We start from the raw sequence: 245668 nt of genomic DNA, 5'->3' as shown, positions 1-245668 counted from the left end.
AAAAAAAAAAAAAAAAAAAAAAAAAAAAAATTGGGGGGGGGGGGGTGGGGTGGGGGGTGGGGGGGGTATAGTGTGAGGGTGTGGTGGTCATTTGTGAGATGATCTTAAAAAAAAAAAAAAAAAAAAAAAAAAAAATTAGGGGGGGGGAGGGGGGAGGGCACGGGGGAGGGGGGGAGGGCACGGGGGATGGTTTGGGTGAAGTCTATTGTGGTATGTCAGGTAAGAGTAGTTTCATCAAAGTATCAATCAAATCTAATCATAAATAAAGAAGTTATGGCAATTTTAGCAAAATTTAATAATTTGACCTTGAGAGTCAAGGTCATTCAAAGGTCAAAGTAAAATTCAAGTTGCCAGGTACAGTAACCTCATGATAGCATGTAAGTATTTGAAGTTTGAAAGCAATAGCCTTGATACTTCGAGTGGATCGAAACACAAAATTTAACCATATATTAAAAGTTACTAAGTCAAAAAAGGGCCATAATTCCGTAACAATGACAACCAGAGTTATGCAACTTGTCCTTTTACTGTACCCTTATGATAGTTTGTGAGTGTTCCAAGTATGAAAGCAATATCTATGATACTTTAGGGGTAAAGTGGACCAAAACATAAATCTTAACCAAATTTTCAATTTTCTAAGTATAAAGGGCCCATAATTCCGTCCAAATGCCAGTCAGAGTTACATAACTTTGCCTGCACCGTCCCCTTATGATAGTTCATAAATCTTGCAAGTATGAAAGCAATAGCTTTGATACTGTAGGAATAAAGTTGACCTAAACACAAAACTTAATCAAATTTTCAATTTTCTAAGTATAAAAAGGGCACATAATTCTGTCAAAATGCCAGTCAGAGTTACATTACTTTGCCTGCACAGTCCCCTTATGATAGTTAGTAAGTGTTGCAAGTATGAAAGCAATAGCTTTGATGCTTAAGGAATAAAATGGACCTAAACACAAAACTTAACCAAAATTGTCAATTTTCTAAGTATAAAAAGGGCACATAATTCTGTCAAAATGCATGCCAGAGTTATCTAACTTTGCCTGCCCAGTCCCCTCATGATAGTAAGTAAGTGTACCAAGTTTGAATGCAATAGCATTGATACTTACTGAGAAAAGTGGAACTAAACGCAAAACTTAACCAAAATTTTCAATTTTTTAAGTATAAAAAGGGCACATAATTCTGTCAAAATGCACGCCAGAGTTATCTAACTTTGCCTGCCCAGTCCCCTCATGATAGTAAGTAAGTGTACCAAGTTTGAATGCAATAGCATTGATACTTACTGAGAAAAGTGGAACTAAACGCAAAACTTAACCAAAATTTTCAATTTTTTAAGTATAAAAAGGGCACATAATTCTGTCAAAATGCACGCCAGAGTTATCTAACTTTGCCTGCCCAGTCCCCTCATGATAGTAAGTAAGTGTACCAAGTTTGAATGCAATAGCATTGATACTTTCTGAGAAAAGTGGACCTAAACGCAAAACTTAACCGGACGCCGACGCCAACGCCAACGCCGACGCCGACGCCGACGCCGACGCCGACGCCAAGGTGATGACAATAGCTCATAATTTTTTTTCAAAAAATAGATGAGCTAAAAATGTAACCCTAAACTAGGCTCGAACCACTGACCCCTGAGTAAATGTCGAACGCTTAGACTACGCGTTGTGTCACAAAATATAACGACACCAACAGAACTCTCCAAATTTATTCAATCGTTTCGCGTTGCAAAGCTTTATAATTTACGGTTTTTAAATCGTCAATCGATGCATATAATGGATATTTGGAGCATGGTAAATGTTCAGTATTACAAACATGAACATTTACCATGTTCTTAAATATCATAACTACAACGAAAATTTGCCAATCTGAAACATTTTTTTTTCAATTTTGTCAATTTACCAAACCGTGAAAAGGTCCCTTTAACTTTGCATTTACACTAAGCCTACAATTACATTACGTTTTATTTGACGGACGGAATGACAGACCTAAGGACGAACGCTAAATTAAATCTATTCCTCCGTTTAATTTAAGTAAACTATTTATAATGTAAATTGTATAATTTCGTAAATGATCACTTCAAACGTTTTTTCGAGATTGTGCGTAAAACTGCGACTTTTCGGTAAAATCAAAACAGGGAAGCGCTTAATTCAACGCATTCGTCGTGTAGAGATAAAACGTAGGTTTTTACAAACAGAGGTCATGGGATCCAGTATTTTTCTCACGATTATCATTAGTTTTACTATTTCATAATGTAAGTACTAAGTCAGCATTCTAAATATCATTCTAGAAACAGCAGATTCTGGTACTTCCAAGGAAACAGACTCGATAGCACCTCTATAATCATAAACCGTGTAATTAAGCTTAATAAAAAGGTTAAACGGAATAGTGTCTATGGTCAGAACCAAGCAAGTCGCATATCATGCCGTATACGTACGTGTATGCATTTTATCAAGATTGGTTCCCCGGATGGCGCTCTGGAAACAACTCCCGCAGTCGACCGGAACCCAGCGATGACGGACTAGCGGGCGAGGACTGTGTGGAGATGCGCCGGACGTTCCCAATCCCGGGGGAGAAGGGTCTGGCGCCGACGGACGCCATGTATTGGAACGACAGGAACTGCGCGGCGAAGAACCCCTTTATATGTCAGCACGATAAACAGAAAGGTAGCAGTGCGGTTTTGATCATGACGTAAGATATATATAATGTCAAGTTGCAATTATTCTGTTTGTTTTGTTGTAAAAACGAACCGCGCACGCTTACACTTTCTGTCGTTTTGCACGCATACGCATTCGCACATTATGACATACTAAAAGTATGCAAATATGTTAATATGAGATTTAAAACACGAAGTAAGGCATACGAATACTTAATTTACACGACATATTCCTTTTAAGTGAAAAGGTCCGCTGCCCCGGAACCGATCGACTGTTCCAGGCACATCCGGTTGACCCCTGACCAACCATTCGAGGCCCTTCAGTCCCCCGGGTTTCCCGACCCCTATCCACGGCTGGCCTCGTGTCACGTGATTGTAACGGCCCCTTTCGGCTCGCAGATTTTCGTTGACTTCCTGCATTTCCAGCTAGAAAACGCGACCGAGTATGTATTGAACTCATGGTATTAAATTGAAAATCAGAGCGTTCGCGGAATTTCTTTAATTAATATTACAAATCATTAGTTAACCCATATATGCTTAGTGGACTGTCCCTGTCCTACTAAATTTATTTCCAAAATTAGGGATGTCTAGTATATTTATTTCTATATTTAGAATATTTCTTACAGAAGGTCCTGTAAGCAAACAGCGCAGACCCTGATGAGACGCCGAATTATGCGACGTCTAATCTGGGTCTACGCTTTTTGCCAAGGCCTTTTTTCTAGACGCTAGGTATAAATGGTTTAAATTAAGATCACATTATTACAAAATATTTATAAAAAACAACAACACAGCACCATTTGGGCAAAGGCCACTTCAGTTGATTCATATGCCAAAAACTCAAAATCGTTGCTCGTTTGGCGATTAACCAGGCTACGTCTATGGATATAGATTAAATATTTAACTTCCAGTTGCGAATACGATAACGTTACGATAAACAGCATTCCTTCATCCGTCGGCTCACCCGTTATCTTTTGCGGGGATTGGAATTCCCGTCTGAAGGCGTTACGGTGGACGTCGGACGTCAATAACGTCATTATATCGTTCAAGTCTGACAATTCCAAACAGATGGGAGGCTTCAACGTAACAGTTTCTCTCATAAATCAACGTAAGTTAATTAGTTCGCAGTAAATTAAATCAAATAGATACAATTTGTACTTCCCCTTTTTGAAAAGCGATTGTCCTTAATAGTACCACATACGAGACCTTAATAAATTGAGCCTCTGTGATTTGAACCAACTTGCATAATGTAGAAATGCATTAACCCATTTATGCTTAGTGGATTCTCCCATCCTTCTAAATTGGATCAATTTATTTCCAAAATTTAGGATGTCTTGTATATTTATTTCTATATTTAGAATATTTCTTACAGAAATTCCTTTAAGCAAACATCGCAGACCCTGCATAATGCGGCTTTTTTCTAGACGCCAGGCATAAATGGGTTACGCCTGCATAGTTTTATTTGACTTAGGAGTATTTAGTCATTTTAACACACCGATATGTTTATGAAGATTTCATTGAGTTCAGTTGTTAATTATCATGTGGTGTTTTGCCTGTTTTATGTGTTTGTCCTGTTCATGAACAGCAGAATCAGTACATTTATTGAAACTCAAAAATATTGTGTGTGGGTTTATCTTCAGAATCACGGTGTCGCGCGGATATATCATATGAGGGACCTGTTGTGTTCGGACCGGGGGGTTGTTGGAACGTTCTTGAATCCAATTCCAATAAGTCCGATGCAGCGATCGCATGTGAAGCATTCGGAGGGCAAATGGTAGATGATGTCATCGATAACAAAGATTTTATTGGAGCCTTGCTGTCAACAAGTAATATCATTGTTTAACAGCAAAATACATTTATTAGGCGTGTTCATTTAATATTGACGTCGGTTATTGACCAGGTTGAAGGATATCTTAGCAAAAATAATTTGTTGTATAAGTTCCAGTCTGGCTTTAGGCGAGGTTACTCAACTGATACATGTCTCATTTATCTTTCTGATTTTATACGATTCCAAATGGAGCCATGCAATCTTGTTGGTATGATTTTTTTGGATCTTCAAAAGGCCTTTGATACTGTAGACAACGGTATACTTTTAATGAAGATGGAAGCTTTAGGTCTCGGTAAAGATGTTTTAAGGTGATTCAAATAGTACCTTTCTGATCGTAACAACTGGTTGATGTTTCAGGAATGTTTTCCTCTTGTTCGAATATTTCTTGATGTGTTCCTCAGGGCTCAATCCTAGGACCCCTTCTGTTTTCAATCTATTTAAATGACATGCCAGCAGTTGTAAAAACAAGCTTTTATTGTATGCTGATGATTCTGGCATTATGGTTAACGGTAAAAATAAATCTGATGTTGAAAATGCCCTGAATGAGGAAATTGAGGTTGTTAGTAAATGGCTCATTGACATAAAGCATTACACTTAAGGTAAAACTGAGTCCATTCTTTTTGGCTCTAACCCCAAACTGCGGTTTAATCCTTATCTAAATGTATCATCACCCCCGGAAACCCGATATGATGTGAAAAGTTGGAGGTGCTTACAAAAGTTTCCGATATATTTTGCTGAATTTCGGTAGGGTAAGTATATCCAGTTCTATAATTGTTTAAAGGCAGTTTTGAATTAAAATATCTTGTTTGTTAGAAAAATCCTGGTTATCATCGGGGTGATCATGTAATGGCCAGGTTATTGAGCTAACCTATTCTGTTAATTGCCTTGGTGCAACATTGGATCAAAATTTATCTTGTGATGAAATGGCTTCTTCAGTCATTAAAAAGGCAAAATCTAGGTTAACATTTGTATATAGGAAACGTGAATATCTCACGAAACATACTAAAAAACTTTTAATTATGTCACTTATTCAATGTCATTTTGATTATGCTTTCTCTTTTTGGTACTATGGTTTGAATAAATTATGAATGAATAAATTACACGTCACTCAAAATAAGTTGGTAAGGTTTGTGTTGAATCTAGACCGACGTTCATACATTGGTTCTGAGCAATTTAAACTATTAAAGTGGCTCCCAATATCCAAACGAGTCGATCAAAATACTCTGACTCAAGTATTTTTTGTTGCTGGTACAGCCCCGGATTATATGGGTGAGCATTTCATTCCGGTTAAGGAAACATATGGTCACAATACAAGTTGGTGGGTTGTAAACTATTGAATGGGTTACATCCTTCTATTACCAGCATATCTGAGTCCCAAATGTTTAAGGTTGCCGTCAAGTAAGATTTTATAATATTCTTTTACTAAGTAATCGGTATCATGTGTAAATTTTTTGAATACATTCCGCTTCTTAATTTCATTTTACTAGTCCGTTTGTGATGTTAATGTTGTAATTATCTGTGATAAATTTGTTTTTTCTATAACTATTTTAATTACTTTAGTCATTTATTAACTTAATGTTGTATGTGCTCATTTTTTTACTGTGCTATTCCTACAATAATGTCCACCAATTAAAGTATTATTAATGCTCAGTTTAAATTTATGTGATATACTATTAAGCAACAATTTATGTATATCTATGTCATGCCACCATCAACAAGGACCACAATGGAAATAACAGATCACTCTCTTTTTTGTTCTATTCTTGGTACTGTGTTGCGTGACATGGTGAATTCTCATGTTTGTATTTTTGTGTATTATTTTATGAATGCAACATGTTTGTTAAATATGTTTGCACCATGATACCGAAACACATAATGTCCTCGCACTGGACTCCCTTTCGTTTTTTCGTCAAGAAAGTAGAACACGTTGTGCACAGTGTGTAATTCCTATGGCAACGGAAAATCGTGTCTTGTTATTCAAATGCTACCAACCAGTGATTCAAATGCATGTTTGCAAACGTTTGATACAATGTGATTAAATATGTCAACATATACATGGAAAAAATGTATGACGTATACACAAGTAAATAATATGTGAACAGACTATTTATTTAAAACCATTGGACATAATTTCGATAACTGATAATAAATATGTGCTCGCTTGTTGGTCAGCTAATGTTCTAGTTCGGGTCATATCATTTTTTTATCAACATGATGAATGTAAAGTCGAATTTCTCCACCAATACGAATTTTTTTTAAGAAACCCTGGCGGATATGTTACATGATATCATGTTCGGTGCAAACACTTTTTCACTGGCATACCTTTAAAGAACTTCGTAAATAAAGTGCTAAATAGGGGACAAATCCCTGCATCGCCGACTTCAATTAGCCATATTTCAATAAAATATGAATAATAATAACCAGGATTTTTCTAACATACATGATAATACCTCCTTTGCATATACCGAAAGATAGTTTAATTAAAAAATGCCTTTAAACAATTATTGAACTGGATTTACTTACCCTATCGAAATAGAGAAAAAATTATCGGAAACTTTTCCACGCTCGTCCAACTTTTCACTTTATATCGGGTTTCCGGGGGTGACATACGAACATTATATTTGAATCAAAGAACGGGCGCGATAATTAAACGTTTTGATCTTCTTTTAGACGTCTGCAGAGATGTTTGGATTCGTGCTCCAAGCAACGTATTAGGTACGTGCGACTTTATGTTTTTGGGGACATACATTCATAATTGGTTTAAACACATATATTAGGATATAAAATAATTATATGATTGCTTCGGCAATTGAAAAAATCTGTGATCCTGACCACAATCTGTCTGGCCATAAACAAACGTCATTTGTTTTACTAGGTTGTTGACAAAGTTAAAAAATGGTCATAAGATTGGTCAATGACGGGCGGGCAGACAGGTGATCTCCGCTGAATTTCTAAAGTTTGCATTGACCGATCTAAATAAAACTCTGAATGTACCTATCTTGGGATTGTATTTGAGGCATGTCTGTTAACAATCAAGATTAAAGTTAATTAAAAACGTGTACGCCCAATATTTGAGTTTGGGTGAAGATAATGCACTGAAGATGCATATGTAGATAGATTTCATGAGGACATAGCTTGGATTTGAATTTGGGGCCATTCGAGGTTAGTCAATGTATCTTTATTATAAAAATAGAAAAAAGCAAACAGATGTATTGTTGTCAATAACTTCAGGTTGTATTGACCAATCTTGAAACGTATGATACAGCAAGCTGGTATGTAGCCCACGTTTGGGTTAGCATTTGGGCACTTCGAACAAAGGTCAAGGTTAGTGTAACAACAAAAAGAAAAATGGCTTACTCTCAATTAATAGTTTGCAGTGAAATTGTGTGTGAAGGTAGATATCACGCGTGTGATTGTAAGGAGCAACTCAGGTAAAATCATGATTATTGTTACTTAAAACAGAAAATGGTTTCCGGTTGAAGACTCGATTTTGATCGGATGTATTGCAATGAGACTGTGTGAGTAGGTTGCTTAACCCATTTATGCCTAGCGTTTATAAAAAAGGCCTTGGCAAACTGCGCTGTTTGCTTAAAGGAATTTATGTAAGAAATATCTAAATATAGAAAAAATATACTAGACATCTCTAATTTTGGAAATAGATTGATCCAATTTGGAAGGATGGGAGACTCGTCTAGGCATAAATGGGTTAAAAGCACGCCTTGCAAGGGAGTACATTTTGAACCAGTCGGGTGAAGATCAATGGCAGTGTTTCTGCTCAATGACTCGAGCTTTGCTAAGGTATCGTCCGGGGCTCGTTAGGTCAAGATTAAATCACTGTTTCTATAAATATATAAGCAGTTTTCTCTCAATAGCTTGAATTTTATGTCGGTGTTGATCTAGATTTTTGCATTTTGGATGCTTAAATAAACACCTAGTTTGGAATTGCATTTGGGACCATGTGAATCAAGGTCATCTCACTGTTAATTTGAATAGAAACACTGTTTTCCGCTCAATAACTTTAGTTTGGATTGAGGTATTGCGCTTACATGCATAGCTAGCCTTGAATAGCACAATTATTTAAAATAGTGTATTAAACATTGACAAACTGTATTTGTTGCGTAACCATATTTCTTGCGCAAAGCATTATATAAGATACTTGTACATTTGAATACAATGATTCGAGCAGCGTGAAATTACGATCGATTTTTAGATGCTTGTAAATATAGTCTTTTTAATAAAGGATTATATATTCCTGTATTTATTGAAAATGAAATCGATGCTTTTTGTCATATTAACTTTTAAACTTGTTTTATAATTCAATTTTAGGGTATCCTCGTGATTAAATTTATTGACGTTACATGTTCATATGTCTTCTTTTTATAAAAAAATTGTTTAAGTTATTAAAATACGCATAGCAGAGACATAATAAACTCGAAAACTAAAAAACAAAGAAACTTAAATATAATTGTATTAGAAACACGAACCAAATGAACATTAACATTTGTATTGCGCATTTCACTGCTTTGCCGATGTATCCGTCATATGCATTACATGTTTTTGTATCATTTAAGGCATTATAACGCCATTTGAATTTTTTTATTTAACAAAAATAAAATGTTAAAAACATATAATAAAATATCGCAGAAAGAGTCATTATCTTGAAAATAGGTTTTTGTTTTGAAAACATTACATATATAAAAGAAGGTTGGTAAATAAAAACACTATATCCATTATTAATAAAATGTATGATATGACTTTAAGACAGAGTTTCATGAGTGGAAAACTAACGGTAATAAACAAGCGCTGGTTAAACATATCATAGTTCCTGTTTAGAAATCCGGAATTCATGACTGTTAACTAAAAATAAACATGTCAAATGTTTTGCAGCAAACACTTGTCAGCAAGTGCGCGTGTGCAAATCTCAAAGGTCGGGAGAGACTGGAAGTGACGTCATGCAATCTTGGAACGCAACTCTTATCAACACCTCATGTACGACACCTGGAGTTGCGATTTGCAGGGCTCAGGCAAAAGGTTTGTTCTAGCACGTCAAAACAGTATACGGCATTGTTTGAAGCCTTTTTTTCAAATACAGTAACGCTTAATCGCCTGTTTTATTACGTGTATTAACCCATGTATGCCTAGCGTCTAGACAAAAGGCCTTGGCAAACAGCGTAGACCCAGATGAGAAGCCGCATGAACATAGAAATAAATAAACTAGACATCCCTTATTTTGGAAATAAGTTGATCCAATTTAGAAGGATGGGAGAGTCCACTACGCATAAATGGGTTAAATCCCGAAAAACAACTATATACATGATCACATGTGGCCTGTACATTTACACTGTTGTGCTTTCGATTGACATTTTGCTCCGCGTTTTGATGAGCAGCAATGATTCGAACATGGGTCGATTGTCGCAATTACGAACGTAAACCCAGCGATTAAAAAAAATGCGATTTAATTATTGATTTCGGCCTGTCCGTCGTCGGGAATTTAATTATTCGGTCTTTTAGGTAACACGATTCGTCAGTTACCCTGGTCACGACCCATGACACTCTGGGAATGGCAAGCCCAATCGTATCTCCATTATTGTCAATAAAATCCCAGAAGCAAAATATCATTTATCAATGTGTGTTGCCTCGGTGTCAACTTTCATATCAACGAAAATGAGAAATTCATCAAAAGTGTTGTACTACAGCAAATGATGATGCTAATAAATTAATAGTTAACAATGTGTGTTGTCTCGGTGTCAATTATCATGAAAACGAAAACGAGCCATTTAGCAAAAATACTGTACTACAGCAAAATATAATGTTAATAAATCACAGTTAATTATTCGACTTCACATATCCACCATATCCGCCAAATGACGGCAGTTTCATAATATGATATAAACATGAAACGTTATACGTTATACATGATAAGTTACCGCCTCAAATACACCCGCCTGTGTTATTGCCGGAGGAACCAAAAAGCCCACCAATCATTATGGCAACAACGGACTCTAGATCAATATACGCTCCGTGTGGCAACACCGTGTGTGTGTGTGTTTTTCTCCCAAAATTACAGACTCTAACAGGCTGTGTTACAATGCCAAAAATTGACATCCCCCACCCCCCCCCCCCCAAAAAAAAAAATAATCTGACCATATTTTTTCAAAGAGAAAGCCGAACGTTTTTAATAAAATCAATACCAAAGTAATTCTTTTGTTGAATTTGTTATACAACGATGCATTTCTGTAGCACTTTATAACATTTTACATGTGCAGTTAAAATGCACTTGTACACATTAGAAATACTGTTATTATAATCATTTTAATAAGGATGCATTTGTCCAATTGTCATGCTTAATAGCGCTATTTTCCCAATTAATACGGCACAGGTTGGAATAAAAAAGGCAAACAACAAAAAAAAAAACACTGCAACATTTTTTTCCATTATTGATTGGAGTACATATGTACTAATGTTGTTTATCGTTGCAGCATTCGAAGGTAAACAAGTTTCCGAAGTAATAATAACGGACGCTTCCGGTTCCATAGATCTGTTCTGCGTCGGCGGCAGTAACTATAGCCACGGACAGCTTCTTGTTCACCAATTCAGGGCTTCATCTGGACACAGGATCGTGTTCGAGTTTCATAATTACGACATCGAGTGGCAGGAGGATTGTCTCTACGACTTCCTTGAAACACGAGGCATGGTTGCCGACCGCCGTCTGTGTGGCCTGTCCGCCGTCGGCACGGTATTTGTTTCCGTTGGTAACAACGCATCCGTAGTATTCTCTGCTGACGACGACAAGTCGGCTTGTGGATTCAATTTAAGCTGGAACACTCTGAACGCAAATTCGGCGCTTCCGCTACAGTATACGACGGACACCAATCAAACCGGCGTCGTTCAAACGCTTAACTTTCCTAATGCGTTTCCCGACACATTAGAGGGATGCGTAGACATAGATACCAAAGACAATTACCGAATTATTCTAGAAATCACAAACATTTCATTTTCTAACGATATCCATGGAAAGCACGTGCTGAATATCACTTCCGCTTCCGGTGGATATATCAAGGCGTTTACAGCGGGCGCACGTTTTTCAGACTTAACGGAGTCCGAGCGTTTGTTTGTTGCTGACGACGGCGCCCGCCTATGTGTACATGCGGAGAGGCTTAGTGCGGGAGAAGGGTTCAGAGCGCAGTTTGAAATGGGTGAGAATGGAGTGCTATATCTTTAGTCAGATTTTTAACCGTCTTATTTCAACCTCATCATGATTCTTCTCCTCCTCCTCCTCCTCCTCCTCCTCCTCCTCCTCATCCCAAGTTCCTCCTTTTCGTCAGAATCATCATCATAATCATCATCATAATCATCATCATCATCATCATCATCATCATCATGATCATCATCATCATCATCATCATCACCATCATCATCATCATCATCATCGTCGTCGTCGTCATCATCATCATCATCATCATCATCATCATCATCATCATCATCATCATCATCATCATCATCATCATCATCATCATCATCATCATCACAGCCATCATCATTATCATCGTCGTCGCCGTCGTCATCATCATCATCATCATAATCATCATAATCATCATCATCATCATCATCATCATCATCATCATCATCATTATGTTATCGTCGTCAGGATGCACAATGGGAAAAGAAAACATGCAAAATTGTTATATATTTATGAAGAGGGTTTAATGAATAGTGCCATCAATAAATTTGGTTTTATTCACAGTTCCGAAGAATGAAACAAATCTGAAAGTCAACATTGCGTTACAACCGAATGAGTGGCAGACGATTTCGACCATTTTATATCCGACGGAAGTGCCGACAGACTTGACGCAGACCACAGTTATAAGCACCGCACTTGGATATAGTCTTATAGTTTCACTTAATATACTCGCCGATCCAGACGACCAGAGATGCGTGAACGCCTCGTTACACGTGTTTGATACGTCAATCGACGCTTCTGGTGTCTCATTGGCGACGTTCACGTGCAAAGTTGTGTTGGAAACGGGCGCAAATGTCAAGTTTTCTTCATTTCTCAACAGCCTCACTTTGGTGTTATTCAGCGGAAACCAGGGGAATAGCACGCCGCATTTTCATTACTATGGAAACGTCACTACAGTTAAAGGTGCGTCTCAAATGACACCACAATATAACAAGTAAAGTAAAATATGATCGGGTTTGAGAATAAAGGACCAATTACCGAAATTCGACAAGATTCACATGTTTTTGCTAAAATAATTAGATTACTTTCAACACCTCCTTATATCTAACGTCATTGTCGACACGAGGTATCCACACACATGTCACAAAGAAGCAATTAGGCTTTTTACTACTTCTCACAAACACGTATAGTTATGTGCAACACGACACATGGACATCGTGATAACCATAGAGTATCCTAATGAATCCGTATTGCTGGAAACGTCTGCGCCTAATGGAGAGGCTGTGAGGGGAAAAGGGTTCACTGACTTCCAATATGCATAGAATAAAAAATGACGTGTTAAAAGGCGGTTATTCTATTAACTCAATCAATCCTAAAGTGAACAAACAAGTATCATGGTTGTACTAACCCTCTTGTCTTTTAGTTGTTCGTGGAAACACACAACTGGTGTAGTTGATACCCTGTAACAATATACCAACTACATTGGAAGACAATCAGATTGCAATAGCAAAACAGTGAACATTTTCGAGTGTACAACTTTAAGCAGTTTCTAATAAAACGATCATAGACCAAAACTAGCCAACTGTGTTTTTTACCCTAGCTTAAATTATCTTTTCTTCCACGAAGTATTGAAGTAAATATGTGTGTGCTTAAATATATTTTTATTTTCTGCTTAAGTATTATATGTGTTGTAAAACGGAACAAAATCCACTTTTTAACTATGATTATGAGTCGTGTTCTGACAAAACTTGGCTTAATGCATGTGCGTAAAGTGTCGTCCCAGATTAGCCTGCGCAGTCCGCACAGGCTGATCAGGGGCGACACTTTCCGCTTTTATGGTATTTTTCGTTTAAAGAAAGTCTCTTCTACACGAAAATCCATTTAAGGCGGAAAGTGTCGTCCCTGATTAGCCTGTGCGGACTGCATAGGCTAATCTGGGACGACACTATACGCACATGCATTAAACCCAGTTTTATCAGAACACGACACATATTACAACGCTTTTTACTTGAACTTTGCAGATGACACATACATCGAGAAGACGAGAAACGTGTCTGGAACGCTTGACAGATGCCCCACCTGTCAAAATGGAGGAAACTGCACGGAAACCGGAAGTGAAAGGTTTCGGTGCGCGTGCTCATCGCCATTTACAGGTAGTTAAATGCTTCTTTTAATGTTTAATGTACAGTTTCAGATTTATTGTAGTTTCTCAACCCATATGCAGACGCCATTTATTTTAATCGCATTACAACTGGTCCAAAATAGACTTTAATTCTAAGATTAATAGGTTATATAAAAACACGTATTTACATAATGTTATTCTGATGAAATAGTATACAGGGGTAACTAATACGTCTTTTGGTATTGGCATGGTACCAATTCGTTTTTTATCCGATAAACAACTAGAATTTTAACATTTATGTATTTGTATAATATGCAATTGCAAGATGGTGTCGTTTATTTGAAAGGTTATTGTTTGTGACCAAAATATCGGTCATAAGACACAATGGAGAGTTTAAGTACGTTTGAGAAAACAAACAACACACAAACATTTACAATGACATGATTTACTGAAAATAATAGGTTCAGAAACGGTTCCAACCGCCACCTAATATTTTTCAATAGAAATTTCGCTTGCCTTGTATTAACCTTTAAATAAACGTTTTGTCGCAAACTCAAACAATACAAGTACGTAATGCATCAGGGAGCAAAATAACATATTTGACGTAGACTTATACTCATATTATAATACAGTTTATGAGCAATCGTCATAAGAAATGGATGAAATTATAAAGCTTTAGAAACGCGAAATGAATCTTTATCATATCTGGTACCGTTATATTTTGTGGCATTTCGTGGATAATTTATACAAAGTATCGAATCAAAGTTTGTATCGTGTCATTTAAACAAAACAAAAAGATCATCGAGTCAAATCGTAGAAAGTTCATTTTACCAATTTAGATGCCATATTTATGGTTCAATCTTGATAAAACGTTGAAGGATATTTTTATCTTGACAATATGTATGCCGTATTTGACTCGGGCTTACTTTCATTGAAAAACTAGGTCTCAAGATAACGCCTTAGAAAAACCTTGTTATAACTAAAACTAGGTAAACCTATTCATCTACGCAGAGTTTGTATCTGATTCAAGCGAGTAAAAAAACTAGTTCATTAGGTCAAATGTGAGAAAAGCTTTTTAACCACTTTAGAGGCAAAATATATTACTCAATCTTGATAAAACGTGATCAGAATGTTTATCTTAAGATTATTAAGGTTGAATTTTGGTCAAGTGTGTTGAAAACACTATGCAACCAGGTAAAATGTTATAAAAACCGTGTTACTAACTATAATATTGTTTAACACAATCTGGAAGAAACTTAGAATTTTTATCTTGACAATATCAAGGCAGATTTCGATTCTGGGTCGCGTGCGTTTGACAACCAGGTCAACATAAAAAATCTTAGAAAAACATGTTTAACACTCCAATGGCCACACTCACGACATAACCTTGGTAAAACTTTGACAGAATGTTACTTTCTACAATATCTAAGCGAGTTCAAATATGCATCAAGCGAGTCCAACATTTAGGTAACCAGAATAATTCATATAAAAACATAATTTCTACTATAGATGCCGCATTAATGACTCTACCTTCGTGAAACTTGGTCAGAATGTATAACAATATGTAGGCTGAGCTGCTATCTTGGGTATTTGCATTTAAAACTAACTTACCTAGGAAATCTACAAAAAAGAGGGTATTACTGTAGAGAATGCAATCTATATAAAAATGGTAAGAATATTTATCATATTCTAGACAATGTATAGATTCGAATCTTGGTCAATTTGGGTTTTAACAATTATCTCACTGGGTAAAGTCCTCGACAATTTGTTTACCTCGAACTCAGGTGAGCACATCCGAGCCACCATGGCCCTCTTGTTTCGTAAGACGTTATGGAAATGTATTTCTTATTATCAGTGTATAATTAGGTCAAATTAAGAAATACCATTATGTTTGTCCATTAAGTGTTGTCAAGTTATTTTGTTGGATAAAATAAATTTTGATTTTTCTTTATGTGTACGGCTGTTAGGGGTCACTCCGACCATTTTCAACTTTCTCAATCGAATTGAACCAAATTCCGAACAAACAAACTTAGTGAGAGCAAATTGAAGGCAAATTCTGCTAATTTATAAAATTTATATAAGCAAAAGTCGAGAAAACCGTCAGTAGTTGACAGCGGTAATGTGACTGTTCATTGTCACTATAGATTTCCATGGAAACCATTAATGATGCGATTTGTTCTTGTGATATTGACTTCTAAACGGTATTTCATCCATTATAGACTAGATAATATGACTGTTGTAGAAAATAGCAGCCATTTATGGCTAAAAGTGAACGCTCATTCGCGACTTGTGATAAATATATGTGATACTAATTTTTATGTAATATGGACGTAGAAAACACCACATTACTATTGTGTGCTGTGATCTTTGGACGATATCTAGCTTCCATTTATATAACAAAGTAGGTGTTATATTGAATGTATTTCGTTTTCATAATACTATTTATTATTCCAAGTTTTACTTAACGTTATTTCGACTTGTTATGGAATTGGCGAACACACGCAGTGGAAGCTTGATGAAGAAATGCCATTTGTATATTTGTTGGATATTTGAATAACAAAGATCTCCGCCGTATGCAAGTCGACGTTCCAAGGTACGAAAACAAAATTTTTATGTCGTTTACTTAAGATTGGTCGGCAAGTTTTGAACGTTTTACTCAATTAACAAACGAACAAACGAAGGAAAGAATGAAAGAACGAACGAATTAACGAATGAAAAAAACAAAACAATTTATCAACCGACCACAACAAAATAAATAAATAAAACGAACGAAATAAAAGGAATAAAACTCAAAACACAAAATTACTTCCGATTTGCGATGCGGATCATACGGTAAATGACGTTACTTAATCAGTATTCTTTTTTTATTTTTAAATTTACAAGCTTTGCACCCTTGGCATAAAAATAATGTTGGCAATGAGAAACATTAAACAAATGTAACCACTTTGATACTCATATGAAATCAATGAAATATCCAGACATTTTTGAAAAAAAACACACTTAAATATATAATGTTCACATAATACGTAAACAATTTAGAAGATAAATAAATTGTCAAATGCGATGCAAAGTATGTTAAAAAATTATCGGTTCTCCTTGTATCACTATTCGATTAATGTATATTAAACAAATAATTATTTTTAAATCGCACACGGGGATTTTGTTATATTAAATTTTGATTGTATCCCACTTACGTTTCATATATAAACTTGACAGAAAGAATTTAAACGAACTGCTGAGAAAGTTAAGATAATTATGTAGAAGTCGTGGGTAACTGCATAAATAAATATATATATATATATACTTGATTTTTGCTTATTTAAGACTATCGTTAAACGAAACGAACCATACCAGCGGAAAGTGTCGTCCCTGATTAGCCTGTGCGGTCTGCACACCATACCAGCGGAAAGTGTCGTCCCTGATTAGCCTGTGCGGTCTGCACACCATACCAGCGGAAAGTGTCGTCCCTGATTAGCCTGTGCGGTCTGCACATGCTTATCTTGGACAATATTTTCTGCGCTTGCATGTAGCCCCTTTCTCACAGAGCACGGCACACACGTATGCATTTCCCATCTTTATTCTATCTTTTGACTGCGCTGCCATAATTGCATAGTTAAACTTATAAATAAGTATGCATATTATTGAAACATTTACCTTATATCGTCCTGTCTTGCTGTACGCGAATTGGGCATATTATTGAAACATAAACGTTATATCGTCCTGTCTTTCTGTTATCGAATGGGAATGATTCTTGAATGCGATATTTTTGGGAGAAGGGATGCGTGTGTCCCAAGGGGGGGGGGGGGAATAAATGATAAATGTTGTTGTTGTTTTTGATTGTCAAATGGTCATCGATTATAGTGCAGTTTTGGCACGCAGTGTTTGTTATTTTGTCAGTTATGTACGTTTTCGTCATCAATTGGTTGTGCATGTGATAGAGACAGTATTTTCTTTTCAATCTCAACAAAACATGGAGCTTTTATGTATATTCATACAACATTGTTTATCATTTACTATAAGATATTGAACAACTTGTAGTTGAGTAAAGACACACTTAAGTTTTAGGCCGCTGACCTCTATGGTCTTTTTTCCACAACCTTGGGTCATGTCAGGAACAGGTTTTGTTCTATTTTTTATCGAGTATTGCGCAGTTTAGCAGCACCACACCTGTTGCTTATTTCTTTATTCACGTAATTTTTTAATAAGGGTGTCCCCAAAAATGTACGCACCGTGGATAAAGGGTCAACTATTGGGGTAAGTGTCTGATAGACGATTCATTTTTAATTAAGTCTTGACCAAACGTGCACATATTTTTTGATAATAACCTTTTTTACTTGAGTTATGGCCCTTGGTTGCCAAAATAAACACAAAATTGCCTTAAGCGCGCTGATAACTTGGGTATTTTAAATGTGTACCCTACAATTTTATCCGCCGTCCACGATTTTGTGTACGATATATGTAAAACGTTGCGGCCAGAGGTACAGTTTGAATAGGAATAAGAATCGTTTAAGCCTTAAACGTATCGAAAGGTAAGCTTCTATAAGACTTAATGAAACTTGTTCAAACTAGTTTTGGTGGACATTGACAGATGTTTGTAGAAACTCACACAATTTATTTCCGTAATAATGGAAATCCTACAATTATTATCATTAATCTGATACAAAATAAACAAAATAGCTCATTGTTCATGAACGCAAAAGAGAGATATTGACTGCGCATATTAACATCCGACTTCACAGATCTTTTATCAAATTGCTTTATTTTGCTATGCAAGATCAGTTGTTTTATTTCAAGGCATATTATCAAAAGTAAATTAAGCTAGCGAACTTGCCCCATTTTTTGTGGCGATACTAGCAGCCATCTACCTACCCCATTGTTTGTGGCGATACAAGCAGCCGACCTACATACCCAATTGTTTGTTGCGATACTAGCAGCCAACCTACCTACCATTTGTTTGTGGCAAAACTAGCAGCCGACTTACCCCAATGTTTGTTGCGTTACTAGCAGCCGACCTACCTACCCAATTGTTTGTGGCGATACTAGCAACCGATCTACCTACCAAATTGTTTGTTACGATACCAGAAGCCGACCTACCTACCCATTGTTTGTGGCGATACTAGTAGCCGACTTACCTACCCCAATGTTTTTGTCGATACTAGCAGCCGACCTACCTACCTCAATGTTTGTGGCGATACTAGCAGCTGACCTACCTACCCCAATGTTTGTGGCGATACTAGCAGCCGACCTACCTAGCCAATTGTTTGTTGCGATACTAGGAGCCGACCTACCTACCCCAATGTTTGTTGCGATACTAGCAGCCGACCTACATACCCCGATGTTTGTGGTGATACTAGCAGCCGACTTACCGTTCCCATTGTTTATTGCAATACTAGCAGCCGACCTACCTACCCCATTGTTTTGTGGCGATACTAGCAGCCGACCTACCTATCCTATTGTTTGTGGCGATACGCGCATCCGACTTACTTACACCATTGCTTGTGGCGATACTAGCAGCCGACCAACCTACCCCATTGCTTGTGGCGATACCAGCAGCCGACCAACCTACCCCATTTTTTTGTGGCGATACTTGCAGCCGACCTTCCTACCCCATTGTTTGAAGCGATACTAGCAGCCGACCTACATACCCCAATGTTTGTGGTGAAACTAGCAGCCGACTTACCGTCCCCATTGTTTATTGCAATACTAGAAGCCGACCTACATACCCATTTTTTGTGGCGATACTAGCAGCCGACCTACCTATCCTATTGTTTGTGGCGATACGCGCATCCGACCTCCCTTCCCCAATGTTTGTGTGGCGATACTAGCAGCCGACCTATCTACCCCATTTTTGTGTGGCGATACTAGCAGCCGACCTTCCTACCCCATTTTTGTCTGGCGATGCTTGCAACCGACCTACCTACCCCATTGTTTGTGGCGATACTAGCAGCCGACCTACCTACTCAACTGTTTGTTACGATTCCAGAAGCCGACCTACCTACCCATTGTTTGTGGCGATACTAGCAGCCGACTTACCTACCCAAATGTTTTGTCGATACTAACAGCCGACCTACCTACCCCAATTTTTGGCGATTCTAGCAGCCGACCTTCATACCCTTTTTGTGGCGATACTAGGAGCCGACCCTAGTATCACCTACCCCATTGTTTGTAGCGATACTAGCAGCCAACCTACCTACCCTATTGCTTGTGGTGATACTAGCAGCCGACCTACCTAACCCATTGCTTGTGGCGATTCAAACAGCCGACCTACTTACCCCATTGCTTGTGGCGACAATAGCAGCCGACCTACCTACCCCATTGCTTGTGGCGATACCAGCAGCCGACCAACCTACCCCATTGTTTTTGGCGATACTTGCAGCCGACCTACCTACCCCATTGTTTGAGGCGATAGTAGCAGCCGACCTACATACCCCAATGTGTGTGGTGAAACTAGCAGCCGACTTAACGTCCCCATTGTTTATTGCAATACTAGCAGCCGACGCACCTACCCATTTTTTGTGGCGATACTAGCAGCCGACCTACCTATCCTATTGTTTGTGGCGATACGCGCATTCGACCTACCTACCACAATGTTTGTGTGGCGATACTAGCAGCCGACCTATCTACCCCATTTTTGTGTGGCGATACTAGCAGCCAACCTTCCTACCCCATTTTTGTGTTGCGATACTTGCAGCCGACCTATCTACCTCATTGTTTGTGGCGAAACTAGCAGCCGACCTACCTAACCCATTGTTTGCGGCGATACTAGCTGCCGACCTATCTACGTAATTATGTGTTGCGATACTAGCAGCCGCCTCACCTACTCAATTGTTTGTAGCGATACAAGCAGCCGACATACTACCCCATTGTTTGTGGCGATGCTAGCAGCCGACCTACCTACTCCATTGTTTGTGGCGACACTAGCAGCCGACGAACTTACTCCATTGTTTGTGGCGATACTAGCAGCCGACCTATCTACCCCATTGTTTGTGGCGATACTAGCAGCCGACCTACCTACTCCATTAGCTGTGATGATACTAGCATCCTCCCTACCTTCCCCGTTGTTTGTGGCGATACAAGCAGCCGACCTACCTACCTCATTGTTTGTGGTGATACTAGCAGCCGACCTACCTACACCATTGTTTGTGGCGATACCAGAAGCCGACCTACCTGCCCTATTGTTTATTGCGATACTAGCAGCCGACTTACATACCCAATTGTTTATGGCGAAACTAGCAGCCACCTCACCTTCCCAATTGTTTGTAGCGATACATGCAGCCGACATACTACTCGATTGTTTGTGGCGATGCTAGCAGCCGACCTACCTACTCCATTGTTTGTGGCGACACTAGCAGCCGACCAACTTACTCCATTGTTTGTGGCGATACTAGCAGCCGACCTATCTACCCCATTGTTTGTGGCGATACTAACAGCCGACCTACCTACTCCATTAGCTGTGATGATACTAGCATCCTCCCTACCTTCCCCGTTGTTTGTGGCGATACAAGCAGCCGACCTACCTACCTCATTGTTTGTTGCGATACTAGCAGCCGACCTCCTACACCATTGTTTGTGGCGATACCAGAAGCCGACCTACCTACCCTATTGTTTATTGCGATACTAGCAGCCGACTTACATACCCAATTGTTTATGGCGATACTAGTTGTTTTTCGAACTTACCATATCGAGTTACGACTTCTCGATACGATAGAAGAATACAAGAGCGAGATCCGAGCCCTCAAGAGATCAAAGCTGTTTAAAAAAATGTAATTTCAATTTGTTCTAAGAGAAACTTTTAGACTCTCGTTAAAGTGTAAAATAGTGTACATAATTGAAATACAATAGAGCTATATAACGCGTTTCGTTGAAAATTGTATATACATGAAGTAAGATAATGCTCTAGAACATTGGCACCATTATGGAAGTTGGAAAAAAATATGACCATTTTATAAATTGATCAGTTTTTAGGTTGAAGCTCATTTATGATCGTTAAGGTGAAGTTGTTGTCGTGTATGCTTTTGATAATGAGATCAAAGATATCAAGATTACTCCTTAAGATTGTACAAAAAGAGCTACAATATGTACGTTTAAACAAAGTTTTAGTTATAGAAAAATATCGCCTGGATTTTCGTATTTAACATTAACGATCGAATACTAAAAACGAGCGTTTCCTTATCCCGTTTCCTGTTTTAGTATCAACATTAAGCTGGACTACATTTGTAAGTCGATGAAACGTTCGGACGTTTATGGCGATTATCGTTATTAAACAAAAGAACTTCGTGATTAGGTGGATGTCTCAAGAGTAACATGTCCACGGTATATAACATTTATATCATCGTACACTAGAATGGTGTTTTAAGACCACAGATAAGTCTGTTAGTAGGTAGTATGTCAAATTGCATTATATTTAAGACTGCACCACTGTTGCGATACGAATTCACACAATCAAATCGACTATTACAAGTTCTCATAACATGCTAGCATGCTATTCTATATTTATTATCACTGACAAGTTCAACAATAACCCATTAAATTGGAACCGAAAAAATAATAAGAAGCAATTACATTCTAGTATTATCTAATATATAATTATGTTTTCTATGTATCTTGCTAAGCAATAAAATAAGTATTGAGTATTCATTATTAGATATATATATATTTTGTCACAATCAATTAGTTAAACAAGTGAAACAACTCATCGGTCTCATCGGTTACACTGAAGCTGATTACGATTAAAGAAATAAAAAAGCCGTTAATGGATATCTGAAGTTTCTCATTTCAGACGGCCAGTTCAATCAATTCGCTTTTGATAATATGCATAAAAATAGAATACTTGTTATAAAATACCAAAATAAAGCAAAAACAGATGTGTGAAGCACACGTGGTTAGCGTGTGGCTATGATATTAATTAGTGAAATTATCATTTTGATTGATAGATAATCATATTATAAGCAAAAATAAACTTTTCTGAAAAAAATATTCACTATCAAATATATATATAACAAGGTATCCAACTCAAAATCACCCAAAAACGGTGTGCATCGCTTTGAACAGCCATAACTTCATCAATTGTGCAGCAATTTTCACGATCTCGGTCTTATTCAACGCAGAAATGAATTTCCTTTCTGGAAATGTACATGTCTTGCAATATTTTTACAAATGCTGGGTCAACTTTTAAGAAATAACACGATACACAACTCGTATGACCTACTTAACATCGATCAGACAGGTTAAATGAATGAAATCTTTACGGAGAAAAGGGCATTTTCCCTGCAAAGTTCACGGACCTCGATACCATAATTCAGTAAAACGAATGAAACAAAACATTCTTACCGTGCTTGTCGTTGCATTTGCATCAAAACTAACTGTCCAGCGCCGTTTGAAACCTTTGTTTACATACATTTCAACTAACCGACATTTTAAACACACGAGTGATTTCATTGGTCCAATGCGAAGGTGTGTCTTTACAACTGAAGATTTCATTCATTAATTCTGACTGATCGGTGTCAAGTAGGTTACGCGAGTTGTGTATCGTGTTATTTCTTAAAAGTTGACCCAGTATTTGTAGAAATATAACAAGATATATTCATTTCTGCGTTGAATAAGACCAAGATCGTGAAAATCGCAGAACAATTGATGAAGTTATGGCTGTTCAAAGCGATGCATCTCGTTTTCGGGTGATTTTGAGTTGGATGCCTTGTTATATATATATTTGATAGTGATTTTTTTTCCAGAAAAGTTGATTGTTCGTTGTAATATGATTATTTATTATTCAAAATGATGTTTTCACTATGATTAATATCATAGCCACACGCTAACCACCTGTGGTGTGAAGTCAAGCGTTAATATTTGCAGCCAATGGCCTATCTTGTGCGCTCATGAACAATAAGCTGATGTTGGCTTTGTATCAGAAAACATGCTAGCAAACTATTCTATATGGTATCACTAAGATTTCAATAATCATCTATTATAATCCGTACCAAATAAACGAATAGCAGTGAAATTCGAATATTATCTCGCTAATATGATTTTTTTTAACCTCATGTGAACCATACTTAAAAATTGAATATTCGTTATTACAGAGATATATTTGTAACAATATAATAAGTTATATTATTCATAGGTTGTGAAAGTAACTGAGGCTGTATGAGAAAACAAAACGTTAATGGATTTCTGAAATTGCGCATTTGAGAAAGCGAGTTCACTCTGATTAATTTGCTTTCGTTAATATGCCTTGAAATAGAATGTATGTTTTTGAATAGAATAATACAGTAAGTTGATAAAAGATCTGTGAAGTCGGTTGTTAATATTCGCAGTCAATGTCCCTCTTGGGCGCTCGTGAACAATGAGCTATTTTTGAGTTTATATCGGTCATATAGTTATTCTTGTATTAATTCTAGGATGACGGCAAATGCCCAACAAATCTGGTTTGAACAAGTACCGCTTTACTAAGCTACTTACGCAATTCGTAGACTTACGCGCATATTTTTAATTCAGTCTAGTTCCTTCAAAATCTTGCTACATTAAAATTTAGATTGTTTGAAATGAAATTCATAATATGATGTTACATTCTACGTAAAAATTAGTTTGCCTTAATCTGAAATAAATGAAATTCAGTTATTTTAAAATATGTGCGTAGGTCTAAGACTTGAGTAAGTTGCTTAGTAAAACGGTTCCCGTCTTAAACAAGCGTACATTTAAATACGTGTTAGACGTATACGATTATAATTCATATTCAGAATGTACTTAAGGTCTCAACGTTGTTTATCACCACTTTTCAAATAACATCTCGCATAAAATACGTACAAACGTAATAAAAAAAGGTTTTAAATGTATCGAACATAAAATCGTTGACGTTTTGTGGACGGTGGATACATTTTAGTTGACCCTTCTTAAAAGGTACATATCCGACAAAATAACCAACACCCGCCGTGCAGAAAACTTGCAAAATAATCTGAAAACAATATACACGAACTGTCAGAAAACTACAACAAAACGTGTACCACATATTACCCATGTTAGAGAACGCAAATATCCAAGTAATTATTTCCCTAAAAGTACATGTTTAGTTTTTATTGGCAATCAGGGGCCCCAACTCAAGTCAATGTAATTGTCAATGATACACAGTACTCTATTATACACAACAAGTGCAAGTTAAGTCAAGATTTATTTGAATTTATGTTTCTATGACATCAACAACCACCGTTTTGACCCTTTATGGATGGCAAATACATTTTGCGGGTAGCCTTCTTAGACACTTAGCAACATACAAAATAACCATCACCTTTGTGCAGCCAGCCTGCAAGATATTAGGTAAAACACAACAAAACAAGCTCCACACATTACCTATGGTTATGGATTTAAAGGCCTTATAAGTAAGCATCCTTAAAGTTTGGAAATAAATTGATCCAATTTAGAAGGATGGGAGAGTCCACTAGGATTAAATGGGTTAAAACAACACTATCAAGATCAACATTTCTCAAAAAGTCCTATTGAAGGAGATGGGGATTGTACAGTAATTTACTGAGTTGTTGACAATTTAATTTCAAATTGATATTATAAATTCAGAAGTATAAATTAACGAAAAATTATTGAGTAATACAACTTCAATAATTGCTTAGTGTTTGATTTTCATTTGAAAATTATTTTATGAACACAAATATTTTTGAATACACTTGTCCAGCCGTAAGCATAAATGTTCCAATAAATTACAAATTCTTTAATCTGAACTGAACTGTTTTGCACATAATTAAGCTTGCGTTATATATGATGCACCAGACCACCAAACCACCAGGACGACTGTATAAAACATGCATATTTATATGCAATAACATCTACAACTAAAAATGTTGAATGATAAAACTCAAACGGTTATGAGAGTATTTGCAGTCACATTACATGCATGCCAAACTAAAGAAGAACTGTTATTTAAACCCGACCTTCCAGAATGACTAGTTTTCAATGTATAACGTTAGAAAGTGCATGGCGGCAACTTCAGTGTAAGATAATGGTAGACAGTATAGCGCCTAGCTATGATATAGAGTACGAATGAATGCACTGGTGCAATCCATGTTTATGGTCTTAATTGAAGACTTTATCAAAGGTAAAGGACTATTAGTACGTCAAAGGACGGGGCAATGATCCTGAAGCCAGCGCTATTTGTATTCTGATCAGCTTATTCCTAACGTTATCTTCATACGAGCGATGTCGGTGCGCTGATAAGTCGGATTATTTTTGCTCTCAGCTTGTAAGGAACTGGCAGCCAATCGTAAAAAGAGCAGTTCCATATTTTTAGCACATTAAAACATATTGTTTTGAATCGTTAATTATGGCATCGTATACGCAATGGGTTAACTTATTTGACACCAACGTGTAAGGAATGATACATGGTCACCCTGGCACCGTAGGGTCGTCCACGGTAATAAGCATATGAGTAGCGAAATTGAAACAAGAAATATCTTTAAAAAAGATATACGGCGTTGATTGTGGTCGATGTTTATGAACGATCAAAAGTTATCTCTATGAGATAAAAAGTAGCGGATGCCTTTTTTCTGCGCAGTTGTTAGCTACATCATAAGCAAATCAATTACGGGGTGTTGCGCCAGATTTCGTGGCTTATTTTGCTTTATGTGATATTATTACTCAGATATCTATATTTACAGAATAGAAAAACACAAGAAACATGAAAATAAACGAGTACATATAGGTCAGCCGGCAATACTCGAATCTTATTTAATTGCATAATTATAGTATAGCGAATTATTGTGGTCATGCTTAATAAACTGGTCTAAATGGATAAATATTTCTAATTAATTTTATCAAAATTGGTCCTTATCATGCAAATTTTGAAACCATATTAAAAATCGATGATTGACATACCACAATAATATCGCCGAATATCTTTATTTAGTATCTTTCTGATCAAAACAGACTTCAAGTGCACAAAGTTTACGAGACGGCGTTTATATAAAGATTTCTGCAACTGACCGCAAACTGACCTTGATACCTTGCGGATTGGAATGCAATGCATTACAGTCACTACGTTATTGTCAGTAAGACACAATGATCGCAACCCCTTTTGCGAACTCCGGTGATGAACTGTATATAAACTCTGACTTTCACAAAATGACCGCGTATTGACCCGAAACCTCGCGGGTTGAAATGCAATGCAAGTAAGTACTAAATATGACAACATAGCTTTTAGTTAAACGCTTTTGCGCTGGTAATTCTCTGAAAATAAAAGGTGAACGCACAAACTGTATTTATGTCGAAAATTGATTGTAAAACTGTTCTATCTATTGGGCCTTTTCATTAGAGATAAAATTGTTTCATGCAGTAAAACAGTGTTACAAAGACGCGGATATGTTTCCAATGTTCTGGTGTTATACTCAAATCAGCCAATGGAATAAATGAAGTGTATTCATTCGTACCTAGCAGCGGGAAATTTTATTTGAGTATTATTGGACACTTACAAAGGTCAAGTCAGGGTGAAAAGCTGGCTTATTCAGCTTACGCCGAAAAAAACGTTCTTGCTCTGATCACCTCATTATGCACCCGTGTGACTTGTTTCTGACCCTAAGACGCGGGCGCTGGTTGGCTGTCACGCTGTGTGATGCACATATGAATGGCTTGTTTGGAATCGCCCAGCCACTTGAGTTGATTATGCATGATATAGCTCCGACCTTCAGTACAGAATTCGTTCAGGCGTTCATTGGGCAAGACCTTCAGTACAGAATTCGTTCAGGCGTTCATTGGTTGCCCCTATGCGTAATTTGCACGCGAAATTAAAGTTTGGATCATCGCACCGATACCATGATGCTTGCATGTTTGACTTATGTGGATTACACATGAACGACCATTATTAATGCAGACATGATCGTGTTAACGCAAGTGTATGTTTTATCGTTGAATCCGACAGGCGTTTGCTTAGAAAGATAGCTGATTTTCAGTCAAGGGTTGGGTTCGAAACATCATTTATTTTTCAATTTCTTGGACATTTAAAATTATGCAAGCAGATATGCGAAGCGGTCGATGCTAGTTTTTATGTTAATTGTATTGTTTATCGCAATATCTCTGCGTAGCGGACGTTATGCGTTTACTTATTGAGTACACGTACTTAAAATATGTGGTTTCACAATTATGGCGAAATTGACTGTCATAACTGTCACAACAAAACCATTACCAGTCATTTATTTACTTTAGTCTGACGTCAAGCAATCTATGGCCGAAAACTAATTGAGACAGTTTACAACATTTAGCGGTCTTATTGTTTATCACATATATTTGAACGTTATTTTGAAAATGTCATACGATCTGTTTGTTGTTGTTCGAAATTAAATTCTACACTTGCTGTATAAAATAAAAAATCCTGATTCTTGATTGAAAACAAATGAGTTAACTCGAGTGAGCTTTTGAACAGAATGACACATTATTCCAAGAGGAATTTAGGAATAAAAAGACACAATAAAAACATTACATTAATAATACTCGAAATGCTAGTTTTTGATAAAATCCATGGCATCGGTATCATAAAAAGCATGTTATAGCGTAAACTCTAAGCATGTTATAGCGTAAACTCTAAGCATGTTATAGCGTAAACTCTATCCCCCTCCCCCCCCCCACACACAAACGCGGTACCCTAATCCCCGCAACCGAACTTCATGACCCCAGTTCGGTGTAGGGATGGTATATATTTATACATCGTTCTATATCAATAATTAAAAGAACATAGCATTTGAAAAAACAACACAGGTATATTGATAATATATTTTACACAAACTAATGGGTGTCATCATATGGGGTGGTTGTTTAGGATCCCTAAGTGGGCTCGGGGGATTTTATTTTAGATTCGTTTAATGAGACCGCAGCCTGTTGTTAGAACATATTTTATTTATGTATCTTGAATAAGCCTGTGTAACCATATGAGATTTTGGTGGCTATCATAGTTATTAAGCTACTTATGTAAGTAAAGTAGTGTACCTTTGTTAGCTTATCTCTGCCTGTTGGTGGATGATCGTTGCGATATCGTGCTGGCGTGTTAGGTCGCCAACACGCATACATAACAGAACGACTAATACAGTACAATCGTTATTATTCGTGTGGCATACAGTACATTTCCTTGATTTGTCGATAAGTCGCTTTAACGCCGCCTATTATATAATTTCAAGATTTTCCATGTTATCGATAATGCTTAACAATTAAAAAAAATGTTTTAAAGAACATTACCTTTTCACAGTTCGCTTTGGATCCATGTACAAAACATTAATAACAAGAACATTCGTTGAATTGACATCCCCCGCCAATATGCTTCTGGACACAAAAGTGTTATATTTGACACTCAAGAAAGCATTTTTTTTCAAGATACAAAGGGCCATAACTCCGTTATTAACAGATGGTGTACAATGCCATTTGGCGTACATCATCTTCTTATCCATATGTATACTCTTATCCTGTCACATGCCTTTAAATCAGCCCGATAACCAGGTAACCTAATATCCCAAATGATGTAGCTAGATGACCACGTGACCTCGAATATCCGTCAGTTGCTATCCGCGCATGCGCATGCATTTACTATTTTCTATTAATAAAATATACTTTTTTTTATTCATAAAATAACAAATACATGTAAAGAACTGTTTGTTTAAACATTATTATTTAAACAGCATAATTTCGTCTTTGTGTATTGAATTAATAACGAGTAACTCGATTTCTGTGTGTCTTAACAAGATGGAAGCTAGCCTAAGCGCTTTGCCTGACGTGACGTCACCATGTTTTTTTTCGCGCTTGATGTTTACCATATTAAATATTTAAACACAAAATACTCCAAAACTTGATATTTTAGAAACATTTCAACGAATGTTGTAAATGTGACAGGATAAATAGAATAATAGGTTGGTGACCCGATAAATTCCTCCGACGAGCCAGATAACCATTCTCCATCCACGTCACCAACCTGTTATTCTCTATATACCAAGTTTCAATGAAATCCGCCAAAACACTTCCAAGATATGGCTCCGGTCGGAAAGACGTCCGGACGGAAAGACGGACGGACGGACAACGCCAAAACAAAATCCCTCCACCTATGGCGGGGATAATAATGATTTACTTGACATAATGATACTGTTATTTTGAAGATCGAAGACAAAACATGCAATACAAGATGATTGCGCATGTTTAAGTTATTTTCTAGTAAATTGGCTAGTGATACGCAGTGGACATCTGCTCGTGCCTCCCTACCCACCGTGATTGATCGCGGACTCGTATAACAAACACATATGTAAAGGACCGACGCTTATTGAAAAAAGCACACGAAATTTTATGTCGACGACGGTATTACCACTTAAACGACAAAAGATTGCCAAAACGACAATTATGATTTGATTCTTCTTTTAAAGGTGTATGTACATGTCGATCTGACGTGTTGGCGTTTAAAAGGGCCTTTTCACAGATTTTGGCTTATTTTGAAGTTTGTCATTAGATGCTTTATATTGATAAATGTAAACATTGGATTTTAAAAGCTCCAGTAAAAAATCAAGAATAAAATTAAAAAAAGGAAAAAAAAGTAGCCGGTACCAGGGCTCAAACCATTGACCCCCGGAGTCCTGGAGTTGGTCTGAAGTAAAAACGCGTTAGCCCTCTCAAAGACCTATAGATCTATAGGTCTTTGGCCCTCTCGGCTATTCGGCCGGGTGTACATAGTGTAAGTATTTTATACTTTATATAAGCAATCTTCGTAGTTTCGTAAATTAAAACGACAACAATAGAACTCTCTAAATTATTCAATCGTTTCGCGTTGCAACGCTTTATAATTTTTAGGTTTTCAAATCGTCAAAAGATACATATAATGGCTATATTGGACTATGGTAAATGTTCAGTAATACTGTTTCCTCACAAATATCATAACTAAAACAAATATTTGCGAATCTGATACAACTATTTTCAATTTTGTCAATTTACCAATCCGTGAAAAGATCCCTTTAAGCGAGAACCCGCCGACTCGTCAGAACGATACGTAACAGAAAACAGACATCATAATTATGTACCAGAATGTGAGTAACTCCTGTACTTTACATTTAACTGACACTGATTGGTTAATGCATCCACAGGTCTGTTCTGTCAGACGACTCACTGCGAACTGTCGCCTTGCCTAAACGGGACATGTAGTCATGACGACGCAGGATTCACGTGCACGTGTTTCCCGGGCTACGGAGGCAAGCGTTGCCAAATGGACCTTGCTGTATGCGGCAGAAAGTTCTGTTCCGGTCGAGGACAGTGTAATATATCCACAAACGATACGATCTCGTGTCTGTGTGCAATAGAGTATAAAGGTATGCTACTGATCGTTAAAGATTTGTAAATAAAACATTTTTTTACCAAAAACTTCATTGAAGTTAGAGAGGTTGTTTCATGTGAGTCACTCTTTTGTCGGTGGGTTAGTCCACGAAGCATTTTATTAGTTTTGGGAGCGAAACATTTTCGCATTTCTTAATATATTACATTAAAACTTGAAAGGATTTCCCCTTTAAAGAGTAGGACAACATGTATATTGCTTTGCACAAAGCCGTAGGTCGGACAGTCCGTTACTATGAAACGCCATTACTGACTTCATATGACTGTTGTCGTTGTTTGCAGTACATTAATCATTATTTTCAGTGGAATATACATTATGCTTTGTTCAATTTTCTTTACGTTCGGTGCATTCGTCATTGTGTGCAGTAGTTAAAGCATTACGCGAAGTAGTAACAACATAATGTTCTGTCCGAACTTCTTGACGTTCTGTACATTCAACATTATGTGTAGTCGTTTTATCATTATGCGCTGTGCAAACGTCTTTACGTTCGGTACATTCGTCATTACATGCAGCAGTTACATCATTATGTGCAGTAGTAACAACATTACGTGCTGTGCAAACTTCTTTCCGTTCGGTTCATTCGTCATGACTCATTATGTGTAGTAGTTTAATCATTATGCGCTGTGCAAACGTCTTTACGTTCGGTATATTCGTCATTACGTGCAGCAGTTACATCATTAAGTGCAGTAGTAACAACATTACGTGCTGTGCAAACTTCTTTGCACAGCGCATAATGATAAAACTACTACACATAATGACGAATGTACCGAATGGAAAGAAGTTTGCACAGCACGTTATTTTGTTACTACTGCACATAATGATGTAACTGCTGCACGTAATGACGAATGTACCGAACGTAAAGACGTTTGCACAGCGCATAATGATAAAACTAGTACACAAAATGACGAATGTACCGAACATAAAGACGTTTGCACAGCGCATAATGATAAAACTACTACACATAATGACGAATGTACCGAACGGAAAGAAGTTTGCACAGCACGTAATGTTGTTACAACTGCACATAATGATGTAACTGCTGCACGTAATGACGAATGTACCGAACGTAAAGACGTTTGCACAGCGCATAATGATACAACTACTACACATAATGTTGAATGTACTGAACGTTAAGAAGTTTGCACAGCACGTAATGTTGTTACTAATGCACATAATGATGCAAATGCTGCACGTAAAGACGTTTGCACAGCGCATAATGATAAAACTACTACACATAATGACGAATGTACCGAACGTAAAGAAGTTTACACAGCACGTAATGTTGTTACTACTGCACATAATGATGTAACTGCTGCACGTAATGACGAATGTACCGAACGTAAAGACGTTTTCACAGCGCATAATGATAAAACTACTACACATAATGTTGAATGTACAGAACGTCAAGAAGTTTGGACAGAACATAATGTTGTTACTACTTCGCGTAATGCTTTAACTACTGCACACAATGACGAATGTACCGAACGTAAAGAAAATTGCACAAAGCATAATGTATATTCCACTGAAAATGATGATTAATGTACTGCAAGCAACGACAACAGTCATGTGAAGTCAGTAATGGCGTTCCATAATATGAAGTCAGTAATGGCGTTCCATACGTTGCCGTATGGTTCGTAGAACCTAACGTTTCCTCGCAATATCTACAGATGACTTCAATGCTCATGACAAGTGAGATGCTGGTATGCTTAGAAGAAAAGAAAGACGCCTATTGATCATGTGATTTCCCAGTCAAATGTTTGGGAAAATGTGTTTGTTACTTGACATTTGTTCCGTAAAAATATTAAGCGAACGCTTTGCCCTAAAATAATCAAAATTGGTAGCATGGTTACTTGGGTGTAAAGAAAAGGTTTCAACAAACTTTAAGTTCAACATGTTAACGTTCAAGGTCAAAGGCTTTATAACACGAACATCGTTCCTTTTCGATATCTAAAGAACTATTCGACCTACCACCATCTACGTGTGCGTGTTGGGTACCCGGGAGGAATGTAAGTGGCCTATCATATGAGTCGCGTTCTGACAAAACTGGGCATAATGCATGTGCGTAAAGTGTCGTCCCATATTAGCCTGTGCAGTCCGCACAGGCTAATCAGGGACGACACTTTCCGCCAAAATTGGATTTTTGCTAAGAAGACACTTCATTTAAACGAAAAATGTCATAAAAGCGGAAAGTGTCGTCCCTGATTAGCCTATGCGGACTGCACTGGCTAATCTGGGACGACATTTTACGCACATGCATCAAGCCCAGTTTTCTCAGAACGCGACACATATCAAAGGCAAATGTAACAGGAGCTTATATTTTTAAACTGTTCTATCAAGATAGCATTTTTGTCTGGTGGAAATCAACTGAACACCAAAAAAACCCTGATAAACCTAAAGGTCAACCAGTCGGATGTCAAGGTCAGGAAGGTAATCATGGCATCAGTTTCCACATAGCATCGGGATAACGCTTAAACTTGGAATAAGATACATTTGAATCATGCTCTGCGAAAAGGGGGTTTAATGCATGTGCGTAAAGTGTCGTCCCAAATAAACCTGTACAGTCCGCAAATGCAAATCAGGGACGTCACTTTCCTTCTTAACTTGATTTTTGCTAAACCAATAATTTCTTTAAACGAAAAAAATATCATAAAAGCGGAAAGTGAAGTTCCTGAAGAGCCTGTGCGGAATTCACAGGCTAATCTGGAACGACACTTAACATACATGCTTTAAATCCCCTTTGCACAGAGTAAGCTCCTTTCTATACTGGTCCTGGGGAAAAGAGAGGCCAATCCGATATTAAGGCCAATGTTAAACGGGCGCATGATTCAATGATATTGTGTGCGTGTTTTTTATATATACATTTCACACACGTAACCCTTATCTGTAAATAGTTGTCAGGTATGAATTATAATAAGGTATACAAGCATCACGTGTTCATATGCGAATAAATGTAATTTATTTTAACCTTTTCTTCCTGAAAGAAAAGACTGGGTATTGCTGTTTGACAACAAATTAATTAGAACAAAACAGACAATGGGTCTTTCTTTATAAAAAAAATGTGTGTGCTTTCATAAAGAACGAAAGCATCATTTTGAGTACACATTAATTTCTTATTATTTACTTAACAAAGGATCTTACTAGATGTTAATTATTTTTTGATAGACAAGTTAGGTTCAATGATATCAGAATAGTGACAACGGACATTAATTTGATGACATCAGCAATGCGATTAACAACCATAGAGTGCATTTACCTTTTATATTCTGATCTAAAATTCTCTCAGACAGTACGCAATAATTCAATGTTTCACGAGTTGTCTTTGTAAATCTACAAGACCCGTTCTTAGACAAAATTACGTAGTATGTGTATAAATGCTTAACATAACCACATAAGGTAGATCACTGTAGTGGTTAACATAAACATGCATAGGAGACACGTCGTTTGGAGATCATTTATTCCTAGCGTATAGAAAAAAGGCCTTGGCAAAGAGCGTAGACCCAGATGAGATGCCGCATGATGCGGCGTCTCATCAGGGTCTGCGCTGTTTGCTTAAAGGAATTTCTGTAATTAAATATTATAAATAATGAAATAAGTATACTTGACATCCCTAATTTTGGAAATAAATTGATCCAATTTATAAGGATGGGAGAGTCCAGTAGGCATAAATGGGTTAAACTAGTTCCTTTATTGATTTATGTTTTGTAAACAGACTTGTTACATATTTAATGGTATCTAGCATATATCATGCATTCCCCAACCCCCATATTTAACACTATTTAGTCTTCACCATGGTTGTCCCAGATTTTTTACTTTTATCAAGCATATGCAACGTTTTCCAAAATATTAATTTACATCTAATCTTAACCATATAACCCCAAACATTTACGGATATCTAACCGTAACTTTGTCGTCTGCCAGGCGAAACGTGCATGGAGTTGGTGCAGTACGTGACTAGCAAGACGGAGGAGACGATTGGTCAGAAGCTCCTAAAGGAGCCTATCTGGATTGGGCTGATCGTAATCATAAACCTTATCCTCTTCTTCGTCGTCGCTTGCATCGTGCGCCGGAAGTGCGGTACCCGCATCCTTGAGATACTCCCCAGCTGGAAGTCTCCGGTGTCATCGCCCAAAGGTCAGTGTCGGCTTTGGCGGGCAAGTTTTCAGAGGAGTCCGTATTAGTTACTCAATGGATAGTGTATTTCCATTGAAATATTTGCGAACACAGTTATTTTGTGTATAAATGAATTCCTTTAAATGAGTATTGTGTGCTACAATCTGCTTGTGTTTTTTAAACGTTGGACTATAGTTTAAATAATCACAGAAAAATTACGTCAAATGTATTTAATATTTACGCCGACAAGTTTTAAGCTTGTTTATTTTTATACCAGGTCTCAGTTAATTAACCCATTTATGCCTAGTGGACTCTCCCATCCCTCTAAATTGGATCAATTTATTTCCAAAATTAGAGATGTCTAGTATATTTATTTATAAATTTAGAATATTTCTTACAGAAATTCCTCTAAGCAAACATCGCAGACCCTGATGAGACGCCGCATCATGCGGCGTCTCATCTGGGTCTACGCTGTTTGCCAATGCCTTTTTTCTAGACGCTATAGGCATACATGGGTTAAGTACGTTTCTGTGGTGTATTATTGTTGAGCAGTATGGCGAATATAACTTGCTTAACAAGAACACATTTATTACGAAAAACAGCTCCTCAAAAATAGTAAAAACTAAATCAATAAACATGATATTGAACAAACAACTTAAATACGTATGTACATGGAAGTTGTATTACCGCCGTGATATATAAGAAATATATTATTAAAGGTACAGCATTGAGAAGTAAGCTCGTGTGTGATCGGAACTTTATATATGTTTTATGTGGATTACTATTCCAGTCGAGAACTCTTCTCCGAATGCTACGGAACGGAGCGTGTCTGTTTCTATGGAAACTTCCAGACACACCGGCACACCGCTGTCAGGGCGACCCTCCGTCAGCATCATCACTGCTCATGTGCACAATATCAATGTAAGCGTTGTTGTTGTGCGTGTGCGACAGCGTCTTTTTGCTTCTTTGACACCCTCAAATCTTTGGGGAAAAATGGTGGCGGGGTTTCTTATGTCTGTCAATTAGACTAGATATGAATCGCAGTAGCAGTAGGGACCGGAGAGTTTCGGTGTTCAGTTGATCTAAAAGTTAGCAGCTAGAATTCTTTATGTCCAGCAATGCGTCGTATCCGATTTTGCTTAAAGAAGGGGAAATATTGTTAAATTTTGTAAAATCATTTATTAATATTTATTCGGTACATCTGTTTTAAGGAATTTTAGTTTCAATTTTATTTTCAAAGTTCTTCTTCAGAAGAATAACAACAACACCATTTGAGTTCAACGTTTGCAAAACTTTGGTATCAACATAGGAATAAACATATACATATGTATAGGTTGGACTACACTACTTTCAATGCCGATAGAGTCCTATTATAAAACTTGCAACTTTTGAAGCATTTTTACGCCTTTCCTATGTATCAAATTCTGCAAATATGGAATACTTTTGAAGATAACTCTGTTATTTTCCAATAATTGCAGTACAAAATTACCGACTCGAAACTTCTGAGAATGTAAAATTCGTCAAAACGAAAGCACCATCGGAAAAAGAGTGGCGCAAGTGAAATTCCGACAAAAGCCCCATTCTTCAATAAACTCACCCAAACAATCATCTTTCAAAGAAGTTCCCATTGACATGCACCAACATGTTGCAGACACACATAGCATACAGTAAATAATCACAATCAAAGCGCTGAAGGAACTTCAGTTGGTCGCTCTTTAAATGTATATAATATTTCAGTAACAAGAAATTAAGTTCGACTTTCTAAAGTAGGCAAAGCGAACGACCACTAAAATACAAACATTTAACTGTTATTGTCTACAGTGGTGAGATTTTGCTTCTAAAGGGTTTAGATTTTGCAAAAACATCATGGGCGGAAAATGGCATTAATTACAATATGTCATAAATTAATACAGGATTATTGTGATTAAAACGATGGAGCTTGTTTGTTAAGTAATAGAACAGTCATAGACAACTTGATTCAACTATATTGTAACTGAAAGGATGGGCATCTTAACAGACAGGACATTACAGAACTTTGTTAAATCAGTTGGATCAATCATGTATTAAATCAGTTGGATCAATCATGTATTATGAGAGTAAAAAAAAGAAACACATTATGAAACTATTTATAACACTTAATCAATTTATTGTAAAAGCTTTTATGAAGAAAGGTGCATTTATCAATAAAGGAAAGGGCCTTAATTGCACATTATTAATATCAATTAACTTAAAAATACAAAAATGTCTCTGACCAGAACAATATGATATCTGCATATAATTTGTAAATATAATTTAAATCGCACATTTGTATGACAGTCTTTACGTTTATGTATTCTACCACTCAGTGTTTAACTGCCAAACTGTGTTATTTAATTGGCAAAATTCGGTAGCTTATACAGTCTTTCAATTACGATTTCCATATCGACTGACCGAATACGGCAAATATTTGTGGTTCGATAATTAAAATAGTTCCGTCCGATCATGACTTTATATTATTTCGGCAGTTTTAGTTTTTTCATCTTGAAAGCAATACTGTTTTATCAACGTTTATCGATAGGCTATTATATTATCCCCGGACGATTAAATGGCCGAGTACCGAGTCAGAATGGGAAGTTTGCCGTCGATGCGAAAAGATGGTTCTATTATTAATTTAAGTATTATTTACACATTTCAAACACAATACTATCGACAATTATCAAAAACAAACTTTTTTGTTTCCTGTTGAGTTTATGAAGCAAAAATGGATTTTCGATTGTCACGACTTTTTGACGATGATGTTTCAGCATCGTCTAAGTTACTATACCATACAAACAATCTTTACAATGGCGACCTATATAAAAGACCGAGCCAGTCCGAGCCGGTCCGATTAAGATAACTCGATTTTTCTAATCGGAATACCTCGCAGCGAGGTCGGTTTACAGTCAAAACGGCCCCAGGTCAAAAAGACCCCTAGTCAAAACGACCATGTTTGATTATTTAACATGTATATCGTCTAATCAATACAATATTAAACAAAGTTCTTGACCTGGGACCGTTTTGACTAGCTTCCCAATAAATATGGCCGACATTGTACTTGACAGATTGGGTCGTTTAAAGATGAAGCAATTTTCTATCTTGAAAGAAAAAGATTTAAAAAAGTGTTATTGTTGTTCATATTAATGTGACTGGAGTTAATGATAAACGTCATTTTATGAATGGCAGTGTTGATATTTATGAAGAAAACGATTCCTGGAAATACGAATGTCAAGCAACTTGAAAATTTTGACCACTGACGCTGTCAGGAATAACGTTTACAACGCGTGTCACTTACACAATTTAATATTGTTGGTGAGCAGTAAAAGGGGATAAAGTGGATTTACGCTTGCGTGTGACTGTAGCAATGTGAACGGGTTATCGTACAGCAAAACCCATCACGTAAAGAAGAGTCTTCAACTTTTCGAGAAAAACATGCATTGTTTTGCTATCAACACAAGCTTGGAACAGGAAGGTACATGAATTATGAAATATTTTTTTAAAGGAATAACACTGTCATTGTTCATAATTGGAGTAAAGTAGATTTTGTAGGAAAAGTGAACACTGTCAGTGATTTTTACCACATAATCAGGCTAATATTTGCTTTCATTTTGGAAAAGAAAATATGCCATGTAAGGAAAAAGTTGTGTTGTAAATGCATGGAAATCAAGGACAGCATATTTAAATTTTATGACCAAGTAATGATGTTTTCCTCAAACAAACAGCAAACGTATATAATGTCCCAAATACTAAAATTACTATTCTGAAAATGATATGCCAATGACTGCTACTTGTGTGATCTCCTAAATTATGTATTATGGTTATCCAAATTAAATGCTGCATATTTATCATTATTTCAGCAATGGTCAACAACATTGGTGGACCAGGAAGCGTTAATTACTTTTTGTCAACACTGAATGTTCCAATGATAAGTTGAACTTAAAGAAAATGGAAATAAATGCAGGTAGGACCATTCATAAAGTGTCAACTATCTCCTTTGTAGCAGACAGGCTTATAAGATGCTTAATGAAGTAGGTATTTCACTGATTTATGTGATTGTTAATGTAGAACCAGTGTTTTAAGTAATAAATAAAATGTAACGTTAATAGTAAGTTTCATATCCAGTAGGGATAAGACATGTATTTGATATTATTAACATTTGGATGGAGAACGTATTCAAGTGCTTGTGTATTTGACATCTGTATATGATTGTTTTGTTGAATAACATGAAGAAAATGTTGTCAATTTATAGAAAAAAACTTTGAAAAGGCTTATTGAAGCCAAATAAATAAGAACATACCAACTATTTTTATTTTAATAAATAAAAATGGTTAAAATTATTCATACACAATTTGCAATGATGCATACTTTTCTTCCACTGAAACTATTTGAAGTTCTTATGTCTGCCTGAATAAAACTACTAGGAAATATCAACTTCAAAGGAACAATGGTGTTATCTTTTTAGTGAAATGCTGATTACCTGTGCAAGAGGAAAATGAAACCAGACAGATTATGGACTCAAATTCAACCCAGAAAAAAGCTAGGAATTTGCAGTCACTGAGAGTTCTTGTTTACAGCATGTGTGCAATGCTGCAACAACATAAATATTATAGCTGGCTCTAGACTCAACCTTATGCATCTTACAATGATCTTTGAATGCAACGGTCTCAAGAACATTTTCATAATGAATAAATCTGACGGTCAGCCCAGGGTCATCAATATCAAGCGTCTTTTGGAGACACTTATTCCATCCTGTAAAAGTTCTTAAAAAAACTACCATGAAAATCATGTACATGTATTTGTTTTGTTTGTCATAATAAGTGTAAAGTTATCACTAGTATCACTTCTCATTTATAAATTGATAAATCTATTTTCCTTTTTAAACGTGTATGATTGAATGATAAAATGTGCCTTGTTACTTAATTTTTAATGTTCTTATTTCCTTGTATAACTTTCAAGTCTTATTGATTGAAGAACGAATTTCGCGTGCTATTTCAAACTATGTTAGCAAATCTTACTGCACTGATTAGATTACATGTCACACATGATATATGGGATGAATGTATGTTAAAATGTTTATGAGTTTATTATAGGCTTTTCATTTATAATAATTTTTAACATTTAGCTCATCTTTATGCTCACATATAAAAATCTCTAATTCAGTATGGCGTTTCTGGAAACAGGGGATACCCTTGATTATAAAGCAGGAACTTTTCGTTTTCACTGGTAACTCCCATTTGTTTCTTTCTTCGTCATTCAGGCATATATCCATCCTCTTCAAAAGCATCGTCACACCATAGTCCAAATAATTAGACGTAAGCTACCCCGCTTACGTCTAAACGGCTACCGTCGTTTTCCTATAGCAAATTGAGTTCAACTTAAACTTCAGTTTTTCTCGTTAAATCTTTGCTAATGCATAAAATTATCATTAATTAGACATAAATGTGAGCGATTACCTCTTAAATGTGTAAAAATTGTGCTTTTAAACCACTTATGTACATTTTTAAAAATAAACATACACAACACACGAAGTGTGTTTGTCGTTTATAGAATTACATTGAATTATCTTGAACGAAATTATTTTTTGAATAGGTTACACATAACCAATTGTTGTTGTACAACAAACCACATCACTTTTTAGCTTTCTGTACTTTTTAATTAAATGAAACCTATATGTGTGTGTTAAAACTACCAGTTGTATCACGGAGTGTATATTGATAGGAGATGATTCGAGTATTTGACCCTTACTGAAGTAAATTCAATCTTATGCAAAAACTATTCATTCGATTTTATTGGTTTATACGTTATCTTGTTGCTTATTAATTCCTCTTTCAAAGAATATACGTTTTAGTATACTCCCGTTGCTATTAATGGATTTATAGCGAGATAAACACAAGAAATACACATTTTATGTTTTACCACCGCGCGTTTTACCGTGTTGTGGCTATCGATCTTGTACAATTAGCGTAAAGCGAAGCGCCGAGGTTATACATTTTGATGTACCCACTCACGTCTTTTGTTGAATTATAGTTTCATTTCTCGGCCGATTTTGACAAATTATATATCATTAGAAAGCTTACGTTCCGTAGTAAACAGATATATAAACATATATTAAGTGTTTCTTCTGATTTCGACAGCCCGGCGAGTTATAACTTTAACTTTTGCAAATATCATACCGTATTGGAGTTTTAGAATCTAGATTTACGGTTGACATGTTCGTACTTAATACCAATTTGTAGCGTTTATATTTGGAGTTCAGTTTTAAAAATTACATCTTGCTTAGGAGAATAGAATTCTGTATACGATAGAAAAAAAATGTTTAAAAAAACGAAAGTAATTAAGGAATGAAGGCGGAAGAAAGTAGCGCGCGTTCCTAACGCACTGAACTGATGCTACGATCTTGGCGATTATGCTTTTGTTTAGAAACCGGCCATTGAATTTCCTTTGCCATGATTATTATATTTTTGATGGAATATATTGTGGTATTTTGTTCACGAAACATATCAATAAAGCTTATTATAAATAAATCTTAACAAATTAACGATTTCAGCTCTTGTTTATAACACAGAAAGGGTGATAACTTTATGATGAAACAGCTTTTATAGCGGATCCTCTCGATTTTATTCGGCTTTGCATGCATACTTGAAATAAAATGGGTGTCAAAAACATTCATCGTTTGCTGTTAATTATCAACGAGGGACTTATGTATAATTATATGAAATGTTATTTACCTTAAATTATCAATTTATTAAAGATTCTTGAATATCACGGTCGGTGTTACGCATTTCGTATTTTGACATCAGGGCATAATGTCCAACTATTCAAAATCATATTTTTTTCACTGGGACGATGACGGCTTAGATTTAGACAGGCAGACAGATAGTTTATTCAGACTTATACAACAGTACATCGTCTTCAACTCAAATATATTAATTATTTTTAGACGAATTGTTAGGTGATTACACATATAGCAGTGATGATTCTGAGAATGTTGCCATGTTTCTTATCCGTGTAATCTAGAGTCCGTGGTTTGAGCATTTTTATCGCGGTGTTCAATAAAATATATCTCAATAATCTTGTTTATCGATAGATCTGTGGTTTTATTGCCCCTGTGTTCAGCACAAACCAATTATCTCTTTATGATCAGATACTGTGCCGACCAATACTAAATAGCACTATGGTGTCATACGCCACAGCATGGACCTATACTTGTGATCATGGAGTCTTAGTGCAAGACTTAAAAAAGTATGTTGTTTCGCTTGCGGTTGTTAAAGCTAAAACGGGGCTTCCCAGCTGGCACAGCTGCAGATATTCGGATTTGAATACCTAAACTTAGTCAGACCTTATTCTTAACCGTTGCGCGTTTTACGATATCGGATTTTAGGCGGGAATACAACTCAGTGAAACTATTCAATTTCTTATACAACATTAAGCATATTAACAGTTATTGAAATTAACAATATCAGCGACATCTTTTAAAAGACTAAACACCTTTTCAAGTATCGAATTTAACATGTCAATAAAATATATTAATACCAAAAAAGGCTTCATTTAATATTGTTCACATTAAACCTTTAAATGAAAGTGTCGCTTTAACCATTTTCCGTGTCTTATTTAGCCGCGAATCGTTTGCTAAAAACAGTTAACAAAAAGGGCTACACGTTCTAATTCCTAATGAAATACAAAAATAAGTATAACATAATTAATAACGTCCATAAACACACACGGCAAGATCAACGTTTTAATGGAAAACTAATATGACATTCCACGTAAATTATTATTTTCGTCTAAATCGAATACTATATATAGAGAAACAATGTATTTATAACCGACCAATGAGGTAACATTATGCAACTTTCAATTTACACAGTGCTATATGGCAACAATATGGAATTTGAACAGTGGTAGTGTTTTAAGGTCTGGACTATCATTACTTGTAAGTTTGTATAAACATTTTTCTAATGCAATTAGTAAAATAATGTTTATATTTTATGTTTAATAATTTATTGCATGATTATTCTGTGCTGTTATATGAATTTGATGCCGTTAAAGCTTCCGACATGAATTCATGTCGGAACGATGCTATTGCAAAATAACGTTAAACGATATGAGGTCGATGTAAATCGACCTCATATTTATAGGAGTACGTCACACCAGTACTGTCAGTACTTTGATTCTAAATTTACAGCGTATTACTTGTCATAATAAAACAACAATTAAATATAATTTATATGCATATAAAAATAAAAAAAACATTTTATTTGAATAGTTTTCCGTTTTTCTCATGTCGATCCGGTAAGAAAACGGCTGTTATGAAGCTTGCTCATAGATAGCCTCAGCTGCTTTGCTGCGCGCATGAATGTGTGTATTACAGAGATAATTTTTAGTCTATTTTGTGTGTATCAGAGTTTATTTACAGGTCTTACCGTCCTCTTCACGAGGTCTTTGAGGTTCGACCTGTTTTAGTCTATTTGCAACGCAAATAGGCTTTTGTAATACCGCATTTCAAAATCACAAGGGAAACGATTGTCTCTTTCCAAGCCTTCCCTGATTTTGGGCAGACGAAATTATATTTAATATAGTATTTCGTATTTCTTACATTTTTTATTTAAAAACTTTTTCTAACATTTTCTTTCAAGAACATTACTTACAACACTGTTAGTGAAATTTTCTAATTAAGTGAAATTTACGTGAAAAAAACTTACAAACTAAAACAAATTTCGTTCGTAGAACAATTCTACAAATATATTAGAAATATTGGGATTCCATTATTTCTATTTTTAGAAAATTACCATCTACAAGGCAAACATAAAAGAATTACGTCCCTTGAAAACAAAGGGAGACAATGATATTACTGCTTCATGCAAGATGGGGGCTTTTATTGCGTGACAATAGTCTTGTTCTTCATTAATTATCTTTTTGATAACCTTTTACATTTTCATTCAATCAATTAATCCTTTAACATTTACTTCAGCAGAAACTTCCATGTATCTTGCAAATAGACTTTCAACGCCATTGGCGCTCTGGTTACAGGTCTCGCTGCGTCTTCGCGAATGCGTCTGTTTGCTTTCATGCCCTTGTGACCTTAAAGGAGAGCTGGGTTAGGCGATAAAAACGAAGCACGCCGAGGAAGTTTTTCATTATTCAAAACAATTACATATTGTACACTCTTCCGCGAACTCTTTCTTGGCGCGGATGCTGGCTGAGTGGTTTGGTGAACAGTAGACTAGTACCGATTTTCAAAACACCACTATTAACCTTATTGCGAACAACAAATCAAAACGCTGAAGGCACTGGGGTTGTTCGCAATTTCATAATCTTACACGCAACTCATTTTTCAAAATTTATACCAAGTTTTAAATAGACACAAGCCATTCAAATTTATAATGGGTGTGTCTTAACGCACGGGTCGAGATGCGTGTGCACTGTTTCTCCTTCTATGTATGTGATAGAGATAACTTATACAAACTTACAACATGGCCCTTTTTGATTTTCTGAAAGCATAGAAAGTATGATGAAAATGGTGATGAGAACCAAATAAAAAGAAAATTTGCAATCAGCATTATATTAAATGAATATTTTGGAATATTGAATATCTATCACACTAAGAATATACTTTAATGATGGACATTCCTTGTACAAATCTTTTGATTTTTACACCATATACACATTCAAAATAAACAATAAGATAATTTATGGAAATAAAAAAATACATCTGCGATAATTTCTTTTTACTCACTTATTAGATAGTCCTAAAGATAGCCTTGTTGACCTTTGTGGTTATGCATTACTTGTTACCCTAGCGGTTCACATGGTGTCAACAAGTCTCTGACCTTAACATGGGTATAGAACACTAATGTGCTTTTTCGGCGTAGCTATTTTACCCAGCTTTTCCCCTTAAATGACCTTTACATAACGACAGCAGACACGCATGAATATATTCGAATATTTTATAGGCTGATACGAGAAAACAAACTCTGAACTTTTTGGCTACATCACTGTGTCTGTGCACAGCTTAAAGAATGTAGCACTGTTCAGTGCAAGGAATTCCGGGCTACTCTGCACGTTCAAACGTCACAAATTGTGGTCAAGTTACAATTACGCGTTAAAATCCATCTCCTCGTCATTGGCGTCGCCCTGGAGGGCGGCGACTAGTATGTAATGCAATTTTTTTCGCTTATGGGAGGAGAAGTTATTTTACGGATCAATGTATATATTTTTGTTTTAATAATATCTTGCATAGAGGTGATTTTTTGTGTAAATTAGTGTAAATAAGTACTGCATTTGTGCCTATTACATTTATTACAACATTTATTGCCAATGATGCATAGCTAATTGTTTTAATTAATAACTGATCAACACCTGATCACAGGGGAAAGATCACAGGGACTGGGCAAATACGCGAAACTTTCTGGTTTTGTATAAAAACAAATGATGTTTTGTATAAAAACAAAACATAATCAAAATATTTTTATTTTGTTGTTTTCGTAATTTGCTTATTTAGTGGAGAATCAATATAGTACGATATTTGACGACCTATCGCGCAAGCAAGTTTATTGGAAGGCGTAGTGGTACGAACAGGTACAATGTATTAGTTTATTAATAGACATATAATAACGATCGCTATACACAACTTCACCAAATAGCAGTACATAAGTGAATGTCAGCCGGTATAGCTCATTTGGGAGAGCGTTAGACTGTTAACTCAACAGTCATCTAAAGGCCCCCGGTTCAATCCCGGGTTCCGGCACGAACGGAACGGTTCGGCGGCTGATTTTTTTTCAGTTAATGGTTATTTGGGGGTTATAACACAACATCATAAATAATGGTTATTTGGGGGTTATAACACAAAATCATAGATAATGGTTATACCAGTATCTTTTTCTATTTTGTTTAAAATAATCGGCCAATATATTAATATTTACAGTAAAAAAATCGTTCCATGTAACTTCATTGAGTGCCTTTTACACTGAAATTCCCGACGCCCTTTGATGCTTTGCATCAATACTTATCTTGTTTATATATATTACACTCAGCCTGCGCATCTCTCAGTCTGGTCAGGAGATACATAATGTGACCATACCACCTTGAGTAATTTCATGCGAACAGCATCGCATCTAACTAGACAGCGGAAATGCACAGGCTGTGCTTAGGCTAAGCTGATCGAAACTCCATAAGACCCATTTTCCCATGACACGGCTATGATAGTGTGTGTGATTTAAATGTGTCGAAAGAAAACTGCGTGTATATCAAAGATTAACATACGATATATTTTGATGGTGAAGAAATACGCTCATAATAAGGCATGTGAGGACACATATGATGTGCACTCCCGTAGTATACTTACACCAACGTATGGTTTGACTATAATAACACACATTAGTTGTGGTGAATACGCGACTTACAAGTGAAAACAAACAAACAGGTAAAACTTTTGTTTTCAATTTGATTATTTAGAAACGCAAATTTGAAACTTCATTTCAAAGTCAGCATTCACGCCGACTTCCTTTTTCAAAGACATTTCTTGTAATATTTGGTTGTTTTTATATTCGGCTTTAGCGAATACAAAGCATTTTGTTGTCTATAGTATACCTATTGGTGACCTCATGTTCAACGTTTTGTAAATTGAGAACTGTGAAAATAAACAAAATTAACCTTATACAATTGCGTTGTTATCACATGTGCAATTGAGAATACATGAGATTTCGCCGCAACCTGTTGAGAACAAAATAACGTTTACCAGACATATCAAATTTAACCCCGCTGTAGAAGCAAGCACTATCAACGAGGTTACGCAACAGACGCGTGATATTGTATTGGACCGTGATATTGTATATATCCCACTTAGCCACTATACTTGTTGATCAGCAGTAGTTTTATTTTCCCGCATCTATTAATAGCCTCAGATTATGAATGACGTGTGCTGAGAAAAAAGTACCACGTGATTTAGATGCAGCAAATAATGGACTATTTTTATCATTCATAAACATTCTCTTCCTCGACACGTATAATACAAACATTGTTTATTGATTATTTTCTATTTACTCTCCGTTCAAAATTATTCCATTTAACACTGTATTCACATTATGTTTCCATTTGTGAATCAATATACTTGAACAACTCAAGCCTCTGGCATAAATTATGAAACTCTTTCTCGGCTCGGCGGCGCAGATGTGGCAGTTATCAGGTTTATTGTAGTTAAGAAAAATGGCTTGAAACGTGTGGTATTAACCTTATTTATAGGCAAGCGAACAACTAAAACCTATTCTCTCATAATATAACATTCGTTTCTGCGTATATAAGCCTATAAATTATATGATCAAAACTTTGTTTACTGCGTACATTAACGATGTAATAAGATTTCCAAAGGTCAACGTGCCATAAGTGCAAAATGAACAGTAAGATTTATACGTGTGTAATTTACATTAAAATGGTATTTATGAAATTAAACATTGAACCTGTTATTTTAGTTATATAATACAATTAGTATTGAATATTGTATTACAAACATAAATTGATCTATATACACGGTGTTTAATATTTATAACTATATAAGGATTATTTAAGGTCAATATTTTATTGGGTTTTCATAATCGACGCGCTACACACAGAAGCGGGAGTGCATTTCAATTATGATTTCAAACATGCGGAAAGAATTTAGTGGCATCTAGATTACCATCCTCAATTGATAAGTTCAGTTCACGCATCAGGTACAATTAATAATAGTTTCAAAGCAATTTTAAATTATCTGAACCATTTTACCATAGTTTTTTTTATCTACCTGATTTGTCTGTGTTCATGAGCGATGTATAAGGATTGTTGCAAATGTGTGCTTCATTGCAAAAAGTAAAAATGATTCGCAGTTAGGTGGGAGCATTCCAATCATTATAAAATAGTAGTTTGAAGTCAAATACGTGTAAATATATTATTGATCAATTAAATAATGGAACATAATGTACTTGATTGCTTGTTTTCACCAGCATTTTTTAACAGTAGATTGTAGTTATTACAAAAATGCGCATAAAGTTGCGCTTCAGATTTCGCATGCCAACGTTTATTTCCAAAAAGAAAAGGAATTTATAGAGCTACAATTATGAGATATACATTTAGATTAAACCGCCCATAAATTCTTTAAAGAACACAACACTTATTGAAAATAATAAAATCCATGTGTTATAAAAAACAAAAAATTACATAACATGACAAGGTTATGGCAAGTATTGAACAAGAATATTTCAGACGGAGTACTAAGGCAGTATTCGCTTTTAGACATCTTAGAATTACATTGGCCTTTAATATAAAATCTTTATTATACGAGCACAATCCTTTTTTTGTAGTGACAGCTGATACATTATCAAAATTCTAACTTTTTGGTCTTACTTACTGGGCAAACGATAAATGAAGCGTTTGGCTGTGTGAGCATTGATATGGCAAAATAAATGGATCTAAAAATCACTACACGAACATTTTACTGAACAAGATAAGTCGTCCCCTTACAAATTATATGTGATATTGCTCATACGCATGACCTTCTTGATGCTCCTGTGATAGTCTCGTTCAATAGTTGTCTAAACCAAGTATTTGTCATGTTTTATTATTTTCTATTTTTATACCACCATGGTTTTCTTTTTTTTCTTTCAACGCGTGTTGTGTATCATGTTCAGTTAGATTTCAATGTAGCACTCATTATTGTAGCACAACATTAAATATTCTACAGTGCTGTTGTCGCGTTATTATACTGGAGGGCATTTTTGTGGATCATCTTTCATTCAATGGTTATGTTTCACATTTCATTCAGATGCAAACTACATATTCATTTAATTTAGTGGCGATTAGCGTCACACATTGCCTAGCAACAATGACGATGAAGTTAAATTATATTGCGTTTTTGAACGTTAAGGGATATTTTGCGTCATAGTTTAAATACTTGTTGTATTTTATGTATTTTAAACCAGTTGAAACATGTTCACGGAAAAATGGTCTTAATTCATATGCATAAACTGTCGTCACAGATTAGCATGTGCAGGCCACACAAGCTTATCAAGGACGACATTTTCTGCCTTTATGGAAAATTTGTTTCAAGGAAGTTTCTTCTGGACGAAAATCCGGTCTAGGCGGAAAGTGCTGAAACGATAATTTATGTACCGGTACATTCAGTAATTTTCTTTTTTCCTGACCGCGTCTCATGCTTTCGCTTTCATTTATGCCTATTGTATGTACATGCTTTCGTGAGTGCTATTAAAGAAAAAGACGTAATATTTAAAAGTGACTAGCGATGTCATGGAAGTTGTCTCCGCCTTGTAATCAAGAGATCGTCGGTTCGATCCCCACTCGGGTAGCGTTCTTATAAGAAACACATGACTGGTTTTGTCGAGAAAATGCGCCCAATACAAACGAATATAAAAGGATTATGCTCAAACTAATTTTTGATAAACAAATAAATCTTTTTTACTACTTCAGGACACTTCAAATCAGACGACACCCGTTCTAGACGAAGGGAATTGCCATGCGGCGCTCAAACTCTTCGCTTCCTATAATTCACAGAAGGAGGAGAACGTGACTCCCGGGATGGCGTCCATTGAGGATCCGGACGTCTCTATGGCCGCCATCAACGTGTGCGACCTCAACGCCTGCGGTATAAAAGGGGGCTCGTTTTCCTTACCTCGCGATTCTTCGTTTGGACTTAGACCTCATGGGATAATGCGCTCGTTCACTGACGGCGCCGATATGCCTGATCTTGAAACAAAAAGACAAACGTTTTTTACCGACGGGCACCGAGTGTCATCTTTCGGAGGAATGCCGACGAGGGGTTCTCCGTCGAACGCCGGCGGTTTTGAAAGCTCAACGAGTCCACAAAACGCAAAACTGAACGCGTACGGACATTGCTACCCGGAAGTTAAGATAATAAATGAACATAATGTTGAACAGCAAATCATCGGCGCAACAGCGATTGAAATTAAGGACTTTGGACCGTATTTAACGTCGGAGGCTTCACCGGTAGACAGCGGGTATCCGTCCACAGTGAAGAGAAGCTCAAATCGTGGATCGATCGAAAGCCAGACTAGTCAACGGTCGCGGGCGTCGGCATCAACGAAACGGAAGCTGTTCGGCGCTAAGAGCTCCTCTTTTTATAACATAGGAAGTCTGGAACGATACCGGATGCCGGAAGTTGACGAGGCCAGACAATTGTCGGCTCCCGGAAGTAGCACCAATACGCGGCTGAGCTGGGACAGATGGGCGTCCGTTGAGTCTGAGAATTGCAAAACGTGCAGAAAATTGAATTCGATGTCCAAAAATAATGTCTCTTTTAATTCTCATCAAACCAGACGTCCAAAACTAAGACCGAGCCATTATTCTTACGACTGTCGCCGAAGGCATAAATATAGACGCCATAGAGCGAATTTATCCTGCAGCTGCTGTTTTGACAAACGACATAGTGTGAAATATAATCGAAGGAACTTCCCGTTAGCAACGGATTCATATACAAGCCGTTCGCACAGTTGCGCGCGCACAAGTTCGAGCACTGAAAGCGATTGCACGTATGACCTCTATCGCGGCGCTGTTTCCGACACGGAAAACATTTGTCGTAGACAGTTCGTGACTTCATCGCGTCGCAGCAGACAACAATCCGAACGATTGTTTGTAAAACCGCTAGACTATAAATCTAAAATGATGAACGCTTTTTTGGATGACGTTTGCAACGAAAGTCATTTCAGAGAGCGATTAAATTCGGACACAGCGTACAGCCGATTTAGCCATCCAATGGAAGGAATGTCGTCTTTAAAATTAGGTACTAGTCATAGGGAACATTCCAAGCGTAAATGTATTGCTAAACCGCCTTCTACGAAGGCAACTATGCATTTCGGCGATGAACTATTGCCAGAAGCACCGGGATCTTCTGTCGATCAAATGTACGGTAAAGCTAGAAACCATGGTGACGGCAAAAAAGCCAGCGATTCAGACGAGTCGAAGGCCAGTGCCGGTGGCGTGTCCGCCTACCAGACTCAGATCAAGGACCGGGACTCCGCCTATCAGACGATCAAGGACCGAGACTCCGCCTACCAGACTCAGCAACAGTCACTGGACCGATTTAAGGAGGACCGAATATTTCTGACTTCCGGTTCTTACCAGGATAAGAGCAGCAATGGCAACATGTACGTATCTTGATGCAGCCTGAAAACAACTCATTTATGTTGAATATTTTTGACCTACGTTTACTTGATTACATGACTACATATACGTAAATATAATACAAAAATAGGCATCCTTACTAACTTTGTAACGGGATTAGCTTTAGTGCTACAGTGAAATAATTGGGTTTTTAACGCTTAGATCTTTCAGAATGGTTTTGAATGACTAACCACTATGAAAATACTATCATTGAATACACGTGTTGTCTTATTTAGGGTTACCGGGGTAAACAGCTATTTGCATCCACGTATCGCTATTTGTCATGCCGAACCTTACGTGTTTTTTGTATTCCGATTGTTTGAACAAGCATGCTACGCTTGATCATATTTGCTCCAGTAATTTTACAGACATATATTTAGATATTGGCCTTATGATGCATATAGATGAGGATGTTTTTTTAATGGAACATCTTTATTAATTTCCGAATAAATCTGCGTAAAAGTTTATAAAGATAATTTGGTCGACCTTCACTTTCTAAGGGACTGGGCATAGAGACATTAATGGAAACAGATACATTTGCTTTCTTAATTATCATCAACAACAACAACGTTTATTCAGTAATGGAGCAATGTGGAAATCACGTTAACCTTAAATGTCTTAGCGGGTCGCAAAATTAGAACTCCCGCTAAGAAAATTCTCGGCGAGTACAGTCGAGATAAAGAGCGAATATAAATACGAAATAAACGGTAATCAATTTTCTGGAAAGTGAGTGGCATTTAAACAATTAATACAAGTAATAAAGGGTATTAAACGGCGGCAAAAAACCTGTCTAGACATGAACGTTGCCATTTTCTTTGGCGAGTGATTACCCATTCTGTTAATAGCCAATGCGCATCGGGAAAATACAAGCACGTACCGGTATATATTGGCTTCATTGACGACCGGACTTCTTGTATGCATTTTCAGAGCAGAAGAACGCGTGAAGCAACACCTGTATCAGGCGGCACTAAAATTGGCAATGATCCAAAACAAACCGAACGCATCCAAGGACAGTGCGGTTATTGTGTCAGAAGACGAACTGTCCACGGATGATAGTGAACACACCTGGTACGCATGGGCCCTATACAAGTTGTTGGTTGTGAACACCTCTGGTAGGCATGGGCCCTATACAAGTTGTTGGTTGTGAACACCTCTGGTAGGCATGGGCCCTATACAAGTTGTTTGTTGTGAACACACCTGGTAGGCATGGGGCCTATACAAGTTGTTTGTTGTGAACACACCTGGTAGGCATGGGCCCTATACAAGTGGTTTGTTGTGAACACACCTGGTAGGCATGGGCCCTATACAAGTTGTTGGTTGTGAACACCTCTGGTAGGCATGGGCCCTATACAAGTTGTTTGTTGTGAACACACCTGGTAGGCATGGGGCCTATACAAGTTGTTTGTTGTGAACACACCTGGTACGCATGGGCCCTATACAAGTGGTTTGTTGTGAACACACCTGGTAGGCATGGGCCCTATACAAGTTGTTTGTTGTGAACACACCTGGTAGGCATGGGCCCTATACAAGTTGTTTGTTGTGAACACACCTGGTAGGCATGGGCCCTATACAAGTGGTTTGTTGTGAACACACCTGGTAGGCATGTGCCCTATACAAGTTGTTTGTTGTGAACACACCTGGTAGGCATGGGCCCTATACAAGTGGTTTGTTGTGAACACACCTGGTAGGCATGGGCCCTATACAAGTTGTTTGTTGTGAACACACCTGGTAGGCATGGGGCCTATACAAGCTGTTTGTTGTGAACACACCTGGTACGCATGGGCCCTATACAAGTGGTTTGTTGTGAACACACCTGGTAGGCATGGGCCCTATACAAGTTGTTTGTTGTGAACACATCTGGTAGGCATGGGCCCTATACAAGTTGTTTGTTGTGAACACACCTCGTAGGCATGGGCCCTATACAAGTGGTTTGTTGTGAACACACCTGGTAGGCATGGGCCCTATACAAGTTTGTTCCCACTTCCGACTTACTCTCTTCATCTTTTCTATCATTAACTTTTTATTTTATTTTAGATAATGTTTACTACATTCGATCATTCTCACTATATGTACGTTAAAAATAAAGAAAAGAATAAAGAATTCAGGTTAAATACAGGTTTGAAATATTTATCTTATTTAATATGCTCATTTAAGTGGGAATTTACGTATATAACCTGAAAAGGTATGAGAAAAAATAAGCCGAAATTAAACCCGTATTTTTTTTATCAATATGCCTTAAATGTAGCATGTTGTTTAACAATGTTAAAGGGGATGTGTTCACTAATTTACGAATTTAATTTTTTTATAATGAAATATCACTTTAATATTAGTTAAACAGTTTTGGTAGAACATTATAGAACGGCAGTTCGTTCGATGTACCGGTACTCAGTTTAGTTTTAATTTCAAGGTTATGAATAGCTCTCAAGTAGGGTGCATATTGCTATTCGTACAAATGTTTAAACGGTATTCATTTAAACCGTACTCAGTATACTTTATATTAGAATGTTGGGCAAGTATTTCTATACATCATAACACACTATTATGACTACATCATATGGCCTAACGTATACATGTAAACTTGAGTAAAATGAACCGATAATTTTATAATTAAAATAAAATAATGAATGTTTCATTACACACTTATTTGCTCAAGTCATTTGACAAATACTTGGAAAACAGCAATCAAAAGTATTTCAGCGGACGCGAAATCATGACGTTATAAACAAACTTCTTCTGCATATATTTTCAGTGCACAAAAATCGGCTGTCGGTCGACGGACAAGCCTCGGTCTGATGTTCCAGCTAGCGGAAATGACGCTGTCACAAGTAAAGGAGGAGCTATCCGGCGTCTCAAAGGACTCCGACAGCTATCCGACACCCAACAACGAGCCTACTTCTTCACACATGACGTCACTCAACCCCAGTGCAAAGACTTTTGACAGCCATCTAACGGCAAACAACGAGTCTGCTTCTATACATATGACGCAACTGAACCCCAGTGCAAAGACTTTTGATATAATGTCAATGGCGCTTGAAGAGACGCTAGTGTGACGTCAAAACAAACTTGCCAACGAACATATGACGTCATTGAACCCCAATGCAAAGACTGTAGACATGACGCCTATGGCGCTGGAATAGATCGTGCCTAAATACGTTTTCTGGTCCTGAACCCCGAAGCAAACACTATGGGCATGACGTCCATGGCGCTGAATGAGACCTTTGTGTGACGTCACTTACTTTAGTTTTGTTAGAAATATTACACAATTTAGTTCATTTCATGAATGAACTAGCAATCACTTCCAATAATTGAACGTGTCTTAGTCCTTGCAAAACACGAAGAATGTATGTTCTGATGTTTAACGTTTAGTTCAATGAGGATTGTCAAGTCTATGAGCGTTATAAATGTTTGTTATCACCAAGGCCTTTTAAGGCTCAAATAATGTGATTGAGTGCAACACATGAAGATTAGAATTTCTTGAACAATCCTATCAGATTTGCTGAAGTGAAGAAAATTTCAAGAAATTGATTTCCCAAAAAGTATATCATTGGTCAATGCTTAATTAGTTTTTATGTTGATGTTTGAAATAACACAATTATTTAATCACATTACCAATATAACTAAATGTACAAAGATATCCATTTAAATAAAATGAAGAACGGAAAAATAGTTTAATCATTTGTGATTGCACTCAGTTTCAGTAACACAGTCGTCTCCCTTGCTGGATATCCAATCACTTCTCGGGCTGTTAGCAAATATTTTACTGGGTCCGAGCATAGTCGTTAAAGAGACGCGTTCACAGAGTGAAACAATGACAATTAAACAAGACATGTATTACACAGATGTGTATTCATCATATTAAAATAAGCGGATTATAGAAGCACTCTTGACTCATTATAAAAACAACAGGGCCATGATGACCCTTTAGTGATCACCTGCGGGATTTGATCCCATGACCTACTTTGTTTATTCGCGTGGCCCTGATTAAAATATGTGCTTATGGTCATAGCAAACATGCAGACTACGTTATTGATTAACAAGTGACACAAATTATTTGATAGGGTTTTCTACGATTTTACTTGGTGACCTAGTATTTGACCACACATGACATAGATACGAATTTAGCGAAGATATTCTTGAGATAAACAATGTGAAAAAGTTTTAGTTAAACTAAGTCAACAATAAGTTATTTATAGTGCCAAAAAGTTTTTCTAAGATTTGATCTGATGAACTTGTTGTTATTTTTGATAACCAGATTCAAGCGTGGCCTCGATATTGTTAACACAAGCAATGGTTAAGTTTCACCAGGATGAAGGCATGCACCTGTTTAAAAATCCCATAGTGGTAGAAGGGTTTTTCTAAGATATGACCTTATGATAAAGTGTTTGACCCCCAGTTGTCCAGATTCGAACTTGGTCTTGATGTTGTCAATATAAACATTTTGACCGAGTATCATCAAGATTGAACGAAACTGCTGCAACCAGAGTGGTAACGAGCTTAAAGCTGACGACGCACATTCATGACACACGACGAAAAACGCCGGACATAGACTTATCACAGTGAGCAACTCGTTTTAAAGTGAGCTAAAATGTTTGTGGAAAACCTTCAATCGAAAATAGTTAAATTATTTAGCTTGTTCATACTTTCCATCAATAAATACGTGTACTTGGATATTATAATACGCGTCTAAATACTAAAGCCTAAATACTAAAGAAGTCGCACGCTATGATTGTCTCAAAATCTCGGCATTGCAATCTGGTGATTTCAACTTTAAGTATCATTATACTTACTTTTTATTATAAAAGATAGAATAATTGTGTAAATGAACATTATGAAAACGCAATTTTAATCGAATTGATTAGCCAATTCGATGAATTAAATATCACATTCCTTCCAAACCTCCGCGCAGAGATTTGACAGGAACCAGGTGATCTGGATCAAATCCCTGCCTTCATTACTAACCTGGTGATGATAGCCTAGCCACGTGGTACAATAACTAAACCGTTGTTATTTTTACTTTAAAAAATACAGGTAATTATTTTTTTATAATGAACTTAAACTTATACACTATTTCCAAAATGTAAAAGAAAATGATACTACTTTTCATAGTATAATACTCAAACATATACAATAAAATCCTACTAAATCTGGTAGGATTTTCTTTGTGATGGCAGACATTGTATGCGAGAGCAAAGAACGGCAACTCTGTGTGGAGATTGGCTCCTTCTCTGCCATGCTTTCGTGTGTTTTGTATCTGGAAGTATCAGTTGATGATGTATTATATCAGGAGAGGCCACGATGACAAGGGTAAGTACTCAGCCCAAGCAATGTAAGGCTGACCGATATTCTTTGCAAATGCATATTCAAAACAGGAACGTGATTTTTTGAACAGTTCGTTATATTACATTGCTATTAAGTCTACACAAGTTATGTGTTTGTATTTATTTGTTAAGACTAGATGGTATATTTATGTATCCGAACATTGTTGAAATAAAACTTAAACGACGGATTTGTCCCCCCCCCCACACACACACGCACCAACGAGGGTATCTTGGAATCGTCTGTCCGTCTTTATTTCCTTGCGTCTTTAGATATAAACTGTATAACGATCGGAATCAAACTTACACGCATTTGTCCAGGGAGGGGGGGAGGGGGGGTGCGGCATGCGTATACTGGGTCTGACTGTGCTTAAGTGAGGTTAGTCGGATATGAATTTCAAAATGGCGTCATTTTGACGATTTTCATAAAACAGTAACGTGTACCTTCATTCGGTAGCCACTTGATATTTCTTTAAAACGAATACTCCCTTTCGGCTCCACGATGTTTGCGCTCCCCTCGTGATTTTGTTTCAAGATCGTAGACGGCGGAATACAAAAGTTTGGAGGAAAACCGACCACAAATTTGTTGTCTACTAGCGTGACATTCGAGTAATTTGATGTACTGTTATAATTTGTCTTATGATAAACAGTATTTGTGTGTACAGTAATATATATCAAATATCACTATTATTTTATTTTCCCAACGTTTTTTGTTTATAAATAAATTATTTCCAAAATATGTTGTTTAACCCCCTTTCTACAAAGACAAGTCAATTGCTGTAAGTGCAACTTAATCAAACTTTTCGTTCGTATGCTATGATGCTAGTTTTAACGTTTTTTAATATTATCTGTGCAACATCATTTCTGCCCACGATTTTTCTACATATATTTTCAAGTGTACCTAGAACTTACCTGTATGATAAAAAAATATTTTGGGTCGGAATGAATTCGTCATGCATTGGATATATTAACATATACTTAAAATTGGCAGGAGATGTTATGAACACACTAAATTACGTTTCTGGATGAATCCATATATTATTTTCTCAATACAACCGCTTTAAATAATATGTACCGGGTATTCACATAGTGACGTATACAAGATAAATAAAAAATGTATATATTGTCATTATTGATCACTTTTACTGAAATCATATCGTGTATTGCATTTGCAAAATCTTCCATCCAATACAAGTTCACCTGTTGCGATAATGATATATTCCCTATCTACAGGTCTTATTTATAAATAGGTCGTCCAATATGTGTTACATCAAATGTCTCAGTATGATTGTGACGAAACTTGTTAAATGCCATTGTATTAAATAAACAGTTAATGTTTTTTTTTAACTAACCACTGGTATCATGGATATGCATCTTCTAAGCTAACGTCAGGTATTTGTAATCTCTTCATGTATTCCTAATGGCAATAATAAAAGTACTGCTTTCTCATATACCGTGTTATATTATCAAACCGGTTTTACTCCTTTTTGGTTTTTCATTCCACTTATATTGCACGTATATTTTAAGTTTTTTTTTAACCGGCGTGGACGTTATCTGTTTGTGTTTTATGGGTGGATTTTCGTGTACCTTTCGATTTCTCAAGCGGCACGCACTTAGAAACGCTTTCTGTTTAACCATGGCATCATCAACGTCCGTAACTGGATACATGTTACCTAAAATAGTAAGCATAGTACTCCGTTTTAGGCATATTCAAACATAAGTATGTTCATATAAGTCAAAACAAACTTGTAAAAATTTTACTGTGTAAAAATACCTTCAAATACAGTAAATAACGCACACCGGATATTAGCGTTAAGTATGTGAGAAAACATTCAAATTAATATTTATGTCGCCTTTGAGCTTTGGACTTAAAACTGAACAATTCATCATAATATTACATACTGGATCAACTGGGAAGTTATGAAAAATGTTAAATATTGAGTTCCAATAAGAAAAAGTTATTTAAAACATGCGTATCTATGCGAAATTCATTCCAGAAAAGGGGTTTAAACCAATATAATTTGGTAATAAATGAATAATTCGACATTAAAATATCGTCGAGAAAAATAAAATAATCGTGATTTAATATATATTTTACTGTACATATGCGCAAATACTCTTTATTATAAGAGAAAATTATATGTGCATGCATAAAAAATCTCGAAGGTCCATTTATTAAACAACACAGTTCTTGATGGTTTTCCTTCAATAACTGTTTTTGATTCATGAAACAACAAACCGAGGGAAGCACAAACGCCGTAGAGCCGGAATGGAGTATTCATTACAAAATAAATATAAAAATAAAGTTGCTTACCTGGTGAAAAAACACGCAATTCCTTTGTTAAAATCATGAAAACTACGCCATTTCGTAAGTCAGTTCCATCTAACCTCACTTAAACGCAATCAGCTCTAAGATACGCATGCCCCCCCCCACCCCTGTTTGTCCTTATGGTATAAAGTTGTACAAGTTGGAATTGTATAATCCTAATTAAAAAAGTTATATCTCTTTCTTTATAACTTGTGTATTTGTATTTAAGAAATTGTAGGCAAGCTATCTTTAATATCAGTAAATTAAATAAAAAAATGCTTATTGGAAACAATAATTTTCTGAGGTGCTCTATTTGGCAACAAGAAAGAAAACTATATGTTTAATACTTTGTATTTAACATTGCATAGTGGTCGTTCAATTTGTTCAAAACATGCAGCAGGTCATGCAACTAGGATCGAAACTGGACACCAACTTCCGCGTAGAGATTTGACTGGAACCAGCATAGCCCTGCCTTCATAACCAACCACGTGATTTACAGAGAGAGATATATCTTATTGCTAACGGCCTGGAATTAAAACACACATAAAACTCGTTCATTTTAAAACATAAATTCAATGAAACTTAATTTAAGTTATTATGCAATCGTATTCAAGCGAAATTGTGTGAGTTGCTGATAAACAAAGGACCTAACTAGATCTAGTTTTTGTATGCTGCATTACAACAATAAACAGTACAACATTCAATATAGCAAAGGCTAATCACAAAGAGAGTCATTTTTAGTTGTTCGCTAGCGAACAAGAAAGGTTATTAACACGATTTTCAAGCTTGTTTTTGTTAGGTACGATAAACCTCATAACTGCCGAGTCCGCGCCGAGAAAGAGTTATATAATTTAGTTTAAACCTATTTATTTTAGCTCGATTGCATCGAAAGCCTTAGGCTTATTTAAACGCTCTCGAGTCCGTTTCCTGGGCCTAGAACCAGTACTTGGTGTCTTTGGGGGAGATCTACAGAACGCTCCCACGGTGGGGATCGAACCCGTCACCTCCCGGTCGCTAGGCGGACACCATATCCATTACACCACGGCGACCTATAGTACACCGTATATATATAATAATTTATTATTATAATTTAATTTATAATTTATATAATTTATGCCAGAGGTTTCAGTTCTTAAACTATATTCATTCGCAAATTGACACATAATGTGAATATCGTATGAAATTGAATATTTTTTAACGGAGCGTATACAGAAACAGACCATTAAACAATTTTTGAATTATACGTGCCGCGGAAGAGAATGTTTATGAATTATTAAAACAGTCCACTATTTGCTGCGTCTTAATCACGTGGTATTTTTGCGCAGCACAGGTCATCTGAGGCTATTAAAAGATACGGTAAAATAAAACTACTGCTGAACGACAAGTATAGTCGAGAGCCCAACACACTATCGCGCGTCTGTTACGTTACCTCTTTGATAGTGCTTGCTAGCACAGCGGGGTTAAATTTGATCAGGGAACTATATGTACAGGTTCCTGATTTGATACGTCTGGGAAAAGTTATTTTGTTCCAGATAGGTAGAGGCTATCTCTCCTGTCTTTTCAATTGCACGGGTGATAACAACGCAATAACATAAGGTCAAGTTTGTTTATATTCGTAGTTCTCAATTGATATATCGTTGAACATGGGTTCACCAATAACAATAACAAGTATACGATAGTCAATGGCAAAAATGCTTAATTATCGCTAAAACCGAATATAAAAAAACAACAACAACTAAATGGAACAAGAAATTTGTTTTCAAAAGATACTCGTCGTAAATACTGACTTTGAAATACAGTTTGAGATTTACGTTTGTAAACAATTAAATTGAAAACAAAAGTTTAACTATTGTGTTTTTTTTCACTTGTATGTCGCATATTCACCGTATGAAATATGTGTTATTATAGTCAAACCACGCATTAGTATAATTAAAAAAATACTACGGGAGTTCACATTATATGCATCATCACATGGCTTATTATGAAAAATGTAAATCACACGTTCATAGCCGCGTCATTTGAAAATGGGTCTTATGGCGTTTCGGCCAGCATTGCGCAGTCTGGTCAGAGGCGTTGCTGTCTGCTAAAAAATCACTCAGTGTGTTATAGTCTTATTATGTATTTCCTGACCAGATTGAGAGATGCGCAAGCTGGGCTGGCTATAAATGTGATGGGCGCATATGACATAAGACCCATTTTTGCCTCAAGCGGGTCTTATTGTGAATTGTAAATTGCACAGTTTAGCACAATTGTTTTTGATACAGAACTGAATTCAAAATTGCAAATATTGCAAATTGGCAAATAAGGGTAGCCTATCCAGGCGTTCAGGAACGATTACCAAACGAATGACCGAGTCCGGCAAACATTTGTGGTTAGATAAATAAACGATTTTCCTCTTATAGTGATACTATACTATCTCGGAAGTGTTTGTTTTCTCATATTGGAAGCAAAACTGTGTTTATCGATGGTCAATTATGTATTCCCCTGACGATTTAGTGACCAAGTACAGACCTGAAATTCTACCAGATGGATTTTAACGCGTTATTATAACTGGGCCACAATTTGTTTTGTTTGAACATGCAGAGAGTAGTCCAGAATTCGTTACACTGAATAGTACCTACATCCTTTACGCTGTGCACAGACACAGTGATGTAGCCAAATTTCAGAGGATTTCACTTGAATCAGCCTATGAAACATTCGGTTCGTGTCTTCTGGCGTTATGTAAAGGTCGAGCTCGCTAAAACAGCTATGCCGAAAAAGCGCATTAGTGTTCTATACAGATGTTAAGGTCAGAGACTGGTTGACACCGTGTGAACTGCTAGGGTAACAAGTTATGCATCAACCACAAATCACTGGTCAACAGGGCTGTCGTTATGACTTCCTTATTCGTGAGTAAAAGGTATTGCTCGCAGTTTTATTTATTATTCATTTTCATCAACTATCTTAATGTTTATTTTGAATTTGTATAATAGTTGTCAAACATCAAAAGTTTTGTACAGGGATGATGGTGATTGCAAATTTTATTCTATATTTGTTTCTCATTATACCATTTTCATCATACTTTTTATGCTTTCGGATCGTCAAAAAAGGGACACGTTGATTTTATTTTGTTATCGCCATAACATTAATAGGATGATAAGCGGTGCACACACATCTCATCTCGACCGGTGGTTTAAGACACACTCTTTATAAATGAGAATGGATTGTGTTCATTTCAAACTTGCGATGAAAAAAAGGTTAATACTTATTTTGAAAAATAAGTTGCGTCTACGATTATGCAACAGAGTGCGTTCAGCGCTTTGATTACATGCGCGTTAACATTAAAAGATGGCAGACGCGTGAAATTATGAATACAGACATTCGGTGATTTGTAACCATTTTGCCTTATGTACAGTAGGGTAACTTGTCTTTCAACATGGCTGCGCCCAAGGGTGTGTATCGATGGTAAACGAACACACTGAAAGAGGGATTTTGAACACAATGTAATTATGTATGATTACACTCAATACGTTTTTGTGTGTGTTGTTTGATTGGTAGATAATGGCAAGACATATATATAGTTTCTAGGCTATCGCGGAACTTTCATTGAAAGTTATGGGCTGTCATGCACTAAGTAAGGCTCGATTGGTCATTGTCGGCTCGGGTACTAAAATTAGCAATAACCACGCACCTGCTATGCAAATTATTGCGCAATCGGTGTTCAGGCAAAAAGTTGACCGAAAAATGTGGGGTGTTTTTAACGCTTCACTACCAGCATAAAAGAAGTAATCCAAATGAAAAATTTGCATATGTGGGAGGAGATATGTCCAAATAAGCGGTATCTGACCTTGCCATGACCGGAAAAGAAAAAATCATTGCTCAAAAGTGAAAGTAAAAAATTCGATGGCTAATATTTTGCAGAAAGAAGGCAGATTCACTTGAAATTTAGCTTTTAATAAATTAATTATTGTGTTTTAAAAAAAATACTAACCATTTGAATCAGGTATATGCGCGTGAAATAATATATATTTATTTATTTCCAACACCACTATACCTGTTCAGTAGAGTTACTCCCCTTTCCGCGGAATTATTACATTGTTGTTACGGTGAATTCGGGAGCGATCTTTTGAGCGGTTTTACGGATATCGGTACGATAAACACAGTATTTGTTTAGCAGGAAGAGAAATCGTCTCATCTGGTATCGATGCAGGTATGAATTTACTTAAATCACCTAAATTATTGTGTTAAATATGTCAAAGAAAATCTGTTCCAGATCGTACCCGCGCCATGTCGTACCGGACTTGTCTTCATTTGTAACAAATGTAAAATGTAACTTCTGTGATTGATCATAATCATAAACTTAAAAGCTAAGTTACGTTATTAGTTTTAAGTTGATTATACATTTAGGGAGCATTATATTTCACACACCATCTCATTATTAGTTTTGTTTACGTATTAAAACTGCTATAATTAATTTCAGTTCTTATTTCATTTATCGTGTAAGTACCTGTTATCGAACAGCACCTAATATCGGACGTTTTGTTTTGGTTCTGTATGCACATGCGCAAAAGTGCGCATGACGTCACATTGATAAACAAATGGTCACACATGAAGTCCATGACCTACTTGCCTACTTAGCTTGAAACAAATGCGCCAAAAACAGGTTAAAGGAATGCATTTATTGTTATTTACACCGTTTTGTGTGTTTTTTGCTATTACTTTTTGAATGCATTTATCAAAACGTGCATTTACACACCAAAAATCATATTTCCGTTTGCAATTTTTATTTCAGCAAACGCAGATTTTTTCGCCGAGTCCGGGTCACGTGATAGTCATGTGACTTTGTATATACTGGAGTAGTATTTATGAAGTGTCGGGTAATAGGTCATGTTTACATCGGCCGCCATTTTGTTTTGTCTGCTAGAGGTGACAATAATCAGGGAATCATTGTTATGAATTCTTGAAGGTAGTTTGCTGGAAAACTTTACAGATAAATCATTCAATGATTGAACTGATAGTCATTAGTTAAAACAAAATGTTTTTGTCATTTTAAGTGTTGCAATTTTAAGGTAATTGAACGTAATTTCTTAGGTGTTCGATAACTGGTTCGTCCACCATACATGATTAATATACACAAAATAAATGGATATTATTATATATAAAGGTTAGGTTCTAGAATTAATCTTTGCAAAATTGAGAATGCAATGCTAAGACTCTGTTATTATGTGTCGCAGGGTTTGTGCATACCGGTATTGAAATTTTATTTTATTTATTTTTTATTTTATAGAGAACATGACTGACAAAGATCTATTTGACAGTGATTATGATGGAAGTTCACAAATACATGAGCACAGTTACAATGTGATAAGTAACATTTTAAGCAGTTGCATGTTGAAGACATTGAATTTGATGGTTAACAATTATATCCTGAATTTAAACTTAATTATTTAATAATACAGAATATACATAGGCCCCTACTGTAAGAAATAATATTATTGTCGGAAATGTAATTTGTAAGTATGATGACAAAAATATGTTTATTTCTATTCATTTGCATAGATATCGGACTCTGAGGAGACACAACCACCTTCACCTTTTGGTTGACAGGAATATTCCAGTGAAAGACAAGTTGTTCAACAGCCTTTTTTTACAAACAGTATGTGTGACTGCATCTTATTATTAATTTTAATATTACTATTAAAATTAAATTGGAAGTTACTTCATTTGGCAAAGGAATTCCAGTTATTTTATCATATGGTGCTACATTAAAAGATGAAATTTTAATTGCCCTTACAATTGGCTAATTTTGATCTCAGCATGATTTTTATAGCAAACTTTGAAAAAAAAACATTGAATCAGTAAAAGCTTGTAGAAAACATTTTCGGTTAAATGATCTGTTCTTTCAGTTTGTCAGTATCACTTAATTAATATTTGCATGCAGTGCACTATTATATTTCAGCATCTTTGGAGTTCCTTTCATGAAGAAAACAAGCTCTTAATTAATGTATCAACAATTATTTACTAAATTCAAGAAGTTGTTTAAAGATATTGAGCTGTTACATACATTCGCATATTATGAGTTCGAAACTTCTTACAGTAATTATTATAATATTTTTTAAATTATTTTATTATATGTTTACTTTTTTTGAATAGGTGTGTGTTAAACTATTCTAACAAATAGTGTTTCTGTTTCATCTTACAAAAGTATGTAAGATTTAATATAGCAATGCATTGTCGATCTTTCAGAATTCCTGGTGCTGCCATTCCTAATCAACCGACATATCATAATTCTGGATAAGAATTCAGATTACTGGCTGCATATTCAACCGTAAGTGTTTTTCCTGTTCAATTTAACTGCCAGTTCATAAATACAATTTTGTTTAAGAGAAATAATATTACTTTGAAAATTTTCTTAAATACCAGGTTGTATCACATTTGTATTGGGTGGGTGGGGCAGTTGTACATGTTTTGGATAATGTTTTTTTTTTTTTATACTAACCAAATAAGTTTTTATTTTTTCAACATTTATTCTTGTTTTGTTGTACATAATTTCAACTGTGATATTGAATCACATGCAAATTTGCAATTTAGAAAAATCAACTTTTTATCGTCTATTTCAGGAATTTTTGGGTCCTGCGTTGGTGGGGGGTAACGTGTTTCAGACCAGAATCCTGCCGGACCATCCAATTGCAAGGACATCTAACATAGCTGAAATGTATCTGTAATGAATTATTAAAAGTTTGGATAAAAAATGTGTTCTTAAATCATTATTTTAAACAAATTATACACCCAGGTTGACTATTTTGAAAAAAATGAAAATTGACAATTTTTACACAAGGGATTTTTCAATGTTTCCGCATTCACTAACATTACTTTAAACAATGTAAGATAGACAAACCATATATATTTGGAAATGGTTTACTAATATCTATCAGAAAATGTAAAATTTTACTGGGTTTATGTCAATTTTCAAAATCATTGGTTATTGCTACTAAAATGAAGTCAACATAATTAATTTAAAAAAAGATAGCCAACGACATATATGTCAATTTTCTGTTAAATGACCTGTTTATTATCGGAACTCATACTTAAAATGCATGTTGATGCAGTTTTTAGCTCACCTGATTGCTCAGGTGAGCTTTTGTGACCGGTCTTTGTCCGTCTGTCCGTCCGTCGTCCACATTTGGTTTGTAAACACTCTAGAGGCCACATTTCATGTCCGATCTTCATGAAACTTGGTCAGAAGATTTGTCCCAATGATATCTCGATCAAGTTCAAAACTGGGTCATGCTGGGTCAAAAACTAGGTCACTAGGTAAAAAAAGAAGAAAAACCTTGTGAACACTGTAGAAGTCACATTTCATGCCCAATCTTCATGTAACTTTGTCAAAATGTTTGCCTTAATGACATGTAGGTAGAGTTAAAAAGTGGTTCCGGTCTGTTGAAAAACATGGCCGCCAGTGTGCGGGGCAGTTTTCCTTATTTGGCTATAGAGAAACCTTGTAAACACTCTAGTAGAAGTCACAATTTTTGCCCAATCATCATGAAGGTTAGTAAAAGCATTGGTTTTATTGATATCTCGGACGAGTTTGAAAATGGTCCAGATCGGTGAAAAAACATGGCTGCCAGTGGGCGGGGCATTTTTCTCAAATTGTATATAGTGAAAAATGTGAACACTCTAGAAGTCACATTTTTGGTCCAATTTTCATGAAATTTGGTCAGAACATTAAATTTTGTTTCCTTGATATGAGAATTGAGTTCGAAAATGGTTCCGGTCAGTTGAATAACATGGCTGCCAGGGGGGGGGGGGGGGGGGGGGGGGGGCGGGGGCAGTTTTCCTTCTTTGGCTATAGAGAAACCTTGTAAACACTCTAGAAGTCACAATTTTTGCCCAATCATCATGAAAGTTGATCAAAACATTGGTTTTATTGATATCTCAGAAGAGTTTGAAAATGGTCCAGATCAGTTAAAAAACATGGCCGCCAGTGGGCGGGGCATTTTTCTCTATAATTATTTAGTGAAAACATGTGAACACTAGAAGTCACATTTTTGGCCCAATTTTCATGAAATTTGGTCAGAACATTTGTTTCCTTGATATGAGAGTTTAGTTCGAAAATGGTTCAGGTCAATTGAAAAACATGGCTGCCAGGGGGGGGGGCAGTTTTCCTTATTATAGACAACTTGTAAACACTCTAGAAGTCACAATTTCTGCTCAATCATCATGAAAGTTGGTCAAAATATTGGTTTTATTGCTATCTCGGACGAGTTACAAAATGGTCGGGATCGGTGAAAAAACATGGCCGCCAGTGGGCGGGGCATTTTTCTCTATTTGTATATAGTGAAAAAATGTGAACACTCTAGAAGTCACATTTTTGGCCCAATTTTCATGAAATTTTGCAGTGCCCCAGATAAGCTGCGTATCTGCGTTTTTCACCCTATTTAAATGTTTAAAAACGCAAAGAAATACAATATCATGCGTATTGAAAACGCAACTAATTTGACTTTTACGCAAATTCATCAAATATGATGCGTACCATACAATAGCTTCAATCAAATCATTTGCTCATTTTCAGTATTTTTTCTTTGGAATTATTATCGTATAGCGGCAACACTTTCATTTAGCAAGCGCCCGGATGACAGAGCAGGAAAACAAAGTTATTCAAACGCTTTGCGGACTAGATTTCATAGTTTAATAAAGCGTCTGACCAAATTATTTACGGCGACATACATCATTTTCAATCTAACTGAATCTGTTGTTCATTGTGTATGTATTTGTAAAGCGTCTGTACTTTCAGTTTCTATTACGATGCCTAATAATAATGTCAAAGAGTGATCGAAAGACGTGCGCGATTGTTGCGACAAAATATCAGTCGATCGCAAACTTTTTCAAACCAAGATAGCAAGAGCCAATAAGTGCCGAATCATTCATGTTATCGATTTTTTTTTTTTAAGTTTTAAGTTTATATTATGGAAAGTTTCAATGTTTAAAGATATTATGAAACATCTGTTTATTAAAGTAAATTATAATAGTTTACAGTTTTACTGAATCAATGCAAGTGTGCAGCTTATACAGAAGTAAAGCAGAATTAATTTTAAGGTATGCATTTTGAAAACTCGTTTCACCCTATTTCAAGAATGAAATCACCCTATTTTTCAAAATCAATGGGTGAAAACCCTATTTTCGAAATAATTATCTGGGGCACTGAATTTTGTCAGAACATTTGTTTCCTTGATAAGAGAGTTGAGTTTAAAAATGGTTCCGGTCAGTTGAATAACATGGCTGCCAGGGGGGGGGGCAGTTTTCCTTATTTGGCTATATAGAAACCTTGTTAACACTCTAAAAGTCACAATTTTTGCCCAATCATCATGAAAGTTGGTCAAAACATTGGTTTTATTGATATCTCGTACGAGTTCGAAAATGGTCCAGATCGGTGAATAAACATGGCCGGCAGTGGGCGGGGCATTTTTCTCTCTTTCTATATATAGTGAAAACATTTTTAAGTCTCATTTTTGGCCCAATTTTCATGAAATTTGGTCAGAACATTTGTTTCCTTGATATGAGAGTTGAGTTAAAAAATGGTTCCCATCAGTTGAATAACATGGCTGCCATGGGGGCAGTTTTCTTATATTTATATAGTAAAAAAAGCTTGTGAACACTCTAGAAATCACATTTTTTGCCCAATCATCATAAAACTTGGTAAAAAGATTGGTTTTATATATATCACATAATTGATGCCATAATTATTGCCCTTAGATTGTCCAAATTTTCATTATATTATACAAAAACCTTGTAAACACTCTAGAGGTCACAATTTTGTTTCAGATTTTATGAATCTTGGTCATAATATTTATTTTTTTAAGCAAAATTTGATGTTTGGTAATAGGGGGTCAACTCAAAATATAGGTCACCAGGTCAAATCTTACAAAAACAAAAACACTCCATATGCCAGAGTTTTGGTTCAATAATGATGAAACTTGACCAGGATGTTTGTCTGGACAATATCTAGGTCAAGTTTGATGTTTGGTAAAGATTGAATGAACCCACTCTTCTCAGGTGAGCAAACTAGGGCCATCATGGCCCTCTTGTTTTATAAGAGAAGTTTGTGTCAGATAAAAACAATATCGTTTTATAGTAATCAATAGTGTGTTTTACGACATCAGATTTTGGGCGGGAAAACAACTCGGGTACTTTCTAATATCGACCGGGTACGTTAAAGTATATTTACCGTACCCGGGGTAATTTACATGTACCGTAAAAACGCAGTCATAAGTCTACACGGCTCATAAGTCGGGGGGTATACTTTGGTACCAAAATTGGAGATTTTGAGTATGTTAGCTTCATAAGTCGAGTCAGAAATTTTCTGTTTACAAGTTTCATAAACGGACGCCATTTTAAATGTACATGAAGTTGCGGTAGTATTCTATATATTGCACATGACGTCACTGTGGAACTGTTGAACGTAGTCAAAGCCAACACATGTATTCTAAACTTCGTTTAATATATTCAATACGATTTATTGTGGAAATGGAAAATAATATTTTTCAATATAGACAAGCAAAGCATAATCAACCACATAGAAAACAACATAGAAAACTTTAAACAATACGATCTTATGTACATTGTAATATACACAACACATTTAATGGGCGGATAAATGTTACCTTCATAGCACATTAAAATTCCTCGAAACTCGCGTTTGCCAGGCATATTCAAAGATTTATCGTAAGTCCAGTTGTGTTTTTGTTTATCTAATTAATAAATGGTTGCACTCAATAATCCACGCTAGTAATTATCCACAAACTATTTTCCGCTTTTAATCCGATGAAACAATATTATCACTGTAATCCAATCTTTGTACTTTTAATCTGACTGTCAAAACAATTGATTAGTGTCTCGGTAAAACGTGTTTTTTTAACAATGATTGACATACCCAAGAGACCGCTAACTCCACCTTTTTCTCTGAAACAGTTTCAAAGGCGGAGCTATACACATGCTTTTTTTATACAACAACAACAACTATTGCCGCGGGGATCAATCTTCGTCGAATTTCATTATTTTTTTTCATGGAATTTCATTATTTTTTTCATGGACCACCTCATAAGTCGATACCGGTTTTTTAATCAAATTTTGGAGGTAAAAAATCTCGACTTATGACTGCGTTTTTACGGTAAGTATAGTTTAAGAGTACCCTGGGTACATATATGTAGTACCCGAGCCAACAATGCCCCCAGTTTACCATAACTCCACCTGCACTCACCGGGGCTATTAGACCCCGGCAGAGCTACGTCAACGCCCTGGTTTAACCCTGGTTGTCGCGGTAATGCCCAGATGGAGCCCAGGTGAATGCCGTTGACTTCCCTGCAGAGCGCCGGTTTACCGATGTACCATAGCTATACCAGGACTCTGCCGGCATACACGAGGGCTCCATGGGGGCAACACCAGCCACAACCAGGGTGTTGCCGTAGCTCTGCCTGGGTCTGTATGGGCCCTGGTGGAGCTACGGTGCCGTCCTTGTTGTTCCCAGTGCCATCCCGGTTGTTCCCGGTGCCGTGCTGGTCGTTGCTGGTCCTTCCCAGTGACTCCCGGAGGTATTTAACATTTTTATACTTTCCCGGTGGATCCCTGGTTGTCTCCAATTCATCCCCCCTGGAGAACCGGCATCATAGTGAGACTGGCCCTAAAGTGACTGACTTTGTTTTGTCAACGTCATATTTCAGGCTGTATTTTCACAATCTCGAGTAATTCCTCTTCTTTATAAGCGAGTGCTCTGAACTGACTTGAATATGATATTTATCGTATTTAGCTTGATTGCATCAAGTGCCTGAGGCTAACAATAATATAGTCCCAATAATTAGACATCTTTATTGGTTTAGCATGTCAGTCCGTAGTATCGGCCCTTTTAATTAAAACATATGAATTTTGGAATGAACAAATACAAAAAACATGACATAACAACGAAACCTGCATTTAAATCGGCGTTGTTTTGACAAAATACTGGCTCCCTGAAGTAATCTGTATCATGTATGGTAGTTTTTTGTTGAGTCGTGTGGGTTCTTTTAGAGTTGTGGTTATAGAGATTGCGTGAGACTATGTGATAGAACATTCCCACATTATGCAGTCGGTATGGAAAAAGTGTTGACCAGGTCACCATCATTTTGCTGATCAAAAATGTGACAAAAACAGGTCAATATTGCAATTCATCGGAGCTGTTATCAACTATTTCCTCTTACAAATTGTTCATATAGGGTTCCTTAGTAACACAATATCATTTATTTATGAATATTTTCCATACTTTATCGTCTGTTAACATTTTTTCACAGAAAATTACCCTCCCCTTCAATGTCATTTTTAGCTCGGCTGTTTTCGGAGAAAACCCCAGGTATTGTAATAGCCAGCTCGTCGTCCGCCGTCTGATGTCCCCGTCGTGCTAAAACCTTAACATTGTGTTAAGGTTTTGAACATTGGCTCTAAAAGTGGCTCAAAGTGCTTCAACCTACAACTTTGAAACTTCATATGTAGCTGCACCCAGATGAGTTTTACATGCCACACCCATTTTTGGGTCACTAGGTCAAAGGTCAAAGTCACTGTGACCTCTTAAAAAAATAAATTCTCACAAGCTTTCAGTTATTCAAAACTGCACCCACAGCCTAGCGTGGCACCCGTTATGCGGTGCTCTTGTTTAGGCTATATATAGTATGCAAATCTTGAAATTGGAATAGTCAATCGGAAAGCACGGCTCAACAAGAAACCTATTTTCAAGATGGCGGTTCGAAACTAGTAACACAATAGATTATTTATTATTATTACAGACGATTAACATATGAAAAAATAACAAATATAAAGACCAAAGGTTAATTATTATATTTATAATGATTCGTAGTCATATATTTATAAAATATTTGTGAATTAACAATTTTATGAAAATAACCCAGGACTCAACAAGCATATAGCATACAATGGATCTCATATTATCTGCCCTTCTGATGGTTTGTTACTATTTGCATGTGCTTGTTCTAAAAATAGTATCTTAATGGAAAAAACTAAACTCTTGCTCGTGTTGTTCTTAAAATATGTTTACATTTTATTAAAAAATAAGCAGCATACAAAAAACATTTGAATAAGCTTCTATTAATCCATTTAAAAACTTGTGTAACATAATTGAAAAATCATAGCTTCAACCTGGAATAAACATGACCTTCTTTCCAGCAAACACGGGGAATCATGAGAATGATTGTGGTAATAGTCATGGATAACCATCAAATAAATTAAAACTTAAAAAAAAATGAAAAAAACCCACAAAACTTTCCAGCACTTGTTGAGGGTTTTCGTTAAAATCACGATATCATGAGGTGGGCTGATACTATGAGAATAAGGGATAGTAGTCATTAGCAGATTAGTGTGTGTGAATACCCTGTAACATACTTCCTCTTTGGGGAAAAATGGCTCCTGACATTACATTTCATGTTGATACATAAAACACAAACATTTAAATAAAGTAATCTATTCTTGTTCAAATACTACACATTTGCTTAAACCAGCAAATGAAAATTACATAAGGACTTAGGTGCGTGGGAAAATTAAAAAGATCTTGACCTCTATATAAATAAAGACAGCTAGCTGTTCAATCTACTGATGGCTGACCTAATTGTCAGTCAAATGTAAAAAGAATGGTCTTTATAATTATGCACTGGAAAAAAATGCACAACTGTTCAAATTAGAAGATTGAATCTATGTACACACAATAATTGCATTTAAAATTTATAGATTAAAATAATAAATTTGCTAAAAACAGCCTTTATTTACTGATCAAGATATTGCTCAATATATTAACTGTTAGTCTGTTACTATACAAAGACAATTGCTGGTGTAAATTAACAAAACAAACATGTAACCGTACAACTTATTGGCTTAGAAAAACACTGAGTGCTAATGCAGCTCCTGAATTGTTGCCGAACAAAATCAAGCTTAACTTTGCAAATGTCTTGCGACATATATGTTTGTATGTTGATGTTTCGGTCAGATGAATCCCAGTCCGGGTCCTGCAAGATATCTAAGATACCATGCTTTTGGCTATGTCTGCCTGGGACCTTTTCATCACTACTCCATCTCCACATGTTTAACCTATTTGTGCCTAGCATCTAGAAAAAATGGCCTTGGCAAACAGCGTACACCCAGATGAGATGCCGCATGATGGGGCGTCTCATCAGGGTCTGTGCTGTTTGCTTATAGAAATTTCTGTAAGAAATATTCTAAATATGGAAATAAATATACTAGACATCCCTAATTTTGGAAATAAATAGATCCAATTTTGAAGGATGGGAAGAGTCCACTAGGCATAAATGGGTTAATGTTTTTTCTTGCAGTGACTATGACATCAAGTCAAGTTGATCTTCATTTGATCCTACAGGTGGTCTCATCACTTCGTAAAGTGGTTGCCAGCGGATACGGCCCTCAGTGTGCTCACACTTTGCTTACATCACAGACAGGTACATTATCAGGAGATCTCAGTTATATAAAGATCAAGGACCAATAGCAAAATGATATTACAACATAAACTTGTATGATATTTTGAATGCAGAGTCAAATGAAACTGCCAGTGATCAATGAATATTATTTTTTTCTTTCTATTTCATTTCAGCCTCTAACAGGGCTCTGCTGTATTATGGAAAAGTGGGTGATTACTTCAATAACTTTGATAATTTTAACAACTTTGGAAAAGAAAAGTTAACTTCCCACGTTAGTTACATACATTGACTTCTGCTCATTTTTATGATTTAGTTTGAGCCAGAAATTGACCAAATAAAATGTGATGTGATGTGGCTGGAAAATGGAGTCTCTGCCATTAGTTGCCACATAAACAGGTTGTGCAAACTTAAAATTGAAATGGACAGTCAGGAACCATTAAACGTCTTGAAATTATTCATAGATGATGCAGTGTGCTATTTAAGTATGTTTTGCAGAGTTAAATGTCCCATGAAATGAATACTCAAGCATGAGGAAATAGGAAGACATAACCTCTGCTGAAGTAAATGTTTTCTTATCACTTGCAATACATGTATATAGTGGGCTCATTTTAAGGTCAGATTTTGAATCTCTGCTGTTTAATTAGATTTCTAATGATTTTGTATATTTAAAACAAATGTTTGTAAAAAATATAAAATATAAATTTGTGTAAATGTTAAATTGGTTCAAATTTACAAGGGAGTCTTTATATCAGTTAATACACCTAAACAGGTGAAAAAAATCCAAATTGTAAATGTACCTTAATAATAAACAAATGACAAATACATTGTAATTAAGAAAAAATGTAGGTTTATACCCGTATGACTTTAAATGAATAAAAGGGAGCCTTTTGAAATCAACCACTCATTTCAACCTCTATTATTCAGCAGTTATGAGGCTTAATAAATATAACATACAACAAATATTTGTGCTTAAATATATGTCAATTAAACTCAGTTATATACATCAATAACATAACATTAACACTAAAGTGTGTCTGTTTGTATTTGTTTATTTATCCCCCAAACTGTTAAATGTAGTTGTTTATGATTAATGATGATGGGCATGGTGTTATGCGAGGCATATAACAAGTAAAAATTTGATGAAAGGCTTAAAGGGTCCTTTTCACGTTTTGGTAAATTGAAAAAATAAAAATAAAATGTTTCAGATTCGCAAATTTTCGTAGTAGTTATGATATTTGTGAAGAAACAGTAATATTTACCATGCTCTAAAATATCCATTATATGCATCTTTTGACGATTTAAAATCCTGAAAATTATAAAGCGGTGCAACGCGAAACGATGAATAATTTGGAGAGTTCTGTTGTTGTTGTTATATTTTGCGATACTACGAGGATTGCTTATATAAAGTATAAAATACATCACCTATTGTATTAGCACGGATGGCCAAGTGGTGTAAGCGATAGACTTTTACGCCAGGGGTCAGTGGTTCGAGCCCAGTTGTGGGTTACTTTTTTTTCTTTTCTTTAATTTTATTCTTGTTTTTTTACTGGAGCTTTTTAGATCAAATGCTTACATTTATCAATATAAAGCATTTAAAATAAATAATAAATGACAAACTTGGATACATGCCAAAATCTGTGAAAAGGCCCCTTTAACAGAAACCACTTCTTCTTTAAGTTGCCTCATTTCTCCCTAATTTCAGCTGAGGGATAAGTCACTCCTTCCTCAAATTTGTAAATAGACCGTCACTATGGCTGTAATCATGTATCTATGTTATAACCTGATTTGGTGTATCCAGGTTATTAATGTTTATCAAATTTGTGATACTTTTTTCAGCATACAGACTAGGTTCAGCTTATTAAGTTATTTTGTTATTTGAAATTTATTTGACCAATAAAGCCTGTCTATAACAATTGGAGTCTGATTTTTACAGGCTTTTTTTTTTTAAACGAGTTTCACTGTATGAAAATATTTCTGCTATCCATGATGCATTACACACCAAAATAGGCAAAGAATAAAGAAAAATAATCAAATGGAAATATTTAAGTACATGATGTTTGACATCCAATGAGTTCAAGCAATAGCCAATTCGTTGCTGCTCTAAATAAAATGCAAAATGTATAAATCCAGTGGTTTTATTAACTATTAAAATCAAAGTTTGAACTTTCTAGCCCTTATTACATGTGTTAAATATAACATTCTTAAGCATTTTTTGCATTGTTTGTATGTTGTGAATTCTCCCAAGCTGATGTGCAATACAATGCTGTATACATGGAATTCATGGTATTATTAGTAGGTTCAGGTCACACAACACTCTATTATCCTTGTTTTTGGAAAAAATGTTTAATGCATGTTTGTAAAGGCTTGTCTCAGCTTAGTTGTTCAGTCCACATAACGTACTAAGGAACGTTATTTTCATTTTTAGCTCATCTATTTTTTGAAAAAAAATATGAGCTATTGTCATCACCTTGGCGTCGGCGTCGGCGTTGGCGTTGGCGTCCGGTTAAGTTTTGCGTTTAGGTCCACTTTTCTCAGAAAGTATTAATGCTATTGCATTCAAACTTGGTACACTTACTTACTATCATGAGGGGACTGGGCAGGCAAAGTTAGATAACTCTGGCGTGCATTTTAACAGAATTATGTGCCCTTTTTATACTTAAAAAATTGAAAATTTTGGTTAAGTTTTGCGTTTAGTTCCACTTTTCTCAGTAAGTATCAATGCTATTGCATTCAAACTTGGTACACTTACTTACTATCATGAGGGGACTGGGCAGGCAAAGTTAGATAACTCTGGCATGCATTTTGACAGAATTATGTGCCCTTTTTATACTTAGAAAATTGACAATTTTGGTTAAGTTTTGTGTTTAGGTCCATTTTATTCCTTAAGCATCAAAGCTATTGCTTTCATACTTGCAACACTTACTAACTATCATAAGGGGACTGTGCAGGCAAAGTAATGTAACTCTGACTGGCATTTTGACAGAATTATGTGCCCTTTTTATACTTAGAAAATTGAAAATTTGATTAAGTTTTGTGTTTAGGTCCACTTTATTCCTACAGTATCAAAGCTATTGCTTTCATACTTGCAAGATTTATGAACTATCATAAGGGGACGGTGCAGGCAAAGTTATGTAACTCTGACTGGCATTTGGACGGAATTATGGGCCCTTTATACTTAGAAAATTGAAAATTTGGTTAAGATTTATGTTTTGGTCCACTTTACCCCTAAAGTATCATAGATATTGCTTTCATACTTGGAACACTCACAAACTATCATAAGGGTACAGTAAAAGGACAAGTTGCATAACTCTGGTTGTCATTGTTACGGAATTATGGCCCTTTTTTGACTTAGTAACTTTTAATATATGGTTAAATTTTGTGTTTCGATCCACTCGAAGTATCAAGGCTATTGCTTTCAAACTTCAAATACTTACATGCTATCATGAGGTTACTGTACCTGGCAACTTGAATTTTACTTTGACCTTTGAATGACCTTGACTCTCAAGGTCAAATTATTAAAAATTATTAAATTTTGCTAAAATTGCCATAACTTCTTTATTTATGATTAGATTTGATTGATACTTTGATGAAACTACTCTTACCTGACATACCACAATAGACTTCACCCAAACCATCCCCCATGCCCTACCCCCCCTCCCCCCTCCCCCCCCCTTTTTTTTTTTTTTTTTTTTTTTTTTTTTTTAAGATCATCTCACAAATGACCACCACACCCTCACACTATACCCCCACCCCCCCCCCCCCCCCGATTTTTTTTTTATTTTTTTTTTTTTTCGCTTTTTTGGAAGATAATGTAATAAATGTCCACAACCCCACACTATACACCCCTCTTCACTCCACTCCTCCCTCCTTTGTGATTGAAAATGAGAGTCCCTTCACCTTTAAAAAGAAAATAGATGAGCGGTCTGCACCCGCAAGGCGGTGCTCTTGTTTTTTTTGGTATAAGAAGTCCTCTTTGCCGAAATCCATTTTAGGTGGAAAGTGTATGCAGACTTATCTTAGACAATTTTTTACCCCTATGCATTAAACCCCATTTTCCCAGAACAAGACCCATTTTCACTTCGGAAGATATATTCGGTATTCAAGTGTTGTGTTTACTATCATTTAAGGGAAAGCAGTGGTTATTCAGTATTCAAGTGTTGTGTTTACTATCATTTAAGGGAAAGCAGGGGTTATTCTGTATTCAAGTGTTGTTTTTACTATCATTAAAGGGAAAGCATGGGTTATTCTGTATTTTTAGTGTTGTGTTTACTATCATTTAAGGGAAAGCAGTGGTTATTCGGTATTCAAATGTTGTTTATACTATCATTAAAGGGAAAGCAGTGGTTACTAGTGATGGGTTGACCATCATTGAAGCCCTGAATGTAGCCCACCCACTGGCTCAGGTTATTGTAAAGGTAAGTGATGTAATATAATAGCATCACTGTAATGATCAAACATTAGAAAACTTATATTAAAGATATTATTCTTTTAATGCCAAGTGATAAACGCACTGCATCTAATAGTTTGACATGATAAAACAGTAAAATATTGGAGTTGTTCCATAAGGCAAGAGATGTTACATTATTGTTCTACCATTATAAGGGTCAAGTCAGAAAACAGAATGAGATATTTGTATATTAAAAGCAAATATACCCATCTTTTGTCTCACTTCAGGCAATACAGAGTTGCATGCGACAGACGCAAGATGGTGCAAAAACATTCCTCCTCCTTTTGGACAACCTCATTATTAATATCGGGCATCACATAGCAAAGGGCTGCTTCAGCCACAGTGGTCTGTGCAGCTTATCTCAGCCCAGAGTGCTTCAAAACGGAATGCTATGTGCTCGGAAGGCAATTGGTGAATTTGAGAATGATATATTGCCAATAATTAAATCTGCTGTTTATAAGCGTTGTCTAGATTTCCGTGAAGAGGTTCTCCAACAGATTGGAATGTCCGAAGTTTTAAAGCGGGTCTGTAACGCAACCATTATGCCCCACTACAGTGGCCGTGTCAGTAATTTTATGTCTGATCTTCTTGTGATGAGTGTGCTTGGCGGTCAAGAAGCTGTCAGTTACAGCAATATCAGATTTGTATCGCAATATTTTCAAAAGCTTGTTGTGAAAGTGCCTAACAGAGGTTATAGTGAATGTACCACTGTTGAGCCTTTGTTGATAAGAAACAAGGTCAAAGTTGCTGTCAGTGGCATAAATATTCTTGTTGAAAAGGAAATTAAAGCTCTAGTTTTGATGTCTGGCGTAGATTTAACAACAGCTTCTGGTGATCTTAACAGAGAAACAATAAATATTAAACATGGAACACTAACGTCCCTGCTATTGCATCGCAGAAAATCAGTGCAATCATTTGCTGGAACATGCCAAAGATTAAAAATATCTCTGCTGCTCTGCTCAGAAACTGTGCCAAATTATGCTGGAGAGATTTTCGAGAAGCACGGCATTTCTGTAATAGCTTTTGTTGAGAGTGACGACATAGAGCTACTTGAAATGCTGACAAAGAAACTCGCATTGTCTTCCATATATGATGAAATCAGTGACATCAATGTGATTGAGCTGCAGAAAGTTAGTGAAATGACAATTGGTGGAGAGAATTACACTCAACTTTTGGTGCCAGGTCTTATAAATTGGAAACATTTGATAGTGTGTGCTCCAACAGTGGGACTAGTTGACCAAGCAACCATTGTATTCAGCAAAGCGTTACATGCATTGAACATGTGTTTTGTTGATATAAATACTCTTAACTATGATGCAGAGCATGAAAGTGTAAATGAACGTGCTACAAACCCTGCAAATCACAATCTTGCTGAAAATGATGTGGGCATTACAAAGTCTGAAGATGATGAATGTGTAACTGAATTGGATAATGTTGAGAAGTCTGCGAATTTCAGCAAGGGTGACTGTTTCGGCAAGAAGATTCTGGCAAATGATGTTGAAGGCGATAAACTTGGTGATAATTCTTCTGTGATCTTGTTTATTCAAGGCGGTGGTACTTTCGAAGTTCTCATGTCAGTAATACTCCAACGTCTAGTCAGCAAGTGTACAGATGTCAACACGGCAGAGGTATGCAAGGCGATGTCAGATATGTTCAAAGACTGTGTTCACACACTTCATGACTGCACAGCAAAACAAGGCCATGACACAAGAAGGTTAAATGAAATCTGGTCAAAGCTTCAAAAAGAGCAGTCATGTGGGCTCAGTCGGCGGGGCAATCCAATCGACTGGACGAACTCACCTGTGTTTGAGCCTATTGCCTCTAAAATGCATGTTTTTGAATGTGTAGTAGGTTTGATAAAGCAACTGCTAGGACTGGACGGAATAGTGAGCGTAAAGAAAATTTACACAAAAGAGAGTTAAACATGGTTGTAAATACAATGTGTATATATTTGCAATATGACACATGAAAAACTAAATGGTCTGAATAATTTTTGTTTCTCATTTGAAAAGTATGAAATAACTAGGTTCTGACTTCTTGAATATTCTGCTATTGTAACTTGAATAGCTGAAGCCCATTCAGTGCAGGATTAGCACCGTGGAGGTCCAGTGACATTTTGGGGACCACTCCCAAGGCTCCTAGTTGGCCTTGTGCCTACTTGAATGCCAGTACCCAGTCCATTTCACTCATTTGAATTAGCCTACCAGTGCCAAGGCTGGAAAGATATAAATGAGTCGTGTTCTGAGAAAACTGGGCTTAATGCATGTGTGTAAAGTGTCATCCCAGATAAGCCTGTGCAGTGTGCACAGGCTAATCAGGGACCACTTTCCGCTTTTATGAAATTTTTCGTTTAAATGAAGTCTCTTCTTAGCAAAAATCCAATTTAGGCAGAAAGTGTCGTCCCTGATTAGCCTATGGGGACTGCACAGGCTAATCTGGGATGACACTTTACGAACATGCATAATGCCCAGTTTTCTCAGAACACGACTCAAATTGTGACAATGTCCTTTTATAGGTATGAAATGTCATTATAATACTGTAATGCCAATAAAAACCATGGTCTGTACGTCTGCGTATTTAACTACCTATCCAGAACAAATATATGAAACTTAAATAGGTAGTTTTCGTTCGTTTTGCAAAAATTATCTGCCACTTTCTCCAAGGCCCCAAAAAGCTCGGGGGGCCCCTAAATCTCGGGGCCCATAGGCAGTTGCCTACTCTGCCTACAGGGTAACCTGGCACTGAGCTCACTCATATCAAATATGAATTGTGTGCAAACAATTGAATGTAAAATATTATAAGCTTTAGATGAACACTATAAGTGAATGCACCTAAACATAAATACTATTTTGCACATTTCCACCAACTTGTAAGTACCGGTATTATTGATCAATAAAGTAAGCTGCTTAAGCCTGTTAATCTTCAACAGTTCAAAACTTTCATTAATGCAGCAAATTTTTACTGAAATCATGACATATACTTTACCACAATCAAATGCATAATAAATCTACTAAATGTACTTATGTTTAAAGGGACTTTTTCACAGATTAGGGCATGTTATTAAGTGTGTCAAAATATCTTAAATATGTAGATTTTAATCACGGAACTGTAGAGCTTAACTTAAATAAAAAGAATAAAATTTTAGACATACAGCAAATCATCCCCTGAGGGTCTGGAACAAGTGTCTTATGGGTTAAAAGGCTACCACATTAACCATCCATGCCGACGGTTATATCCTATCTTGCATTTTATACTTGATATAATTAAGCCACAAGTTGAAACAAAATTAAAGGGAAACAACAAAATTATTCAATCATTTTGCATTTGTAACGCTTTATAATGTTATCTTTTATGAATTATCATAATTCACAAAAGATAACATTATAAAACGTTACAAATGCAAATTTATTGAATAAAGCTGTATTTTAAGAATGAGTCATAAATGGAATTTTGCTACCTGATTAACGATATCTGTTCATCCGTGACATAGGGTGGAAATTGTTTTTTGGACAATCTTTGAAAAAGTCCCTTTAATGGAATTAAAAGACTCAAGACATATGCTTTTTCAAGAGGTGTTCCACTTAAATCTCTATCTTCCATTTAACATATTATCAGCAATCTTCTCTCTTAGTTAAACCTTTGAATCCAAACTTACTAAGTTGCTAAACAGTAGTTGAAGTTGACTACACATTTGGTGGTTGTGAAAAGCACAAAACAAATAAGTATTTCCATTTTATTTAAGGACATGAAATTACAAAATAACATTATAAACATCGATGCCACTCATACATGTAGTCTTTTAACTTGCACTAGCAAGTTGGCTAATGAGAGTTAAAATAAACTGGGGCAAATGCAAAATTCCATGAAGATCGATTGCGAATTCAATACTTAATATAATAAATATTAGCAATATTCAATATACATGTGTATCAAAATTAAATGTCATTTTACTAAGTTCTATCCCTCGATAAAATGATCAAGTCAGTAAAGGTCATTACATCATTCACCATAGAACAGTGTCTTTCACAATGTGATATTCATGATAGTGATATTTTTTTTGACAGCTTATGTGTGGCATTTGCTGTCAGCGCACCTTACACTCTGATAGTCTTGTGCTATATAACTAGTCCAATACTGCTATGACTTCACATCCTTTACATCTGCTCCCACGGCTTGTGACACGCTTGTGAGTCCATCACGCCTGGAGGGTAAATAAAACAGATGTGATTATATTTATTGAGATTGGGGGTATAAAAACCAGGACTTTCATGTCACAATAATACCCAGGATTCGAGGTCAGTTTACGCATACATTACTATAGGGAGGGTTGATTATTAACGCAAGGGAAAATGTTGATAAAATAATTAATTGCAGCCAATGTGTTTTCAAATTTATTGAAGGATTGTTTAAAGAACAAATCAACATAAAACAGTAAAGACATCAAACATCAAAGTATATGCTTTTTATTCATTTTAATCTGCAAATGGCATATATATTTTGGACAAAAACAAATGTAATGTTAAATGGAAATACATCATACAACTCCAACTAAAAATTTAACTAGTGACTTCAAAATCAATAGGGGTCATCTGCAAGTCATGATCAATCTACCCATGAAGTTTCATGATCCTAGGCGTATGCGTTCTTGAGTTATCATTCAAAAACCATTTTACTATTTCGGGTCACCGTGACCTTGACCTTTGACCTAGTGACCTCAAAATCAATAGGGGTCATCTGCGAGTCATGATCAATGTACCTATGAAGTTTCATGATCCTAGGCCCAAGCGTTCTTGAGTTATCGTCTGACAACCACCTGGTGGACGGACAGACCGACAGACCGACCGACATGAGCAAAGCAATATACCCCCTCTTCTTCGAAGGGGGGCATAAAAACAACATTTGGAACATAACTTCTTAGGTGAAGAAGCTATTTTAACTTGTAAATGTTTTGCTAAAAATGCTACTTCAAATTTGGTGTTCAATCTTACTGCAAGAGTTCTGCTAGCTCCCTCTTGATGCGAGTGACGACCGGTGGACCCTGGTACACCAGCGCGGAGTAGAGCTGCACCAGACTGGCACCTGCCCGTATTTTCTCATAGGCATCGGCTCCATTGGCCACCCCACCAGCACCTATGATGGGCACTTGCCCTGCAACACATGTAGGGAACCCATGTAAGCCATTGATGCATCCCCTCTATTGCCCACCCCACCTGCGCCTATGATAGGCACCTGCCCTGAAATATATGTAGGGTAGGCATGTAAGCCAATCATGTATCCACTCCATTCCCCACCCCACCTGCGCCTATGATAGGCAGCTGTGCTACAACACATGTAGGGTAGGCATGTATGCCATTCATGTATCCACTCCATTCCCCACCCCACCTGCGCCTATTATTGGCAGCTGTCCTACAACACATGTAGGGTAGGCATGTAAGCCAATCATGTATCCGCTCCATTCCCCACCCCACCTGCACCTATGAAAGGCAGCTGTCCTACAACACATGTAGGGTAGGCATGTAAGCATTCATGTATCCACTCCATTCCCCACCCCACCTGCGCCTATTATTGGCAGCTGTCCTACAACATATGTAGGGTACGCATGGAAGCCAATCATGTATCCACTCCATTCCCCACCCCACCTGCACCTATGATAGGCACCTGCCCTGAAACATATGTAGGGTAGGCATGTAAGCCAATCATGTATCCGCTTCATTCCCCACCCCATGGTGGCAAGCTTTTTTTGAAATTTCGTTCTAGTACTACCATTACTAAATATGTAAGCCCCAAACTATGCTTAATATATGCAATAACATGTCCTATGGTACTCAAATAATAACTGTACCAACAATATTACAAAGTCACTCACCCATGGTTAGCCAAGACATGTTGAAAGTGTTTTTCATGTAAGCTTTTTTTTCTCTTTTTATTGTGTATCTTCCCTGTTTTCAACAATATTTTAGTCACATTGATAAGGCAGTCAGTTTACCATTTCCAGGGCAATCTGGTTTACCATTTCTAAGTGCACTTGCTTAAGCCAGCAACTGACTATGGGACTACTTAAATCTGAGTTAGGAGGAGTAGTGATTTATTTTCATTTAAAATTCCTGAAGGGGGACCAATTCCCAACGGAAAAAGTATATATTTTTCCCAAATGGGACCTAAACATTTCCAATACTTTTTTTTTCTTAGTACTTGTTATAAAAAATCATGAAAACTTATTTCCCAATTTTGTTTAAACAATGCAATTTTAACTTATGCAAAGGGACCCGGCCCCATACCCAAAATGGTGTAAAAAATCACTTATGAGAATGGCTGTAGAAATAATTTCATAACAAAAAGCCAAACAAGTTGAACACAGCAAGCGTTATTCCTATAAATCACATAAAAGAGTTTCTAATATAACCAAATAATACACAGAACACTTTGAAACATACCATTTGTAAGCCTGTACATATCAGCCAGGGTCTGTGTGGCAAGTTGTCGTAATGGTTCCCCACTCAGGCCCCCCTGCTCCTCCTTGTTACAGCTCTGAAGGCTATCAGGCCGGGATACGGTTGTGTTGCTGACTATAAGACCATCTATCCTACCCTGGAAACACAACAACTGCTAAAGGATACTGTTCCAATATATCTTTGTACATATTTGTAAGTGAGTTATGATTAATTTAACGAGTTTCATTGATTTTTAAATCAAAATGTTAACATGCGATAAATCACTAGCTATTGTAGTACTGCAACCATACAATAAATAATTTACAAAGTGTTACTTTTTTTACTGAATCCAATATATACTAGTTTTTATGTCCCCCACCACTATAGTGGGGGACATATTGTTTTTGCACTGTATGTTGGTTTGTGTGTTTGTTTATTTTTTGTTTGCCCCAACTTTAACATTTGCAATTACTTTTGCAATATTCAAGATAGCAACTTCATATTTGGCATGCATGTGTATCTCATGGAGCTGCACATTTTGAGTGGTGAAAGGTCAAGGTCATCTTTCAAGGTCAAAGGTCAAATATATGGGTCAAAATCGCTCATTTAATGAATACTTTTGCAATATTGAAGATAGCAACTTGATATTTGGCATGCATGTGTATCTCATGGAGCTGCACATTTTGAGCGGTGAAAGGTCAAGGTCAAAGGTCAAATATATAGCTTCAAAGCGGCGCGAAAGGGGACATAGTGTTTCTGACAAACACATATCTTGTTTAATTTGGTAAGTAGAATGTCAATTAGACACCAATTCACGCAAAGTTTATTTTTATGTATTTGAGAAAGGCAAAAATTAGTAATAGACTGACCGGTACTTTCATCACCACCTCAGCAATGTCTTTCTTATCAGCCTCACTGAGATCGGGAGCAATCTTTACCAGCAGTGGAGGCTGGCGCTCGCTTTTCATGGACTTCCTTTCTTCAGAAACCTGTATATTCAATAGGGATTTAACTACAGAATTTGCAGAAGCTAGAAATGCAAAGTACTACCAACATTTTTTAAAGTTCAAACTTGCTCAATAAAAATATAAGAGGATATATTTATATGTGGCCATACTTTTGCTTTTTATTAAGCCACGTTTTCATTTACATTTTGCTACTCGATAGCACAATATTAACCCACTGACCCTGTATCACACCGTTCTAATTAATATTCTGTCCGAGCCTTTACAACTGGATTGGATATAAAAGACAATACATTATGTTTGTCATGTTTGCCATCACATCCTGTTGACGTGATCGTAACTTCAAATTATGAAACAGAAACAAAAAGCATGGTTGAGTACCACTCTGTATGCAAAGATACAGGTATTAATCTAAGAATAACAAACTTGTTACCCGAGATATAAGCTCTTCAAGCTGCTCCTTTCCTTGCATACTCCGGAGACCAGGCGTGTTTGGACTAGAGACGTTGATAACGAGGTAATCAGCCAAGGGAGAAAACTCTTTTAGGCCTTCTACGTAATCATCTATAGGGCTGGGGGATGTCTTATTTTTTCCAAGGTTAACACCCACTATGCCAGATCCACCTAAATGTAACACAAACTGTTGCATATTAGTAATCAAATGTATCAAATTAATAATTGAATGTGAATGATTCAAAGAGGTCATACTGAAAAGTTCATGTTATGTTGCGTGTCAACAGATAACAATGCTGTGTGTCAACAGATAACAATTGAAGTTTGTTAAATCCCAAAACAACAACAACAACAACGAACCTGCAGCAAAGTTCTCCATATGACATTGACCTTAGACCTCTTGATTTGAAAAGCATTAAGGGTCGTTTCTTGTTGACACTAACCAGAATACTAATTAATTTAATCATAACATTCACTGCTGTATGGGAACCAATTTCATTAAACAAGCTTGTTATCTTCACCTTTGACCTGATGACCTTTATCTTAATAGGCTTCACACTTTCAAACCAAGTAACCACTATGCAAATTTGCATCTTTGTAGGTCAAGGTATTTTCTAGGATATTGTGTCACAATTTATGGCCTGTTACTAGCCTTGGTGACCTTGACCTGTCGACCTCAAAATCAATAGGCATTATACTGTCTTTCCAAGTAACCGGCATTAGACGATTATAGGAGACAGCATGCTCAAGATATCATTAAGAAACCAATTTCTTGATACAATTTATAAATCTTTTTTGTGCTACAAATCAATAATTTCAGATACATTTTGATGAACATTGAGACCTGTCTTAATCAAACAATGTCGGGACTTGGCTGACTTTTCGGTTCAGAGGTGTTGGGTTTATCAAGTGTTTTTTTGTAGAATTTAATTTCCATTTAAAATGTTTACCATAATTTACATGTGTCATTGATAATATATGTCCAGTGAATTATCAACCAAGAGTTTTGTGTTCACTTCATAAACTTAATGGTTAAACCAACACTGTGACTTCAAAATGTACTCTATACCTTGGGCATAAAACATAGAACTACGTAATAATATTATAATAACAGGCCATTTTGTACCGGTAAGTCTTGAATAATACAACTGGGCAATCACTATACGAAACAATGACATATTAATGAATATGAATCAAACACATCATTTTGTTACCTTACTTTTGGAAAGAATCTTTGTAGTTTCCGGACTCTGTGTGTCCGTCCACATATTTATATTTAACATATTGCGTTCTTCGGATATGTAGGGTTGGTAGGGTGCATCTAGCAAGGACCAAAGTTACCTGTTGTATTACCTCCATATTATTTGACATTTTGAAATATATCACATTTTTATTATTACCGGTAAGTCTTAACAAGTTCAAGCTAACTAAATGCTCAACTTGATACATGTATGTACTTTTAATTTACAATAGTGAAATGAAGCAAACGCAATTATTTTACCCTTAAATAAAAACTTTTTGGTCAATTATCTTCAACCAATCCATTTCTCCGTTAGAATTTTGTTATTTTTCTTAAAACATTGTCAGTTCAAAATGTATATAAACAAATAAAGCTTGATAAGATATGCATTTCTTATCCTGGTCTATATTTCCCTAATTCTGTGATAAATTTCTTCACAAAATCAGTAAGAGCTGGTGAAAGCTTGGTGAATACCTGAAGTGGTGTGGTCTTTCCTTGCTTGTAGTCTTTTACTCACTGCTGCATGGCCATCACTGTTGAACCCAAACCTGAAGAAGATATGGTTTGTATCAGGGCATATCTGTCAGGGAATATGGTATGTGTCAGGACATATGGTATGTGTCAGGGCTTATGGTATGTGTCAGGGCTTATGGTATGTGTCAGGGAATATGATATGTGTCAGGACATATGGTATGTGTCAGAGCAATGTGTCAGGGCATTTGGTATGTGTCAGGGCCTATGGTAAGGGTCAGTGAATATGGTATGTGTCAGTACATATGGTATGTGTCAGGACATTTGGTATGTGTCAGGATATATGGTATGTGTCAGGCCATATGGTATGTGTCAGGACATATGGTATATGTCAGGGCATATGTAATGTATCAGGGCATATGGTGTGTGTCAGGGCATATGGTATGTGTCAGGGCATATGGTATGTGTCAGAGCATATGGTATGTGTCAGGACATATGAGGCCACAATTAAAATATTGTTGGTTTGCCCTTTACCGACCCTAGATTTTACATGTGGGTAGGAAGGTAGGAAAATTATTTTATTTGAGAAATTATATTTTTAATACACTAACTCTATGAATATTTAAAGCACTGTTGCAGTGTACTAAGCCCTATGTAGCTTAACCATATCTTGTTTGCTGTTTCCTTGCATACATTAATATCAAATGCATTCTTGTGTGTTATTACATCAAATATGTGTTCAATAAATGATGTTAATTGCTCAAATGCATTTGTCATTATTTAACTGCCAGACTGCTTTTATTTTTAACTTAAACCTTTCCCTTGAGCATACAAAAAGCATTGAAGGAGTGTAGAAAGACAGCCCAAAGCCTTTAATGGAATAATTCAGACATGGCAAAAGACCGTCACAATTTACAGGCCAGACTGGCCTACCAGAAGAAAAAATTCACAGGCCAGTTGAATTTTTCACAGGCCTCAATTTTAAGTGTTTGACAGGGGAGTGCAAAGAGCCATTAGTAAAGTATGGCAAAGTAAATTCACAAAAGGGCAAACATAAGCAGGAAAACTTGATTTGGGGAAATAAATTAAGCATGTTAGTTTCATTTTGTGGAAATATTAACGCTTTAAACATATATACTTGAGTGTTGTCGATGTATTTAGCTAAGAGTATTTAATATATTAAATAAGTTTACGTTTAAATATCCATTTCACTAACATGCCATTACAGTAAACTGTATAGAGTGGCAAACATAATAAAGCAGAATATGCACATGAATCTGATTAATTTCAGATCCATTAACATATAAATCGAATCATGTTTGTCTTTTTTTGCATTTTCGACAATAATCCTGTAACTGTTATATGTATTTTTCTTTGCCAGTAGACTGCATTCCAATTTTCAAACACTGGTCATGTGACATTCAGTGCATACATTTCCAAAAAAAGAGTTTTATTTGTATCTAAAACGTATGCTCCATCTTAGAATGACACACGCTTTTCATTAATCCATACTTATTTTATGATGTCCCTCGTTAATTTGATAGTTATTTGTCCTTTTCCCTGAGCATCGTTATTTCTTTTTATTGTCCGCCATCTTGGATCACGTTAAGAACATGTGTGCAACGAACGTAAACTCTTATATGTCCGACTACTTTCGCGAACCAATAGTTAAGTATGATGTTGTTCAGCGAGACGCCATTTTCACGAAACACCGCCAATCACGATGCCGGTTAAAAACGCTTGCATAACTGCACTATAGGGGCATATGTAATTCCAACCATCGGAGTGACCTAGATCGGTCAGGGGCGATAAGAATGGACAGGGATAATATTCATATGAATAAATATTGCAGTCGGCTCTTTTAGATCAGTGAAAAAACGAAAATAAAAAAATACGTTTTCAGAAATCGCAATACATTTTTTGGGGTCGGGGGTAAAAAGTGAGTCGGTCGGTAAAGGTCAAATGTAATTTTAGTTTAGGCCTGATATGTGTCAGGACATATGGTAAGTGTAAGGGCATATGGTATATGTCAGGACATATGGTATGTGTCAGGACATATGGTATGTGTCAGGGCATCTGGTATGTGTCAGGACATATGGTATGTGTCAGGGAATATGGTATGTGTCAGGACATATGGTATGTGTCAGGGCTTATGGTATGTATCAGGACATATGGTATGTGTCAGGACATCTGATATGTGTCAGGACATAAGGTATGTGCCAGGGCATATGGTGTCTGGGAATATGGTTTGTGTCAGGTCATATGTTTTGTGTCAGGACATATGGTATGTGTCAGGGATTATGGTATGTGTCAGGACATATGGTATGTGTCAGGGCATATGGTATGTGTCAGGGCATATAGTATGTGTCAGGATATACGGTATGTGTCAGGACATATGGTGTGCGTCAACACATATGGTATGTATCAGGACATATCATATGTGTCATGGTGTATGGTGTGTGTCAGGACATATGGTATGTGTCAAGGCATATGGTATGTGTCAGGACATATGGTATGTGTCAGGACATATGTTATGTGTCAGGGCACATGGTATGTGTCAGAGCATATGTTATGTATCAGGGCATATGGTAGGTGTCAAGACATATGGTATGTGTCAGGGCATATGGTGTGTGTCAGGGCATATGTTATGTGTCAGGGCATATGGTTTAGGCCAGGACATATGGTATGTGTCAGGGCATATGGTATGTGTCAGGGCATATGGTATGTGTCAAGACATATGGTATGTGTCAGGACATATGGTATGTGTCAGGGCATATGTTATGTGTCAGGGCATATGGTATGTGTCAGGACATATGGTATGTGCCAAGACATATGGTATGTGTCATGGCAAATGGTATATGTCAGGACATATGGTATGTGTCAAGACATATGGTATGTGTCAGGGCGTATGGTATTTGTCAGGGCATATGGTATGTGTCAGGACATATTGTATGTGTCAAGACATATGGTATGTGTCAGGGCATATGGTGTGTGTCAGGGCATGTATCAGGACATATGGTATGTGTCGGGGTATATGGTATGTGTCAGGGCATATGGTATGTGTCAGGGCATATGGTATGTGTCAGGACACATGGTATGTGTCAGGACACATGGTGTGTCAACACATATGGTATGTGTCAAACATATCATATGTGGCAGGGTGTATGTTGTGTGTCAGGACATATGATATGTGTCAAGACATATGGTATGTGTCAAGGCATATGGTATGTGTCAGGACATATGGTATGTGTCAAGACATATGTTATGTGTCAGGGCATATGGTATGTGTCAGGACAAATTGTATGTGTCAAGACAAATGGTATGAGTCAAGGCATATGGTATGTGTCAGGACATATGGTATGTGTGTCAGGACAAATGGTATGTTTCAAGGCATATGGTATGTGTCAGGACATATGGTATGTGTCAAGGCATATTGTATGTGTCAGGGCATATGGTATGTGTCAGGGCATATGGTATGTGTCAGAGCATATATTATGTGTCAGGGCACATGGTATGTGTCAGAGCATATGTTATGTATCAGGGCATATGGTATGTGTCAAGACATATGGTATGTGTCAGGGCATATGGTGTGTGTCAGGGCATATGTTATATGTCAGGGCATATGGTATATGCCAGGACATATGGTATATGACATATGGTATGTGTCAGGGCATATGGTGTGTGTCAGGGCATGTCTCAGGACATATGGTATGTGTCAGGGCACATGTTATGTGTCGGGGCATATGGTATGTGTCAGGGCATATGGTATGTGTCAGAGAAAATATTATGTATCAGGGCATATTGTATGTGTCAGAGCATATGGTGTGTGTCAGGACATATGGTATGTGTCAAGGCATGTGTCAGGATATATGTTATGTGTCAGGGCACATGGTATGTGTCAGAGCATATGTTATGTATCAGGGCATATGGTATGTGTCAAGACATATGGTATGTGTCAGGGCATGTGATGTGTGTCAGGGCATATGGTGTGTTAGGACATATAACATGTGTCAGGACATATGGTATGTGTCAGGGCACATGTTACATGTCAGGGCATATGGTATGTTTCAGGGCATATTGTATGTGTCAGAGCATATGTAATGTATCAGGGCATATGGTATGTGTCAAGACATATGGTTTGTGTCAGGGCATATGGTGTGTGTCAGGGCATATGGTATATGTCAGGACATATGGTATGTGTCAGGGCATATGTTATGTGTCAGGGCATGCATATGTTATGTGTCAGGGCATATGTAGTGTTTTTTCCAGGCCGTTTTAGCATGGCGAATCGCCATGCCCCTTTTTTGTAGCGCCACGCTGCCCCTTTCAAAGCCATTTAGCGCCATGCTGCCCTTTCAAAAGGCCGCCGCCCTGCCCTTTTATGAGCACCCGCTGTTTTCTGCCCTTATTAATAACATCTTTATTGCCCCTTGACCAAATTTCTTAGCCGACTAGCATCAGTTTATGGCCTCCGAGGCAGCGTGTTTGTGAATTAGTAATGCGTAAATAACCCCATGTCAGTATCAATCGATATGTTATACCACTAATCGGTCGGTAATGTGTACTCCTCCATGATAAAATCGTGGACTGTTACTTCGGAGACTTTTGATGAAAAGCTCGATGTTATACTCGTGGCAATTGTGCATTTCATACATAATTCAGATATATCAAAACATATATTTTTACCCATAATTACATTTAAAAACTCAAACAAATTAATTATTTAAGATAATTAATTATCGAATTAATTACTTAGACGAATACTAATAAAACAAATTGTGAATCGCGAGACGATTTTACGTTGCTATGCGCACCTGTCACTATCATTTGACATTTTGACAACATGGCAGACATACAGAATTAAATTGTGACTCGGCAAACATGGCAAATAACGTCGTAACAATCGAATAAACATTGGAGATTACACATTATAGAAGGAATTCATGAAATGTCTGTGATAATCAACGATGCATCAAAATGTTTTAGATAGCAACAACATACTTATTTGTAATCTACTCAGTGGGTGTATCATGATATTTCACGGAAACGAGTGCTTGCATATTGTTAGCGATCAGTTTACTCGCAATATTAAACATCTGACAAGATTATCGTTAGAAATGGAATAAGACAAACATGGTTTCATTTATATGTTAGTGGATCTGTGTATAATCAGTTTCAAATGCATATATTGCTTTATTATGTTTGTCGTGCTGTACAGTGTATTGAAACAGCATGGAACTTAAATGTACATTGCATGGTAAATATATTAATATAAATCAAAGTAAGTTAAATACATCAATTACTATATACCATTAAATGTGCTTGTTTATATTTTATGTTTTTCCACAACTGCCTCTGATGCGATTACATGTTTCTCCCTCATTCAGGTGTTCACGGAACGTTTTTGCCCTTTTTTGCCTAAACTGCGCGCTAAAATGCCCTTTTTGAAAGCAATGCGCCATGCCCCTTTGCCCTCCTGGGAAAAACACTACATATGGCATGTGTCAGGACATATGGTATGTGTCAAGACATATGGTATGTGTCAGGGCATATGATATTTGTCAGGGCATATGGTATGTGTCAGGACATATTGTATGTGTCAGGACATATGGATTGTGTCAGGCCATATGGTATGTGTCAGGCCATAAGGTATGTGTCAGGACATATGGTATGTGTCAGGGCATATGTTATGTGTCAGGGCATATGTTATGTGTCAGGACATATGGTATGTGTAAGGGCATATAGTATGTGTCAGGGCGTATGGTTTGTGTCAGGACATATGGTGTGTGTCAGGGCATATAGTGTGTGTCAGGACATATGGTATGTGTTAGGGCATATGGTATGTGACAGGGCATATGGTATGTGTCAGCACAGGTGGTATGTGTCAGGGAATATGGTATGTGTCAGGGCATATGGTATGCGTCAGGACATATGTTATGTGTCAGGACATATGGTATGTGTCAGGGCATGTGGTATGTGTCAGGGAATATGGTATGTGTCAGGGCATATGGTATGTGTCAGGACATATGTTATGTGTCAGGACATATGGTATGTGTCAGGGCATACGGTATGTGTCAGGGTATATGGTATGGGTCAGGGTATATGGTATGTGTCAGGACATATGGTATGCATCAGGACATATGGTATGTGTCAGGACATATGGTGTGTGTCAGGACATTTGGTGTGTGTCAGGGCATATGGTGGGTGTCAGTGCATATGGTATGTGTCAGGACATATGGTGTGTGTCAAGGCATATGGTGTGTGTCAGGACATATGGTGTGTGTCAGGACATATGGTATGTGTCAGGGCATATGGTTTGCGTCAGGACATATGGTATGTGTCAGGATATATGGTGTCAGGGAATATGGTATGTGTCAGGGAATATGGTATGTGTCAGGACATATGGTATGTGTCAGGACATATGGTGTGTGTCAGGGCATATGGTATGTGTCAGGACATATGGTATTGTCAGGACATATGGTGTCAGGACATATGGTATGTGTCAGGGCATATGTGTCAGGGCATATGGTATGTGTCAGGACATATGGTGTGTGTCAGGGCATATGGTGTATGTCAGGGCATATGTGTCGGGACATGGTCCCAGGCCGACATTTTCCGCTTTTATGTCATTTTTTCTTCAAAGAAAGTCTTAGCCGTCACACTCCCCCACTTCCCTCTATCTCCCCCCTCATGTCCCTCTGCTGAAATATTATGTGTGTCAGGGCATATGGGAGTGTGAAACCATTATTATTCGTCATTAACTTTCTTCTTTTTTGTCAATGGACCGATAGGAGAATTTAAGATTCTAACGAATAACTATGTTTAACGTTTAAACAAAATTAAGACTGAATTACCGTGTTATAGACAAGCATTGTCTGAATGATTTGTACAAGTGCTTAGATCATGTTTCTGTTTTTTACATTTAATCAAATACATGTACCATCAAGACCTGCTATTGTGAAACAAAATCCAAGTCCAAGGCCTATAACTTCACCAAATGTGACTTCTACTGTGTTCACGTTTTCACTATATACATATAGAGAAAAATGCTCCGCCCACTGGCGGCCATGTTTTTTCACTGATCCCGACCATTTTCAAACTCGTCCGAGATATCAATGAAACCAATGTTTTGACCAACTTTCATGATGATTGGGCAAAAATTGTGACTTCTAGAGTGTTTACAAGGTTTCTTTATAGCCAAATAGGGAAAACTGCCAATATATACATATAGAGAAAAATGCCCCGCCCACTGGCGGCCATGTTTTTTCAGCGATCTCGACCATTTTCAAACTCGTCCGAGACATCAATTGAACCAATGTTTTGACCAACTTTCATGATGGTTGTGCAAAATTTGTGACTTCTAGAGTGTTTACAAGGTTCTCTATAGCCAAATAAGGAAAACTGCCCCGCCCACTGGTGGCCATGTTTTTCAACGGATCGGAATCACTTTTAAACTCAACCAAGATATCATTAAGACAAACATTTTGACAAAGTTACATGAAGATTGGGCATGAAATGTGACTTCTACAGTGTTTACAAGGTTTTAATTTTTTTGACCTAGTGACGAAGTTTTTGACCCGGCACAACCCAGTTTCGAAATCGGCCGAGATTTCATTGGGACAAAGCTTCTGACCAAGTTTCATGAAGATGGGACAAGAAATGTGGCCTCTAGAGTGTTTACGAGCAAATGTTTACAGACGGATGGACATACGACGGACAAAGACCGGTCACAAAAGCTCACCTGAGCAATCAGGTGAGCTAAAAAATTATGTTTACCATTATGGACTTTAGCGATTTGACGAAATAAATTGCAAGAATAAATCATGTCATGACCTACTGAAAACACCATTGTCTTCTTATCTATTAGATACATCATTTTTTTCTGACTCTTTTCTTCAATTTTACAGCAAAAATCATAACCACCAAAATAACTTAGAAGAGACTCCGAGAAAATCCATAATGATTTACAACACTCTTTTATTGATTTATAACACATGGACAAAATAACTCAAATGACTCAAGAAATGTGTTTGTCAGAAACACAATGACCCTACTGCGCCGCTTTGATTTTTTTGGTTGACCTTTGACCTTGAAGGAATACCTGAACCTTTCATCAAGCTCCATGAGATACACATGAATGCCATATATCAAGTTGCTATCTTCAATATAATTATTGCAAAAGTTATGACCAATGTTAAAGTTTTCGGACGGACGCACAGACTGACAGACAGACAGACAGACAGACGGACAGTTCAACTGCTATATGCCACCCTACCGGGGGCATAAACATCCAGTACATTTTATAACAACTGGAAAAAATTAATTACACAGAGACAAAAATATATTAACAGTACCTATTAATAACCCCCTTGTCCTCCATCAGTCGGAACAGTCTTGGTTTTGGGTTGCCAGGCTGTGGTTGTGGTGTAACGCTCCCGACTTCCACAAACCCAAACCCCGCCTTTAACATGCCGTCCACTGCCACCCCGTCCTTGTCAAACCCTGCTGCCAGGCCGACTGGGTTGCAGAACTCCCTTCCCCAGACCGTGGTGTGCTGGAAATGTATATTAAAAAGTATTAAAAACAACAGATATCTATCAATCATGTATTCAAGGGTTGTGATAATTAGTATAATAAGATACTAGTATTGTTAAATTGTGTATTTTTATTATATTTTTATCGACATTGGCAGCAAAAATAAATTTGCATTAAGAGATTGCAAAAATGTGCTGGAGTCCACATGCAAATGACACATCAGATTACATTTAAGTCCGGCATATTTAATTTTGGTCAGGCATGTTTTTACCATTTTTTTTAGCTTTTGTAAAGTCTGGACAGATGCGAAGCAAATACATACATGCCTCTTCAAAGAGGACATGATTAGCACAAGTCCACATACTCAGAGGTGTAAATTTTGATACAAACTTGCTCAGATACTCTATTTCATATAGGTGGGCTTGTAACATATTCCTAGTTCTGCGGGCAAAGACATATTTTACCCCCCCCTACAGGGCTTTGACACAGGCCCAACACTCAATCCACAGTGACCATGACCTTTGACCTAGTGACCCAATTTCAAAAGGGGTCATCTACTGGCAAAGGCCATTGAACATGGGAGTAATCAAACCAATATGTTAATCCGTTCACAAGTTATTAATTGGCAACGAACTGGTCTACTAACAGACAGACAGATATAACAAAACAATATACCCCCTATTCTTCGAAGCCTAGGGGATCATTATAAATGAAATAGAAATCGGGCTGCATTGTAATTATAAAAGAATATGGACATGCTTGGTCGAGCTGCTCATTTCAATGACTGATGTAAAGCCTTCACTATTTTTAGATACCTTATTCAGAGCTCAACGTATCCCTAGTATGTGCCACTTACTGAATCTATGCCACAGGAAAATTTGTATATTCCAGTGATACAAGATTTGAGGTCACAAAAGTTTAACTCACAATAGAAAATCAAATGGATTTTATTTTAAGTCATTTTTATTAATTTTGCATCTCTTATAAAGTGGCAGTAAAAAGGTCTTCACCGGGTCAGGAATAATAAGTTTTGAGCATTCGGAAATTTTCGTATGGTATGATGGTTGTCAATGACTGGTCAAAGTCGGTAAACTTTGATCTGGTTAATATTGATTTAGTGTCGGTGACCAGCACGTACGAGAAGATTAACAGTTTGCCAATGTACCGATGTATCAGGGATCATATTTTTTTGGTTTTGTCGGTCCTAGACCGACTGCGGTCATGAAAGACCGATTGAAAATCCTAAACAGTTGGTCTGATTCTGTTTGCTAAAATTCCCGGTGTCATGAAATCAATTACACAGTGCACATGCTAACACCCCCTAATGACATTTTTTTCTCGATTAGGTGTGATAAACCATTCGCTGCAGTCTTTAAACCAGTCAGGACCGGTTTATTGCATGTCAGACCAAGAATAAACAAGGGACAAAATTGTCACAAAACCAGGTTTTCATTGTGAAAAAAAATCTCATAAAGGGAGAAAACTCAAACTGAACTTTTGAAATGAACAAACAAAATTAACCCCCTTTGTAAGTTTGTTTTAAAAAAAATCTATTTTTAGTCGTGGCGACCTTGGAGATATTGACGTGATTCTTTCGTGCGACACACCGTCCCATGATGGTGAACAAATGTGCCAAATGATTTTAAAATCTCACAATGAATGACATAGTTATGGCCAGGACAAGCTCATTTATGGCCATTTTTGACCTTTGAACTCAAAGTGTGACCTTTACCTTGGAGATATCGACGTAATTATTTCGCGCGACACACCGTCCAATGATGGTGAACAAATGTGCCAAATGATTTTAAAATCTGACAATGAACGACATAGTTATGGCCCAGACAAGCTTGTTCCGCCCGCCCGCCCGCATTCGCCAATCTAATAACCAGTTTTTTCCTTCGGAAAACCTGGTTAAAAACTTGTGAACAGCAGATTAAAGACGCATCCAAAATTAACGAGGGTGGTCGAAAATTGTGCACCTTATACACTAAAAGCACGCACTGTAAAGTTCTAAACAAAACATGCCGATACATTTTCCACCAGCGTAATAATCCGGTAATATAATTTTGAATAAAAGTCGCGGATCTGATCGACAGAACTGCCGAAAGTTATTTCTATGGGCGGAACTTCACACAAAACAGTACACAAGAAATATAATATACATTGTATAAATCTTTAGTAAAAACCGCCTTAGAGAATCCAAATAATTTGAGTACTTTATAGTTTTTTCCGTTAAAATAAATGACTAAGGGAATTTTACTGGTACATTTATTTTACCACCTTCATGAATGGCAAAATCAATGGTATATATTGTAACGTAATTTGTCATAATTTCGGACATAAATGTTCGCATACTTTTTCCCCATTTATATCCATTGATGTTGCGGGAAAATATGATCCCTGCAATGTATAATATATCAACTGTTTACTGTAGATACAACAACATTAGCTTTACTAAACCAATACTATTACTCCTGTAATTTTGCAATGACATAAAAAAAGCTTTGATTACCAATACTAATTTTCAACACAAACCAAACATGGAGGATCCGGAGCTTTCTGTTTAGGCACCATGCCATGTTTGGCCACAAGGACAGCAAGATCGTGGGCCCGCTCTGGGTCCAGGCAGCGAGATAGACATGGCATCACATAGTCCCTGTAGAATCGCTCATTCCCTGTGTAGATCTGAGATCCTGCAAACAGTCCCAGCCCTCCACCCACAACTAGGGTCATTTCCTTGAGTTGTTTCTGAAAACAGACATATTAACACTATACTGGAATGCCTAATGCAAGTGAAAACATAACGAAAGATGTGTGGACAGTCATCATGATAATTTACAAAAGGCAATAACTCTAACAGCAGGGGTTTTATCTGATTTTGGGGAAAGGGCCTGGCCTTTTTTGAGGGGAAAAAAATCGCGCGAAACGTCGAATTTTGAGGAAAAAAATTGTGCGAAAAGCTGGATTTTGGGGAAAATAAGGAAAGTCTAAAATAATCAATTTAACATATTTTACTGTTTTTAAAACAAATTCAAGGTAACAGATAATTTAATTATGCAAGATTTTTCTATTTTCTACAGTGGATCAGGTTAATTTATATATTAAAAGGTAAAAAAAAAAAAAAAAAATTTTTTTTTTTTTTTTTTTTAGGGGAAAATGAAATCTAGGGGAAAATTTACCAGCTGAGGGGAAAAAAATCCGAGGGAAACGGGCCGATTTTCGGCGGGTCCCAAAGATGGAAAAAAAACCTGAACAGCTACAGGTGTTTATTGTTGTGTCTACAAAAATTCTTTAATACGGGTCCTGGCCAATTTCCTCTACTCAACTATGGGCTTTTACCCTGTAACATGTTGGTGGAATGCTTGCACATATATTTTTTCATTTATAATTACAGAGCTTTTTTTCTTGATTGTAGGAAAGTCCTGGTCTTCTATTTTAGGGGAAAATGTATCATCTATGTATCCCAAAGTAAGCTTAAAAATTTAGAGAAAATTGCATCATTTTCACTTAGGGGAAAGGGCCTTTCTCTTGGGGGAAGGGGCCTATACAAGGCCCTTCCTAAAGAATGCAAACAAGCCCCGAATCAACAAGAACTGTTTTTAGAAATTATGTTCCTTTTGATTCAGACTGAAAATACGTGATCATTCAGGTTAAACAATTGTTCAATGGTCGAAGTCAGAACTTAGTCTGTTTAAAAATGTCTGCGTAGAGCTTCTTGATCATAAATAAGGGAATATTGTGAAACTAATAAGCAATGGTATATATGGCCAAGGCATAACTTACATAACTGCACAGAGAGTTCATGACCCCAGAGAGTCACAACTGATTGCAACAACAAAAGTGCATGGCTAGCTGCAAAATAGCAAAACGAAATCGAGATTCTAAGTTGAGACCATTTAAAAAAGCGAGCTTACCATAAATATTGACTGTTGTCCAGATGCCATGTCAGCTAAGATATTTAATTAACCACAGGTGCCCCTTTGCTCACCGGTAACGCTGTCTGGTTTGTCAAGTTTACTGTATTACAACCTTCACCTTTTCATAAACTTAGTTCCGATCAAAACAAAAGACCTATTATCTAATAGATAGTTAAATATTTTCAAATTAACTATGAAAATTAACCATAAAATAATGTATCAAATAATTGAATTTATGTTGAACAAACGGAAAATTACACATTTTTGGGTTAATTGATGAATTCGAAAGCACGTGCTTGTTATTGAGTCCACATCGGAGAGTAAATTGCAGACATAGCAAAATGACTGCATTTGAAGGTAAACACAATTCGAATAAGTTTTCGATTACAAAATATGTGCATTTTTACAAGTTATAACCTTTTCAGTTCACATGAGTTTTTTTCTTCAACTGTCAAGTCTTGAAAAGTTAGTTTGCCGGTTTGCGAACTGTAATTCGGATACAGATATTCGGATGTTCGATTCCAGAGAAAAGGCAAAGAATTATAAGTAACCAACATGCAAAGACTCTGAATTTATATAACATAAATATGACGTGTATATGAATGAGTTTATAAGAAAATTGTACTATAATGGCTAAGAAATATTAATAACACCTATAGCATGCAGTGCTCCAGCTAGGATTTGAAGTGGGCAGGGGGGCTTTTTTGTCAAAAGAGCACTTTCGACGCGCAGTATTTTGTCAAAAGGGCACTTAAGATGCGCAGTATTTTGTGAAAAGGGCACGTTCGAGCGCGCGGGTGTTTCTGGAATGCTTCCTATTGCATGTTAATTTATATGTTATAAATAATTGTATTATTCCCATTATTATTAAACCATTCAAATATAATGTCTACAATGAGGATTAAACTAATTACAATGTAATAAGAGATTTATGAATTATCATATGCCAAAAAAAACCAAAAAACACTGGTATGTCTTTTGTAGGGTTGCTGTGTGTTGCAAATGGTTATGCTATATATTGGTTGCAGTGATTTTTTTTGCTTTAATTTGTTACAGCCTGTGCCATTTGAATTGGGAAAATTAGCGCGATAAACCGTGAAATTGGGAAAAATAGCGCAATAAACCATGAAATTGGGAAAAATTAAGCATTATAAATAGGATTATAAGTAACAGAAGTGATATTGTTTTTAAGTGCATGTTCAGGGAGTTTCCTAGAAAAGGAGTCTGGTCAAATTGGGATTTTTTTTAATCAATAAAAGTGGCAAGTTTGGGAATGATTTATGGACAAAAATGACTAAATTCAAGTTATATATCAGAGCTCCAGATAAGGTTTTGTGAAATTCTTAAATTACTACCAGATTTTCAAAAAGAATTCTTAACTCTGAAATTTTATTCTTAGCGTTACTACTAAGTTTTGGAAAATAATTCTTATTTTTTCTAAATGACCTAAACATAAATAATAATGGTTATTTTCATGCAAAAAAAATAAATAAATAAACATACTTGAAACTTTATTTATACGAGTTCAACAGTGTCTTTTTAGTATTATACCATTTTATTTTTCCAATACCTTCATATGCCCAAACTGTGTTTAGATTGCATGCCTTAGATGAATTTTTACATATTTCACATTTAAAACGGGTCTCCCCTTCAATCTTTTCAACGATTAGCCACGGGACTTGTCCCTTCCACTCGTTCAATGTTTTTTTTGTGTTTAAGTTTGGACCCATCGTGTCGCGTTTTTGTGTCGGTAACTGAACATACAACATCGTATAAGATCTTTTCTATAATATCTTTCTAAACATTTAACTTCGGCTCACTTTGCGTACAAGATGTTAAAAGCGTGTTTTGGACCAGGGTTTTTTATCTGATTTTGGGGAAGAGGCCTGGTCTTTTTTGAGGGGAAAAAAATCGCGCGAAACATTGAATTTTGGGGGAAAAAAATCTGCGAAAAGCCGGATTTGGGGGAAAATAAGGAAAGTCTAAAATAATCAATTTAACATATTTTACTGTTTTTAAAACAAATTCAAGGCAACAGATAATTTAATTATGTAATATTTTTCTAGTTTCTTCAGTGGATCAGGTTAACTTATATATAAAAAGGAAAAAAAAAAACAAAAAAAAATTATTTTTTTTATTTTTTTTTGGAGGGGAAAATGAAATCTAGGGGAAAATTTACCAGCTGAGGGGAAAAAAAATCCGAGGGGAAAGGGCCGATTTTCGGCGGGTCCCAAAAAAGGAAAAAAAAACCTGTGGACGCTTTGCAGTTTTTTTAGGACGCTCTCTGGGCGCCGCCATTGTTTTTTGACAAATAGACTGTACACGCCGCTTTTATTGGAAAAAATGCGCTTTCTTAAACAAACCCGATAACCATTCTATATAAGCACCGCAAAGATCTTTAATACGCGAAAAGAACTCAATAAAAATCGATACGAACCAATGTAAAAATAATATTCGTAACTTGATTTTGTAATTCTTAATGGTACGACAAGATTTTAAAATAAATACGTAACAGCTAGACTTAAAAATAATTCATAATTACGAAAATACGACCCTTATCTGGAGCTCTGTATTTTTTTTAAGATGTTTAAAAAATAAAGTTGAGACCTAGATTTAAGAAATCATAATTAAGTTATATGAGACTTCTTTCTTAAAAAAAAAAAAAAATTTTTTTTTTTTGGAAGTTGGGCTTTTTTTGGGAAATTTTGGTTACATTTTTGGGAAAAAACGTGTATTTTTGCGATTGGGAAGCAAAAAAAATCACTGCGTTGAGTCGTGGGTAATTTTCATAAAGCGATTATATCAGAAATATTTTATAAATTTACAACTATGAATCATTATAAACATAATTATTTACCTTTGTTCTTTATATTTGTTGCGTTTTTTCCAAGTGTTTATCGTCAGTTATATCCTGGGCACCCATATTACCGGTGACGTAAGCATTCATTTGTAAATAAATAATATTAAATGCAACTTCCGTTAAAAAACTTCATATAATTATCAGAATCATTCATTTTTCCTCAAGTTAACACGAAACCTACCTTATATGTTAACGAAAATTCATTTTAATCCATCACAGAAGTAGGTCACTGTCCGCCATTTCGGTTTCTACTGTTTACTTCTATTACCGTTGATGACATACTTTTCACTCAGACAAAACACATTTTAAGAAAATCACAGTTTACTGAACTAAACTTCGTACTGTCGAATATAAACAATCAATAGAGTTAAAGTCAGTCAAGCATGTGATTACCAGTGATTTTCCAGCCTTTTCCTTTGTCTACTGGTCACTTCCAACTTGGATACAGACCTGTTCACATCTACTTTTAATCTTCGGTAGAACAATCATTTCAATAATTAGGATATGACAATTGAGAAGTTTCGCTCAGTAATGCAAAGAGGAGATATGTACATCATGGTTATGGAAACAGGCACCTGTTGTCTACTATGTAAACATTTGTAGACAGACTTTTCAAAATGATAGTTTTTATGAGAAAACTGAATGATCATCCAGATTGTGTGTGTAAATAACGAAAAAATACTTGGGCATTCGTGTTTTAATACCTACTTACCCGAAGAAAAGACATTATTTAGAGGGTGTCCAGTCATTACACCCCCTGGACGTTACACCCCTGGTCATTACACCCTCTAAGCCTGGACATTACACCCACCAAGATATTGATTAGATTAGAAAGGTGTAATCAACTTATGAACCACTAATTGGATTTGTCATGTAAGATGACACTGATGAGATGAATGGTTGCTCAAATTATTTAATTGAGCAGCCATCATTTAAAACATTAATTTTTATTTCACCAGAATGACTGTAACAATATGCATCTAAATAATAAATACTTTTTTTCAAGAATATACAGACAGAAAAAACTTGAAGAAATAAAAATAAAGATAAATAAAATAAATATTTAGAATAAACAAAACACAATCTTAATTCATGTACATTTATTTTTATTTCACCATAATGTAATAATATGCATCTAAGTCATAAATAATACAGACAGAAAAAACTTTGAAAACAAAATAAAATAATGATAAATAAAAAAAATATTTAGAATGAACAAAACACAATCTTAATTCATATACATTTATTTTTATTGCACCATAATGTTATTATATGCATACAAATTATAAATACATTTTTCAAGAATATACAGACAGAAAAAACTTTGAAAATCAAATAAAAATAATGATAAATAAAAAAAATATTTAGAATAAACAAAACACAATCTTAAATTTAAACATTTCTTTTTATTTCACCAAAATGTAATAATATGCATCTAAATCATTAATACTTTTTTTCAGGAATATACAGACAGAAATAACTTGAAAATAAAATACAAATTATGATTGATTAAAAACAACTAAAATAATATTGCCAAGAAATCCCATTTCACTTTGAACAGTATATACACTTCCTGCTAGTGAGTTTTCACAATTCTAGACAATTTCTATACTTTATATTCAGCCGCACGTACAACCTACTCACTAATCTCAAGAGTCCCAATGTACTTATGTATATTGAAACACAATTAACAGGAATCTGTCACTTACTGTAGCAATCAAAGCATGTTTTCACAGTTTATGGGAGGGCCCCAATTGGCACTAGTCTGTGTATCTTTTATGGCCCCTAATAAACAGTTAGAGGGTCTTTGTCTGGCCCTAATGAGGCCCAAATAGGTCCAATGTTTATCTAAGTGGCCCAGTGTTACTGTTTGTTTAACAAACTGTTAATATATTTCAATATTAACAATATTTCATAAATGATGACACAAAACTGTGTCAATGATTTAAAACACTAAATTAGGGCATGAGTCTTAATGCAACATAAATCAACTTAATTATTTGAATGATAACAAAAATATATATTACATGTATAATCCCTCATGTCTCCACCCATTTCCCTTTTTCTGCATAAATACCATTCTGTTACATATCATTTCATATTTATAGAAAAATAATATTTTTGTTAATAAAATGTAAATCATAAGACCATTATATTGAATTTCATTTATGTAAAAATAAGAAAGTATTATTAGGATTCCAAACTTTCCACATGATGTAGTTGGTTAAAAAGTAACAAATAGTTTCTAATTATTAATAATTAATGGATATGTTTTTATAGAGACTAATAATTATATAAGTTATATAATTGTGTAGGTTAAAGTTTATAAATGAGTATTTACAAAAATAAATTGGTCAAGAATGGAGCAGCTAATACGCTTAAACCAAGTTGGTGTTTTAAATTATTTATCAGTTACAAGGCCATTTGATAACAACGGTAAATGCCCTAAGGTCCAAAATCGCATGATGTCATGGAGCTCAAATTATATGGATCTACAATGTTTATAATAGGAAGAAAATGACTTACCGGTATCACCTCATCTAATATGCTGCCATAATCCACAATTATCACATGAAACAGCAAAATCAGAACTATTAACACGCTTTTTTTACAATTTTTACAATTTTTACAATCAAAGCATGTTTTCACAGTTTATGGGAGGGCCCCAATTGGCACTAGTCTGTGTATCTTTTATGGCCCCTAATAAACAGTTAGAGGGTCTTTGTCTGGCCCTAATGTGGCCCAAATAGGTCCAATGTTTATCTAAGTGGCCCAGTGTTACTGTTTGTTTAACAAACTGTTAATATATTTCAATATTAACAATATTTCATAAATGATGACACAAAACTGTGTCAATGATTTAAAACACTAAATTAGGGCATGAGTCTTAATGCAACATAAATCAACTTAATTATTTGAATGATAACAAAAATATATATTACATGTATAATCCCTCATGTCTCCACCCATTTCCCTTTTTCTGCATAAATACCATTCTGTTACATATCATTTCATATTTATAGAAAAATAATATTTTTGTTAATAAAATGTAAATCATAAGACCATTATATTGAATTTCATTTATGTAAAAATAAGAAAGTATTATTAGGATTCCAAACTTTCCACATGATGTAGTTGGTTAAAAAGTAACAAATAGTTTCTAATTATTAATAATTAATGGATATGTTTTTATAGAGACTAATAATTATATAAGTTATATAATTGTGTAGGTTAAAGTTTATAAATGAGTATTTACAAAAATAAATTGGTCAAGAATGGAGCAGCTAATACGCTTAAACCAAGTTGGTGTTTTAAATTATTTATCAGTTACAAGGCCATTTGATAACAACGGTAAATGCCCTAAGGTCCAAAATCGCATGATGTCATGGAGCTCAAATTATATGGATCTACAATGTTTATAATAGGAAGAAAATGACTTACCGGTATCACCTCATCTAATATGCTGCCATAATCCACAATTATCACATGAAACAGCAAAATCAGAACTATTAACACGCTTTTTTTACAATTTGAATCAATACACCAAAATATTTCTTTTGGGGGCATTTTGACAGAGTAACAATGTATACCTATAGTATGATATTCTCTAAAATTGTTCTGGTATATATGGGGACAATGAGTAAAAACAATTTGCATTGAGTATTTGTCTTATTAACTTTGTTACCTTTGATGTTTTGATATTCTTTTGCCACTACATAAAGATGCAATATTCTTTAGAATTAATAAAATCAAACTACAACATCTTCTTATGAATTTTTATAATAATGGTGTGAACAAACTCCTTTAATTTCAGGTGTTATTATTACACTTTGATAATTAACAAATTATTTGAAAAGATCAAAGAAAAATGTTTTTCACACCAAAAAATTGTTATTTCCCAATTAACACTGCACATCAATAAGACAGACATACAGACAAACAAACAATAAAAAGCACTTGGACAGACCCCCATTGGACACACATTAAAGCAGAAACATCATTAATCAAGTGATGTGTGCCCCATGGTAGGTATGATCACACCTTAGTAACCTAATCAATTATGTTTACATGTTGGTGGGTGTAGTGTCCAGGCTTAGTGGGTGTAATGACTAGGGGTGTAACGTCCAGGGGGTGTAACGACTGGAAATCATTTAGAGTATTTATCGTTTTGACAGCTACCAGCAAAAAGAGTAAACAGTCACCGACGGAAGTTGTTAATGAAAATGCGCGTACTGTGACGTAGTAGCGTATTTACAAACATCACCGATAATTCGGGTACACCAGTAATAGGAGTACGGAGGATAATAATAAATAATCGATTGTCTTGACAGTGTCAAACTGCCATCTTGAAAATGTTTTCTTGTTGAGCCGTGTATTTGATTGGCTATTCCAATTTCAAGATTTGCATATCTATAAATAGCCTTAAATAATAACATTGCAGAGGAGAGTAACTTCCTGTGAAAAAATGTCAACAGACGATTTAGTATTGAAAATAATCATAAATAAATGATTTTGTGTTACTAAGGAACACTATATGAACAATTTATAAAAGAGGAAATATTTTATAAGAGCTCTAATGAATTACAATATAGACCTGTTTTCTCACATTTTTGATCGGCAAAACGATGGTGACTAGGTCAAAATTTTTTTTCTGTAAAGACCATAATGTGGGAACATTCTATCACGTAATTTCACGTGATCTCTATGACCACGACTCTAAAGAACCCACGACTCAAAAAGAAACTACCATACAGCATTTTCCATGTCAAGTCCCTAGCCAAAAATCTGGGCAGTACTTTAATCAGTAATATTAGCAACATAAAATATTTTCTTGCATAAATTAACACAAACAGATCGTATATATATCACTTAATTAATAAATGCGCCAATTAAAACAACTTACGTGATGTGGTGTGCTCGCATAATAATAATATTAATCAAAAGTTTCAAACACATCAACTGTTCATGAAAATGTGTAAGTTTTTGAAATGGAAAAAGCCGAGTATTTTTAATTCAGAATTCAAAAATACGCTTTCGATTATCTCCGGAATCCCCCGCAAGATCGATCTCGTGTCTAATCAACCAATCATAATACATCGACTTTCTACGGAACCTTTGTAAGAAAGATCGAATCATCAATTCAAATCATCAACTTTTGGTTTCATAACGTTTTTTTATAAACTTTTAATTTGGAGCATTTATCCACAAACAAAATGCAAATTAATATCGGTGGTAACAGGTATTGTGTTTGTTACGCTGTTTTAGGTTGATTGAATTCGAACTTATACACAAACTTGAGACTTATTATTTTGACATTGAATTTGGTTTAATCAAGAAGAACAATGAGCTGTACGTATGTACCCATAAAAGCTCAGAGTATTCAAGAAAAACTACATTAATTATTTAAATATACATTTTTGAAGTAATAAATATAAAAAACTCGTGTGTTATATGTCAATCTATAGTTAAGTATGTTTTCTTGGACTTAACATTGAAAACTGCATTTAAATCAGCTTTGTTATGAACAAAATACTTTCCAGACTTAGCTCCCATTACATTAAATATATTGGTAATTCCTTGAAGAATAAATTTTCATTTTAATGTGAATATCAATAAAATAAAAAATACATAACTGGTTTATTAAAATGCTTCTTATATTTAATTAGAAATAAACAGAAAAATTAATTATTAATAAACAGAATAATTCCTGAATAATTTGCCTTAGCCAAAATCATTTTACTGTTACCATTTGTCAATTTGACACTAATTGATAAATTGCATATTTTGCAAAATAAATACAGTAGAATTGCAATAACTTGAGCTGGCGATTTCTCGAAAACTGGCGATTACTCGAACATTAAAGAAAGTCCCTAGCATTTTCCTTTAATGTCTATATAAAAATACCCGCAATAACTCAAACATGCGATTTTCGATAACTCGAGGGCAAGTGCCAGTCTCTGAAAGACATTTCACACCTAATTAACTGGCAATTATTCGAGGACGCTTTCTCGTCTGGTCGGTGCTAAAAATATTTGAGTTGTGAAAACATCGCAATCAAGCAGACAAAAGACACTTGATTAGGTGTGAAGTTAGTTGCAGTTTGAGAAACACTGCAAATTGTCATCCTTTGAGAAGCAGATTAAAGCTACACAGTTTTAATGATAATTAAATAATTACCAGCAATCGATAATTATTGCGAAACGTCTTCCGCCATCAGTTCTGGAAAGCTAATGGGTTGCGACAATCTTCAATCCTTGACTTTGCGCAACACAAGTCTGACTAATGTACATAAAATGCAAAGTGTGTAGTGATTATGTTATTTTTAGTGTGTGTTTTTTTTTATGTGCATGTACATACCTTGTGTGCTTTTTAAAAAATTATTATGCTTCATGTACAGTGAATATTGATGAGATATTTTTGATTATATATATGTTTTGTGTGTATGTTGAAATAATTAAATGAATTTACGATCATATTAATTGTTTTGTTTATTATACTGTAACCTTAAGCGATTTTTACAAAGCCTTTTCTTTCTCTAGCACCTTCTTACATGTAAATAAAGTGTTTGCGGTCAGAATTAAGCATTATCAACCGAGACAGTGAAAACAAATAATGCCATGGATTACTCGAAACCTGCGATTACTCGAGCATCGATGTCGGTCCCGTGCTTCCTCGAGTTATCGCAGTTTTACTGTACAACTATTGTTTAGACTTATAGATATTTGATTATTACAATGAGACAAAGTCAGATGATAGTTTAAGTTAAGAAAAAGATTCTGGTTGATCATTACTATCAATATAGATGCATATTTTTGTAAATGCACGGCTAGAAGATTAAAGTGAAGGTCGGGTGGCCTGTCTGACCCTCTCACCCTGCAGGGCGTGTGGCACTGGAAAAATTGTTCAAGGCCTGAATTTGTATCATGTACAATGGTTCTCATAATATTGTACCTTCTGATTGGTTGCTATTATTTGTTACTATGCGCAAGTGCTTGTTCTTAAAATAGTATCTTAATGGAAAAATGAAACTCTTGCTCATGTTGTATTTTTACATTTTATTCAAAATAAAGCGGCATATGAAACATTTTATAAAGATACTATTAATCCAAAAACAAACTTTCATAATTGTGTGTTACATAATTTATATATTATAGCATCACCCTTGAATAAACATTAATTACTTTCCAATGAGAACTGGAAATCATGAGAATGATCGTTGTTATAGTCATGGATAACCATCAAATAAATTACAACTTTTAAAATTAAAAAAAACATTAACTTTCCAGCACATCTTGAGGGTTTTTCGTTAAAAGTCACAATACTATGAGGGCCATTACTATGAGAATTAGGGATACCCATCAGAAAATTATGTGCAATAAAGTTATAAAAGTCAACAATAATGTCTCCTTCAAGTACTGATTTCTGGTGCTTCCAACATATTCCAGCAGAAGCTGTTATCTTTTAAAACTTTTTCCTTGATAGAACTGGGTCTGAGGGGAATAATCTTTGTGACGATATTGTGAGTTCTTCAACCATGGACATTTTAAAATCCAGTTTATTCAAACAACAATTGTAACAAATCTCGCACTCCCCACCGTCAATTAAAAGCCATAAGTGGTTTCTTCTACATTCTTTAAATTATCTAGATCTAGTTGACACTAGCAGATAATTTAGAAATCCCAATCTCTGTTTAGAGTTAATGCAGACTGGTAACATTATTTTAATATGACACTATGACACTATGAAGAATTACCCTGATAAGTCTGGTTGGTAGACCGGTAGTTATTTATTTAGTAGGACAATCTTAAGTGATAGGAAACTTGTCTGTGCATTTCGATTTTATTGAATTGAAAGCATTAAGCATGCAGACAAAAGCATTACCTTAATTATCAGTGATATTTTTATGCCGCCGGATCGAAAGATCGGGGGTATATTTTTTTTGCCTGTCTGCCATTTTATGTGTGTGTCCCAAACTTTAACCAAAACTTTAAACTTGGTCATAACTTTTGCAATATTCAAGATAGCAACTTGATATTTGGCATGCATGTGTATCTCATGGAGCTGCACATTTTGAGTGGTGAAAGGTCAAGGTCAAGGTCATCCTTCAAGGTCAAAGGTCAAAAAAACAAATTCAAAAACTTTAACCAAAACTTTAACCTTCTTCATAACTTTTGCAATATTGAAGATAGCAACTTGATATTTGGCATGCACAGGTATCACATGGAGCTGCAAATTTTGAGTGGTGAAAGGTCAAGGTCATCCTTTAAGGTCAAAGGGTCAAATTTATGGCTTCAAAGCGGCGCAATAGGGGGCATTGTGTTTCTGATAAACACATCTCTTGTTTACAATTTACAAAAGCCATGAGAACTCGTTGGACTAAACATTTTTGTGTCCCAAACTAAAAAGGCAAGTCCCATGTGTTAAAACTTTCTATCTCTGAATTAAGCACACACAAAAATCTTAAATTTGCTTGAACAATGCTAATGTGAAGTAACTTTTGGTGTTTTTTTATATTCAATTTCTTCAAATCATTAAGCATCCTGTTCACAATTTGCAGTACACACTCTTGGATTCATTGTCAAAGGCCAGCCAGCTTAACAGTTTCTTGCACTCTTTATTATATCTAGAGTTTTTGTCATTGTTGGATTCTTCACTGGTAACAGTGGTTGTTGATATAGATGTGCTAAAGCCTGCATCACTTTTAAACAAGGATAAAAGTGTACTGGCCTTTGCTGTTATGTTTTTCTTAGGACCCATTTTTGGAGATGACTTTATGCTGATGTCATGAACAATGAGCTTTTTCAGATGTAAATAATTACTTCTAAACAACTTACACCCACAAAGTTTACTAACAACGAATTTCATTGGTTCAAAGCAGTTGATCATCTAATTATTACGAGTGGAGCAATTTCTTACCGAATACAGTGTTAACAGACATTTTATGCAAAAGTGCAATAGAAACGCTGTTTGCTACGGACTCACTGCTTGAAAAAGCATGCATCTTGTGCATGGATGCATATATTCTAAAACTTTGCATCTACAATAATTGATTTACGTCACTGCCTTATTACTAGGTAATGCCACAAAAAACAAGTTTTATGCTGAGTTTAACATGGTTTACATAGTGGGATAAAACTGTAAATTGTTTGAGAAAAATCTTGATTCTTAACTTTGAACTGGGTACTGGGGTAATACAAATGTTCAATGATTGACTTTGGAAAATTAGTTAAAACATGTTTGTTATGTTTGTAATATTGTTTAACATAATTTAACTGTTATGCTTGATTGCAATGTCTTTTAAAACCTACTAAAGTGTTTAAACTGAATTTTTATGATTTCAAGTTAATATTAGAAAATATTGCATTATTGCATTTTGTTCATTTTCATCTTTGGGGAGCTTTTCAGATGAATTTTATGACAAATCATTATGTATATGGTATGGCTGAAGTGCTTATGAATTTAAAGGCGACAAAGTGTCAGAAGATTCCCAAAGTGATTCATTAGAAAAATCCAAGATTGTCTGAAATTTTGTTACACTCTTCAATCTTAGCTGATTTGTGACATACCGTAATTACTCTAAGTTTTCGGACACTTAAAAATAATATTTATTTTTTTTGTCCGAAAATTTAGAGGCAAAACTTAAGATGTTCGAAAAGTATAATTATATTAAAATAAATGCACTAAATCTATGTACAATAATTTTCTTGTGATTAGTTTTTCTTGTTCTAAATAAACAGAACTTCACAGCTTTGTTAATTCTTGCCCGAAATGATATAGAACAAAAAGTAAAAACAGAAAACATACTGCTTCCTTAATAGGTCTACACTGTTTAAAATGCTGTTGGGTAAATCCATTATTTTTGACCGGTGTACATGGTTATTTACCCAATTACACAAATGTAAATGTCAATTGCCCTCAGGCATGCATCGGTTAGGATTTATGACCTTAATCCGGTTTTTAAAATTCCATTATCATAGTGTCACAAGATAAGCAAAAACAGGGCGGAAGTCTGTAGAATAGTGCGGTAAAATATACTGTCCAAAATTTAGATGCATTAATTATGGACAAAATTCGGTATGTCCGAAAATTAAGAGTCACGAAAAATAATTATTTTGGCTTAAAAAGACGACGTCTGAAAACTTAGAGTGTCTGAAAACTTAGAGTTATTACGGTAATTATAATATTTTCTGTTAAAGTTAGCTTTTGAAATCTACCATAATTTAGTTACTATTATATAGTAATTTACTACATTGCTTGGCACAACAATGAACATATTGACTATGGAAGTCATTGTTCAGCTAAAATTTTGCAGGAATACTGTTCAAGTTAGATTGATGGATACATATTTTAACAAGTGAGTAAATAAATAACTAAGTGTTGAAATAACTAAATTTACAAAGAGTGGGTAAGTAAGTGATTACAGTCCAACCTGACTGAGCGACCGCCTGTTAATAGCGACCAACAGTCAATAACGACCACAACGATTTCCTCCCGAACGATTTCACTATAATATTGAACCTGCGAATAAAGCCCACCTGTGAACTAAAGACCAACGACCACCCTTTTACATTCCCAAATCTCCATTTTAATAGCTTACAACGACCAATGCAATCATAAAAATCAACGATTTCGCAACTTTCAAAAAACAAAATAGCCGCTAGGACGCTACGTAGTCACGTGATACACATCTTACCTGTGGACTCGTCGGTCGCTATGGAGATATTGGCAAGTAACAGTTTATTGTACTCGATAGCAGTTGTTTGTTTATTTAACATGCATTGCTATTTGGTAGTCGCCTGCTTCTTTTATGCATTTGACAGTTTGTCAAAAGTGTAAAAATTTGCCTTTGTATTTAAGTTACTCGCGATTAATGTACTAATTGCCGAAAATATCAAAGACAAATTTGGGGCTTTCATAAATTCATTAAGGAAATTAACGGTTTCATATCATTTACGATGCCTATTAAAGACAAACATTTTGATAGTCATTCTCTTCTTAAATTTCTCCGTTATAAGACGTTCATAGATTATAGAAAAGTAAATTGTCAGTTCAAGTTAACCATCATGGCTTCCAAGCGTAAGTTCTTGACGTAGGAAGAACACGCTAAGGTCATTAGTTTGTTAGGTAAAGTACACAGTTGTAGACGAGTGGCTAGTGATCTTGGTGAAGGAAAAACTCAAATTCAGAGCATTTTAAAGCGTAAACATGAGATTATGGACGAATTCGAGGAGAACGTAAACTGTGAAAGTAAACGCCTAAAGCGTGAGTCGGAATTCGCGTCAGTGAATGACTTAGTGCATAAGTGGTTTGTTGACGCAAGTGCAAGGCTCTTTGAGTATCTGTCTGAAATCTTGTTTTTGGATGTTTTCAGTCTTATATGAATATCAGATGTCATTTATTGTCCATTATTGCCAACTTTACTGGTTGTGTAGTAGTGATGCATGTATTTCATGTATAAATGTTTGCCATGTTATGTGTATTTTGTACTTTGTTCTTTGTAGAATTACATGTACATGTACGTGTACATGTATGTCAATAGTTATTTATACGGTATATGATAAATAAAATAAATAATAAAAACATAAGGGAATAGAAATACAACATGAAATAAATATACAAATTTAAAACAAAACTGTGTTTTCAATCCTTTATTTCATTATACATGCATAAGTATTCAAACATTTAAACAATAGAGCACATACATAGATAAGGTACCTGTTAAAAAACTACTAGCATATTTTGCAAAGTTTTAATCGACCCTGCGAATAAAGACCACCTGTGAACAAAGACCACAACGACCAAATCCCTTGAGTGGTCTTTATTGACAGGTTGGACTGTATATAACATTTGGAAAGATTGAATGAGTAATTTGAGATAATCGAGAAACTCAAATAAATCAGTGAGTAAAAAAATGAAAGAGGGCGTAAATAAGTGAACACATTTAGGTTACAACATACTAAATACTCGTTTCATGTAGGGCTGTAATCTCTAAAAAAATATCATAGTTGACTCAAAGGCATGTTTTACATCTTAAACTATTGTTCGGGTTTTATCTTTCGGAGATAATGGTAGGGCATAAATAGTTTTCCACGACCAAATACCTGAAATATGATAAACTTGGAGACTTTAGTAAAGCCTTGCACTGAAAAAGGTTACATTCCACTAAGAAACGGCCGAAAAAAAAGTTGCAAAAACAGTCGATTTTGTCACTTTTACATTGAATTATATAGGGAAACTATTTAGTATATTGTGACCTTAACGAGTATCTCAATGAATGAATTATAGAACAAATGGACATCAATATGAACAAACAAAAAGAAACCCTCCGTCTTATGTGCAGCTGTGCTTGCCGCCTATGCCTTAACATAGTCATGTACTGCTTCATAATTTAAAACGATTTCCATGCTTTTTAAGCTGCGAATAACTTTCTCTCATTATTGATATCTATATTTGGTTGTGAAAAGTATATACAAGAGAAATGAAGAAAACAATTCCTTCCTTTCAGAAATGGGGGTTATGCCAGAGATTGCAAGGGCAGTGGAAGAAATGGACTGGAGGTATATCTATAGTCACATAACTAAACATGAAGTTGAATAAAACTTCAATACTTTATTGACTTTATTCGTTAAAAAAAATTCTTTATCACCATATTTCAGTGCTCCAGCTAGCCTAAATGTCCGGACACAGAATCCCCTTGACCAAATGTCCCATCCTGTCCTCCTCAGGCCCCTGTCATGCCTTTTTTAGCTTACCTGAGCAAAACGTGCTCATGGTGAGCTTTTGTGATAACTTTTTGTCCGTCGTGCGTCGTCCGTCGTACGCCGTCAATATTTGCCTTGTTAACTCTCTAGAGGCCACATTTATTGTCCAATCTTCTTAAAATTTTGTCAGAAGATTGGTCTCAATGATATCTTGGATAAGTTCGAAAATGGTTACATTTGCTTGGAAAACATGGCTGCCAAGGGGCAGGGCATTTTTCCTTATATGGCTATATAAGGCTATAGTAAAATCTTGTTAACACTCTAGAGGCTACATTTATTGTCTGATCTTGATGAAACTTGGTCAGAAGATTCATCCCAATAATATATTGGATGAGTTTGAAAATGGTGTCGGTTGGTTGAAAAACATGGCCGCCAGGGGGCGGGGCATTTTTCCTTATATGGCTTTAGTAAAACCTTGTTTACACTCTAGAGGCCACATTTATTATCCGATCTTCATGAAACTTGGTCAGAAGATTTGTCCCAATAATATCTTGTTATGTCAGGCGAGAGAATTTAGGCCTTTAAGGCCCTCTTGTTATATATATCAGATTGCATTTTTATAGAGCACATGTTATTTGAAATTAAAATAAACTCACTAAATTTTCACAGCTAAACTAATTTTATTAGCTCGGCTGTTTTGGGAGAGTTCTACATGCCACACCCATTTTTGGGTCACTAGGTCAAAGGTCAAGGTCACTGTGACATCTTAAAAAAAAATAAATAAAAAAAATCTGACAAGCTTTCATCTATTCAAAACTTCACCCGCAGCTGAGCGTGGCACCCGTTATGCGGTGCTCTTGTTAATAACAAAAACAATCATTATGCTTTAAATGAAAATACATGTAACACAAAATTTTGACTCAAATAACATAATGTTAAGAAAATATGCCATATGGATATATGACCCAGCATGTTAAATATCCCTTTGAAACAAAGAGCACCCTGCCATTTTGCAAAGCCTAGCTGCATGGTGCACTGTTTTTAAATATGTACATAATAAATGGTACTTATATTACTTTCTATCTTAACCCTTTCCCACTTAGAAGCCAAGTGAAAATGTTCAAACAGCATAAAACCAGGACAGCCTGCAAGTAACTCCCAGTCTGTTCAGGTTTTAACTTTTATGCTGTTTGCTGTTCATCAGTATCTTAAAAGGTTTAGAAATGAAGCTTTTAAAACTTTAATTTAGCAAGAAAGTTATTTAATTAAATTCAGCTTTCTAAGGGACTACAAATGCTTAAAAATACGTTGCATCCTGTTGTACATCGAAACTAATGCTGGTCATATCTCGTACTGTTTGTGTTACCTCTTACCTCTCCATTTTGTTTGAGTTTACCCATTAATGTGCAGGCTGATACATCTCTCTCTTAGTTTACCCACTGATGTGCAGGCTAATACCTCTCCTCACTGTTTTAGTTAACCCACTTATGTGCAGGCTGATACCTCTCCTCTGTTTTAGTTTACATACTAGTGTTTTTCCCAGTATCAAAGAATGCCCCCAAGGCAGCTATTCACAGAACGGTATGCCTAATTTTGCCTAAACTGCGCGTTAAAATGCCCTTTTTGAATGTAATGCCCAACGCCCCTTTGCTCTCATGGGAAAAAACACTACACACTGATGTGCAGGCTAATACCTCTCCTCTTTGTTTTAGTTTACCCACTGATGTGCAGGCTAATTCCTCTCCTCTTTGTTTTAGTTTACCCACTGATGTGCAGGCTAATTCCTCTCCTCTTTGTTTTAGTTTACCCACTGATGTGCAGGCTAATTCCTCTCCTCTGATTTAGTTTACCCACTGATGTGCAGCAGGCTAATACCTCTCCTGTCTGTTTTAGTTTAAACATTGATGTTCAGGCTGATACAGCTCTCTCTTTTAGTTTACTCACTGATGTGCAGGCTGATACCTCTCTTCTCTGTTTTAATTTACACACTGATGTGCAGGCTGATACCTTTCTTCTCTGTTTTAGTTTACACACTGATGTGCAGGCTGATACCTCTCTTCTCTGTTTTAGTTTACCCATTGATGTGCAGGTTGATAATCTCCTCTCTCTTTGAGTTTACCCACTGATGTGCAGGCTGATACTCTCCTCTCTGCTTTAGTTTACCCACTGATGTGTAGGCTGATACATCTCCTCTTTGTTTGAGTTTACACACTGATGTGCAGGCTGATACATCTCTCTGTTTTAGTTTACCAACTGATGTGCAGGCTGATACATCTCCTCTCTGTTTTAGTTTACACACTGATGTGCAGGCTAATACCTCTCCTCTTTGTTTTGGTTTACCCACTGCTGTGCAGGCTAATACCTCTCCTATCTGTTTTAGTTTATCCACTAATGTGCTTGCTGATACATCTCCTCTCTGTTTTAGTTTACCCACTGATGCGCAGGCTGATACCTCTCCTCTGTTTTAGTTTACCCACTGCTGTGCAGACTGATACCTCTCCTCTCTGTTTTAGTTTACCCACTGATGTGCAGGCTGATACTTCTCCTTTCTGTTTTAGTTTACCCACTGCTGTGCAGGCTGATACCTCTCCTCTCTGTTTTAGTTTACCCACTGCTGTGCAGGCTGATACCTCTCCTCTCTGTTTTAGTTTACCCACTGCTGTGCAGGCTGATACCGCTCCTCTCTGTTTTAGTTTACCCACTGATGTGCAGGCTGATATCTCTCCTCTAAGTTTTAGTTTACCCACTGATGTGCAGGCTGATATCTCCTCTCTGTTTTAGTTTACACACTGATGTGCAAGCTGATATGTCTCCCTTCTGTTTTAGTTTACCCATTGATGTGCAGGCTGGTTCATCTCCTCTTTGTTTGAGTTTACACACTGATGTGCAGTCTGATACATCTTCTCTTCGTTTGAGTTTACCCACTGATGTGCAGGCTGATACGTCTCCTCTCTGTTTTTGTTTGCCCACTGATGTGCAGGCTGATACCTCTCCTCTCTGTTTTAGTTACCAATTGATATGCAGGCTGATACATCTCGTCTATGTTTGAGTTAACCCATTTATGTGCAGGCTGATACCTTTCTTCTCTGTTTTAATTTACCCAATGATGTGCAGGCTGATAAATCTCCTCTTTAATTGAGTTTACCTTCTGATGTGCAGGCTTATACCTCTCCTCTTTGTTAGAGTTTACCCACTGATGTGCAGGCTGATACGTCTCCTCTCTGTTTGAGTTTATACACTGATGTGCAGGCTGATACCTCTCCTCTCTGTTTTAGTTTACCTACTGATGTGCAGGCTGATACATCTCCTCTTAGTTTATCTACTGTCACTGATGTGCAGGCTAATACCTCTCCTCTTTGTTTGAGTTTATTCACTGATGTGCAGGCTGATACCTCTCCTTTCTGTTTTAGTTTACCCACTGATGTGCAGGCTGAAGCCATACCAATGATTCTTGGTGGTGGAGATGTGCTCATGGTAAGATCAAAGGGCTGAAGGCACTGGAGTTGTTCTCTATCGCATAATTTTAGACGCAACTCATTTTTCAAAATTAATCGCAAGTTTGAAATCAACACTTGTGATTCAAATTAATAAAGAGTGCGTCTTAATGCACAGGTTGAGAGGTGTGTGCACTTTTTCTCATCTTATTTATTTTATAGAGATAACTTAGACAAAATAACAACAACATGGCCTTTTTTTTGATGTTCAGAAAGCATAGAAAGTATGATGAAAATGAGAACTGAATATAAATACAAGATGCAATCACCATCATATTAAATGAATATTGTTTGAATTTCAAATACCTATCTTACTAAGAATATTATTTTATTATGGAAATTCCCTGAACAAAACTTTTGATTTTTGACACCATAAACAAATTCAAAATATAGATCTACAATAAGATAATTGATGAAAATAAAAAATAAAAAAATCTGCGAGCATTACTATTTACTCATGAATTAGGTAGTCATAAAGACAGCCCTGTTGACAGGTACTTTGTTGTTTATGCATTACTTGTTACCCTAGCAGTTCACACAGTGTCAACAACTTCGACCTAAACATGGGTATAGAGCACTAATGTGCTTTTACGTCGTAGCTGTTTTACCCAGCTTTTCACCTTAAATGGCTTTAACATAATGCCAGCAGACACGCACTAAGAACTGCGCAGAAAAAAGACACTCACTATTTTTTATCTCAAAGATATAACTTATGATCATTCATAAACATCGACCACATTCAACGCCGTATTTCTTTTTTAAAGATTTTTCTTGGTTTTTAAATACCCTAAGTCTAAACATTTAGTTAATCTCCCATTAAGTTCTATAAACTGAAACCAAGTAAATGCAATATTGAAATTACTGTTATTCTCATGTTTTAAGTATTTGTTAGTAAAAAAACAACAAAAACACTAAAACTATAAACTAAAAAATCGTGCAAAATTTTGTTTTAAACATGCGCCTTTTTAACACCGACTGGCTTCCTATATTTTTCTCTTTGTTTCCATGAAAGTGTTTTCAATTTGAACATGAAAAGAAAACTGGTCTGCACCAGAATATGAGACATCACTTGACCTTACTGTTGTTGAAGTGCACGTTGTAGCTGGCCAATCAAAATTGAGCTTGCTTACACATGAGATGACGCTGTTGAATAAACCGTAAGAATGGGTGGATCTTCAGTGTAATATTGGGTCATGCATGCCCAGATACTGTTTACTTGAATACACAGTTAATATTGTCGTCTGCCTACAAAAGCGTCCGGTCCAAAAGTCGTATTAAAAGATAAACAAATGAAAAGAAGCATATCAATAAATACATTATACATACATTATTTTTAAGCTGATCACTTTACACCTTTATACTGACTATGGATCTGAATTAAACATTGATTATGAAATAAGTAGTTCTCTGTTGATATTGTTTCACTTTTCTGCTTGTTATCAATATAAATATAAATTTTGTTACTTAGAAACTATGCTAACTGACAGCAGTGTATTTCGATCAAAAGTAAACGTGATAAACATGTGCAGTTTATTTGTATTTAAAGTTGAATTAAAGTTTTGAATTTGTAACATATAGGAAGAGTAATTTATGTAGTCTTCTATTAAAATGGAAGTTACCACTTTGTCTGTACAGTTGCTAACATGACTTCGTTACGTTAAAGTGTCCTTTTGATGAAAAAGAGTCTTAACAACCAAACAAAAAAATGTCATCTATGTTGTCAAAAATGCGCTGTATGAAAATTGCTCTATTACTATGAAAGTTGTGATAAAATGTACATGTATAAAATAAATGATAATTGTATTTTGACAAGTTTCATAATCAATATTTACTATATTGAAAAATACATATATATATAATAATATTGAATGTGATATGCACTTGCTGTCATTAAAAGAAATATAATAAAATAGATAGTAAATAATGTATTATTATATGATAACCAGTTTCAACGCGTGGACAAAGAAAAACTGTTTGGCTTAAAGAAATTTTGGACCAGCGCTAGCCCTGTTTGTCCTGTAACTTTTTATTTTAATAATTTTCCCTTCTGACCCACTGTGGAGATTTAAATGAAACTTTACAGAAATGATAATTTGGTAACTCATTCTATTGCATATATTGGTCACCAGAGCTGAAAAATAAGTGAAAACTTTCACTAAAACCACAAGGGTCAGGGATTTAATAATGGTGTGTTAAACCTTCAAGGGGTCTTCTTCTAAGATTGGTCAAATCTGCCCCTGGGGTCAAAACTGGCTTTGCCCAAGAGGTCACATGATTTATATGTACTATTGTAGTAAATAAATCTTCTATAAAAACTGCAAGTTGAATTTGTAGGTCACCAGAGCTAATAATAGATATTTGAAATGAAAACTTCACTGAAACCACACTCATAATAGGTTTAATATTTAGTGTGTTCTATTGTTAGGTATTTCTCTACTGAGTGTGTTGAAATCATGCCTCTGTGGTTGAAACTGACCTTTCCCCAGAGGTCATATAAATTATTTGTGGAATATTGTTTCGTGGTCTATAATTTGTTCAAATAATGCTCCTGGGGTCTAAATTGACTTTTCCCTTGGATTTACATGTTTCCCATATTGTAATGTTGTTAAAACTGTGAAATCTCATCTGATACTGTTGTGCGCTGGCTGCTCTGTCTTCTTGTCATGGTTTTCTCAATAATAATAATAATATTCCTTATGCTCATTTAGAAAAGAGGGGAACAATTCAGTTTTAAGCTTCATGTTGCTATATTAGTTACATGTCAATACTCATAACAGTTATAATGTGGCTGTTAAACAATGTATACCGTTAACAGTGCTCTTTCATATTTTGGTTAGGACATTTTAAAACATAACCATAGCCGCTTTATCAACGCAAAATACCTTATTTTACTTATGTCACATCTGTTTACATCTTGAAATTATTTGAAAATGGGCAATTATGAGAAAACCCAATTGGGAGAACCACGAGAAATATTTTTCGGAGCTTAACTTTATCCATCATGGATGTCTTCAATAAAAAAACAACTTGGCTTAAGCGATCAGCATGATGACACGTGATGTGGTTGCAACAATCAGGTGTCAAGGTCACCATTTGAGGTCAAAGTCCGGTATTTTTGACAGCATGGATGGATTTTCATATAACTCTCCATCAGTGATTATCATGAGACGAAATAGAGAGTACTAGGAAATACATCAAATGTCAAATTTACGAATTTTCAATAATTTAAAAAAAAGTGAAATGCATATGAGAAACAGATCCCGAAGTCCACGGTTAAGGTCACATTTAAATGTCAAGGGCGAATTTAGGAAATTAATCATTATCACTTTGTCTTCGCATAACTTTGTTGAGGAATGGATGGATTTTCAAATAACTCCGCAAAATTATTCAGCTTGATGAGATGGAGTGTCAGGTCGGTAGGTGATATCAGATGAGTTTGGACCTAGTTCAGGTCAGTTGATAAACAATGCCCCAAGGCTGTGCACCGTTTTACTCATTAGAATGTATCCAGTGAATATTCTGTGAGTCATGTTTTCAGTTAAATCTTGATGAAACTTGCGCAAATATTTGGTTTTATGGTATTTTGTATGAGTTTAAATATAGTTCAAGTCTGCTGAAGAACATAGCTGCTACAAGCCAGCTGTTTCCTTATGGGAAAGGGAGAAACATAGCTGCTACAAGCTAGCTGTTTCCTTATGGGAAAGGGAGAAACATAGCTGCTACAAGCTAGCTGTTTCCTTATGAGAAAGGGAGAGACATAGCTGCTACAAGCTAGCTGTTTCCTTATGGGAAAGGGAGAAACATAGCTGCTACAAGCTAGCTGTTTCCTAATGGCAAAGGGAGAAACATAGCTGCTACAAGCTAGCTGTTTCCTTATGGCAAAGGGAGAAACATAGCTGCTACAAGCTAGCTGTGTCCTTATGGCAAAGGGAGAAACAAAGCTGCTACAAGCTAGCTGTTTCCTTATGGCAAAGGGAGAAACATAGCTGCTACAAGCTAGCTGTTTCCTTATGGCAAAGGGAGAAACATAGCTGCTACAAGCTAGCTGTTTCCTTATGGCAAAGGGAGAAACCTTATGAACCTCATGAGAACTTGTTTATTTTTTTTCCAAATGTAATAAAGAAATCAAGAAATTTGCATTGAAGCTTTTTTCTGTCATAAAGAAATTATTTTCTTGATATAAAGAAGAAGTTCTGTGTTCTATGTTCTTTATGGCAACAATTTGTTTTTGTTATCAGGCCGCTGAGACAGGCAGTGGTAAGACAGGAGCATTTTGTCTGCCCATCCTGCAGATTGTGTTTGAGACCCTTAAAGATCAGCAAGAGGGCAAGACCAGCAAACTCTCCACCAAGAATAAAGGTATGCCTGTGTATTTGAGCAGCGTTCTGGAACAATTGGGCTTCATGCATGTGCGTAAAGCATCATCACAGATACAGTCCACACAGGCCAATCTGGGATGACACTTTCCGCTTAAATGGAACTTTTCTGTTAAAGGAGAAATCTTTTAAACAAAAACCAATGTAGGTGGATAAGGCTGTGTGGAAATTTATTTTCTGGCCTTTAATTCTAACCTTCCGGGTCAGTAAAAAGTGGCGCAACAAATGTTATGGTTTTAGCAACAGACTTGCCATCTAGTACATTACCGTTTAGAAATGCCTTTTATTTCATCTGGGCCTAAAATAATTAATGTCCTGTAAAAGATTTTCGAAATCTTTTTAATATTTTTAAAATCAATATTGGTTTACAAATCGGGGTAATGCGCTGGAGTTTCTTTGTAAAATAGTCTGTACATTATAACAGAAACTATAATTAACACTTTTCCCCCATAAAAAGCAAAGTGAAAATGGCTTTTTCAACCAGCATTTCACCAAAACAGGGTGGGAGTAACTCTCAGTCTATTCAGGTTATATGCTGTTTGCTGCTCATCAGTAACTAAGGGTTGGAAAGGAAGCCTGTGAAACTTTAATCTAGTAAGAAAGGTTTTTAATTACATTTAACTTTCTAAGGGACTACAAATGCATCAAAATACATATGTAAATTGCTTATTAGTCATAAGAAGTTTTTTTAACACTGTTGACAGGGGACATTAATCTGTATTTTCAAGACTCTCACAGTTAAATTTTGTGACATTGTCTATTGCGGCTTACCTTTTTACTGTCTATTGCAGCTTACCTCTTTACTGTCTATTTACATTTGACATCTTATATTTTTTGTTAGATGTTTGGTTTATTTACTTAATTAAAGATGGGTGGGTGGGTGGTTTATACTGGATTCAATAATTATGTAAGTTTGTCTGTCTGTCTGTGTATCTGAGCTTGTCTGAACAAATTCTCCTGGGGTTGTCAACATTCAACGTTTAAACTTGAATGGATTTCAACAATATCTTTACACTAATAAACTCCAAAATTAAGTGGACTTTACCTAAAAACAATTAGGTTATTTGAATTTGTATAAGTGTAGCTTTAGGAGTTTTTATGCTGACAGACGAAATAAAATGATGAAATATGTATGTACCTTCTTGATGACAGTGTAGATACATTTAATTTTAATAATGTTTTCTTATATTTTAGGAGCAAGTCTTTCATGGAAGCTGAACATATATGATCGTGGTGATGCCATGGGTAAAAACAAGTCTGCATTTGTTACTTTACATTACATGTTCATGATTTCTGAGGACTGTATCAGTCTCCGCCAAACATGGTCGGACCGATGGACATGTCCTGTAAAATTTTGTAAGGTCCGGCCTGTCGGTCTAATTTACAGGACCGATTGTCCGGTAAAAAAAAGAACGAAATTGTTGATTATTTATGTTTTTACGTCTCTGAAAGTTTTCTGCGGTATAAAAATAGCGGTCTTGTTTTTCCGTTCCAACGCTCTACTCTACGGAATTTTGCGATGCACCTGATTGGTCCATTTTTTTGCATCGTTACCACATGTTGAATGCTCATCAGGACGGTCTAAATCCATGATGGCCTAGTCGCTGATTAAGATAATTATAAATCTGATTAATAAATGATACAAATATCAATTTGTATGGACGTAATCGAAATAGTTATTATGCCCCCCTTCGAAGAAGAGGGGGTATATTGCTTTGCTCATGTCGGTCGGTCGGTATGTCGGTCCGTCCACCAGGTGGTTTCCGGATGATAACTCAAGAACGCTTGGGGCTAGGATCATGAAACTTCATAGGTACATTGATCATGACTTGCAGATGACCCCTATTGATTTTGAGGTCACTAGGTTAAAGGTCAAGGTCACGGTGACCCGAAATAGTAAAATGGTTTCCGGATGATAACTCAAGAACGCAAACGCCTAGGATCATGAAACTTCATGGGTAGATTGATCATGACTTGCAGATGACCCCTATTGATTTTGAGGTCACTAGGTCAAAGGTCAAGGTCACGGTGACCCGAAATAGTAAAATGGTTTCCGGATGATAACTCAAGAACGCATACGCCTAGGATAATGAAACTTCATGGGTAGATTGATCATGACTCGCAGATGACCCCTATTGATTTTGAGGTCACTAGGTCAAAGGTCAAGGTCACGGTGACCCGAAATAGTAAAATGGTTTCCGGATGATAACTCAAGAACGCATACGCCTAGGATCATGAAACTTCATGGGTAGATTGATCATGACTCGCAGATGACCCCTATCGATTTTGAGGTCACTAGGTCAAAGGTCAAGGTCACGGTGACCCGAAATAGTAAAATGGTTTTCGGATGATAACTCAAGAACGCATACGCCTAGGATCATGAAACTTCATAGGTATATTGATCATTACTCGCAGATGACCCCTATTGATTTTGAGGTCACAAGGTCAAAGGTCAAGGTCACAGTGACCCGAAATAGTAAAATGATTTTCTGATGATAACTCAAGAACGCTTTTGCCTAAGATCATGACACTTCATAGGTACATTGTTTGTGACTCGCAGATGACCCCCTATTGATTTTCAGGTCACTAGGTCAAAGGTCAAGGTCACAGTGACAAAAATTGTATTTACACAATGGCTGCCACTACAACGGACAGCCCATATGGGGGGCATGCATGTTTTACAAACAGCCCTTGTTTATAATTGTGATCATCTTCATTCGCAATGTCATGATCTTGACTGTCAATGTCCCTGCGTGAAAAAGGCTGGTGATAAATTATCTAGGCCGTCGTCGGTTTAGGCCGTATTGACCAGATTCCTCTCTGGCATGCGCACTGAGGCTTAGCAACATGAATAAACAAACGCTACCACCGAGTTTGAAAAATGTTTCTACGATATTACGAGGTAGCGACTTCCGGTGGAAAACGACCGGCACCACCTGATTTATGTAGTTGGTAGGTCCTGTAAAAAAAGAGGAGGTCCTGTATTTTTTCCCAGTTTACAGGACCTATGGCGGAGACTGCTGTATTGAAATTGTAAATTGTTTTTATGCCCCAACGTTTAGAAAGGGGGGGGGGTACTGTAGAATTGACATTGTCCATCTGCCGGGCTTTAACTAAAAAAGTATTGCTGCTATAGTGATGAATTTTGCAAACTTAACAACCAATATTTGAACTTTATGATATTTACATGTATGTTAAGTTTTTAACCAGGTTTTCCGAAGGAAAAAACTGGTTATTAGATTGGCAAATGTCGGCGGGCGGGCGGACGGGCTGGTGGGCTGGCGGGGGGGCTGGCGGGCGGGCAGAACAAGCTTGTCCAGGCCATAACTTTGTCGTTCATTGTGAGATATTAAAATCATTTGGCACATTTGTTCACCATTATTAGACGATGTGTCGCGGGAAAGAATGACGTCAATATCTCCAAGGTCAAGGTCACACTTTGAGTTCAAAGGTCAAAAATGGCCATAAATGAGCTTGTCCGGGCCATAACTATGTCCTTCATTGTGAGATTTTAAAATCATTTGGCACATTAATTTTGTTCACAATCATTGGACGGTGTGTCGCGCAAAAGAATTACATCAATATCTCCAAGGTCAAGGTCGCCACGACTAAAAATATATTGATTTTGAAACAAGTGGGGTAACTTTGAACAATCAGTAACAATGCACATTTTGAGTTGGTCTCCCTTTATCAGACATTTTTTCCAAATTGAAATCAAGGTCGCCACAAGTAAAAGTAGATTGAATCTTACACAAGGGGGGTAACGATGCACATTTTAATTGTCTCCCTTTATTAGACTGATATTTCAAATTGAAAACCTGGTTTTGCGACAATTTTGTCCCTTGTTACTTCTTAATTAGATACTTAGATTTTTTAAAACAGAAGTGGACTGTGTATGCTTCCTTGTTCCAGGGACACATGTCTAGTTATGCCCCTGCATAGTATTTTGGACATAGCAAAATCAATGAATGGTCTTTTGGTGCGTTGGTAGGTGCAATTGTTTCAAAGTTGACAACCTGAAGCTTTTTGTCCTTGGTAGTGATCAATGTAAAGTAGCTAATGACCAAGTTTGAGGGAATCAATAGGGCTTGCAGTTTCTCAAAGAAGGTTTTGTAATTTTTATCCCCAGCTGGTCCAAAAAAAAACTGGCCATAAAAGGAGAAAATAAACTTGAAAAATGCCATTTGTAGCCATAGTAAGGTTTTCTAGAATGAAAACATGTAAAAAACTCTTCTCTAAGAGACACTTGCCGATGCGTATGTAAGATGTTATTTTTATACATGCTCCAATATTCTTTTTGAGTTATGTGCGCTTTAACTTTGGCAAATTTTTGACACTTAATACAATTTTACATTTGTAACTCAATCTTGATTAAACTCGGTCAGCCATATATGCAGAATTAAAATCTGGGATATATGCAACCAAAAGCTAGTTTATATCGGTTCATATAAGGAGTACCTTGTTACCCTTCTAGAGGCCACATGTATGGATCAATCTTGAGATGACACTAAGAATGTTTATATTTACAATATCTTGACTTCTTTAGAATCTGAGTTATTTGCGTCCAAAAACAAGTCACTAAGTCATTTCCTTGACAAACTGTGTAACTACTATGAAAACTACATTTAGGACGAATTCTGAAGCTTGGTAGAAAATTCATTTCAACAATATTTTGGCCAAGTTTTAATCATTGTCACGTGTGTCTAGAAACAAGGTCTCTGGGTCAGATCTTTAAACAATTCATGCCAATCTAAAGACATTATTTAGGATGAAAGCTTGATGAAGTTTGGTTAGAATGTTTATCTTGACAATAAATAGGCCAAGTTTGGATGGGTCAAGTCCTTCCAAAAACTCTTCTTTCAAGTCAAATCTTAAAAAAACCTTAATACCACTATAGAGGGCACAGTTAGGACTCTGTCATGGTGAAACCAGAATGTTTATCTTGACAATACGAAGGCCATGTTTGAATCCAGGGTCAATTGAAGTCAAAAACTAGATCATCATGTAAAGTCTTGAACAATATGTATCATTGAACTTAGGTGAGCACTTAAGGGGGTATATAGTTAAACATAGCCATTGGTCTATTTCAGCCATTGAACCAGACGGCCTTCTGTGCCAGAGTAGAGACCAGCAGAAATGGCATGGTACCCGCACCAACAAGGCTGTTGTGGGACAAGGTACATTGGCACATTTTCAGCTTGTGCACAAGAAAGTATGCACGCTCGATGTCCAGGAATACTTTTAAAGATCAAAGCAGTATTGACTTCGCCGAAAATTTTGTGGGCTGATTTATGATTGTTAATTTCATGTTTTGCTTTAACCAAATAAAAGCCCGCTTCAAGGCGGAGCATAGATGTGTTGGGAATGGATGTTGGCCAATGAGAGCGCACATTTGAATGAACACCAGCACTTTTAGGCAGTCAATACCTGCAGTAAAATTATGGAGACAATTCATGACGTGTGATGAACTTGTGGCCAGTTACTTAGAACTCTGGTGATTGCAACAGGTTGTAGTCCTCACGGTTATTGTTCAATTTATGCATAATATTTTAAAATCATTTATTGAACACATCAAGCGTTTTAACAAATTATCGTTGCATTCATTACTAACATTTACAAATTTGTTGAATTCTCGAAGGAGCATTATAAAATTTGTAATCCAAAACACACTTCCAAATTTTAATGTTAATGCGACATGTATACAAATTATAGCTTCAAAAAAACAACTCTCATGTCTTGGATTATTGTGAAGATGTGTGCACATCCTGCAGGGCGTTACTACTATGAGGCGACGGTGACAGACGAGGGACTGTGTCGAGTAGGCTATTCCACAGACAAGGCTAGTCTGGACCTCGGCACTGACCGCTGGGGCTGGGGGTTTGGAGGGACTGGCAAGAAGTCCAACAGCAAGCAGTTTGATAGCTATGGGGAGGTAAGTCCAACACAAGCAGTTTGATAGCTATGGGGAGGTAACTGAGCACAGCAAAGAAATGAGCCGTGCTGTGGGAAAACGAGGCTTAATTCACATGCGTACAGTTTTGTTCCAGATTAGCCTGTGCAGTCTGCAGATGGCTCATCAGGGATGACATTTTCTGCTTTAATATAATTTTTAGTTTCAAGGAAGTTTCTTGTAAGTAAAAATCCAGTTTAGACAGAAACTGAGAAAGTGTTGTTCCAGATTTGCCTGTGTGGACTGCACAGACTAATTTTGGACGACACTTTACATAAATGCATTAAGCCCCATTTTTCCATTGTGAGACTCAAAAAGTCTTTGATGAAGTGTTGTGTTTTAACCTAGTAACAAACATTTTTAATTGTTTTACATAGCCATGCATCAGAATGCAGACTTGCAGGGGCCTATATAATAAGAGGGAATTTGAATTTAGATTTTAAGATCTCTTAAACCTTTTCTATGTTTTGTATATAAATGTTTCCCAAAATGGAAGGTAAGGATTTTTACCAAAGACAAGAACAATCTTTAAAGAACCCTGTGAATGTCAAAGATTTATCAAATATAAAACTCTTGACCAGTGATTTTTATTGCTTTATTGGGAATGCTTTTGGTACCATTGCAGTTTACAAATTGCATATATTAAAATCACCAAATTGAGAAAGAAATTGTGTCATGAAAGCACTTCATGGGGAATTTTGTTAAAATATCATGAGATAGTGCAACCTGGGACAATTCAGACAATAGGGTAAGGAATAAACCTTTGGGATTTGTCTTCATTTTTTATGCCCCCGAAGGAGGGCATTTAGTGATCGGACTTTCCTTCCCTCTGTCTGTCTGTCCATCCGTCTGTCTGTCCATCACACTTTGCATTTAGGTTTTGAAAAAAGCTCATGAGTTCTATGCCGCATCAGATAGCAACTTGATATTTGGCATGCATGTGTATCTCATGGAGCTGCACATTTTGAGTGGTGAAAGGTCAAGGTCATTTTTCAAGGTCATAGCTCAAAAAACAAATCCAAGGGAAGTAATAAGCTTTAAAGGGAGATAATTATCTGTACATGCCAAATGGTAAAAAAATAAAATAAAACAAAGTGGCGAAGTAGGGGCCATTGTGTTTCTGACAAACACATCTGTTGTTTTTAAATTGGGAAGGGTCTGGTGCATTTATTTCAATAACACATATGTTGGCCATTCTTAACATGTAAGTTTACAGGACTTATTGACTTACTGACATAAATTGAGGAAAATGGAATCGCTTTTTATACTGATACATATAGTTTGGCAATTCAAATGAGAACAATAATACCCGATGCTTTTTGTTGTTGTTGTATAGAGAAACAATGATGCATTAACTTGTTTACAAATATCTATGTCATGTTTGAATGAATTTTTTGCTTTTATAAGATTTATAAAACCTGATATAATGTATTATTGTTTGTTTACTCTAACAAATAAATCATACAGTAATATTAATAAATGTTTTGAATAAATGTTCAGTATTTATTCACCAAAATAACAATCTTCACTAATTTATTTATGGACGTCGCTATTCTTCCAATCATATGGTGAACAGTTCTTGACATTCTGTTTTTTAATTGGAACTTGTGAGACAACAGTGTTGTGTGTCCTTGACAGGCACTGGTAGTTGGCACTTATTTTCATTTAAACCATTCTCAAACAAAAATGGAATATATCACACCTGCAGATCAAGAAGATATTGTCCGTCATCATGTTCTAAGATCACAACCACAATAAGAACACCATATTATTGCAACCATTTTTAAGCAAATGTGTCATATTTCACTTCAGCCTTTTGGGCTCAACGATACGATTGGTTGTTACCTTGACTTGATGAAACGTGAGGTGCGTTGGTCGAAGAATGGGGTGGACCTCGGCAAGGCGTACGACCTTCCAGCACAGGCAGCCAATGAGAAGTTCTTCGCAGCAGTTGTCTTGAAGGTCTTGAAGCTTTTATTTTATTGAGTTTAGCTCTGGGATAATGAGGCCTAATAGCACAGGAAAATCAAGGACAACACTTTATGCTTTAATGAAATTTTTATTCAAAGAAACTCTTCAAAATGAAAAACAAGTCAAAGCAGAAAATGTCTTCCCAGATAAGCCTATTTGAACTGTTTAGACAGGCTTATCTGAAACGACGCTTAACAGGCATGCATTAAGCCCTGTTTTCCCAGAGGGCAGCTTAATTTTAAAGTGTTTCCTTTTAGCTCGGCTGTTTTTGGTTTTTGGAGAAAACCTGAGGTATTGTCATAGCCAGCTCATTGTGTCGTGTAGTTCCCCATCCGCGTCTTGCTAAAACTTTAACATTTTGTTAACCTTTTGAACATTCCACCTACAACATTGAAACTTCATATGTAGCTGCACCTTGATGATTTCTACACACCACACCCATTTTGGGTCACTAGGTCAAAGGTCAAGGTCACTGTGAACTCCAAAAAAAAAATAAAAAATATTCTGACAAGCTTTCATTTATTCTAAATTGAACACGCAGCCGAGCATTGGCAACCGTTATGCAGTGCTCTTGTTTATATAAAATTATGTTTTATACATGTCAGTGGTAATTATTTTAAATGTTAAATACAATTATTGTTTCAGAAGTTTCCTTCACCATTATTATGAATTACTAATTTGTGTGTGTGTGTGTGTGTGTGTAATTTGCGGCATTTCATTGGTGCATAAAATGTTGTGATAAGTACTCCGTATATATATTAATTCCAATAATGTCCAACTACTCAATAAGTTTGGTAAATATACAATCATCTTCAAAGAATCTGGCATTTTGTTGATAAGTTTAAGTGTAGAAAATGACATAGACATTGGCAGATAAATATGACGGCTTTTACTGAAAAATTACAAAAATTACTGAAAAAGTCAGCAGCATAAAGGTTTATGTAAACCAGTGATATTATTTTGCATTAGCTGAGTAAAAACATAGTAATTTTTACTAAAAATCTCAAGTACTTGCAAGATTTTTTTACCCAGTTAAATTGCTAATTCCAGAATGCAGAAATGACCTTCAACTTTGGTGGTACACCCTTCAAGTACCCGCCACCCCAGGGTTTCATCTCACTGACAGGGGCTTCCAAGGAGAGCACTGTAGAGTCCACGCAGTCTGCAGTGCCGGCAAGTAGCGCCAAGGCAGCCACCAACGCTCCCCAGGCGATCATTATAGAACCCTCTAGAGAACTTGCTGAACAGGTTAGGGAATTGTTGAAATCCCTCATTTTTAGCTCATCTATTTTTAGAAAAAAAATTATGAGCTATTGTCATTACCTTGGCGTCAGCGTCCGTATAAGTTTTGTGTTTAGGTCCACTTTTCTCATAAAGTATTAAAGCTATTGCATTCAAACTTGGTACACTTACTTACTATCATGAGGGGACTGGGCAGGCTAAGTAAGATAACTCTGGCGTGCATTTTGACAGAATTATGTGCCCTTTTAATGTCCCCCACCCACTAAAGTGGGGGACATATTGTTTTTGCCCTGTCTGTCTGTTGGTCTGTTTGCTCCAACTTTAAGATTTGCAATACCTTTTTCAATATTCAAGATAGCAACTTGATATTTGGTTTGCATGTGTATCTCATGGAGCTGCACATTTTGAGTGGTGAAATGTCAAGGTCAAGGTCATCCCTCAAGGATAGAGGTCAAATATATGTGGCCAAAATCGCTCATTTTATGAATACTTTTGCAATATCGAAGATAGCATCTTGATATTTGGCAGGCATCTCATGGAGCTGCACATTTTGAGTGGTGAAAGGTCAAGGTCAAGGTCATTCTTCAAGGTCAAAGGTAAAAAAACAAACAAATCAAAGAGGCGCAGAAGGGGACAGTGCTTCTGACAAACACATGCCGCACATTTTGAGTTGTGAAAGCTCAAGGTCAAGGTTATCCTTCAAGGTCAAAGGTCAAAAAATAAATAATTCAAAGCAGTGCAGAAGGGGACATAGTGTTTCTGACAAACACATTTCTTGTTATACTTAGAAAATTGAAAATTTTGTTAAGTTTTGTGTTTTGGTCCACTTTACTCCTAAAGTATCGTAGCTATTGCTTTCAGACTTGGAACACTCGCAAACTATCATAAGGGACTGTACAGGACAAGTTATGTAACTCTGGTTGTCATTTTGACGGAATTATGGCCCTTTTTTGACTAAGTAACTTTGAATATATGGTTAAATTTTGTGTTTACATCCACTTTACTTCTAAAGTATCAAGGCTATTGCTTTCAAACTTCAAATACTTTCATAATATCATGAGGGTACTGTACCTGGCAAGTTGAATTTTACCTTGACCTTTGAATGACCTTGACTCTCAAGGTCAAATAATTAAATTTTGCTAAAATTGCCATGACTTTTTTATTTATGATCAGATTTAATTGATACTTTGACAAAACAACTCATACCTGACATACTACAATAGACTCCATCCAAACCATCCCCCATGCCCCCCCCAGAATCCCCCCCCCCCCCAAAAAAAAAGTAATTTTTATTTTTCATTTATTTTTATTTTTGAAAGATCATCTAATAAATGACCACACAGACACACTATCCCCCCCCTGTCCCCCCAAACAAAAAATAAATAAATATTTTTTTGAAACATGGTTAAAAAACAAAAATATTAATTTTGTTTATTTTTATGCCCCTGGTAGGGTGGCATATAGCAGTTGAACTGTCCGTCAGTGTGTCAGTCAGTATGTCAGTCCGTCCGAAAACTTTAATGGCCATAACTTTTTATCCCCCGCCATAGGCAGAGGGATTTTGTTTTGGCGTTGTCCGTCCTTCCGTCTGTCCGTCCGTCCTTCCGTCCGTCCGTCCGGCACTTTTGTGTCCGGAGCCATATCTTGAAAGTGCTTTGGCGTATTTCATTGAAACTTGGTATGAGTATATATATGGATAAGAGAATGATGCACGCCAAATGGCATTGTACACCATCTGTTAATAACAGAGTTATGGCCCTTTGTATCTTGAAAAAATGCTTTTTGTGTGTCCGGAGCCATATCTTGGAACTGCTTTGGCGGATTTCATTGAAACTTGGTATGAGTATATATATGGATAAGAGGATGATGCACGCCAAATTGGATTGTACACCATTGGATAATAACGGAGTTATGGCCCTTTGTATCTTTATAAAATGCTTTTTGTGTGTGTCCGGAGCCATATCTTGGAAGTGCTTTGACGGATTTCATTGAAACTTGGTATGACTATATAAATGGATAAGAGGATGATGCACGTTGGCGTTGTCCATCCGTCCAGAAATATTTGTGTCCAGAAGTATATTGGCGGGGGATATCAATTAAACGAATTTGCTTGTTCAATATGGAACATGGCAACTTGATATTTGGCATGCATGTGCATCTCACGGAGCTGCACACTTTGAGTGGTGAAAGGTCTGTCCGTCCGAAAACTTTAACATTGGCCATAACTTTTTCAATATTGAAGATAGCAACTTGATATTTGGCATGAATGTGTATCTCATGAAGCTGCACATTTTGAGTGGTGGAAGTTCAAGGTCAAGGTCATCCTTCAAGGTCAAAGGTAAAAAATAAAATAAAAAAAAAGTTTTTTCAAAGCGGCGTTCTTATGAAGCTGCACATTTTGAGTGGTGGAAGTTCAAGGTCAAGGTCATCCTTCAAGGTCAAAGGAATTTTTTTTCTTTTTCAAAGCGGCGTTCTCATGAAGCTGCACATTTTGAGTGGTGGAAGTTCGAGGTCAAGGTCATCCTTCAAGGTCAAAGGTCAAAAAAATATTTTTTATTTTTATTTTTTTTTCAAATCGCCGAAAAAGGGGGCATTGTGTTTCTGAAACACATCTCTTGTTATTTTTGAAAGACCGTCCAACTATCCCACCCAAGAATTCCCAGCCAATTATTATTATTTATTTTTTTTTGCATTTTTAACCAGGTTTTCCAAAGGAAAAAACTGGTTATTAGATTGGCGAATGCGGGCGGGCTGGCGGGCTGGCGGGCTGGCGGGCTGGCGGGCTGGCTGGCTGGCTGGCTGGCTGGCTGGCTGGCTGGCTGGCTGGCTGGCTGGCTGGCTGGCTGGCTGGCTGGCTGGCTGGCTGGCTGGCTGGCGGGCTGGCCGGCTGGCGGGCGGAACATGCTTGTCCGGGCCATAACTATGTCGTTCATTGTCAGATTTTAAAATCATTTGGCACATTTGTTCACCATCATTGGACGGTGTGTCGCGCGAAATAATTAGGTCGATATCTCCAAGGTCAAGGTCACACTTTGAGTTCAAAGGTAAAAAAAAATAATAAAAAATTCTCCCTTTATCAGATTTTTTTTTCACAATGAAAACCTGGTTTTGTGACAATTTTGTCCCTTGTTATTTCTTATTTTTGGAAGATAATGTAATAAATGACCACACCCCCACACTATACACCCCTCTGCACCTCACCCCTCCATCTTTGTTGATTGAAGTATTGAGATAGGTCCCTTCATCTTTAAAAAGAAAAATAGATGAGTGGTCTTCACCCGCAAGGCGGTGCTCTTGTTTACATTGTCATGCTAAAATTATAAGAGGTGATGTAAGAGAAATAGAGGACAACTATAGGTATTAAAAATGTGCATTATTGACTTCATGATTATCTAATTTTAGCTTAACTATTAGTAAAGTTGAGTTTAAAACTATTTATTTTTTATGTCCCCCACTATAGTAGTGGGGGACATATTGTTTTTGCCCTGTCTGTTGGTTGGTTGGTTGGTCAGTTGGTTGGTTGGTTGGTTGGTTGGTCTGTTTGCGCCAACTTTAACATTTTGCAATAATTTTTGCTATATTAAATATAGCAACTTGATATTTGGCATGCATGTGTATCTCATGGAGCTGCACATTTTGAGTGGTGAAAGGTCAAGGTCAAGGTCATCCTTCAAGGTCACAGGTCAAATATATGTGGCCAAAATCGCTCATTTTATGAATACTTTTGCAATATTGAAGATAGCAACTTGATATTTGGCATGCATGTTTATCTCATGAAGCTGCACATTTTGAGTGGTGAAAGGTCAAGGTCAAGGTCATTCTTCAAGGTCAGAGGTCAAATATATATGGCCACAATCGCTCATTTTATGAATACTTTTGCAATATTGAAGATAGCAACTTGATATTTAGCATGCATGTGTATCTCATGGAGCTGCACATTTTGAGTGGTGAAAGGTCAAGGTCAAGGTCATCCCTCAAGGTCAGAGGTCAAATATATGAGGCCCAAATTGCTTATTTTATAAATACTTTTGCAATATTGAAGATAGCAACTTGATATTTGGCATGCATGTGCATCTCATGGAGCTGCAAATTTTGAGTGGTGAAAGGTCAAGGTCAAGGTCATCCTTCACAAGGTCAAGGTCATCCTTCAAAGTCAAACGTCATATAGGGGGACATTGTGTTTCACAAACGCATCTTGTTTCTTGATTGCATTACTACTATGTGTGTCCGTGAGTCCGTCAGTCTGTCACACTTTTCTGGATCCTGCGATAACTTTAAGTTCTTCATATTTTTTCATGAAACTTGAATGGAGATTATGCACGTCATTTCATTTTGTTCCTACGTCAAGAATTCTGGTTGCTATGGCAGCAAATAGACGTTAAAATACTGCTGAAAATGGTGGATCCTGCACACTTTTCTGGATCCTGCGATAACTTTGAAAGTTCTTAATATTTTTTCATGAAACTTAAAACATTGATAGATGGCAAAATGGACGTTCTGCACGTCATTTCATTTTCTTCCTACGTCAACAATTCTGGTTGCTATGGCAACAAAAATATATAAAAAATAAATATTTCTTACAATGGCGGAGCCGGTAGGGGACATAATGCTTGCCAATAGTCTTGTTTGAAATGCTCTGGAGTCCGTTACCTAGACCTAGAATCAGTACTTGGTGTCTTTGGGGGAGATCTGAAGAAAACTCCCACAGTGGGGATCGAATCTGTAACCTCATGTATATATGCTGTATACCTACTACATATATTCACTTTCAAATATGTTTTGGTGGTAAAAGTATAATGTTAATGAGTCCAACAAGCTGTCTATTGCATCCAAAATGTACTTGTAACATTTCTTTTTCCTATTATTTTGACAAGCATGTAAAACATGGCCTTGATAATTTTGTTTCAGACACTAGTGCAAATTCAAAAGTTCAAGAAGTTCTTGGAAAGTCCCATTCCGAGGTAAGTTTCATGTGAGATGCATTCTTACTGATAACAGGTAAGTTACATGTGAGGTGCATTCTAACTGATAACAGGTAAGTTTCATGTGAGGTGCATTCTAACTGATAACAGGTAAGTTTCATGTGAGATGCATTCTAACTGATAACAGGTAAGTTTTATGTGAGATGCATTCTAACTGATAACAGGTTAGTTTAATGTGAGATGCATTCTAACTGATAACAGGTAAGTTACATGTGAGGTGTATTCTAACTGATAACAGGTAAGTTTTATGTGAGATGCATTCTAACTAATAACAGGTAAGTTACATGTGAGATGCATTCTAACTAATAATAGGTAAGTTACATGTGAGATGCATTCTAAATAATAACAGGTAAGTTACATGTGAGATGCATTCTAACTAACAACAGGTAAGTTACATGTGAGGTGCATTCTAACTGATAACAGGTAAGTTTTATGTGAGATGCATTCTAACTAATAACAGGTAAGTTACATGTGAGATGCATTCTAACTAATAACAGGTAAGTTACATGTGAGATGCATTCTAACTAATAACAGGTAAGTTACATGTGAGATGCATTCTAACTAATAACAGGTAAGTTACATGTGAGATGCATTCTAACTAATAACAGGTAAGTTACATGTGAGATGCATTCTAACTAATAACAGGTAAGTTACATGCGAGATGCATTCTAACTAATAACAGGTAAGTTACATGTGAGAAGCATTCTAACTAATAACAGGTAAGTTACATGTGAGGTGCATTCTAACTGATAACATTTAAGCCTCCCTCTGGGAAAACTGGCCTTAATGCTTGTGGGTAAAGTGTCATCCCAGGTAGATAAGCCTGTGTAGTCTGCATACTGGCCTTAATGCTTGTGGGTAAAGTGTCATCCCAGGTAGATAAGCCTGTGTAGTCTGCATACTGGCCTTAATGCTTGTGGGTAAGGTGTCATCCCAGGTAGATAAGCCTGTGTAGTCTGCATACTGGCCTTAATGCTTGTGGGTAAGGTGTCATCCCAGGTAGATAAGCCTGTGTAGTCTGCATACTGGCCTTAATGCTTGTGGGTAAAGTGTCATCCCAGGTAGATAAGCCTGTGTAGTCTGAACACTGCAAGCCTTAATGCTTGTGGGTAAGGTGTCATCCCAGGTAGATAAGCCTGTGTAGTCTGAACACTGCAAGCCTTAATGCTTGTTGGTAAAGTGTCAGCCCAGGTAGATAAGCCTGTGTAGTCTGCATACTGGCCTTAATGCTTGTGGGTAAAGTGTCATCCCAGGTAGATAAGCCTGTGTAGTCTGCACACTGCAAGCCTTAATGCTTGTGGGTAAAGTGTCATCACAGGTAGATAAGCCTGTGTAGTCTGCATACTGGCCTTAATGCTTGTGGGTCAAGTGTCATCCCAGGTAGATAAGCTTGTGTAGTCTGCGTACTGGCCTTAATGCTTGTGGGTATAGTGTCATCCCAGGTAGATAAGCCTGTGTAGTCTGAACACTGCAAGTCTTAATGCTTGTGGGTAAGGTGACATCCCAGGTAGATAAGCCTGTGTAGTCTGCACACTGCAAGCCTTAATGCTTGTGGATAAAGTGTCATCCCAGGTAGATAAGGCTGTGTTGTCTGCATATTGGCCTTAATGCTTATTGGTAAGGTGTCATCCCAGGTAGATAAGCCTGTGTAGTCTGCATACTGGCCTTAATGCTTGTGGGTAAAGTGTCATCCCAGGTAGATAAGCCTGTGTAGTCTGCATACTGGCCTTAATACTTGTGGGTAAAGTGTCATCCCAGGTAGATAAGCCTGTGTAGTCTGCACACTGCAAGCCTTAATGCTTGTGGGTAAGGTGTCATCACAGGTAGATAAGCCTGTGTAGTCTGCACACTGCAAGTCTTAATGCTTGTGGGTAAGGTGTCATCCCAGGTAGATAAGCCTGTGTAGTCTGCACACTGCAAGCCTTAATGCTTGTGGGTAAAGTGTCATCCCAGGTAGATAAGCCTGTATAGTCTGCATACTGGCCTTAATGCTTGTGGGTAAAGTGTCATCCCAGGTAGATAAGCCTGTGTAGTCTGCATACTGGCCTTAATGCTTGTGGGTAAAGTGTCATCCCAGGTAGATAAGCCTGTGTAGTCTGCATACTGGCCTTAATGCTTGTGGGTAAAGTGTCATCCCAGGTAGATAAGCCTGTGTAGTCTGCACACTTCTGCTTGTATTGTATTTATTGCACATGCAATAAGGCCGTTTTTTCTAGACTGATGCTCTTTTATTAAATATTTATCTTTAAACATGAATTTAAATCCATATCATTATAAACATGTTTGAAGGTATAATTCTTTGTGCTATAACTCACAAACCAATGCCAGGGGTTGTTGCTTTAGAATTGGAAAATTATGATCAATGTGTATTAAGGCTATCACGTTTAAACGTTTAAACGGTCGTGTTTCGTGTTTTGCTCATAAATGTTTACCAAAACAATAAACGTTTAAATGATAGTCAAAATCAATATAATAAATATTGGGGTGCAAATAACGTAGCCGACTAGCCGTACGAAGTATAGCGACGACGAACTGCGAAATCCAGGTACTTGCGGTAAATCCGGGCTACCCAATTTGGCAGTAATTTATTTCTGATTGGTTAGAGGATGGCACAGACATGAACGGAAACTAACGGAAAATCTTCGCTACTCTCTGAAAATTTTACAACATGGTAACGAAACAGTGCGTATGCGGCCATCTTGAAATTTTTAAGTGATTGATTAGCAAAGTAAAACACTGCGGTAGCATGTTGAAAAGCAATACTTTAACCAAATTATATATTGATTACGTTTTTGCTAGTTAGACTAACTGGTTTTTCATTTTCTGTGGTCAAACGATATGCACATTGTATTTCATGTGCAAAATACGTACATTTTTATCGGAGTGTCGTTTTCGGATAAAGTATTTTTCATCGATTTTACATTATTTTCGACATTCATTTTTTATATAGAACATTTTTTATATAGAATGACGAATACACATGTGGTGATACGGATGGTCTGGTTTATAATACTTTATGGTTTTAATATGACGTATTGCGCGAATGGGATATGCACTGAATATTACTTCCGGAAATAATTACTGTTTTTAGTTTGGAAATGCAATGGTACTGATGCTTTTTAAACAGACATAGGGATACCGTTTAAACGGTAACGTTTCGTTTATTTCATTTCGTTTAAACGTTTAGAAAAATAAATGTATGTAAACGTGATACCCTTAATGTGTATACAGTTTACAATTAACAACTACTCTCTTCCTAGCCCGAAATGCTGTTTACGCAAAATATGAACATGTAAAAAAGCGGTAATAAATTGACACACCCGCTGAATATGTTTATTCTTTATCATTGGGAAAACAATTTAATTCAGTGAATTGAACAGCACCTTTGATGTCCTTTATTATCATACAACAGGCAAAGTCAAGAGCTTTGAGCTAGTGGTTTTGCTTAACTACTGACTCAAGTGGACTAATGATCCAAAACAAGATAAGGTCAAGACTGATGCATTTTGGATATTATATTATAACAAAGATACAATCTTTTCCCACACCTGTATGCTTAACATAATAAGGCTTGGGAGTCAGGACTTCCAACTTTTTAAAGCTAGCAGAGGCGCTGATACTTTATGTATGTTGCTGTAAAATGTCATCAAGGATAAGCCTGTGCAGTTAGCACAGGCTAATCACAGACAACACTATCTCTTTTATGGAAATTTTTGTGTAAAGAAAATCTCTTCTAAACAAAAAATCCAGTTCAGGCGTAGAGTGTTGTCAGTTATTAGCCTGTGTGCACTGCACAGGCTAATCTGGGACAACACTTTATGCACATGCATTTTGCACAGTTTTTATCCCTGACTAAGGCTCAAGTACTTATTATCATTAAAGTGAAATTTGTAAATGAAATACTAAGCCCAATCTTGCTATGTAGTGTTTTCTGCAGGGAGCTACTGGTGGTTGGTGGTGTTAATGTGAAGGAACAAGTGGACGTCCTCATGCGGGGGGTAAGTCTTTCAATATACAAGTAAGAGTAAAATGTACAAGTAAGATTGAAATGTACAAGTAAGAGTGAAATGTACAAGTAAGAGTGAGATGTACAAGTAAGATTGAAATGTATAAGTACGAGTGAAATGTATAAGTAATAATGGAATGTACAAGTACGAGTGAAATGTACAAGTAAGAGTAATATGAACAAGTAAGAGTGACATGTACAAGTAATAGTGAATGTAAAAGTAAGAGTGAAATGTACAAGTAAGAGTGAATGTACAACAAGTACGAGTGAAATGTACAAGTAAGAGTGATATGTACAAGTAAGAGTGACATGTACAAGTAAGAGTGACATGTACAAGTAAAAGTGAAATGTAAAAGTAAGTGGAAATGTACAAGTAAGAGAGAAATGTACAAGTAAGAGTGAAATGTACAAGTAAGAGTGAAATGTACAAGTAAGAGTGAAATGTTGTTATCCACCCAGCATCTACAGCATCACCTATATAAAAAAAGTGATTGGTTTGTAGGCTCATTTGTTTGTTCATTTTTTTGTCCGTTGGCGGTTAACCAAAAATGATGCATTTCATAACATCTATTATAATGCCAACAAAGCTTTTATACATGTATGGATGATGTCCTTGACCTTGATATTGTCCTATATTTACACGTTGACGTATTTATTTGGGCCCATGAATCAATTCTTGCATGGCATCCATGGCATCATATGCATTTGTTGAATGCTCTTTCATGTTTAAATTAGTTACACTCCTAATGAATATCCGACCTTCAATTTTGACATACAGTATATCACACCTCTACTTGTGAATCACCTTATGCTCAGGCCCCGTCTTATGTTCCTTAACCCTTTCCCACTCAGAGGCAAAGTGAAAATGGCTACGTGCAACCAGCATAAAACCGGAACAGCCTGCCAGAAACTCGCAGTCTAGGTTTAGGTTTTATGCTGTTTGCTGTGCATCAGTATCTGAGGGTTAAAAATGAAGCCTTAAATCTAGTAAGAAAGGTTTTTAATTAAATGTTACCTTCAAAGTGACTACAAACACGTTAAAATACATATCTAAGTGGTAAAGGGTTAACTGAAGAATATGTGAACAATACCATTGGCTGAAATGAAGAACTAAAATAATTGTCGGTGTTTAGAAAATGGTGGTTATAATTATTATTTTTGGGTGCCTTTGGGTAGAGGCCCTCTTGTAAAATGACAATATCATGTACAATTACCAATAGTTAAGCAGTATAAAATTTGAAACAAAATGAAATACATATTTACTCTGGAAGTTTATGTATTGTAAGCCCCTTGTGACTTTCATTATTTCATATTATAAAATGACCATTTGATTTGTCTTATAAGGGGGCAATACAGTTAGACATATTAACAGCTCAGCTTTTATTTATGGGATAATCTCCCTTGTACCAATTGTAACAGCTGTTACTGTAAGAGTCCTTTTCTATAAACTGATTCAAGTTATAAATTTGGAAACCTTTGGTACTTGTTCATTGCAATTTACCGTTGTATTTCCAAAGCTATTTGTGCTTTATTTATCTTACAATATTATATAGCATATGTTGATATTTGGACAATTTGTAATACAATTTTAATTGTAAAATCACAGTAAAAGTCATAAAATGAAATCCCAGGCACTTGGACATGGGGCTGACTCCATTTTTCAGACATAAATATATATTAACTAATTGAACCTCGTTCATGGAAAACTGGGCTAAATGCATGTGCTTAAAATGTGGTCCCAGATAATCCTATGACGGAAATATTTAGAACTTGACGGACGGAAACACGATGAATGAGTGAAATGGGACCTTATACTAGTTCTTCCCAAGCAAACAACAAAAAACTGCTACCATTTTAGATCACATTACAGTACAAAAGACTGGAGCTTGTTATAGATTCCTTGTTTTCCCCATTAATTCCATAGTTTTAGCATTTTCATCAGACAGAAATTATAGGGCTGCGAATGATTATTTACAGTAATTCTTGGATCAGATTAAGTAGTTTAAAAGGGAGACCAACATATTGGTCACTGTCTCTCAATAGGCAGTCAGAAGCTAAGTGTTCACAATTCTTGCCAGGGTTTGTTGTGCATCTTGAAGCCTTTGTGAGACACCAGCGTGAAATGAGTTGTTATTTATGGGAACAAAATAATTACCACATGCTGCCTGAGAGATCAAGATAATAACTTTGCCTGACAGGGCGTTGAATTGGAATCAACAACATTGCTATCAGATCACCTAAAATGGGTCTTTACATTTCCTGAATATTCAATGAAAGGGTTATAAAAAAGATTAATCTTCAGGTTTGTTGGGGAGTTCTCAATAAAACAGAGCATAAATTGTCTGCGTTCAGTTATTCAGTGCAGTATTTTTTTGTTTTTCGATAACAAACCATATATTTAAAGTTCTGATATTGATTACTTTTCTAATGAGAGTTTTGCAGTTGAGTATTATTATCTTTTTAAGTTACAAACAATATTTTAAAAGTTCTGTCAGTTGTATTATATTAGAGTTAAGGTATTGTAATATGAAAATTTTGTCATCCATTTGTGCAGCTTTTGATGAACATACAATGTTTTGAAAAAATAGCCTTGCATTATACTATATAGCATTTGTAAGGAAGTATTTGCTAAATGTTTTATTACAAAATAGAATATGAACATAATTATCAAGATAAATACACAATCATATGTAGAAAAATACAGGAATGAAATGAAAATTCCTGTGGACATACTCAATAATTCCTGTGGACATACTCAATAATTCCTGTGGACATACTCAATAATTCCTGTGGACATACTCAATAATTCATGTGGACATACTCAATAATTCATGTGGACATGCTCAATAATTCATGTGGACATACTCAATAATTCGGGTAGAAGTCACGATTGTGTATGAGCCGCACTATGCGAAAAGAGGTTTAATGCATTTATCATTATCTTATCAGATTAGCCTGTGCAGTCTGCCGAAACTTGATTTTTGCTAAGAAGAGTCTTTCTTGAAACAAAAAAAAATCATAAAATGGAAAGTGTTGTCCTTGATTAGCCTGTGCAGTCTGCACATGCTAATCTAGGACGACACTTTAAGCTCATGCATTAAACCCCTTTTCACAGAGCACAGCCCATATAAACTTAATAAGGAAGACCACTGTGAATGTTTCTCCACTTCTTTACTCGAATTTCATTTTCATCTGAGTTCAAGATAAGGTTAAGGTTAGGCTGTAATTATAGATAGGATGGTTATGACTTATTCTAGTTGTCAGACATTTGTAAACCATTAAATGTATTTATGTTAATATTTGTTGTATTTGATTAATTAATACCATGTATGTCACCACTTAGAAGAATTTCCATGTTCAAGTCTATAAAAAAGCTGCAATGCTATTTAATTTTTGATGCCCCCCTTCGAAGAAGAGGGGGTATATTGTTTTGCACATGTCGGTCTGTCTGTCCACCTTATGGTTTCCGGATGATAACTCAAGAATGCTTAGGCCTAGGATCATGAAACTTCATAGGTACATTGATCATGACTGGCAGATGACCCCTTTTGATTTTCAGGTCACTAGGTTAAAGGTCAAGGTCACAGTGACTCGAAATAGTAAAATGGTTTCCGCATGATGACTCAAGAATGCTTACACCTAGGATCATGAAACTTCATAGGAACATTGAACATGAATGGCAGATGACCCCTATTGATTTTCAGGTCACTAGGTCAAAGGTCAAGGTCACAGTGACTCAAAACAGTAAAATAGTTTCCGGATGATAACTCAAGAATGCTTACTCCTAGGATCATGAAACTTCATAGGTACATTAATCATGACTGGCAGATGACCCCTATCGATTTTCAGGTCACTTGGTCAAAGGTCAAGTTCACAGTGACTCGAAATAGTAAAATGGTTTCCGGATGATAACTCGAGAATGCTTACGCCTAGAATCATGAAACTTCATAGGTACATTGATCATGACTGGCAGATGACCCCTATTGATTTTCAGGTCACTAGGTCAAAGGTCAAGGTCACAGTGACTCGAAACAGTAAAATGGTTTCCTGATGATAACTCAAGAATAATTAGGCCTAGGATCATGAAACTTCATAGGTACATTGATCATGACTGGCAGATGACCCCTATTGATTTTCAGGTCACTAGGTCAAAGGTCAAGGTCACAGTGACAAAAAACGGATTCACACAATGGCTGCCACTACAACTGACAGCCCATATGGGGGACATGCATGATTTACAAACAGCCCTTCTTATGCATTTATTGTGATTAAAATAGATGCAAATTGGTCATTTATGGTTATTTCTTTAGCATTGGCACAACCTTATGGCAGAGATTGTAAATTGTTTCTTAAAGCGAGATTATATGATTTTTGTATATGTGTTAATTGTAATATATTGATAAAATATGTTACAATAACACAAAATATGCAAGAAAAATTATACATTAAAGACGAATTTCATAAAATGCAGCAAAGACAAATTAGCGCCCGAGCCGATTGTGAAACATATGTTCCTACAATAACCGAAGCATTCGTCTTTTTATTAGGGCCAGAGTTAGTGTTTGTGTGTCGTATGAATATATATCATTGCAGGAATTTAAAATGAACCGTTAAACTAAGTTTAGATTCGCATCTTACATGCATGATATACATGCTGGCGAATTCGACTGTACAGCCTTTCGATTTCAGAATTAAATATCTGGCTAATTTCGCATTTTTTGACACATGTTCTTCTTAACTTTTATTTTAATTGATATTGAAATATATATGTAATAAGTTTTCTACACATTTTATATAAATTCATTAATATTTGACAAAAACGTATAATCTCGCTTTAATTACAAGTTCTCTTTGTCCTATTTGATGGAGCACATTGCTTTAATTGAATTATTTTCACTCATCAAAGAAATTCTATTAATGTCCGAGCATGATGGAAATTGATATGTGTTGATGCCTATGTCAGTGCACATAGTTCAATAAACAACCATGATAAACAAGATTAAAAACATCTTTATTCTCTACAAAGGATACTGGGGGAATAAAACTCGTTTTAGAATGAAAAGCCTTTGATGCCTGTAAAAATCAAGGTTATATAGCAATTACTAGAAGGGAAGATTTAACAATTGATATCAAAGACCCATTGTCTCCCATGAGATCAAATCTATAGATTGATTTGTACCAGACACAAAATGTTTTTAAGGTTTTATTTCGAGCTGACACATTGGCTCGGATATTGTGTTAATCATAATTGACATGCGTGTTGATTATATTTTCATCTTGACTTTATTACAAATGTTTATAAATGAAAACATACAGTCAAATGGAACAATCTAAATGTTTCAATTTGCAGAATAACTACACATTGTGTTCATGAAATGTTTGTTACAAGTATACCAAAGTATTCCATGTGTACTCTCTAAAAATAGCATGATTTTGTTGAAGGATTTTTCCTTTGCTTGTTTTGTGATAACTTGTATTATTATACCTCACTTTTATTCACAATTCTAAACTCCCTTAGGCCATTGTGACATAGAAATACTGTCAGGCCCTGCAGGGAAAAATTTACTGTCCAAAAAATACTGTTGCCTGCTAAAAAAATACTGTCACCCGCTACCTAATAGCAATCGCGTTTGAAATGGTAAAAAATTATACAGTCGCATTCGGGCATGCACAGTACACAGTTTTGCATTTCTGTTGTAAACAAGACGACCAAATCTGTCAATCATTAAGTACAATTATTGAATATTAAAATTGTTCATGGTTCAAATAAATTGTTCATGTTTGAATAGTTTTTTCGGTATAATAAAATAAATATTACATGTGTGACAGGGTGACGGTAAATTTGTCAACTTTCGGAAAAATACTGTCAATACTGTCAACCTCATAAAACAGTATTTGCTCAAGTTGACAAATTTACTGTCACCCTGTCACACATATAATATTTATATAATATCTTCAGTAGAAAGGCTGACATTTGATATTTTTCATACTGGAAAATAAATTAAGTTATTTCTCTCTTTCTAGTGAATCTTTCACAGCTTAATCAAGTTTGTTTTAGCTAGTAAGTATATGTACTTTACTTTATATATAAATATTTTTTATAGCTCTGTGGGAATGTTTTTTAACAGTTTCATCCCAGTGGAATTATTTCTTTATTTCATCTTATTTGCATATGATATTCACAATTGAACCTCATTGTGGGTATACAAGGCTTTATGCTTGTGTGTAAAGTATCATTTTCCACCTAATTTGATTTTCATTTAAAAGAGATTTCATTCAAGCAGATACATCCATGAAAGTGGAAAGTGTTGTCCCTTATTAGCCATGCAAACTTCACAGGCTAATTTGGGAATACAGCTATGCCACTACATAAAGCCCAGTTTCCAAGAAGGTGGCTCAATATATTGTTGTTATACTATTGTTTCAGGTGGACATTGTGTGTGGTACCCCAGGTCGTCTTGAAGACCTCATCTCCACTGGAAAACTGGCCTTGTCCGCTTGCAGGTTCTTTGTGCTGGATGAAGCGGTGAGTGTTCTATATAGAGTAAGCTGGCCTTGTCTGATTGCAGGTTCTTTGTGCTTGATGAAGCGATGAGTGTGTTATATAGAGCAAGCTGGCCCTGTCTGCTTGCAGGTTCATTGTGCTGGATGAAGCAGTGAGTGTGCTGTATAGAGCAAGCTAGCCTTGTCTGATTGCAGGTTCTTTGTGCTTGATGAAGCAGTGAGTGTTCTATATAGAGCAATCTATATACATGGTCCTGTCTGCTAGCAAGTTTTTTTGTGCTGGATGAAGCGGTGAGTGTTCTATATAGAGCAAGCTAGCCCCGTCTGATTGCAGGTTCTTTGTGCTTGATGAAGCAGTGAGTGTTCTATATAGAGTATGCTGGCCCTGTCTGATTGCAGATTCTTTGTGCTTGATGAAGCAGTGAGTGTGCTATATAGAGTAAGCTGGCCCTGTCTGCTTGTAGGTTCACTGTGCTTGATGAAGCAGTGAGTGTTCTATATAGAGTAAGCTGGCCCTGTCTGATTGCAGGTTCTTTGTGCTTGATGAAGCAGTGAGTGTGCTATATAGAGTAAGCTGGCCTTGTCTGATTGCAGGTTCTTTGTGCTTGATGAAGCAGTGAGTGTTCTTTATAGAGCAAGCTGGCCCTGTCTGATTGCAGGTTCTTTGTGCTTGATGAAGCAGTGAGTGCTATATAGAGCAAGCTAGCCCTGTCTGATTGCAGGTCCTTTGTGCTTGATGAAGCAGTGAGTGTGCTATATAGAGCAAGCTGGCCTTGTCTGATTGCAGGTTCTTTGTGCTTGATGAAGCAGTGAGTGTTCTATATAGAGCAATCTATATACATGGTCCTGTCTGCTTGCAAGTTTTTTGTGCTGGATGAAGCGGGAGTGTTCTATATAGAGCAACCTGGCCTTGTCTGATTGCCGGTTCTTTGTGCTTGATGAAGCAGTGAGTGTGCTATATAGAGCAAGCTGGCCCTGTCTGATTGCAGGTTATTTGTGCTTGATGAAGCAGTGAGTGTACTATATAGAGCAATTTGGCCCTGTCTGCTTGTAGGTTCATTGTGCTTGATGAAGCGGTGAGTGTGATATATAGAGCAAGCTGGCCCTATCCACTTGCAGGTTTTTAATGAAGCAATTAGTGTGCTATATAGAACAAGCTGGCCCTGTCTGCTTGCAGGTTATTTGTGCTTGATGAAGCGGTGAGTGTGCTATATAGAACAAGCTGGCCCTGTCCATTTGCAGGTTCATTGTGCTTGATGAAGGGGGAGTGTGCTATATAGAGCAAGCTAGCCCTGTGAGCTTGCAGGTTCATTGTGCTTGATGAAGGGGGAGTGTGCTATATAGAGCAATCTGGCCCTGTCTGCTCGCAGGTTATTTGTGCTTGATGAAGCGTTGAGTGTTCTATATAGAGCAAGCTTGCCCTATCCACTTGCAGGTTATTTGTGCTTGATGAAGCGGTGAGTGTGCTATATAGAGCAAGCTGGCCCTGTCTGCTTTCAAGTTCTTTGTGCTTGATGGAGCTGTGGGTGTGCTATATAGAGCAAGCTGGCCCTGTCTGCTTGAAGGTTCTTTGTGCTTGATAAAGTGTTGAGTGTGCCATATAGAGCAAGCTGGCCCTGTCTGCTTGCAAGTTCTTTGTGCTTGATGAAGCGGTGAGTGTGCTATATAGAGCAAGCTGGCCCTGTCTGCTTGAAGGTTCTTCGTGCTTGATAAAGCGGTGAGTGTGCTATATAAAGCAAGCTAAAACTGTCCACTTGCAGGTTCTTTGTGCTTTATGAAAAGGTGAGTGTGCTTTATAGAGCAATCTGGCCCTGTCTGCTTGCACGTTCTTTGTGCTTTATGAAAAGGTGAGTGTGCTTTATAGAGCAATCTGGCTCTGTCTGCTCGCAGGTTCCTTGTGCTTGATGAAGCGGTGAGTGCTATATAGAGCAAGCTCGCCCTGTCTGCTTGCAAGTTCTTTTTGCTTGATGAAGCAATAAGCTTGCTATATAGAGCAAGCTGGCCCTGTCTGCTTGCAGGTTCATTGTGCTGGATGAAGTGGTGAGTGTGCTATATAGAGCATGCTGGCCCTGTCTGCTTGCAAGTTCTTTTTGCTTGATGAAGCAATGAGCGTGCTATATAGAGCAAGCTGGCCCTTTCTGCTTGCAGGTACTTTGTGCTGGATGAAGCGTTGAGTGTGCTATATAGAGCAAGCTGGCACTGTCTGCATGCAAGTTCTTTTTGCTTGATGAAGGGGTGATTGTGCTATATAGAGCAAGCTAGCCCTGTGTGCTTGCAGATTCTTTGTTCTTGATGAAGCGGTGAGTGTGATATATAGAGCAAGCTGGCCCTGTCTGCTTGCAGATTATTTGTGCTTGATGAAGCAGTGAGTGTGATATATAGAGCAAGCTGGCCCTGTGTTCTTGCAGGTTCTTTGTGCTGGATGTAGTGGTGAATGTGCTATATAGAGCAAGCTTGCCCTGTCTGCTTGCAGGTTCTTTGTGCTGGATGAAGTAGTAGTGTGCTATATAGAGCAAGCTGGCACTGTCTGCTTTCAGGTTCCTTATGCTTGATGAAGCAGTGAGTGTGCTATATAGAGCAAGCTGGCCCTGTCTGCTTGCAGGTTCTTTGTGCTTGATGAAGAAGTGAGTGTGCTATATAGAGCAAGCTGGCCCTGTTCACTTGCAGGTTCATTTTGCATGATTTCCTATGTGCCTGACCTTCACCCTGATTTAAAAAAATGTCTGAGTAATACCTAGTAAACCAAAGAAAATGGCTGAAGACTTAGACATCAGCTGACTGACAATCATGCTACTTTACTGTGCATGTTTGCTGTCCTTTACAATGTTTATGTACACCAAATTTTATTAGATGGGGTGTTATATATTTACTGTGGGTATGAATAAGTATGAACCAGTCAGCAAACATTGAAAGATGTGCTTCTCTGTTCTCACAAATAACAAATGACAAAAATTAGTTTTGATACAAATTCTAATAAAATAACATCCTTATATTTAAATAACATCCTTATGTTTAAGACAACTTAAGAACGATTTTTTTTGCAAAAATGCTTAATTTGCAAGGACCTTTTTGGGGAATATTGTATTAATTATTAAAAATAAAATATTTTATATGAAGTTGCTAATAACTTTAAAATAAATGCCAATTCAACATTGATGCATTATAGCAACACATTTTGTTCGAAAGAAAGCTGGCTGAAAAATTCAGGAAATATTTGGATCCTGAAAATTCATACTTGCGCTTGTTTTTTTACACAAGTTTTGCTCATAAAGCGATTGATTTGTCCAGCTTGATAGAGATTGAGAGTGGCAACCTTTCCAGGAATAATTGCCATGTCAAGTGAAAAGACGTGCTTGCAAATACAAATGCTATTTGTCACACACAATTTCAGTTGAGTGTCCCCTGATTGTTGCAATTTGGAAGTCACTTAATGGTTAAGACCACTTGTCAATGTGACAATTACATTTTCTAGCAAACTTTTCCAATGTCAACCACCGCTTGAGTGATGTGAACGAGCCTGCAATTTTCTGGGTTGTAAATGACTATTAATGGAAAGATTGTTTTTTGGAAGCTAGTTGGAAGATTGTTCTTGTATGAGAAATCAGTCTTTTTATGTTTTTCTGCGTGATTATTTTGTGAAACATGTACTTGTAATTCATTATAAAAAGGTCTTTTTTGGGAATGTCTGTCAGAACATGGAAAAGTAAAACAGTACAAGTAGCTAGCATGAGCTCTTGTTGTTAGTAACCTTCCAGCGTTGTTAAATCCTTTTTACGGCCATGCATACAATACCTCTAATGCAAGAAAGGCAGAAATAAGTTACTTGCATAATTATGTTGATTGTGTACTAGTAAACTAGCTAACCTAGTGGTAAAAAGAAAGCATTGATTTAATGAAATACTAATAAAAATGGTGAACAATCCAAGGAAACATCACCTGCCAACCTTAGTCACCCCAAGTCAACATTATCCTTTAAATAACATCTCTAAAACTTCAATTTTGACCAAAGTTAACAGAAACATTCTTTGTTTGTCGTAACCCTGTTTCCTTTATGTTTAAGTGACATCTTTAAAAAATTGTTTGTCATGGCAACCAAATGCTGAAACGAACATGGAAACTTTGAAATTCTTCACAGAAACTGATGGCAGTTTTCCTTATATTGCTTTAATGTGTATAGAACACTTCAAAATCTTCTTCAAAGTAAACATATAAATTAATATCTGAATCAATATACAGACTTGTTCCTTTATCAACCCAACTCCAAATAAATAAATAATGGGTATTGGGATTGTTCAAACACCATGGCAACCAGGAGATGGTAGCATTTTGTCTAGTACAAATTTGTTGAAGACTTAAAAAATGCTTTTTGCAGAAACATTTTATTAGAATTAAACTATATTTCTCATAAATTGTTATCGGTTTACCCTTAGAGTATATCAGCTTATCTTGGCAATGATTTTGTCTTGCTGTGTTTTAAGTCTGATGTTTTGTCTGTTTGATCATCAATACACAGTGATGATATATTATTAATGCAAATAAAGTTTACTGTTAAATTAATAATGCTTATTTCTCCAATATTGAACAATTGCTTTGAAAAGTTATTGTGTCAATATTACGTTCTAAATCACAATTGCTTTATTCATACATTTAAGTTAAGAAAGTGCAACTGCTAATTAATTTATTGCATGTAACAAACAAGATGGCATCGCATAAACATCATTCTTGTGGCACTAAAACTTTCCTTTGGAATTCAAGTATTCTAACCATAAATCAAATGTCATGCACCTCTTTTTTTCCTAGAGTGGGTCATCAAAACATCTTACATTTCCTGGAGGTCATATTTAATGCTCTTTCAGTGATTCATTATCTTCAGACATATTTGGTTTTATGTTGCCCACTGATTGAATGAATGCTTGTTTGATATTCTCTGATGAAAGTTTCTGTTCAAAATAAGATAACTTCAGGAATATCCTTGTTCTTAATTAAATCATTCTTATTGCATGGATCTTAAGACATTTGCCGTTTTGTAGAAAATTGGCTTACTTTTGTACTAGAATATATGCGGAAACAATTTAGTGCTGTTTCTTGATCAGTTAATTAGGTTAGAGAAACTTTCAATGTGTTGCAATGACAAAAAATGTTGTTTGTTACAACTTTTCCTGGCATGCATGTAAGTGGAAGTTTCATAGTCTCTATAAGCATTCGAGAGGGAGTTTAATAATCACTCAATGTCTTAGTGGGGGAGTTTCATAGCCTTTGCAAATCTTAAGGGGAAGTTTCATAGTCTCAAGAGGAACTTTTATAGTCACTATAAGTCTTAAAGGCGAATTGCCATAGTTTCTTCAATCCTCATTCATTCATTATATTTGTTTGAAATCCTTAAAGGGGCCTTTTCACGTTTGGGTAAATTGACAAAATTGAAAAAAGTTGTTTCAGATTCCCAAATTTTCGTTTTAGTTATGATGTTTGTGAGAAAACAGTACTACTGAACATTTACCATGCTCTAAAATAGCCATTATATGCATCTTTGACGATTTAAAAACCCAAAAATTATAAAGCGTTGCAACGCGAAACAAATTAATAATTTGGAGAGTTCTGTTGTTGTCGTTATATTTTGTGAAACTACGAGGATAGGTTATATGAAGTATAAAATACACCTGTCATTGTGTCTGGAAGGATAGCCAAGTGGTCTTAGTGGGAGACTTTTTACAGTACATGGCGTCTCATCAGGATCCAAACTGTTTGCTATTCTGATAGTATTCTTTGAAACAAAATCGAAGAAAATGCTAATTTTAGAAATTCAGCAGACAATATTTTAGCAGACGACAAATTTCCCAGCATGCAAAGAGTTAAAAATACAATACCATATTAGCTGTCAATATGCCATTCAAACTGCATGCATCTATATCTCAGGATGGTCTGCTGAGTCAAGGATATGGGGACCTGATCAATCGTATCCACGGCCAGATACCCAAGGTTACCAACGACGGCAAGAGGCTACAGATGGTCGTTTGCTCAGCTACACTGCACTCTTTTGATGTGAAAAAGATGGCGGTAGGGATTGATTTGTGGATTCCATGAGAACATTTGTTCTTTGGTTTGACATATGCCTCAAAAATATTAAATTTGTGTTAAACAGAATTAGCATTAGTTTCAGGAAAAGCATTTTTGTAGAAATTACCTTTCATTAAATTTTGAAAAAAGCTTGTCCAAATAGGCATTTCCATAAGTGTATGTATGATACTTTTTAGAAGTTTACCTTTTTGCTTTAGCAAAAATTTTAAGAATAATTTTTGCACTCTACATGAGGCATCTATGATTCACAATATAGAGATGCACAATGTGGAGAAGGCACATTTTTGTAATCTCAATAATATATAAGGATTATGTAAATGGACAGAATTGTGTTTTTAGAAAAAGTGTAAATAATTGTACTTATTAAATCTCTTAATATCTTTTAAAGGAGCGCTTGATGTACTTTCCTACATGGATTGACTTAAAGGGCCAGGACTCTGTGCCGGAGACAGTCCACCACTGTGTAAGTAGTGGTAGCACTCGTGTTAGTAGTTGTTGTCATTTGTCATAATATATGAGCCAAGCTCTGGGAAAACCAGGCTTAATGCATGTGTGTTTAGTGTCGTCCAGGTAAGACAGTGCATGCCACACAGGCTAATCAGGGAAGATACTTTCAACTAGTTCCTGATTAGCTTGTGCAAAATGTATAGGCCAATCTGAGACAAAACTTGTCCACAAAATGTATAGGCCAATCTGAGACAAAACTTGTCCACAAAATGTATTGGCCAATCTGAGACAAAACTTGATAGGCCAATCTGAGACAAAACTTGTCCACATGAATTAAGCCCAATTTTTCCAGAGGGCAGGTAAAATCTCAATACTTGAGTCCTTGTTATAAGCAAATGTTAATCAATGAATTACAATATTTAATAAAAGAAAAAGTGTACAATATCTGATGAAGATGTCTGCTTTTCTGTCTCTGAGTCCTTGGTAGACTCAAAGTTGTTGTGTCTTAGTTTGTGTATGATAAAAAATTAATTTTAATTGTTGTGCCTTATAAGCAAGTAATGTTGCAAAAGTATAAAACCATTGCAAGATTTATGGCTCTATGTCACAGTATGTGTGATTCCCTGCATCTCAATCTTGCTGGCCATTGAGGTCCCTATCAGAGTCATTAGGGTTGGACTGTGCTTGTAATTACAGATTATATGATGTTTAAACTATCATTTGTGGGCATTCTGTGACATTTCAGGAGACTGCATTGGAAACAGAAATACCTCAGCAGTTAACAACTTTTCTTTTTCTGCTTTTCTGCAGACAATTTTGCTGGACTTTGACATAAAAAAGTATTAATATGTTTATTGAACTAAAATGTATGTGAACAGTTTAGGAACAAATTACTTCAATAGTTCTTAAGCGATTTTGATTATTATTCCAAGTATGCCATCATCATGAACCTCGGGTGCCCAATGATCCACACACTTGCCATTGATAACAGCTGACACAATGGTTGGGTCAGGGGTCACGTTGGTGTAGCTGACACAACAGTGGGGTCAGGGGTCACGTTGGTGTAGGTGACACAATGGTGGGATCAGGGGTCATGTTGGTGTAGCAGACACAAGGGTTTGGTCAGGGCTCAAGTTGGTGTAGGTGACACAATGCTGGGATCAGGGGTCATGTTGGTGTAGCAGACACAACAGTGGGGTCAGGGGTCACGTTGGTGTAGGTGACACAATGGTGGGATCAGGGGTCATGTTGGTGTAGCTGACACAACGGTGGGGTAATGTTTGTGTTGCTGACACAATGGTGGAGTCAGGGGTCATGTTGGTGTAGCTGACACAACAGTGGGGTCAGGGGTCACGTTGGTGTAGGTGACACAATGGTAGGATCAGGGGTCATGTTGGTGCAGCTGACACAACGGTGGGGTCAGGGGTCACGTTGGTGTAGCTGACACAATGGTGGGGTCATGTTGTTGTAGCTGACACAAGGGTGGGGTCAGGGGTCACGTTGGTGTAGCTGACACAACGGTTTGGTCGGGTGTTAATTGGTGACCCGAAGCTCTAGTTGTTCCTAAATTTGTTAACAGGCATGGAAATAAATAAAAAACTTGAATACCAAGTCTTCCTAAATGGAGTCAAAACTTCATGTGGCTTCTCAGGGCTCAACACATTCAACAAATTAAAAAATGTATCTTTCAAAAGGGGTATATCCACATCCTGTTATATTCTCGTAAATAAAATCTTACTTTGAACAAGTTTTTATCACACTTAACATACAGGTTTCTTTCTTTTAAAAGCTCACTTAAATATTTAGTTCTGTTATTATTAAAGTTGTCCTTGGGACACTCAATTTGGGCCAGGAAAACTATTAAATAGAAGTCAATTGTTGAGAATGAAATGTACATCAAATTCTACCATAAGCATGTGCATGAGTGATTGAAAAAATGAAGTTTTGAAAAATTCTTAATGAATTGTACGATTTTTGTGTGTTAAAATCATGCTGATGGCTTTATTATTGCTCAAAGTGCATATAATTTTTGTTTTCAACAGTACATGGTTGTTGCTAGTCAAATACATAAGAGTAGTCCGTTATTGTCAAAACATATCTAAATTATGAGAAAGTTCACTTTTATAAAATGTATGCAAGTGCCAAATTCAATATTTTTCTGCTTCAGTGTTGTATATACACATTTGATGATTTGTCTTCATTCATCATAATGATGTCTGCAGATAATAAAACACAATTATTCAATGTCTAAAGCTTTCATTTCACAATACAATTTAATACATAAGTTCATATTTTTCAAGTGCACTTTTATGCTCTTACAAAAGTTTAGTTCATGCATGTCTTTTCCTGAAGTCACTGACTTGGCAATTTGATTAATGGGATAAAACTTGATAAATTGCATTTTAACAAGATTTTGACAGACAGAAGACCGTTAAAACATTTCCTTTAAAATTTGCTTTATTTGAATTCCAAGAATTGCAAACATATTTATCCTTTTTTGTAAATACTTTGAAAACAAGTGTCCTTGATTTTTTTATGCGTTGGTATTTTTGTCCATATTGCAACCAGTAATAATTTGAAAACAAAACAAAACATGAAAATCAAAGTTTTTCTACCAGTATATTCCATGTACTGAAATTTCCAAAATGAAGACAATATCTGCATGTGTTTGCTATTATTACCCATAAATGTTATCTTCTGTTAGCTGGGTAAAATATCCATGTATGTGATTGTGTGATAAGACATGCTCCTGGCTATTATCCATGTATGTGATTGTGTGATTGGACATGCTCCGGCTATTATCCATGTATGTGATTCTGTGATTGCCCTGCTGGTGTATAGTGTTCATATACTTTGAAACCATTTATTTTCATCTGTACACAATTTTGTCATTAAAAAAACCAAACTATTTCTTTAGAAATTAAATTAGCAGATTTCTGATTTTGAAAAATATATATTAAATAAATGCCTCAGTCAATATCAATTTGTTTGTAATACAAATCCTGGTGGGGGAAGGGGGAGGACACTTGGGAGTCACTTGCAGGAGATTGGGCCTGTTTGTCACATGCCCATTAACTAGTCTTTTGTTATCAGGTGATAGTCATGGACCCTTATTATTGCATGCCGTTTACAAGTTCATCTCTGAATGCAAGGAGCCAAACACAAATCAATATGTATTTATTAATTTGTAATAAATGCGCAGAAGTCAGGTGTTGATCACACATGGTCATCTTTTTATTTTGTTTATTGTCTTTGAACCAGATCCACACGAGGGCTGTTTAATTTGCAACACTCCTGAAAAACACAAAACATACAATTGGTAATTAAGTTGTTAACAATTAGTGCTTATCATTAATATTCTACCTAAACAAAGTCAACACTTTCAATACAGCTTTGCTGCATTCGTAAGCAATATCACATGCCACTTAAGTACACTGTATAATGTACACCCCTTTATGTCAAAACTTGATTTATCTTGATTATTAAACAGACAAAGTATGTATTCATGGATAACGTTGGATTCTAATGTCTCATGCCAACGGTAATTCAGTCGTAATTTTGTTTAAACATTGGACATAATAATTCATAAGGTTCATAAATTCATCACTTGGTCCAGTAAAGAAATAGAGGAAAATTAATGCCTGACCAATAATAATGGTGTCACAATATGTGTTTGTGTGATTGGACCGGCTCTTGGCTATTATCAATATTTGGGATCGTATGATTTGACCTCTTCTTGGCTATTATCCATTTTTGTGATTGTGTGATCTGACCTCTTCTTGGCCATTATCCTTGTATGTGATTGTGTGAATTGAGCTCTTCTTGGCCAGCATCCATGTTTGTGATTTTGTGAATTGACCTCTTCTTGGCCATTATCCTTGTATGTGATTTTGTGAATTGACCTCTTCCTGGCCATTATCCATGTATGTGATTTTGTGAATTGACCTCTTCTTGGCCATTATCCATGTATGTGATTGTGTGAATTGACCTCTTCTTGGCCATTATCCTTGTATGTGATTTTGTGAATTGACCTCTTCTTGGCCATTATCCTTGTATGTGATTTTGTGAATTGACCTCTTCTTGGCTATTATCAATGTATGTGATTGTGTGATTCAACTGCTCTTGGCTATTATCCATTAATGTGATTGGTTGATTGACCAGCTCTTGGCTATTATCCATGTCTGTGATTTACCTGCTGATGGCTTAAATTTATGTTTGTGATTGTGTGATTGGACCTCTTCTTGGCTATAATCCATGTCTTTGATATACCTGCTGATGGCTTTAATTTATGTGAGTGATTGTCTGATTCAACCTATTCTTGGCTAAAAACCTTGTCGTGAATGTGTGATTTGACCTCCTCTATGCTCTTAGCAATATGTATGATTGTGTTATTGGAACTGCATTAGACTTGTTATCATTTATGGCATTGTATGACATCAGGGTTATTATCTGATTTTGGGGAAAGGGCCTGGCCTTTTTTTGAGGGGAAAAAAGTCGCTCGAAACGCCGGATTTTGGGGGAAAAAATCACACGAAACGCCGGATTTTGGGGGAAAATAAGGGAAGTCTTAAATAATCAATTAAGCATATTTTACTGTTTTTAAAACAAATTCAAAGAAACTGAAAATTTAATTATGCAATATTTTTCTATTTTCTACACTGGATCAGGTTAACTTATATATTTAAAGGTTTAAAAAAAAAAAAAATAAATAAATAAATATTTTTTTTTTGGAAGGAAAAATGAAATCTTGGGGAAAATTTACCAGCTGAGGGGAACAAACAATCGAAGGGGAAAGGGTTGATTCTCGGCAGGTCTTAAAGAAGGAAAAAAAAACCTGGACATATTTACATTGTCAGCTATGCATATAATTGTGATTTTTGTGTGCTGATTTAAGCTATAAGCCATGTTTTAGCTGTGTATTATTTGCATTTTTAGGCTATTAACCATGTATGTAGTTGTGTGTTTTGTGTTGTTTTAGTATATTTGCCACGTATGTAGTTTTTGTTTGTGTTCATCTGGGCTATTAGTCACGTGTGTTTTTAGCTGTTCTGGGCTATGTTCTATAGGTCATTTAAGTGATTGATTTGTTTTGATTGTGGCTATGACCCATACAAGTTTATGTGTGATTTGCCCAGTTCTTGGGATATTTGCAACATGAGTGATTGTGTGATTTGTTATGGTGGAGGGTATTATTTAACAATGTAAGTGATTGTGATTTGATATGTGCTTATGTTTTAGCTTATGTTTGTTGACCCTCTTATAGATACCAGGGGACAAAAATTCCACTCGTCCGCTCGTATTGACGAGTGTAATCTTGAAAGGATGAGTGAATTTCCCTAAAGCTCTCGTCCTACAGGACGAGTGAAAAAAAGCTGATGTTAGAATATATATGTTTACCAGGAAGACTCATTTTCATTAAATAAAATCATTTTCTTAAAGCATATCTATTCAGAAAGTAGAACGCGAATGAACTGGAAATTGTACATGTAATTGTAAAATTTCATACAGCAGGTGCGTGTTGTTATGCGAGAATGTTTCCCGAGTAAATATTGGCTTTTTGGTGTAAACTTTGCGCATCCATGTTGACAGGGAACCATCCGACTGCATTTACTGTTATTATTAATTTTAAAAGAATTATTTAACCGCGAAGTACGGTTTTAAACCAGTGAGGCAGTCTGAATTTAGTCTAAAAAATGTCTGACATACGAGCGTTCTTTAAAGGGGGCGATGTTCATACGTCCGAAATGGAAAGCACGCGAGCAATTGAAAAAAGAAAAACACAGCAGTTGGTGTACAATAAAACCAAACGTTCGCAAACTGTCCAAAATGCGTTGTTTGATTTGTGGGCGAAAATGGAGAATGATAAACTATTTTGTAGCGTTTGTGTCCTGTATCCGTCACTGTCTGACCAAGAATTGTATTAGTCATATCAGCCCTTTGCAATCTTTATTTCACTCATATTTGTAGGAAAAGTGCATGTGTTTGCAGGACGAGTGAAATTTTTAAAACACTTTTCATGCAGGACGAGTGCAGTATAGAAATATTTTTGTCTACTGGATACTTCCCATATAAGTAATTGTGTTATGTGCACATTTGCAGATGTGTATTGTTAATCCTCTAAAAGACACTTCCCATATAAGTAATTGTGTGATGTGCACATTTGCAGATGTGTATTGTTAATCCTCTAAAAGGCACTACCCATATAAGTAATTGTGTAATGTACATATTGCAGCTGGGCATTGTTGACCCTCTAAAAAACATTACCCATATAAGTTATTTTGTGATGTGCTCATTTTCAGGTGGTCATTGTTGACCCTCTAAAGGACACTACCTGGAAAGGCCTTCGTCAGCATGTGGAAACAGATGGAGTCCACTATGAGGACAAGATTCAGCCCCATGGAACCAGTCAAGGTTTGTATGTTTGAGCCCCATTCTGGGAAAACTGGGCTTAAGGCACGTGCATAAGGTGTCAACCCAGATAAGCCTGTGCAATCCACAGGGACAGCATTTCCCGCTTTTATTTCATTTTTCAGTCTAAAGTAAGTTTCTTTTTGGGGGGAAAGTGTCGAAACACTTTACCCATTAGACCTAACAACCTATTTTCTCGGACTGCGGCTTATATACAAATTTCTGAATTAGTGCCTTCAACTGTTTTAACTTATTCCTTGCCAAAACACTTGAACATCTTAGTGTGAATTTAATGGGCAAACAGCTTATAATCGACCCAATGCCAAAGAGTTGTATTCTAGTGCTTGAAGTCTCTACAATGGATCTTGTATTCTAGTGCTTGAAGTCTCTACAATGGATCTTTTAGCTTTGTCTCAGTTTTTATGCCCCCGGTAGGTTGGCATATAGCAGTCGAACTGTCCCCAAAAACTTAAACATTGGCCATAACTTTTGCAATATTAAAGATAGCAACTTGATATTGGGCATGCACGTGTATCTCATGGAGCTGCACATTTTGAGTGGTGAAAAGTCAAGGTCATCCTTTATATATGTCTACAAAGCGGCACAGTAGGGGGCATTGTGTTTCTGACAAACACATCTCTTGTTTTATAAGACATACATAAATTTAAACTCCATTAATGATATATTTGTGTAATTTTAATGTCAATTAAAAAATGCCAGGAATTTTTATTTATTTTTTATTAAATTTTTTTTGGTAAGAAGTCCTCTGAATTATAACAAATTTGTGCAAATATGTGCAGTTTCCACATTATGTCCCTACTATTGTAACTGGATTATATACATCTTTACTTGATGTTCATGGCTCTCTTCGAAGAAGAAGCGGTATATTGTTTTCGGTCGGTCTGTCTGTGGGTATAACAGTCTGAATGTCAGTAGAACAGTCTGTATCCGATCCATTACTTTTCAACAAATCGACCGATTGGCATGATACTTGTGAATTAGATAGCAGCTATTGAAATTGGGGTCACTAGGTCAAGGTCACTATCACACTAAGTGTGAAAATAGTTTCAGATCAATAATTCTTCAACAAATTGACCAATTGGCTTGATGCTTCACATGTGCATTGGCCTTGGACAGTAGATGACCTCTTTTAAAATTGGGGTCACTAGGTCAAATGTCAAGATCACTATCACACTAAGTGTGAAAATTGTTTCCGATCAATATAACTCCACAACCAATTGACCAATTGGCTTGATACTTCGCATGTGCATGGGCCTTGGACAGTACATGACCCCTATTGAAATTGGAGTCACTAGATCAAAGGTAAGGTCACTATCACACCAAGTGTATAAATCGTTTACGATCAATAACTTGTCAACAAATCGACAGATTGGCTTGATACTGCACATGTGCAGTTGCCTTGTACAATAGATGACCCCTATTGAAATTGGGGTCACTAGGTCAAATGTCATGGTCCCTATCACCCCTAGTGTGAAAATTGTTTCTGATCAATAACTTGTCAACCAATTGGCCGATTGGCATGATACTTAACATGTGTATGGCCTTGGACAGTAGATTATCCGTACTGAAATTTGGGTCACTAGGTTAAAGGTCAAGGTCGCTGTTACACATTAAGAGTACAATCGTTTCTGATCAATTGCTCGTCACATTCGACGATTGGCTTTATACTTCCTATGTGCATTGGCCTTGGAAGTAGATGACCCCTATTTAATTTGCGTCACTAGGTCAAAGGTCAATGTCACTGTTGCATACTAAGTGCTTAATTGTTTCCCATCAATAGCGGCCAAACCAATTGGCTTGATTCTTCCATGCCCATCGGCCTTGGACAGTAGATGACCCCAATCAAAATAGGGGTCACTAGGTCAAAGGTCAAGGTCACTGTCACAGTAAGTGTGAAAATTGTTTTGGATCAATGACTCATCAACAAATTGACCAAAGGCTTGATTCTTCACATTAGCATTGGCCTTAGACAGTAGACGACCCCTATTGAAATTGGGGTCACTAGTTCAAAGCCCTGTTTTGGGGGGCATTTGTCTCCTACCGCGGAGCACTTGTTTAGTATTTGGTTTTACCTAAGAGAGGGAGTAAAATTCTTTTTCATACAAATCCTAATTCTTTACTATCAGATTCCTGTTTATTTGCACCAAATGTTTGAATGTTTTCCATTTCAGAGACATATTCAGAGGCAGTAAAGATCCTGAAGGGAGAGTACACTGTGCGTGCATTAGAAGAGCACAAAATGGATCGGGCCCTGATATTCTGTAGAACCAAGGTCGACTGTGACAATATGGAAAAATATCTTCAACTGCGAGGCCAAGGTAGGCTTTGTCTGCTTTTCTATGTTTTCAGCTGTATGTTTGGCTACTCTTTGCTGGACATGAGACTGTGTTGAGTAAGACTTTTCTATGCCCCCGGTAGGGTGGCATATAGCATTTGAACTGTCTGTATGTCCGTCTGTCCAAAAACTTTAACATTTGCCATAACGTTTGCAATATTGAAGATAGCAACTCGATATTTGGCATGCATGTGTATCTCATGGAGCTGCACATTTTGAGTGGTGTAATATATTTAAGATCATACTTAAAGAAGATGTGTTTGTGAAACACTATGTCCCCCCATATATTTGATCTTTGACCGTGAAGGATGACCTTGACCTTGACGTTTCACCCCTCAAAATGTGCTGCTCCATGAGATACACATGCATGCCAAATATGAAGGTGCTATCTTCAATATTGCAAAAGTTATGGCAAATGTTGAAGTTTGACGCAAACAAACAAACCAACAAACAAACAGGGCAAAAACACTTTATTCCCCAGTATAGACTGGGGGACATAAAAACAAACTATCAGAAAAATGGCCATGAACAAAATAATATTGTTGATTTACAAACTGAAATACTCTGGGAAAACACTTTGTAGGAAAAGCTGAAAACACGTTTTAATGTTTCCAGGGAAATTTTCCTGCGTCTGTCTGCATGCTGATCGCAAGCCGCAGGAAAGAAAAGATAATCTCCAGAAGTTTAAGGTAAGCTCTGGAAAGCTGTGTGGGGCTATGTGGCATTAAAACCTGTCTGAGTATAGCGGTGAATGTAATACAGCAATCCCACTAGAGTCATTAAACTATTTGAAAAAGCTTTTAACAGCCAGATATTCTTATCTTTTGCAGTATTTAGATATGTTCAAAGTATATAATGTGTTAATGATCCCATCAAATTTACAAATTTCTTAATAAAAATGGATATCAGTGATCAAACTGCTTTATTTAGTACATAATAGTAAAAATACAGTTTCTGTAAAGGATTGTATTTGTCTACAACTGTTGAGACGGCCCATAGAGAATGCATTCCTAAATTATTTACATACATCAAAAGAGAATTCAAAATATTCTTAGACTTTGAGTAACATTTTCTATCATTTTTCCTACCCAGGATGGTAAGGTCAAGTTTCTTATCTGCACTGATGTTGCAGCTCGTGGCATTGATGTCTCCGGACTTCCTTTCGGTAACTATTACATTCCAGCTCTGGGAAAACTGGACTTTATACGCCTGAATAAAGTGTAGTCCCAGATAAGCCTGTGGAGTGCCCGCAGGCTACTCGGGGACAAAACTGTTGGCTTTTTTTTTTCAAAGTGAAAATCAAGTTTAAGTAGAAAGTGTTTTTCTTGATAAGCCTGTGCGGAATGTGGCACATCTCTTAAATTCAGTTTTCCTAAAACTTGGTTACCGTATTTTACCATGCATAGCGCGCAGTTTTTTACCGTTAAATTTAAAAATAAAAATTCAGTGCACGTTATACATTGACACAACGCTTTGCTGGTTGCTAAATTGCAAAAAATCCATTTTGTAATTGTAAATCAATTGCCGCCATTTTTTTATTGCAGAAAACTACACCCTGTAATGTTATAGACTGAAGGGGCCGTTGTCGAAACAACAAATAGCGGGAAACGGTAGGAATGAATGGGGTAGTAACAGTTTTGACTAAAATTAAAAGATGAAAAAAATGTCTTTGTTGGTGTTTTCACACTTCTTCATTGATTGTTCATTAAAAAAAATCGAGGTATATCGATCCCCGCGTCGTCGCGGTATTGTTTGTTAAAGTTTTTGTTGTCATGAAAACTCGTTGATTTACAACGCAAAACGTCTTAATTGAACAGACGCTTATTATTTCAATCACATTTCTCAACTTCGCTTTTGCTTTATTTTGATAATTTAATCCAAAGTTTAATGTTAGCAATTCCGAAAATTTGCACTCTATGTGAATTGACAGTTTGACGTCATCAAAGGAAAGCCGCTTCCTGTCTGAAGCTATAAAGGGACAAGTTTCTCGCCAACAAAATTGGCTTGGTTTGTCTAGCAATCAACATGCAAAACCAATCGTGTGTTTGTTCCTCAATGGCAATCGTCCAATTAAATAATAGCACGTGCAAAGCTCCGCCTTCAAACCTTTTGCAGAGAACGGAGGTGGAGTTTAACTGTTAATTGAGCAAGTGTTTTACGTAAGTTGAGTTCCGATTTGCCGAAATTACTCGGCCCTAAGCATTGAAACGACGAATACATTTATCAATAATTTTCCGATCTCTGCATTAATATGCTACCGTGCAAGTATACTACATAGGTTACAAACCAACAATAGAGATATAGACTCGTTTTATTTTCTTTCAATAGAGACAAACAAATGATATTTGTAGACAAACAAATGATATTTGTCTAATGGCTTTACGCTGATAACGCCAACTGTATGGAATTGAGCGTTCGGGTGTATTGTTTGTCTCACTATAAATACTAATCAACTAGACGCAGTGAAGGCGCGAAATACCGGGTCAAACTGGATTTAATGGGGCGCATCTCTAAATGGGGAAATATTTTAAGTCGATGAAAAATAAAATGGGATCCACGGACGATTTGCGTAAAATTGAATATTGCGATGTTGCGGGTCTGCAGAAGACTATGTCATACGATGTTGTGAGTGGCAGGTAATAAAAATGTTATACTGTTCAAATGTGAGGAATAGGTAATAGTGGTCAATTTAACGCGCAGGGGTCTTGAAAAAACACGCGCAGTGCGCGGCAATAAGGACATGTACGGTGTTCTCGAGAGAATAATCTTAAAAATTGTCGAAAATATAGTGCTATGCAACCCATGCTCCTGATCGTATAAACGCTCCCTACTTTAAAACAAAATATTAAGCGCCAGAAAAACTTAGATTAAATGATTGCGCAATATAAGAATGGCCGCCATTTTCAGCCCAATTTTCAGGTTTTTGGTCTTGAATTCTTTTTTTTCTCCATTTTGGCTTTAAAAAATCGCATGCAGGTTATACATGGGAGTGCGCTATACATGGTAAAATACGGTACATGGGGATAGGTTGTGGTATCCAAAAATGAAGGCAATATAAATATAAAAAAGAAAAAATGAAATATGAATTTGATCAATCTACAACAAAATAATAGTTGAACCATTTTATAATTAAGGTAAAAACATATTCATGTGTAATTTGATTCTCAAATGGTAAATTTGATTTTTATTTCCCCCACTATAGTAGTGGGGGACATATTGTTTTTGCCCTGTCTGTCTGTTGGTCTGTTGGTCTGTTTGGCCCAACTTTAACATTTTGCAATAACTTTTGCTATATTGAAGATAGCAACTTCATATTTGGCATGCATGTGTATCTCATGAAGCTGCACATTTTGAGTGGTGAAAGGTCAAGGTCATCCTTCAAGGTCAGAGGTCAAATATATGTGGCCAAAATCGCTCATTTTATGAATACTTTTGCAATATTGAAGATAGCAACTTGATATTTGGCATGCATGTGTATCTCATGGAGCTGCACATTTTGAGTGGTGAAAGGTCAAGGTCATCCTTCAAGGTCAGAGGTCAAATATATGTGGCCCAAATCGCTTATTTTATGAATACTTTTGCAATTTTGAAGATAGCAACTTGATATTTGGCATGCATGTGTATCTCATGGAGCTGCACATTTTGAGTGGTAAAAGGTCAAGGTCAAGGTCATCCTTCACAAGGTCAAGGTCATCCTCCAAGGTCAAACGTCATATAGGGGGACATTGTGTTTCACAAACGCATCTTGTTAGATTCACATTTCTTAACAATATTTTTAACATTTGTTTTGTTAATAATAATTATCAACGTTTTTTTAAATTATAATTGAAAGAAATACTCATTTATTGTAGTCATCAATGTTACCTTGCCTGATGAGAAACAAAACTATATCCACAGAATTGGTCGAGTTGGACGAGCAGAAAGGTAACTAATCGGAGAATTTGTTGGCATTTACATTTTTTGATGATGATTTCTTTTGATGACCTTAATATGTAGCTGAGTATGAGGAAGCAATTTTGGCTAAAGTAAGATTTGGTAGAATTATGGCCTTTATCTGTTTTTCCACTCTAGAATATATGATACCAAAATGTTTTTCACCCCTGGAAATTTCATAGTTAATTGAATGACCTAATGTGTAGATGATTAAGAAAAAGGAATTTCAGCTGCCATTAATTTTGGCAGAATTATTCCCATTTGCCACTTATTTTTTTAGCTCACCTGAGCACAACGTGCTCATGGTGAGCTTTTGTGATCGCCTTTTGTCCGTCGTCCATTGTGCGTTGTTCGGCATCAACATTTGCCTTGTTAACTCTCTAGAGGCCACATTTATTGTCCAATCTTCATGAAATTTGGTCAGAAGATTGGTCTCAATGATATCTTGGATGAGTTTGAAAATGGTTACCTTGGCTTGAAAAACATGGTGCCAAGGGGCGGGGCAATTTTCCTTATATGGCTATATATGGCTATAGTAAAATCTTGTTTACACTCTAGAGGCCACATTTATTGTCTGATCATCATGAAACTTGGTCAGAAGATTTATCCCTATAATATCTTGGACGAGTTCGAAAATGATGCCGGTTGGTTGAAAAACATGGCCGCAACGGGGCATAGCATTTTTCCTTATATGGCTATAGTAAAACCTTGTTAACACTATTGAGGCCACATTTATTTTCCGATCTTCATGAAACTTGCTCAGAAGATTTGTCCCAATAATATCTTGGATGAGTTCAAAAATGGTAACCTTTGCTTGAAAAACATGGCTGCCAAGGGGCAGGGCATTTTTCCTTAAATGGCTATATATGGCTATAGTAAAATCTTGTTAACACTCTAGAGGCAACATTTATTGTCCAATCTTCCTGAAACTTAGTCAGAAGATTCATCCCAATAATATCTCGGACGAGTTCGAAAATGATGCCGGTTGGTTAAAAAATATGGCCCCCAGGGGGCTGGGCATTTTTCCTTATATGGCTATAGTAAAACCTTGTTAACACTCACATTTCTTTTCCGATCATCATGAAACGTGGTTAGAAGATTTGTCTTAATGATATCTTGGATGCGTTCAAAAATGGTTTTGGTTGTTTTAAAAACATGGCCACCAGGGGCGGGGCATTTTTCCTTATATGGCTATATATGGCTGTAGTAAAACCTTGTTAACTCTCTCGAGGCCATATTCATTGTCCAATATTCATGAAATTTGGTCAGAAGATTGGTCTCAATGATATCTTGGATGAGTTTGAAAATAATTATGTTTGCTTGAAAAACATAGCTTCCAAGGGTCGGGGCATTTTTCCTTATATGGCTATAGTAAAATCTTGTTAACACTCTAGAGGCCACATTTACTGTCCGATCTTCATGAAACTTGGTCAGAATATTCATCCCAATAATTTCTTGTACAAGTTCAAAAATGACGCCAGTTGGTTGAAAAACATGGCTGCCAGGGGGCCGGGCATTTTTCCTTATATGGCTATAGTAACAACCTTGTTAACACTCTAGAGGTTACATTTATTTTCTGATCTTCATGAAACTTGGTAAGAAGAATTGTCCCAATGATATCTTGTTATCTCAGGTGAGCGACTTTGGGCCTTTCAGGCCCTCTTGTTATAAAATACTAAAACCAAAATTGACACATTCTTGTCAATTCTTTTGTTACACCGGAATGGATCTATCTCTGACCTGCATAGCTGAATGTACTTAATGAGCAGATGATTGTAATGAAAGGAACATGACAGTGAGGAGTTTCAGCAGAATTATGGCCCTTGTCTGTGTCACCCACTTTTGACTAAAAAGTGGGTTTGTCTGTTTTCAAAAAATGGCTTTGATACATTTCTAGTTAAACTAATGTATAGTGTTGAGAATTACACAAAAAACACAACATAATTCATTAATTCTCAATGTGATTTATTGGGTTCAACAAATGCAAACCATGAACTAAATAGAACCCATACATCAGTTCTGCAAAATTACCAGCCACACTGTCAACCTGTATATTTATTTACTTGAACACATTTCTTGCATAAAACTCTATTCATTTCACATCACTTTGTAAATCAAAAAACAATTGAATGCAAGATAATAAACCAATGTTTTATTACAGATTTTAGTTTTCCTCCCTGTGGCAAAAATTGATTAAAATTGTTATTATACTCACATGAAGAGTAAAAAAATCCACAAGCTGTCATTAAACCACTAGCTTGCTCATTCATAATGTCTGCTATGAGAAATACAGTTATTTTTTCATGCAATAAACTGTAGGGATATTAAAATGTTGGGCATCATTTGGCACATGCATCTTACTAAATCTGTATCCTGTTTAGATTAAAAGTACTTAAGCTAGGTTGATTAAAATCTGTAGATAGAATGCCATTATAGGGAATACATGTGTAGACTTCATTTCAGTTTTTAAAATTGTGTTTGCCATGGTTACTGAATAAAAATTGGAAAAAAATGATGTTTATGAGTGAACAAAAATACAATGCTTATTGACTCAATATCAGCCTAAATACATATTTAATAGTAAAAGATAATTTAAGATATTTTACAGTAGAAGTGGTATTCTCATATTTACAATTCTAGTGGTTGAGAATCAATTTGTTTATTAACCAATACATAGTTGAATTAATCTAAAAAATAACTTTCTGTAATTATGGACTTTTGAGAATTGCATTGACTAAGATCACAATTCGCAAAAAATCATGGCCGCTATGCTAATACTCAAAGGCCATTAAGGTTATGTGAACAAAATGAAAGTGTAATCAAAGAATAAATTAATATCATTCCTTATTAATTTGTTGAAAATATTCAGAATTTAGTTACAAGTATACAGTATTGTTACATATGGCATGGCCAATATTGCAAACAAGTTTTAGTTAAACTGTCCTATAATGAAAAAAATGATAATAATTAATTAATCTGTCAGGGTTTATATATTAACTAGTATGTTAAAAATCTATATTAAAAAAATGACAATTTTGTTCTACTGTGTTTGTTTTTTCAGATAACTTTTTGCTTGTTTATTTCATGTGTTAACATTGTGTATTGTTGTAATTTGTGATATAAATTAAGCAACACATTTCAAGTGAAGAAGTTGAATTAATGGGAATGTAAAATATGCAGCCTTTTTTAAAACAATACATGCATGCCAGGGAATGCCATATTGGTGATATTTCCTTGTTATATTTTATTTATTTTTCAGAATGGGTCTTGCAATATCATTAGTTGCCTCAGTAAAAGAAAAGGTATGTTGATATAAAAAACCTGATACACTTAGTATAGAAGTTTGTATAAGTGAAATACAAATCATACATAATTATTTTATGTCATAAGCTAAGTGTTATACAATTCATGCATCATATTTGTGTTATGTCATAAGCTAAGTGATATACAAATCATACATAATACCACGAACTCTAGATGAGACGGATATGAAACGGGACCGTATCGGCAAATAGCTTGTCGATACTTTGTCACGTGACCGGTAGCTATCGATTAGCGTACATCGAAGCACCGAGGTTATACATTTTGATGTACCCACTCACGTCTTTTTTTAAATTATACTTTCATTTCTCGGCCGATTTTGACAAATTATATATCATTAGAAAGCCTACGTTACTTTGTTTTCAAATATATATAGGATCTGGCTCAAGTTGTCATATCATACCATATTTTATTAAACGAGTTCAGGAATTTTGTTACTAACGAATTTCCTGGACGAGTTTAATAAAACGTGGTATGATATGACAACGAGTGTCAGATCTTTTTTATCACATGCTTTTAAATGAGCAAATTAAATTAATATTTACGCAAACATAATGATTAATCTCGATTGTTGTTTACATTTTGTGACGTCATTTTACATTGCAACATCATTTCAGCAAAATAACAATATGCAATTGGTCAATAAAAAAACTAAGCCAATGTAAACGCTTAAAAATGTTGTATAACACATGTGTAATATAAAACAAGAGGGCCAAGATGGCCCTAGTTCGCTCACCTGAGAGGAGTCGGTTCATTAAATCCTTACCAAATGTCAAACTTTACCTAGATATTTACCAGACAAACATCCTGGTCAAGTTTCATCATTATTGAACTAAAACTCTGGCGCATCGAGTGTTTTTGTTTTTGTAAGATTTGACCTGGTTACCTATATTTTTAGTTGACCCCCCTAACCAAATATCAAACTTTGCTTACAAAAATAAATATTATGACCAAGATTTTGTATAATATAAGGAAAATTTGGAATTATGGCATTAATTATGAGATTTTGCTCATTATCAAACTTGATTGACTGAGATCTTTCAGCAACTTTGATAAAGAATGCTTGAGAAATTTGAATGCAAGAGTGTTTTCAAACCAAATGTGGACGGACGACGGACAAAGACCAATTCTAAAACCTCACCTGAGCAATCAGGTGAGCTTAAAAGTGTGTTTCACCGATCTGAGCCATTTTCCAACTTGTCCAAGAAATCAATAAAACCAATGTATTGACTAAGTTTCACAATGATTAGGCAAAAAATGTGACTTCTATAGTGTTTGATCACAAGGTTTCTCTCTAGTCATATAAGGGAAACTGCCCCACCCCCCTGGCGGCCATGTTTTTTTGACCGATCGGGACCATTTGCCAACTCATCTGGGTTCTATATAAAACCAATCTTTTCACCAAGTTTCATGATGATTGGGCAAATAATGTGACTTCTAGAGTGTTCACAAGCTTTTTTACGATATAAATATATGAAAACTGCCCCCCCCCCCTTCTAGAGTGTTCACATGTTTTCACTATATACATATAGAGAAAATGCCTCGCCCACTGACGGCCATGTTTTTTCACCGATCTGGACCATTTTCAATCTCGTCCGAGATATCAATAAAACCAATGTTTTGACCAACTTTCATGATGATTGGGCAAAAATTGTGACATCTAGAGTGTTTACAAGGTTTCTCTATAGCCAAATAAGGAAAACTGCCCCTCCCACTGGCGGCCATGTTTTTCAACGGACCGGAACCACTTTCCAACTCAACCAACATATCATTAAGGCAAGCATTTGACCAAATTTCATGAAAATTGGGCCAAAAATGTGATTTCTAGAGTGTTCACATTAATCCATTAATAAAAACGGAAATATACTGAAAGTTATATTTTTTGAAAGAGGAATTAATAAGCAACAAGATAACGTATAAACCAATACAATCGGATGATTAGTTTTTGCATAAAATTGAATTTACTACAGTAAGGGTCAAATACTTGATTCAGCTCCTGTCAATATACGCTCCGTATACAATACTTGTGTTATGGCATAAGCTATGTGATATACAAATCATGTATTATACTTTTGTTTAGCTAAGGGAAGCTTAGTGATATACAAAGCACGTATCATACTTATGTTATGGTATTAGCTAAATGATTTACAAATCATGTATCATATCATTCTGTGTTATGTCATTAGCTGTTAAGGAAAATACAAATCATGTATCATATTTGTGTTATGTCATTAGCTAAGGGATATACAAATCATGTATCATATTTGTGTTATGTCATTAGCTAAGGGGTATACAAATCTTGTATCATATTTGTGTTATGCCATTAGCTAAGGGATATTAAAATCATACATCCTACTTGTGTTATTAATTAGCTAAGGGATATACAAATCTTGTATCATATTTGTGTTATGTCATTAGCTAAAGGGTATACACATCATGTATCATATTTGTGTTGTCATTAGCTAAGGGATATACAACCCATGTATCATATTTGTGTTATGTCATTAGCTTAGGGATATACAACTCATGTATCATATTTGTGTTATGTCATAAGCTAAGGGATATACAAATCATGTATCATATTTGTGTTATGTCATAAGCTAAGGGATATACAAATCTTGTATCATATTTGTGTTATGTCATTAGCTAAGGGATATACAAACCATGTATCATATTTGTGTTATGTCATAAGCTAAGGGATATACAACTCATGTATCATATTTGTGTTATGTCATTAGCTAAGGGGTATACAAATCATGTATCATATTTGTGTTATGTCATTAGCTAAGGGGTATACAAATCATGTATCATATTTGTGTTATGTCATTAGCTAAGGGATATACAACTCATGTATCATATTTGTGTTGTCATTAGCTAAGGGATATACAACTCATGTATCATATTTGTGTTGTCATTAGCTAAGGGATATACAACTCATGTATCATATTTGTGTTATGTCATTAGCTAAGGGGTATACAAATCATGTATCATATTTGTGTTATGTCATAAGCTAAGGGATATACAACTCATGTATCATATTTGTGTTATGTCATAAGCTAAGGGATATACAACTCATGTATCATATTTGTTTTATGTCATTAGCTTAGGGATATACAACTCATGTATCATATTTGTGTTATGTCATTAGCTAAGGGATATACAAATCATGTATCAAATTTGTGTTATGTCATTAGCTAAGGGGTATACAAAACATGTATCATATTTGTGTTATGTCATAAGCTAAGGGATATACAAATCTTGTATCATATTTGTGTTATGTCATTAGCTAAGGGATATACAACTCATGTATCATATTTGTGTTATGTCATAAGCTAAGGGATATACAACTCATGTATCATATTTGTGTTATGTCATTAGCTAAGGGATATACAACTCATGTATCATATTTGTGTTATGTCATTAGCTAAGGAATATACAACTCATGTATCATATTTGTGTTGTCATTAGCTAAGGAATATACAACTCATGTATCATATTTGTGTTATGTCATTAGCTAAGGGGTATACAAATCATGTATCATATTTGTGTTATGTCATTAGCTAAGGGGTATACAAATCTTGTATCATATTTGTGTTGTCATTAGCTAAGGGATATACAACTCATGTATCATATTTGTGTTATGTCATTAGCTAAGGGATATACAACTCATGTATCATATTTGTGTTATGTCATTAGCTAAGGAATATACAACTCATGTATCATATTTGTGTTATGTCATTAGCTAAGGGATATACAAATCATGTATCATACTTGTGTTATGTCATTAGCTAAGGAATATACAAATCATGTATCATACTTGTGTTATGTCATTAGCTAAGGGGTATACAAATCATGTACCATACTTGTGTTATGTCATTAGGTAAGGGGTATACAAATCATGTATCATACTTGTGTTATGGCATTAGGTAATGGTGATGAAAATCATATATCATGTTTGTGCATTCCTCTGAATAAATTCGCTTTGGAACAGTGCACATTTGTTAACAGTTGACTCATCATGAATAGCAAATATAATTCACATTGCATACAATCTTATTGTCAGTATTGTTGTCCTTGAAGATCTGGTACCACTGTTACTGCTATTGTTTGTTCTTGAAGGTCTGGTACCACTTTAACTACCATTGTGTGTCCTTGAAGGTCTGTTACCACCCTAACTACCATTGTGTGTCCTTGAAGGTCTGGTACCACTCTAACTACCATTGTGTGTTCTTGAAGGTCTGGTACCACTCTAACTGATATTGTTTGTCCTTGAAGGTCTGGTACCACTCTAACTTATATTGTTTGTGATTGAAGATCTCGTACCACTCTAGTTGCTATTGTTTGTCCTTGAAGGTCTGGTACCACTCTAACTGCCATTGTGTGTCCTTGAAGGTATGTTACATCTCTTACTGCCATTGTGTGTCCTTGAAGGTCTGGTACCACTCTAACTGCAATTGTTTGTCCTTGAAGGTCTGGTACCAATCTAACTGCCATTGTGTGTCCTTGAAGGTATGTTACATCTCTTACTGCCATTGTGTGTCCTTGAAGGTCTGTTACCACTCTAACTGCTATTGTTTGTCCTTGAAGGTCTGGTACCACTCTAACTGATATTGTTTGTGATTGAAGATCTCGTACCACTCTAGTTGCTATTGTTTGTCCTTGAAGGTCTGGTACCACTCTAACTGCCATTGTGTGTCCTTGAAGGTATGTTACATCTCTTACTGCCATTGTTTGTCCCTGAAGGTCTGGTACCACTCTAACTGCTATTGTTTGTCCTTGAAGGTCTGGTACCACTCAAACTGTATTTGTTTGTCCTTGAAGATCTGGTACCATTCTAACTGCCAGTGATTGTTCTGGAAGGTCTGGTACCACTCTAAATGCCATTGTTTGTGATTGAAGGTGTTTTACCACTCTCACTGTATTTGTTTGTCCTTGAAGGTCTGGTACCACTCTCACTGCCATTTTTGTCCTTGAAGATCTGGTACCACTCTAACTGCCATTGTTTGTGATTGAAGGTGTGTTACCACTCTAACTGCTATTGTTTGTCCATGAAGGTTTGGTAACACTCTAACTGCAATTGTTTGTCCTTGAAGGTCTGGTACCACTCAAACAAACTGCCATTGTTATACCCCCACAAACGAAGTTTAGGGGGGTATATAGGTAAGAGCTTGTCTGTCGGTCTGTCGGTCCGTATTAAGTGTCCGCTCTCTTTTTAAAGTAGTTTTCATCCGATCTTCACCAAACTTGGTCAGAAGTTGTATCTACATGATGTCTAGGCCAAGTTCGAACATGGGCCTTGTCGGGTCAAAAACTAGGTCACGGGGTCACTTAGTGCGTTTTAAACATTCAGCATGTTGTCCGCTCTTTATTTCAAGTAGTTTTCATCCGATCTTCACCAAACTTGGTCAGAAGTTGTATCTAGATGATGTCTAGGCCAAGTTCGAACATGGGCCTTGCCGGGTCAAAAACTAGGTCATGGGGTCACTTAGTTCGTTTTAAACATTCAGCATGTTGTCCTCTCTAATTCAATTAGTTTTCATCCGATCTTCACCAAACTTGGTCAGAAGTTGTATCTATATGATGTCAAGGCCAAGTTCGAACATGGGACTTGCCGGGTCAAAAACTAGGTCATGGGGTCACTTAGTACGTTTTACAAAGTTGAGCATGGTGTCCGCTCTCTATTTCAAGTAGTTTAAATCCGATCTTCACCACACTGGGTCAAAAGTTGTAACTAGATGATGTTTAGGTCAAGTTCGAACATGGGCCATGCCGGGTCAAAAACTAGGTCACAGGGTCACTTAGTGTGTTTTAAACCTCACCATGTTGTCCGCTCTCTAATTCAAGTAGTTTTTATCCAATCTTCACCAAGATTGGTCAGAAGTTGTATCTTGATAATGTCTAGAGCAAGTTAGAATATGGGTCATGCTGGGTCAAAAACAAGGTCACGGGGTATCTAAGTGTATTTTAAACCTCACCATGTTGTCCGCTCTCTACTTCAAGTAGTTTTCATCCAATCCTCACCAAACTTGGTCACAAGTTTTATCTAAATGATCTCTAGGACAAGTTTGAACATGTGCCATTCCGGGCCTAAAACTAGATCACGGGGTCACTTAGTGCGTTTTTTAACATTCAGTAGGTGTCCGCTCTCTAATTCAAGTAGTTTACATCAGATCTTCACCAAACTCGTCATAAGTTTTATGGAGATAATCTTAAGGCCAAGTTAGAACATGGGCCTTTCTGGGTCAAAAACTAGGTCAAGGGGTCATTAGTGCGTTTTAAAAATTGAGCATGGTGTCCGCTGTTTTTTGTGAAGACGACATGCAAAATATTATGTGTCAATGCGGCATGTGACAAAGCTCTAGTTTGTGATTGAAGGTCTGTTACCACTCTAACTGCCATTGTTTGCTCTTGAAGGTCTGGTACCACTCTAACTGCCATTGTTTGTCCTAGAAGGTCTGGTACCACTCTAACTGCAATAGTTTGTTCTTGAAGGTCTGGTACCGCTCTAACTGCAATTGTTTGTCCTTGAAGGTCTGGTACCACACTAACTGCCATTGTGTGTCCTTGAAGGTCTGGTACCACTCTAACTGCAATTGTTTGTCCTTGAAGGTCTGGTACCACTCTAACTGCCAGTGATTGTCCTTGAAGGTCTGGTACCACTCTAACTGCCATTGTTTGTCTTTGAAGGTTTGGTACCACTCTAACTGTATTTGTTTGTCCTTGAAGGTTTGGTACCACTCTAACTGCCAGTCTAAAGGCCGTGGATGTTATAACACCAACTTGACTGACAGAGGAGGCTGTTGTATCTGGTATAATGAGCCTCAGGTGGGTATTTTACATATTATATGTTTGGTTTATAAATTTGTTGATTACATATGTATCATAGCACTGATTACTTGTGTATCATAGCACTGGGTGTTGTGTATATTTGTAGTGATTAAATGAGGTGTCTGTTAGTACAGCACTGGGTATAATAATTAAATCAGAATGTAAAAAAAAAAGTTTTTAGGTTTGATACTTTTTGCTAGTCATAAATATCTTGATGATTTCAGTTGCTTGCAGACGTAGAGGACCATCTAGATATTACCATCGATCAAATCCAACCAGACATTAAAGTACCTATTAACGAATTTGATGGTAAAGTCACATATGGACAAAAACGCAAAAATACAGGTTGGTTGATTATTCTGAGCCATTGGTGTACATTATTGCATTTGTATGAAGTTCTAAAATAAAGACGTTTTTTTACACAATCGTTGTAATGTATAAACTAGAATAAAGTATAAGCAGTCGGCATAACGGATATCATGTAGACGCATTTTAAGTAGTTGAATACGTTTAAAATGATGTTTTTCAGTTTTTATGTACCATTAATTTTTAGCTCGACTATTATATATGAAATATATATAGTGGAGCTATCCTACTCACCCCGGCGTCAGCGTTTCCGTTTCCATTTCTGTTAGCGTGCAAATGTTAAAGTTTACGTCCTACCACAATTATTTTCATTGTCCCTTGACATATTGCTTTCATATTTTGCATACTTGTTTACCAACATGACCCCAACCTATAAACAAGAGCAGACAACTCTATCAAGCATTTTTTCATGTTGTTAAAATGTGCGTACTATCCCGGATATTTTCAATGTCCCTTGACATATTGCTTTCATATTTTGCATACTTGTTTACCATCATGACCCCAACCTACAAACAAGAGCAGACAACTGTATCAAGCATTTTGACAGAATTATTGCCCCTTTTATACTTAGAATATGCATATTATTGATTAATCTATGTTAAAGTTTGCGTACTACCCCTAATATTTCCTGTGTCCCTTGACATATTGCTTTCATATTTTGCATACTTGTTTACCAACATGACCCCAACCTATAAACAAGAGCAGACAACTGTATCAAGCATTTTGATAGAATTATGGCCCCTTTTATACTTAGATAATTGAACATTTTGCTTAAATTGCCATAACTTCTTTATTTCTGATCAGATTTTATTAATACTTTGACAAAACAACAATCCCTGCCCCCCCCCCCCCCCCTCAAAATTTTCTTATTATTTTTTCCTTTTTTTTTATTTTTGAAAGATCATCTTATAAATGACCTGCACACCCCACATTAAACTATACCCCCCTCTCACCCCCCTACCCCCCCAAAGAAAAAGTTTTTTTTTTACTTTTTTTTTTTTTAAAGATCGTCTTATAAATGACACCCCACATTATACCCCTCTCTCAACCCCCCCCCCCCTCAAAAAAAAAAGTTTTTTTTTCCTTTTTTTATTTTTGAAAGAATTTATTAAATTATTGAATATGAACAATTTCTCCATGATGTCTAACGTTATACTGTCAAGCACTCGAATAGTCGAGCGCGCTGTCCTGTGACAGCTCTTGTTATAAATTCTACTAACATTTTGTTGTGGCAGCATTAAATTAAATTTGCCTGCAAAATGTAAAATGATTTTTTCAAGTCTTATTGTTGAGTATGTACCAATTAAAAGATAAGATCAATTTAGCTTACGCAGGAAAAGTGTTGGCATGTTAAAGGTCTGACATAAAAATGTCGAGATACTGTAAATTATTGAAAATTTTCCTGAACCATTCAAATAATAAATTTCTAAGCCTTAAATACTTGCTGATAATTATTTGCACTTAGACATTACAACAGTACATTTCATTATTTCATCAGTCCTTATTACTTTGTGGATACCTTTTTGCACATGAGCTTATAAATTCCTGTCATTTCATCAGGCTGCACACCTGATACTTGCCAATACGTTTTTGTGCATAAGGCAATGAAATCCCATAATTTTATCAGTTCTGATTACTTAGCAATAAGAATTGAGTTCACCTGAGAACTTATGGGGAGCAATTGTAGCAGGTGGCTGTAAAGCGTTGTTGACATGGTCTGTCATAATGTGTCAACAATTTGCTTCATATAACATCTTTGAAACTCCTCTGCAGATTTTTATGAAACAGGAAAGATCCTTTATTGACACTCTTTTAAAGTTTGGTTCTTGTATGTTGTCACTAAAGCTTTAAATATAGATTATAAAATTTGAAACTTATAAAGCTTCTGCTCTAAAACCACCGAACTCAGAGGTGAACAGTTGTGTTATAAAAAATGGTATCGGGGTCCTCTTAAAAATTGGTTCAAATAATTCCTCTGGGGTAAAAAAAGGCCAGGCCTGGTAGGAAACATATTTTCCTAATATCCATATAGAGTTAACATTTTCTACTCTGAAAACACAAGGCCCAGAGGTGCAATATGTGTCTTGTCTTGTCATATCTTTAATGATATCATATTTCAGTGTCAAGTGCCAGTTAGCAGTCCAACCAAGTTTGTTTGACAATTTTTGTTCATATAGCCCTAACTTTATGGTTTGTATATGGTCTAAATGTTTATCTTCAACAATGAAGGTCATGTCCGAATCTGGATTTTATGGGGAAACATATTAGATCACCAGATCAAGTCTCAAAATTGGGGTCTGTGAACTCAAGTTAGTAATTCAGGGCAATCATGGCCGTCTTGATATAACTTGCAATACCTTGACCATCTTGAGCCAATCAAACCCAGCCATATCATCAGTCTTGAGTACATGCCCAAATGATCGCAAGTCGAATATGTACATTTTTAGGTAGTGGTTACGAGGGTCATGTGGCCACCCTGGCGCCGGCCGTCATGGAGTTAGCGCGTCTGGAGAAGCATGCACAGACCTCGTACATCAACCTGAAGTACAAGAAGATGTCCTGGACGCGCTAGGGAGGAGGAGGGTTGTGGTCAAACGTAAATTATCAACACAAAAATCACTACATATGTATCTCATTGATAGTGGTTACGATAACCAGCATTTAAAGAAGAATTCCAGGATAACATTGAAAAGAGTGTGTTTGTGGCTCAAACATCAGTAATCCAAAAAAGCATAAACAGGTACATTGCATAAGTAGTGGTAATGTTTGATGTGTAGCTTTAAATCTTTTTCACTCACAAACCTCTTACATTATCATGAACATAATACAAAATACTGGATAAAATATGAAAGATGATTGCTGTAGCAATGTTAAGAATTGAAGTGCCTAGGTACTGCATCCCTCTGTGAACACTGCTAGGTCAACCATCTATAATCTGTACATGCAAATTCATCCCATTGGTAGTGGTAACTTGACATAGTAGCAAAGCATGTATATTAGGATGAAGTTCAAGATGTCCATGACGAGATGAGCTATTGACTGTGGCAATTTACTTCTTATTACAAATTGGACGTGTTAGTTTATTGCTTAGATGACTGTCTAGTTTTAGGTCAAATGTAAAAAATCTTCTGATGCATGCGTCTTGAATAGATCTGTTTATGTTTTATGTTTAGCTTAAAACAAAGTATTTGTTTAAGGAGTGAATTAAAAAAAACCCAGTTTGTTTCTGTTTTGTATCATAGTTTGATTTGAGGGAGTCAGAAGACCTGTTGTTTTCATTTATTGCAATAAACATTTGCACTATTAGTTTTTACAAAGTAACGCGTAAAACAAATTGCAGTGTGTGTGTGTTGATGATGCTAGTAACGATGTCCTCCTGATTCAGCTCGAGTTTCACTTAATGTTTATATATGTTAATAAACATTTGATGTTTTAAACTCAAAGAAGCATTGAGGAATGAAGCTTAGCATCAGAGATCTTTCATAGTCTTGTCCAATGGGGGTTTGTCCAAGTTTTTTTAATTGCTTGTTTGTCTGTATGTCTGTCTTGATGTGCAGTTATAATACGAATATAACAATTTAAAGTTCCCTGTTAATGGAGTAATTCATTTGGATCAATAAATAAAGTATACTTTACCATAACATTGTACTTAAATTAATTTTATCTATAATATGCAGCAAAGATAGTAATAAGTTAGTGGGTATGATCACACCTACATATTAATAACTTATATTCACTGATTGGACTTGAAATGTAAATGGCACACTTTTACATGATGGCTGCTCAATTAAATAATTTGAGCAACCATGAATCTAATCACTGTCATCTTACATGACAAATTCAATCAGTGGTTCATAAGTTATCTATTGGAAGGTGTCATCACACCTTACTAATCTTATCAATTCTTTGGAGGAGTTAATGACTACACATTGAGAGGTGTAAAGTCCAGACTTAGAGGATGTAAAGACTAGGGGTGTAAAGTCAGGGGGTGTAATGACTACACCTTGAGATGTGTAAAGTACAGGCTTACAGGGTGTAAAGACTAGGGGTGCAACGTCAGGGAGGTGTAATGACTACACCTTGAGAAGTGTAAAGTCCAGGCTTACAGGGTGCAATAACTAGGAGTGTAACGTCAGGGAGGTGTAATGACTACACCTTGAGAGGCGTAAAGTCCAGGCTTAGAGAGTGTAAAGACTAGGGGTGTAACGTCTGGGAGGTGTAATGACTACACCTTGAGAGGTGTAATGTCCAGGCTTAGAGGGTGTAAAGACTAGGGGTGTAACATCAGGGAGGTGTAATGACTACACCTTGAAAGGTGTAAAGTCCAGGCTTAGAGGGTGTAAAGACTAGGGGTGTAACGTCAGGGAGGTGTAATGACTCCACCTTGAGATGTGTAAAGTACAGGCTTACAGGGTGTAAAGACTAGGGGTGTAACGTCAGGGAGGTGTTATGACTCCACCTTGAGAGGTATAAAGTCCAGGCTTAGAGGGTTTAAAGACTAGGGGTGTAATGTCTGGGAGGTGTAATGACTACACCTTGAGAGGTGTAAAGTCCAGGCTTACAGGGTGTAAAGACTAGGGGTGTAACGTCAGGGAGGTGTAATGACTTCACATTGAGAGGTGTAAAGTCCAGGCTTAGAGGGTGTAAAGATTAGGAGTGTAACGTCAGGGAGGTGTAATGACTACACCTTGAGAGGTGTAATGTCCAGGCTTAGAGGGTGTAAAGACTAGGGGTGTAACGTCAGGGAGGTGTAATGACTACACCTTGAGGGGTGTAAAGTCCAGGCTTAGAGGGTGTAAAGACTAGGGGTGTAACGTCAGGGAGGTGTAATGACTGGATAGGGAAGCTTGGATTGTTTCGACCCCAGTTCTGAAAACTGAAATGCACTGATAATTGAAATGCCTGTTCGTTCTGACAAAATGGAATGCAGGAGTTATTCAAGAAACGACATTGGCAGGTCTTATTTAATCAAGTTGTGCGAATTTTTGTTGTTCAATGAATGTTTACTGCTGGTGGATTGTACCCCGGGTACTCAAAAGTATACTTAAATGTACCCCAGGTATATTAAAACGTTCCCGTTAATGCTAACGCTAAATTGGTCATTTTCGGCTTTTTCCAAATAAATTATGTTCATATTTATGTCAATATATTGTAAAATTGCATCAGAATTATAGAAACTCTTACTGAAAGAAATTTAAGGCAGGTTTTGTTCAAAGAGAATTTGGTTTCTTATTCCGTAACGCGTTTTACGACAGCGGATTTGGTTGGGAATAAAACTCCGGTTCAGTCTGAATTGTCGGGGTACGTTGTAGTAGCACATTACAGTATACTTAGAGTAACCGGGGTACATTTAAGTAGTACCGAGCCGACAACGACCAATCGAGCTCTACTGCTGATGTAAGTTACTGGGAGTCTTTGTCGCGCTTTGGGGTATTTTAACATGTTGCCTGATAGCGGCTTTTTCAACAAGTTATATAGGAAGAAACAAAACAGCTGCAAAAAGAAAAAAAAGAAGTCATTATAGTGTTACCTCGGACATATGTATAGTTTTGTGATAGATAAAATATAACAAGAAGAACCTAATATACAATTGCAACAAAACATATATTTCGTTGGTGTTATGACAGCAGAACACAATTACAGTAAATGCGACGTATAAATATGCCCAGAGAGGAACTGAAAAACTAGATTCTCAGTAAAAGCTTTAAATGGTTGATTCCAAAATAATGTATTGGCTGTTTTGGGAACACACAATAATATTAACGCTATCGTCAAAGTATTTAGTTCGGTTCAACTGGTGCTCTATTTTTATGCCCCCGGTAGGGTGGCATATAGCAGTTGAACTGTCCGTCAGTGTGTCAGTACATCAGTATGTGTGTAAGTTGGTCTGTCCGTCCGTCCGAACACTTAAATGGCCATAACTTTTTCAATATTGAAGATAGCAACTTGATATTTGGCATACATGTGCATCTCACAGAGCTGCACATTTTGACTGGTGAAAGGTGAAGGTGAAGGTCATCCTTCAAGGTCAAATGTCTAATATATGGCGTCCGTCTGTCCGTCCAAAAACTTTATCATTGGCCATAACTTTTTCACTATTGAAGTTAGCAACTTGATATTTGGCATGCATGTGTATCTCATGGAGCTGAACATTTTGAGTGGTGAAAGGTGAAGGTCATGGTCACCCTTCAAGGTCAAATGTCAAATATATGGCGTCTGTCCGTCCAAAAACTTTAACATTGGCCATTACTTTTTCAATATTGAAGATGGCAACTTGATATTTGGCATGCATGTGCATCTCACGGAGCTGCACATTTTATGCCATGTGTGCATTAACCTTTCAGAAAGCAAATCGTTCACGAATGCATTTGTTGCATGTAAATACATTTCTCCGGAAGACTGGTTTAATAGACATTTTGCATGAAACGCCATTAATCTAACAACTCTCAAACTCAGAATTTATGGTAACGAGGACAAACATCAACTGTTTTAAAGTGTCTAAAACAAACAGTACGTATTATGCATGAACACAATATACGTGATGCAATCCCTGCAATTTTCTTAGAAAAAATAGGGGTAAAAAAACACAATTATATCAAGTTAGTGGTTGTCATTTTTTTGTTTCAGGAGAGATACTACTAAATCGCGAGATGAAATTAGCCGTGGGTATCTTGTTCGTCAAACATTTCTTACATAATGACGTGAATTAGCGGTCGTCTAAGTGCAAGTAATTATTAACATGTCTGTTTTACACAACAGGGTAATCTGACGTCGAAGTATATGGATAGGTTTTATTTATTTTCCCGGAGGGCATGCATAGCATAACATATTTCATTTTTTAGTTGGTAAGCGACCAGCTTATGTTGTTACTCAAATTTTTATGTCGGTTCGGCTTATCTACGGAGAGCCTACTACCTGCCACATCCGCGCGAGAAAGAGTTGTATAATTTATGTAACAGGTTCGAGTTCTCCAACTATGTTCATTCACAAATGGAAACATTATATGAATATCGTGTTAAATGTAATAGTTTCGAACGGAGCTTATATAGAAAAGAATCAATAAATAATGACTGTATTATACATGTCGCGGAAGAGATTGTTTATGAATGTTTAAGATTGTTTATGAATGATTAAAATAGTCCACTTTCTGCTGCGTCTTCATGGCGTAGTATTTTTCTCAGCCCATTCATAATCTGAGGCTATTAATAGATGCGGCTGCTGATAAACAAGGGAGAGTCCAATTGCATGGGTGATAACAACGCAATAGTATCAGGTTGCGCTTGTTAATCTGAGGCTATTATTAGATTCGGGAAAACAACGCAATTGTATAAGGTTACGCTTGCTTATATTCTCAATTTATAAAACGTTGAACATGAGTTCAACAATAACAGCAGGGATACGATAGACAACAACAAAAATGCTTCATAATCGCTAAAACCGAATATAACAAACAATTTAATATAACACGAATGATCTGTTTCGTTACCTCGTTCATGCTTGGATTTCTGGGAAACGTTCTTTTGTTCTCAACAGATAGCGGCGATCTTTTGTATTTACGGGTGCTAACAACGCACAAGTAGAAGGTTAAGCTTGTTTATATTCACAGTTCTCAATTTATAAAACGTTGGACATAATTTCACCAGTAATAACAGGCATACTTTAGACAACCTAAAAATGCTTTATAATCGCTAAAACCGAAAACGACTAAATAGAACAGGAAATTTCTTTTTGAAATGTAGACGGCGTAAACGCTGACTTTGAAATAAAGTTTGCAATTTACTTTCCTAACTAAATAAATAAAATGAAAACACAAGTTTAACTGTTGTGTTTTTTTCTCACTTATAAGTTGCATATTCACCGCATGAAATGTGTGTTGTCAGTGTCAAACCACACATTAGTGTAAGAAGATAAAAAAATATACTACGGGAGTGCACATCATTTGTGTCTTCACATGCCTTATTATGAGTATATTTCTTCACTATCAAAATATATCGTATGCTAATGTTTGATTTAAACGCAGTTTTCTTTCGACACATTTAAATCACACTTTCATAGCCGCGTCATGCGAAAATGGGTCTTATGCGTTTCGACCAGCGTTTCGTAAACTAAACATGTGCATTTGCGCAGTCAGGTCAGAGGCTATGCTGTTCGCTATAAAATCACTCAATATGTTATGGTCTCATTATGTATCCCCTGACCAGACCGACAGAGGAGCAGATTCATTTGGCTATATATATATATATATATATATATATATATATATATATATATATATATATATATATATATATATATATATATATATATATATGTGAAGGGCGCATATGGAATAAGACCCACGTTCGCATGGCGAGGGTCATTAAAAATCTCATTGCGAATTGTAAATGGCACATTTTAGCACAATGCTTTTCGATACAAAATTGAATTCAAAATAGCAAACTTGTAAATAAGGGCAGCCTATCCATGCGTTCAGGAACGATTTCCAGACGTGCTGAAGGAGTACGGCAACATTGTGGTTGGATAATTAAACGATTTTCTTCTTATCGTGACACTATACTATTTTGGTAATGATTGTTTTCTCATCTTGAAAACAAAACTGAAATTCTGCAAAATAGATTTTAACGCGTAATAGCAATTGGGCCACAATTTGTGTCGTTTGGACATTCAGAGAGTAGTCCGGAATTCCTTACACCGAACAGTGCTACATCCTTTGCGCTGAGCACAGACACAGTGATGTTGCCAAAGTTAAGAGGTTTTATCTCGAATCAGCCTATGAAATATTCGAAAATATTCATGCGTGTTGCTGGCGTTATGTAAAAGTCATTAAGATAAAAATCTGAGTAAAACAGCTATGCCGAAAAAGCGCGTGAGTGCTCTATACCTATGTTAAGGTAAGAGTTGTTGACACCGTGTGAACTGCTAGGGTTACAAGTAATGCATAAACAACAATGTACGGGTCAACAAAGCTGTCTTGATGACTACCTAATTCGCGAGTAAAAAGTATTGCTCGCAAATGTATTATTTATTTATTTTCATCAATGATCTTGTATATTTTGAATTTGTATATGGTGTCAAAAATCAAAAGTTTTGTAAAGTGAATTTTCATCATGAAATTATATTCTTAGTGAGACAGGTATTCGATATTCCAACAATATTCATTTAATATGATGGTGAATGCAAATTGTCTTTATATTCAGTTCTCACTGCCATTTTCATCATACTTTCTATGCTTTCAGAACGTCCAAAAAGGCCATGTTGTTTTATTTTGTCTAAGTTATCTCTATGAAATAAATAGGATGATAAAAAGTGCACACAAAGCTCGACCCGTGCGTTATGACACACTCTTCATATATGTGAATGGCGTGTGTTCATTTCAACTTGCGATTAATTTTGAAAAATGAATTGCGTCTTAAATTATGCAATAGCGAACAACTTCAGTGCCTTCAGCGCTCTAATTTTTGATGTAGCTCGACGTTCGTCCAATTACAAATTTGTTTTTTTTTCAAACAACATTGTAATGCGACGATAATGTGATACATTCTAAACTGATTTCACTCAGATGAATACAAATCTAGGATGAAAGTGTTGAAGACGTTTTATCAGAAAATAAACAAAATAAGTTTTTTAACCATTGCGAATATTTTTTCGGTATCGGGACATCATTCTGTGCAGATTCAAGCATTCGATTAAGACATAATGCGTTGTTCTCCTACAAATACGAGTGACGTTTCTTTTGTTCCGGCGTTAACTTGGTCGTTTCGAATTTCATTGAAGTAAACCGCATCTGATGAATGGTACCATTATAACATCGTTAATATAGATTTATCGCTCAGATTTATGTGTAGCTTCAAGATAGGAACACCTTAAATTAATTGCATGTTCTTGCTTCAAATGAGAGACTACTTTTGTATAGAGCCATTCCTCTTGGAAATATCACACCCTTGGTGCAAAAAGGTACCATGTAACATTGAAATTGCAAGGCACATGGTACCTTTTTGCACTAATGGGACGATATATTATGTGGCCAATTTGATTTGAAGCCTCATAGCAGGCATTTCCAAATATTTTTTTATTTTTGATGTTCCAAACGTGTGGTCATTCATTCTTTAGCAATATTTTATTTTTGTTATTTTTGAAATCGAATATATTCTTATAGCGGGAGAGAGAATGTTATTAACAACAATTCCATTAAATATAAAGTAATATAATATATCAGAATAATACAGTTGGTTCCAACCAATCTTAGTCATCAAAGTACTTCTCGACGATATAAAACCATGGTATTATAAATATGGTTATGTTTGAGGGTTTTAATGTTAAAATAAGTGACTTAAATAAAATGCATCTTAATAATTGGATACAGATGAACATCAATTAGCTAATATTCTCTAAACATTAGTCAGCATATATGACAAAGCACAAACAGCGCGATTTCAAATAAAAAAGAACGCATAGCGAGTCAAATTAATTATTACATGTTCAGGTGATATCTTTTTAGCTTGACTTTTCGAAGAAAAATGAGAGCTATACTACTCGCCCTTTTTCTTTTCGAAGAAAAATGAGAGCTATACTACTCGTTGGTTATTTTTTTTATTAAGTCAAACAACTTTAACACTATCAAAGATAATAAACTCAAACTTGGAATACTTTTTTAGGGCAACAAGACAATTGTGTAGGTCAAGGTGCATAACTCTGTCAGCATTATCATTTTTTAGAGTTTTTATACTAAGACAATTGAACATTTGGTTAAGTTTTGTGTTTAGGTCCACTTTACTCCTAAAGTATCATAGCTATTGCTTTTAGACTGTACAGGACAAGTTGCACAACTCTGTTTGGTATTTTGACGTAATTATGGCCTTTTTGTGATTTAATAATTTGACTTAATATTTTGTTAAATTTTGCGTTTAGATGCACTTTACTTCTAAAGTATCAAGGCTTTTGCTTTCAAACTTCAAATACTTTCTTACTACTAGTATCATGAGGGTACTGTACCTGGCAAGTTGAATTTGACCTTGACCTTTGAATGACATTGAATCTCAAGGTCAAATAATTTTTTTTCCTTTAATTGCCATAACTTCTTTATTTAGGATAAGATTTGATTCATACTTTGACAAAAAACACTTACCTGACATACCACAATGGACTCCACCCAAACCATACCCCACGCCCCACCCCCAGAATCCCCCCCCCCAAAAAAATAAATAAATAAAATAAATATTTTTTCCCTTTTTTAACCCCCCGAAGGAGGGCATATAGTTATCGCACTGTCAGTCCGTCTGTTCGTCTGTCCATCTGTCTGTCAGTCACACTTGCGTTTAGGTTTCGAAAAATTCTCATAACTTCTATGTCGCTTCAGATGTAACCTTCATAGTTGGTATGCATGTGTATATGGACAAGGCATTTCCATACGCACACATATTTTGACCCCATTGACCTTGAACTTAGGGTCCGCGGTTAGGTTTCGAAATCTGCGTTTAGGTTTCGAAAAATGAACATAATTTCTATCAAAGCGTTTATATGGGGCATATGTCATTGTATGAAAACAGCTCTTGTTTTTTTTTAAATATCATCTAATAAATGACCACACCCCACATTATTCCCCCTCTCCACCCCCACACACAAAAAGAAATGTTTATGCCCCCGGATCGAATGATCGGGTGTATATTATTTTAGGCCTGTCTGTCTGTCTGTCTGTCTGTCTGTCATTGTATGTGTCTGTCATTGTATGTGTCACAAAACTTTAACATTGGTCATAACTTTTGCAATATTGATTATAGCAACTTGATATTGGTGGTGAAAGGTCTAGGTCATCCTTCAAGGTCAAAGGTAAAAAAAATCAAAGCGGCACATTAGGGGGCATTGTGTTTCTGACAAACACATCTCTTTTTTGAAACATGGTAAACAAGCATAAATAATTATTTTTTATTATTTTATTTTTGAAAGACCGTCCAACCATTCCACCCAAGCTATTGCTATCAAACTTGAAATATAATCTTATTAGTTTGTTTTATGTCTTTACAAATGTTCAATAGATTGTGGGAAATATACCTGAACTCAGAATCATCTATAATGTACCACTTCTTTACAATATAAGCGATCAATATGTTTTTATTATGGTCCTCTTCCAGTTAGAATATGACTATATTACAATGTACCTTGACCATATTGAATCTGAACAATATCCCCATGATGACTTACGTTATACTGTCAAGCACTCGAAAAGTCGAGCGTGCTGTCTTCTGACAGCTCTTGTTTGTGTATGGAATCACGATGTAAATGGCAACTCTGTGCTCAGTTGCTTAAAGTACAATAACTGTTAATGAAAGTTATATATACATTCCATTCGGCCAAAATTGAAGCCAGTATTAAATTTGTATTTCCGAAGTTTTGGTACAGTTCTCAGCTTGTACTATTCTAACTGCCAGACTGGTATAATTCTTACTACCAGGCTGGTACGATTCTAACCACCGAAGGTTGCCATTAAAAAGCATACTGATACCATTCTAACAACCAGACTGGTATCATTTTCACTACCAGACTTGTATCATTCTTAATGCTAGACTATAAACAATTCTTACTGATAGACTGGTATCGTTCTTATTGCCAGACTGGTATCATTATAACTACCGGACTTGCATCATTCTAATTACCAGACGGTTGCCGTTCTACTACCAGACTGGTATCTAATGGCTAGACTGGTATCATTCTAACTACAAAATTGAAACTATTCTAAATGCCACACTAGTGTTATTCGAACTTCCAGACGGTTATCATACCTAATTACGGATGGTTGCCGTTCTAACTACCAGACTGGTAATCATTCTTAATTCCTGACTATGTAATATTCTCACTTCCAGACTGGTACTATTGTAACTGCTAGACTTATACCATTTTTACTCTCAGACTGTTTCCATTCTAACTTCAAGACGGTTGCCGTTCTAACTACCAGATTTGTATCATTACAGATGCCAGACTGGCGACATTCTAACTGCAAACCGGGTACTATTCCGAGTTTCAGACTGGTATTTTTCTGTCAGACTTGAACTATTCTGTCAGAATTGTATCTTTCAAACTGTCAGACTGGCGTTATTTCAAATCCAGTTTGGTACTATTCTACCTTCCAGACTGGCCCTATTCTGTTAGACTGGTACCCCCCACCTAACTGTCAGACTGGTACTGTGGTAACTCCAGACTGGCACATTCTAGCAAACAGACTTGTACACTTCTAACTATCAGTATGATGCTTTTCTTACTTCAAGACTGATTCCGTTATAATTTTCAATAATTCCAATTGATAGAAACCATTTACTTGAATAAGAACTATTAATTATAATCAAAATGTAATTCCTTTATCCCCGATGAGCACTGTATTTGATATGCCACTTCTATAAACTTTCATAATCAGTTCAAATAATATTGTTTTGTAATCCATCTATGGTAATTCTTTAAAACCATCGCACCTTTAAACTGAAAACATATATTGATTATATTTTTAAGCCATTTTCATTTATATTTAGCTTCATATAATTTCTAAGCCAGGGCTGATCATGCTGAGTAGTTCCTTATATTGTATTGATAAATCCTTCATGATTGAAATTAAAGTATGAAGACTCGAAAATGTTCATAAGCCCATGTGTCGTTTTTCTATCTTAATGAATTTTACAAACCCGGAGATGTATATAAGTTTTAAATGCGATTTTTGTCGAGTTGTTCCCTTTTTATCTCACTGTTTCAGTTCGCTGTTGTAAAGTTGCCTCTGGCGGTTTAATAACAAATTTCTGGAGTTTTTAATTCGTCATTTAAATAAGCATATTGTAATAGGCTTAGTGCTCTCCTAATTGGACATATTTTACATTAAAACGACATTTCTTCACTGTAAATGTATGTGAAATATGTTATTAAATGTATACAAGGACTTAAATCCGTCGACTAGTTCACTCATAATATCAATTAAATCTTCGTATGTTTCTAATTACAGACACGATGATATGTTTTACAGAAGCAATAAAATGTAAAAAAATTTTCATAGAAAACTGAAATATAAAAAGATCATTTACATGTTTCTGAATATTTTAAAACATAAAATTATTCTCAATCGGTGTATTTGCGCTAAATAATATTTTCACATTGATACTTGGAGTATGTTATATTTGCAAATTATATTATATATAATTACAAGATGGAACCGAAGTAAGTAAGCGTTAATTGTTTTATTGTAAGTACCTTAATACTATAAGCATGTACGCTCAGGTGAATATCTAATAAAAAAAAACTCCAAAGATGTCTTTTAAAACACAATTGCACGTTTTTATGCAATACTCATTTTTTTTACTATTATACTGTTTGAGCTTCAAACACAGTACAGCACTTCAGTTAATGCTGCCGTATTATGTATATGCTGTCGACACAAATGTACATCACAAAGCAGTAGTAACAGCGATAATAGGTCCATTTGGAAAACCGGTCATGTTCCAATTTATTCTACGCAAACTCAATTACCGCTGGTTGATAGATCTTATTTCCCGTTTCCTAACACCCAATTTCCTAACTCTTTATGAGCTGAAATACTTACTTCTTTTGCATTCCTGCTCACGTATTAACTGTTAAACATATGGAATCCAAATGGATAATAAAGCTTCCATTTGGAAATGAATCAAATACGTAGTGCGATTGTCATGTATAGGGCAAAAATGGGTTTTGTGAAATTCTTAGCATTTCAGTTTCCAAAAGCTCTTTTTCTTTTGCACTAACGTGGCTGTTAAAATCCTAACACAAATGCATACAAGGAAGGTTAAAACATTCTGCTCATGCAAACATATTTTCATTGAAGGTCGATGGAAAATTACATGAAACTAATTCATTCCAAAACGATTGGTATGAACAGATACAAACAATTTGACCTCAGACCCAACGATACTTTGTATATACATATATTAAGGCTCCTGTTTCTGACCAGAGGCTTTTTCACAGTGTGCTCAGAAAGATGCATCGCTGTATTAGCCACGAGACCTTATATGGAACAATCACACTATATTGTCCATGGATGGAGGACTTTTTTCATACAAGTGTGTGACTCTTTAAATTTTGTCGATTCATTTGCTATGGCACATTAAGGTAATTACGGTATGCAGTTGACATACTACATGATCCATTGATGATGACCAAATTATACACGTATGTGACCTTACTTTAAATAAAAAAATCACTAAATTACAAAATACATTCGCTGTAAAGCCCATACATAACAGAAATTTATAAACTTGTGAAAAGCCTACTCTAAGTTATAAAACATAATATTTTATAAAACTTAATCGGGTCAGACTTTAGAGAATGCCCTTTACATAATACTCAATCGTAACATAAACATTGTCAATGCACATTTATTAATCGAACATGCACTATCCGTAACCTTTTTTTGTGCCTTTTATATTCACCTTAATTGCTTTCCTTTAATACTATTTCTGTTAATATGAGTGTTACACATAAAACTTTCGGATAAATTTAAACCTTGTTTTATTTTTGGAAACGAAAAAAAAATCACCATACAAACACAACAAAAACACTAAACATGCATTCACACACCTAAATGAGAATTCTTCGTTAGACTATTTGGATTTATTTCAATGTGTGTCTTATTTTAGATGTAATTTATTATATGAGTAAGCATTATTATATCAGCGCGAATATTGCTTAGTGTTTATATGGTGTAAATGTAACTACAGTTCTATTATATTTGTACACGTAGTACAATCAAGCTGTCTTTACTTGACTTACAGTATTGTAACCATTAACACATGTTTAAAGTGGTGACCTTTCTAAGTGCCTGCATATAAAACAGGTATTTAAAATTAGAAGACTTTGTCACGGTCTATTTTTTTAAGTTATTATTTTTCGAGTTAAGTAAACACTGGATTTTAATGCCACCAAAGGAGGGCATATAGTGATCGCACTGTATGTCTGTCCGTCAATCCGTCCGTCTGTCTGTCCGTTACACTTTGCGTTTAAGTTTCGAAAAAGGCTCATAACTTCTATGTCGCTTCAGATGTAACCTTCATATTTGGAATGCATGTGTATATAGACAAGGCCTTTCCATACGCACACAAATATTGACAAATTTGACCTTGACCTTGAACTTATGGTCCGTGTTTAGGTTTCGAAATCTGCGTTTAGGCTCATAACTTCTATGTCTCTTTAGATGTTACCTTCATATATGGTATGCCTGTGTATATGAACAATGTCTATCTATACGCATACACATTTTGACCCCTTTGACCTTGACCTTAAACTTAGGGTCCGCGTTTAGGTTTCGAAAAATGCTCATAATTTGTATCAAAGCGTTTTTCAGGGGCATATGTCATCCTATGGAGACAGCTTTTGTTGAATATATCTTGAAACAATTGTAAGATAAATTAACTGAACATATTGCTTACTGATATTCTGTGTTCGAATTCTATACGACAGTTAATGTTTTTACCTTTAATGCTAAAATGTAATAAATGTTTTAATTCGATTGCATAAGTTCTTTATAATTGGTATGCGAATCCCTTAAACGATGCATATAATAAAAAATGAAATAATGTAGATTCAAAAACAGTCGTTTTCAAGGGTACTCTATCGTAACTGAACGTATCCGAATAGTCATTGAATTATAGTTGGTTTATCCGGGAGTTTTCAAGACCTAAGTTATCCACAAGAGGTAGCAGTATCAGGTACATTGACGTTCTGTCTGACTCCTACCACCCCAGAGCTATATCATCCACAAGAGGTAGCAGTATCAGATAAATTAATTGACATTCCGTCTGACTCCTACCTCCCCAGAGCTATATCATCCACAAGAGGTAGCAGTATCAGGTACATTGACATTCCGTCTGACTCCTACCTCCCCCAAACTATATCATCTACAAGAGGTAGCAGTATCAGGTACATTGACATTCCGTCTGACTCCTACCTCCCCCAAGCTATATCATCCACAAGAGGTAGCAGTATCAGGTACATTGACATTCCGTCTGACTCCTACCTCCCCCAAACTATATCATCCACAAGAGGTAGCAGTATCAGGTACATTGACATTCCGTCTGACTACTACCTCCCCAAAGCTATATCATCCACAAGAGGTAGCAGTATCAGGTACATTGACATTCCGTCTGACTCCTACCTCCCCCAAGCTATATCATCTACAAGAGGTAGCAGTATCAGGTACATTGACATTCCGTCTGACTCCTACCTCCCCCAAACTATATCATCCACAAGAGGTAGCAGTATCAGGTACATTGACATTCCGTCTGACTACTACCTCCCCCAAACTATATCATCCACAAGAGGTAGCAGTATCAGGTACATTGACATTCCGTCTGACTCCTACCTCCCCCAAACTATATCATCCACAAGAGGTAGCAGTATCAGGTACATTGACATTCCGTCTGACTCCTACCTCCCCCAAGCTATATCATCCACAAGAGGTAGCAGTATCAGGTACATTGACATTCCGTCTAACTACTACCTCCCCCAAACTATACCATCCACAAGAGGTAGCAGTATCAGGTACATTGACATTCCGTCTGACTACTACCTGCCCAGAGCTATATCATCCACAAGAGGTAGCAGTATCAGGTACATTGACATTCCGTCTGACTACTACCTCCCCCAAACTATATCATCCACAAGAGGTAGCAGTATCAGGTACATTGACATTCCGTCTGACTCCTACCTCCCCCAAGCTATATCATCCACAAGAGGTAGCAGTATCAGGTACATTGACATTCCGTCTGACTACTACCTCCCCCAAACTATATCATCCACAAGAGGTAGCAGTATCAGGTACATTGACATTCCGTCTGACTCCTACCTCCCCCAAGCTATATCATCCACAAGAGGTAGCAGTATCAGGTACATTGACATTCCGTCTGACTCCTACCTCCCCCAAACTATATCATCCACAAGAGGTAACAGTATCAGATACATTGACATTCCGTCTGACTCCTACCTCCCCCAAGCTATATCATCCACAAGAGGTAACAGTATCAGATACATTGACATTCCGTCTGACTCCTACCTCCCCAAAGCTATATCATCTACAAGAGGTAACAGTATCAGATACATTGACATTCCGTCTGACTCCTACCTCCCCAAAGCTATATCATCCACAAGAGGTAACAGTATCAGATACATTGACATTCCGTCTGACTCCTACCTCCCCAAAGCTATATCATCCACAAGAGGTAGCAGTATCAGGTACATTGACATTCCATCTGACTCCTACCTCCCCTAAGCTATATCGTCCACATGAGTTAGCAGTATCAGGTACATTGACATTCCGTCTGACTCCTACCTCCCCCAAGCAATATCATCTACAAGAGGTAACAGTATCAGATACATTGACATTCCGTCTGACTCCTACCCCCCCCCAAGCTATATCATCCGTAAAAAGATAGCAGTATCAGGTACATTGACATTCCGTCTGACCCCTACCTCCCCCAAGCTATATCATCCACAAGAGGAAGCAGTATCAGGTACATTGACATTCCGTCTGACTCCTATCGCCCCCAAGCATTATCATCTGCAAGAGGTAGCAGTATCTGGTACATTGACATTCCGTCTGACTCCTACCTCCCCCAAGCTATATCATCCACAAGAGGTAGCAGTATCAGGTACATTGACATTCCGTCTGACTCCTACCTCCCCCAAACTATATCATCCACAAGAGGCAGCAGTATCAGGTACATTGACATTCCGTCTGACCCCTACCTCCCCAGAGTTATATCATCCACAAGAGGTAGCAGTATCAGGTACATTGACATTCCGTCTGACTCCTACCTCCCCCAAACTATATCATCCACAAGAGGTAGCAGTATCAGGTACATTGACATTCCGTCTGACTACTACCTCCCCAAAGCTATATCATCCACAAGAGGTAGCAGTATCAGGTACATTGACATTCCGTCTGACTCCTACCTCCCCCAAGCTATATCATCCACAAGAGGTAGCAGTATCAGGTACATTGACATTCCGTCTGACTCCTACCTCCCCCAAACTATATCATCCACAAGAGGTAGCAGTATCAGGTACATTGACATTCCGTCTGACTACTACCTCCCCCAAACTATATCATCCACAAGAGGTAGCAGTATCAGGTACATTGACATTCCGTCTGACTCCTACCTCCCCCAAACTATATCATCCACAAGAGGTAGCAGTATCAGGTACATTGACATTCCGTCTGACTCCTACCTCCCCCAAGCTATATCATCCACAAGAGGTAGCAGTATCAGGTACATTGACATTCCGTCTGACTACTACCTCCCCCAAACTATATCATCCACAAGAGGTAGCAGTATCAGGTACATTGACATTCCGTCTGACTACTACCTGCCCAGAGCTATATCATCCACAAGAGGTAGCAGTATCAGGTACATTGACATTCCGTCTGACTACTACCTCCCCCAAACTATATCATCCACAAGAGGTAGCAGTATCAGGTACATTGACATTCCGTCTGACTCCTACCTCCCCCAAGCTATATCATCCACAAGAGGTAGCAGTATCAGATACATTGACATTCCGTCTGACTCCTACCTCCCCAAAGCTATATCATCTACAAGAGGTAACAGTATCAGATACATTGACATTCCGTCTGACTCCTACCTCCCCAAAGCTATATCATCCACAAGAGGTAACAGTATCAGATACATTGACATTCCGTCTGACTCCTACCTCCCCAAAGCTATATCATCCACAAGAGGTAGCAGTATCAGGTACATTGACATTCCATCTGACTCCTACCTCCCCTAAGCTATATCGTCCACATGAGTTAGCAGTATCAGGTACATTGACATTCCGTCTGACTCCTACCTCCCCCAAGCAATATCATCTACAAGAGGTAGCAGTATCAGATACATTGACATTCCGTCTGACTCCTACCCCCCCCCAAGCTATATCATCCGTAAAAAGATAGCAGTATCAGGTACATTGACATTCCGTCTGACCCCTACCTCCCCCAAGCTATATCATCCACAAGAGGAAGCAGTATCAGGTACATTGACATTCCGTCTGACTCCTATCGCCCCCAAGCATTATCATCTGCAAGAGGTAGCAGTATCAGGTACATTGACATTCCGTCTGACTCCTACCTCCCCCAAGCTATATCATCCACAAGAGGTAGCAGTATCAGGTACATTGACATTCCGTCTGACTCCTACCTCCCCCAAACTATATCATCCACAAGAGGCAGCAGTATCAGGTACATTGACATTCCGTCTGACCCCTACCTCCCCAGAGTTATATCATCCACAAGAGGTAGCAGTATCAGGTACATTGACATTCCGTCTGACCCGTACCTTCCCCAAGCTATCATCAACAAGAGGTAGCCGTATCAGGTACATCGTTGCATGCAGATTAGCTAACCTTAGACACTCCTTCCCGTCAGCAACATGACTCTGGAAGCAATTTCCAGACCACCTTGTAATTTCTCTCAGGAAAGGGTGAAAGCAAACTGCATAAGGCCAATAGACTGCCTATTTGTGTTATTTATGGTATTAATTTACGTTATTTTATATCTTTTTCTTGAAGGACAGTGCCCAAAAGAGGGATCTTGAACAGAATAATTAAGAACAAGAAGAAGAACCATTATGTGTCCCACCAACAGGCCTGCTCTGTCAAAATGAACACGCATGGAATAAACTTAATCCTAATCAGAACTTGCGACATTGAGTAAACACTCGTATTATAATTAAGTTATCATGATTTTCGTATCGTCAGTGAAGTTAAGCTTTTATGTAATATGTAATATAAATCATTATAAAGATTGAAACATAATGGCGTAAGGTTTGCATAAAGATGCGTATTTTGTTTGACACGAACAGGTGATTCACTCAAAACATAAAGCTGGTGCACTGTTATTAACTATGTCGTAAAAAAGATAATGTTAAATCTTAAACAAACAAAAGAGAATTGATATCTATTCGCAAAATTAAAAAATAACGTCTTGCAATTTAGTAAAAGAACAACAATGATAACATGTTTTAAAAATAATTAAAACATAAGCGCTTTTCTAACACAACGAATTGAGGAAAAGTGATAATTTATAAAGCTAGTTGCTCAAATAAAGATATTAAAGTAATATTAAAAAATAGAAATATTTTTTTTCTAAATAAAGCATGATCTACAACTAAAACTGAATGAATAAAACATGAGAAATGTTTGTGTCTAACTTTTGTTGGCATAATGCTTACGAATAATCAACGATATGATATTGCACATAATGAAGGATTTTGTCGCCACGACATCTTGTAGGAAATTGCATTTCCGATGAAATGGATGCATCGGTAACAGTGTTTCCGTCTGTGGCTATCTACATAAAGGTTTCCAAATAGACTCATTTCCGACACCAACTCTTTTTCCAACCTCGGATATGTCAATTAACTTACCGTTCAGGTCCTGGTTTATGCATTTAATTGCAGCTAATGGAATTGCAAAATATTTTAAAAGGTCGGACATATATAGCAATTAATTAATCACGCTGCTACTTTTGATGTTGGTACAAGTAGCAATCTGCATCTTGGTATCTAAATGATACAGAAATGTTTTTGTTGGGGCAGAAACATACTTCCTTGGATAAACTGTTTCCACGGGAGCCCTAGCACATATCAACATACTATACGCTGGGTAACCAACAGATTTAAGTACCATCCCATATTGATGCAAGAATGATTAATGCAATTCTTTTTTTATTACATTCAATTGAAGAAGGGCAAAGAAACTAATGCCAAAAAAATAGCTTGATAAAATTAAAATTGAAGTTTAAAGGAACTCCTTTAAAGCTACATACGGTGAAACCCTTGACAAAAAGCTTACGAAAACAAGCTAGTTTATCTGAACTTGAAGATATGAACTTATTAGACCGTGAAGTGTTCGATGCCAAGCGTGTTCGATGCTAAGCACCAAGATCTACGACACGAACACTTGTCAGAGAGAAAATTCGCAGTTGTCCGATAATCTGTTAGACAATGAAGCGCGATCTATGCGCGACATTTTGCTCTTGTTCAAATTAATAAACAATGAAAATGTAAAACAATTATAAGGGACAATAGTATACAGAATGCAATGCATAAATTGTAATTGCGTTTAACACGCGTTTTTTTAGTAAAGTTAAGATCATCCATGAAGCCTTGTTTTGCAGGGAATTATGTCGAAGCATACATCCTTGGATACTTCATCCATGACGCCTTGTTTCGCAGGGAATTATGTCGAAGCATGTGAAATGACCTCTGATTTCTCTTTCATCCGCTTTGATTTTAATGTTAATTCCCATGGTGACAGTATTTCTGGAAGTGTAAAGCTTATTATATTGCCCTTCTTTCAATTGTAAACTTGAAGCAGACATGTGAGAGAAATGTGTACTTTTTAAGTTTTCGGGGTGTAATAAATTTATATATTGGTTGGCATGTTGCTAATTGTTATGTTAGTTTTTTTTTGCATATATCTAGGTAAAAATTAAAATAAATTGAATGTGCCCAGTCTTATGTGAGCATTAAGTGCTTTACAAAACGGTTATCTGTGTTAACATTTTGTTCAATATACAATTAAAACATTTTAATAAGCTCTCTTAAACTGATTTAGCATGCATAATATCTCGCACAGAACATGACGTTTTCTTATCTGCTACACATATTATTGATGTGTACGAAGATGTTCCTATCCAATCACATTTGATTGAATTCCGGAATATGAAACTAAATGGGCTTAAGTTCATTTACTAAATTATTTGAGTATCGTGAACAAGTTTATGTCATACTTGCATACTTGGTTGGACCATTGTCTCTTAAAACCTTAATAACATTTTTGACGATGCTGTTTCAGCATCGTCTAAGTTATGATACCATGAAAAAATCTTCACAATGGCACCTATGTAAAAGACCGAGCCAGTCCGATTGAGATAATGCTCGGTTCGAGAAATACCGAAATCCCCGTAATTACCGAAATAATATATTTTAGTTTTTCATCTCAAACTTGGACAAAAACAATGTTTCATAAGTGATTTTATTGTATTTTGTAATATTGTATATTAATATCCGCAGTATTTTGATAAATAATCAATATTAAGGGGGATTTCGGAAGATATCTGGGGGTTTCGGAGGATATCGGTAATTACGGGGATTTCGGTATTTCTACACACCCCTCAAGGTCATACAACAATGGCGGCGCCCATGAATGTTCACACTCGTTTCAAAACTTTCTTACAGCATACATCGGCTTGTTTGGCTTTTTAGAAACTGTCATTGAGGATATATTAGTTATTTATTAACTAAATCTCCGCTAATGTCAACAATGGATTGAATTCGAAGGATACATTCGATGTGAATGCAGGACTTCCTGGATCTTAAGACTTGACAGCTTGACTGGTATTTTTAGATCACCTGATTGCTCAGGTGAGCTTTTCTGACCGGTCTTTGTCCGTCGTACGTCCGTCCGTCCGTTAACATTTGCTCGTAAACACTCTAGAGGCCACATTTCTTGTCCCATCTTCATGAAACTTGGTCAGAAGCTTTGCCCCAATAAAATCTCGGCCGAGTTTGAAACTGGGTTGTGCCGGGTCAAAAACTAGGTAACTAGGTCAAAAAAAAGAAAAAACTTGTATAAACTGTAGAAGTCACATTTTATGTTCAATCTTCATGTAACTTTGTCAAAATGTTTGTCTTAATGATATCTTGATTGAGTTCAAAAGTGGTTCCGGTCTGTTGAAAAACATGGCCGCAAGTAGGCGGGGCAGTTTTCCTTATTTGGCTATAGAGAAACCTTGTAAACACTCTAGAAGTCACAATTTTTGCCAAATCATCATGAAAGGTGGTCAAAACATTGGTTTAATTAATATCTCGGACGAGTTCCAAAAAATGGTCCAGATTGGTGAAAAAACATGGCCGCCAGTGGGCGGGGCATTTTTCTGTCTCTTTATATAGTGGCAGTTTTCCCTATTTGGCTATAGAGAAACCTTGTTAACACTCTAGAAGTCACAATTTTTGTCCAATCATCATGAAAGTTGGTCAAAACATTGTTTTTATTGATTACTCGGACGAGTTCGAAAATGGTCCCGATCGGTGAAAAAACATGGCCGCCAGTGGGCGGGGCATTTTTCTTTATATGTATATAGTGGCAGTATTCCCAATTTGGCTATAGAGAAACCTTGTAAACACTCTAGATGTCACAATTTTTGCCCAATCATCATGAAAGTTGGTCAAAACATTGGTTTTATTGATATCTTGGACGAGTTGGACAATGGTTCGGATCGGTAAAAAAACATGGCCGGGGCATTTTTTTCTATATGTATATAGTGAAAACGTTAACACTCTAGAAGTCACATTTTTGGCCCAATTTTCATGACATTTGGTCAGAACTTTTGTTTCTTTGATACAAGAGTTGAGTTTAAAAATGGTTTCGGTCAAACCTTGTGATCGAATTCTATGGAAGTCACATTTTAATGTCCCCCTTCTAAGAAGAGGGGGTATATTGTTTTGCTCATGTCGGTCCGTATGTCTGTCAACCAGATGGTTTCCGAATGATAAGTCAAGAACGCTTAGGCCTAGAATCATGAAACTTCATAGGTACATTGATCATGACTCGCAGATGACCCCTATTGATTTTGAGGTCACTAGGTCAACGGTCAAGGTCACGGTGACCCGAAATAGTAAAATGGTTTCCGGATGATAACTCAAGAACGCTTACGCCTAGGGTCATGAAACTTTATAGGTACATTGATCGTGACTCACACATGACCTCTATTGATTTTCAGGTCACTAGATCAAAGGTCAAGGTCACGGTGACCTGAAACAGTAAAATGGTTTCCGGATGATAACTCAAGAACGCTTATGCTTAGGATCATGAAACTTCGTAGGTACATTGATCATGACTTACAGATGACCCCTATTCAGGTCACTAGGTCAAAGGTGAAGGTCACGGTGACTTAACTTAGAAAAATGGTTTCCGGATGATAAATCAAGAACGCTTACGCCTAGGATCATGAAACTTCATAGGTACATTGAGGTGACCCAAAATAGTAAAATTGTTTTATTCAAGAACGCTTAGGCCTAGGATGATGAAACTTCATAGGTACATTGATCATGACTCGCAGATAACCCCTATTGATTTTCAGGTCACTAGGTCAAAGGTCAAGGTCACGGTGTTTCAACTTAGAAAAATGGTTTCCAGATGATAACTCAAGAGGCCAGCGGGGCTTATGTCATGGTCCTGTGTCCGTCGTGCGTGCGTCCGTGCGTTCACTTTTTTTAAACATCTTCTTCTCCTAAACAACAAGTCCAATTCTGATAAAACTACTCACAAATGTTCTTGGGGTTAACTTCTTTCAAATATGTTCAAATTATGCCCCTGGGATCAAATTTGACCCTGCCCCGGGGGTTAATAAATTGAACATATGCTTATATAAAGCCTATTTTGTGCAAACTTTAAAAATCTTCCTGTCCATAACCATTGGGCCTAGTGCTACCACATTTGGTATGTAGTGACATCCAATAGTCTTCTACCAAATTTGTTCAAATTATGTCCCTGGGGTTAAATTTGACCCTTCCCCGGGGGTCACAAAAATGAACATACGCTTAAATAAGGCCTATTTTGTGCAAACTTTAAAAACCTTCTCGTCCATAACCGTATGGCATAGGGCCACCAAATTTGGTATGTAGTGTCATCTAATAGTTTTCTAATTAGTTTGTTCAAATTATGCCCCTGGGGTCAAATTTGACCCTGCCCCGGAGGTCACAAAAATGAACATATGCTTATATTGGGCCTATTTTGTGCAAACTTAAAAATCTTCTTGTCCATAACCGTAGGGCCTAGGGCTACCAAATTTGGTATGTAGTGGCATCTAATAGTTTTCTACTTAGTTTGTCCAAATTATGCCCCTTGGGTCAAATTTGACCCTGCCCCGGGGTGTCATAAAAATGAACATACGCTTAAAAAAGGCCTATTTTGTGCAAACTTTAAAAACCTTCTTGTCACTAACCGTATGGTATGACATAGGGCTACCAATTTTGGTATGTAGTGACATATAATAGTCCTCTCCCAAGTTTGTTCAAATTAAGCCCCTTGGATCAAATTTGACCGTTCCCCAGTGGTCACAAAATTAAACATATGCTTATATTGGGCCTATTTTGTGCAAACTTAAAAATCTTCTAGTCCATAACCATTGGGCCTATTTCTACCAAATTTAGTATGTATTAAAATCTTAAAGTTCTCTACCAGGTTGTTTCAAATTATACCCCTGGGCTCAAATTTGACCCTGCCCAGGGGGTCACAAACTGAACATATGCTTATATAAAGCCTCTTTTGTGCAAACTTTAAAAATCTTCCTGTCCATAACCATTGGGCCTATGACTACCAAATTTGGTATGTAGTGACATCTTATAGTTCTCTACCAAGTTTGTTCAAATTATGCCCCTGGGACCAAATTTATATATAAAAATTCTCACCCTTCCAACTTTAAGCGTCCAGTGGGACGAGGGATAGAAAGAGAAAGTCACATGCTTGAGTACATTTCAACCCATGCGCATTGCACGCTTTTCATGTCCCCCTTCGAAGAAGAGGGGGTATATTGTTTTGCTCATGTCGGTATATCCGTCCATCCGTATGCCGTATGTCCGTCCACCAGATGGTTTCCGGATGATAACACAAGAACGCCTAGGCCTAGGATCATGAAACTTCATAGGTACATTGCTCATGACTCGCAGATGACCCCTATTCATTTTGAGGTCACTAGATCAAAGGTCAAGGTAACGGTGACTCGAAATAGTAAAATGGTTTCCGGATGATAACTGAAGAACGCTTAGGCCTAGGATCATGAAACTTCATAGGTACATTGATCATGACTTGCAGATGACCCCTATTGATTTTCAGGTCACTAGGTCGAAGGTAAAGGTCACGGTGATCCGAAATAGTAAAATGGTTTCCGGATGATAACTCAAGCACGCTAAGGCCTAGGATCATGAAACTTCATAGGTACATTGATCATAACTCGCACATGACCCCTACTAATTTTCAGGTCACTAGGTCAAAGGTCAAGGTCACGTTGACCCGAAATAGTAAAATGGTTTCCGGATGATAACTCAAGAACGCTTATGCCTAGGATCACGAAACTTCATAGGTACATTGATCATAACTCGCAGATGACCCCTATTGATTTTCAGGTCACTAAGTCAAAGGTCAAGGTCATGGTGACCCGAAATAGTAAAATGGTTTTCGGATGATAACTCAAGAACGCTTATGCCTAGGATCATGAAACTTTATAGATACATTGATCATGACTCGCAGATGACCCCTTTTGAATTCAGGTCACTAGGTCGAAGGTTAAGGTCACGGTGCACCGAAATAGTAAAATGGTTTCCGGATGATAACTCAAGAATGCTTATGCCTAGGATCATGAAACTTCATAGGTACATTGAGCATGACTCGAAGATGACCCCAATTGATTTTCAGGTCACTAGGTCAAAGGTCAAGGGTGACGATTACTCAACTTATAAAAATGGTTTCCGGATGATAACTCAAGAACGCTTACGCCTAGGATCATGAAACTTCATATCATTGATCATGACTCGCGGATGATTCCTATCGACTTTTAGGTCACTAGGTCAAATGTCAAGGTCACGGTTACTTGACAAAGTAAAATAGTTTCCGGATGATAACTCAAGAAAGCTTTCGCCTAGGATCATGAAACTTCATAGGTACATTGATCATGACTCGCAGATGTTGTTTCTGGTCCCTCGGGATCAATGACTCCAGCACTTTCTTGTTGAGAATTGAATACTGCTTAAGGCGATGCTAGGGGGCGTGAGAGATGTTGCATCTTCCATTATCTCTCATGAACTGACTCAATAATACCGAGTCAGCAATATTTGACTTAATTTTTGGTTTGGTTGCTCTGACGAGGGATCGAAACATTTCAGAATCTTCCTAAAAGCCTAGTGGTAGAGTGACGTCTTTGATTGCAGGAGGATGTACTGCGGGTTTGATCCCCAGAAGCGACATTGAAAACTAGCCAACTTTGTTATCTAAAAGGCTGCTAAACCTGATATACTAAGATAATGTGAATTTTCTCTCACATGATGGTCATCAGTTATATTATATAAAAACTCACAGCAGTAGTAAACAATGGGACAATAATTAATGAACGCATCTTTCATTTGACTTTGACACTTTGAGTTTGCCATGGCCTAGATTGAAATATGTGACTTGACTTTGGGTCAAGTTCCCCAGGGGATCTACGTTCCCGTACCCCCATTTTTTTCCGTACCAAAATTGTTTCGTACCCAATTTTTTTTGTACCCAATTTTTATTTTGTTGCAAAAGTTTTTCGTACCCAATTTTTTTTCGTACCCAATTTTTTTCGTAACCATATTTTTTGGGCATATTTGTTTTCGTTCCCAAAATTTGTGTACCAAATTTTTTTTTCGTACCCACATACACAATTGTGATGATGTAGATCAACTTAAATTGATGCTTGTATAATTCCATCCTCTTCAAAAGCATCGTCACACTAGTACTGTCAGTACTTTGATTTAACACGCTGCGATATTTGACACAATAAAACAAAGCAAACAAAAACGCATCCATGACCATGCATTAAAACTATACAATGTAAAATACCATCAAACGTAATTTATTAAGGCATTTAAACACAAAGTTGGCAGCAGCCATATGCAAAAGGGACACACATTGTCAAACATCAATAGGCGTAAGAGATATTTACATAAAAAACTGTTTCGCCGTTTTTGTTAGACTTAATATTTTTAGAAGTATACTGTCCATAAATAGGTAAAATATCAGCTTATAATATGAAATGCGTAAGCAAAATTTAAATTTAAGTTTACAATTCTTTGAAGCAAGCGCTGTGCAAGTTAATGCATTAACGCTATAGGTATCCAGGGAAAGGACGCCGGTTAATCAAACTGCGTTGCTTAAGTAACGGCTCGGATATCTGCAACGTACCGAAAACAAGAGAGTTTTCAAACCAACTTTATTAGATCTTTACTCGGATGTTTATGGCAAATACACATGTTGTAAAACATATAACAAAAAAGTGTCTGATACGATGATATCAAAGACAAAAGAAGAAAATGCACTCAGCAACCGAATTGTAAAACTTGTATATTTTATATTTTTCAAAATGCACATGCAACTTCAATTGACTACGCATAGCAAAACCACTGGAAACTGGATAAATATAAAACGAATTTAAGCGCGAGTGTTGTAAAGAATTATCCTGTTTTAATATTATAAGTTGTAATTTAAAAAATATAGTAATGCTTTTGTATAAACAAGTCTTTGTACAACATACAACCATGTTGAAAAACAAAAAGCATGCATGATTTAATGGTATACATTTTTTTTTAATTTAAAGAATGAATGTTATTCATGACGATTTAAAATTTTGATTTAAAAATTAATAAAGTTACCCCGATTACAAAAAATAAGAGCCTACACAGTGCATCGAATTATGGTATAGCGATCGTTGCTTGTATCGGATTATCTTAGCAATTGTCATAGTGATGTTTATGGGAATAATACTTCATATGTAACTGTTATGCACACTCCATTCCCGAGTGGATATAAACCATGTATATGTTAATGCATTAAACGTTTGTCAATATAATATTCATTTTCATTAAATATAACATTTGCAAGTTAACGTATTATATAAGTGGACTTTTTAGAAATCAGCACTTGTACAAAACAGAGCAGCACATCAACCCATCAGAAAGTTTTGCATTTTTAGCTTCACTAGTTATTACTTTAAATGTATTGAATATCTATCGCAAATAATTAATATTCGGGAAACTGCTAAGTTCTGGTTTTCGTATATCGTACGTAATGTAAATGTTTGTCCGGGAAAAGAGGTTTGTTCATTTTTTTTTGGTCAAATGTAACTGAATGCATATTACAAATGTAGCTGAATGCATATTACAAATGTAACTGAATGCATATTACAAATGTAGCTGAATGCATATTATAAATGTAACTGAATGCATATTACAAATGTAACTGAATGCATATTACAAATGTAGCTGAATTCATATTACAAATGTAGCTGAATGCATATTACAAATGTAACTGAATGCATATTACAAATGTAGCTGAATGCATATTACAAATGTAGCTGAATGCATATTACAAATGTAACTGAATGCATATTACAAATGTAGCTGAATGCATATTACAAATGTAACTGAATGCATATTACAAATGCAGCTGAATGCATATTACAAATGTAGCTGAATGCATATTACAAATGTAGCTATATGCATATTACAAAGGTAACTGAATGCATATTACAAATGTAACTGAATGCATATTACAAATGTAACTGAATGCATATTACAAATGTAACTGAATGCATATTACAAATGTAGCTGAATGCATATTACAAATGTAGCTGAATGCATATTACAAATGTAGCTGAATGCATATTACAAATGTAACTGAATGCATATTACAAATGTAACTGAATGCATATTACAAATGTAACTGAATGCATATTACAAATGTAGCTGAATGCATATTACAAATGTAGCTGAATGCATATTACAAATGTAACTGAATGCCTATTACAAATGTAATTGAATGCATATTACAAATGTAACTGAATGCATATTACAAATGTAACTGAATGCATATTACAAATGTAGCTGAATGCATATTACAAATGTAGCTGAATGCATATTACAAATGTAGCTGAATGCATATTACAAATGTAGCTGAATGCATATTACAAATGTAACTGAATGCATATTACAAATGTAGCTGAATGCATATTACAAATGTAGCTGAATGCATATTACAAATGTAACTGAATGCATATTACAAATGTAGCTGAATGCATATTACAAATGTAACTGAATGCATATTACAAATGTAACTGAATGCATATTACAAATGTAGCTGAATGCATATTACAAATGTAGCTGAATGCATATTACAAATGTAGCTGAATGCATATTACAAATGTAGCTGAATGCATATTACAAATGTAGCTGAATGCATATTACAAATGTAACTGAATGCATATTACAAATGTAGCTGAATGCATATTACAAATGTAACTGAATGCATATTACAAATGTAGCTGAATGCATATTACAAATGTAGCTGAATGCATATTACAAATGTAGCTGAATGCATATTACAAAGGTAACTGAATGCATATTACAAATGTAACTGAATGCATATTACAAATGTAACTGAATGCATATTACAAATGTAACTGAATGCATATTACAAATGTAGCTGAATGCATATTACAAATGTAGCTGAATGCCTATTACAAATGTAATTGAATGCATATTACAAATGTAACTGAATGCATATTACAAATGTAAGTGAATGCATATTACAAATGTAGCTGAATGCATATTACAATCGTAATGAGGGCAAACTATAAAGCAGTAATAGCACTTCACTGAATTGCATACACGACTAACAAACATATAATAAAGTGTTTAATCATACACGACTAACAAACATATAATAAAGTGTTTAATCATACACGACTAACAAACATATAATAAAGTGTTTAATCATACACGACTAACAAACATATAATAAAGTGTTTAATCATACACGACTAACAAACATATAATAAAGTGTTTAATCAGCGAACGCAATAACAATCAACCCTAATACTCGAATAGCTTTGGAATTGTTAAATGTCATCTTTGATAAACATTTGCATATTTGACATCAACTACGTACATGTTTGCATTTAAAAATAATTGTGTCGCGATTTGGGAAAATAAAGCTGTATGCATAAAGTGTCGTCACAGATCAGCCTGTGAAGTCCGCAAAGACTATTCGGTGACGACATTTCCCGCTTTTATGATATGTTTCGTTTAAAGGAAGTCTCTTCTTGTTGAAAAGCCAGTTGATGCGGAAAGTTTCGTCCCTGATTAGACTGTGGGGACTGCAAAGGCTTATATTTTACGTCACTTTACGCACATACCCGTTTTCTCAGAACGAGGCTCATATATCGCTTTTAGAATTTTAGCTACATAGATGACCACGTGGTGTCATCGTAATTAATTCCGCTGCCGTAAAAAAGGTGGAGTTATCAACTGTTTAAGAAGATATAACAATAACTGAGCCACATAACATGTTAACTACATGTATTTGCTAACAAAGTGTTTTATATATGTATTTTGTACAAGGACTCTTTAGTGTATTTATAGCATAATCGTTATCGTAACTCATAACCTGTCACGTGGATAGGACTTGACAGGAACGTCACCCAAATTACAAAATTCTAAAAATAGATCTGAGTAAGACAGTTGATGGGACATGATCTGTCGTAGGTTGGGCTTTAGATAAATGTTTAAAATATAACCTTTAAGTGTATGGAATGGAATATCGGCCAGTACATGCATGCTGTTAAATGACATTCTTATTTCAATACAGGACATACATGCTGTTAAATGACATTCTTTTTTTTTAACTACTGTCATATGCTTTCTGATACATGGTAGCTGCATTTTGCCTAGTTACATTAATTTTGCTGTGCAAGCACTTCATCCAATTGTCACATATTGATAAGTTTATAATTACTTCATATATATCTTTACGTCGTGTGTGTTATTGACAACTTCAGTTAAACTTTTAGAATTTGTATTAATGCTTATTCTAACGGCGTTCTTTGTTTTACTACATGTATGTGCATTTCGCTACTGAATTTAACTAGCTGTGAATATCTTTGTGGCTCTAAATTACTTCTTAAGTCGATTGCTAGTGCGTCTCTGATTTATAATTTGTCTTCGGTTTTGCATACATCGCCATTATAAAATCTTCGCGTTGCAAAAAGGGGAACCAGTTTTTAAAAATCTCACTCCAGCGTAAATTCTAGCGAAAATTACTATTGTCGGGAGATCACTCTAAACATCAAAATTGAAATCTCCGGTATCAATCGTGATATATCGACTATCTCTGGAATCCTCCGTAAAAGGCGGTGAGCGAGTAAAAACTTACCCGTCTACATCATGCCTATTGTTTTGCTTGGAATGTTTAAAGTCCCACTCTTGACACCGTAATCCTGTTGTTATCGCTTTGAGAAAATTGATGTCCAATTAAGTTCTACTTTTTGTGATTCATTTACGCTATAACAGGAACTTAAAAGCTCAACGTGTCTCTGTTGTAACATGTATCGCATGGGATTTGATTTGGTTTGAATTTACATCGCGTCAAAAAGACGTCAGTAGTTCATTGATATTGCGATGTCTGGCTCATAAGTGATTGAGGAAAACCCCAAACCTGAACAACTAAATCAATTACTTGGGTAGGTCGGTGGTTCAGGGATATAGCCTCGGGATACGAAAGATATAGATTCAAGTCCCGTGAAGGGCGGGGCAGCCTATTTATCTCTAATTACTGCCAACACCTTTTTCAATTAATACAGACAGCTACCGGTATGTAGCACGTGGATATATTAAGATCAACATAAAATGGCATACATGTATATAGATTAGAGTCACAAATGGATATCAGGGTGCGATACCCTAGTTCTTTCTATGAAATGTCTATGAACTTTCTTGGTTCTTTATCTTGCTCTGTGTAAAGCACAGATACATGGTCTACCCTCTTTGTTTCATACAAGTCCACCTCTAGTTGGGTTGGAAACATGGACATTGTCTCTAAAAATCCACTGCCCTGACCGGGATTTGATTCTTAGACTTTTTGTTTGTTGGTCAAGCGTAACATAACTGAACCACACTGCATCAATCAGCATCAGACACAAGTAGGCCTACTTGTTAGGTATCCAGGTGGCAGAAAAGATAGTGATAGTATAAATTAGAAGAATTTATTTCACAATTGGACAATTACTATTTAATAATTGATATCCTTTATAATTTCTCCGATTTATATATATATATATATATATATATATATATATATATATATATATATATATATATATATATATATATATATGTTTTTTAAGAATTGGACATTGGACATTGAAGAATTGAACATGCATGTTTTTACAATAGCTGGTGTGAGAATAAATCGCGGAAAAACTTCCAGTCATTATCGAGGCGTTTTATTAAATTAAACAGAGTAGGGAAAACCCCCTAAATATCATATCAATATGCACATGCGTACATTAATAACTGTGCTAGATGAGTGTATTCAAAAGTAAACATTAACAACAGACTTTATACATGGTCGTGTACAATATAACATCAAATATCGTGTTATAAATTATACATTCACATAGTGCTCAGTTGTTATAACATATTTATGCAGCATGTAATATTGTTTGAATACCTAATAAAACAACAAATTATGTTTGAAAAGTTATAAATACATATACAATGTTAGAAATGGTTTGATTTTGTCCCATAAAAAAATTCCTTACCTAAAATATAGATAAATACGTTTTAATTCAATATCAAAATTATTAACCGCGATTTTCAAAACACACTATTGATAAAACATATCTTTTTTTTCAACATATCACTCTAAATCATTTGCAATTAGAACATAATTGTATATGCTAAATTCAGTTGATATAAAACACGTCCTTCTCTGTATGAGTGTCTGTTCTGCATTAAACAAAACAACTAAAAACAACTACCAACAAACAAAAGAGAAGAAACAAAAATGAAAACTGAATTGCTCTTATAAGGTTCCTCGACATGATAAGACGATATGTCAGTGAGCACTCATAAAAATTCTACATTGACACTGCAAATGGAGATAAGTCGCGGAAGTAATGTATCAAGCATGTCAAAACACAGACATATAGGTCAGCCATAAATCTTAATATATATCTCAATATTTTCCTAAAAAAATGTCTACGTCGTTTCAACCAAAGGAAAAAAGCTATCCCCGACTCGATTTATCTGATACTGAATTGTTTGAAAAAGGCTATGCACATCTATATTATTTGAAATAATTAAAGGGACATACATAATTCTTCATGAAGTACTAGAGTTTTAAACAAAACCATAATGTTTCGAATTTCACATTCATAAAACATAGTAGTTAAGTCTATATGATTTTGTTTCTTATTTAAATTCTCATCATATAATATTACGTTGAATAAGCCTTTAAATTTATAAATAAATGCGTTCTTTTATGTATAATATAAAAGGTTTAAAGTGGCACTGTATGCCATAAATATCGGATGGCAAAGAGCCTTCATTTAAACGGTAGTCATTTTCTAAAAATTTTACATTTCACACATTATTTCTGGGCAATAAAAATGAGAAAACTATCATTCCAGGTAAGCATAATTATTTTCTTAGATATAAATCATTGACTTGAAATTAACACATTTATGCCTAGCGTCTAGAAAAAAGGCCTTGGCAAACAGCGCAGACCCAGATGAGGCGTCTCATCAGGTTCTGTACTGTTTGCTTAAAGGAATTTCTGTAATAAATATTATAAATATAAAAAACATACTAAACATCCCTAATTTTGGAAATAAATTGATCAAATTTAGAAGGAGTCCACTAGGCATAAATGAGTTAAATTAGATGGGAACGTTTCGTAACAAATACGTTCCTGTAATCGGCTTGAAAGGGGCAATCTAACTGGTTTGGAGCTGTTGTAAGTGCTGAAAAAATGACAAGTATTCATTCAGTTATATTATGTACTAACAGTCACACAAATTATTTGTTTTTTTGTGTAATATAACTAAGGTCACATTCCTTCAGACCAAAATAAGTGTTATAAGATCATTATATCAAGGAATGGTTTAAGTAAACGTACAAATGCCTCTGTTGGCCAGAGAGTAAATTTAACATTGTTAAACCAACATAAACGTGCAATTGTATATATCTTGTATTCATGAATGTATAATACAAACGCAGTTATAATATTAATGACCACTAAATACACTTTTATATGAAGATGTAAGAACGATGATTAAACATGTATAAGAGATCCAAAATTGTGCATATGCATTTTCAACATGAAAAAATTCAACAATACTCTATAGGATAGTAATTTTGTTTCTTGAGTACATATTTTATTGCTATTTGCCTTATGGGATTATTATTTGAGTTTATGACATTGCTTAAATGTATAATTGGCAGTTTAATTAATTTTTATATGCAGTTTACCATCCATTCGCATCAGGGCACACCATTAGGGCTTGTTTTGTAGTGGTCTAAACTCTGCTCGATATTATAATTAATAAGTATTAAGTTAACATATCATATTGAGCGTGAATTTTAAAGGTAAAAGCATTTTTAACCATTCATCAGCGACAAGTTTAAACTTTTTGATGTCCTTTTCGTTTCAAATAAGACAAATATTGGTGCTATTTAAGTTGCAGACATTATTGCATCTGAAATAGAAATACCGAAACTACTCTTAAGTTTTTGGACACACATTTTTAGGTCAACCCCGCTTTTAGCCAAAATAATAACTATTCGTGACACTTAAAGTGACGCACTTTTCACTGTTGAATTGAGCTGAGAATTCACAGGTCAAAAGAGTTAGTTAAAATGTGGTAACTGGCCAATTATCTGCAACTCATCCTGCTACTAGTTGTTTATAAAAATATATATTATATTCGATATTTTACATGACTGTTCCAGTCCCCTAAGCCGAGCGGAACTGTCTTTTAATTACGATCGGAGTTAGTGTTCGTGTGTCGTATAATAGATATCGTTGCAGGAAATTAAAATGATCCGTAAAACAAAATTGTGTCTTTGTGTCGAAAGAACAAATCTGCACTAAAACTAAATTTAGATTCACATCGTTCATGCATGATCAGTTGTCAAACGAAAATACGGTTGATATTCAAATGCATTATTTTTCTCTTTCCGGGATATTGTTTAAGTATGTTGATGCTACATTAACAAATATACGTGTATATGAAGTGAAAACACCAAAAATAAACAACGATTGCGATAGACACCTGTAAACATAGCATATACTGTAAGATGCGTCTAATATCACTTTAATTTTCGGACATATGGTTTTTCGTCCAAAGTCATTGATTTCAAATGTTCGGGCTGTTTATTTCACAACGCCATTTTGAAAGAATTCTTCCCTGTTTGGCTTGTCCGGTGAAACTTCGATCATGCGTTTTTACAAACCAGATTAAGGTCATAAAACCCTGAAGACGAATGCCTTAGGGCAATTATCAATTTGATTTGCATTATTGGGTAGTTAACCATGTTTAACGTTAACAGTCAATTGTTTCACACATCATTTCAAAATGTAATATAAAGAACAATAATGTATACTGCACGGCGTGGTAGTTTACAAGCATGCGCTACTATTTGTTTCGACAATTGACGCTGTTCACATTGCATACTCGTCACCGATATCTAATGCATTTTTTAAGATTCTCTTCAAATTTTGGAACACATGTATTTTTTGTCTTTCAATTTCCGGAAACTTGTATTTATGAATATTTTTCGTATCAAATGCTCGGACGCGAACAAAAATATAAGTGTCCGAAAATTTAGAGTCATTTCGATAATACGGCTTAGTTAGTGGATAAAATTGACAAAAATTGCGATAGAAATGTGTTTACCTTTTTAGACTATATATTTCTATTTTCCGTTAGAAAATTATCGATATGAACCTGTGGTACATTCTTTAATAAATACAAATCAAAATCAACGTTTTTATACGTCTACTGTATTCCAAAAAGTGAAGAAAATAAGGAATTTATGCATTATTGTTAATTACATAGACATCAGGTGCATTGAAGGAAATTTTTTCAATTAAGGTATACAATATGTTGGTCCAATATTATAAGCTAGTTCTTATTCAGTTTTATTTTTTTTGCAATAATGCAAGACATGTATCGTTTGTTATTATACTTTTGTAAATGTCATAGAGTACTCGCGTCTTTATTTGTCAAGTCTGTCGATATTATATCAGTGCACATATTCAAAGCTATGTTTTAATTTCTTTCTTTTTCCAGAGTACACATTAACCTTTAATAAACTAGCCATTCGTTCGACGAAAGATAGCGTATACAAAAGCGGGCCTTGTTGAAGGGATTTTATTTGTAACTGACTCACAAAATGGCGTCCTTATTCGGATTTCTTGCGAAAAATGGACGTTCATGTTTAACCGGTGAGTTTCTTTGCATGTATTATTGTTCTTTTTAATGAACAATTAATTTGGCTTTACGGTGTTTGGCTTCGCTTTTTTCATCCAAGACCGAAGACGTCTGAATAAAAACGTAAAACATAAAATATATGTCCCCTACCGGCTTCACCATTGTCAGAATATTAATTTTATTTGTTGCCATGGCAACCATAATTTTTGACGTAGGAACAAAATGAAATGACGTGCATAATGTCCATATTGCCATCTATCATATCATGATATGTTTCAAGTATCATGAAAAAATATGAAGAACTTTTAAAGTTATCGCAGGTTCCAGAAAAGTGTGACAGACTGACGGACTGACAGACAGACTGATAGACACACAGAGCGCAAACCATAAGTCCCCTCCGGCGAAACCGGTAGGGGACAATTTAAGATGATATTCCTTTATATAGGACTTCGTCTATGATTGCTATGACCCAGGAACACATGATACAAATCAGCGAAATCTGATATTTGTTTTGCATTATATCGACTTAAAGTCATTTGTTAGTTGTTACTGCGTTTAAACAAATGAATTATAAGTAAGGGTTCAGTTGCTGTATATAATAAACTAACTTGATACACCACTTTATTATAAACATGTGAAAATGTTAATAGTTGAGGATATGTTTGTGTTTATTCAAATTCCGCATATAATATTTACGTAAACACACACACGACTGCTTGACACCAGCGTTATTATCCTTCTGTTTGCTGAATCCTTACTTAAAACCTACACGCACAGACAAAATGAACTATTTTTTTTAAATCTTTAATCACTTGAAATGTATGCGTCACTCGTTAAACAATCAACAACCTACGCAACTAGATGATGGCACCTTAATTCCTATTTTATTCCTATTTGAGAAAAAGGTGTTTATGGTTATCACAAGCTGCATAACAACACAGTTATTGCGTACATCTATTGATTCTCTCGGGGTTTATTACGTGTGGCGTTAAATTGAATTAATTTTCGAGAAAAACAACAACATAATTGTTCAATTTTCTGTTTCATGTCTAGTTTATATGACGCTATAAACGCCAAAACAAGCCATGTTCTTAACGGAATTATAGCTTGTTGGTGGTTGCATCTTAAAAAAAGAACGAATACATTACGCAGACAGTTTGTGTGATTTTCTAGCTATAAATCCAAGAAAAAAATCATTTTTAGGATCTACATTCTTATTTGCATCCGCTATTCCGTATTTATTTTGCTTTGAATTGTTGGCCATCAATGCTCATACAGTGTACGGAAGTGCTAATGTTAATTCTCGAGTGATATCAATTTCTTTCCAATTATACAACACAAAAATGTTATTATAATTTGATGGTAATAATAGCTCATGTCCATGCTTGTTCGTTTACATGGCAAAATTAAGGGTTCTACGCATGACTTAAACGCGTATAGTATACTGTGTTGCAGATGTGGTTTCAACACTATTGAAACATTCAACTTACAGTCATAGTATTCAAATCATATTAAACTAACTCCATCTGTGTTTGTTGGTGTTTACAGTTTACCGGGTACCTTGTGAAAACGCTCATGCTGTTCAACATTAAATGTTCTGGTAATGATATCAAAAATGTGTTTCCAACTATTATAATGATATTGTTTTAAAATGGATAGCCTTACAACGTTGGGAAACCGTAATTTTAGATATTTTAAGCGCATAATGTAAAGAAGATACAAATATATATAATTGATCTATTAAAGTTCGACGAGCTAATTATACAGATGCTCTTATTGAGTTTTTAATGTTTAAAATGTAATATTAAACAGGTATATGCTATGAATTAAGGTATGGCCGAACGAAGTTATTTTATTATATAACGAATTAAACTTGTTTTTGAGTTGCAGTTCAACCTACCACGCATTTCAGTAAATTGTATGGTTTAACAGAAAGAAGCATCAGTTATCTTTATGTAAAGGATTTTATTTCTGCAGATTATTATCGCTTCAATACGTTTGAATGTTTTTAAGGCATTTGCGCAATCAAACATAATTTGAAAACTCGTTTGCTTTTAATATAACAATACTTAGTATCTTATGCTTTTCCTTACTACCTTGATAATATATATAAATGTTTTGTCAAAATAAATTAATTGTTTATTAAACAGTGTTTTGCAGCACAATGAAAAGTGGATTTTAAATAAAATAAAATGTAATATATAAATAAAGCGACGTACATCGTTTAGCAACCCAACGCACTAAATGTAGCTCTATCTTATTGCTATTGGATGCACGTTTGTAAAAAGCTAAAACATAAGGTATCGCTTAAAGAATTTCAAAGGCTTTTGACTTGTATAGAATGCTTGTAAGACATTTGAATAATAAAATACAATTCGAATATAAGTTTGAATGAAAAAGCACACAACGTTTATTTATTTTATTCAAATTATAATATGATTAATTTTAATATTTATTGCTAATTGACCTAGCGACTCAATCTCATAATTGTACCATTTAAAGTAATGTTTCATTGAATGCAATACGTCATTTCAAGGTTCAATATACACTATCTGCATGTGTCTCTTTCAATTAATGGTAAAGGATCGTTTGTTAATTATTCGAAAGAATCTTTCAAGCCTAGACTACAAGTCAATATATAACACCCAACAGTAACGTACATATTAATTAATGACGCAGGTAGTATATGAAGTCCCCACACTGATCCGACATTTTTCTAACCGTTTAAACGCGCGGTTGCACTTAACTGAAAACATACTTATTTGATTTAAAAGACCATATAAAACTCTTACGAATGAGACAGACATAACATTTTATTTACGTCTCTCTTTTGTACTTTAAAACACAGTACACAATAATAATAATATATATATATGTTTATACTCCAAAAGATTAACGAGAAACGATGATATATATATATCATAAAAATGTTCACATCTGTTAGAAATGTATACACCCTTAAATAAATTCGATTTATAACATGACCTACGCTCCAGGAGTGAAATAACGTAATGCTAAATTTTGTTTATTACACAGGTGCTATTACACTAGTTATATAACTGTGAAATGACAAAATGACGTCATTTTTCAAGGCGAATTTCTTCAGTTAAACTCTTTTACTATGTGAATAAACGGTGAAAAGAGCATACAATAAAAAGAAAATGTGTTGGTCATGTTATAAATAGAATCTTAGATTCGTGGTCATTTTGTATTGAATTTATTAAAATCGTCATCTAAATAAAGATAAAAACTCGGCAAGCCTCGTTTTTATCTTTATTTAGATGACTTGTTTAATAAATTCTATACAAAACGACCACTCATGCAAGATCCTATATTTATAATGACCAATCTTATTACAATAAATAAAACATATATAAGCACACATATGTTATAAAAACATAAGAAAAATGAAAACATTATAAACAGTTTTGTAGTTTTGAATCATACGTTATATTACTTTTTGCTACGGAATTGCTATGTGCACACATTAACAAGATCATATATACATGTGGTTGCGTAGCTTCATTAAAATGTCATGACATGCTCTGGAACTGGGTTTAATGATGCGATCATCTAACAGAAAGAAGTTCATTTTCTCTCTTGGCTCTAATTCGTTGAAACTTAGCTTTCCCAAGAGAGCACTTTCTGTTAAAGTGGATCTTATATTTGCGTATAGCGGATACAACATTTAGGCACGCTGTGCACTTTCCAAACACGTCTTACAAATAAAACAATATCGTGTATTTTTCGGTACAGCTTCATTGCAAACTGATTCTATACGAAAATGTGCAACATCACCGCGAACTTTTGCTAAGTTACAACGTTGTGCTCGACTTATCGTGTTACATTTGACGTATGGCTCCAAAGTTTATTACCCCCATTTTCATGTTTTTGACAATATTCTGTATTAACGATGTATTTACAGTATAATTCGTTCAACATAGCTTGTTGATAACTATTAATTATCGACTGTTGTTGATCTTTTCTGTATATATGACCATGACCAAGAGCGTCATTTTGCAGTTTTGTATTGACAGATGTAATTATCGTTTTGCTCCAGTTGTTTCGTCGTGCGTCCTGTCTAGTTAAGTAGTCAAAGCATATTTTATTAAGCTAGTTGTTGTCCATGCTGTTTTAGCGGAGCAAATGACCTAGGACAGATTCCCACCGTCGAATGTGCGGCGGGGTCAGTCCCATGTCACCGGTCACTGCTGCGATCGATGTATATTTATGTTATTTTTTCCTAAAAAGAATCGACAGGCTTTGTGATAGACTGCATTTATACATGAACATTTCTGTATTCCCATATTGCAGCTCCGTCGCCTATACTCAATTATGTGAAATAAACGGCTCATATAGTACATTGAAAGCGTAGATGGTTCTTGTATGCGGGTTTGCAACACTGACAACGTCTGGGACATTCTAAGCATTGGCAGTCAGATTTCATTTCAATCTAAAACCAGCCATTGATTTTATACACAGGTAGTTTGCAAAGTTATCTGTTTACGTATAGTGTTTTCACAAATTAAATCAATGTCAATTTCTGGTTTTAGATGAAAAAACATCATATACAAATTGGGTAAACAGGCTTCCGCTGTCGATAGTAGATAGCTCGGGAATTTCATCTCTTGGTCGCTGTTCCTTTACGTCAGCGACTTCTGAGGCGCTTCTATATCTTTATTACACGATCGGCATTACTTCTCATTGTATTTTTGAGACAATACTATTTCACATGCCATATTCAAAGAGCTGTCGGTTGCCATTCCGTATCCAGCAGGTTTCGTTGTGGACGGATAAATTATTCACAAGCATCACAGATGGCTTTCCAAACAGGTCAGGTCGAATGAGATGGCTTCCAAAACAACCGAATGATTGCCGAAAAGTTGCCGCCCCAAATAAAACATTCGGCGTCGAAATTTTCAAAGTTCAGAATTAGGTTGCCAAAGGTTTTCAATAAGGCACCTAGAAGGTTGCAGAAGTGTTTAAATCGGACATAGACATGACCCATATCGCAAAGAAGATGCAAATAAACTTCATGATTCTTGCAACGACACTTTCGTGAGCCATAGGCATAGTCGCCAACAGGTTTTACAGGTTGAAACTGGTGACATCAAGGCATTATTCTAATAATCTTGTTTCTTTACGATCGTAGAAAGGGAAAATGATTCCCAAGACATAATATCGTTATTTGTTTCATATATCATATTATTCTTTAGCGACAATATAGGCAATAAGTCGTCATGGGAGAGAAAAGCCGTGATTCCAATGAATAAACATAAAAGAGACATCGGCTGATGATATTTCTTGAAATATCTGTATTAAAAGAAATGACGCAGCTATCATTTGAAATATTATAAATATAAATATAAAACTGCATTAAGGTTTATTTACTGTCACCGACAGTGATGAAATGTCAACATCTGTGAGATGTTGTTGCCGTGGAGTAATTGATAAGGTGTCCGCTTATCAATCGAGAGGTCACGGGTTCGATCCCCACTGTGGGATAATTCTTTAGATCTCCCCGAAAATACACCAACTACTGATTCTAGGCCCAAGAAACAGAATCGAAAGCGTTTAAAATAAGTAGTAAGTACTTTAAAATCAATCGAGCTAAAATTAATAAGTTTAAACAAGAGAATCTCCCGTTGAAAGTGCGGACTTTTGAGAAAAATAGTGTTGCCGTTGCTGAAATTATGTAATGAACATACATCACTTGTTTAACATGATTTATATTTATGCACTAACTTTGAAAGTTATGATTGTCATGAAGTGCATACAATTAACTTTCGTTAATAATTGTGAACAAAAGAACACGATAAATTGACATCAAGTTTTATGGAAAATACAAGACCAGCTTCTTGTTTTAAATTTGACGAATCTCCACTTTTTCCTAAACAAGCAGAAACAAACATCAACGGTTACAAGTGGCATTTGTAATATACAGACAAACACAAAATATATATTTAGACCTAACTGACGTAGATGACAACAGCTTAGTTCGTCCATATTTGCATTAGTGTGCGCCTTCTTTAAAAATCGTGACGATGAACTGAAAATGTAAATGACGGATGTTTTATTTCAAAAGCTCCATAATCAATGACAGACGATGTGAATCTGTTTCATTTCATCGTGCCTATAAAGTTTGAATTATGTGTGTCTGTCTTGCAGTTGAACCTGAAGAAGTTTAATGCCAACTAAATTGAATGGCATTCTCGTGTACTTCTATTAAATTTGAACTACATATTTATAAGAATTTCATATGTTATTTGTTTACTTTTTGATCCGACGTACTGAGTCAAACCAAAACTATACATTTGTTGTTCTTATTGTTGGTAAAGTTGTAAAGTAAACAAAAATATGTTTCTATGGAACACATTCCAGGCTAGTTTGAAATAATGATTAATCGTTTAATTCAACATTAACACTGTTTAAACAATGTTGCTGAACTATATGAGAATCTCACTTAAAATAAATCAATATCTCAAATTCAAATAAATTTCATTTGCAGTAACGGAACATGTCTTGTTATTATTTTCATTAATTATAGCGTTAATTTGGCATTTATTCCTGATTAAATAATTGTGCATAAAAGAGCTTGCTTCATTTATTTGTTCCAATAATGTTGTTATCAAATAGAAAACAAAATGTGTCTCTCATAATAGATATTGTCACAGAAAAAAAATAAACATGCAAGTCATTACAAGGATTGTATAAAGTTATGTGTAGGATATTTACAGCTTTCATACACACACAAATACAAATTAATGTTTTGCACAGTAAAAATATATAATTAATTTATGAAGGGAAAATGAAATATTAATATACTCGATAAAAAGGAAATATGAAGCCCATATTCTAGTCAACGACTGTATGTGGTCGTTTCTATATTGTTATGTTTAAAACAGCTTTAATTGCAATTCTGTGAGATATTATCATTTATTTATTAAATCCGTTGTTCTGAAAAGAGATATTATGAAACCCGAAACCCTACTTTGCTTGCGAGAATTTCAACAACAGTTATAAAACGCAAATAAACTGATACGTCCATCTGTGTTTAATGGTACACATATTTGTAAATCAACACGATTGCGAGGACGCCTATAGTTCTGTAATTATAAGATAGTATTATGACAAAAATGATAAACGATACATTCTTTTATGTAGATAACAACAACGTCGAATACAATTAAAAATTGATTACTGCAATTCCAGAGCTGTGTGTTACAAATAAAGTGAGCATGTTATTTCACTCTTTTTTATCTTTCATCGAAATGAACGCCTTTGCGCTAAAAATAAAGGACTAAGGATGGTTTAAGGAAAATCACGTTTTGAAAATATTTCAGTCGATAATTGAGAACTTTACTTTTGACCAATTGGAACAAATCTTCGGAAAAAAGCGAAAGATAAATTTGTAAGCGCACTTTTGGTGTCAAATACGTTTTATCTTAGATTAGCCTAGTGGTAGAAATAGTCATTAAGTTAACGTGTTGATTGTGCGTGGTTAATAGTTAACATTAAACTATATTTCCGCTTTTTGCTCGATAGATGCACTACTTTACAATACGTCGCACCACACAAAGAAAAGAAAAACTTTAACTTGCCATTTCCAGAGGCACTTTAAAACGTATCCATCTTTGTAGGATTGAGGTTTTAACCCGCAGGTAAATATTATCATGTTACATCGGTTTGTGTAAATATGTCGGCTAATATGTTCGCACGTAATTCGCATATGTGTTATTTTATATTTGATTATTTGTGCGATTGGCATGACGGTAGAAAGTCTAAGCAATGGTCTAAGAAGATATGTAAAATGCCTCAGTCATAATATGACCCATTTATATTTTGAAACGAAAGCAAAACTTTATTTAAATGTGCAAATATTTTATTCGATAAACCGCAACAACACAGTTCTACGATAGATCCTGAGCATCAGCGGAATAAATAGTATACACACGAGCGTTACTATAATAATAATTATTTATATTATTATTATTCATATTATAATTCAAAGCGTGGGGATATTGTGGTTATCTCCGCCGTCTGTCCGTCCTGGCCACTATCTCCTCCTACACTATTAGCACTAGAACCTTGAAACTTACACACATGGTAGCTATGAGCATATGTGCGACGGTGCACTATTTGGAATTTAAATCTGACCCCTTAGTCAAAACTTATGGGGGTAAAATAGGGTAAAATGAGTAAAAATCTCTGACCCGGCCCCACCCCAAGCGACGCAAATGCTACTTACCTTTGACTCAGGTGTCAGATCAAAATTCCAAATGATGCACCGTCGCACATATGCTCAAAGCTACCATGTGTGTAAGTTTCAAGGTTATAGTGCTAATATTGTAAGAGGGGATAGTGGCCGATGGGGGTTGGAGTGGGGCCGGGTCAGAGATTTTCACTCAATTGTTTTAGGTTATTTTACATTAACAACACGGTATATCTCGACCACCCATGTCCATATTACCTTTCACAGGGCAGCTTGGTTCCCGCCCTCTTTCGAATTTATCGAAAGGTCCACGGGTACTACTTCCCCGTTCCCCATTTTTTTTTCGTACCCACAATTTTTCGTACCCAATTTATTTTCGTACCCAATTTTTTTTTGTACCCAAATTTTTTTTCGTACCCATTTTTGTTTCCTATCCCAATTTCCCCGAACCCCCAATTTTTTTTGTACCCAAAATTGTTTGTACCCAAAGGTTTATCGTACCCATTTTGTTTTCGTAACTTAATTTTTTCGTACCCAAGTATTTTTTCGTACCCAAATTATTTTTCGTACCAAATTTGTTTTCGTAGCCAATTGTTTTTTCGTACCCACATTTTTTGTACCCATATTTTTATTCGTACCCATTTTTTTCGCACCCATTTTTTGTACACATTTTTGGAATTTTGATCTTACTCCTGGGTCAAAAGGTGTGGGGGTTGGTACGGGGCCGGGTCAGAGATTTTCACACGTTTTTAAGGTAATTTTACATTAACTTCTTCATTCATTAATTCTTAATATATATTAATATATAATGGCAATAACATGTTCATAGAAATATGTCATAATATGTAACCGGTTTTGTTCTTCTCAAGTAATGTGTGGATAATACGTTTTCAACAGTATATAACAGTATATATAAAATGGCAGTTGTTATGGCTAAATGAAATTTAATAATAAAATAACCACAGAATAAAAATGCGTCAAACATATATAATTGTCATCATTTACTCTTTGCGTCGCTTAAAATTTGCAATTATTAGAGGATTTGTTGAATAAGCTTCACCAATGTGCTTGAAATTTTAAATAATAATGAAATAAAAACTGATTTGATAACAAAATATGGGAAGATGATAGCTCGAGCATTCTTTATATGAAGTATTTTGAACAGTAAATTGATTTATAATTTTAGATATTTGCGTCATAATATTATCTGCTATTCCTACGCAAGGAATGCCATGGTATGCAACCACACAATATCACGATTCATAAGTTAATTGAATGTCAACGACACATATCGACGCATCTTCACCCGCCACATTGGAATGGCGGATGAAATGAGCGATACAATGCATAGAACATCGGTCTTATTCAATGAGATAGGTGCATGTAGAAACTCACTGTCAGCAAACCGTACGCACATTTACACATATGTAATGCTGTCTTTCGAATGTTGTATTTTATTACGCTCCAATAATCATGGCCTTATGTAGCCTAAAGCCGGCCGAGTTGATATTTCTCACAACAATTTGGTTTTCTCAACTGACCAGAATTGATCAGTATTCGTCAGATGTATTCTGAAGCTAAACTCTTGCATGCTGATTTTCGCAAAAATTTTGCCCAAAAGCATTAAAAATACGAAACCTTAGCATGTACATAACGGAATCCTCAAGACTATTATTAACCTGTGACGTATACACGCTTTGGGTAACGTGAGCGCCTATTTCAAGTGATTTCCACTTCCGCGCTTTTCAAAACAAAAAAACTACTAAATCACAGGTGTTAGGCGCGTGGCCTAAACACTATCAATATGTCATAAAACAACATTTTTCATCATTTTGACAAAAAAAGTTCTGATATATTATATACATACAGGTAGGTATCTCTTGACACAGGAAAATCACCTACAGCAACATGTTGAATCCATTAAGTGCCTAAATGGCGGTCGATTTTCGATAACTATGTACCATTTTGTTGGAAAAGGTTGCCTCGTGACGAAAAATGACCACGAACGGCTACTTGCCAACATAAACTACAAGAAAACAATTCTACGAACTCGTAGAAATGCCAGGTCGGGTCTCATCAGACCGAACGTTCAGTGCCGATGTTTACAAGAGTAAAAGTATCGAAACACGCGCCCAACACCTGTGCTCCGAGTCTGTGCATTTATTTTCATTATTCAGGCGAGTCCATGCCTCGAGCGAATCACAAGGTTTTACATGTGACCCGCGCGTGTTTAAATTTATATCATTTCTGTCCATGGACAGAAATTGAAAAGCCCTATCTTTGTACTGATTTTGGGCATTTCTTGACCGATTTTGACAAATGTTTTTGCACATCTGACATAAATACCATCACATTTTGACTCATAATCACTTTTTTGCGACACATAGCAAAAATGGTAAAATATACCAACATCAACTCGGCCGGCTTTAATGCATACCCGGTGTGACTGTTTTTGAAGGTTTCGAGTGTGTTACAAATTATGAAGCAAGTGTAACATGAAGAAACTGTGGATTTGTGTAATTTACAAGTTAATGGAATTGAGCAACATTTGAAAAGTGACATGTTAGATGCAGTTTAGAATATTTAGCACTTAAGTTATTTAGTTTACGATGTTTGCGTCTTTTAACCTAATCCACCTGTCCGTGATGTTATTGCAGTTAACTACCACTTTCACCTTCAAATAACTTAAGTAAATACGTCACTTGTATCTGCCCATTATTATATCGATAAGTCTGTCCGAATCGCAAAAATACCACATTGACAGGGAAGAGTAACTTCTTTAGTTCTTCAATATCTCGTTTCAAGTTGCATATGACATAAAACCTGCCTATTTTGGATAAAAAAAGTTAAGATGTTTTCAGCGTTTTTCATCCTAAGTTTCCTTTTAATCGTAATACTAGGGCGTATTTTTTAACCTTAACGTTTGTTATGTTGGAGGCGTGATAATGAAACTTCATTACGTGCAATTTAAAACCATCGAAAAGGGCATACGTATTCCCTGATACAAATCGTGTGTTTATAATAAAAATTCTTACTTTATACTACAGACACGGTACGAAATCTGATAATATAAATACAAACGGCATTAATGTAATGTTTTACCCTGAGTCCGAGTGTGGCTTCCGCGCCGGCAGATCAACCACCGACATGATCTTCATAGCACGCCAGCTCCAAGAAAAGTGCAGAGAACAGGGTATGCCTCTTTACCTGGCATTCACCGATTTTCAAAGGCTTTCGACCTGGTTAGCAGACCCGGACTGTTCCGCTTTTTGGAGAAGATCGGTTGCCCTCCAAAGTTGCGCAGCATGGTGGTATCCTTCCACAAAGACATGAAAGGAAATGTTGTTTTCGATGGGTCATTATTATTATTAATTAATAATAATAATATAATAATTATTTAATGATAATAATAATAATAATAATAATAATAATAATAATAATAATAATAATAATAATAATATGAATAATATGAATAATATGAATAATATGAATAATATGAATAATAATATGAATAATAGTAATATGAATAATAATAATATGAATGATAATAATAATAATAATTAGTATTACTATTATAAGTATTCACTTATAATGATTATCCAGATGATTATTCAATTAATCATAATAATAATAATTAATAATAATAATAATAAAACTTATAATCAGTATAAGTATATTTATTTTATTATGTATTATTGTGTTTTTATCATTATTATTATCATATCATTATTATTGTGTTCGCATTCATGCGACTTAAGAGATTGTGAAACAAATCCCATATGAAAACATCAAATTGGAAAAAAAATCCGATGTAACTTTTTGTTTAAAAACTATTAATCACATAACAATCGCCTCAAGTGTACATCATTTGATAAAATATAGTGTATGTGAATAATAATAAGTGAAAATATGTTAAAAATATGATTTTGCATTACTTAAAAATAAAAGTTGTTTTCCGCATAAAATGATTGTGCAATCCTTAAATAACGTTTTAATCTGAGATACGCGAAGAAAACACGTTTTTCAAAATGCCCCAAATCACATTGTATTTTTTTCCGTTCTCAAATAATGGGAACAAAACATTTGAAAAAAACAACAACAATATCCATGGGGAAACAAAAAATCCCATAGGAAACTGCAAAATCCCATATGAAGACCAACTTTGCTATTAAATTTAATAGTGAAATAAACGCATTTTGTAAGCAAAAAAAATTAAATTAATAGTAAGCAAGACTTATTGCATACTTAATCTCAAATCTTCAAGCAAAAAAGGTAATTTGAGCTTGCAAAATTTCGGTTTAGCAAAGTTTTTCCGTTTTATCTTTATTATATTATGAATGCCAAAAACATAATCATTGAATCCTTAGATAAGAATTAAACGTTTTTTTATTATTTTGCATGTGTATATTACCATATTTTATATAAATCTGATTGGTGACTTTTGCCATAATAAATACATAAGTGTTCCAGTAATTCATTTGAATAGTATTGGTTCGGATATAATCGAGTACACAATGTTCACAAAACTAGTTCCCAAACTACGCGTATGTTCCATTTGTTTGTAAATCAATCAAGCAATAACTAGATTACCCAACACATGTACAATGGCATGCCTTTATATGTTGACCACGTTTGCTCGTTAAATTTCTAGTGTACATCAAAAGAATTTATAAGTGCTTAACAATAGATGCTAAGAACCATGAACATCTATTCAGGGAATAGAAGCTGAAAAAAAAACACCAAAATCAGTCACGATACGAATTGTTAATAGCCAGATTTCGACTAGGCTCGAATCGATCTAAAGTGGTACTTGTACTTGTAAGTGCTATTAATGGACAGTTTAGTATTGGCAAAACAATTAAGCTTTATTTTATTTTTCTATTGTTTCACGGACCGTTAAATATAAAGAAAATCATAAATAATTTCTTAAGGGCTTGTTTTGGGTTTATAATTTTAAAACCAGAACGTAACTTACAAAAGAATTCATATAAATGTCTTAATTCCAGTTAAATATATTGAATCCGAGGGCTTCAAATGGATTGCTAATGGAGTAGTTTATATGATTTCTCGAGCAAAATCAAAGGTGACAAATTTATAAAGTCGTTTTTTTTGTTAGATTCTTTGCACTATTAAATGACAATTTGTTTAAAAAATGCATGTTACCCTACACGTATTTATTCCGTTTTTCATAAAACACTGCTATTGGTTACATTTAATTTGTGTCTTATCTTCTTGATTATTACCGTTGCATTTATAAGTTTCTCTCATGCCCCCGTAAGTATTGCATCTCTTACGTTGATCCTATTTGCTAATTAACTAATGTGTCAAAACAGCTTTGTATTATACAATAAAGAAAACGAGATTCCATTGAAAATGTATATCACAATTTTGAAACAATGTCTTTAGTTGGAGTGATGATTTAGACTTATGGATCTAATTTAAGTGGATTGAAGACATACTCTTTAAAAATATATCTATTACCAAATGAAGAATGAAATTAACAAGACTTCTTCTTTAACGCTAAGAATTTTTTTAAATGAACTGTCGAAACTAATCTGTTAACAGCAGCGGTTTCGTTGTTTATGGAATTAATACTCCCTGTTTGGGAAATCAGGACCTGAAGTCATATATATCAGACAGATGGAATACAGTTAACGTGTGTATCTGGTGCGACATAAAGTTAGATTTTATTACATCTGGATTCAAGCTGACCGACAAGTAATAAAAATTGTGTTCTTTTTCAAAACTATTGCAAAACGAAAGAACCTCTCGAAGGCTGTAACGTTTTTTTACATAAGTATTCGAAACAGAAAACTCAAATATTTTTACTGAAGGTCACAATTATACATAACAAATAAGCAATATTTATTTGCATATAAGGCACAATGTAGACACACTGGCTTTGATTTGAAAAATGCACGAGTATTGATTTATAAACTACGTATTGAATCCATGTGAAAAACTGATTTTACATATGTTAAATATGTGTTAACTTACACGCATATAAATGATTTTTTAAGTGTTCAATTCAGAATGACTCACTGGCTTAAACCACAGAGGTAAATACACAGTTTTAAGTTAAACCTGTGTCAAGTAATGAACGGACAGTTTTGCCTGAATGGCCTAATTAATCTTTGACGAACTATGAAATCAACGGATCTCATGCGTTTTGTCTTAACGCATTTGAGTGTTCCAATCTTACATTCGAAATCGAAAGTTGACGCATAAAAGCTACACTAAATTACATAACATCGAGTGTATATGCCTTTCAATTATGCAATAAATTGTAATCCTGTTCTCATCTGCTGTCACATCATGAGCTTCATTTGTACATATTATAACTATTATCGCTCATTAACCAGCAAGCTATTATATTAAATCAACCAACAGCAATTCTTTCATCAGAAAATTAATTATTACTAATCAAGAACAATTCACTAATCGGAGTTTTCCAGTCTTTAATCAACCGATGAACGGCGTTTTGTTTGTATGCATGTGCGTGTTCCACTTTTACATACTTGTCTGGGTTTTGACAGAATAGGACAGAACAGAACATAATTAGTTTTATTTCCATTAAAGCATAAATACAGCCCATCATAAACATACATGTGCAGTGACAGCATGCGTTTCCATTAAATTTAAAACGTACATCATTTCGAATTTAACAGAGAATGAAATACAACATTTTTTCGTGGAAATGTCAAGTGGATGAGCCGCTTTGATAATTTCCCAAGCATCACAATTATAGTTATAAATTGATGATACATATATGTTAAATAAATATAACATGATATTTAGGTAAGTTCATGTCTTTTGTTAGTTTGAACAAAGAATGCATCGCGTTTAATGCTTTGCATACAGTGTATTTTTCGGGTACAAATGACCACCGCTTGACATGAGAATTGTTAGGTAAGTAAAACTGCTAACAATTTCTAGTTCTTGACCTTTATATGTCCATTGTAATGCTTTACTTATTGAACCGCCTTTTCGGAAAACAATGACCTTAGTTCTTTCTTAAACGTAAACCGTACAATTCCACGTATCACAATAGGTTTCTAAATTGTTTATTGATTCAAGAAGCCTCTCCTGTGTTTTCGAAAATAAAGCCGCCTCGTCAACGACAAATTATATATATTTCTATATTTGTCGAGTGTAATTACGGCATTAATTGCATTCTGCAAATCAAATCGAAGTCGTTGATTAAGGGCGAACACAATATGGGCGAGATTAGCTCACCCTGAAATAAGCCGACTTTAATACTGAATATGTCCATGTGTTACCAATGTGTTTACTCTGTAATTTTATTAATCGAGTGTTAAGAGGTTGCCGCGTTGCCCACGCTATTCAATTTAGTCCATACTTGACCGCGATTGATGACGTCATATGCTTTCCGGTAGTCAATATAGCAATAATATAGTTTATCTCTATTATGAAATCGCTTTTATCAAGTCTTAACAATTAAGTATTTCATCAAACTTGTTTGGATTTTGACGCCTTAAAGATACACTAAATGACAGAACATTTAACGAATATTATAATTATTTAATAAATCTGTATTGTGTTATCCGCGTCATTTTGGTTTTAGTCGTTTCAAAAATACGTGTATAATAATAAACACAGTTACATTTTCATTTCAGATTCGAATGGTATGCATAAGACATTAATCGCGTTTTGTCACGTTCTGTGCTGTTAAAGTAAATACACGTTCATGTTATTGTTGATTAATGTCCCTCGCTCCTGGAACGATTATGAACTATGCATAACTCATACAACAGAAATTGTTAACGTATTCATAAACGTGTATATTAGTGTACACATCTAAACGACGAATATTTGGGTTTGTTACATTATGACCGTTTGCGTTACACGAGTTATATAAGCATATCAATTCCAAGCAGTACTTTAGACCTCCCGATACCGATACTAGTAAGAGCAATGTGTGTCACAATGAGAATCTTGTATTGACGTGCTCTGTGAAAAAGGGTTTAAAGCATGTGCGTTAAGTGTCGTCCCAGACTAGCCTGTGAACTCCGCCGCACAGGCCAGTCAGGGACGGCATTTTACGCTTTTATGGAATTTTTCGTTTTCTTCGTCTTCTTAGCATAAATCCAGTTTAAGCGGAAAGTGTCGTCCCTGAGAAGCCTTTGATGACTGCAAAAACTAATCTGGGGAGACACTTTACGGCCCATTTGTAAACAAAGAAACCTCGTTTTGGGCAAACTGGGAATTATACAAGTACGTAAGTGTCCTCCCATATTAACCACAGCAGTATGCACAGGCTGATCAGGGACGACACTTTCCGCTGTACATAATGGTATATTTCGTTTAAAGATAGTCTCATCTTATAAAAAATCAATGTTTCAGTGGAAATTGTCGTAACTGATAAGCCTGTATGGATTGCAAAGACTAATCTGGGGAGACACTTTACGCGCATGCATTAAACCCCACTTTTCACAGAGCACGGCCCATATATATTTGCAATATATCAGCACACCAATTATTTTGGTTTCTATGGGGGTTCTTATGTTGGTATTTATAACAGTGATTCGTGATTTGTATGTATTTTGTGTATTTCTTTTTTTTAGATTGTCTCTCTCCAGACATAGAGGACATTGTGCTGCTTACTTTTTCTGTACTGCTTTCTCATCTGGGGCTTCGTGTGTACATTTGACCTGAGAACTATTATCGCCTCTCGGATAATTAAAGTATAGGACACGATTCATCAATTTCTTGCAATATAATTTTATCATTCCAGATCAGTATTAAAGTAAATGCTTTTACAGGCTGATGATACATGATAAGTATTTCGCAAACCAAGTTGTGATTGTACAACACAAACACACATACGTTAAATCTGATGCTGATCTAGCTCAAGAACTCGTTCATTTGCTGTTTTTTTTACAACATGAAAAAAGCAGAGAATAAAGCAAAAGCCAATTTCATTATCAGTCCCAAAGCTAACATCATGTTACTTGAACACAATGAATCAGTGAACGTGCAATCGTATGCTTCAATGTGGCAAAATATCAACGTGTCGCCTTCAAGGAATTATATGATTCAGCAAAAGCAAACAGCTAACTTTTATTTTTTGTGCTGCAAAATGGCAAAAATGAATATATAAGTAGAATACGTTGCAGAAAAATGTTACAAGGGTTGGAGAAAAAATTGGGTACGAAAACAAATTTGGGTACGAGCAAAAATTTGGGTACGAAAAAAAATTGGGTACGAAAAATATAGAGTACGAAAAATAAATTGGGGATACGGGGAAGCAGTACCCGTGGGGAACTTTACGTTTCAGCATATAAATCCAAAACTTGACATGCTCTTTAATTACACCATGTTTAATTTCACATGTATATCATACCAAACTTTATATTTCGTTGTTTCCTTTCCTAAGTTAATGATGCTTTGTGTACGGACGTGATTTTACATGCCCATGTGCATGAACATATATTTTTTCTCTTTTGATTATTGTTTTTTTTTCTTTAATTCAATAAGCTTAGGCATGTTTGTTTGTTAAGTACGGCCAATAATTTCATGATGATTCCCGGAAGTAGGTATGAGCACAAAGTCGTAAGAGCACTTGAATACGTGAGTTCGCCCATGATCACATGGTAAGGTTAACTAAATCTCCGCGATATGACCTAATATGTGTTTAAAACAGCAAACAATATCCAACAAACGAATGAGTTATCAAACATAGTATGTGCACTGATGTGGTTCTTTAATTTCTGTTTTAAAAGTTTATTAAATATGCAAAATGAGAAAGCACGCATAAGAGCGAGTTTCACATGTGTAAGTCGGCTATTATGCTGTTTATATACCATAGTCACTACAACTTTTACAAATGACACGTTCGAAATTATTCGTTTTCTTTACACTCATGATCGCATTGAGAGTTAATTATACACGTTTTAATTCGCAATTTATTTACTGCGTCACGACAAATGTTAAATACAATACAGAAAATGCATAGTTGTTTCATTGATCTATAAACATGTAATGGATTGAATATAACTGATTTAAAATAAACGTTTTCAAACTATTATTAAATCTTTTTCCCAGAATATTCTGTCCTATTTATAGCTGAGCTTCCTATACATTTATCAATGATAATCAGCGAGGTATGCCGATTCGAAAAATTGAGCTATCTCAATCGGACTGGCTCGGTCTTTTACATATAGCGCCAATGTGAAGATTTTTTTCATGGTATGATAACTTAGACGAGCGCAGCAGCATCGTCAAAAATGCTACTTTCACACTGCAAGTGACGATAAGTCGCGGAAGTAATGTATCAACCATGTCAAAACCCAGACATATAGGTCAGTCACAAATCTTTATATATCACTAAATATATTCTTAAAAAATGTCAACGCCGTTTCAACCAAAAGAAAAAAAGCTATCCCTAGTTCGATTTATCTGATACTGAATTTTTGAAAAAGGCAATTTTAATCGATATTAATTGAAATAATTAAAGGAACATAATAATTCTTCATGACGTACTAGAATTTTAAGCGAAACCATAATGATTCGAATTTCACATTCATAAAACATAGTAATCAAGTGATACTTTTATTATTTACATTCTAATAATATAAAAATTACGTTAAATGAGCTTTCAAATTAATAAATGCGTTATTTTATGTAAAATATAAAAGTTTAAAAGTGCAACGGTATTCCGTAATAGTTAGAAAACATTATGGAAGCATATATAATTTGATAGATATAAATCATTAACATGAAATTAAACAACATGGGAACGCTTCACAGCACATGAGTCCATGCAATCGCATTGAAAGAAGCGATCTAGCTGGTTTTGTAACTGTTGTTAGAGCCGTAACATTTACAAATATACATTATGTTAAATTTTGTACAAACAGTCACACAAATTAATCGGTTTTGTGTAATATTCCCGGGGTAACACTCTCACAGGCCAAAATATGTGTTATAATATCATTAAATTAATGAATGGTATAAGTAATATAGTATGAGAATTAACATAAAACGGCCACCGGAAAAACTTTGCGAAACCGAAATTTCGCAAACTTAAGTACCCTTTTTCTTGAAGATATGCTTCTTTGTGATAAAATATAAGATAAAAGTCTTACCTTTGATTAATAATTTGTTATTTTTGCTTTAAAAATGCGTTTTCTTCAATATGAACTTTATTTGCAAAGTTGGTCTCCCATTGGATTTTTGCATCTTCCCATGGGATTTTCCTTTCTCCCATGGATTTTTTTTTACCCATGGGATTTTTCTCCAGCTTTTTATGGGAAAAAAATACCATGGGAATTTCAAAAAAATAAAACACCTTCGTTTATTCTTAGTTATCGATTTTAAGCTTTGTAAAAATATTTGTGCTTATTTTCGTTCAATTTTCTTTGACAGAAAAAAAATCGCATTTTTTGTATGGGAAAATTTTTTTACTGATTTTTAGAGATTTGTTCATGTAACGTTCAGAAACACTACATTTTAAGAAATGAAGAACAATTCTCGCGATTCTAATGCGTTAAATCGCGTTTGAAAAAATATTATTGTTTTCGCAATCGCATACTAATCACATACTTTATCTCAAATCTTCAAGTAAAAAAGAGATTTGAGCTTGCACAATTTTGGTTTAGCAAAGTTTTTCCGGTGGCCGTTTTAACTTTATTGTATCACGAATTTCAAATACATAATCACTGAATCCTTAGATAAGAATTAAACGTTTTGTTTTATTTTACATGTGTATATTACCATATTTTATAAAAATCTGAATGGTGGCTTTGCCGTAATAAAAACATAAGTGTTCCAGTAATTCATTTAATAGTATTGGTTCAGATATAATCGAGTACACAATGTTCACAAAACTAGTTCCCATACTACGCGTATGTTCCATTTGTTTGTAAGTCAATCAATCAATAAGTAGATAACCCAGAAATATGTACAAGGGCATGCCTTTATTTGTTGGTCACGTTTGCTCGCTAAATTTCTAGTGCCAATCAAAATAATTAATATGTGCTAAACAATAGCTGCCAAGAACCAAGATCACCCATTCAGGGCATAGTAGCTTGAAAACACCACATCATTCACGATACGAATAGTAAATAGGCAGAAAATGTTTGTTTTGAATAGAGTCGAATTGAGCGAAAGGTTTGTTTTGAAGTGCTATTAATGGACAGTTTAATATTGGCAATACAAATATGCGTTATCTCATTCTTATATTAATATGTTCTAAACAAAAGCTGCCAAGAACCAAGAACATCCATTCAGGGCATAGTAGCTTAAAAACACCACATCATTCACGATACGAATAGTAAATAGGCAGAAAATGTTTGTTTTTAATAGAGTCGAATCGAGCGAAAGGTTTATTTTGAAGTGCAATTAATGGACAGTTTAATATTGGCAATACAAATATGCGTTATCTCATTCTTATATTGTTTCACGGACCGTAAAATATAAACATCATCATGAATGTTTTCTAATGGGATTGTTTTAGGTTTCTAATTATAAAACTAGAACGCAACTTACAAATGAAATCATATGCATATCTTCCTTCTAATTAAATAGTGAATCCAATCGCTTCAAAACAGTTTTATTGTAACGGAGATTACATTTTGTGTTCATAAGAATTTAACATTTTATATATAAACAGGATCATAATTGGATTAAAACTGTTGCCGGCGGCAGTCGTTGATACGGTCAATAAATAGTTTATTTATTTGCTTTATTAAAGCAACCGCAGAAAGAGATGCCATCGGAAAACTGAATACGTGCATGAGCGACCAAACGAACGGACGGAGTTAAGTTTGGTTCAAACGTTTAAGTCTTCTAAATCTTGTCAACTAAACAATTTCATACGGTACTGCTGATCACATTTCACATTTTGAAAGCATATTTAATAGTCCAGTCATTTTACAGTTTGACCTTAAAAAAATTGCAACAGAAATTGTTTTACATTTTTTATTGCTCTTATATAGTTATTAAACAAATATGAAAAATCTAGAAAAATCGAAGAAGGGGAAATATGAAAATAATCGAGTTTATTTTTCCTATTATATAAATTAAAGAATTGTCCCAAATACCCCACCGTACTTAAGCTACTCTTCAACTCGGAGGATTTTTCGGTGGTTGTAAACGATGACAACAGCGTCGATGAAGGTCGTTGGTGATTTAAATGGGATTCGTGCTTGATTTGTTTAGAAAAAACATCTTTACGGGTGAGTTTTTGCCATTTAAAGGTCATATCTCTTGTGCGACTAGTATGTTAAGCCATTTAAAGTGCAAAAATACAAATGTTACATGTTTTCGCGGTTTAAGATTGAACAACATTATTAAGTAATATTTTCTCGCTTTGAGTGGCATTCTTCTTTCAAACGCACAAGATATAAGTTACATTTATAAAAAAAATTTATTTCAACATTTTCGGGTTGAAACGTTGTCCGCGGGAATGCAGCTACTGCATAAAAACTCAAGTACGGAAGCGCTTTTGTGTCAAAATTTCAATTTTGACTCTACTCATTTGCTTATTACTTAAAAAGTCTATAGCTACCAATACAACATAAAATACTTATTTATTTCCTTTCCTTTATATTTCAGTTGAATCCAGCAGGTGTGTGACAGATGTTCAGACAATTGACAAAGCATTTGGTGACCAGTCTGTTTTTGTAAGTATTTCCTGGGTTTTGAAATAAATGACAGAAAATTAGTGAATCCAATATATTTTTGCCAATCTAGTTATCTATGCAATCTAAAATACATACATGAAATTGTCATTAATGGATCATTGTTAAAGCTCATGTTAATTAAAGTTATTGGTCTTCTGTTGTCATCCTTCTTTGGGCTTTCATGTTGGAAGCTTCATGAATACTTGCATCAGCCAGATTCACTCATGTTTACGGTGACCATTACCAGACATGATAACAAGCAATTTGCTTTCTAACAAAATTGCTCCCATAACAAACATTTCTATTTTTTGTATTATGTATTTCAGACAATAAAATGGAAGTGATTTACCTGATGTCTTGCGGATAATGGTAGAAATCCTGACATGTGAGTATTATTGTGTCAAAAATAATGAAATTAATATAATTTATCGTTCAACAATATGAAGAAATCTACTATAACTTCTTACCACGCATGCCCTATTTTGAAACTAGAATCAGACCAACATTATACTTATAAATATGGTGTTATACAAGTGTACAGGTTCAAAGTTTATATATTATTAAAAATAAATGCAGTAATGAAAAAAATAATTCAGTAAGTGTGTAACATAAAGTTAACAGTTGTCTCCTTTTTATATTACAGAATGGATATCATGATTTGCTGTATATGTCACCATGCAGTTGAAGACAACCAAGGCTCTAAACTTACAGTAAAAGGATGCAGTGGAATAAATGATGCTAGCTTGAAGAGACAGGATAATGTTCAGGCTGTTCCAGGAAATTTTGTTCACATTGCATGTCGAAAGACGTACACAAATGCTAATGTTATTGTTCGCGATACAAAAGAAAACCTTAGTCCAAACACCAGATTTGTGAGGTCTAAAGCTGATGTATTGAATTTTCAAGAACATTGTATATTTTGTGGTCATTCTGCTAAATACAATGACAGAAAACGCGGTTTGGATGTTTTTCCAGTAAGGACATTAGAGTTTCAAAAAACTATAACAGAGTTGTGTTCAGCTAGAGGAGATGATTGGGCTGATAAGGTCCGGGGCAGGATAGAATATGTAAATGACCTACCAGCAGTTGATGCAGTTTACCACCAGTCCTGTAGCATCAATTTTAGAACATTTAAAGATATGCCAACAAATTTCCGCAGTGTTACCGAACCTATGACGATGACATCACCAATACGAGGCAGACCCACGAACGAAGCAGCACATCTAGCTTTTCAACAAGTGATCTCATCATTAAAAGAAAGTGACGATGAGCAAATAACAGTTACAGATTTAGTTGACCAAATGAAAAATATTTGTGGAGAAAATGCATATGGTGTACAATACACTAAGCAGAAATTAAAGGAACATTTTGTTGATTCAGTTATAATCACAGACATAAATGGGAAAGTAGATGTGGTCACCTTTACAAGAACTGCAGCTTCAATATTGCATGACTTCTATTCACAAGGAAAGTTAGATAATGCCGAGGCCCAAAAAGTGACTCTTTTAAAAACAGCAGCTAAGTTAATTCAAAATGATATCAAGGATGTAAAAAGTGACAAATCAGTTTATCCAAATCCGGATGATATCGCCAATAAGCAGTTTGTGCCTGAAAGCTTATTAATCTTTTTAAGAGAAATATTTTCGGGGAAGGATTCTGATGTAAAATTGTGCTCAATAGGCCAAGCCATTATGCAAGCTTGTCGACCTAGAACTATCATAGCTCCATTACAGTTGGGGTTGGCTGTTCAGCTCCATCATCATTTTGCGTCAAGGTATCTCATTGATGTGTTGAATAGCCTTGGATTTTGTGTGTCTTACTCTGAAGTGCAGATGTTCGAGTCAAGTGCAGTTTTTACAAACAATACAAATATTGAAAACTATCATGAAGACATGTTCATTCAATATGTGGGTGACAATGTTGACCATAATCTACGGACTTTGGATGGACACAATACCTTTCATGGTATGGGTATGATTGCCTGTGTTACACCGGGAAACTTTGGTTATAAACCAGTGACAAGAAGGCGCATTACAACTGAGGATCTCTTGTCAATTGGAAGGATAAATAAACAATATTACACAGCACCATGTAATTCAAAGCCTTCACTGAAATTGTCAGAGATAACATTACAGAATAAAACTCGTATATATGATGCTTACAACAAAATTTCATTTCTTGCGCAGATCACTTGGCCACACAGGAAACCTGGACCCGAATGGTCAGGACTTATGCAGATGATAAGTAAAGGTGAACACCCAGGTAAATCATCGGTTATCCTGCTACCTATGATTGATATGGATCCGAACGACATGTCATGCGTTTTCACAACGCTTCAGTATATTTCCAGCCATGCATACAAGTACAAGCAAACCGCGGTTCTCACATTTGATCAACCATTGTATTGGAAAGCAGTAACAATTGTATCCAAAGCTAATGATGGTACTTTGCTAAAGGACATGGTAGTTCGACTAGGCGGATTTCACTGCATAATGAGCTTTCTGGGATGCATTGGCCAACTCATGTCAGGCACAGGATTGAATGAATTGTTTGAAACAGTGTATGCTCCAAATACTGTGCCACACATTATGAGCGGGAAAGCAGTTGCAAGAGCTGTTCGCGGACACTCGTTAGCCTCAACTGCCCTATGTATTCTTTTGATGCGTGAGGAAATAATTAGTTCTGTAGAAAACCCTATTGATGACAATAACAACACACCAGCAACTCAAAGTAAAAAAAACTGCAATAATAAAGAAAGTACATTTGAAGGAATTAGCTGCACTGTGTCTCCCAGCATGCAAACAATGACTGACCTCTATGAAAAGCTTGTATCTGGTAAAAATCTACCACAAGATGTGTATGACAATGAACTTTTAGAAAAGTTATTTCGATCCTGGTTGGACACAAAATCTCGTCTGAAAGTGTACCCAACAGCAGCATTGTGGATCCAGTATCTGGAAATAATTGACATCTATAGACAGTTTGTATTTGCTGAGCGTACTGGTAACTGGGAATTGAGTCTGCAGTCCCTTCATGAAATGTTACCGTATTTTGCTGCAGCAGGACACAACTTATACTTGAAATCTGTATACCACTATTTGGAAACTATGAAGAAACTTCCCGAAAGCCATCCAAATGTTTGTCAAGCATTTCAAAATGGTTTACAAGTTGTGAGACGAAGTGACAGATACTGGGCAGGCTTGTCACCAGACCTTGTTATTGAGCAAGTCCTAATGAGAAGTGCAAAAACTACAGGTGGAATGACACGTGGTAAGGGTATGTCAGAAAGCCAACGTACACAATGGCTTTTATCCATGCCTACATGTGTTGAAATGAACAATGCAATGCAATCTTTCTGTGAGAAAGAATTTCAGTCCAGTCCACAACATAATAAGGAATTTGGGAAAACTCGCAATGAGAGAGACTACAAGGACACACAAACATTCGTGTCCTTTCTAGAAGAAAGAACCCCATTTCGTAAGGATCCTCTTTTGTACAATATAGAAACTGGTGTCACCTCCTCAGAAAACGTGAATGTACATAAGGCTAAAAGTGTTGGGGATGGTATTGTCCAGTCTATGATGGGACAAGATGCTTTTGAAATCACATTTAAACGGAACAAAAGGGCGGTTACTCTGGACGCTGCACCGCGGACCAAGACAGATGACGTTGTGAAAGTTGATCCACAATTACTGTTTCAAAGACTATCTACAGCAGCCGAAAGATTTGCTGATGACATTCCGAGTATATTTTCATATGAGCTTTGTAGTGTACCATCTGCATTGTTTGATACTACTGGACTCATTCGAAAGTCTCAAAAGTCCTTACTGGCTGATGCGATATGGTAACTTGGTGACTGTAGTGCATGTGAGGAATCTGACACTGTAAACTTAACTTATGTGCTTGATGGTGGATCTCTTCTTCATCATTTGCCGTGGAAGCTGGAAATGACATTTGCTGAAATCTGTAAAGCCTATATAAGCTACATAGCTGGAAGGTATTCCAATGCAGTGATTGTGTTTGATGGTTATCTGTCAGGACCAACAACAAAAGACACAGCACATATCAGGCGAATGCATGGTGTTGTTGGACCAAAAGTCTACTTTACAAAATGCACTCCATTGGCTTCACGAAAAGAGAAGTTCTTGTCAAACCCAGAAAATAAACAGAATTTCATTTTCATGTTGGGAACAGAATTAGAAGGACACGGATATCGCTGTGTTCACGCTATCCATGATGCTGATCGGTTGATTGTAGAAACTTCTCTCAAATTAGCGGAAACATCAAATGTAACCATTATTGGTGAAGATACGGATTTGCTTGTACTTCTGTTGCATTTCAATTCACCCAGCAGATCGGTATTCCTCAAGTCAGCAACCAGTGCTACAGCCTCCAAGGGATTGCGAGTTTGGCATATTCAGAAGACAAAACGGGTATTAGGTCTCAGCTGTTCCCATATCCTGCCTGTAATACATGCCCTCACTGGATGTGATACTACCTCACAGATGTATGGCATAAGCAAAGGAGCGGCACTGAAAAAGTTTTTGGGTGATACAGATCTTGTTACACTTGCGGAGACATTCATAGAACAGTCCACTGAAGAAAGCATAGTAAGCAATGGAGAAAAGATACTTGTTAGTCTGTATGGTGGATTGGATGAGGAAGGGTTAGACATGTTACGCTTCAGGAAATTTACGCGGAAGGTAATGACAAGTACAACCCATGTGCAGGCCCAAACATTACCACCTACCTCTAGGTCGGCTAAGTATCACAGCGTGCGCTCATATTTTCAAGTCCAGGAGTGGATAGGAGCTGACCCACGACTGCTGCCAACTGAATGGGGTTGGGCTCTTAATAACGACAGACTTCTACCATTGAAAACAGATTTACCGCCTGCCCCAGAGAACCTTCTTAACATGATTAAATGCAGATGCAAACGAAATTGCGATTCTAAAAAATGCACATGTAGAAAAAACGGACTTGAATGTACAACTGGATGTTCAGAGTGCCAGGGTGTTAGTTGCACTAACACAACATGTAGACGGGAATCAGACGATTCTGACTCAGACTTGGAATTATAAGAACCTGGTTTAACATTTGTGTTAAAGACTTTATTACATGCGCCTGATACTTGTGGTCAAACATGAACGTAATGTGGCAGTCATATATCCTATTAAGGTTATGTTCGTTGCCCCACCCACTTCTTCATTATTGTATAATGTTTAATGTATATTTATTTCGCTTTAAATACATGCACAGATAGCAAAAGAATATATTTTTATATTATTTGCTACTTTCTGTGTACCGGATTATGTTCAAATATTGAAATGAAACTGCTCTTCTGAACACTATTTAGCTGTAGCAGGCAATTTCTATCTGAAATATTAAGTGTTTACCTAGTAAATATTTTCATTTTTGTACAATATTTCCCCTGCTTAGATTTTTCTAGATTTTTTTTATTTGATATGTAATAGATCCTAGATGGTAAATTTAAAGGTTTCGTTTCTGTTGCAATTTTTTTAAGGTTATGGCTATTTTGGGGATATTTTGACTGGACTATAACATACACAACCATAACTGCATGATGATTCTACAAAAAGTTTAAAATAAGATACTTAAAATGTTTTAATATTTATGTCGGAATTTTGTTTGATATTCATTGAGACATAGTGGTTGATATAAGATACACAATAATAACAAGATCATTTACTGAGTGAAGAGTTTCCATTCAGTTGCCAATAAGATATCACAGTTTAAAAATTTATCATTTCCATGCGATGCTCAAATTATAATGAACATGAACATAGTTTATATTATTTCTTGAGCAAGATCAACTGTCACAAAGTTATAAATAAGTCGATAGAAATATGCACCCTTTTTTTGGTTAGATTCTTTGCATTGTTAAATGACAATTTGTTTAAAAAATGCATGCTAACCTACAGTTATTTATTCCGTATTTCATTGAACACTGTTATTGGTTATAATGATTTTATTTTTTATTTTCTTGAACATAATCTTGTCTATTACCGTTGCATTTACAAGTTTCTCTCATGCCCCAGTAAGTATTGCATCGCTAACGTTGATCCATTTGCTAATTAACGAATGTGTCTGAACAATTATGTTTTATACAATATAGTAAACGAAATTTAATTTCAAATGTATATCACAATTTTGATACAACGTCTTAAGTTGGAATGTTGATTTTGACTTATGGATCTAATTTAGGTGGGTTTGAGACATGATTATTAAAAAAAATATCTATTACCGATCAAAGAATGAAATAAAACACACTTCTAAAATCACAAATACATCCCTTAATATTAATTAGTGAAAATCATCATAGGGAGACAAATATACTAGAAACAAACATTTTATAAAGATAACCTATTCTTAAACTCTGAGAATTTTTTTAAATGAAAGATAGAAACATATCTGTTTACGGCATCGGGTTCGTTGTGTCTGGAATGAACACTCCCTGTTTGGATCTCGTGTGTAATAAAGTAAGATTTGATTTTATCAGGATTCAAGCTGACCGAAATGTAATTATAATTTTGTTCTTGCAATACGAAAGAATCTTTCGAAGATTTTAAGGTTTATTTACATAAATAACATAACACAAAAATCTCAAATGTTTTGGGAGTTTTACTGAAGGTCACAATTATACATAAAAAATGCAATATTTATGTGCATATTGGGTACAACGCAGACACACTGGCTTTGATTTGAAAATGCACGTATTGCTTTTTTAACTACCTATTGAGTCCATGCGATACACTGATTTACGTATGTTAAATGTATATAAACAAAACGCACATAAATGATTTTTAAAGGGTTCAAGTCAGAATGATTCATTTGCTTAAAATACAGAGGTAAATACACATAAATTGAACCTTTGTCAAGTAATGAACGGACCGTTTGCCTGAATTGCTTAATAAATCTTTGTAGAATTATGAAATCAACGGATCACATGCGTTTTGCCTTAACGCATTTGTGTTATTCAATTTACATTGTAACATACGAAATCCGACTTTGACGCATAAAAGTTACACTTAATTACAGAACATCGAGCGGATATGTCATTCCATTTTTCAATAAATTGTAATCATGTTCTCATCTCCTGTCACATAATGAGCTTCATTTGTACAAAATATATCTATAGTCGCCCATTAACCAACAAGCCATTATATTAAATCAACCAACAGCATTTCCATGTGTTACCCATGTGTTTACTCTGTAATTTTATTCATCGAGTGTTAAGAGGTTGTCGTCGATGCCCACGCTATTCATTTTAGTCCATAATTGACCGCGATTGATGACGTCATATGCTTTCCTTTAGTCAATATAGCAATACTATAGTTTATCTTTATTCTGAAACTGTTTTTATCAAGTCTTAAGAATTATGTATTGCATCGACCTTGTTTGGATTTAAACGCCTTAAAGTTACACTAAATGACATTTAACGAACATTTCTTTTAATTATTCAATAAATCGTTATTGTGTTATCCACGTAATTTTGGTATTAGCCGTTTCCAAAATACGTGTATAACAAACGTCACATTTACATTTTTATTTCAGATGTGAAGGGTATGCATAAGGAAGACCTTAATTTCGTTTTTGTCACGTTCTGTGCTGTAAAAGTAAATACGCGTGCATGATATTGTTGATTAATGTTCCTTTGCTCTTGGAACGTGTCTGAACTATGCAGGAATTAGACAGAAATTAACAACGTATTCATACGCATGAATAATAGTGTACACATCTAAACGACGAATATTTTGGTTTGTTACATTCCGACCGTTTAAGCATATCATTGCACATATTCCAAGCAGTACTTTAGACCTCCCGATACCGATACTAGAAAGAGCCATGTGTGTCATATGGAGAATCTTGTATTGATGTGCTCTGTGAAAAAGGGGTTTAAAGCATGGGCGTTAAGTGTCGTCCCAGACTAGCCTGTGAACTCCGCTGCACAGGCCAATCAGG

At 35.8% G+C, this 245668-nt stretch overlaps 5 protein-coding genes, 2 long non-coding RNA genes and 1 other non-coding gene across 29 annotated transcripts; 7 read left to right on the top strand and 1 right to left on the bottom strand.

Annotated features, from left to right (window-relative positions):
* Window positions 1-7148: 7148 nt before the first annotated feature.
* On the top strand, window positions 7149-55269 carry LOC127845577 (uncharacterized). Its single transcript, XM_052376593.1, has 11 exons — window positions 7149-7187; window positions 9360-9503; window positions 10952-11668; window positions 12217-12615; window positions 13674-13805; window positions 30877-31098; window positions 35040-35252; window positions 36022-36152; window positions 49704-51397; window positions 52341-52481; window positions 54163-55269. Exons 2-11 carry the CDS (start codon window positions 9425-9427, stop codon window positions 54461-54463), a joined length of 4029 nt encoding a protein of 1342 aa, XP_052232553.1. The 5' UTR covers window positions 7149-7187; window positions 9360-9424; the 3' UTR covers window positions 54464-55269.
* On the top strand, window positions 38433-40770 carry LOC127845578 (uncharacterized). Its single transcript, XR_008033272.1, has 3 exons — window positions 38433-38718; window positions 39104-39274; window positions 39709-40770. It is a non-coding gene; the product is annotated as an uncharacterized LOC127845578 (long non-coding RNA).
* Window positions 45910-45993, top strand: Trnan-guu (transfer RNA asparagine (anticodon GUU)). Its single transcript is given in 2 exon segments — window positions 45910-45946; window positions 45958-45993. It is a non-coding gene; the product is annotated as a tRNA-Asn (tRNA).
* Window positions 55270-56592: 1323 nt separating the features above from the next.
* Window positions 56593-80493, top strand: LOC127843810 (Bardet-Biedl syndrome 10 protein homolog). 19 transcript variants are annotated; one of them, XM_052373627.1, is made up of 9 exons: window positions 62662-63225; window positions 64303-64376; window positions 64575-64671; window positions 65262-65343; window positions 65636-65730; window positions 70540-70603; window positions 73379-73501; window positions 77813-77895; window positions 78155-80493. In XM_052373627.1, exons 7-9 carry the CDS (start codon window positions 73384-73386, stop codon window positions 79847-79849), a joined length of 1896 nt encoding a protein of 631 aa, XP_052229587.1. In that variant the 5' UTR covers window positions 62662-63225; window positions 64303-64376; window positions 64575-64671; window positions 65262-65343; window positions 65636-65730; window positions 70540-70603; window positions 73379-73383; the 3' UTR covers window positions 79850-80493. The 19 variants fall into 19 exon arrangements, with proteins under 19 accessions (XP_052229583.1, XP_052229594.1, XP_052229595.1 ...); XM_052373628.1 differs by having other exon boundaries at window positions 64303-64383; XM_052373631.1 differs by having other exon boundaries at window positions 62662-63981.
* A 1153-nt stretch (window positions 80494-81646) lies between these two features.
* On the bottom strand, window positions 81647-100099 carry LOC127843812 (dihydroorotate dehydrogenase (quinone), mitochondrial-like). Of its 2 annotated transcripts, XM_052373644.1 has the most exons (10): window positions 99937-100099; window positions 98558-98770; window positions 95842-96041; window positions 87491-87564; window positions 86996-87097; window positions 85757-85947; window positions 85228-85347; window positions 84362-84515; window positions 82916-83075; window positions 81647-82128 (listed from the first exon to the last, which is right to left on the bottom strand). In XM_052373644.1, exons 1-10 carry the CDS (start codon window positions 99964-99966, stop codon window positions 82065-82067), a joined length of 1308 nt encoding a protein of 435 aa, XP_052229604.1. In that variant the 5' UTR covers window positions 99967-100099; the 3' UTR covers window positions 81647-82064. The 2 variants fall into 2 exon arrangements, with proteins under 2 accessions (XP_052229604.1, XP_052229605.1); XM_052373645.1 differs by lacking the exon at window positions 86996-87097.
* A 26-nt stretch (window positions 100100-100125) lies between these two features.
* On the top strand, window positions 100126-181400 carry LOC127843809 (ATP-dependent RNA helicase DDX1-like). Of its 2 annotated transcripts, none has more exons than XM_052373621.1 (23): window positions 100126-100296; window positions 115305-115356; window positions 118911-118974; window positions 123233-123353; window positions 124565-124615; window positions 128461-128547; window positions 129142-129302; window positions 131133-131282; window positions 132342-132539; window positions 137442-137494; window positions 141453-141513; window positions 147949-148047; window positions 153939-154079; window positions 154489-154563; window positions 160847-160958; window positions 163148-163294; window positions 163927-164000; window positions 164404-164476; window positions 167163-167235; window positions 170504-170546; window positions 177292-177390; window positions 177618-177738; window positions 180207-181400. In XM_052373621.1, exons 1-23 carry the CDS (start codon window positions 100281-100283, stop codon window positions 180329-180331), a joined length of 2196 nt encoding a protein of 731 aa, XP_052229581.1. In that variant the 5' UTR covers window positions 100126-100280; the 3' UTR covers window positions 180332-181400. The 2 variants fall into 2 exon arrangements, with proteins under 2 accessions (XP_052229581.1, XP_052229582.1); XM_052373622.1 differs by lacking the exon at window positions 100126-100296 and adding an exon at window positions 109474-109492.
* Window positions 125052-125913, top strand: LOC127843813 (uncharacterized). Its single transcript, XR_008032359.1, has 2 exons — window positions 125052-125234; window positions 125525-125913. It is a non-coding gene; the product is annotated as an uncharacterized LOC127843813 (long non-coding RNA).
* A 55614-nt stretch (window positions 181401-237014) lies between the features above and the next one.
* On the top strand, window positions 237015-243880 carry LOC127845413 (uncharacterized). Of its 2 annotated transcripts, none has more exons than XM_052376306.1 (4): window positions 237015-237238; window positions 237618-237685; window positions 238012-238070; window positions 238329-243880. In XM_052376306.1, exon 4 carries the CDS (start codon window positions 238330-238332, stop codon window positions 241531-241533), a length of 3204 nt encoding a protein of 1067 aa, XP_052232266.1. In that variant the 5' UTR covers window positions 237015-237238; window positions 237618-237685; window positions 238012-238070; window position 238329; the 3' UTR covers window positions 241534-243880. The 2 variants fall into 2 exon arrangements, with proteins under 2 accessions (XP_052232266.1, XP_052232267.1); XM_052376307.1 differs by having other exon boundaries at window positions 237027-237238.
* Window positions 243881-245668: the final 1788 nt, after the last annotated feature.

The sequence above is a fragment of the Dreissena polymorpha genome, chromosome 9, assembly GCF_020536995.1.
Source record: "Dreissena polymorpha isolate Duluth1 chromosome 9, UMN_Dpol_1.0, whole genome shotgun sequence".
Classification (NCBI taxonomy): domain Eukaryota; kingdom Metazoa; phylum Mollusca; class Bivalvia; order Myida; family Dreissenidae; genus Dreissena; species Dreissena polymorpha.
This window is presented reverse-complemented; position numbering and strand designations above follow the sequence as displayed.

What these genes read in the sequence shown, in the direction of transcription:
- LOC127845577 (XM_052376593.1), top strand. Translation starts at nt 9,425, where the DNA reads ATGCAATCTTGGAACGCAACTCTTATCAACACCTCATGTACGACACCT. An exon ending in TCCGGTGTCATCGCCCAAAG is followed by an intron (nt 35,253 to 36,021) that starts GTCAGTGTCGGC and finishes TTACTATTCCAG; the next exon opens with TCGAGAACTCTTCTCCGAAT. An exon ending in AAGAGCAGCAATGGCAACAT is followed by an intron (nt 51,398 to 52,340) that starts GTACGTATCTTG and finishes ATGCATTTTCAG; the next exon opens with AGCAGAAGAACGCGTGAAGC.
- LOC127843810 (XM_052373623.1), top strand. Translation starts at nt 56,681, where the DNA reads ATGATGTATTATATCAGGAGAGGCCACGATGACAAGG. An exon ending in GAGAGGCCACGATGACAAGG is followed by an intron (nt 56,718 to 73,378) that starts GTAAGTACTCAG and finishes TTTTTCTTGCAG; the next exon opens with TGACTATGACATCAAGTCAA. An exon ending in TGGCTCAGGTTATTGTAAAG is followed by an intron (nt 77,896 to 78,154) that starts GTAAGTGATGTA and finishes GTCTCACTTCAG; the next exon opens with GCAATACAGAGTTGCATGCG.
- LOC127843812 (XM_052373644.1), bottom strand. Translation starts at nt 99,966, where the DNA reads ATGGCATCTGGACAACAGTCAATATTTATG. An exon ending in TTGAAGAGCTTATATCTCGG is followed by an intron (nt 85,348 to 85,756) that starts GTAACAAGTTTG and finishes TTGAATATACAG; the next exon opens with GTTTCTGAAGAAAGGAAGTC. An exon ending in TATGTACAGGCTTACAAATG is followed by an intron (nt 83,076 to 84,361) that starts GTATGTTTCAAA and finishes CATGTGTTGCAG; the next exon opens with GGCAAGTGCCCATCATAGGT.
- LOC127843809 (XM_052373621.1), top strand. An exon ending in AGTTTGATAGCTATGGGGAG is followed by an intron (nt 129,303 to 131,132) that starts GTAAGTCCAACA and finishes ATTTCACTTCAG; the next exon opens with CCTTTTGGGCTCAACGATAC. An exon ending in TTGCCTCAGTAAAAGAAAAG is followed by an intron (nt 170,547 to 177,291) that starts GTATGTTGATAT and finishes TTGTCCTTGAAG; the next exon opens with GTTTGGTACCACTCTAACTG.
- LOC127845413 (XM_052376306.1), top strand. Translation starts at nt 238,330, where the DNA reads ATGGATATCATGATTTGCTGTATATGTCACCATGCAGTTGAAGACAAC.